The sequence below is a fragment of the Phocoena sinus genome, chromosome X (genome assembly GCF_008692025.1).
Source record: "Phocoena sinus isolate mPhoSin1 chromosome X, mPhoSin1.pri, whole genome shotgun sequence".
Taxonomy (NCBI): Eukaryota; Metazoa; Chordata; class Mammalia; order Artiodactyla; family Phocoenidae; genus Phocoena; species Phocoena sinus.
Genome location: NC_045784.1, coordinates 101,260,258 through 101,548,615, shown reverse-complemented (window position 1 = coordinate 101,548,615; position 288,358 = coordinate 101,260,258). Strand labels below are relative to the sequence as shown.

General features: G+C 43.8%; 5 protein-coding genes and 1 non-coding gene across 8 annotated transcripts in view; 3 read left to right on the top strand and 3 right to left on the bottom strand.

Moving 5' to 3' along the window:
* The window catches only part of CXHXorf56 (chromosome X CXorf56 homolog), an 18,044-nt gene extending 5,538 nt beyond the window's left edge, over positions 1-12,506 (top strand). The window contains exons 3-7 of one of the 2 annotated variants that reach the window (XM_032621014.1): positions 6,217-6,258; positions 8,468-8,606; positions 9,369-9,458; positions 10,273-10,365; positions 11,575-12,506. In XM_032621014.1, coding sequence (XP_032476905.1) covers positions 6,217-6,258; positions 8,468-8,606; positions 9,369-9,458; positions 10,273-10,365; positions 11,575-11,637 — 427 coding nt within the window. In that variant the 3' untranslated portion in view covers positions 11,638-12,506. The remainder of the gene's footprint in view (positions 1-6,216; positions 6,259-8,467; positions 8,607-9,368; positions 9,459-10,272; positions 10,366-11,574) is intronic. The other variant, XM_032621015.1, reaches the window with a different exon arrangement.
* A 20,852-nt stretch (positions 12,507-33,358) lies between these two features.
* TRNAG-UCC lies at positions 33,359-33,431 on the top strand. Its single transcript has one exon. It is a non-coding gene; the product is annotated as a tRNA-Gly (tRNA).
* Positions 33,432-65,743: 32,312 nt separating this feature from the next.
* Positions 65,744-68,656, bottom strand: SLC25A5 (solute carrier family 25 member 5). Its single transcript, XM_032621012.1, has 4 exons — positions 68,453-68,656; positions 66,929-67,415; positions 66,557-66,697; positions 65,744-66,162 (listed from the first exon to the last, which is right to left on the bottom strand). Exons 1-4 carry the CDS (start codon positions 68,561-68,563, stop codon positions 66,005-66,007), a joined length of 897 nt encoding a protein of 298 aa, XP_032476903.1. The 5' UTR covers positions 68,564-68,656; the 3' UTR covers positions 65,744-66,004.
* A 15,246-nt stretch (positions 68,657-83,902) lies between these two features.
* On the bottom strand, positions 83,903-120,536 carry SLC25A43 (solute carrier family 25 member 43). 2 transcript variants are annotated; one of them, XM_032621010.1, is made up of 5 exons: positions 120,259-120,536; positions 113,579-113,820; positions 109,940-110,112; positions 88,515-88,649; positions 83,903-87,674 (listed from the first exon to the last, which is right to left on the bottom strand). In XM_032621010.1, the coding sequence occupies exons 1-5, from the start codon at positions 120,531-120,533 to the stop codon at positions 87,474-87,476; spliced, it is 1,026 nt and encodes a 341-aa protein (XP_032476901.1). In that variant the 5' UTR covers positions 120,534-120,536; the 3' UTR covers positions 83,903-87,473. The 2 variants fall into 2 exon arrangements, with proteins under 2 accessions (XP_032476901.1, XP_032476902.1); XM_032621011.1 differs by lacking the exons at positions 83,903-87,674; positions 88,515-88,649 and adding an exon at positions 108,646-109,664.
* A 143-nt stretch (positions 120,537-120,679) lies between these two features.
* On the top strand, positions 120,680-234,331 carry LOC116748128 (A-kinase anchor protein 17B). Its single transcript, XM_032620990.1, has 7 exons — positions 120,680-120,764; positions 122,561-122,636; positions 206,885-206,996; positions 224,205-224,973; positions 226,445-226,572; positions 227,946-228,213; positions 232,685-234,331. The coding sequence occupies exons 3-7, from the start codon at positions 206,923-206,925 to the stop codon at positions 234,329-234,331; spliced, it is 2,886 nt and encodes a 961-aa protein (XP_032476881.1). The 5' UTR covers positions 120,680-120,764; positions 122,561-122,636; positions 206,885-206,922.
* A 4,568-nt stretch (positions 234,332-238,899) lies between these two features.
* PGRMC1 (progesterone receptor membrane component 1) lies at positions 238,900-246,811 on the bottom strand. The gene is made up of 3 exons (XM_032621016.1): positions 246,393-246,811; positions 242,928-243,083; positions 238,900-240,195 (listed from the first exon to the last, which is right to left on the bottom strand). Exons 1-3 carry the CDS (start codon positions 246,715-246,717, stop codon positions 240,092-240,094), a joined length of 585 nt encoding a protein of 194 aa, XP_032476907.1. The 5' UTR covers positions 246,718-246,811; the 3' UTR covers positions 238,900-240,091.
* Positions 246,812-288,358: the final 41,547 nt, after the last annotated feature.

Genomic DNA, 288,358 nt, shown 5'->3' with positions numbered 1-288,358 from the left:
GACTTCCCCCTTGGTTGACATGGTTCCTGCTCTAATCATGAACAGTCTTTCCAAGGGCCCACTTTAGCATGCTCCTTTCTTATCAGGGGTGAAATTTCAGTCTGATCTTACCCCTCCTATTCTTTAGCCAGATGAGTGTGGGAGCCCCAGTTACTGAAAATATGGCAGTCTGCCTAATGCATGCCCTGGAGCCTGTCACTTTCCACCTCCAAGTCTTCCATTCTAAAGTACCTCTCCTTTGACTCTGTTGTTCCCTGGTACCTTCCCTCCCTCATCCATTGCTTCCCCAGTTGCCCATCCAGTGGGTGCTTTTCTCTCTGGATCTTTGTTGACCAAGCCTCCCTTGATGCTGTCTCCTTCCTTGACTTCTGTGAAGCTACTCTTGTGATTCTCCTTCTACTTCTTTGGCTTTCTCAGTCTTCTGGATTCTTCTTCCTGCCCCTTAAATGTTGGCATTCCGCAGGGTTCTGACCTTGATTTTATTCCCTCTCTCTCTATACTCTCCTTGGCCATTCTCACCACCTCTTGTGGCCTCAGTTACGCTTATATGCTGATGACTCACAAAATCTAGATCTGCCTCCGTTTCTCTCCTGTGCCCAGAACTGTATATCTAACTACCTATTCTACCTCTTCACCTGATGTTCTACCTCAGATACAGCATGACCAAAGCCAAACTCATTTCTCTAACGTGGAAAATCCCACAGATTGGTTCACTCAGCACCACTCCAACACTCTTCTATTTTACCTGCCTATATACCAGTGTCTGTAAAGATAGGGCACATATTCCAGCTTCTCCCCACTCCAAAAACCCCCTAAGATTCTGAACGTGACTTAGCTTTTGCCAAGTAAAATGGACAGAAGTAGAAGTTGTTGGGTGGGGCTTCCAAGGAAAGTCCTTTTTACTCTTCTCATTCCTTCCTGCTTTTTGGAAGATGGGTGTGATAATTGGAGCACCAGAAGCCATCCTGGGACTAGAAAGGGAAGGCCACAAGGATTGCAGAGTTTTTTGCCATGCCATCCTTGGGTCTCAACCATTACCAGGAACCGCCTTCCTCTACACTTATTTTACATGAGAAGAAACTCTTGTGTTGAAGCCACTGCAGTCAGGTCTCTGAAAGTGTCAGCTAAACACAATTCCTTCTTTTTCCTCCTCCTACGATGATATCACCATTCACGCAGTGGCCCGGGGCAGAAATCTGGGAGCCAGTCCTGTCTTTGTCTCATCCATCCCTGCCCCCCCCCATCCCCTGCACACATCCAGTCACTCACCATGTACTGTCGATTCTACCTTCTAGTCTGTCTTGTGGCTGCCTCCTCCTGTTCAGCCCAGCCACACTGCCATCATTCTGGTACCCAACATCACTTGCTTGGGCTATCGAAGTGTCCTCTTACCTCCCCCCGCCCCCCCGCTCTCCTCCAGACTATCGTCTACTGCCTGAATGATCTCACATGCACGTGATGTCAGTTTCCTGCTTCAGATCTTTCAGTGACTCTTCATCACCTACAGCAGTGCCTTTCAAACGTTTTTAAGCAATGAATCCTTTCTTCAAATGAAATTTTTACCAGAAGTATAAATAAGCAAGAAACTTCTCTGATTGGGGAAGAGTTGAGCCCAACCCATTAAGGACTTCTCCCCTTTCTCCTATCCGATTTCATTTAGGGATCATTGTGGAGCGCAATTTAAAAAATCCTGGCTAGCAGGATAAAATCCAAGTCTGAAGGCTCTCTATGATCTGGCCCTAGCCTACCTGTTCATCCTCATCTCCTGGTATTCCTATGGTTTTTTTTTGTTGTTGTTTGTTTTTTTGAACAGCAAACATTGATCATCTCATATAGTTTCTGTGGGTCAGGAACTTAAGAACAGCTTAGCTGGATGGTCTCTCATGAGGCTGTGGTTAAGAGGTCAACCATGGGTGCAGTTATCTGAAGTCTTTAATTAGGGCTGGATGTTCCACTTCCAAGGTGGTTCACTCACATGGTTGGCAGCTGAGTGCTAACTGTTGGGAAGAAGCATTAGTTCTTTAGAACAAGGATCTTCCATAGGGCTGCTTGAGTATCCTCGTAACATGGCAGCTGGCTTCCCACAGTGTGAGTAATCCAAGAGAGAGGGAGTTGGAAGCTATAATGTCTTTTATGACCAAGACTCAGAAGTTACACACCATCGCTTCTTCAGTGTCTTATTGGTGTCACAAGTCAGCTGTGTTCATTGCGGGAGGGCATTATACAAGGATTATTGACATTATTATGTCAATACCAGGGGGCAAGAATCATTGGGGCCATCTTAGATGCTGCTACCACAACCAGGGAGAATGTTTTATTTTGTCTTTGGCCTTTCCTATCTCACATATTCCTGGAGATTAAGGACAAGAAAGAAAATCAAGGTCCATTAAGTCCAAATATCTAGCTCATATTAATCATTTCTTTATAATTGTACCACTTAAAACCCTTGTCTTATTTGTATTAGAGTCTCCATATCTCAAGAAGATGAACATTTTTTCTTTTTTGGCTGTGCCGTGCAGCTTGCGGGATCTTAGTTCCCCGACCAGGGATTGAACCCATGCCCTCTGCAGTGGAAGCATGGAGTCCCAACCACTGGACTGCCAGGGAAGTCCCTGTAGCTTTTTGTGTCTGGCATCTTCCATTTAGTATATTTTCAAGATTCATCCATGTGTAGAATGGATTCTTTTTTTTTTTTTGCTACGTTGGGTCTTCGTTGCTGCCCATGGGCTGTCTCTAGTTGCAGCCAGTGGGGGCTACTCTTCATTGCGGTGTACGTGCTTCTCATTGCGGTGGCTTCTCTTGTTGCGGAGCACAGGCTCTAGGCTTGCAGGCTCAGTAGTTGTGGCACATGGGCTTAGTTGCTTCAGGGCATGTGGATCTTCCTGGACCAGGGCTCGAACCCATGTTCCCTGCATTGGCAGGCAAATTCTTAACCATTGCGCCACCAGGGAAGTCCTGTGTTGTTTTTTTTTTAACTAACTTTTTAAAGTATTATGGCTAATGCTGCTGTAAACATTTGTGTACAAGTTTCTGTATGAACATGCTTTTGCTTCTCATGGGTGGATATGTATGAGTTGCTGGATCATATGGTAACTCTGTGTTTAACCTTTTGAGGACCTTGTAGAGTGGTTTCAAAAGGAGTTGCACCATTTTACATTCTTGCCAGTAGTATATGAGGGTTCCTGTTTCTCCACATCCTTGCCAATAATTGTTATTGTCTGCCTTTTTTTTTTTTTTTTTTTGCGTTATGCGGGTCTCTCACTGCCGCGGCCTCCCCTGTTGCGGAGCACAGGCTCCAGACGCGCAGGCTCAGTGGCCATGGCTCACGGGCCCAGCCGCTCCGCGGCATGTGAGATCTTCCCGGAGCGGGGCATGAACCCATGTCCGCTGCATCGGCAGGCGGACTCTCAGCCACTGCGCCACCAGGGAAGCCCTATTGTCTGCCTTTTTGATATAGCTATCCTAGTGTGTATGAGATGGTATCGTTGTGGTTTTGATTTGCATTTCCCTGATGGCTAATGATGTTGAGCTTTTCATGTCCTTATTGGTCATTTATGTATCTTCTTTGGAGAAATGTCTAGTCAAATTCTGTGTCCATTTTTGGGCTTCCCTGGTGGCATAGTGGTTAAGAACCTGCCTGCCAATGCAGGGGACATGGGTTCGAGCCCTGGTACGGGAAGATCCCACATGCTGCAGAACAACTAAGCCCATGCGCCACAACTACTGAGCCTGCGCTCTAGAGCCCGCGAGCCACAACTACTGAGCCCGCGTGCCACAACTACTGAACCCCGCGCCTAGAGCCCATGCTCCGCAACAAGGGAAGCCATTGCAATGAGAAGCCTGCGCACCGCAATGAAGGGTAGGCCCCGCTTGCTGCGACTAGAGAAAGCCCGTGCACAGCTACAAAGACCCAACACAGCCAAAAGTAAATAAATAAAATAAATAAATTTAAAAAAATTCTTTGTCCATTTTTTAAATGGAGTATTTGTGTTTTTTATTGTTGTAAGAATTGTTTATTATGGATACCAGTCCCTTATCAGATATATGATTTACAAATATTTTTTCCCATTCTGTGGGTTGCCTTTTCACTTTCTTGATGGTATTCCTGGAAGCACAAAAGTTTTTCATTTTAATTGTCCCATTTATCTATTTTTTCTTTGATTGCTTGTGCTGTAGGTATCATATTTTTAAAACCATTGCCTGATCTAAGGTCTTGAAGATTTATACTTATATATTCTAACAGTTTTATAGGTTTGATTGTTACCTTTTTTTTTTTTTTTTTGCTGCACCTTGCTATGTGGGATCTTAGTTCCCCGACCAGGGATCGAACCCACACCCCCTGCACTGGAAGCGCAGGGTCTTAACCATTGGACCACCAGGGAAGTCCCAGTTCTTACCTTTAAGTCATTCATCCATTTTGAGTTAATTTTTAAATTTTTTGTTTATTTATTTTTTGGCCATGCCACACAGCTTGTGGGATCTTAGTTCCCTGACCAGGGATCAAACCTGGGCCCCCTGCAGTGGAAAAGTGCAGAGCTGTAACCACTGGACCACCAGGGAACTCCCCATTTTGAGTTAATTTTTGTACATAGTGTGAGGTAGGGATCTAAATTAATCCTTTTGTGTGTGGATATCCAGTTATCCCGGTACTATTTATTGAAAGACTATTCTTTCCCCCATTGAATGGTCTTGGCACCACTGAAAATAAATTAACCATATATGTATGGGTTTATTGTGGACTCTCAGTTCTGTTCCATTGATCTATATGTCTTTCCTTATGCCAGTACCACCCTGTCTTGATTACTGTGGCTTTGTATTAAGTTTTGAAATTATGTACAAGTCCACCAACTTTGTTCTTCTTCAAGACTGTTTTGTCTACTCTGGATTCCTTACGATTCCATGTGAATTTGAGGATCAGCTTGTCAATTTCTGCAAAAAAGCCAGCTGGGATTTTGATAGGGATTGTGTTGAAGTTGTAGATTCATTTGGCAAGTATTGCCATCTTAACAATATTAAGGCTTCAATCCATGAACATGAAGTGTCATTCCATTTACTTAGGTCTTTAATTTCTTTCAGTGATGTTTTGTAGTTTTCAGTGCACAAGTTATGCACTTCCTTTGTTAAATTTATTCCTAAGTATTTTATTCTTTTTGATGCTATTGTAACTGGACTTGTTTTCTTATCTTCGTTTTTGGATTGTTCATTTCTAGTGTATAGGACGACCATTAATTTGTGAATATTGATCTTATATCCTGCAGCTTTACTAAACTTGTTTATTAGTCCTAATAGTGTGTATATGTGTGTGTGTGTGTGTGTGTGTGTGTGTGTGTGTGTGTGTGTATGCTTTAGGGTTTCTACATACAAGATTATATCATCTGCAAATAGAGATAGTTTTACTTTTTCCCTTCCAATCTGAATGCTTTTTATTTCTTTTTCTTGCCTAATTGCCCTGGCTAGAACTTCCAGTACAGTGTTGAATAGAAGTGTTGAGAGTGGATATCCCTGTCTTCTTCCTGATCTTAGAGGGAAAGGTTTCAGTTTTTCACCATTAAATATGATGTTAGTTTATGTGGCTTAGTAGATGTGAATTTTTCATAGATGCCCCTTATAAGGTAGAGGAGGTTCCCTTCTATTTCTAGTATATTGAAGGGGCTTTGAATTTTGTCAGATGCTTTTTGTGCATGTGTGTTTTCTCTTTTATTCTATTATTATAGTGTATTGCACTGATTGATTTTTTTTTTTGTATGTTGCACCAATCTTGCATTCCTGGGATAAATTCCACTTGGCGATGTGGTATAAACCTTCTTTATACGTTGCTTGATTCAGTTTTGCCTGTATTTTTTAAAATTTTTATTTATTTATTTTATTTTTGGCTGTGTTGGGTCTTCGTTTCTGTGCGAGGGCTTTCACTAGTTGTGGCAAGCGGGGGCCACTCTTCATCGCGGCACGCGGGCCTCTCACTATCATGGCCTCTCTTGTTGCGGAGCACAGGCTTCAGACATGCAGGCTCAGTAGTTGTGGCTCACGGGCCTAGTTGCTCCATGGCATGTGGGATCTTCCCAGACCAGGGCTCGAACCCGTGTCCCCTACATTAGCAGGCAGATTCTCAACCACTGCGCCACCAGGGAAGCCCAAGGATAACTTTTGAAAAGCCCTTTTAGCATTTGAAGTAGTGAGCTAGTATCTTTTTTTTTTTAACTTCCATTTTCTGTGCAGGCCTGAAGGCATTGAACGACAGTACAGGAAGAAATGTGCAAAGTAAGTATTAACAGTGTGGGTTTCTCTGAGAATAAGCAAGTAGAGGCAATGATGTGTTAGGATAAGAATCATTTGGAGACAATTCTCTGTTATATCTTTATCCCTATAATCTTACCTGCCTTCAAACTTCAATTATGCAAATACCAATATGCTTCTTAAAGAGATGCAACTGACCAAGTTACATCTCTGACCAGCTGGCCACAAAAATGGGTTTTTAAGCATAGTATTATTTTTTTCACTGAGGTGTAACTTATATATAATAAAATTTGCCCTTCCTAAGTGTACAGTTTGATGAGTGTTGACAGAAGCACAGAGCCATGTAACGTCGCCACTCCTGTGACATAGACGTTTCCAGTGCTCCTTTGCAATCAGTCTCCTTCCTCACCCCTCCCCTTGCCGGCACTGATCTGCCTTCTGTTACCGTGGTTTTACCTTTTCTAAAATGTGATGTAAATTCTACAGTATGTGTTCTACTACATACAATATGTATCTCTTACATCTGGTTTCTTTCATGTTGCATGATGCTTTGGGGATTCATCTGAGTTGTTATGTGTATCAGTAATTTGTTCCTCTTTATCGCTGAGTAGTAGTCATTGCACCACAGTTTGTTTAACCATTGACCTGTTGAAGGGCATTTGAGTTGTTAATGGCTTTGGCTATTATAAATAAAGCTGCTATGAACATTCTAGTATAAATCTTGTGGGAACATGTGTTTTCTCTTGGAGTGGAATTGTTGGGTCATATGGTAAATGTAACAGTGTAATTTTTTTTGATATTTTTTATTTGTTTTGGTTGCACCGGGTCTTAGTTGTGGCAGGCAGCCTCCTTAGTTGTGGCACGCGGGCTCCTTAGTTGTGCCATGCAAACTCTTAGTTGCAGCCTGCATGTGGGATCTAGTTCCCTGATCAGGGATTGAACCCGGGCTTCCTGCATTAGGAGCGCAGAGTCTTAACCACTGTGCCACCAGGGAAATCCCCACATAGTGTAATTTAATCCAAACTTATTTATAAAGTCTGTTATAGGACTACAGACCCAAGAACTTTAGAGACTATTATTTAAAGATATATATGATTTCCAGCTTTAGGTTGTTAACAGTGAGAATATTAAACTATAATAAGTTTAATCTTGTTGATGAATTACAGTTCAATCTTGGCTCTCAGAAGACTCAGACTAGAATTAAAGCAGGGAAGTGGCTAAGAAGGCATTTTAGTTTACAGCCACATTAGATTTGTTAGACTACTTTAATCATATCTTATGGGTATGGGTCTACTTCACTTAGCTGAAGAAGTATAATAGAAGTGAGCAACCAGGACTTCCCTGGTGGCGCAGTGGTTAAGAATCTGCCTGCCAATGCAGGGGACACGGGTTCGAGCCCTGTCTGGGAAGATCCCACATGCCATGGAGCAACTAAGCCCGTGTGCCACAACTACTGAGCCTGCACTCTAGAGCCCGCGAGCCACAACTACTGAGTCTGTGTGCCACAACTACTGAAGCCTGTGCACCTAGAGCCCGTGCTCTGCAACAAGAGAAGCCACCGCAATAAGAAGCCCGCACACTGCGACGAAGAGTAATCCCCGCTTGCTGCAACTAGAGAAAGACTGTGTGCAGCAACGAAGACTCAAAGCTGCCAAAAATAAATAAATAAATAAAATTTAAAAAAAAAGAAATGACCAACCAAAGAAAGCATGACGATTGCTACAGAGCTTAGTTGGCAGACCACTGCAGTGGAGCCTTTATGCTCCTTCTTTTTTTAAAATAATTAATTAATTAATTTTTATTTTTGGCTGAGAGGGGTCTTTGTTGCTGCGCGTGGGCTTTCTCTAGTTGCGGCGAGCGGGGGCTACTCTTCATTGCAGTGCGCAGGCTCTAGGTGTGTGGGCTTCAGTAGTTGAGGCTCGCAGGCCCTAGAGCACAGGCTCAGTAGTTGTGGTGCACGGGCTTAGTTGCTCTGCGGCATGTGGGATCTTCCCGGACCAGCGTTCAAACCCGTGTCCCCTGCATTGGCAGGCGGATTCTTAACCACTGTGCCACCAGAGAAGCCCAACTGTCAGTGATTCTTATCAAGTAGTTTTGGGAAACACTGGGAAGAGCTAATCATCAGTTTATGCCACAAACACAAATATTCCCAGAGTCTAAGCACACTTTGTGAAGCACCGTTTTGGGGATTTGCATTCTGAGGCCTCCCTGAGATTCACTGTTCTGTTTGCAGGTGCGGGCTGCCACTCTTCTACCAGTCCCAACCGAAGAATGCTCCTGTGACCTTCATTGTGGATGGAGCAGTAGTCAAGTTTGGCCAGGGTTTTGGGAAGACGAACATATATACTCAGAAACAAGAGCCTCCTAAGAAAGTAATTATCACTGAAGGAGACAGATGGGTTAATACAGCTACAGATTTAGCCCTACAGTTTTTTTTTTTTTTTTTTTTTTTTTTTTGCGGTACGCGGGCCTCTCACTGTTGTGGCCTCTCCCGTTGCAGAGCACAGGCTCCGGACACACAGGCTCAGCGGCCATGGCTCACGGGCCCAGCCGCTCCGCGGCATGTGGGATCCTCCCGGACTGGGGCACGAACCCGTGTCCCCTGCATTGGCAGGCGGACTCTCAACCACTGCGCCACCAGGGAAGCCCCAGCCCTACAGTTTTAAAGAAGGTTATGGTGCATGAGAAACTGCCCTTCACGAGCACTCTCTTTATTAAGAGAATGCCATTTTTGTGTATAAGCAGATGCTACAAAATTATAACACCTATTATGTGTTCTCTTTTCTTTCCTACATCTGCTCTACGAGTAAAGTTAGAAATTGTATGATTTTTATTCACATTTACTTCCTTTGAAATTTCTTCTTTTTCCAGTGTGAGCAATTAAACGTTGAATGAATAAGGCTAGTCTTTAAATATACTTTTAAAAACCCTTGATGGCAAATACTAGAAAAATATAATGCAAATTAAAATATGGGCACTTTTAGATAGGCCAGCCTGTCCCAAGGAGGTCCCCTGCCCCCAGGAACCAGGCCTGTACACTTGCACACACCCACTCACACATACACACTCACACACACACGACTCACAGAGCCTCTTGAGGTAAACTAGACTGATTCCTCTTCCTGCAATTCCAGGTGATGATGACGAAACGGACTAAAGACATGGGCAAGTTCAGCTCTGTCACTGTGTCTACTATTGATGAAGAGGAAGAGGAGATTGAGGCTGTAAGTGCTTCTGCTCTCAGGGGAATTGGAATGCGGGGCGGGGGGAGGGGGCTCTCCAACCAGAGCATTAAGTAACAGAATAACTAGGAACTTCGCTCGTAGATCTTGCTCTGCTACTAAGAAACGCTGCGATACCGGGCTGGTTCCTGTTTCCCTGGATCTCAGGGACATCTCTGTAAGATAAGGAGCAGGGCGTTGGACTAGATCAGTCTTTTTTTGTTTGTTTTTTGCGGTACGCGGGCCTCTCACCGCTGTGGCCTCTCCCGCTGCGGAGCAACAGGCTCCGGACGCGCAGGCTCAGCGGCCATGGCTCACGGGCCCAGCCGCTCCGCGGCATGTGGGATCTTCCCGGACCGGGGCACGAACCCGTGTCCCCTGCATCGGCAGGCGGACTCTCAACCACTGCGCCACCAGGGAGGCCCAGTCATTTTTTTCATACTGTTTTTTGAGATGCCTTAGGGGGCAAATCCCTCCTCATCCCTCTTCAGTTGAAAAACTACTGGACTCAGCACTTTCAAGTCCCTTCCAGTCCAGCTCTGATGGTGCGGGAGTCTGTCCTTAGCAAGAGCAGCAATTACCTTTATGGTGTTTCAGTATAATGATGTTTACAGAGAGATGTTATCTGTTACTTAAATGTGGTTTCGGTTGAATCTCACTGTCCCGGATTGTGGAAAAGCTGAAGAGTTGAAAGGGAGCAGAGTCTTGCCATTTCAGTAATAATTTCATAATTTGAGGAGTATAAACTTCTCCCGAGGTCTCTGTTGCTCCTCTTTGGTGAGACTGCTGGTCTAAGGGTGCTTCTTTCTTCCCTCAGAGAGAAGTTGCTGACTCGTATGCGCAGAATGCCAAGGTGATTGAGAAGCAGCTGGAGCGCAAAGGCATGAGTAAGAGGCGGCTGCAGGAGCTGGTGAGTGGCGGGGGCGGGGGCTGGCAGGCGCTGGGCTGGACTGTTTGGGTTCCTCGGTCTGAAAGACCCTCCGGCAGGCAGGGGAATCCTTTCAGAAGTCTGTCGGGGGTTATGGTGTGGCTGGCTGCCAGGTGTCTAACCGTGGGCCGTGGCTGTCTGTACATACCCTACTCTGGGATAGTGACCACAGGATCCAGGCCCCAAATGATAGTTCTTGTTAGCCAACCCTAACGAGAATGATAAGTTAATCTGCTACTTGTGGTCCAAGGTCAGGAGTTCAAGATCGGGGCTCATGGGTGCTCTCCCAGGGTACGAGGTATACAGTGGGGCTACATTGGGGCGCCAGGATGGGGCTGGTCGCTACTTCTTAAAGCACTGCTTCCACCACCACTGTCTGCACTATTCCTAGGCTCTTTGTTGAGCACACACGTCTATATGTGATGGTGCCTATGTTTCTGTTTTCCTGATAATAAGTTACTTATGATATTTCTTTGAAATCAGACATCCCAGCATTGGTGCCTCATCAAAAAGTATACCAGTCTATTCTACTGACTGTAGAGGAGTTTTTGGTGACAGAGGTAGTGGGTCTTGAGAGCTGCTTTACCTTGCCATAGTGATCTAGAGCACTGCTTATCAAATTTTCCGAGGTGAAGGACCAGTGCTTGCTTCTTGTTTTAAAATTTGTCAAGAGTAGATTTGTAATTTATAAAATGCAATAAAAATGAATTTGCCTGAATTCTTCTTATGAGATGATTTTACTTTCTTATTGCTCTGTCAAATTGCTATAAAAGCTTCTAAATGCTTACTCTCAATTTTTGTGTGTATCTTCATGGACTGCACAACTTTAGGTAGCACTGTTCTAGAACAGTGTTCTTCCTCCTGTTCTGCCACAAACAGGATACTGATATGTCATGATATTGAGTCCTCCAGTCCTTCAGGGGTTCTGGAGCTGTGGGATCCCTACACTGAGAGACCACAGCCCTGTGTGTTTACCCCATTTTACCATACAGATATTATTATCTTCAATGTGTGTCATAACATCAGAAAGGTTGGAAAGCGGTTTCTAGAGTTTCATCACAATTTTAGAAACACGGTTCTAGTTTGTATACTAAATGAGCATGAGGGGATAGTGTTGGGGCAGTTAGAATAAGGCAGGAAAATCAGAATTTCATGTCATGTATCAGGACATATACTCTTCTTCCTTTCCAGGCTGAACTGGAAGCCAAGAAAGCGAAAATGAAGGGAACCTTGATTGACAACCAGTTCAAATAATCAGGACCTTTCTATGAACCCAGACTGGAGGCAAGCATTTAGATGAGGAAGAAAAAGAGTGTTTTCTTGACTACATGGAGTGGTTCCTACCTTTATGCCCCAGCAGAAGGCTTTACGTGTCTTTCCAGTGATTCTCCTACATTCAGTAAGGTCTTTTTTTTTTTTTTTTCCCCCGGTACGTGGGCCTCTCACTGTTGTGGCCTCTCCCATTGTGGAGCACAGGCTCCGGATGCGCAGGCTCAGCGGCCATGGCTCACGGGCCCAGCCGCTCCATGGCATGTGGGATCCTCCCGGAGCGGGGCACGAACCCGTGTCCCCTGCATCGGCAGGCAGACTTCCAACCACTGCGCCACCAGGGAAGCCAAGCCCTCAGTGAGGTCTTTGAGTTCATCTGACCTGCTTTCTAGAGATGAATCATGGTTTTCTCTAGATATATGCCCAGGAGTGGGATTGCTGGATATGGTAACTCTACTTTTAGTTTTTAAAGGAACCTCCATACTCTACTTTTAGTTTTTAAAGGAACCTCCATACTGTTTTCCACAGTGGAAAACCTCCATACTGTTTTCCACAGTGGCTGTAACTAACTTACATTCCTACACCCTCTCCAGCATTTATTATTTGTAGACTTTCTGATGATAGCCATTCTGACTGGTGTGGGGTGATACATCATTGTAATTTTGATTTGCATTCCTCTAATAATTTTTGAGCATATTTTCATGTGCTTTTTAGCCATCTGTATGTCTTTTTAAATGAAATGTCTGTGTAGATCTTCTGCCCATTTTTTGATTAGGTTTGGATTTTTATTATTGAGTTGTATGAGCTGTTTATATATTTTGGAAATAAAGCCCTTGTTGGTCACATCATTTGCACATATTTTCTGCCAGTCCATAGGTAGTCTTTTTGTTTTGTTGATGGTTTACTTTGCTGTGCAAAAGCTTATAAGTATGATTAGGCCCCATTTGTTAATTTTCGCTTTTATTTCTATTGCCTTGGGACTGACCTAAGAAAACATTGCTATGATTTATGTCGGAATGTTTTGCCTATGTTCTCTTCTAGGAGTTTTATGGTGTCATGTTTTGTATTTAGGTCTTTAAACCATTCTGAGTTTATCTTTGTGTATGGCATCAGGGTGTGTCCTGACTTCATTGATTTACATGTGGCTGTCCAGCATTCCCAACACCACTTGCTAAAGAGACTGTCTTTTCTCCATTGTATATTCTTGCCTCCTTTATCAAAAACAAGGTGACTGGGGCTTCCCTGGTGGTGCAGTGGTTGAGAGTCCGCCTGCCGATGCAGGGGACACGGGTTCGTGCCCCGGTCCAGGAAGACCCCACATGCTGCGGAGCAGCTAGGCCTGTGAGCCATGGCCGCTGAGCCTGCGCATCCGGAGCCTGTGCTCTGCAACGGGAGAGGCCACAACAGTGAGAGGCCCGCATACAAAAAAAAAAACAAAACATGATTGGGAACAGATCACACTTTTATTCTGAGCCATCAAGTAAAGTGCAATGTAAAGACCCTTGCATAGAGGACTCCCTGTAGCAAATGCGTGGTTACCTTTCTACATATTTTCTGAAGTACTTGCCTTTAGATGATAATCCGGAACCATTTCAACATCTGGTTCAACTTATGCATTTTATTTCATCTTTAAGACTGCAAATTGTTATGTCACTAGCACCAAACAAGCATGTGCTCTTCATTGTGTTTTATTCTTTCATGTTAAAATAGTTATTAAAATAACATGACATAGTCTCTCTATTCTATTTAGTTGTAGTGTTTTAGCCACAAACACAGTGTTTTAGAGTTAGTATGAAGAGCCATATTGAAATTTTGGAGAGTCTTATTCTATTTTTTGTTTGGTTTTGCAAATTCTTGACTGTGATAATATAGTAAAATGTTGCCACTGCAATAACTGTTTACATTTGGAAGTGTAATTTTATTGTTTAAGAGAAATTGAAAAGCTATTTATTTGTTTATTGGCCACGCTAGGCAGCTTGTGAAATCTTAGTTCCCTGACCAGGGACTGAACCTGGGCCCTGGCAGTGAAAGCCTAGTCCTAACCACTGGACCACCAGGGAATTCCTTGAAAAGCTTTTTAAAAACTAGCTTGTGTCAACCATTTTAGGAGCCTTACTGCTGCAGACCACCTCCTTTTCTTAAGGGAAAATATGCCCTTTTTTATTCCTTTGATGTTTTATTCTGCTTCTTCACCTGACTACTCCTCTTTTTCACTCAGTTTTAACAAAGCACAGTCCATTACACTTGACCTTTTAATCTTTTATATTCCTCCAGGAAAACAAAAAGCATCACTTATGGTGAACTCTACCTGTTTTTATTTTGTATTATTTATTTATTTGTTTGTTTGTTTGTTTATATTTTTTGGCTACACCGCATGGCTTGTGGGATCTTAGTTCCCCTACTGGGGATTGAACCCAGGCCCTCAGCAGTTAAAGCGTGGAGTCCTAACCATTGGACCACCAGGGAATTCCCTCAACCTCTTTTTAAGCTTTACAGAACCTTGATCCTCCCGTTTTCTCCCAGTATTGCAGTTCTGTCCCCCTCTTTCTTCCTTTTGACCCAGCCTGATCCTGTGATTGATGATCACAATTCCTCTCATGAGCCCCTTTAACTCTATTATTTATTTATTTTTTTGGCCACGCTGTGCAGCATGTGGGATCTTAGTTCCCGATGAGGGAACCCATGCTCCCTGCATTGGAAGCATGGAGTCCTAACCACTGGACCACCAGGGAATTCCCACCTTGATTTTTCTTTTAGATTTTAAAAAAATCTTTGGATAATTTTGGATTTACAGAAAGTTCCAAAAATAGTAGAGTTCCTTTATACTCTTTACTACAGTTCCTCTAATATTAACATCTTATATCAGGGGTCCCCAACCCCCAGGTGGAACAGCAGGAGGTGAGCAGTGGACAATCAATTGAAGCTTCATCTGCCACTCCCCATCGCTCGCATTACCGCCTGAACCATCCCTCCTCCCCATCTGTGGAAAAATTGTCTTCCACAAAATTGGTCCCTGGTGCCAAAAAGGTTGGGAACCACAGTATTATATAATGCTATGAGCTGAATTTTGTCCCCCTCCAAATTCACATGTTGAAGCCCTAATCCCCAATATAATGGTATGTGGACATGGGCCTTTGAGAGGTAATTAGATTTAGATGAGGTCATGAGGGTGGGACCCTTGTGACAGGATTAGTGCACTTACAATAAGAGACCAGAGAGTTCTCCTTCCCTTTCTCTGTCTCTCCCAGTCTTTCTCTTTCTCTCCACCTCTCTCTCTCCCATGTGCGGACACAGCAAGAAGGTAGCAATCTGCAAGCCAGGAAGAGAGCTCTCACCAGGAACTGAATCAGCCAGCACCTTGATCTTGGACTTATTAGTCTCTGGAACTGTGACAAATAAATGTCTAGTTTAAGTTACCCAGTCCATGGTATTTTGTTATAGCAGCCCTAGAAGACTAATATATATAAAACCATAGTACATTGGTCAAAACTAAGAAATTAACATTGGTACAATAACGTTAAACTACGGACTTCATTTGGATTTCATCAGTTTTTCCACTGTGTCCTCTTTATGTTCCAGGATCCAATTCAGGATCTCACATTGCATTTAAACTTTCATGTCTCTTTAGTCTCCTCTGATCTATGACAGTTTTTCAGTGGTATCGCATGCTTTTAATTTGCATTTCCCTCATGTCAGATGATGTTGAACATATTTTTCTTCTTTATTATGGTAAAAAAACACATAACATTTACCATCTTGGGGGGAGATTGGTTCAAGATGGCGGAGTAGAAGGACGTCCTGTCACTCCCTCTTGCAAGAACACCAGAATCACAACTAACTGCTGAACAATCATCGACAGAAAGACACTGGAACTCACCAGAAAAGATATCCCACATCCAAAGACAAAGGAGAAGCCACAATGAGATGGTAGGAGGGGCACAATCACAGTAAAATCAAATCCCATAACTGCTGGGTGGGTGACTCACAAACTGGAGAATGCTTATACCACAGAAGTCCACCCACTGGAGTGAAGGTTCTGAGCCCCACGTCAGGCTTCCCAACCTGGGGGTCTGGCAACGGGAGGAGGAATTCCTAGAGAATCAGACTTTGAAGGCTAGCGGGATTTGATTGCAGGACTTCAACATGGCTGGGGGAAACAGAGACTCGACTCTTGGAGGGCACACACAAAGCAGTGTGCTCATCAGGACCCAGGGGAAGGAGCAGTGACCCCGGGAGAGACTGAACCAGACTGACCTGCTAGTGTTGGAGGGTCTCCTGCAGAGGCAGGGGGTGGCTGTGTGTCATCGTGAGGACAAGGATGCTGGCAGAAGAAGTTCTGGGAAGTACTCCTTGGCGTGAGCCTTCCCAGAGTCTGCCATAAGCCCCACCAAAAAGCCCGGGCAGGCTCCAGTGTTGGGACACCTCAAGCGAAACAACCAACATGGGGGGAACCCAGCCCCACCCATCAGCAGACAAGTGGATTAAATTTTACTGAGCTCTGCACACCAGAGCAACAGTCAGCTCTACCCATCACCAGTCCCTCCCATCAGGAAACTTGCACAAGCCTCTTAGATAGCCTCATCCAGTGGAGGGCAGACAGCAGAAGCAAGAAGAACTACAGTCCTGCAGGCTGGGAACAAAAACCACATTCACAGAAAGATAGACAAGATGAAAAGGCAGAGGGCTATGTACCAGATGAAGGAACAAAATAAAACCCCAGAAAAACGAGTAAATAAAGTGGAGATACGCAACCTTCCAGAAAAAGAATTCAGAATAATGAGAGTGAAGATGATCCAGGACCTCGGAGCAAGAATGGAGGCAAAGATCAAGAAGATGCAAGAAATGTTTAACAAATGTTAAACATGTTTAACAAAGACCTAGAAGAATTAAAGAACAAACAAACTGAAATGAAAAATACAAATTCCTAGAAGGAATCAATAGCAGAATAAGTGAGGCAGAAGAACGGATAAGTGACCTGGAAGACAGAATGGTGGAATTCACTGCTGCGGAACAGAATATAGAAAAAAGAATGAAAAGAAATGAAGACAGCCTAAGAGACCTCTGGGACAACATTAAACACAACAACATTCACATTATAGGGGTCCCAGAAGGAGAACAGAGAGAGAAAGGACCTGAGAAAATATTTGAAGAGATTATAGTTCAAAACTTCCCTAACATGGGAAAGGAAATAGCCACCCAGTCCGGGAAGCACAGAGAGTCCCATACAGGATAAACCCAAGGAGAAACACGCCAAGACACATAGTAATCAACTTGGCAAAAATTAAAGACAAAGAAAAATTATTGAAAGCAGCAAGGGAAAAACGACAAATAACATACAAGGGAACTCCCATAAGGTTAACAGCTGATTTCTCAGCAGAAACTCTACAAGCCAGAAGGGAGTGGCACGATATACTTAAAGTGATGAAAGGGAAGAATGTACAACCAAGATTACTCTACCTGGCAAGGATCTCATTCAGATTTGACGGAGAAATCAAAAGCTTCACAGACAAGCAAAATCTAAGAGAATTCAGCACCACCAAACCAGCTCTACAACAAACGCTAAAGGAACTTCTCAAAGTGGGAAACACAAGAGAAGAAAAGGACCTACAAAAGCAAACCCAAAACAATTAAGAAAATGGTCATAGGAACATACATATTGATAATTACCTTAAACATGAGTGGATTAAATGCTCCAACCAAAAGACACAGGCTTGGGCTTCCCTGGTGACACAGTGGTTGAGAGTCCACCTGCCGATGCAGGGGACACGGGTTCATGCCCCGGTCCGGGAAGATCCCACATGCCACAGAGCAGCAGGGCCCGTGAGCCATGGCCTCTGAGCCTGTGTGTCCGGAGCCTGTGCTCCGCAATGGGAGAGGCCACAACAGTGAGAGGCCTGCATACAGGAGAAAAAAAAAAGACCCAGGCTTGCAGAAAGGATACAAAAACAAGACCCGTATATATGCTGTCTCCAAGAGACCCACTTCAAACCTAGGGACACATACAGACTGAAAGTGAGGGGATGGAAAAAGATATTCCATGCAAATGGAAATCAAAAGAAAGCTGGAGTAGCAATACTCATATCAGATAAAATAGACTTTAAAATAAAGAATGTTACAAAAGACAAGGAAGGACACTACATAATGATCAAGGGATCAATCCAAGAAGATATAACAATTATAAATATTTATGCACCCAACATAGGAGCACCTCAATACATAAGGCAACTGCTAACAGCTCTAAAAGAGGAAATTGATAGTAACACAATAATAGTAGGGGAACTTAACACCTCACACCAATGGACAGATCATCCAAACAGAAACTTAATAAGGAAACACAAGCTTTAAATGACACAATAGACCAGATAGATTTAATTGATATTTATAGGACATTCCAACCAAAAACAGCAGATTACACTTTCTTCTCAAGTGTGCATGGAACATTCTCCAGGATAGATCACATCTTGGGTCACAAATCAAGCCTCAGTAAATTTAAGAAAATTGAAATCATATCAAACATCTTTTCTGACCACAACGCTATGTGATTAGAAACGAATTACAGGGAAAAAAACTAAAAAACATAAACACAGGGAGGCTACACAATATGTTACTAAATAATCAAGAGATCACTGAAGAAATCAAAGAGGAAATCAAAAAATACCTAGAGGGCTTCCCTGGTGGCGCAGTGGTTGAGAGTCCGCCTGCCGATGCAGGGGACACGGGTTCGTGCCCCGGTCCGGGAAGATCCCACATGCCGCGGAGCGGCTGGGCCCGTGAGCCATGGCCGCTGAGCCTGCGCGTCCAGAGACTGCGCCTCGCAACGGGAGAGGCCACAACAGTGAGAGGCCCGCATACCACCAAAAAAAAAAAAAAAAAGAGAAAAAATACCTAGAGACAAATGACAATGAAAACACGACAATCCAAAACCTATGGGATGCAGCAAAAGCAGTTCTAAGAGGGAAGTTTAAAGCAATACAAGCCTACCTCAAGAAACAAGAAAAATCTCAAACAGACAATCTAATGGTACACCTAAAGGAACTAGAGAAAGAAGAACAAACAAAACCCAAGGTTAGCAGAAGGAAAGAAATCATCAAGATCAGAGCAGAAATAAATGAAAGAGAAACAAAGAAAACAATAGCAAAGATCAATAAAACGAAAAGCTGGTTCTTTGAGAAGATAAACAAATTGATAAACCATTAGCCAGACTCATCAAGAAAAAGAGGGAGAGGACTCAAATCAATAAAATTAGAAATGAAAAAGGAGAAGGTACAACAGACACCGCAGAAATACAAGGCATCCTAAGAGACTACTACAAGCAACTCTATGCCAATAAAATGGACAACCTGGAAGAAATGGACAAATTCTTAGAAAGGTATATTATAACCTTCCAAGACTGAACCAGGAAAAAATAGAAAATATGAACAGACGAATTACAAGTAATGAAATTGAAACTGTGATTAAAAATCTTCCAACAAACAAAAGTCCAGGACCAGATGGCTTCACAGGTGAATTCTCTCAAACCTTTAGAGAAGAGCTAACACCCATCCTTCTCAAACTCTTCCAAAAAATTGCAGAGGAAGGAACACTCCCAAACTCCTCTGTGCAGCCACCATCACCCTGTTACCAAAACCAGACAAAGATACTACAAAAAAAATTACAGATCAATATCACTGATGAATATAGATGCAAAAATACTAGCAAACAGAATCCAACAACACATTAAAAGGATCATACACCATGATCAAGTGGGATTTATCCCAGGGATGGAAGGATTCTTCAATATACACAAATCAATCAATGTGATACACTATATTAACAAATTGAAGAATAAAAACCATATGATCATCTCAACAGATGCAGAAAAAGCTTTTGACAAAATTCAACACCCATTTATGATAAAAACTCTCCAGAAAGTGGGCATAGAGGGAACCTACCTCAACATAATAAAGCCTGTATATGACAAACCCACAGCAAACATCATTCTAAGTGGTGAAAAACTGAAAGCATTTCCTCTAAGGTCAGGAACAAGACAAGGATGTCTACTCTCACCACTATTATTCAACATAGTTTTGGAAGTTTTAGCCATGGCAATCAGAGAAGAAGAAGAAATAAAAGGAATACAAATCAGAAAAGAAGAAGTAAAACTGTCACTGTTTGCAGATGACATGATAACTATACATAGAGAATCCTAAAGATGCCACGAGAAACCTACTAGAGCTAATCAATGAATTTGGTAAAGTTATGGGATACAAAATTAATGCACAGAAATCTCTGGCATTCCTATACACTAATGATGAAAAATCTGAAAGAGAAATTAAGGAAACACTCCTATTTACCATTGCAATAAAAAGAATAAAATACCTAGGAATAAACCTACCTAAGGAGATAAAAGACCTGTATGCAGAAAACTATAAGACACTGTTGAAAGAAATTAAAGATGATATCAACAGATGGAGAGATATACCATGTTCTTGGATTGGAAGAATCAATATTGTAAAAATGACTATACTACCCAAAGCAATCTACAGATTCAATGCAATCCCTATCAAATTACCAATGGCATTTTTTACAGAACTAGAACAAAAAATCTTAAAATTTGTATGGAGACACCAAAGACCCTGAATAGCCAAAGCAGTGCTGAGGGAAAAAACGTAGCTGGAGGAATCAGACTCCCTGACTTCAGACTATACTACAAAGCTACATTAATCAAGACGATATTGTACTGGCACAAAAACAGAAATATAGATCAATGGAACTGGATAGAAAGACCAGAGATAAACCCACGCACCTATGGTCAACTAATCTATGACAAAGGAGGCAAGGATATACAATGGAGAAAAGACAGTCTCTTCAATAAGTGGTGCTGGGAAAACTGGACAGCTACATGTAAAAGAATGAAATTAGAACACTCCCTAACACCATACCCAAAAATAAACTCAAAATGGGTTAGAGATCTAAATGTAAGATTGGGCACTATAAAACTCTTAGAGGAAAACATAGGAAGAACACTCTTTGACATAAATCACAGAAAGATCTTTTTTGATCCATCTCCTAGAGTAATGGAAATAAAAACAAACATAAACAAACGGGACCTAATGAAACTTCAAAGCTTTTGCACAGCAAAGGAAACCATAAACAAGACGAAAAGACAACCCTCAGAATGGGAAAAATATTTGCAAATGAATCAACGGATAAAGGATTAATCTCCAAAATATATAAACAGCTCATGCAGCTCAATATTAAAAAAACAAACAACCCAATCCAAAAATGGGCAGAAGACCTAAATAGACATTTCTCCAAAGAGGACATACAGATGGCCAAGAAGCACATGAAAAGCTGGTCAACATCACTAATTATTAGAGAAATGTAGATCAAAACTACAATGAGGTATCACCTCACACCTGTTAGAATGGGCATCATCAGAAAATCTACAAACAACAAATGCTGGAGAGGGTGTGGAGAAAAGCAAACCCTCTTGCACTCTTGGTGGGAATGTAAATTGATACAGCCACTATGGAGAACAGTATGGAGGTTCCTTAGAAAAGTACAAATAGAACTACCATACGACCCATCAATCCCACTCCTGGGCATATACCCAGAGAAAACCATAATTCAAAAAGACACATGCACCCCAATGTTCATTGCAGCACTATTTACAATAGCCAGGTCATGGAAGCAACCTAAATGCCCATCGACAGACGAATGGATAAAGAAGATGTGGCACATATATACAATGGAATATTACTCAGCTGTAAAAAGGAACGAAATTGGGTCATTTGTAGAGACGTGGATGAATCTAGAGACTGTCATACAGAGTGAAGTAAGTCAGAAAGAGAAAAACAAATATCGTATATTAGCGCATATATGTGGAACCTAGAAAATGGTACAGAGGAACCGGTTTGCGGAGCAGAAATTGAGACACAGATGTAGAGAACAAACATATGGACACCACGGGGGGAAAGCGGCGGGGGTTGGGGTGGTGGTGTGATTTATTGGGTGATTGGGATCGACATTTATACACTGATGTGTATAAAATTGATGACTAATAAGAACCTGCTGTATAAAAAAATAAATAAAATTCAAAAAACAAAAAGAAAGAAAAGAACATTGCAGAAAAGTGTGCATAATATGACCCTGTTTTTGTAAAACTAACAGCAATAAAAATATTTCGTGTACATGTAAAAAAAGAATTTACCATCTTAACTATTTTAAAATGCACAATTCAATGATGTTAAGTATATTCACAGTGTTGTGAAACACATCTCTGGAACTTTTTCATCTTATAAGTCTGAAACTATATACCCATTAAAAACAACTCTCCCTTCCCTAGCTAGTTCCTCATAAACACAATTCTACTTTCTGTTTCTGTGGATTTTACTAGTTCAGAGACCGCATATGAGTGGAATCATGCAGTATTTGTCTTTTTGTGACTGGCTTACATTTTACATAGAATAATGTCCTCAGGGTTCATCCACGTTGTACCATATGATAGAACTTCCTTCCTTTTTAAGGCTGAATAATATCCCAATGTATGCATAGACCACATTTTGTTTACACATTCATCCATTGATGGACATTCAGGTTGCTTCCACCTCTTGGCTATTGTGAATAGTGCTGCTATAAACATTGGGTACAAATATCTCTTTGAGACCCTGCTTTTAATTCTTTTGGATATATACCCAGAAGTGGGATTGCTGGATCATATGGTAATCCTGTTTAGTTTTTTGAGGAACCTCCATGCTGTTATCCACAGTGGCTGCACCATTTTACATTCCCAGCAGTAATGTACAGGGCTCCAATTTCTCCTCATCCTCAACAACACTTCTTATTTTCTGTTTTCTTTTTTTTCCGATTTTTTTTTTTTTTTTTTTTTTTGGCTGCACCTTGCAGCCTGTGGGATCTTAGTGCCCAGACCAGGGATTGAACCCGGGCCCTTGTCAGTGAAAGCTCAGAGTCCTAACCACTGGACTGCCAGGGAATTCTCTGTTTTCTGTTTTTTGATAGTAGCCATCCTAGTAGTGATGATATTTCATGGTTTTGATTTGCATTTCATCAGTGATTAATGATGTTGAGCAAGTTTTTATATACTTGTTGGCTATTTGTATATTATCTTTGGAGAAGTGTCTATTCCCAAAAAAGTCCTTTGCCCATTTAAAAAATTGGATTATTTGATTTTTGCATTGTTGTGAGCATATTTTTACTTGCTAATTTTCCATCTCTGTATCTTCTTTGGTAAAGTATATGCTCAGATCTTTTGCCTATTCTTAAACTGTGTTTGTTTTTATATTGTTGAGTGTTAAGAGCTCTTTATATAGTCTGGATATAAATCTTTTATCAGGTATGTTATTTGCAACATCTCCCAGTCTCTGGTTTGTCTTTTCATTGTCTTAATAGTGCATTGCCTTTCATGACCCAGGATCGTGCAGCTTTTTTTCCTATGTTTTCTTCTAGAAGTTTTATATTTACATTTAGATGTATGATCCATGTGTTAAGGTTCTTTTTTTTTTCTTTTGCATAAAGATGAGCAGTTGTTCCAGCACCATTTGTTGAAAAGATGTTCCTTTCACCATTCAGTTGCCTTTGTAGGTTTGTCAAAAATCTGGGAATTCCCTGGCGTTCCAGTGGTTAGGACTCAGCGCTTTCACTGCCACGGGCCCGGGTTGATCCCTGGTCGAGGAGCTAAGATTCTGCGAGCCACAGGGCACAGCCAAAAAAAAAAACAAAAAAAAAGTTGACTATATTTTTGCACTTTCTTTTCTGTCTATTGCCTATCCTTGCATCAATACCACACTATCTTGATTTGACTATTATAGCTTTATAGTAAACTTAAAATTGGGTAGTATTATGCTTCTTTGTCCTTTTTGAGAATTGTTTTGGTTACTCTAGTTCTTTGCCTTTTCATATAAAATTTAGAATCAGCTTGCTGATATGTTCAAAATTCTTGCTGGGATTTTGATTGGAATTGTATAAAATCTAAAGATCAAGTTGGGGAGAATTGACATCTTAATGATCTTGTATCTTCCAACCCATGAACATGGCATATCTCTCCATGTATTTAGATCTTTGATTTCTCTCACCAGCGTTTTGTAGTTTTTCATGTACAGATCCTGCAAATATTTTGTTCAAATTTATACCTTCATTTCTTCTGGTGCTATTGTAAACCTTACCTCCTTTCAAACAAGGAAAATAATCTCACGGTGTATTTGCAAACTCGCTAAGCCTATTCTTATATAAACTCAGGCTGAAATTTCCATTTATCTCCTGACCCCGGGCCCTGAGCCCCAAGTCTGATTTGTCTCATGGTGGTGTTCTGACTCCCCAGAGCCAGTGCCTGAGTATTGTCCTTTTCTTGTTGACAGAAACTCTGATAATTACTTTTGGGGAAGGCCATAAAGAAACTTCATATTCCATACTTGTGGCAAGGTCAAGGGGATGCATTAGCTCTTGGTTCAAAGGTCTCTGGGTAAAGCTGTCTGGAATTGGCAACAGGCCTGGGAAGTGGGTGAGAGGCAATGACATTTCATTACAGTGACAATGATTAGACTTAGGTGTACACAGGCCAGACCTGTAGTTCTTTTTTTTTTTTTTTTCAAAAAAAATTACACAAATCTTTAGGGTAACAGTCTTCTGCCCAAATATTTTAAGCCACTGCCAGTGAGTCCTAATTATCAAATACTTTGATTAAAACTTTGGACTTGACTTCTGTTACAGCATGCTTAATTGAAAAAATAAATAGATAAATCTTACCTTTTTAAAATATTATAACATCTGCCCTGCAAGCTCCCAATTTAGAATCAGTCTTACAACCTGCTTTCTCCGATCTTTACCCAAATAGATGAGTGTCCATATCTTATAAATTAGTGGAGTTTGACATTGTGAATTTATGGTTCCAGTATCAGCTGGGTTCTCACCACAGCTAGTTAATCCTTCTACGATGTGTTTTGGGTCAGCAAGTCTCCTGTTTCCCTCAGGAACAATTTAGAGCCTTCACCACTTTTCACAAACCTCTCTGCCTACAAGGCCTCTCTCTCCACAGATGGTTTTCCTCCACACAACACCAAGAACATAGGGGCGCACTTTGTTGCATCTGCTCCCATCCTGTTCTCTCTCCATTCTCAGAGGAAGAGGTGGCCCTCTGCCTGCTCAAGGCTAATCCACCTTTTATTCAATCAACTGATATACATTAAGTATTTGTTATATGCTAGATACTGCACTAGGAGCTTGGGACATAGTGGAGAACAAAGCAGTTCACATTCTGGGGGCAGGGGTGACAGACAAGTGAACAAGAAAATTATCAGTTAAAATAGTGTGATATGGGACTTCCCTGGCGGTCCAGTGGTTAAGACTCTCTGCACATCCAATGCAGGGGACACGGGTTCGATCCCTTTTTGGGGAACTAAGATCCCACATGCCGCATGGCAAGGCCAAAAAAAAAAAAATAGTGTGATGTGATAGAGAATGATGGTGGTCAGGGATGGGCTCTGAGGAGGAGCCGTGTGAGCCATGTAAGACCTGAAGGGTGAGAATGAGTCAGCCAGGTGAGGACCAGGGGGAAAGCACTCCAGATGATGGCAATAGAAAATACAAAGGCCCTATGGAGGGATAAGCTTAGCATGTTGGAGGAACAGAAGGAAGGCCAATGTGACTAGACTGTAATGAGTGAGAGAATGAACAAGCATCAAGAGGTGAGGTCAGAGGAGTGGGCAGAAGCCAGGCCGTGTGTGGCCTTACAGGCCCAAATAAGGATTTTGGATCTTAAAGGTACAGTGGGGGCTTCCCTGGTGGCACAGTGGTTGAGAGTCCGCCTGCCGATGCAGGGGACGCGGGTTCGTGCCCCGGTCTGGGAAGATCCCACATGCCGCGGAGCGGCTGGGCCCGTGAGCCATGGCCGCTGAGCCTGCGCGTCCGGAGCCTGTGCTCCGCGACGGGAGAGGCCACAACAGTGAGAGGCCCGCGTACCGAAAAAAAAAAAAAGTGGGAAATTATTGGAGACTTTTAAGCAGAGGAGTAACATGATTTATGTTTTAAACTCATTCTGGCTGCTACATGGAGAATGGCTTGTCGTTGGGAAGCAAGAATGGAAGCAGGGAGACCAATGAGGAGACTAGTGTAGTAGCCCAGATGGGAGATGAGAGTGGTTGGACCAGGGTAGTAGAGAAAGAGTTGGGAAAAGTGAAGGGAGATGTGTTTTGGAGGTTTTGTTATCAGGACTAGCTGATAGATTGTGGGGAATGAGGGGAAGAGGGAAACCAAGGACAACTTCTTGATTCGTGGTCGAATAACTTGGGTGAATTGAAGTGCAGTTTATTGAGGTGGGGAGGAACCCCATTCAGGGGAAAGCCAAGTGCTCTGTTTTGGACATGTTACGTTTGAAATGCCGATTGGCTATTGAAGTGGAGATGTCAGGTAGGCAGTTGAGTATGTGGTTGGGCAGAGAGGTCCAGCTAGAGACAGAAATTTGGGAGTGTTCAGCACATTGATGTTATTCAAAGCCATGAGACAGGATGAGACTCCCAAAGATGTAAGTGTAAATAGCAAAGAGAATAGGTCCAGAGATTGAATCCTGGAGCACTCCATCATTTAATGGTCAAGAGATGAGGAGAAATCAGCAAAGACGACTGAGTAGAAATGGCTAGTAAGGTTGGAGGAAGACACAGTGAAATATCCTGAAAGCTAAGAGAAGTAGGTGTTTTACATCAGACAGGGGCCAGTTAGGAAACAGAAACCACATTCAGAATTTTAAACAGGAAGAATTTAACATGAGGAATGGGTTACTTAGGTGAGAGCTGTTCTTCTTGGGAAGAGCTGAGAAGCCAAGGAGGGGATGGTGAATTAACCCAGAAATTTAGCACCAGCAGGAAGCTGCTTCACCTCTACTGGAGGGAAAAGTAAAAGGTGGTGTTGCCCAAGTCCAAGATCAGGAACCACACAGCAGAAGCAGGAAGGCTGGCCCAGCAGGAGCTTGGTCCATGGAGGGAGGGCCTATCCAGTGGGAACCAGAGAGGACATACGGTCACTGATAGAGATGACACTCCAAACAGAGGGAAAGGAAAGGGAATACCCTGGCTTCTCCCCTTCTCCTGCTCTTTAATCTTAAACCAATGATTCCCATTGGCCAAATGTATCAGGAAGTCAGAGGGGAAGGGCAGCTGGGAAATGTAGTCTCTTCTACACAGCAGAGCAGAAGAGGGAATGGCTCTGAGAGCAAATAGGCAAATGATCAGCACGTGTAAGTAAGATGAGGACTTGGAAATGGCCATTGCATTTAGCAATGTGGAGGTCATTGGTGACCTTGACGAGAGCAGTTCAGTAGAGTGGTATGAGCAAAAGCCTGACAGGGCTGAGTTCAAGAGAGAATGGGAGACGAGGAACTGGGCAGTGAACACAGACATTTTTGTTTGTTTGTTTTTGGGAGTTCTGCTGTAAAAGGAAAGGAAAGAATTGGGGAGGTATGTGGAGTGGGAAATCAGATTGACAGTAGGTATTTTCAAGATGGGAGAAATAACAGCATATTTGAATGGTGATGAGGAAAATGCCAAGAGAGAAGTAAAACTTGATTTAAAAAACAGTTACCTGTGAGGAAAGAGAAGAATTACTGGAGTGATGTACTTGAGTAGGCAGGAGGGGATGAGATCCAGTGCAGAAGTGGTTTAATTATAGGATTTGGAGAGAGTCATTCATAGAATCGTTATCACTTAAGTTTGGAAAAGACCTTAAAAATCATGTGCTCTAGTGTCCCATATGCAGGAATTCCCTGTGCAGATTCCCAGACACATATTGGTCCAGGCTTTGCTTGAAAGTCTCCAGTGATGGTAAAATTCCAATTTCCCAAAGAAGCCATCTCCATATTAAGACAAATACAATTGTTAGAAAAAAACTTTTCCTCTTCAAAACAACCAGGTTCAATTAGTGCCTTGTTCTGAATTGGGTTTTGGTTTGGACAAACCAGCTATAAGGGTCATTCTGGTGTCAGTTGGGAAAATATAAATATGTGGTATTAGACGAGAGGAAAAATTTTTTAAATGGTGGAGATTGTTGGCTGAAAAAAGTTTGCAGAACAGCATGCAGAGTGATCTTATTTGGTGTATTATATATCTGTTCCTGCGTACTCACATACACACAAAGAGAGATCTGCAAGGATATGCATTAAGATATTAACAGTGGTGATCTTGGGTAATGAGAATGTGTCACTGAGTTCTAGCAAAACTTCAGTAAACAGATAGTTCTTAAACTGTTTTAGGGAATAGAAAAAGATAACTTTTCCCAATTTTTGATATGAAAATAGGATAACTGATACCATACCTGACAGTGATAGCAGGAGAAAGAAATATATGGACCAATCTTATCTGCAAACATAGGTATAAAAATCCTGAATATAGTTGTAAAAGTTCTAAATAAAATATTAACAAATAGGATCCAGATGAAATTCTAGAGGCATTTTCATTAATGTCAGGAACAAGACTAGGATGCTTGCCGTCATTGCAATTACTCAATATTATTCTGGAAGTTCTACCTCACTGAATAAGAAAATTGAGAGGTATAAATATTTAGAAGAAAGTGTCAAAATTATTATTGTTTTAATTAAGCTCTTTTGGATGTTAGGAACAGGTACTCAAGTTATCATAGTTAATAGGGATTTATTGTAAGGATACACATGGGAATAAAGAACTATGACTAGAAGAAATTTATTAACTATGATAAAAGGTATATATATAAAAGATATCTATAAAAAAAGTATACACCAAGTATCATACTTAAAAGCTTGCCTCCTGAAATTGGAAATGAGACAAGGATTCCCTGTATTACCATTGTGTTGGAAATCCTAGCCAGTGCATTAAGAGAAGAAAAAGAAACAAAAAGTTTAAAGATTTGGAAAGGAAGAAACAACACTGTCATCATTTGTAGAAAACATGATTGTGTACATAGAATATCCAAAAGAATTGAAGGATAAACATTTGAATTGATAGATGAATTTAGAAAGGTTGCTGAACATGTGGATAATATCGAAAATCAATTGCATTTCTGTATATAATCAACAAACAGTTGGAAACTTTAAAAATATAAACGTTGTCATAAAAAAATACCTGGGGTAAATCTAGAAAAACATATGCAAGGCCTTTACATAGAAAACTATAAAAAATTATTGAGAAAAATTAAAACCTAAATCAATGGAGTAATAAACTGTGTTCACGAATTGAAAGATACAGTATCTTTAAGGTGTCAAGTCTCTGCAAACTGATTTATAGATTCAATGAGACCCCATTAAAAAACCCCAACAGTTGTATGTGTGTGTGTAAGTGGGGGAGGCTTGACAAGCTAATTTAAATTATATGGAAATGAAAAGGTTTAAGAATAGCCAGGGCATTCTTGAAGAACTAGGTGGGAAGACTTGTTCTACTAGATATTATCTTTTTATATAGAGGAAGTAATCAAAGCAATGTGATATTGGCCCAGTGACAGGCAAATAGATCAATGAAACAATAGAGAGTCCAGAAACATCTGGACATATCCTGTAGAGATATAACAGATATACAACAAAGGTGTCACTGGGAAAGGATTTAAAAAAAAAAAACTTTGCTGGGACAACTGTCTATCCATATGGCAAAAAGAAAACTTGACCACTACCTCATATCATCCACAAAAATCAATTCTAGGTAAATCATAGATCTAAATGTGCAAGGTAAAATATAAAACTTCTAGAAAATAATATAGCAAAATATTTTCATTATCTTTGGGAAATGAAAGACCTTTTAATTAAAACACAAAAGTACTAATCATAAAAGAAAAGATGAGGGACTTCCCTGGTGGCACAGTGGTTAAGAATCTGCCTGCCAATGCAGGGGCCACGGTTCGAGCCCTGGTCTGGGAAGATCCCACATGCCGCGGAGCAGCTAAGCCCGTGCACCACAACTGCTGAGCCTGTGCTCTAGAGCCCGTGAGCCACAACTACTGAGCTCGCGAGCAACAACTACTGAAGCCCGCACGCCTAGAGCTGGTGCTCTGCAACAAAAGAAGCCACCGCAATGAGAAGCCCGTGCACTGCAACGAAGAGTAGCCCCTGCTCGCTGCAACTAGAGAAAGCCCACACGCAGCAACGAAGACCCAACACAGCCAAAAATAAATAAATAAAAAGTTCTTAAAAAAAAGATGGATACATTTAATTACATTAAAATTAAGAGTTTCTGTTATTAAGAGAGTGAAAAAGCAAGCCACAGAGTAGGTAAAGATATCTGTAATGCAGAAAAGTATATACAGAAGCTCATAGCCAAAATATCTAAAGAACTACAAATCATCTTTTAGGTAACGGAGTGTTTGACTTTCGACTCTTTGGGGACAGTGCAGGCCCCAGATCCCCAAAGGGAAGCAAGGCCACTTATTCTTTTTGCCCTTGAAGGTAGAGCCAGAGGGAGGGAGGGAGGTGGGAAAGCGGGACTTTGAAAGAGAATTTATCTAAAGACCCTAAGTTGAGAGTTTTTTTCCCTCAGAAGGACCAGAGGGAATAGGTGGCCACATCCCATCACGCCCTTCATCATAGGATCTCAAAGGACAAATGAGTGGAGTACTTTCTGGAGGTAGAAGGATGGACTGCACAAACTCTAAAGGTCAATTCTTCTTTGTGGCCTCTCCCGTTGTGGAGCACAGGCTCCGGACGCACAGGCTCGGTGGCCATGGCTCACGGGCCCAGCCGCTCCGCGGCATGTAGGATCTTCCCAGACCGGGGCACGAACCCCTGTCCCCTGCATCGGCAGGTGGACCCTCAACCACTGCGCCACCAGGGAAGCCCTAAAGGTCAATTCTTAATCTCAGCTCGCACCTGCTGGCTCAGCTCTAAACCCAGACCGAGGAGGAAGAGGACTTTCAAGAAAGCCCCTCTCTGTTCTCCCAGTGATGCCTTTGGAATGGAGCTGCAGAGAGAGTGAGTTATTAATAGGCATTCCTGTGGGGCCTCCCCTGTGAATCCCAGCAGGGTTTGGAGGGCTGCCATGCCGTGCAGCTGGTTTGTTTCCCCCGCTGCTAGGCACCAGATGCAGTCTCCACTACTTGCTCCTTCATTCGGACCTCAGCTCCTACTATGATCCCCCTCAGCTCAGTCCCCTCCAGCCACAGCGGTCTCCTCCCTGGCCCTCAAACCTACCAGGCACGTTCCTGCCCTGAGCTCTTTGCATCTGTTGTTCCCCTGCTTGGAACACTTTTCCCTCAGGTATCTGCATGGCCCATTCCCTCCCCTGCTTCAGGTCTTGACTTAAATGTCATTTTTCTCAGAGAGGTCTTTGCTGCCCGTTCTGTCTAAAATTTCATTACCTCCCCATACCTCCTATCTTCCTTCCTTGCTTTCATTTTCCCCTAAGACCCTATATTTTTTTGTTGCTCATTTTGTTTGTTTATTGTTTGTTTGTTTATTGTCTCACAGTGAGGATGGATTTTTTGGGGGGAAGGGGGTTATTTTTGTATCCCAGAGCCTAGTAGTTCCTGGTAATGCAGGAGATGCTCAATAAATATTGGTTGGATGAATGAATTAGGTAAACATTTACTGAGTGCTGACAAGGTCCCAGCCTGTGCTGGGCACTGAGGGTAGGATGGAGAAAGATGCAGGCCTTGGCCTTGCCCTCAGGGAGCTCGCTGTCTCTGCAGGGAAAGAGCAACGAGGGAACAGGTCTGTAGGGACACCCCAAACAGGAGGCAGGACACTTGATTGGTTCCTGCACTTCCTGATGGGAACCTCACTCACAGCGGTTTGCTTTCCAGGCTTCAGAGTGGGAGCTGAACCCACCACCAGAAACGGGTCCCCTCCTTCTTTCTGTTTGGCTCCTTTGAACCTGGACCTGAGAAAGGATCCCTGTAACCTGTTGGCAGCTGCTCTGGAGCACAGCCATAGCGTCCCCACCCTGATCGAGGAGCTCATCAGGATGTGCTGTGATTGCCCATCAAGTGCTCTGGGGCCAGTGCTAGAAGGTAAGCAGCTTGGAGGCGGGACCAAGTCTGTGCCGCTCGGGGCTCCAACCTCTGTAGTGCCAGTGCCTGCATCACACTCGCCACAGAGCATGGGCGCTGAGGGCCAGACTGCCTGAGTCTGAATCCCAGCTCCGCCACTTGACTAGCTGTATAATTTCGGGCAGGTCACTTAATATCGCTTGTGCTTCAGGCTTTCCATCTGGAAAATGGAGACAATAGCAGTGCCCCTCTCATCGTGGTGTTACGAGAATGAAGTGGGTTAATATTTGTAAAGTGCTTAGAACAGTGCCTGGCATATGGTAAGTGCTTTGTCAGTAGACACGTGCTAAATACTAGCTGTTGCTTGAATGAATGAACTGCAACCGCGGTTGCCCCCCCACCCCCGCCCCACCGTGCTGAGCTCAAATGGGAATCCCACATCTCTTTGCTGAGAGCTCTGAGCTCTGGGACAGCTCACATCGACTGAATCTCTGGTAGTGGAGGGCACACCGCAGCACCCAGCCTGGCCGCCCTCAGAGCAGGTTTCTGTCTGTGTCCTCTTGTATCCTTTCCTGACTTGATCTCCAGTTCTGGCCTGTGGCAGTGCTGGCAGCATCCTGGACATCACCAGTTTTCATCTGCTCTGCCGGGGAGCTTGATTACCCCCTCCCTCTCTGTTTTTGCATTCAGAGCACGGTGCCCTGATCTCTTTGTGAAAATTGTTAGAGCTTTCTGATCATCTGTGAGCCAGGGCTGGGCTAGCCCACCAGAAACCTCATCTTGGTGCAGCAGCTGGCACTGGGCATGGTACCAGGGAAAATGTGAGGTCACAGGTGTCAGGTTACAAAGCCAGAGCATTCTGAACTTCAGCTGTGAGAGTAGCCGCGAAGCAGTGGACACGTGCTCTCCCGGAGGAAGCTGGGGGCCTGCTGAGCTAGGTGGGAGTCTAGGGCAAGCTGCTTCCTGGGAGTAGACTAGCCTACAGCAGAGCTTCTTAGCCTGGGCTCCATAGAGTTCAGGGTGAACTTCAGAAAGTCCTTGAACTCTTTGAAAGTAATATGTTGTGTGTATACGTGAGCAGGTGGGCATTTTTCTGCAGAGAGGATTCATTCATTTCACCAGATTTTCAGAGGGGCCCAAGACGACAGAACAGTTAGAAATCACTAGTCTAGTCCTCAAAATGTGGGAGGCATCATAGCATTCTGGGAAACATACAATCTTGCCATCAGATTGTTTGGGTGCCGGCTCTGTCATGTATTCCTTGTGATCTTGGACAAGTCACTTTACCTCTTTGTGTCTCAATGCCCTCATCTATAAAGTGGGGATAATGGCACTACAGGCACACTTTGGAGACATTGTGGGTTTGGTTCCAGATCACTGTGAGCAAGCAAATGTTGCAATAAAGTGAGTCACATGAATTTTTTAGTTTCCCGGTGTATATAAAAGTTATGTTTACACTATACTGTAGTCTCTTAAGTGTAATAGCATATGTCTAAAAAAATGTACATACCTTAATTTAAAAAGACTTTATTTCTAAAAATGCTACCACCATCTGAACCTCCAGCGAGTCATAATCTTTTTGCAAGAGTAACATCAAAGATCACTGATGACAGAATATAGTAACAAATACAATAAAGAAAAATTTGAAATATTGTGAGAATTCCAAAATGTGACACAGAGACATGAAGTGAGCAGTTTGCTCTTAGAAAAATGGCACCAATAGACTTGCTCGATGCAGGGTGACCACAAACCTTCAATTTGTGAAAAACACAGGACTTCCCTGGTGGTCCAATGGTTAAGACTCTGCACTTCCACTGCAGGGGTCACAGGTTTGATCCCTGGTCAGGGAACTAAGATCCCGCATGCTGCGTGGCCAAAAAAAAAAAAAAAAAAGAACCAACACAGTATCTGTGAAGTGCTGTAAAGTGAAGTGCAATAAAACAAGGTCTGGTTTTCTCTGGATGTATGCCCAGGAGTGGGATGCATCCCAATGTTCATTGCAGCACTATTTACAATAGCCAGGACATGGAAGCAACCTAAATGTCCATCAACAGAGGAATGGATAAAGAAGATGTGGTACATATGTACAGTGGAATATTACTCAGCCAATAAAAAGGAATGAAATTGGGTCATTTGTAGAGATGTGGATGGACCTAGAGAGTGTCATACAGAGTGAAGTAAGTCAGTCAGAGAAAGACAAGTATCGTATGATATTGCTTATATGTGGAATCTTTAAAAAAGGCTACAAATGAACCTATCTACAAAACACAGAGTCACAGATATAGAAAACAAACTTACAGTTACCAGGTGATAAGCGGTGGGGAGGGATAAATTGGGAGATTAGGATTGACATATACACACTACTATATATAAAAGAGATCACTAATAAGGACCTGCTGTATAGCCCAGGGGACTCTACTCAATACTCTGTAATGACCTATATGGAAGAAGAATCTAAAAAAGAGTGGATATATGTATATGTGTAACTGATTCACTTTGCTGTACAGCAGAAACTAACACAACATTGTAAATCAACTGCACCCCAATTAAAAACCAAAGCCAACCCCCCCCCCCATAAAACCAAGGTCTGCCTGTACCTACTGTATAGGGTTCTTCAGAAGAAAAAAATAAGGTCATGAGGGCACAGCCCTTAACAGATTGTCTGGAGCATGATAAAGTACGCTGTGCATGTGTGTTTCTGAGGGATGGGGAACAGTGGCTGGAGCTCCTGGAACTTGTGCCTAGGTCTGGCAGGCTGCTGGAAGGAGCTGTAGGGTGATATTTGCTGGGAGCCATCCAGCCCTGGAGGCTGTGGGCAGCCCCATCTCTTTTCTAAGGTACAGCTGGAAGCAGGAGCAACTCCCCTTGCATCTAGAATGATCTTAGGGTGCAGCAAGGCAATACTCCCCTATCAGTCTGCCATTCTCCGTGAGCTAAAATTTCTACAGTTAGAGTCGCTGATAGCTTGGGCAAAAAACATACGCTCAGCAGCAAATCTGTGCGGGGAAGCAGGGTGAGGGCCCCATCACAAATGTTTACTTTGCTCTTGAATTGGCTGTGTCATTTATTTCCTAGGAGCCGTATTGCTACTGCCAGTTATACAGGTTGTTGCTACTCACTCACTGTTACTCATGGGTGAGGAGCTGGTTTCCTGAACCAGGCACAGTTGGTTGCCTAGCCCACACTCTAAGCTGAGTGAATTTTCATTCTAACCCCTTCCCCTCGTGCGGGGACCCTCTCTTCTCTGAACAGCAAAGCATCATTTTTTTGGTTTTTTTTAAACATCTTTATTGGGGTATAATTGCTTTACAATGGTGTGTTAGTTTCTGCTTTATAACAAAGTGAATCAGTTATACATATACATATGTCCCCATATCTCTTCCCTCTTGCGTCTCCCTCCCTCCCACCCTCCCTATCCCACCCCTCCAGGCGGTCACAAAAAGCATCGTTTTTGAATGACTATCCACATACTTCCTGTATGGATTTTAAAAGCTCATCTCATTGGGCAGTGTACTTGTTTTTTTAACACTCTAGTACCCGATGAGCCACCTGTTCTGATTTCATCATAGCGACGGTTTTTCCTTTGTGGCTTCATCATTAATTTTCCTTGGAAATTTCGTACATTTTGGATTTGCCTACTAATTAGGTTTAATCCTGACTCCTGTCATTTTCATTCATCTACTCATAGACAAGTGTTTATTTATTGTCATCTCTGAAATAGCTTTCTGATTGGTGTGTAACGGTTAATATCCACATCGTTTGATTTGCCATTAGCCAGATTGTTGCCATTAGCATAAGTAACTATTGTCATAACAAAAATGAGTTAGATACTGAAATCCTTGAATTTAGTTCTTGTTTAGGCAATAGTTTAGGTAAAAAGTTTGTGAGTTTAGGGACATGGTACAATAAAATATTCCTCTCTAAATAATATAGACGTTTCCTGGTACAAACTAACTAAATCGGAAGGAGGGAGGACAGATCCACATGGCAGAGGATGAAGGAGCTTGAAATCTGAACGCTATTTGGGGCTGCCAAAATGATCCCTTCTCTGGTTTCAACTAAAACCCCAACGCCACCTGGCAATCCTATCCTGTGTCCCTGGGCAGATCCTCTTCAGGGTCCTGAAGCAGCCATCCCACCGCCATTCCACTTTCCTCCAGCCCCCAACTCCGGCCAGCCCCCCTTTTCAGCAGAAGGACTTGTTTCCATTTTCGCAGAGCAAAATTCAGGCCAACAGTGTAAACTTCAGCGGCAGCCTGACTGGCCCACAGTTTCAACTCAAATGCAATGGCGCCCCCTTCCTCGCTGTCTCGGGCACTGTGTGTGCTTCCCTGACCCCCTTCAGGACTGAAGGACTCAGTGCCTAAGCCGACAGCCCTCAGCTGTCAGGCCCCCTTGGGGATTGCCTCAGCAGAAGAGAGCTGCTTTGCCCAAGGGCGAGCCAACTTCCTAGGGCAGCCTGTATCCAATGAATGACTGGTGAGGGATATAAAGGCCCAGCCCCTGGTCCCAACGCCTGGCTTCAGAGCTTCCCATGGGGCTGGCTGAGGCCTCCGTGGAACCTGCACTGTAGCCCAATCCTGCTTCAGTTCCTTCCCTTCCGCGGGTGGTGATCCCGGGAGCACTCCCTCATAACCCTCTTGCGTGCTGATCTCCATCTCAGACTCGGCTTCTCAGCAAACCCAACCTGCAACACCCTCTTCCCTACCCCCACCCCTCCTCCTGCCCACAGCCGGGAGCCACCTCCCGCAGGTACTCACGTCCAGGACCCTGGCTTCCCCTTGGGTCTTTTTAAAATTTTTATTTATTTTTATTTGGTTGTGCTGGGTCTTAGTTGCGGCTCGCGGGCTCCTTAGTTGTGGCATGCGGGCTCCTTAGTTGTGGCATGTGAACTCTTAGTTGCAGCATGCATGTGGGATCTAGTTCCCTCTCCAGGGATGGAGCCCAGGCCCCCTGCATTGGGAGCGTGGAGTCTTAACCACTGTGCCACCAGGGAAGTCCCCTCCCCTTGGGTCTTGCTCCATCACTTATGTCCTCTCTCTTTCCTGTAGCTTCAACCTCTCCCTCTCTCTCCATCTCTTCGCCTCAGCCTGGAAATTTGAACAGATACCTTCAACAAAAACTCCCTTTGACACAGAACCCCCTTCTAGCTTTGGTGGTCTCTTGCCCTTCACAGCCTAAGCTTCTGGAAGCAGCCCTCCCTCCAGCACGCTGCTGAAATGTCTCTCCTCGCGTTTCCACTCTATCTTATTTGACTTCTCTGGTGCATCTGGCTCTGATGGCCAGTCTCTCCTCCCTTCATTGCTAGGACACGAGGCTCTCTCCCATTTTCTTTCCATTTCTTAAGTGCTTGTGAGCTCCAGAGTTCCGTCCTTAGCCCTCTTCTCTTCTCGTTCATCATCTCATTCCTCACCTCATTCATGACCTTGGCTTCAGCTCCCCTCACATACTGAAGATGTCCAAATTCGTATCTCCAGCCAGACCTCTGCTGCTGAGCGATAACACTTTTGTATACAACAGGGTCTTAGACATCCCCACCTCGATGTTCCACAAGTATCTCACAGCCAGTATATCCACAGTGGCGCTTGTCTCCCTCCCCTGCCCCAGCCTGGGTCTTCCCTGTGTTCCCGAGCTCAGTGAATGGCACCTGCCCAGTGACTCAAGCCAGAAACCTGACACTTCCCTTGTCACGACCTCTCTCCCTTATCACCTACTTCCGTACAACCACTACGTTCTGTTGGTTCTGCCTATTTAAGGGCTGTCAGATCCCTCCTTTATACCCTCCCTGACAATGTCCTAGTTCAGGCTTTGGACCCATATAACCCAAACGACTGCAGCGGCCTCCTCAGCAATGTCCCTGCCTCGACAGCCTGCCCTTCCCTCTGCCGTCAGAGCAGCGTTGCTTAACGGTGACTTGGATGAGGGCGCTCCCCTGTTCAGAGTGCCCCAGCGGCCCCCCATTGCCTTCAGAATGAAGTAAAAACTCCTTTCATTGGCACCTCTCTGATCTGGGTGCTGCCAGCCTGGCTTCATCACCCTCTACCCCAATCCCATCCAGCACTTTATACTCTAGCACAACTGGACTCCTTGAAGTGCTTTGAACATGCCTCATCCTCCCCCATCTCAATGCCTCCTTTGTACACGTCCTTCTCTCCGGAAAGCTGCCTCCTTACGCCCCAGTTACTCTTGCCTTCCCCACCTCCCATGTATTCTTCAAGTGTCCTTGCAAACTTTCTTGCATCCCAGAGGCTGTCTTAGGCCCTCGCACCTTCCCTCCTCTCACAGGCACGCCCTCTTCAGCGCCCTTCTTTCCTTGTCTGTCTTTCTACCAGACTGAGTTCATTGAAGTCAACAGTTCCATCCTGTAGTCCTAGTACTTGGCATGGGGCTTGGCAGTCGGCTGCCACTCGTGAAGGGCTTTGGGGAGCAGTGAGTCAATGAGGCCTGAGGGTAGCAGGAGGAGGAGAGAGAAGTAGCCTGCGGGGCGACAGACGGCAGATGCCCCGGACCCACGGATATTTACTCTGACTAGACACCGTGTCTTTGATCTGCGCTCCATCCAGACTATCCCCAGATGCAATCTGCTTTGGCCCAGACATCTGTGGGGTGGCTGTGATCTCTTCGCCTCTCTGCACCAGGAAAGGAGCACAGGTAAAGCAGAGCCTGCAGAGCTCTGCCTTGGGGCCGAGGCAGGCATATAAGACCCTTGCCCACTGCTCAGTGGCCATTCCCACCTGGACCTATGGTCACTACAGGGCCACCCACCAAACCCTTTGCTGGCTGTCTTGTATGGAAAGTAGGGAAAGAGAATCCTGACAAGGCTCACCACTGCTTCTGCGACAGGAGTGCTGAGACGTCGATGCTCTCAGGCTTTGGGGGAGCTGGGCCGAGAGTGGGACAGCTCTTCCTTTTTATCCCAGTGTGCTAGACAAATGTTCTCTGTGTGCTGTGACACGAAAAAAGGTTGATTCACATTGTTAAGTAATATCTAATCATTCTGGTCAGGTGCCAAGAATTTCATGCGTGCCCCCCTGGGGCCTTGGCATCTTAAATTTACCCATCCATTTGCCACCAATGAAAGCTTTTTCTCAGGTTTTAAAGTATGGCGGGGGCCTTTGTTTATCCCCATTTTACAGGTGAAGAAACTGAGGCACAGCAAGCTGAAGACCTACCCGCTTCAGTACTGGCCTAGACAAATCAACCCGGTAGGGGTAGCTGGCTTCCCCCAAACGGGAAGATGTGGGAGCACAGCTTGGCTGAGGGCCAAACCCTCTAAGGCTGCCCAGCCAGCCGCGGTGCATTTGCATTCTGCCCACAAGAGGTCAGTAGGTTCCATAGAAGCAGAGGGGGTACCTGCAGGTGGCCGCGTAGCGGCAGGTGGAGCCCTCCTCCCTGATAACAGCCCGGGCTGCACGGCAGTTCCCTTAAAGGAAATCCTTCTACCACAGAACTTCCGGGATGTGCTCCCTCCCAGGACAGATCAGAGGTTGTGCCCGGCCAAGGGTGTGCCTATCCCGGGAAGGCTGTGGAAGTTCCCAGGGGCAGCCGCCTTATCTTACGGCCAATCCTCGGGATACGATGAGCCATTTGTGGTGGGTAGTGCTTGTAGTTGGGGCAGCTGTCATGGGTGCCCTCCGTCGGGAAGGCTGCAGTCATCTCCACAGGAATAACTGGAACCAAAAATATCACAGGGCTGTGTTTACTGAGCCAGAACCTTCCTGGGCGAGGGAGGTTGAGGGGAGGCTTGAAGAACCATATATAGTATAAGCATCCCCAGGATTTAGAATCAGACAGACCTGGATTTGAATCCTGACCCGTCCTCTTATTAATCATGACCTTGGGCAAGCTACTTAACTTCCTTAAGCTTCAGTCTCCTAATGAGTGGCATGCTCACAATTAATAGCGTGGGGAATAAAAATACTTGCTTTTCAGGGTTATCCTGACCACTTATTCATTCATTCGTTTGACAAGTAGCGGAGGTCCTATCCTAGACTGGCTACTAGGATCAGGGGATACAACGCTTAGACTCAACGCCTGGCACACTGCTAAGTGCCGAATTGATGATAACTTCTCTTTGAAGGTCAGGCCATGAATTTGGACTCAAGATAGCAGGCAGCTGGAGGCATTCTGAACAGAAGAGTAGCAGGAGAAAAGCCTTATTAGGGAAGGCTCCACTCATACGTGCAGTGCAGGGCAGGGTAGGAAAAGGCCAGCCTTATCATTTCCACAGGGTTATTATGAACATCATAAAGTACAGGCAGAGCAAGAGGCCTAGAGCTGACTCATCAGGAGTAGCAAGGCGGGGGAGGGGCCGGGAGGAAGCCTCCTCTCGGCACCCTGGAAACTGCCGGGCTTCGTTTTCAGATCATCTTGCCTGTCCTCGGGCAGTGGTTTCAGGATGTGGGAAGAAGGTGTGGGCACGTCTGTGCCGCAGCGAGGACGTGAGCCAGGGCGTTTGAAGGACATGAGAACACAAGGGTATAAAAATGCCACCCTGTGGGTGAGGACCCCCTTCCCCTGACTCAGACAAGGGCATCGTGGGATGCAAAGACCCAAGTGTCGTCCTTGAGTCCTTCAGTAAACTGTCAGCCACGAGTCTATCCAAGCCTTTTGGAAGCCGTAGGATTTCTTTTCAGCCTCCCTCACCAACTGGGATGTTTTCGATACGTTTGCTTACTCCTAAAGAGAAATTCTTTTCTTAAAAACACACCTTTCCCGGGACTTCCTTGGTGGCGCAGTGGCTAAGACTCCGCGCTCCCAATGCAGGGGGCCTGGGTTGATACCTGGTCAGGGAACTAGATCCCACATGCCGCAACTAAGAGTTCGCGTGCCACAACTAAGACCCGGCACGGCCAAATAAATTAAAAAACAAAACCCAAAAAACCCCACACCTTTCCCAAGCTTCACACGATGCCCTTCTTGTGTATCAGCCTTCCCCCACTCACCCACCCACCAGATTGCAGGTGTGTGTGTCAGCAGTAGCCCCCGACACAGCAAGGCTGGAGGAAACCCAGGAGATCTTCTAGAGTAGTCCCTTCAGATAATTTCCTACAAAAGCAGACTGACGATCAGAGAGGTGAAGTAACTTGTCGAAGGTCTTACAGCTACTAGGTGGTAGGTAGAACTGGAAATTTCCATAGGCTTCTAGTCGGGAGACTGGCCTGCACTTTTCTTCCCAAGCCAAATGGTTTCCCATTTGGATTGCATTTTTCTGGACTTCCCTCATTGCCTCACGTCCCCCCACCCCGCCCCTCAATTTCTTTTCATTCTGTCCGTTTGTCAGGCGAACGCACCAAGCTAGCCGAGGCCAACGTGGAGAGCCAGCATCCAGGAAGTAAAGCAGTGGACCTTCCTGTCAGGCACCAACATGACATGCTAGAGCAGGAGGCCTCTCAGAGATGGACTGTGGTGAAGCCAGGAACCTGTTGGGGGGGCAATTTCTAGGCCTGGGTCTCCAGTCAGGGCCCCCCTCTGCATGATATCTTGAGGAAGAAGCTAAATCAAAGTTAGTTGGCATAGAAGAACCGTTCATTTTTTTTTCAAGAACTGACTGAGCACCTCCTATTGCCAGGCACTCGCTAAGCACCCAGGAGGCCACTGTGAATAAGACAGGCAAAGTCCTTACTTTCATGGAGTTTAAAGCCTAAATGATATTTTAGAAAAGATTTTTCTTTGTTTGCATTTAAAAAAAACCAAACCACATAGATGTTTTTAGTCACGTGTCTGTCCTCTACCAGGTTTTGGCCAGGGTTGGAATACCTCTTGGACCCTTCAACCTTGTGTTTCTGGTGCCAAAGAAGTTCTGAACCTTGGACCTTAACCAGTGGTGGGTTGGTAAATGTTTAACAACTGGCTCTCTGGGGGGAAGTGTATATATGTATATATGTACATAAGTTAATTATAAATTTTACTGATATAAAGGATGTAGAGCACACAAATTACACATAATAAAATATACAATATAATAAATGAATTATATTGTTGATATTCATATTAATTAATAATATTAAGTGTATATATGAATCAGTAGCCAACTGATTCCCACAGAATGCTTTCGTTGATTTCTGCCAGACTCTTATATCTGTAGCCAACCTGTGGTCGCTTGCATCTGATGAACAAATGCAGTTTTTTTTTTTTTTTGTTTTTTTTTTTTTATTTTTTCGGTACGCAGGCCTCGCACCACTGTGGCCTCTCCCGTTGCGGAGCACAGGCTCCGGACGCGCAGGCTCAGCGGCCATGGCTCACGGGCCCAGCCGCTCCGCGGCATGTGGGATCTTCCCGGACGGGGGCACGAACCCGCGTCCCCTGCATCGGCAGGCGGACTCTCAACCACTGTGCCACCAGGGAAGCCCACAAATGCAGTTTTGACGTGAATGTTGGTTGATATTTTCACTTACGTGTGAAAGAACAAAGACATGTCAGAACCTCATTAATTTGTCAATAACGTGAGTGACTTCTTTGTAGGTAGGACAATGGTTTTCAAACACTTGAAGATTATTTCCTCATTTTTTGGCATTATTCACCATGTAACAGTTACAGACATGGCTCACAGTTGAGTTTAACCTGCATTACTAACATTTTTTCCCCTCACTTTCTTAGGTTTAGATAATCAGCCAAACAATAACTCAAACCCTGATTCATAGCATTTACTGATCTCTGAGTTGTAAATACTCCCACCCCGCCTGTATTCAAGCTGCCATCTTCACTGTGATGTTGGGAAAAGGTGCAGGTGCACTTTGTTATACAGGATTTCAGCCACACAGATATGAGAGACGATAAATAACCTCAAGGGCACAGGTAAAGTAACATGTAGTAAAATGAATAGGAAGTGATGAGTTTGAAGGTATTTGTTACCTTCGTTTTTGATGGAATTTATTTCACTGTAAGTATATATGTTTCTAAACAATAGCTGTGCTTAACAAGCAGCCCACATTTCTGAAAATGTAGCCTTTGGCTCTCATGGGTCAGAAGGCGGTGGCTCCAGCACCCCCTGGGCCTGACTGTGCCGCCAGGTCCTGAATGACGCTCATCCCTACTACCCACTCCCCTCTGCCATTAATTCAGGCCCCCCAGCTGCCGCCTTGAGCGAGGGCCCTGGGGACAGATTGACAACAGTGGCTTTTCCGTGAATGGGTGGCCTCTTTCTGCCTGAAAAAAGCAGGGGTGGAAGAGAGCCAGGGACACTTGCCGTGAGTCTGGAAGGCACATCTGGCAAGCACTCAACACTAAGGGGAAGAGGAAGGATGCAGGAATGAGGGCAGGGCAGCTGTGGCCCAGTCTCTTGTCCACTTGGCCCTGCTCCTGGCCGGGCTGTAGTTTACTGTTTTTTTAAAAATAATTCTTTTAAATTAATTACTTTATTTATTTATGGCTGCGTTGGGTCTTTCTTGCTGTGTGCCGGCTTTCTCTAGTTGCGGCGAGTGGGAGCTACTCTTCGTTGCGGTGCATGGGCTTCTCATTGTGGTGGCTTCTCTTTGTTGCGGAGCTCTAGGTGCGTGGGCTTCAGTAGCTGTGGCACACAGGCTTCAGTAGTTGTGGCACGTGGGCTCAGTAGTTGTGGCTCACGGGCTCAGCAGTTGTGGTGCGCGGGCTTAGTTGCTCTGCGGCATGTGGGATCTTCCTGGACCAGGGATCGAACCCGTGTCCCCTGCATTGGCAGGCGAATTCTTAACCACTGCACCACCAGGGAAGTCCCATAACTTACTGTTGAAGGCTTTCCAGAAAGGCTCGTGACACTGGAGACTGTAGGCTGGGGAGGGGGGCCGAACCCTTCTCTCCTGCCTCTAGGATGTCAGCCAGGGTCCTGGAAGCGACTCCTGAGGGTGGCCCAGGGTTTGCCCTTGGGGTCTACATTTGAGGCCCTGTTTTCTTTTCAGCAGAAGGAGAAGGTGGCAGGGGGACTTTGGGTGTGGGGTTGGGCCTCTTGCTGGCTGGCTCAGTCTGCTTTGGAACATGACCCTTTCTGGTGGAAAGCCCGCCCAGCATTCTGGGACATCCTCTGTGTGCAGGCCACGAATGAACCCTGTCTGCTTCCAGGCCGCAGGCACTTGTCTCCACTCCCCAGTTCACCCTGGGCAACTTAGCAGGCACAACTGCACCCAGTTGCTGCCGTGCTGGGATATTCTGCTCTGATGTCATTGCATGAATGACTGTTCTGTGTTTGCACCTAGGCTGGTGGCTCTCCAAGGGCATAGTCTCCAGCCCCACTCCACCCAGCACTCAGTACAAAGACCAGCCCTCAGTGACTGAATGAATCAGTGAGTACAAGCCTGGCTGCCATTCAAGATTTCGTCCTGGTGAAACAAGCTCAGTGTGGACTCCTGTGTGGGAGCGCTCAGCTTGTCATCTTCTACCAAGAATGTCCTTTATTATTCCTAACACTTGGAGGGAGGGGAAACTCCCCAATCCCCACCCCCAGGCACACACAGGTTTCTGCTAGCTAGATGTTCTATAACCAGGAAGTTCAGACACCAATTGTTTCTCTTCCAACCTAGGAGAAAAGTCACCTCTGCCACCTTCCTCCCCTCCCCCCCTCCCCCCTCCCCCCCTCCCCCCACTGCTCCACCCTGTGCCTACCTAGGCCCGCAGAAGTGCTGACTGGGAGTGATTTGCTCTTGGCCTCAGCCTGAGAACATCCTGGTGCAGCTGGGAGTGCGGTGCTGCCCTCCCTGTAGTACACAGGATGGGAACGGACCAGGGTGAGGATGCAGACACGAAGGGCTCAATAGGCTCTGAAAGGGGAAGGATCAGACAGATTTACAAGTATTCCTTCCCTGCCAAGCACCCAACACCCACCCCAGCATTCCCACACATCCTCCAGCCCATGCCTTCTGACAACACCATTCACAGAAGTTGAGGGGAGGCCTGCTGTGTAGCCTGCAGAGAGGCATGACTCTGGAGTTTCAGGACTCAAATGTCTCCGGGCCACTATTACTGTTGTCCTTATGATTACGCACAATGACTATTAAGGAGGCATTGTAAAACCACCATGCAGGCAGCAAAGGAAACCGTAAACAAGGCGAAAAGACAACCCACAGAATGGGAGAAAATATTTGCAAATGAAGCAGCTGACAATGGATTAACCTCCAAAATTTACAAGCAGCTCATGCAGCTCAATAACAAAAGAACAAACAACCCAATCCAAAAATGGGCAGAAGACCTAAATAGACATTTCTCCAAAGAAGATATATAGACTGCCAACAAACACATGAAAGAATGCTCAACATCATTAATCATTAGAGAAATGCAAATCAAAACTACAATGAGATATCATCTCACACCGGTCAGAATGGCCATCATCAAAAAATCTACAAACAATAAATGCTCAAGAGGGTGTGGAGAAAAGGGAACACTCTCGCACTGTTGGTGGGAATGTAAATTGATACAGCCACTATGGAGAACAGTATGGAGGTTCCTTAAAAAACTAAAAATAGAACTACCATATGACCCAGCAATCCCAATCCTGGGCATATACCCTGAGAAAACCATAATTCAAGAAGAGTCATGTACCAAAATGTTCATTGCAGCACTATTTACAAAAGCCAGGACATGGAAGCAACCTACATGTCCAGCGACAGAGGAATGGATAAAGAAGATGTGGCACATATATACAATGGAATATTACTCAGCCATAAAAAGAAAAGAAATTGAGTTATTTGTAGTGAGATAGTCATACAGAGTGAAGTAGGTGAGAAAGAGAAAAACAAATACCGTATGCTAACACATATATATGGAATCTTAAAAAAAAAAGGTTCTGATGAACCTAGGGGCAGGACAGTAATAAAGACGCAAACATAGAGAATAGACTTGAGGACACAGGGAGGGGGAAGAGTAAGCTGGGATGAAGTGAGAGAGTGGCATGGACATATATACACTACCAAACGTAAGGTAGATAGCTAGTGGGAAGCAGCCACATAGCACAGGGAGATCAGCTCGGTGCTTTGTGTCCACCTAGAGGGGTGGGATAGGGGGGGTGGGATAGGGAGGGTGGGAAGGAGATGCAAGAGGGAGGAGATATGGGGATATATGTATATGTACAGCTGATTCACTTTGTTATAAAGCAAAAACTAACACACCATTGTAAAGCAATTATACTCCAAAAAAGATGTTAAAAAAAAAAACCCACCGTGCAGGGACTCTCCACACCTTCTTCTGTCAGCTTGCCCTGGGCTGAATGATCTTGGGAGTATACCAGGTTGGAAGTTCTGGAGTGTGTGTGTGTGTGTGTGTGTGTGTGTGTGTGTGTTAAAATACTAAAACTTTCTGTTTGCAGGCCAGACTTTGCTCCTCTGCTCCAGACCATACACTGCCCCCTCAATCCAAATGGCTCTTGGCCAGCCCCACTTGGCTGTCACACAGACAACTCAAATTTGATAGCCCCAGGGACTTCCCTGGTGGCACAGTGGTTAAGAATCCGCCTGCCAGTGCAGGGGACACGGGTTTGAACCCTGGTCCGGGATGATCCCACATGCCACGGAGCAACTAAGCCCGCGTGCCACAACTACTGAAGCCTGCATGCCTAGAGCCCATGCTCTGCAACAAGAGAAGCCACCGCAATGAGAAGCCCGCGCACTGCAATGAAGACACAACGCTGCCAAAAATAAATAAATAAATTTATTTAAAAAAACAATTTGAGGGCTTCCCTGGTGGCGCAGTGGTTGAGAGACCGCCTGCCAATGCAGGGGACACGGGTTCGTGCCCCGGTCTGGGAAGATCCCACATGCCGCGGAGCGGCTGGGCCCGTGAGCCATGGCCGCTGAGCCTGCGCGTCCGGAGCCTGTGCTCCGCAGCGGGAGAGGCCACAGCAGTGAGAGGCCCGCGTACCGCAAAAAAAACCCGAAAAACAAACAAAAAAACCAATTTGATAGCCTCCACCACACTATCATCCTTTCTTTCCCCCTCACACCCATAGTCTGTCCTGTCCGATGATCCCTTTCTGAATAAATGGCACCACCACTCACCTATGTGGCTAAGCAGGAAACCGGGGCACTCCCTCATCCCACATCTCCATAGGTCCAGGCACCAAGTCAGGCCTGTTCCATCCTGCACATTCTCGCTTCCGTAACCTAGCCCTGCACACCCTGGCAAGACTTGAGGTCAGGCCACCGTCTTCTAGACGTGCAGCCACAGCTTCCTGATGTTCTTTCCTGCCTCCGGGTCCCCCATCATCTCTACCCCACCCCCCTGCATTCTCCAGCCCGTCTATAAACCAGTCCTGAATGATGTGCCCAAGGCAGCAAGAAGAAGGCCCGGCCTGACCAAACAGGTCTTTCTTTCCAAGTCTCAGGGGCCTGAAGTTCTGGTCAACTCTGGGGACATACACTGGCTTAACAGCTAGCTCGCTGTTGAACACAGCCCAGCTTATCTGATTTATCCTACTGACGTCGGATTTTCCTGGACAGAAAGAAAGGAACATGAAGTGAAAAGGAAGTTTTGACACCAATGAGAAAGGCGGGGGCAGGCCCAGTGGCTTCCAGAGAAGGGGTGGCCTCGGTCCTGCAGGGACCGCCCTGAGGAAGGGCCCACCCTAGGAACAGAGAGGTCTCAGGTGACCAGCTCCCGTGGTGACTGGGGCTGAAGATTTCCCAGAGGGAGGACGCTCAGATCTCCCAGAACATGGTCTGGGGTCTCCCATCCAGAAGGGAGGGAGAAACCAGGGAGAGGAAATCGGGGATGAGGCTGGAGAAGCAGCTCCCATTCTTCCCGCTGAGACCTCTGGCCTGAGGAGGCGACAGCCCACGTTTCTGCTCTGGGTGGGCAGGGCCTGATTCTCAGAGTCTGAAGGAGGCTTTTCAACTTGCTTTCATGGTAATTCTTTACAAAACACAAGTCTCTCTTCCCAACCGCCATCCTCTAGGCCAGCTGAAGAGACGGCCCCCAAAAGTGACAGCCCTGCCAGCCCCCCATAGTCCTGCAAGGCCAGGTTGAAGCCCAGGCCCTCTCGTGGCTGCCCTGACAAATCCAGGACACCACCCTGCCAGCCCTCCAGCAAGGTGACACCACCGGACTTCTTGGGAAGGGACCACTGTGCTCATCTTTGGACCTCTGGGGTGAAGTGTCCTCCAAACATAACAGGCACTCAGGAAATTAGCCCGACGCCTCGCTCTGCTCAGCCTGCAACGTGCTGTCTTTCCTCTCCATCCTTGTACATCCTCCGAGGCCAAGCCCTTTCCCTGCACTCAGTTGAGAGTACACCTTTACCGTCCCTCCCAGACCTGTTATACACTGTATGTGACAGCTGTTCCAAATCTGTAAACTACCAAAAGCTACAAATTAGAAAACCAAACATGAATCAACACTGTGGTGCAAGGTCTTTTAAAAAAATGTATCTGTTGTGTGTATCTCATTGTACTCAGGATAAAGTCCAGATTAAAACTGTGATATTCAAGTCTCTTCAATATTTGGCTGCTGCCACATGGGGAGATGTTGGTCAAAGGGTACAAACCTCCAGGTATAAGATGAGTCAGTTCTGGGGATCTAATTACTGCATGGTGACTATGGCTAATAATAGTGTATTATATACTTGAAAATTGCTAAGAGAGTAGATCTGTTTTTAAAATTTTTTTAATTTATTTATCTTTGGCTGCGTTGGGTCTTCATTGCTGTGCGCGGGCTTTCTCTAGTTGCGGCGAGGGGGGGCTACTCTTCGTTGTGGTGCGCGGGCTTCTCATTGCGGTGGCTTCTCTTGTTGCGGAGCACGGGCTCTAGGCGCGCGGGCTTCAGTAGTTGCGGCACGCAGGCTCAGTAGTTGTGGCGCACGGACTGAGTTGCTGTGTGGCATGTGGGATCTTCCCGGACCAGGGCTCGAACCAGTGTCCACTGCATTGGCAGGCGGATTCTTAACCACTGCACCACCAGGGAAGCCCCCTTGCTAACACTTTTAACAGAATGAATGCTGTTGTTTCCCTGCTGTTTCCTCACGATTCGACCGGGGATATGCATCTCTGCTGGCACGCAGCTGCGTAGCTAATATGGTGCCTAATCTGGAGGCACTCAGTGGACGTCTGTCTCTCATTGGTGATGTTAATTTTGATCACCAGTTCAAGGTGGTGCCCGATTTCTCTGTAGCTACTTTTAAATGTCTCCCTTGCACATAATAAACAGTCTGTGGGGAGATATTTTAAGACCATGCAAATATCCTGCTTCTCATTAAAATCTGCACTCAATTTAGCATCCATGGATGATTTTTGTCCAATCTAATCTTTACAATGACGATAGCCATAAAATGACGAGTTTCCAACTCCCACTCTCCCTCCATCCACACTTACCAGGGTCAACTGTATATATAAAAGGTGTGTGTGGAGAGAGAGGGAGAACCCAAATGATAAAGGAACAGTATAAAATTTTAATTTTAAAATTTACCACTCTCGCCATTTTGTGCCACTTTTGTTTCGTCACACCTATTAAGCACTCTTGGCTAATTCCTAGTCATCCTTCAGCCTGGGCTGCTGCAAATGGCAGTACACAACTCCAGGGGGCACCATTTACATTGTAGCCATGCCAAGTGGCTGCCGTGGATCTCGGTTTATCAGAACTGCCTGTCTGGAAGCTTTCCCAGATTCCCCAAGTGTCGGTGAGGCATTCCTGCTCTTTGCTTCCAAAACTCTGTCTGCTGACCCCATCAACATCCTTGTTACATTAAATTAGCATCGTCTTCTTACTTCTCTGTCTCCATCATGGAGATAAGAACTCCTCAAGGGTAGGGCTTTCTCCCTCTTCTTCTCTGCTGTGCCCCGCCCAGCATATGTATTCAGCAAATGTCAAATCAGTTAAAGAGATGCATCTCATATTTCAGCTGGTTACCTGTATGGCTGGCGTCTCCAGTAGAGGACAGTCTTTAAGGGCAAGGACCTCACTTAATTCGTCTCTGTATCCTCTTCCCCTCCCCTCAGTACTTGGCTCAGGGCCTTGTTCATATCAGGCACTTGAACCTTTGCTGAATGAGTCCATACGTGTATACTGCTCGTTACGGAAATGCTTTTGTTCTCTTTCCACAGAACTGTACTAAACTCTGTGGGCAACACCTGTGTGCCAAGTGGCGTGCCCTTTGAACCCCTGCTGTTCTGGCACAGCTGGGCCCAGCCCCGCCTGATCACAAGGTACAGGACACGCAGGGGTACGTGGTCAGGGTCATCGGGGTTCCCGTCAGTGAGTGCGTCTCTGAGAGTGACCAAGGGCTGTCCAGGACCCATCCTGAGGCCTGAAGGCTTCCCAGATGACAGTCCCTGGCTCCTCCCATGGAACATTCCCAGGAGCTCCTGGCTGAACTATACACACTCGGCGGGCTGACTTTGGATGTCTTTCTAGCGCTAGGTCATTTGGAAGGCACGCAGCTCTGTGTTGGGCTGATGCAGAAGCAGGAGAGTCCCGGCGGGAAGGCCCAGGAGGAGCCCTTTGAAGAGCATGGGGCACCCCTGTTGTCTGCAGCATAGCCTCTGCCAATCCGGTAGAATGACCTCTGATGACCGCCAAGATCTGGACCTGGATTCCAGGCTGTCTTCTCGCTCTGCAGCCCCTCAGGGCCGAGGCCCATTGCCGTAACAGCATACACATCTTTGGAGAGGCTGAGCGCTGCACCCAGCTCGGCAGCCAGAGCAACTCTTCCCAGAAGGCACTGGCTGGGGCAGCTCTCGAGAGGGCTCTGCTCACCCTCTAGAGGCAGAGAGGGGCCCCAGAGCAGCCCCAGGCGAAAGTCAGCATAGTGACACAACCCTGCCTTTATACTGAACTTTTATCCTTCATAAGGGCTGTTCTTTCGGTTTTCCTCTCTAAGACAGCATTCGGCTTTTTCCCAATAGGAAAATAAAAATGCACCAAGGGGCCCCAGATCAGTAAGTGAAACCCTTGAAACTTACAGCTAGGGAATGGCTAAATTCAGGAAAATAGATCTAACACAGGAAACACTAACATTAAAAGTTTTATTTTTATTTCAAAAGCACTTATATAGCATTTACCGTATGCCAGGGACGGTTTTAAATGCTTTACAATCTAGCACGTTAAATTCTCAAAACAATCTTTTAAAGTAGGTACAGGTATCATCCCCATTTTACGGTTAAAGAAAACTGAGGCACAGAGAGGTTAAATAACTTGCCTAAGGTCACACAGCTGCTAAGCGGCAGACTCAGGACTCCAGCCCAGGTAGTGTGACCCCAGACTCTGTTCTCTTTACTCTTCTGCCCTGCTGCCTCCCTGGGTTTGCAAACATTGTGAGAACAGAGCAGGACAAGGAGTGGCCCTTCTCCTCCCCACTTTCCTTTCTTCCTTAGGTGCTTTCATACAGATCAAGTAGAGTCCAACCTGTCCCCTAGTCACATGAGGAGGAGAGAGAGTGAGAGAGCAAGAGAGAGAGAGGGAGGGGGAGAGAGAGAGAGAATGCGAATGAGGGCACTGTCTGAATGCTTGGATGCTTCTGGAAAAGCCAGCTCTGGCAGGGGCTGAGGCATACCGCAGTGGTTCAGAAACTCCTGCATTTTATTTCCTGAGCCAAAATTCTGAGCTGAATGAGACTCCCCGAAGATGAACATGGCATCAAAATCTCTTTAACCCTAGCCTCAGGCGAGCACTACCACCAAAGAGCAGCCATAGCTCAGCTTTGGCTTGACACCAAAGAGAGCAGGGAAGAAAATGAGTGCACCAGGATGGTGTTTCCGAGCTCTAACGTGAAAGATAATGAGTCGTTTATAGTAAGCAAGGCCCCAGTGGCCTCTTTGTAAATCTCAGTCCTGAGAAAGTACAGCCAGAGCCGCGAGCCCAAACAGGGAACTTGCTGATATGCCCGTGGGAACATCAACCAGACAGTACGGACACCCAGGGCTGGGATGAGGGCAACAAACTTTGCAGCAAACAAACATGCAACCAACATACTTTTTTGGAAGGCCTATGTGTTTGGCCCTCTGCTGGGCACCGGGAATACAAACGTGAGTAAGAATGCTACCATTTGTGGGGCTTCCCTGGTGGCGCAGCGGTTAAGAATCGCCTGCCAATGCAGGGGACACGGGTTCGAGCCCTGGTCTGGGAAGATTCCACATGCCACGGAGCAACTAAGCCAGTGCGCCACAACTACTGAGCCTGCGAGCCACAACTACTGAGCCCACGTGCCTAGAGCCCGTGCTCCGCAATAAGAGAAGCCACCGCAATGAGAAGCCTGCGCACTGCAACGAAGAGTAGCCCCTGCTCTCCGCAACTAGAGAAAGCCCGCACACAGCAATGAAGACCCAACGCAGCCAAAAATAAATAAATTAAAAAAAAAAAAGAATGCTACCATTTGTGCTGACGTATGTATGCTTGCGTCTTCACAGATGATCTCTGGAGGGGGCCGGCGGAACGCGGGAACAGGGATTACATTACCTGGGGTGGTTAGGGAACGGTGGTGGGAGGGCGACCATGTTGCCACTGCAAACCCTTTATGCCTTGTGAGTTTGGTATCAGAGACACATGTTACCTGTATATTACCTCTGCAAAAAATAAATGACGTAAGAGGGAGAGACAAACGTGAAGACATGTAAATGGGGAAATAAACAGGATAAGGGCTCACAAAGGCGTGTCGAAAGAGCTTTGGGCTGTGGGCAGTGGAAGATCCAGGACGTAAGGACTGAACTTACCAATTTGTCTTCCTGGCTTGGGACACAGGCCAGGCTTTAGCCATGACAGTTATTTCCAAGAGGTCTTTTTACCATGTCCTAGCTAGGAAAAAAACCTGTATGTTTTCTAGTCTTTTTCTCCAAACATGTCACATGAGGAAACTGCTAACCTGACAAGAATTCGGAGGCAGGTGAGGCCCGCCCAAGGCAGAAGGGATTTGGCCTCCTTCCACAGCCTTTGGCCTCCTCCTCCCTCTTCACAGACAAAGGTGACCGCGTGGATAAGGACCATTCACCTGGCAAACACACACCTGTCCCCAGCCGGGCCCGCCCCGGGCACAGAGAAGTGCTTCCCAACAGGCTCGGTGTCCAGCTGGTCGCCGGCCAACACCACCTGCTCACCCTGGCCTCAGTCGGCTGAGGAACTGGCACAAGTCTGAGAACAAGGGTCGAGAAAGCAGGTTCTGGTGGTTTTCAGGATAACAAGTGGACACAGTCAGTTTTCTAGTGTGGAGTGTTTTTTCTGGATTGTATGCTGACAGTCTTTAATCCTGGTCTGACTTTCCCTCACATGTCCGTCCCCCAGGATACCTGCCGGCTTCCTTTCTCCAAAGCCCAACGGGTCTGCTGGGAGAATAATAATAATGTGAGGACCATTATGACCACCACCCTTACGGAATGCTTCCGTGCGCCAGGCTGGGGCTAAGTGCTTTACATGCATTGTATTTCACGCAGTCTTCACAAACACCCAGGGAGGAAGGGACTCTGGCTCTCTTCGTTTTACAGATGAAGAAACTCAGCTTCAGAGAGACAAAAAGCTAGTAAGTGGTGGTGACCAGACAGTGTGGTTATGAGCCTGTAACCACGGCGCTATTAAGGCTTTTATGAACTCTGAGGTACTGCCTCTCATAAAGTTCATTTTATTTTTTATTTTATTTATTTTTTCTTTGCGGTACACAGGGCTCTCACTGTTGTGGCCTTTCCCGTTGCGGAACACAGGCTCCGGACGTGCAGGCTCAGCGGCCATGGCTCACGGGCCCAGCTGCTTCGCGGCATGTGGGATCTTCCCGGACCAGGGCACGAACCCGCGTCCTCTGCATCGGCAGGCAGACTCTCAACCACTGCGCCACCAGGGAAGCCCTATTTATTTATTTTTGGCTGCATTGGGTCTTTGTTGCTGTGCGCAGGCTTTCTCTAGTTGCGGCGAGCGGGGCTGCTCTTCGTTGCGGTGCGTGGGCTTCTCATTGCAGTGGCTTCTCTTGTTGCGAAGCACGGGCTCTAGGCACGTGGGCTTCAGTAGTTGTGGCACACAGGCTCAGGAGTTGTGGCACACGGGCTTAGTTGCTCCGTGGCATGTGGGATCTTCCTGGACCAGGGATCGAACCCCTGTCCCCTGCATTGGCAGGGGGATTCTTAACCACTGTGCCACCAGGGAAGTCCAAAGTTCATTTTAATATTAGCCTAATCCAACCCTATTTAGGAAGGGAAATGTGTTGCCAAAAAAATCACTTATGATACCCTAAAGCTAAATATAAAAGGCTTTTCTGTTGTCTCTTGTTCGGGGCTATCTAGGCCAAGGCTTCCCTCCAAGGGCCTAGGTAACCAAGGGTTATATGGGTGCATACCATTTGCGCAGACAGGAAATGAGCCCAGCTCGGCTGGCCCTGAGTCAAGGCCTGAGAAAGATCTGCTTATAAAATCAGCATGGAAATGGAAGCCTTAGACCAGGCCCTGGGATTAAAAAATGCCAAAAACCTCCTGCCAGTTTACCGCCCCTGGGTTGGGAGTGGGGAAGGTACTACCTGGGATGAGCATTTTGCAGCTGATAGCTGAGGGTTTTGTGGGTAGAAGCTGACTTCTAGGTCCCATTGGGTCATCACCTTGGAATTGTTGATACGTGTTTAGGGTCCAGAGCAAAGAAATTTTCTGACTCCCTTATTCCATACTCTCGGTTTAGTCCCACCTGGGCTTCCCCTGCAGGGAGAGAGCCCTGGGGCCCTTCTCTTCGTTAGCTTGCTGTCGTTAATTTTGTGTCGACTAGGCTAAGGGATGCCCATTGTTTCTGGGTGTGTCTGTCAGGGTGTCTCCGGAAGAGATTAGCATTTGACTCGGTTGTAGAAGTAAAGATGGTCCGGTCACCCTCCCCGATGTAGGCGGGCATTATCCAATCTGTTGAGGGCTCCCCACCCCAAAAGAACAAAAAGGCAGAAAAAAGTCAAATCTGCTCTTTTCACTTCATCCATCTTCTACTTCCCTCGGACATTGTCGCTCCTGGTTCTTGGGCTTTTAGACTTGGACCTGGACTTATGCCATCAGCCACCTGGCTCCCAGGCCTTCAGAGTCCAACTGAGTTACATCACCAGCTTGCAGATGGCAGGTCTTGGGACTTCTTGGCCTCCATAATCACATGAGCCAATTCCTATTTTATGTATACATTCTGTTTCTCTGGAGAACCCTGACTAATACACTTGCTCTCATGGATTTGCTTTCCTCTTCTAACATGCTGAGGCTGGAGACCAAGAGGACTTCTCTAGCAATAATCACTGGAGACGCTCCCTCATATCACTTCCCTGGCTTCTTCATGCTGAGGTGAGGACTCAACTGCCTCCCATGCCTGGCCCACAGGTCCTGCTGCACCGGCCCCATCGCAGCAGCCTCCGTCCTTGCCAATGTAGACCCGGCGAGCCAGCCGCATGAAGTCACCCGCCAACTCTGAAGACATCGGCCCTTTCCTTCTGCCTGGAATGCCCTCCCCGCTCTGCTCTCACAACTCCTGCCTCTTTACCTTCAACAACTCAGGGTAAAACCCACCTCCTACGCACCTGCCATTGTGTCTTCCAAGTTTTTTCTATATTCAATATGTAGCACATTGCTTTATTATTACTATTAACAATAACGAGGACTCCAGCTACCGTTCATTGAGTGCTGTTTGTTAGGCTCTCTCTCATTTACACATTATCTCATTGAAACGCCACAACTGCTCTGTGAGGCGGGTGCTGTTATTACTCTCCCTATTTTCCAGATGAGGAAACTGAGGCTCAGGGAGGTTAAGTGGCTTGCCCTAGGACATGGAGCTAAGAAATGGTAGAGCTGGGATCTGAATCTAGGCCACTCTGATCCCAGAATCATTCTCTGAACTAATGTGGATTCAGTTCGTTAAGGGAGTCCAGAAAGCACTTGGATCCTCACTCTTTGCAGTAAAACCCACTTGGGAGGTCTCTGCATCTTTCTGACCTCATACCTGTCTCCCCTTTTATTTATTATTATTAATTTATTTATTTACTTACTTTTATTTATTTAGTTTTGGCTGCGTTGGGTTTTCGTTGCTGCGCACGGGCTTTCTCTAGTTGCGGAGAGCAGGGGCTGCTCTCTGTTGGATGCGAGGGCTTCTCATTGCGGTGGCTTCTCTTGTTGCGGAGCATGGGCTCTAGGCGCGTGGGCTTCATTAGTTGTGGCACGCGGGCTTGAGTAGTTGTGGCTCGCGGGCTCTAGAGCACAGGCTCAGTAGTTTGTCAAGGTCACGCAGCTAGCATGTGGGAATTTTCTGACTCTCCATCTCGTTTCCATTTTTCCACGCTGCCTCCCATGAGGGCAAGGACCTTGTTTATATCTCTGTGTCCCGGGTGCCCAGCACAGGACTCTGCCTTGAAGCCCGGGCTCGGCAAATGTTTCCATATCCGTGGGCTTCCCTGCAGACAGGTTTCCTCTGCACAAGGCACTGCCTCTGGAGGTGGGCTATATCAGTCCCACCCGGTTAGTGAAGGCTCAGGTGTCAAGGGAGGCAGGCCATGCAGGCATCCCGCTAGGCGCCCCTTCTGCCAACCCTGGGCTCTGTTGGCAGACATCAGGGACCCCGAGAGTCTCCCTGGGGAGTCATTACAGCGGGACCTCGTAGAGGCAAGTGTTCGCTGGGCACTCGCTATGTGGCTACCGGTGCGCCAGGGGCCGCGTGTGGTGCGGGGGAGAAATACAAGGTATATGATATGTTGTGAAGCCAAAACTTCCCAATACATCCGACACAGCGAACCAGCCATCACATATCCGAGTTCTAAATTATGCAAGCGCGGATGATGCTTTAGGGGATCAGGGGAGGAAGACTGTGGTCGAAGTGGTCAGGGCAGGCTTCTTGGAGGAGGTGGGTTGGCCCGAGATGGTTGGAGAGCTGCCTGCGTTTAGGGCGCCGCACTCGCAGCCGCCGGGCAGCAGCGCCGGGCCGAGCAGAGAAGCAGCGCGCCCTCTGCAGGCAGCTGCGAGGAGGCGGCTGAGCCCGGCGAGGCGAGTTTGCCATTGGCGGCGGCGGCGGCGGCGGCGGCTGCGCGGCGGGTCTCCTAGCCTGTATCTCTCATCCAGCCTTGCGCTTCCAGCGGCTTTCAGTCTCCATCATGCCCACAGCAGCCGCGTTTTCCCCTCAGGGTGTGCCCGGCCCTCCTCTCTCCTAGGTAGCTGCTTTCAGTCGCCCCCGTGGCGGGAGGGGACATCTCCCTCTGCTACTCCTCCCCCACTCCCCGTCCGCAGCAAAGACTATCGTAGCTAACATGCCGAGAGCGCCCCCTACCACGTTTCCCTTGAAAAAACCAGCACCTCAAGGGACGAGGCTGGCGGTCTCCAGAGAGCCCGGCCGTCATTTAACACTTAAGCACGTACTCTGTGCCAAGCTCTGTTCCATGCGCCTCGCAAGTACTGACTCATTTAATCCGCACTACAGTGCTCTTTTTGACCCCATTTTACAGCTGAGCAAGCTGAAGCACTGAGAACTTAGCACCTTGTCCACCGCCTGGCCTCACAGCTGGAAAGAGGCAGAGCCATCTTCTAACCACTACACCAAGGCCTCTCCTGATGCTGCAGACCACTCTCCTTCATCGGATGTCCCTGGTCATTTTCCAGGAACCACATAATCCTGCAGTGCTTCCTGGTCCTCTCTTAAGTGGGGGGCCTCTGCTTTAAGGGTTTTCAGCTGCAGGTGCTATATATATATATATATATATATATATATATATATATATATATGGCTTGCCTCAGTTATCCACATCTGGAAAATGGTAATCATAGCACCTGCATCATAAAGCAGCTGAAAGGATTAAATGACAGAATCCATACACAATTAGAAGAGTGTCTGGCCCACAACAAAAGCTCTAGAAATGACCATGGGTGAGCAGTAACAGAGCAAATCCCTGGGGGCTTCCCACCCACCTTCAAGAGAGAGCAAACCCACTTGCCTTCAGAGCGATCGAAGAGGGTCACACTCACTCTAGGGTTCTCATCGGCTTTCTGTGGCTGGGTCCGTCTTAGAGGCTGTGGGAACATCAGGCCCAGGCCCAGGAGTATGTCTGGTCTAATCAGCCCTAATAAGTCACGTGGGTGTGCAGTCGGTACAGCTCTGATGGCAGCGTCCTCAGGTGCCCCAGTAACATGCCTATTCCTCTCCCCTTGCAGTGGCCTGAGTCATCTTGTGTGACAGTCAGTGTTCAGCATTGTCACCATCACAACCAGATACCCATCAAGCACTTACTATATGGAGGGATCCGTGTTCGGGGTTCGTGATTGAATAGGCAGCATATGTCCACAGGTTGCTAGGAGGACTTGCTGTGGAGTCATACCTATTTTTCACACAGATTTGGGGAGGGGGGTTTCTAAGACCGTGGCTCCAGCATGGACAATATAGCAGCAGTGTGGGAACCCAGTGATTTCCAAACCCCTGCTATAGCCAGAGCCTCCCTCTAAGGCCAGGAGCTGGGCAAACAATAGATGCCAATCAAGAAGGCCCTGTGCAATTTATTACTGCAGAGTCGTTCCCAGGGAACAGGATGCTGGATCCAGCCAATATTCACTCCTGCGGGAGCACAGTTTACATGTTCATTCATTCATCCTCTCATTCATTTCTCCCTCCGATGGACATTTACCACACATCCGCTGTGTGTTAAGTTCTCTGCTCCACGTTAGGAACGTAAAGAGGAACAAGACATAGCCCCTAATGGAGACAGACAAGTAAATACTTAGTCATCATACGACGACACAAACATTATAATTCATTTTGCTTAATAATTTCTTGAACAACTACTATGTGCTGGGCACTGTTCTAGGCACTGGGGATACAACCATGAATTGAACAGACAAAATTCCCTGGCTCATGGAGCTGACATAAGTAGACTACTTTAGCAGTTCAAAGGAAAGGGCAGCGAGCACTGGCTAGTGGAGTCTGGGAAGGCTTGCAGAAAAAGGCGTGATAGCAACTGGGTCCTGAAGGACCGTGCCTTGACAGAGAGGTAGGGAAGGGCAGGTGGGGCGGGGCAGAGGGCGGGGCGGGGGGGGGCGGGTAACTGCGGACAAAACCGCCTGCCATTTCAGTAAACAAAGAATGTTGCCCGCCATCAGGCCAGGGGCCACTGCAGCTGCACCCCCAGCCCAACACGGCACGCCCTGAGGGGAATTCAGAAAGGAGAAAAACGGGATACTGGCTATAGACAGTTAAGATGCATATCTAAGGAATGATTTCAATGAGCCCAGATTCTTGCATGTTCCCATACATAGAAAAGTGCTAAAATCATTAACTTGAGGTGCCTGTTTTTGTAATTAGCAGTAATCTTTTGATGTTCAACCACATTTTTTTTTTCCAGCAAAAACTCCTGTATATGCTGGCCCCTCCCTTGCCTCTTTGGAACAGTTCCTCAGAGCTCTCTAAGCTGTCTGAGAGGCAGTCTCCCCGGGTGCAGTCCTCAGTAAGGTCCCCGAATAAAACATAACTCACGACTTTTAGGTTGAGCGTTTTTCTGTAGTCCACATAATAGTACAGCAAAGCTTAGAAATATGAACGTGAATGCCTGGTGAGGGAATGGCAAGCAGCTTGGTTTGGGACTTTGGAGCATGAGTGGAAGTAGCAGGACAAGAGGCACAAGTTACTGTCTCTCCATAGCTGGTGCAATCAGCTAAAATAGACCAACCCCCGGGGTGTCAGTATTTCGTGCCACGGAGCGACTAAGCCCATGAGCCACAACCACTGAGCTTATGTGCCACAACTGCTGAGCCCGTGTGCAACAACTACTAAAGCCTGCGCGCCTAGAGCCTGTGCTCCGCAACAAGAGAAGCCCGCGCACCCCACAAAGAGTAGCCCCCGCTTGCCGCAACTAGAGAAAGCCCGTGCACAGCAACGAAGACCCAACACAGCCAAAATTGAAATAAATAAAATAAATAAATTTAAAAGGAGGGTCTGTCCTGAAAAGCTTGGGAAACTTGAATAAAATCAAATACAGATTTAGGTTCAAGTAATTATTCTTAAACAATAATTGTTAAATTGGCTAGAATAGTAAATAACCCATACTCTAAAAATGAACTCTGTAAACAGTGCTTTGGTTATTACAATTTCTATTTAATTGAATATTTGTCAGGTGGATTTTGTCTGTTGTTGAAACTAGCCAGCTTTCATATTTTAATATATTTCATGACTGAAAATAAGTAGTTGGACAGGATAGCCTTGAAGTTCTCTTTGAAAGTCAAGGACAGCTCAGAGTACGTTACCTCACCTCTTTAAGCCTCAGTTTCGTCAGCTGTAAAATGGAGCTAATAACAATACCTACCTCTCGGGGCTGCTGAGAGGGCCAGGAGAGTTAATCCATGCAAAGTGCTTGGCACAACATTGGCATATAGGAGGTCAAAATAATTAGCTATGATCCTGATTCTGTAGTTTTAGAGAAATCATGGTATTTGGTTGTATCGATTGTTTCATCAGCAGAAGCAGGCTTAACAATCCAATACGTCTAGATCTAGAAATTCTGAAAAGGGCCACAGTCCTCGGTAGAAGACTTAAGAAATGATATTGTATCTGATTCTGTAAAAATATTTATATATGTGTGTGTGTATAACTGAATCACTTTACTGTACGCCTGAAACTAACAGAACATTGTAAATCAACTACATTTCAATACAAAATTTTTAAAAAAGAAACCAAATGGTATTGTAACCCAAACAAGAAAAGTTGATTCCCAATCTTCCTGGCGGACAAAATGAGGCACTAACCCATGATGAGGTGTGACGTGACCCAAGACAGACAGAGAAACATGGAGCTGAAGTGGGATTACAATTTCAATGGCCAAACTCACAGCTTTTAAATCCTAATTGGCAAACAGCATGCTTTTACCCAGAAGTGCAAGCACTTTTACCCCCTGACCTTCACTTCTAGGGTAAGCCCACTACAAGGCTCAATTTTTGTAACAAAGGGACGCCTGATTCCGGAACTTAATTGCAAAAGTGAAAGGATACCTTTTGCTTCCAAAGGTTTTGGTGTGTTGCCTCTCCCCAGCAGCTTCTTTCCCTAGGGAGTCACATCATAGACTTGGGTAATCAGGCCGGGACCTCATGGATTCCTTGAAATACTACAAGAGCAAAGGGAACCCCGGTGATCCCATAGTGCCCCTGGGCCAGCAGGGCAGTGGGGTCTGGGTATGAGGCAGGATGGATTTATTTTTGGCCTTTGCTCCCTTGAATAGTCAGTGTTGTAAAATAAGTGCTCTAACTTAGAGTTCAGGATTACCACTATAACCACGTTTCTATTCAGTCCACTCCAAGTGTCCTTTTCTTTCTTTACAACCTTTGCTTTGTTCGTGTGTGTGTGTGTGTGTGTGTGTGTGTGTGTGTGTGTATGTGATTCACTGTCTATAGGACATGTGGCATTTTCTTGAGACTGTTTCAGAAATCTGTAGGTCAGGGATAAATCCATTACATCAGTCTCCCATGAATGAAACAAAAATCATTTAAAGAATTCCAATAAAACAATAACAGTCATAATAATAGCAAAATTGTGTAAAGCGGGTGCCCACGTAGTTCTAAGAACTTTACACATATTAACCTTGCTAATCTTCACACTATTCCTATGAGGTAGGTACTGTTGTTATCCACGAATGGAAGATGGGGAAACTGAGGCACAAAGCAGTTAAGTAAAAATTGGATAGCTGTCGGGAAGTCCCTGGAAGTCCAGTGGTTAGGACTCTGTGCTTCTACTGCAGGGGGCACGGGTTCGATCCCTGGTCGGGGAACTAAGATCCTGCATGCTGAGCGGTAAGGCCAAAAAAAAAAAAAATTGCACAGCTGTCAAGTGAGAAAGTTTGGTATTTGAAAATGAGACCTCTAGTCCAAAAGAGTCTCATGAGCGAGTCCTGAGTGGGAAGATGGGGAGCAGTGGGGAGACCAGGTGACAAGGAAGTCCCAGACCTGGGTGACGCCTCTACCTGATGTACAGGGCTGCCTCCAAACTCCTTTATCTATTCCAGTTCCACCAGCAGGAGTAGATGCAGGTTTTGTGGGGATATCAGTTTATATAGTTATATATAATCTGGGTGCCCTCTTTTAAAAAACACAAACATATCTTTTGAACATTTACAAAACCAGATGACCAAATGAATATATTGCCACGGTGCCTCCCAGGGTGGGAAAGGGGCCCGTGCAAGGGGTGGCTCGAGGCTGAAGCATCGTTAGGTTCGCGGCATGTCTCTCTCTGCCATGAGAGAGTACATTTGCTCCTCACCCAGCAGAGCATTGGAAGCTCATTTAGACGGAAGACTCGCCCTTTTCACTCCGAAACACGAGGCCCTCGGAAGTTGATCTGTCAAGAGTGGTCTAGCACAGACTTTGCCCTGGTTATGTCTTTATGGCCACAACTATCTCCGCTGTGGGAGTGAAAACATTAGAGACGGTGAAACATGTTGGGAGATTAGATCCCACAAGTTCCCTTAAATTTCAACAGTGCTAAATTTCCTCCCTGCATTACAAAAGTCACACAAGGAAATGAAATCCCAGGATGGACGCTCACCATCAAAATGAGACCCCTCTTCGACTGACAGTCATGGAAAAACCATGGATTAATACTCTTTTCATGTCACTCAGTTGTGTCCCCGAAGAGGGAACAGTGAAAATACTGCCCAGTCTGTCACTTGAACATTGTTTATATTTGTTGCCGGGATACCAAAGGCTCTTTTAAGCCTTTGGCTAAGAAGAACACCATGCATCTGAACTTGTTCACCTGCACTTAAAACAAATGGCTGAAATGATGGGCAAGCTCCTCCAAACATTTTGAGTGGACCGCAAGGCATTTTTGTGTGTGTCCAGAAATTGTAGCATCCAATATTTGTTGTTCCAATAAATCTCCACCTGCATACCGAAGTGCACATTACACATAATAAAATGAGGCTCTGAAAAGACCGAAGTTAATTATTTTGAGGTAAATCAGACCACCTTTGACCCAAACTCTGAGCTGTAATTTTGTTGCTCAGCTTCTTGGTCCTGAAATTAATGTAAATCTTTACATTCGTAATTTTATTTGCCAACGCCTACCCACCCACACAGTCTGCAAATGACTGTTCTGAGTCAGAGACTATGCACTTAACAACGACTGTGTTAGATATTTTAAAATGTTCTCTGGAAGGATTCAATCACCTAATTCCAGTCCTTTCACAGATTCTGCTTTATGTAAAAATGATGGACCCAGAGAACATCTAAACTGCAAGGACTTTAGAGGAGAAATTAAGGTTGTGATGTGAAAAGCGACTTGCCCCCGGGTCACTCAGCGACCAAAGCTAAAAGCGCAAAGGAAAGTACTGGCTTCCTTTTAAGGTTTTAATAAAGGGTCACACTTAGAAATCCTTGCTCAGAGTCCAGAAGCTACCCTTTCCCTACCCTCCTGCCTCTGACAGCGTCTGTGAGTCCTGATGCCCACAGTCTGACACCGGTCTAAACGAATCATGCCATTTTGAATCCAAGCAGTCAGAATATGATTCAGATAAAAACAAATCAGCTACTCTTACAACAAGATGCATTACATTTTTTTTGGATGGATAGACAAGAAACTGCTCATAATGGTTACTTTTGAGGAGGGGGATTAGGGATGGGAGAGGGAGGACAGGGAAATGTTTGCTTTTCATTTTATATCTTTTTTTTACTGTTCAACTTTGATGACCATGTACAGATACTGTGTTGAAAACCTAAAAAACAAATTAGAAATACTATGCTCACAAACTTCACAGGAGAAATGCAATTTACCACAGGAACACGGACGCTTGAAAATCTAGCATCCGGTACAGCAATACTTTAAGATTTTTTCTACTGAAGTGTCCATAATGGCAGAGAAGGCTGAAAGGTTTCCCCCTGGGGTCTGAGGGCAGTGCCAGAAATGGTCCTCTATACACAAGAACTCTCTTTGCCCCTTTAAAACACATTCAAATTGTGCAATAGACTCTCTAACATATCCGCATCTCTTTTAATACAAAAATAATGGCTTAAATGACTTACCATCCACGACAACTGCCCCTGTGGGGAGACACCCCTGGTTTCTTTCTCCAGCGGTTGGAGCACCCGGAGCACACTGCCTTCAGTGACTGGGCGGAGTGGCCCCTGGAATGGGGAGCACGGCTGTGTGCGAGCTGACCTGTATTCTGGCTCTCTCACCTGGAATCAGGCTTCACGGATGCTGTTAGGCTTTGAATAGTAACAAAACAACGGCATAAATTAGGGGGTTGCTAAGATTGTGTACCATCAATGTTCACATGAGCATAATGGACATAATGAATTCTATAGCACTATCCTGCACAGCTTGGAGAGATTAAAACCACTTTGTCTTTAAATTAAATTTCAAAAATCATTGAACAACAAGAATAGAAAGAGAGAGAGAGAAAAAAACACCTCATCTGTCAGCCACCCAATTGTAGGAAGCGCCACTTCTTTCTTTCTGATCATTAATGCTCGGTCCTAGGTTTATTTTAATAGCTGCCAGCTCAGTGAGTCCACATCTATTGTAATAACCATAAAGGGGGCTTGGGTTCTCTTGTATTGTGGTTTGCAGCCCTAAGTGGAGAGCCTCTTATCCCCTTTCAGGAACAAATTCTCTGAAAAAGACCTAAGCTGAAGTTTATTTTATATAAATTCTGCAAAAAATAGTATGTGTAGGCTGTTGCAGAGAAAGAAAAGTGGATTTGAATTCATTTTTAAGTAGTTCTCTGCTTGGGCAGATCTTCATTCAACAAAATGGATGTCTGATTATGAAAAACTCACGAGTGCTTACTAGATGCCGGGCGCCATATTGATTGCTCTACATGCTTTACATTACTTAACCCTCACTCCCAACACCCCTAGGAAATATGGCTAGCACTATTAAATCCCCACTTTACAGACGAGGAAACTGAGACCCAGGATAAGTGACTCGCCCAAGGCCATACAGCTAAATAAGCAGCGGAGCCAGGATTCAAATCCAGGTACTTCCGATTCTGGAGTCCCTGAAATCTTAACTGTCTCATAATGATTATCACAGTTACCATTTATGGTGTTTATTATGTATGTTCTATGGTAGATGCTTTACATAAATTCTTTAATCCTTGAAACAACCCTCGGAGGCAGGCATTATTATTCTCATTTTATAGATGAGGAAAACTGGGGCTGAGAGAAATTAAATAACTTACCCAACAGCAGAGCAAGTGGCAGAATCCAGGCCTGATGCCAGTAGAGTTCTGGGTTTTTTTTTTTTAACAACTTTATCACCACACCTTTTACACGTAAACACTGTATATATTTAAGGTATACAACTTGACGATTCGATATGTATACATTGTGAAGAGTTCTCAACAACTAAGCTATACTACAATTAAGGTGTTTGGCCGGGGGACACATAACAAACTCTACGATCCCCTGGGCACCAATGCCTGTGATGCAGACCCCATCTGTGAGTGGCACTTAAACATGCCAGCGTGCGAGATGTTCCTCAGGAATGTTTTACCTGTGCACATGGACCACCTATCCTATCACTTTCTACTTTGAAATGTTGTGGCTTGACAGCCATGGTGCTTTATTCTTCATACAAATCTCGTGTTACAGGTAAGATCCACTGGATTTCTGAGGACTTATCAAGAGCTACAGAAATTGCAAACACTCTCACATGGATCCCAAGTTAAGGGTTTATCCAAAAAAAAACAAATGTCCTCCATTGACTAGGCTTATTTGCATGTTAGGCAAGATGCAGATGCTCCATTTTCTCTTTGTAAAATGAGTTTTGAGGTCGTGGCAGCTCTCTCCATAATCGTTAACAGCACTGCCATCTCAGCACCGTGTAACTGTGCCAGCTCTAATCCTCTGCTTTGAACAGGATTAAATTAAAATGACTTGAGACAGGTGAAGATAGATGAGGGAAGGCAACTGGACAAAAGTTGCTAGCTGTTACCACCTTATATTTTACAATACTTCTGTTGAAATGAGGTGAAATTCATAGAACCACCATTCTAAAGTGAACAGTTCAGCTTATATTTCTTGATTAATAACCACAAGATAGGAAAGGTGGGTACATAGTACTTTTTAGAGAAAGCTCATCAGCTATGACTGTCCACAGGCAATGGACCAATGGTTTTTTGGATGCTTTGGGTCTGAATTTCACTTTGCTAATGTATTGGGAATGCTGATGGGTCACACGACCGAGCTATTCTTTGCTAAGTAGAAGAAAACGCTTCACCTCAGGAGATACTGTAGCATTTATTAAACAGGTAGCATTTTACTCAAACACAGCACTTACTGAATTATAAAATGTACTTTTATATGAAAATAAACCACAAACAAAATTATATTTCAGGTATTTTTTATTTCTTCAAATTTGTTATTTCATCAGGAGTGACTAAAATAAAAAACATAATTGTGTCCCATCATCGTCATGGAAATGGCTTTAAGAGAAAACTGGTCAGGTGTATATTATTGCTTCCCATTTTCAACCAGTAAATAGTTGCCATTGATAAATAGACAGCCAACAGTCTGTCAGGAATGCTCAAGATATGTTACATGATACAACATGCCTGTTCACAGAAGAAGAAAAACTAGGACATAACTTATGTGAACTTCTTGATTTCATCATACAAGACAAGCACAAAAGCACCACCCATGCCTCTGAGGACATTGGACCACGCGCCCTTGAAAAAGGCTTTGGCTCCTTCGTCACGGGCAATCTTCCTCCAGCAGTCAAGTGTGCCTGTGTACATGATATCCGCTGCAAAGGACAAAGACAAGGAGCTGGTGACCTGAGGCTGATGAAATATCCTTAGGTTTAACTAGACTAAACCAGAGCCCCACCTCTAAGAGCCAATGTCAGTTTTTAAAAATCCAACACTGACACATTAGTGTGGGCAACACTGAAATCTTAATCTGGTGACTAGAGAACAACAGGGATATGGAGACTACCCGCTGGTCTTAACCTCTAATACCATGGATGCCTCTTGGGCATAAGCACCCAAAGGGCCCACTCAAAGGCAACTGTGCAGTAGACACAGACCAACCAACCCCATCTGCGATCTCAACAGACTGCCATTTTCAAAGACAGGCATGGCTAGTTTGTGCCCATGCTCCATGCCCACACCTTCGTCTTTCGCTCAAGCGGAACTTACTTCCTTTGCGCCCTGACTGCATCATCATTCGGCGACGCACTGTGTCAAAGGGATAGGAAGTCAACCCAGCAACCGCTGTGACGGACTGTGCGATCATCCAGCTGATGAAGATATGCGTATTCTTGGGATCTGGAAGCATTCCTGAGGATAGAAAAGAGACACTTTGACCAGAAAGCAGAGTCCTCCTGACTTGTTGTCTGCCACATCCCCTCATCCCCAACATCTCATCTGTACACAAAGGGCTGTACTGGGTGACCGTGGCTTCCATCGGCAATTACAAAGAAATCTCTGGCTCCTGGAAAATTAGGATGGCACGACAATCTTATAAATGATCTCACGAGAACACAGTTTTGAAGCACACAGCAAACTTACCCTTCGCAGTGTCATAGATACCGAAGTAGGCAGCTCGGTAGATGATAATACCCTGCACAGACACGTTAAAGCCTTGGTACAGGCCCTTAATCCCGTCAGATTTGTAGATCTTAACCAGGCAGTCACCAAGGCCTCTGAATTCCCTTTCAGCTCCAGCTTTGCCCACATCGGCTGCTAGACGAGTACGGGCAAAGTCAAGAGGGTACACAAAACACAACGATGTGGCCCCGGCGGCGCCACCTGATGCCAGATTCCCTGCGAAGTAGCGCCAAAACTGGGTCCTCTTGTCCACACCACCCAGGAAGATCTGCTTGTATTTATCTTTGAAGGCAAAGTTGAGAGCCTGGGTGGGGAAGTATCTGATGACATTGGCCAGGTTACCACGCCAGAAGGACAGGACTCCCTGCTCCTTGGGGATACGAACCACGCAGTCTATGATGCCCTTGTATTGCTTATCTGCAGTGATTTGCTTGCTGGCATGCTGCACCTGACAGATAAGGAGGAGGCCAACAGGGAGAGTTATAACCACGGAGAAGGGAAAAGCGAGGGGAATATATCATCTCAATAGACACCCTTAAAGGTTAGCTGGCTCCCACTTTCCCCAAATCTAGTCTTCTATGTCACACAGGCTGGACGCCCCCCAAACCTCTGACGCTGTCACAGGTGGAAGAGGTGATCTGCACCCTTAGAAGAATTAAGCCTCCATCCCTTTGGATGGGGAGGAGGCACCCTCAAGCGGACCCGTGACCTTTAAGCCTCGGAGAAAAGTCATTACCTCAGACCCAGGTTCAGAAGCATCTGGGCGAGGCCCACGTCGGGCGCAGTCACCTTGGTGACCGTGGCCTACGCCTCAGGGTCCCCGGAGCGGCTTCCCTCCCGCTCTGGCCCCCCTCCTCTCCTGGAGGTGACCCGTGGGCCACCACCCCTACGCCCGTGCAGGCGCGCCCTCTAGAGCCGGAGCGGGAGAGCGCGCCGCGCAGGACGCCAGGCCGCGGGGACGCGCCGGCGGCTGCGCGGGGGAGGACGCAGAAGGGACATGCGCTTCCCTGCGCCGGCTTCCGGCCCGGCTAGGTCAGAGCGCGGCGGCCGGCTGTGAGGCAGCTCCACCGGCCGCACGGCCTCCACGGGGCTGCTATCTCCTTGCCGCGACCTTGAGGTCTTCGGTAAGGGCAGGTGTCCCTCTTTTCAGCGCCGGCTTTCAGGCTTAGCCCTTGACCTCAAGGCCCGGGAGCCAGTCACCCCCGGGCTGTCCCATCCGAATTCGCTGCCTCCGGGATGCCCAGGCCCTGGGCTTCCTCCCCCGACCCTCCGCCCCTGACCCTTTCCTAGATCCTGAACTTCAGATCACTAAAGCATCTCCCTCAAGTCTGCCTTTTGGTCCGACCCTGCGGCCACCCCTGCTCCCACGCTGCCACTTCCCTGGACTGGTCCAGAGGGTTCGTTCTCCCCAGGCCCTGGGGCACCGCTTCCCGCGCGACCCCCTCCCCCCACTTCCTGGTCGGGCTCTCGGATTCCGGGACGTACCTGCAGCAGAAGCTTGACCCGCTCGATGGGCGCTACGGCGGTCTTGGAGATGGCCGCGGCCACTCCACCTGCCAGGAAGTCCTTGGCGAAGGACACGGCGGCATCTGTCATGTTGGAAGGAAAGCGGAGGCGGGCGACTGCGGGAACAGTAAGAAACCGGCTTGGACTCCGAGGCTCTGGGGCGGAGCGAAGCAAATGGCCGATTTATATAGGGGAGGCCGGCGCCCGGGCGGCCGGCGTCGGGGGCGGGCGCCGGGGCCGCTGAGTGGCTCAGCGCGCGGAGGGAGGAGCCATGGAGTCGGGCACCGGCAGCCCTCCGCGTCTACCCGGCTCGCCCGCAGCGCCTGACCTGGCCCGAGGAAGGGGCGGCCCCAGAGAGTACCCGGCCCGGACGCGGGACCCTGGGGGAGGCCTGGGGGCGCGGAGGGAGGGGAGGTCACGACGTGCCTGGACAAGGGTGAGGCGCGATATTTAAGGGGACTCCAAAGAACAAACACCCCCCTCCCAAACTTGGTAGTCAAGATAAATAATATTTAATGCAATATTTTAAAGAAAGAAAGACTCGTGTAGACAAAGTATGGCGCTCTGGCCGGTCGCCTGTTTTTGTAAATAGAGTTTACTTGGAGCCCCAGGGCTGGAATGAGGGTGAGGCAAGTGAGGCAGGACCCTACAAGTGCAAGATGGGAGCCTGTCTTTATTATAAATTTCGAAACGTTGTTCATCATGGATTTTTGTATTCCTTTTGATATTTTAAAATAGTGCATTAAAATAATCATTCGTCTTGATTACTGAGTTGTTTAGCGCCCGCTTACATTTGGTACCAAGGCAAGTGCCTCACTGTCCTCACCCTAGACCTAGCACTGCCCTGGAGCTTGACGGGTGACGCTAGAGGAAACTGGGGAACAGCAGAGCTGGGACACCGTCAGCGTGCCCCAGACCCCGATTTGCAAATGCAGTTTAACAGAGATCTTGCCGGGAATCGGCAGAGGAGAGTCCAAAGAACTCGGGAGTGGGTGGGGAAATTATTTTAGCCAGAAGCCAAAGATAGAGGTTGTACCGTTAAGGTTAAGAGGTTGTGTGAATTAGACTGGTATCTGGGTGCCTGGACCCCAGGTAACGTGCTCTTGAATTGAGTAGATTCCTGAACTCCAGAAAAGTTTAGAGGAATCAATAGAACTAGATTGACACCCATTGTGTCAAGGAACAAGTGCTTACTGAGTCCCTTAATCTCTGCACTGGGGGAGCATTTGCCACACACGTCCTTAAAAACCTACTTGTTAGCTTGAGTACACTACCTCAGATTCAGAACAGGAGCTGAGAGTGTCATCACAAATCCTATGTAAGTAATCACAACCATGTTTATAAAAGTAAGGATAACTGTTGAAAACTCCAACTGCAGCTGAGCCCTAGGTAGCCAGCACACTGAAAACATAGGTGGCATACCCCTCACTTTACTTTCTTGCCCTCTCCCACCTTCTCCAGATCTGCCCGTTAAAGGACCCAATTCTAGGATTCCTCCAGGAATGTCAGGTCCTTCCTCTAAGTATACTTTGCAATTCCTTAGTCTTCCCGAGAACCCCAGCAATCCGAAGTGTTGAGCACACATAGCAAGTTTTCAAAGAAGTGAAATTTTCACTCCAGCTTTGTTGATCCTGGGGGCTATCTTTGACCTGTATTCTCGAGAGGCCGCTAGGCTCTTGTTAGCTGATTATAATAGAAATGCAGCTGGATACAGAAATGACCTTGGTGTGCAATTTCAGTGACAGAGTGTGTTCTCTGAAAGCGGTAGCCAATCCTCTACCTCTACTGGTGAGAGAATGAACAGCTAAAACAAAAAGTCTCTGGAGCATTTTGTTTAGAGGGAGGTGGGTTTTAGAATGCATTTCAAAATACAATTCAAGACCTTTCTGGTCTGAACTCTTGACATTCTGATGAATGCATTTTTATTAAAATATTAATTACTCTGACCCACCTTACCATCACCTATGTACCTTTTTCTACCTTTCATTGGCCACATCTGCTACTCCCTTTGAGCATGATGTCCCTACCATATTCTAGTCCAAAGCTCTTTTACTGTTTCAAGCACCTCCACATTTATCGTTCTGTTAGATTTCTCTCTTTCCACAAAAAGATGATCAAATAACTACATAGAACTTGTCCCTTTTCAGTCTTTGGGTGCTTAAGTATAGTTTTACTGAAGATGAAATACATTTAAAAGCGAGTCCATGTCATGACTCGGTATTTTGCTAAATCTACTGTGAGCTGGAGCTCTCCTGGTTGCCAATGACCAGGTGTACCTCAAGGAGTCAGGTGTTCTCAAAAGTGTCAAGGTCATAAGTGTCAAGGTCATGAAAGACAAAGACTGAGGAACTGTCACAGATTAAAGGAGCCTAAGGAGAATGACAGGTTAATGCAATGTGTGATCCTGGATTGGATCCTGAACCAGAAAAAGGACATTGATGGTACTATTGAAATTTGGATACATATCTGTAGATTAGTTAATAATAGTCTACCAATAGTACTTTTAGTTATAGTGGTTATGTAAGATGTTAACATTTGGAGCAGCTGAGTGAAGGATACATGGAAATTCTTTATACTGGTTTTTGGGGGGCAACATTTTTATTTCTGAAAGTTAAAAAAATGAAAACGTCAAAAGAAAAAAAAAGGAAAAAAAAAGAAACCAGTAGCAAGAGTCCAGGAAGATAGAGACTAATGTCAATGATAATGATGTTGTTGATGATATATGGCTAGTCAGTTCATCAAAAACAAATTCCTCCAGTGAGACATAGTGGGAGTTCTGTGTTAGTAACTATTGTGTTCTGGAAGTTGTGTAGAATACATGTATAATTAAGAAAGAGAAACTAAAGCTAAGGCAGTGCCTAGTAACTCTCAGAAAAAACAAGGAAGAGGGTCAGAAATGATACTTAAGGCCTCAGTTATCTATGTACTAACACACCCAGAGTATGGGTAATAAAGTGAATGTAAAATGTCAATGCAAGCAAGAAAACACAATTTGATAGGTATTGTTCAAACTTGATGGAATGGGACTTCTGACTGGCATCAGGAAAAGGAAGGGTAAACCTGGTTCAGAGAGATACCATATAGAAGGAGAACAATTCATTGGTGGGAGAGTGAAAAGCATTCCATGAAAATGAAAGGGAGAGATGAAAGTGATTGTCATTGTGGAAGCATATCTAGAGATTGCCTAGATAGATAAAAGCTATGAATAGTACTTCATAAAGCCATCACCTAGACTAGAAATGTTGATCAGGGACAAACCATCTGAATATCTGCTGTAGGTTTCATTATTCTGATAGCAACACACTGGATAAATTCTTTACTCTCTTACTGATAATTACAGTTCTCAGAACACTGAAGAAGCAGTGACGTAACTTGCTACACTAGGCTTAATCCTGATAATAAACAAGGAAGATCTGGTTAGCAAAGTAAAAGTGACAAGAATCTAAGGGAAACTGACCAAGACTGACTGGTCTGGATCTGTCAAACCAAAGAATGCTCGGCATAGTCACATAGGTTAAGCAACCTGTGGAGTGTGTGTGTTAGACTTCAGAAGGATCAGAGAAAAGATAAATATGATCTCTTGGCCAAGTTCCAAACAGAAAGATAGCTCAGGAGGGTGAGAGATTCCCAAGGTAAAATTCAGACCTGTACAATTTGGAAAAATTCCAATGAGAAATTAAAAAGGGAGATATATCTAATCAATTAAATGCCCTTCCAGGTTATCCTCTGATGAGCTCAAATTTTGAAAGTACGGGTATAGATGACACAGTGAGGGCTAGGCTTCCAAGGACAAAGACCAAAGAGTATCACAAACCTCTAGGAACTGAGTCAGAAGGGCTAAAGTCCAGCATAAACACAGGCTTATAAAATGGAAAGGACCACAATAAAGGTTTCTAATGCTCTATTTAGTGCAGGACATTTAAGGATAAGGAGCTAGAGCATCTGTGAAAAAGAACTGAGGGTCTTACTTGACTGTGAGTTGGCAACGCCAGAAAATGCTAATGAGTCTTGAGTTGGGTCAAGATGATGGTCATCAACAGATCAGGGGACTTTTAGTCCCATTTGGGCCTCTGCTGGTCCACCCATAGAGCTTTTTTTTTTTTTCCCCAAGTTTTAATTTTTTTTTTTTTTTTTGTGGTACGCGAGCCTCACACCGCTGTGGCCTCTCCTGTTGCGGAGCATAGGCTCCGGACGCGCAGGCTCAGCGGCCATGACTCACGGGCCCAGCCGCTCCGCGGCATGTGGGATCCTCCCAGACCGGGGCACGAACCCGCGTCCCCTGCATCGGCAGGCGGACTCCCAACCACTGCGCCACCAGGGAAGCCCCCAAGTTTTAATTTTTTAACTTTTTATTTTATATTGGAGTACAGTTGATTAACAATGTTGTGTTAGTTTCAGGTGTACAACAAAGTGATTCAGTTATACATATACATGTATCTATTCTTTTTCAAATTTTTTCCCAGTTAGGTTGTTACAGAATATTGAGCAGACTTCCTTGTGCTATACAGTAGGTCCTTGTTGGTTATCCATTTTATTTTATTGTATATATATATTTTTAAACATCTTTATTGGAGTATAATTGCTTTACAATGGTGTGTTAGTTTCTGCTTTATAACAAAGTAAATCAGCTATACATATACATATATCCCCATATCTCCTCCCTCTTGTGTCTCCCTCCCACCCTCCCTATCCCACCCCTCTAGGTGGTCACAAAGCACCAAGCTGATCTCCCTGTGCTGTGTGGCTGCTTCCCACTAGCTATCTATTTTACGTTTGGTAGTGTATATATGTCAATGCTACTCTCTCACTTCGTCCCAGCTTACCCATCCCCCTCCCCGTGTCCTCAAGTCCATTCTCTGCCCATAGAGCTTTGTGCTTACTTCTGGATGCCATGTTTAAGAGGACATTAACAAACTGGAACATATTCAAAGAATGCAGTCAGGAAAGTGAAGTACCTGTAAATCATGTCATATGAGAAATGGCTGAATGAATGAGAGAGACTTAACTGGGAAAGAGCTTTGGGTGAAGGAGGGCCATCATGACTGTTTTGATAATTGAAGGGCTGTCAGGTGGAAGAGAAAAAGACATTCTATATGGAATCAACACCAGCTGGTAGAAGTGTCACAAAGGTAGACTTCAGCTGAACAAGAAATAACTTTCTAAAATATGAGCTGCTTGGGAATTCCCTGGTGGTCCAGTGGTTAGGACTCTGTGCTTTCTCTGCTGGGGCCCAGGGCTCAATCCCTGGTTGGGGAACCAAGATCCCGCAAGCCGCATGGTGTGGCAAAAAAACAAAACCAAACAAACAAACAAACAAACAAACAAAAGAGCGACTTAAAAGTGGAATGGGTTGCTTTACTATGTGGGGAACTTCTTGTCACTGGAAATGTTAAGAGTTGGGGTAAAATGGCCACTTGTTAGGGACACTGTAGACGAGATTGCTATGTTGGCTGGGAAGAGAGTTCTGCACCTGTCTAATTCTAAGATTCTGTGGCTCTATTCCTTTGTATCTATAAGATTGAATGGATTGAGCTTCTGAGTTTGGGAATCTGGGACAAAGTAAGAGAGAGGTAATTTGGCCCAGTGGTCAAGAGGGTGGGCTCTGCAGCCAAACTGCTAGAGTTCAGATACTGGCTCTGCCACTTGCTGTCAGGCCTTGGGTAAGTTGCTTAACCCCTCCAGACTTCCATGACTTCAGGTATAAAATGGGAACGATAATGGTACCTGTACCTTGAAGGACTATAGGGACAATTAAATGAGATAATATATGCATAAACAGTCTAATACATAGTAAGCATTCAATACATGTTAGATTTTATTAATACTAAGAAAAATACTGGGCTTCCCTGGTGGCGCAGTGGTTAAGAATCCGCCTGCCAATGCAGGGGACACGGGTTCGAGCCCTGGTCCAGGAAGATCCCACATGCCACAGAGCAACTAAGCCCATGTGCCACAACTACTGAAGCCCACGCGCCTAGAGCCCGTGCTCTGCAACAAGAGAAGCTACTGCAATGAGAAGCTCACGCACCACAATGAAGAGTAGCCCCCGCTTGCCACAACTAGAGAAAGCCCACGCACAGCAACGAAGACCCAACGCAGTCAAAAATAAAATTAATTAATTTTTTAAAAAGCCCTATAAATATATATCTTAAAAAAAAGAAAAATACTAACTTAGGTTGACTAACTCTGAGTTTTAATGAACAAATCACTCCATCCCTGCTTAAGTAGGGTGGTAAGCCAGTTCTCTATCCAGGTAAGGACCCTACTTATAATCTGGTAACCATATCAGAGACCATTTAAGGAGGATTTGAGACTCTAAGAGATACCCCAGAAAAATCACTCACTTTTTAGACCGGGCTTGCATTTGCAGTGTGGAAGCCTGTAACATCACACTTGTGTTTGCAGTGTAATCATTGAGGGAAATTCCCTGGCGGTCTAGTGGTTAGGACTCCAGTGCTCTCACTGCCGAGGGCCTGGGTTCAATCTCTGGTTGGGGAACTAAGATCTAGCAAGACGCATGGTGCAGCCAAAAACAAACAAACAAAGAAGCAAAAACCAAAACAACAACAACAACAAAAAACCCCACACCAAACCAGTGTAATCACTGAGGAGAAAACGGTGCCCCTCATTTGCTGGCCAATCTTCCTGTCTCTAGTCTCTCATTTCTATTTCAGCTTCTGGAACAATCTTGCTCACATCCGGTTTTCATCACATCACTGGTTTCCTCAAGAAACCAGTGACTACCTTTTGCTTAGTGGATCAATCCTAAACTCCTCAGCTTAGCATTTGAAACCCCCCCACCCACCAATCAAGGACTTTGTTTCTGGCCCCTTTGGGCAGACTTAGAAAGCGTTTGATGGATTCCATCCCTGGTTAACTGCTTCAAACAAAACAAAATATCAGTCTTATTGAGGTATAATTATATACAATGAAACTTACATAAAGTATAAAATTTGATACTTTTCTTTTTTTTGCGGTACGCGGGCCTCTCACTGCTGTGGCCTCTCCCGTTGCGGAGCACAGGCTCCGGACACGCAGGCTCAGCGGCCATGGCTCACGGGCCCAGCCGCTCCACGGCACGTGGGATCTTCCCGGACTGGGGCACGAACCCCTGTCCCCTGCATCGGCAGGCGGACTCTCAACCACTGCGCCACCAGGAAAGCCCAAATTTGATACTTTTTAACATACATATACACCTATGAAACCATCACCACAGTTAAGATAGTGAACAGTATCCATCACCACACTAAATTATCTCTCATCCCATTGTAATCCCTCCCCAAGCAACCACTAATCTGCTTTCTGTCACTATAGATTCGTTTGCATTTCCTAGAATTTCATATAAATGGAATCATATAGTATGGTACCCTTTTGGGGGGATGGGGGCATCTGGCTTCTCTCACTTGATATATCAATGTATATACTCTGAGATTCATCTATGCTTTTTTTGTGTGTCAATAGTCAGTTCCTTTCTATTGCTAAGTAGCTCCATTGTATGGCCATATCACATTTTGTTTAGCCATTCATCACTTGATAGACCTTTGGGTCATTTCCACATTTTGCCTATTATGAATGACACTGCTATAAACATTCCTGTACACGTTTTTGTGTGGACATATGTTTTCATTTCTCTGGGGTAGATACCTAGGAGTGGAATTGCTGGGTCATTTGGTAACTCCGTGTTAAAACAGTTGAGGAATGGCCAGACTGTTTTCCAAAATGATCCTACCATTTTACACTCCCAACAGCAGGGTACAAGACTTCCAGCTCCTCCACATCTTGAGGCCTTTCCTTAGCCACCATCTCCTCAGTGTCATTTCTTGTTGCTTCCCCCTCCCCCAGGAGTTTCTTTCCATCCACTTCTTTGGTTGTCTCCTTCGGTTGTCTCCTTCAGTCTCTTGGCTTAAAGGCTATCTACCTGCTGACCACACCCAACTTTCTACCCCAGCCACCACTCCCTCCTGAACTACAGACTTGTCCTGTTCGACCAGGACAGTCCAGGTTTATGCCTATTACTCTGACACGATTATCAATAGTGTTCTGGTATACTAGTTTTCTATTGCTGCTGTAACGAATTATTACAAACTCAGTGGATTAAGCAACACAAATTTATTATCTTACAGTTTTGGAGGTCAGAAGTCTGACACAGGTCTTACTGGGCTAAAATCAAGGTGTCTGGCAGGACTGCAACCCTTTCTGAAGGCTCTAGGGGAAAGTCTGTTTCCTGGCTCATTCAGGTCATTGGCTGAATTCAATTCCTTGTGGTTGTAGGACTGAAGTCCCCATTTCCTTGCTGACAGTCAGCTGAGAGTAATTCTCAGCTTCTAGAGGCCACCCCCATTTCTTGGCTCCTGGCCACCTTTGTCTCAAAAGCCAGCCAAGTCCTTCTCATGCCCCATTTCTTCTGCCTCTTTTTGCAACCTCAAGTCTCTCTTCCACCTTCCTCTTCCACTTTATCTGGGTCCACCCAGATAAGCCATGATAATTTCTCCATCTCAATATCCTTAACCTTAATCACATCTGATAAAGTCTCTTTTGCCATGTAAGGTAAATATTCACAGGTTCTCAGGGATTAGGGTGTGGACACCCTTGATGGGGGGGGAGGCGTCATTATTCTGTCTACCACAACTGGTTTGGACAATTACATGAACAGCCTATGCTCCAGTCAACTGTCTACTTAACTTCTCTACTTGGATGTCTCATGGGCATTTCAAATTTAACATGTCCAAAAGAGAACTTTTAATTCCTTTCTCACCAAAACTCCGGCCCTCACCAGTCTTTCCCACCTTAGCAAATGGCAACATTATCTACCTTTTTAATCAAGTCAAAAGTGAAAAACCTAGGTGCCATCCTTGATTTCTTTCTTTTATTCCCTACATTCAATTGCTCAGCACATACTGCTGAGTCCAAACTCCAAAATATATCTTGAACCCATTCACTCCTCTCCATCCTTATTGCCACCATTCTAGTCCAAGCCATCATTTAAAAAAATTTTTTTTTAATTTTTTGTTTTTGGCTGCACTGCTCGTGGGATCTTAGTTCCCCGACCAGGGATTGAACCCGGGCCCACGGCAATGAAAGCACTGAGTCCTAACCACTGGACTGCCAGGGAATTCCCCATAAGCTATCATTTCTTACTTGGACTTTGTAATAGCCTCTTAACTGGTCTTCCCACTCATTCTTCCCATCTATTATCCACACAGCAGAGAGATATTTTAAAAATGAAAATCAGATTATACAGCTTCTCTGCATAAAAACCTTCAATGACTCCCCACTGCATTTAGAATAAAATCTAACTTTTTACTAAGGGGCAAGTGGCCACACATGATTTGGCCCTCTCTCCAACCTCATCTCACCCATTCTCACTCACCACACTCTGGCTACGCTCACTTCTTTGCTGTTTACCAAGACTTTCCCATTACCAGTACCACGTTTGCATCTTCTGTACTCCCTGCCAAGAATGTTCTTCTCCCTAGTTCTTTATGTAGTTGGTTCATTCTTATTTTTCAGATCTCATTTCAAATATCACCTCTCATAGTGGCTTTCCCTGGCTCCCTGATTTAAAATATTTCCTTTACTCCCCACGTAGTTCTCTGATAAAGCACCCTGTTTATTCCCCTCATAACATTACAATCTATACTTACCTAACTTGTTGATTTGTTTTTTATTGACTGCCACCTTCACTAGAATGTGGGCAAGGAACTTAGCTGCCTCGTGTGCCACTGTGCCTGGAGTGCAAGCGGTCATTGAACGAATGCACGAAGCCAGTCTTCTCAGCTTATTCCAGATACCTTTTGCTTCCTTCCACCTCTGAGACACCACGTACACCCTTCCTTCAACCTTCAACCTACTCTCCCTCCAACCTACTCTTCACCAACTATTATCCTCTCACGTCCCTCAAAACTTAGTTCAAGACTCATTCCCTCCCAAACTGCCTGCTCTCACCTGTGATTATCCCTTTAATTATTGATTCACTAAGTTTATATGGAGCCCCTCGGTGATCTTGTAAACAGTTGCTGCTGCATTATCATGCCCTTGCTTGTATTTGCTTTGTAATTATAGTCACTTCATATGCATAGGTATGTTTTGTTCCTTAAGGCTATAAGTTACTCTTGGGTCAATATTGCATCACACAGGCTTCCCTGGTGGCGCAGTGGTTAAGAATCCGCCTGCCAATGCAGGAGACACGGGTTCGAGCCCTGGTATGGGAAGACCCCACATGCCGCGGAGCAAATAAGCCTGTGTGCTACAACTACTGAGTCTGCACTCTAGAGCCTGCGAGCCACAACTACTGAAGCCCGCGTGCCTAGAGCCCGTGCTCCGCAACAAGAGAAGCCACCGCAATGAGAAGCCCGCGCACTGCAACGAAGAGTAGCCCCTGCTCGTCGCAACTAGAAAAAGGCTGCGTGCAGCAACCAAGACCCAACGCAGCCAAAAATAAATAAATAATTTTATTTTAAAAAATATATTGCATCACACATCTTTACAATCCTCCTAAAGTACTTAGCCCAGTTTTGTGGTGCCCACTGCCAGCCATAAGGCGGAAAAGCAGAACACTTCCTTCATACCTCTGAGAAAATGCAAAGAGCTGGAAGTTCATTTCAGGAACAGAACTAGAGTTTTAAAATAATTTTTTGCAGCTTTCAGAATTTTTTAAGAAGTTGTTCACCTCAAGGAAAATCAAGAGTAACTAACATGAACGATTCATTCTGGGTTAAGAATTTGCTATCCTCTAAACTCTAACAGATTGGGTTACAGGTGAGATTTTCATGTGTGTATTAACTGCTCTTCCCCATAAAACACAGTCTGCCCATTGGTTGGAAAAATGAGTTATTTTGATATATTTCAATAGGACAAGTTTCTAAGAGTTTAAAGATTTTGGCCAGTATATATAGATAGCCATAGTTTTACAACTCAGATTAGTAATAAATGACCAACATCATTTTTCTTTGGAAAATAAATTTAATAGGGAAAAATACTTTCAACATACTGCAAGTCTCTCTGTGTGTATAAATTAACAACTTAATATTAGATAGTTTTTTAATGTATAGATAGGCACTATTCAAAAGGTACAGTTACATAAACTTGACATAGAATCCCCAAGGTGGAATAAACCCGAAATTTGATTTTAAAAAATTTAGTAGAGATGATTAGACGGAAGTGTTTTTTGTTTAGTTACATTTTGTGTGTGTGTGTGTGTGTGTGTGTGTGTGTGTGTGTGTATGTGTATGTGTGTACATCCAATGTTCTATTTGATCCTTTCTAGGCAACTGGGACATGTTGTGAGAATAAGTTGACTAAATAATTTATTTTCAGGGTAGGCTTGTAAAGCAAGTTAAAAAAGCAGAGAATTCAGGCCACTTGAACTATACATGACTTCAACTGAAAGGTCTTCTGGGGCATGATGAAGCAGTCATGGTATAAACTACCTTCCAGAAACAAAAGATTCTAAGCCTAGGCTGCTTCAAATTAAATAAAGAAGGATGGTTCTACTATGACAGTGGTAACTTTTGTGGTTTTTTTTGTTTTATTTTTTGTAATTTATTTCTTTTCTCAGTTCCCCATTTTTACTTTTTATTTTTTCACACACACACACAGTGTATTTTATTTTTACAAGAGATAAACTGACACCAAGCATTGTAAATGGATGACCACAACAAAAGCAACAATGATTGCAATTACCAAACACGAAACACACTCATACTATGTCATAATATTGACATTCAGTCCAGGAATCCTCCACTGTAACAGCTCCTTTACTTTGCAGTGAAAATCGATGTGTATATTTTCTGCCTCTGAGTCCTTGTGGGATTTTTTTCATTCAAACAGAAAGTCACATAAATTATAATCGTCCTCATCAGTTCACTCAGTCCCATGTAATTAATTTTTTTATCTTGATCCTTTGTTAGCACTTTTATGAATTCATCAGTTTTCCATTAGAATTCTGAAAGTGCTTATTCATTCAGTTCAGCCGTATAGTCAGTTACCAGAAACCTGTACTTGTCAGTCTTTTCCATGAATTCCTTGAAGATGAAACCCTTTTATAGGAACATTTTTGCAAAAGCATCAGAGTACACCCAGAACTGTCTGTAAATGACAAAAGCCTTAAAAATGACCACGGTTAAAGATTTGATGAAAGTTCATAATAATGCAATTGACAAGGAAATTTAGTTATTTCTGAGATATACATTTTAAAGTAATAACTAGAATTATGACTTATAACATTATACCAGAACATATAAGATTTTTAGAAATTTCATGTAATGTCGGAAACATTTATATTAACATATTTCCATACAAATAACCCAAAGAAAGTTTAGTATTAGTTGTTTTTTTGGTTTGTTTTTTTATACTGCAGGTTCTTATTAGTCGTCAATTTTATACACATCAGTGTATACATGTCAATCCCAATTGCCCAATTCAGCACACCACCATCCCTACCCCACCGCGGTTTTCCCCCCTTGGTGTCCGTACGTTTGTTCTCTACATCTGTGTCTCAAATTTTGCCCTGCAAACTGGTTCCTCTGTACCAGTTTTCTAGGTTCCACATACATGCGTTGATATACGACATTTGTTTTTCTCTTTCTGACTTACTTCACTCTGTATGACAGTCTCTAGATCCATCCACGTCTCAACAAATGACTCAATTTCGTTCCTTTTTATGGCTGAGTAATATTCCATTGTATATATGTACCACATCTTCTTTATCCATTTGTCTGTTGATGGGCATTTAGGTTGCTTCCATGACATGGCTATTGTAAATAGTGCTGCAATGAACATTGGGGTGCATGTGTCTTTTTGAATTATGATTTTCTCTGGGTAAATGACCAGTAGTGGGATTGATGGATCATATGGTAGTTCTATTTGTAGTTTTTTAAGGAACCTCCATACTGTTCCCCATAGTGCCTGTACCAATTTACATTCCCAACAACAGTGCAAGAGGGTTCCCTTTTCTCCACACCCTCTCCAGCATTTGTTTGTTTGATTTTCTGATGATGCCCATTCTAACTGGTGTGAGGTGATACCTCATTGTAGTTTTGATTTGCATTTCTCTAATAATTAGTGATGTTGAGCAGCTTTTCATGTGCTTCTTGGCCATCTGTATGTCTTCTTTGGAGAAATGTCTATTTCGGTCTTCTGTACATTTTTGGATTGGGTTGTTTGTTTCTTTAATATTGAGCTGCATGAGCTGTTCATATGTTTTGGAGATTAATCCTTTGTCCGTTGATTCGTTTGCAAATATTCGCTCCCATTCTGAGGGTTGTCTTTTCGTCTTGTTTATGGTTTTCTTTGCTGTGCAAAAGCTTTGAAGTTTCATTAGGTCCCGTTTGTTTATTTTTGTTTTTATTTCCATTACTCTAGGAGGTGGATCAAAAAAGATCTTGCTGTGATTTATGTCAAAGTGTGTTCTTCCTATGTTTTCCTCTGAGAGTTCTATAGTGTCCAGTCTTACATTTAGGTCTCGAATCCATTTTGAGTTTATTTTTGTGTATGGTGTTAGGGAATGTTCTAATTTCATACTTTTAAATGTAGCTGTCCAGTTTTCCCAGCACCACTTATTGAAGAGACTGTCTTTTCTTCATTGTATATCTTTGCCTCCTTTGTCATAGATTAGTTGACCATAGGTGTGTGGGTTTATCTCTGGGCTTTCTATCTTGCTCCATTGATCTATGTTTCTGTTTTTGTGCCAGTACCATATTGTCTTGGTTAACGTAGCTTTGTAGTATAGTCTGAAGTAAGGGAGTCTGATTCCTCCAGCTCCGTTTTTTTCCCTCAAGACTGCTTTGGCTATTCAGGGTCTTTTGTGTCTCCACACAAATTTTAAGATGATTTGTTATAGTTCCGTAAAAAATGTCATTACGGAACAGAGTTCTGTAAAAAATTTGATAGGGATTGCATTGAATCTGTAGATTGCTTTGGGTGGTATAGTCATTTTCACAATATTGATTCTTCCAATCCAAGAACATGGTATATCTCTCCATCTGTTGGTATCATCTTTAATTTCTTTCATCAGTGTCTTATAGTTTTCTGCAAATGGATCTTTTGTCTCCCTAGGTAGGTTTATTCCTAGGTATTTTATTCTTTTTGTTGCGATGGTAAATGGGAGTGTTTCCATAATTTCTCTTTCAGATTTTTCATCATTAGTGTATAGGAATGCAAGAGATCTCTGTGCATTAATTTTGTATCCTGATACTTTACCAAATTCATTGATTAGCTCTCGTAGTTTTCTGGTGGCATTTTTAGGATTTGCTATGTATAGTATCATGTCATCTGCAAACAGTGACAGTTTTACTTCTTTGTTTCCAATTTGTATTCCTTTTATTTCTTCTTCTTCTCTGATTGCCATGGCTAGGACTTCCAAAGCTATGTTGAATAATAGTGGTGAGAGTGGACATCTTTGTGTTTTTCCTGATCTTCGAGGAAATGCTTTCAGTTTTTCACCATTGAGAATGAAGTTTGCTGTGGGTTTGTCATATATGGCCTTTATTATGTTGAGGTAGGTTCCCTCTATGCCCACTTTCTGGAGAGTTTTTTATCATAAATGGGTGTTGAACTTTGTCAAAAGCTTTTTCTGCATCTATTGAGATATCATGTGGTTTTTATTCTTCAGTTTGTTAATATGGTGTGTCACATTGATTGATTTGCATATACTGAAGAATCCTTGCATCCCTGAGATAAATCCCACTTGATCGTGGTGTATGATCCTTTTAATGTGTTGTTGGATTCTATTTGCTAGTATTTTGTTGAGGATTTTTGCATCTATATTCATCAGTGATATTGGTCTGTAATTTTCTTTTTTTGTAGTATCTTTGTCTGGTTTTAGTATCAGGGTGATGGTGGCTTCATAGAATGAGTTTGGGAGTGTTCCTTCCTCTGCAATTTTTTGGAAGAGTTTGAGAAGGATGGGTGTTAGCTCTTCTCTAAATGTTTGAGAGAATTCACCTGTGAAGCCATCTGGTCCTGGACTTTTGTTTGTTGGAAGATTTTTTTTTTTTTTTTGTGGTATGCGGGCCTCTCACTGTTGTGGCCTCTCCCGTTGTAGAGCACACGTTCCAGACGTGCAGGCTCAGCAGCCATGGCTCACGGGCCTAGCCGCTCCGTGGCATGTGGGATCTTCCCAGACCAGGGCACGAACATCTGTCCCCTGCATCGGCAGGTGGACTCTCAACCACTGCACCACCAGGGAAGCCCGTGTTGGAAGATATTTAATCACAGTTTCAATTTCATTACTTGTGATTGGTCTGTTCATATTTTCTGTTTCTTCCTAGTACAGTCTTGGAAGGTTATACCTTTCTAAGAATTTGTCCATTTCTTCCAGGTTGTCCATTTTTTTGGCATAGAGTTGCTTGTAGTAGCCTCTTAGGATGCTTTGTATTTCTGCGGTGTCTGTTGTAACTTCTCCTTTTTCATTTCTAATTTTATTGATTTGAGTCCCTCTCCCTCTGTTTCTTGATGAGTCTGGCTAATGGTTTATCAATTTTGTTTATCTTCTCAAAGAACCAGCTTTTAGTTTTATTGATCTTTGCTATTGTTTTCTTTGTTTCTATTTCATTTATTTCTGCTCTGATTTTTATGACTTCTTTCCTTCTGCTAACTTTGGGTTTTGTTTGTTCTTCTTTCTCTAGTTCCTTTAGGTGTAAGGTTAGATTGTTTACTTGAGATTTTTCTTGTTTCTTGACGTAGGCTTGTATAGCTATAAACCTCCCTCTTAGAACTGCTTTTGCTGCATTCCATAGGTTTTGGATCGTCGTGTTTTCATTGTCATTTGTCTCTAGGTAGTTTTTGATTTCCTCTTTGATTTCTTCATTGATCTCTTGGTTATTTAGTAACGTATTGTTTAGCCTCCATGTGTTTGTTTTTTACGTTTTTTTCCCTGTAATTGATTTCTAATCTCATAGCGTTGTGGTCAGAAAAGATGCTTGATATGATTTCAATTTTATGAAATTTACTGAGGCTTGATTTGTGACCCAAGATGTGATCTATCCTGGAGAACGTTCCGTGTGCACTTGAGAAGTGTAATCTGCTGTTTTTGGATGGAATGTCCTATAAATATCAATTAAATCTATCTGGTCTATTTTGTCATTTAAAGCTTGTGTTTCCTTATTAATTTTCTGTTTGGATGATCTGTCCATTGGTGTAAGTGAGGTGTTAAAGTCCCCCACTATTATTGTGTTACTGTTGATTTCCTCTTTTATAGCTGTTAGCAGTTGCCTTATATATTGAGGTGCTCCTATGTTGGGTGCATATATATATTTATAATTGTTATATCTTCTTCTTGGATTGACCCCTTGATCATTATGTAGTGTCCTTCCTTGTCTATTGTAACATTCTTTATTTTAAAGTCTATTTTATCTGATATGAGTATAGCTACTCCAGCTTTCTTTTGATTTCCATTTGCATGGAATATCTTTTTCCATCCCTTCACTCTCAGTCTGTATGTGTCCCTAGGTCTGAAGTGGGTCTCTTGTAGACAGTATATAGATGGGTCTTGTTTTTATATCCATTCAGCAAGCCTGTGTCTTTTGGTTGGAGCATTTAATCCATTCATGTTTAAGGTAATTATCGATATGTATATTCCTATGACCATTTTCTTAATTGTTTTGGGTTTGTTTCTGTAGGTCCTTTTCTTCTCTTGTTTTTCCCACTTATAGAAATTCCTTTAGCATTTGTTATAGAGCTGGTTTGGTGGTGCTGAATTTTCTTAGCGTTTGCTTGTCTGTAAAGCTTTTGATTTCTCCATCAAATCTGAATGAGATCCTTGCCAGGTAGAGTAATCTTGGTTGTAGGTTATTCCCTTTCATCACTTTAAGTATATCATGCCACTCCCTTCTGGATTGTAGAGTTTCTGCTGAGAAATCAGCTGTTAACCTTATGGGAGTTCCCTTGTATATTATTTGTCATTTTTCCCTTGCTGCTTTCAATAACTTTTCTTTGTCTTTAATTTTTGCCAATTTGATTACTATGTGTCTCAGCATGTTTCTCCTTGGGTTTATCCTGTATGGGACTCTCTGCACTTCCTGCACTTGGGTGGCTATTTCCTTTCCCATGTTAGGGAAGTTTTCGACTATAATCTCTTCAAATATTATCTCTGGTCCTTTCTCTCTCTCTTCTCCTTCTGGGACCCCTATAACGCGAATGTTGTTGTGTTTAATTTTGTCCCAGAGGTCTCTTAGGCTGTCTTCATTTCTTTTCATTCTTTTTTCTTTATTCTGTTCCGCAGCAGTGAATTCCATCATTCTGTCTTCCAGGTCACTTATCCGTTCTTCTGCCTCAGTTATTCTGCTATTGATTCCTTCTAGTGTATTTTTCATTTCAGTTATTGTATTGTTCATCTCTGTTTGTTCTTTAATTCTTCTAGGTCTTTGTTAAACATTTCTTGCATCTTCTCGATCTTTGCCTCCATTCTTTTTCTGAGGTCCTGGATCATCTTCACTATCATTATTCTGAATTCTTTTTCTGGAAGGTTGCCTATCTTCACTTCATTTCGTTGTTTTTCTGGGGTTTTATCTTGTTCCTTCATCTGGTATATAGCCCTATGCCTTTTCATCTTGTCTGTCTTTCTGTGAATGTGATTTTTGTTCCACAGGCTGCAGGATTGTAGTTCTTCTTGCTTCTGCTGTCTGCCCTCTGGTGGATGAGGCTATCTAAGTGGCCTGATCGGAGGGACTGGTGGTGGGTAGAGCTGACTGTTGCTCTGGTGGGCAGAGCTCAGTAAAACTTTAATCCACTTGACTGTTGATGGGTGGGGCTGGGTTCCCTCCCTGTTGGTTGTTTGGCCTGAGGCAAGCCAACACTGGAGCCTATCTGGGCTCTGATGGGGCTAATGACAGACTCTGGGATGGCTCACACCAAGGAGTATTTCCCAGAACTTCTGCTGCCAGTGTCCTTGTCCCCATCGTGAAACAGAGCCATGCCCCAGCCCTGCAGGAGACCCTCCAACACTAGCAGGTAGGTCTGGTTCAGTCTCCCCTGGGGTCACTGCTCCTTCCCCTGGGTCCCAATTCACACACTATTTTGTGTGTACTCTCCAAGAGTGGAGTCTCTGTTTCCCCCAGTCCTGTCGAAGTCCTGTAATCAATTCCCACTAGGCTTCAAAGTCTGATTCTCTAGGAATTCCTCCTCCCGTTGCCGGACCCTCAGGTTGGGAAGCCTGATGTGGGGCTCAGAACCTCCACTCCAGTGGGTGGACTTCTGTGGTATAATTGTTCTCCAGTCTGTGAGGCACCCACCCAGCAGTTATGGGGTTTGATTTTACTGTGATTGTGCCCCTCCTACTGTCTCATTGTGGCTTCTCTTTTGTCCTTGGATGTGGGGTATCTTTTTTGGTGAGTTCCAGGGTCTTTCTGTCGATGATCGTCCAGCAGCTTGTTGTGATTCTGGTGTTCTCGCAAGAGGGAGTGAGAACACGTCCTTCTACTCTGCCATCTTGTTTTCCTCCTCGACAGTGGTAACTTTTAAATGTTAAATGTTTTCATTTAGTTTCTGAGAAGGCATAATTTACACCATGGTGTGTGCACTCAGAAGTCAGCAAAGATTATGAGTTCCAGGACTGTATCAGGAAGCCTGGAGTGAATCTGGGTGAAACTAGGCTGCTGTGGGTTGGTGTAAGCTGTGAGCCTGTGGCGGAGCTCCCGGCGTGGTATCTGCCCAGCCGCTTCAACTACATGTTGCTCTGAGGAGTCATGGCAATGCCCTTTTTTGGTGTTGTGTAAATTGCCTACTTACATTCAGAGTGTGAATTGCACATTTCACTACTGCTAGGTTCTGTTGTAAAACCTGGTGGGATGCCATCCTGCGACGGTCATGTTGGGAAACCCTCGGTGGCGTAGATGTTTACAGGGCCATCAGTTTGGAGCTCAGGTATGGCCGAATCTTCTCATTTCCAAGAGCAGCAGACAGGAGCACCCTCTTGTCACTCCACGTGTGCACAATTCTGAGGCTACATTTCTCTCTGATTGCAACACACCTTCAGTCAGTGCACTTCTAGCTCCATTCCGTTTTAAAGAGTTGGTTTTCTAGACTTTAGTTGTCCAGTTTTGAAAAACTTCTTCAATTCCCGTAATTCCTGGGGCTTCAAACTCTGATCCACCCCTGGGGTCAATTTATAGCTCAGAGGAGACACGATGTAACCGTTTTGGTAAAGACAGATTCTCTTGCAGAACTCAAAGGTGCCAAACATAACTCCAAAATATGGAACTATCTGTTTAAAAAGAAAATGAAAATCATGTTAAAATCTTAAAAGAAAACATCAATGCGTCTGCAATCGACTTGGATCAGGGTAAACTAAGATAAAGGCTGTAGACAATACAACATGGTCATTCTTTTCTGGAATCAGGGAAGATGGCAAAATGCAAGCTGGCCCAGTGAGGGTTGGGGAGAGGAATGGCAGAACCATTGAAGGGCACGCCCTGGGGAAGCCTGGGTCTGGGTTGATATGCATGTAGGCAGTCTGACACTGCCTGTCAACATATGCTTGTCCTTTTTTTTGGCTGTGCCTCGCGGCTTGCAGGATCTTAGTTCCCCAACCAAGGATCAAACTTGGGCCCAGCAGTGAAAGCACTGAGTCCTAACCACTGGACAGCTAGGGAATTCCCAACATGTGCTTGTCTTGATTGGAATCAGGAATCACTTTGCATCAAGGTTAGTCCAAGGTTAGTCCACAGTTCTTAACTTTTTTTTTTTTTTTTGGTTATGGAGTTCTTTGGGAAAATAATGCAAGTTATGGATCCTCTCTGCAGAGGGATGCACAGATGCCCATATAGACACATTTTTGCATACAATTTTAGGATAGGGGGTTAAGTTCCCTTTGGAGTCCATGAACCTACATGTTGGGAACCTTTACACTAAATGCTCAGCTCCTCTGGGATGGTGTGTCAGATGCCCCAACACTGCACAGGGTCCCCACTCTCCAGGGCTGACAACCAGCCTGCATTGTGCTAGAGGAGTTGTTTCCAGGCAAACTGTAGGGGGAGCATCAAAGGCACAGAACAGGGTAGAAGTGAAAGAGGCAGACAAGCAGTAGACTGACCACTCCTCTCACCTTCAGTAAGTTGGCTGCCAATCCATTCCAGAGCCCCAGGACCCCTTGGGCTTTCACTATCTGCCGGAAGCAGTCCACTGCTCCTGAGAAATGGACATCTACTCCTCCACAGTGGGGAAGGTAGGAGCTCTGAGCCTGGCAGGAAACAGAAGATGGGATGAGGTGATTTAGCCACTGGGAAATAATGGTTCTAGTCAAGTAGTCAAGGTCTCAAGTCTGGGCTCTGGATGCAATGTCCTAGCCAAGATGATGATAAAGAATGGCTGCCACGAGGCTCTACCTGTTGCGTGGGCTTAGAATGAATATTAACATGCAGTAAAGCCATGACACCCCATTCACATATTTGTGGCTATTTTTTCTTGGAAGGAAGCAGCCATTTGGGATGGACTCAACTTCACACTTAACATTGCCTCCCAAACTATGCCCGTTGGATGCAGTAGACACCTCTCAAGCCCTTCATCTTTTCTTAAGTGACTTCTGTTTCCTTGTCTTAACCGATTCCTCCTCTGTGAAGTTCTCAAGTGGGCACTGCTCATCTCCCCACATCACAGATGTCCCAGGCTGGGGAGCAGAGGGCAGGGCATTCTTCCAGCTCCCTCTTTCTGTTCCCAGACCCTGACTCTGCTGCTCTCATGCCAAAAGCTCTCAGCTGGGGCTCGTGCCACTGAACCACAATCCTGGTCCCTGCCCTCAGCTACTGGCCTCCTGGCCACTCTTTCACATTCACTGAGGCCTGTGACACCTGGTAGCTCACCATCTTCCAGACTCACCACCGTCGTAGGGAACTTCGGCATCTGTAGTCACAAGCCTTCCCATACCTAGTTTCTGGACCTTCAGTGATCCTCAGCTTTACACCCCTTTGGCCACCCCATGGATTTCATCATCACCCCCAGTACCATCCTGACTGACCACCAAAATGCCCCATCTTTGAAAGTAACTTTTTTGTCCTTTATAAAAACAATTTTACGATCAGATGAAATAACTTTTCACTATACCATCTATATGCAAATGGACTCTATTTGTTCACTGTGAGGGGGACAGCCCCTCATAGCTGGCTTTCAGAAATGGTGACAAGTTTACCTCAAGCTACGCACCTACTTTGGTTAGTTTCTGAAATGTCTAGCTGAGGCTAGTATAGCATTTTATTGCAATGGAATCAAGCCCTTCCATGTGGGAGAGGCAGTAGAGTATAAGAGTTGGAAAAGCATAAACTCTGGAGTCGGACAGGCTGGGTTCTAGCCCATGGCTGCCCCACTTACTTACTGGCCATGTGACCCTGGGCAACTCACCTAACCTTTTTGAGACTCAGTTTCGTTATTTGGAAAATAAGAATAGTATCTGCTGTGAGAATGAATGAGATGTGCCTGCAAAGCACTCAGCGGTGTCAGGCACATGGAAAGGATCAATAAATATGAGCTAGTGCTGCTATTACTATTATGTAGAAATTATTCTAAATATCAATCAAATCCCTTACCTGACCTATTAGTCCTCTGTCTCCACTTCTGAACTGCTCGGACCAGTGTCCTCATCCATCCAGCTGCCCCGCTCCCTGATGCCTCTTTTTTTTTTTTTTGAGGTATGTGGGCCTCTCACTGCTGTGGCCTCTCCCGTTGCGGAGCACAGGCTCCGGACACGCAGGCTCAACGGCCATGGCTCATGGGCCCAGCTGCTCCACGGCATGTGGGATCCTCCCGGCATGTGGGATCCTCCCGGCATGTGGGATCCTCCCGGACCGGGGCACGAACCCGCGTCCCCTGCATCAGCAGGCGGACTCTCAACCACTGCGCCACCAGGGAAGCCCCTCCCTGATGCCTCTTAACCACCATCGTTCAGATCACTAACCCCTCTAGTCACACGCCCTCTCCCTTGTCTCCCAGGCCACCACTTCCCTGCTGGCTTCACGGTCCTCTTTTTTTGTCCTCCCAGCTCTTCTTTTTTTGTTCCTAGTCTCAAAATCCTTTGCCTTTCAGCTGATCTCCATGCCCCCCTCCCCACCAACCCCTTCTCTGCTCCAAGCCGCTGAACATGAATCCACAAAGGGGCAGGTCGGTGCCACCAAAGCTTTGAGGTCTCTAACCTCTGCTGGATCCTCATACTGCAGAGCGAGCCCTGGAAGCATCCTTTCCCATTCCTCACAGTGGCTCTTCCCAACCTTACCACATCCCTCAACGCCCCGCACGCCACACCGTGTCCTCCGCCCTAGACAGGCGACCCTGCCTCCCAGTTCATAGGGAAAATAGATCATCTTTTCTTCCCACTGGTGCCCTGGATCTCACACCTTTGAACTCCTCTTGGGCACCTTTCCCAAGAGACCTGATTTTCCCCCCTAGCAGAGGAATAAACTCAAGTCCCTCCCAAATTAAAAATGACCCCTTCCTCCAATCTTTGTCCTATAGACACTGCCCAATCTCATTCCCAGAGTAACATACAGTAAAGTTACCTTGTTTCGGTGTAGAGTTAGTTATATGAGTTTTAACACATGTATAGATCTGTGTGCCCACCCTCACAATCAGGATACAGAACTGCTCCATCAGCCCCCAGAATGCTCCTGTGTTGCCCCTTTATGATCAAGGTCACCCCCAGCCCCGGGCAGCCGCTGATCTGTTCTGTCCCTATAGTTTTGCCCTCTGAGAATGTCACATAAATGGAAACATACAGCATGTAACTTTTTTGAGACGGGCTTCTTTCACTCAGCGCGATGCCTTTGAGAGTCACCATGCTGTGTTCATCACTAGTTTCTTCTTTATTGTTGAGTCGTATTGCATCGTGTGGATGTTTGGTTATCCATTCACCTGCTGAGGCACAGCCCTTCCCACCTCGCCACTCACTGCTCTACCCACTCACTGTGGCGTCTGTCTCCATGACTTCACTGAACTGATTCTGACCAGACCTATATCTTTTCCCTGCCTTTTAATAGTTGGTGTAATTATTTGCTTTCTTTACTGGTCTGCTCCTACCCCCAACTAGAAGTTCAGCTCTGTAGGAAAAGGGATTTCTGTCCTCCATCAGGGCGAAGGGTGAACTTTGGGGTTTGGCCTTCCCTTTGAGGTACAGTAACAACCAAGCACAGACCAGAGTATGAGAAACAGGATATGAAATGAACAAGCTGAGTCTCCAGCCTGGAGTTACAGGAACCAAAATGGTCAGGGGACTTTGGCGAATGTCTTATTTTAAAGCATTTAACGCAGCACTGTTCCGACTCGGCCTCCTTCCCTTCTTGCCCCATTGAGAAAGAACTGCTGTCAAACAGATATTAAGCCTCCTTTCCCTTAGAAAGAATCAGCCTAATCACAAGATTTGAAGTTCCTCCTGCTACTGTAAGACTGAAATATTGAAAAACGGAGATTGTGTTCATGTAGGAAATTAACTGTCTTATTCTGCTATGAGATAATATTATTGATTTATTTTCTGCCGGTTTCCAGTAAAACTGCAAAAAGCCCCCAGTCATGAGTCAAGGTAATAATTTTGCAACCTGAGACCCCCTACCACAACTAAAACAGAAGACACTAACCAAGTGTCTAACTCCTGTATAACTCATATACGTGAGTTATATGACAGGTCAGTTATAATCAATTTGTGATGAATCGGGGGCCATCTGTAGTCAATCTTAGGACCCTAACAATCTTCCAAATGTCTTTCCTTCACTCCACCTTCACCGCCAAGCCACCATCAGTGCTCACACGGACCACCGCAGCAGCTTCCTTAGTAGTCTCCTTGGGACATAAAAAGTTTGAAACTCCTTGCCCTCCCTCCCTATAGAGCAGCTAGAGTGATTTAAAAAAAATCAACGCATTTTACTCACCTGCTTAAAATATTTTAATGGCTTTATTAAAGCCACTTAGGATAAAATATAAATTTCTTACTGTTGTCTGTAAGCTGCAGTGGTAATACAGTGGTAAATATTTAACAGCTGGTTCTGTGGGCGGGGGAAGCCCTGAGTTGTAGCATTTGCTGACCTCAACGGTGTAAATACTCCCACCCTGGCAGATTGCAGGCTACCAACTGTGAGGTCAACCAGCTCCCAAATTTGCTGCAATTTACTAATCAGCTCTCCTGAGCCAGTAGGAGATGGCTGTAGCACATGACTCAAAGGCTCAGGCCCTGAGTGACCTGCCCCCGTACATATTTTCAGTTTCATTTTGTGTCACTCTCTGCTCACATACTACACTTCAACTGCACTGGCCTTCTTTCTGTTCTCCTCTGCCCACCTCTCTCCTCTGAGCCACAGGATCGTGTAACCAACTATCTACTTGACATCTCCACTCGAAAGTCTAACAAACACCTCAAACTTTATATGTCCTGCTCAGAACTCCACCCCAACGCTGACTGTCTCTAGTTGTCCTCATGTCAGGACATGGCACCGCCATTGACCTATTTGATCAGGCCCCAAACTGGAGTCACCCTTAAGTTCTCTTCATCTCTCACCTTCTGCTATCTCATCTCTCACCAGCTAGTTCCAGTGCTCCAAATGTATCCCAAATCTGTCCACTTTTCTTTCTTCCCACTATCATCGCCCTCGTCCAAGCGACATCATCTTTCACCTTCACCACAACCGCTGCTAGCTCGTCTACCTGCCCTTATTCCCCACAGAGCGGCCAGGGTGATCTGATCTGGTTACTCCTTGACTTCAACTCTTCAGGGTGCCCCTGTTGCCCTCAGAATGAAGTCCAGACTCTTTCATCTGGCTTACCAGGCCCTCCATGACCTGGTCTCTGCCTGCTTCTCAGTCTGATCTCCTGTTCCTTCCTGTGTTACATTCTATGCTTCAGACACTTTTCAGCTCCACTGCCAGTACCTCTCATCTCTCTTGAGTGACGACCAGACTTTGCTTAACCATCCCTTCGTTTCCAGTCTCTGCCCTCTCCGATCCATCCTGCACACAGCAGCCAGGTACCACTCAAAACTCATCAGATGCTGTCATTGCTTTGCTTTGAAACCTTCACCAACCCCCAATTTTCCAAAGAAAGACTTCCAGAAGGAGTGTTTTCCAAAGAAAACAGAATTCGAAACTCTCTACAGTTTGGCCCCCACCTGTCTTCCCAGTATCATTTCCCACTATCACCCCGTGATGGTTAGTTTCATGTGTCAACTTGGCTAGGCCGCCGTCAGTACCCAGCTATTTGGTTAAATACCAGTCTGGATGTTACTGTAAAGGTATTTTGTAGATGAGATTAACATTTAAATCACTAGACTTTGTTGATTTGATAAATTAGGAGCTTGGGATTAACATATACATACTACTGTATATAAAATAGATAACCAACAAGGAGCTATACTCAATATTTTGTAATAACCTATAAGGAAAAAGAATCTGAAAAAGAAGATATATAAAACAGAATCACTTTGTTGTACACCTGAAACTAACACAACATTGCAAATCAGCTATATTTCAATTAAAAAAAAAAAGAATCACTAGACTTTGAGTAAAGCAAATTACCCTTCATAATGTGGGTGGGCCTCATCCAGTTAGTTGAAGGCCTTAAGAGGCAAAAAGACTGAGGTGCCCGGAGAAAGAGGGAATTCTGCCTGCAGTCTGCCTTTGGACTTGAACTGCAACATCTCCAGTCTGCTGGCCTACCATGCGGATTTCAGACGTGAGCCAAGTAACTAAAATCCATCTCTCTCTCTCTCTCTCTCTCTCTCTCTCTCTTTCTCTCTCTCCATATATACATCCTATGGGTTCTGTTTCTCTGGAGAACCTTGACTAATACCTACCCCCACCCCAGGAACCCTACATCCAGTCACACCCATTACCTCCTGAACATTACGTATACTTTTTCTGATGGGCAAAATTCTCCTCACCCAGGTCCACGTCAGATGCCACCTTATCTTGAAACTTCTTGATGCTGTGATTGGAACTGCTTGTTTCCTTGCTCCCTCTTCCTTTGTCTCCTTCCCTCCTTTTCTTGAAATTTACCTCTCTCTGTGTTTTTTTTGTTTTTTTGTTTGTTTTTTGGCTGCGCCATGTGGCATGCAGGATCTCAGTTCCCCGTCCAGGGATCAAACCCATGCCCCCTGCAGTGGAAGTGCAGAGTCCTAACCACTGGACCGCCAGGGAAGTCCCTGTTTTTTTTTTTAAAACACTTTTTATTGTGGAAAATATCAAACATATACAAAAGTGGAGAGGCTAGTAAAATGAATGGAAAGTTCCACCACCCAGCTTCAACAATTAGCAGTGTATTGACAATCTTTTTTCATCTCTATCCCTTGCAAGACATAATTTTAATTTATCTGTTTAATTTAAATTTAGTTATGTTCCTCGAAAATACAATGGCTTCTTCTCTAAAATATAAAATAAAGTATATTACATATATAGAAATATATAATACCATTACCACACCTATATTTCCTTAATATCATCATGTATCTAATCAGTGTTCACATTTCCTTGATTGCCTTATAATTAGTTTATAGCTTCTTTGTTTGAATCGAGGTTCTTTTCCTGTTTTGTGCTCCCTTAGTTATTGGTTAGACCTCTGCTGTGGTCCAGGCTACCTGGTATGAGTTATCTGGGTGCAATTTCTGGGCTGGCAGCCAGCAAGCTCATGGGAGCAGGCACTAGGCCTTCCTCACTGTCCTAGCTCTTTGGGGTCTAATACCCTTCATCGCACATACTGGGCACTCATTAAATGTCAAACAAAATCCCCCTTAATATCAGTGTCACTAGTAGTTTTTCCCAAATACAACTGTTTACCCGTGACCAGGCTCAAGTAAGCCACGTGGATGGCCATGAAGTAAAATAATGGCCAATATTTACAGAGTGTTAGGTGCCAGGCGTTACACTGAGCATTTGACATGTACCAGCTCGTTTAATCCTCACAGAAGCCCCATGCAATAGGGAGTATTATCTTATTAGCCCAAGTTTATAGATGGCAAAATGGAGCCCGAGAAAGGATAAATCTCCCAAATCACAGACTGTATGAAAAAAAGCATCAACCTGAATTTGGGTCTGTTCGACTCAGATTCAAGCTCTACCCCACTAAGCTACACTGTTTCCTGATGCCCAGGACTGAGATGACTACCTCAGCCCTCGACAGACTCGTTTCCACACATCGTCCTTGGATGTGAGTGCCACAGCAAGCACACCAAATGAATTCTTTATGCTAAGACTGGAGCTCATGGTGTGGTATGAATAAATGCCTCTACAAGTGTCATACTAAACAGATACCCAGATCACAAAGGCAAACCATATTGCTGGTTGCCCCTTGGACTAAATGTTTGTGCACCCCCAAAGTTCATATGTTGAAGCCCTAACCCCCACTGTGATGGTATTTGGAGGTGAGGGCCTCTGGGAGGTGATTAGGTCATGAGGGTGGAGCTGTCATGAGTGGGATTTGTGCCCTTATAAGGAGACACACAAGAGAGATAATGTCTCTCACTCCACCATGGGGGAAACACAGCAAAAAAAGTGGCCATTTGCAAACTGGAAGTGGGTTCTCACCAGACACCAGATCTGCTGGCACCTTGATCCTGGACTTCCCAGCCTCCAGAACTGTGAGAAATAAGTGCTTGTTGTTTAAGCCAGCAAGTCTATGGATTTCTGTTACAGCAGCTCCAACTAAAATACCCCCAAAGAAAGAAGGAATGGTAAGGCTACACGGCAGTGCTTTTCAACCTTTAGCTGCATGTTAGACGAAACAGGGAAGCTTTTCAAAACCATCAGTGATTGGGATCCACCCACAGAGATTGAGATTTAACTGACCTAGGGTGAGGTCTGGACGTCAGCATTTTTGGCAAGCTCCTCACATGAGTCTGATATGCGGACAGGTTGAGGATCACTGGTGTAGGCCCTCCATAGCACAAGGCAGCTCAGGCTGAGACCTGAGCCCATCAATCTGCTGCAGACAGTGAGAACGCCTGGGGAAAGCACACGGGTCCTGAGGCCAGACTGCTTAGATGGAGACCTCACTTTGCCACTTACTAGCTCTGGGACTTTGAGCAAATGCCTCGACCTTCCTGAACCTCAATTTCCTCATCTGTAAAATGGGACAATAATAATAACACCTGCCTTATAGGACTGTTGTCAAGATTAAATGAAACATATGTAAGGTGCTTAGAACAGCATTTGACATATAGTAACCACCATTATCATTATTATTTAGTATTTAAACTTGGAGAAGAGGGAATTCCCTGGTGGTCCAGTGGTTAGGACTCTGCGCTTTCCCTGCCGAGAGTGCAGGTTTGATCCCTGGTCAGGGAACTAAGATCTCATAAGCTGCTCAGCATGGCCAAAAAAAAAAAAAAAAAAAAAATCCCCAACCCCCCCAAAAAATTAAAAACCAAAACTTGGAGAAAAGTATACTGAAGACTAAACCAACCCAGTAGACTAGAACGCTAGACTGCCATTTGCCCGAACCGTATCTTCCTAGCAAAGACACACAAAACACGTCAGGTTACTAGCTACAAGGCTCTGAAGTTAAATCCTCCCTCCACACAAACCCAGGCAACTATCCCATGGCGTCTAGTTCAGATCCGCAGCTGCCAGTATGGGCATGCAGCATTCTGCAGCAGACATCATCTGAGAAAGCCGGGTCCTAGTCCTGGCTCTGCCACTATCTGCATAACCTTGACCAAGTCCTTTAGTTCATTGAACCTTAGTTTCCTCACACGTCAGTTAAGGAGACTGGAACTAAATGAACTTGAAGGCCCTTTCTTGCTCCTCTAATCCATGCTGTTGGTCCCACTCAAGGCTCCTTCCTGCCCCCAGGACTTCAAATCTGCCGTTCCCTCTGCCTAGCTAAGTCTCTCTTACTAACCAGACTAAACAGCACTTCTTCAGAGAAGTCTTCCCAGATCTCCAGCCTAAGTCAGGAGCCTAGTAAACACTTTTGGTCACCCTGTACTTCTCTTTCCTGGCACGTGACACAGTTTGTAATGATTTAGTGTATAATTATTTCTTTCATGTCTCCCCCACCTCACAGACTATAAATACCATGAGGGCAGTGACCGTGTCTATCTATCTTGTATGTGGTTTTAGCCCCCAAATCCACCAATATGCCAGGCATCCAGTATGTGCTTAATACATACTGAAGAAAAGGAGGAACGAACTTGCAGTTGATGGAAATGAAAGGTAAATGCTTCAAAGCAATGTGCTTGATTGTTTCTGTGATAAACTCCATAGAGTCCTTCCAACAGAGGCAACATTTTAGGTTGTTCATTCTTTCCATGAGTTCTGAAATAATTAAACAATATTTATGAAGATGTAAAACTCATATACCCTTGACCAAAGCAATCCTGTTTCTAGGAATCTATCCTACAGATATATTTGCCCCTGTGGGAAATGATGTAGCTTCATCCTTGGTAACAAATGCACCCCTCTGGTGGGGGCTGTGGGTAATGGGGGAGGCCGCGCACGTGTGGGGAAGGGGTAGGTGGGAAATCTCTGCACCTTCCTCTCAATTTTGCTTTGAACCTAAAACTGCTCCAAAAAACCCCCAAAGTCTTAATTTTTTTTTAAAAAAAGCATTTAAAAGGAGAGACCAAAGAAAGACAACAAAAACAAACAAAAAAAAAAGAGAGTCTGCTAGTTGGAGCAAACAGGAGCTCAGAACCTTTCACTTGTTATTTGGAAACAACTTTTACCTTCTGTAGCCATATGGGACGCAACCTGAAGACCAAGTGGTCCACTTCCCAAGCCATCTGAGGACACACATGCGTGGAAGGCAGTTGTGGTAGGAGGCTTTTGTCCTTTGGCAAATCCCCAATAGTCAAACAAGCCAAAAAAAAAAAAAAGCCAATGCTATTGAAGTAAAAGGACCTTTATGTCCTGTGAGCCACATGGCCCAAGTTTCTCTTGGCAGAGCTAGGTCCCCAAGAGTTATCCTCATACAGCCGAGAAGCACCCTGGCTCTGTGGTGGGGACGTCCACAGAAACGGGTGCAGGCAGCTGCCCCCGGCTTGGCAAGCCTACAAGTCACCCCCCATCCTGGCCGAGGTGCCCGAGGACCTGCTCGGAAAGCCCGCAATGACATGGGGGAAGCGAGTAAATGGACAGCAGGTTAGTATTTTGCTTGGGAAGAGAAGAGAAACAGTTCCCATGTGCCGATCGGGGGCGGGGGTGGGGAAATCAAAAGTGCAGCTGGGGCAGAAAGCAATTGAGATGCATGCAAGCGAGGGCAGCAGAGGGAGGCCGTGGGAGCACATGCTGAGCAGCGGCGGCCGAAGAGCCAACTTTCAGTGTCACCTTTTTAAATTTAATTTTTAATTTTTTTAATTTTTATTTTTTGGCTGCACCCCACGGCTTGGCGGATCTTAGTTCCCCGACCAGGGATTGAACCCAGGCCCTCGGCAGTGAAAGCGTGGAGTCCTAACCACTGTACCGCCAGGGAATTCCCTAGTGTCACCTTGATTGGGAGTGAGACTGGGTAGGAAGGGTGCAGGAGATTTGGCAGATGCCAGTTTTCTGCAGGCTGGGAATACAGACATAGGCAGTACCTGCACAGGGTGGCCTCTAGGTAAACGCCTGTTAAATTAACCCAACGAATGAATGATCCACTCCCCTACCATCCCTGATCACCATTATCTATAGAGACGGAAGATCTTTTGAGGTCTCACAATGCTAGCTCATTTGCGTGTTTATAGCGATCATACGAAACACACAAACACACCTGGCCCGGCTTTTATGGTTCTAATCAGGCCTTCAACGCCATGCATAGATTCTGAAGAGATGCTTCAAGAACAATAAAAATAGTACCTCGGTTTTACTGAGTATTTATATTGAGTGTTTATCTTGTGCCTGGCACTGCATCTGCATTAACCCAATTCAGTCTTCTCCATGGGGATATGAGCCAGGCATTAGGCTTCTCCCCGTGTTTTACAGATGAGGAAGATGCGGTTCAGAGAGGCCATGTGGCTTACCCAAGTTCACAGAAAGAGTAAGGGACAGGGATGGCATCCAAAGCCCACACTCTGGACCAATGAGCTAATCTGCCCACGAAAGCTTTGAGATGAACACAGCTGTCAAAAACAAATGAACAGCTCTGTGGGGGAAAGGAGGTAAAAACTGGTGCTGCGTTTCTAAAGCTGGCTTGAGGCCAGCGGAGGGATGGGGAAACCCCAGTGTTCATCTCCTCCTGACAGCAGGAGCCGCAGATGACTGCTCATAGCTGCAGGCCTTTCTTGGCTGACAGAAGGCCTTTTCTGGGACCTTTCTTTCTCTTTCCCCTACCTCTCTCTTCACCCCCACTCTGGAGGCAGGGGGAAGGGGGACGCCTGTCTTAGCTGCTGTTATTGTTTAGCTGGAGCTCGAAGAAGTCTGCTTAGCGGAGGGTGGCCATTTTGATACCCAGACTTTATCTCTTGGAAGGAGTAAGCCAGCTCAGGTCAAGAGAAAGGGCAGAGTGATTTCACAATGAGTGGAATTAGGAAGGCTCCTCCCTGCTCCCTCCTTGCCTGCCCTCTAGGGGAGAGTCTCCTTTCCATGATCAACAACTGTCATCCCTAAAGTATTTAGGGCACCCTACACCTTTGGAAAAAACAAAGGGGGGGGGGGCTTTTCCTTTCCTTACACCTTAACGATGATGCTCAAACGAAGCCACCTGGCCTGAGGGATGTCCAGACATCTACCTGGATCTGAAAAGCATACTTTTTTCTCAGAATTGCCAAGGCAATGCTACTGACTTAGGCAGAAGAAGTCAGTCCCCAGAGGGGCCAGCCCCCAGAGCAACATGATGGCAAAGAGTTAAAAATGCAACGAACTAAAAAGGTAAGGTTCCCATCCTCTCTAAGCTCTCTAAGCCCCGAGAGCTTAGAACCCAGCAGTGTTTGTACTTCAGGATCATCGTGCAAGTTGGCTGTGCTGGGGAAATAGAACTCTATTCCTACTGACAACAGACACGACGTCAACCAAGAAATGTTGAGCTAGGCGGAACATCTGCAACTCGCTTAGCGCTTCCTAGCAGGTGTGATGAGAACAATCTACTTTCCCCTCCTGGGGCTTTGCACCTGCTCTGCTAGGGGCTCGGTGAGCCGGAGGGGCTTTCTTCCCAGTCCGTCCCAGCGGCGTGGCCAGTCTGAGGCAGCCAAAGGTCCATGGCTGCTGAATGTTCTCTGCTTCTCATTGCAACCTGCCGGCTTCAAGCCTTCCATTGTCAGGCTGCCAGTGACCAAAGAAAGCCAGAGGCACCCACAGCCTGGTTTTCCAAAGGTTTTTTTTTCTCCAATTTGAGTTAACCATACCCTGGCCAAAGCCACCCTCGTGCCTGTTTCTGAGCTTGCGCACTACTGTTTCTTTCAACTGAGGCTGTGTGCTCCCAAATCTCAAGGTTAGGTTTCCCTCTCCCTCATCCTCTACTCCCACACCCAGGGCAAGGGAACTGGAAAAAAAAACAAACAAACGATTACCTAGCATCTAGGACCAAGCCCCTATAGTCCTGGTGGATAAAGCTTGGGCCTGAAGGAGAGACCTAGGTTCAATCCCAGCCCCCCGCCCCACTTGCTAGCTAAGTGACTGTTGGGCAAGTTACCCTCTCTGTGCCTCAGTTCCTCACCTAGAAACTAGGAATAATAACAATACTTAATAGGGTCGATAAAGAGGATGGAATGGGATGATAAACTGCCTGGTCTGTATCACATGACCAATAAATGGTAGTTATTATCACATTATTACAATTTCTTATTCCCGGGGAAAACTTTCCTTTCGTTACCTCCTCCAGACATATTTTGTCCCCGGACAAAAGCCTCCCCACCAAAGGAGGGCACAGATTTAGAGCTGTTCATTCATATCGCATTTACTGAAGTCAACAAACTGACAAATACAAGTGCTATGATACCGATTCATCAGGCACTTCCAGGCGCTGTACAAAGCAGTGGGAGGTTGCCATGAAGAGGGGGGTGTACATCAAGACTCTTTTACTCTGTCCTTTTAGCATATTTACTTCTCTTGAAATGGTAACAGCTGTTGGAGCTGCGATACACAACTGGAGAGCTAAGGTAGGGGGTGGGAGGTAGTGCACTTTCAGAGCGAGGATTGCAGGCAGTCTGAGACAGGGGACAAGTCGAGGTTTCCCTAGGTCAGCAGGCCGGGGAAAGGGCAGGCTGTTCTTACCTTCAGCAGGGGGTAGGGACGAGCACACAGACTTGGGGCTCACCCAGCAGCAGCTAAGGTTCAATTCTGTACTCACAAGGCAGTGAGATCTCAGAAGCCGGCCCTGAACTTCATTCATTTTTAAACAAGTATCGAGTGCCTGCTACATGAGGCTACGTGCTGTGGGGACATACAAATGTGTAAGACGTATGTCCCAAAGGCAAAGAGCTCAAAGTCTAGAAGGAATAATGGACACAGAAGATTACGATTCAAGGAAGCATGTGACGTGGGCCTGAGAGCTATAGCGAGAGGGAGCTTTGGGCGTTCAGACTGGGGAGACTTCTTCCTCTTGAGGAGGGGAGAGAAGGCTTCAGGAGGGGGCTCACACAGGGTGGGGATGTGCTGCAATGGTGGAGAGACGGCAGAAGGTGGGGCACGCGGAGAAATGCCGTGGAAAATAAACCAGCTGGACCAGAGCGCACATACAGGCTAAGAGCATCATTTAAAAGGGGTTGTTCACCCATAAAGCTTTTGGAACAAAATATGCCCTTGGGGGTGGGGTGGGAGTGACAGTGAAAACAGCATCTGCAGTTATTGGCAGAGCACTCTTTTAGTTAACCTGGATTCTCCTACCCCCGAATCCCCTCCGAGGCCGTGGGGAACACCCCCATTTGTGGTTCTACAGAGGCAAAACACCTGCCTTTATCCATCACGATAGAATAGCTGTTTGAGGGGTAGGAAAAGCCAACTCCTTTATCAAACGAAAGCAACAGATGTGTGCTGTTGTAGGTCAGAAGGGACAGCCACCACGTGGCAGATGTCAGGTGAGATGGAGGTAGATGCCCAGGCAGAGGGGACAGGAATGTGAAATACACTTATTCTTCAGGGGGATGGGGGAGGGGCGCTAAGATAATTTTGATTGAATTGGAGGCTGGAACAGAGCAGAGGTCAGAAAAAGGCATGTTCTGTTTAGCCCTGGCAGGATTTAACAATTTTCATTTGCCAACATTGAAAAATTGGGATCTTACATACAAATCTGGATTTCAGGCTCCCTTGAAAAGTGGGCCCACATTTCTAAATGGCATCTATCCTTTGGAGAAGAGGGACTTGCTGCAGCTTCCCCTGGCCCACTTTGTTCCACGCTGTAATTCATACTTAGATGCTGGCCACATTTTGTGAGCACTGCAGTTAGCGCTCCAGAATGCTTCTGAAAGCCAGGATGGCTCAGACTGCATCGGAATCCTTATTCTCTAGGGGGTGAGTGTTATGTTACCTGGGTTTCCCTACTTTCTCTTTTTCCTGTTACTTCCAAGTTCCTGCCGGCATCTGATCTTGCGACTCCTGATATAGGGGGCCTCTGTGCAATGAGCGCGGCAAAGTTGGTAAGGGCAGCCTGCCAGGCCAAGGGGCTCAGCCTTTATTCTCTCAGAGCAATAAAAGACACAACGCAGGCAGATCTTAAGAAAATTCATCTGGCAGAAGCCTGGGCTGGAGGGGGCTGAAATGAATATTGGCCCTGGTGATAAGTTACATCTCAGGTTACTCAGTGACTGAGTGTGTGAACTTGGGCAGGCTACAGAACCTCTCAGTGCCTTGATTTTCTCCTCTGTGAAATGGGCTTGATAAGCACAGTGCCCACCTGGCAGGTTTATTGCCAGGATTAAATGAGATAATGAGCATAAATACCTCAGCACAGTGCCTGGTACATTAGTACCCAATGTTTATGATCAGTTTTAGAGTTAATCCTGAGACCAATTAGAGGATTACTGCAGTAGCCTAGGTATGAGCCGATAAGGTCCTAGACTAGGGCAGGGACAGTGACAAAAAGAAAGACCAACGTGGGAAGTTAGGAATGAAGACCCAACTGGGTTCAAGGTTGACTGGGGGAGGGGGAAGGGAAAGAGTCAAAGACAACTTCCGGGTCTGCAGCCTGGGTGGCTGGGGGAATGACAGCACTGAAATGCAGAACCTTGGGAAGACGGTTTGATACATACTTAGAGGTGACCCTGGAGAGGCGACAGCCAAATGGCAGTGTCCGGCAAACAGTGAGAAGTGTGGGGCCGGGGCTCGGGAAATGTGGCTCAGGGCTGAGGATGTGGACCTGAGTAGGAGGAGCCACGAGAGGGGCGGGGCGCCCTGGCGGGAGTGCCCAGTTCAGCATCTCAGGCAGGTTCAAGCATCTGTCTGAACAGCTGGGGCCCTCTCTTCACTCAGGGACCGTGCCTCTTCTGCTCAGTCAGCTGTGCCCCTTGGATACTACCTCTGTCCCTCATCTTATGTGCTTTCAGTTCAAATGCTGACCTGGCCTAATCCTGCTTGCCTTGTGAGCCCTGATGGGGTCGAAGTCCCCTGGGTAGAAAGCAACAGGCTAACACTTGGTTTTATGTTTAATGAAACGGAGACACCTAATACGGGCTGCAGGGAGGGGGGTCAGGGAGAGTTGTGGGAGACTGAGCTTGTGCCTGGTGCCTCCTTCCTGACCTTCTCAGAAGGCCCACCAGATTCCGAAGCTCCACCTTCTCAGCTGCTCCCTGGATTTTCCGGGCAGCTTATCTTCCTCTTTTTTTTCCACATGAACTGTCCAGAGAACCATTTGCTCAGGACTCCCTGGTCCTTATGGAGAGCCCACAGACTCGTCAAACTAATTAGTTCCAAGCTCAGGGCCAGGTGTGGGACAGACAGAAGTGGAAAGGCCGGGTATGTACCCGGAAGAGCTTGAGCTGAAATGTGCTGAAGTGTGGCCAAGGGCATTTCAGGCAGGGTGGTCTTGGGGGCCATGAAAGCGCCCCAGGTATGGGGGCACCTCATCCTATCTGTGCGCAGGGCTGACTCACCCCCTTCCCAGCAGAAACCATCCCATCAAAACATGCACATGCATAATTTATTTACCTCTCCAGTCTCTAGCATGCCAGCGAGGAGCCGGGGTGAGAAAAAGAAAAAGGAATAAAATGAGTGTAAGCACGGTGAAGGAAGGGCTCAGCTGGTTAAACAAGACTTATGATTACTGTCATTAGTGTTCAAGAGACTTCCAACCTGATGCGGCATTAAACGGACAGATTGTGTGTGTGTATGTGTGTGTCTGGATAAAGCATACATTAGGAGAATGAGACATTCAGACAAAGTGGCCGGTCGGTATGGGGGTTCAGGAAATTCCCTGTCCAGCTTGTTATCCAACAGACACCTGACATTGATTTGCTTCCTGATGGACAGTGTAAGGAGGAAAGCCGATGGAATGCAAATGTTACCATTAAGTGTGTTCAGGTCAGAGCAGCCCGGCTGCCCTGCAAAGCTCTCTCCTCATAAATTCTGCGGACAAACCCTACCTGCTCCCACAGGGGGTGGCGGGGAGACTGTTATTAAAGCTCTCTCTTCTTGGAGAAGTTGGATTGAGTGCTCTGCAGGAACAAACAGCCACAATACAATTTACGGTTAGCCTGTTGTTTCTAGGTTCCTTACTCTCCGAACTGAAGATGTATTTTGAGCGGGGATTAGGGGGTTGTTAACTAGTCGGTGATCACCAGCTGCAGGGCTCCCATACCCTCAGGTAGTGCTCAGATAAGCTCCGTTACTGCAGCGACATCTAGTGGCCAGAGAAAGCAACGCACGTTTGCATTTTAAAGCAGTCTGTGGTTCTGTTCTGGGGAGTTGATTCTTTTTAAGTAGGCGGGACAAGGTATTAGTGTTTATTAACTCCTGTAAAATAACACTTTGATCGCAACCGTAAGATTTCGCTTCCCGTATCTTTGGATGACATTTATGTTGTCATTCATAACTGGATGCTGATCATATATTGTGAAAACCATGCAATTGTCTCTTTGGATTTTTTTGGTTTTTTTTTTCACAACCATCATGACTTTGCACTTATTTGAAAGCTTCTTGTTGAAGCTCTGTGTATGCATTATGCATAAGGTTTCCATACAAGGGAAAATATGATCAAATTTACCCCCAAATACCCACTTCTACTGTATAGCAGATTGTTGTGGTAGGTATATATTCTAGAGTAGAATGTAGTGGTGGCTAGATTACCCCATAAGAGGTCATTGTTCTAGCTCTCAGGTGGAAAAAGGAAAGCTAAGAGTTTACAGAGAAGACTGAAACCTTCACCCTCACATTTAGATGTCAGTGAATTTCATCTGAAACCCTTTGTGATATTGTGATGTATAATAAGAAATATATACTTGGTCTTCGTCCCCATTTCTGGCATAGAGCTCCTATAATCCTTGACATTACCTAAGTGATGAGAGCAATAAAGGTGCCTTGATATTCATAACAAACCCCTTTCAACCAAGTCTGAGTTTATGTTAATGTAGCGACTTTTGGAAAGCCCCTAAGGATGGGGCCTGGTTGCCAGTAATCTAGTGAGTCAACTGGTTTCCTGAGTTCTGTGAGACACTCTAGCAAATTAATTGAATCCAAGGATGGGGCTGTGGGAACCTCTAATTTATACTTCAGAAGCACAGGTGACAACCTGGACTTGACATCGGCATTTGAAGTGGGGGGATGGTCTTGTGCGACTGAGCCCTTGACCTGTGAAATCTGATGCTGTCTCCGAGTAGAGAGTGTCCGAGTTGAGTGGAATTGTAGGACACTCAGCTGCCGTTGGAGACTTCCTTGGTGTAGGGAAAAAACCCACACACTGGAGTTGGTCCTAGACTCTACCCTTTCTCACTGACTGCTCCAACCCCCAGGCTCAAAGCCCTGGGTTTGAGCAGGCTTACTATAGGGAGGAAGTGAGCTCACTAAACCTTGAACTCTGCATAAGGAACACTAAATTATAAGAGGTGCCAGAAAGTGCTGGCGAGACGCCTCTGGCTCTACTATTTCAAAAAGCAATCCTCAAAGCATGGAAGCCAGTGATATAAGCCGCCTTAGTTTCATCCATCTTCTGATGGCCAACCAGCGAGAGCCCATTCTCACTCCTGACAGGAAGATAAATTCCTAGGGCCAGGATGTTAAAAAAAAATGAATAAAAAGCTTGTAGTATATCCTACCTCCTTCCCACTCAACCTCACCCTGGATTTTTTTTTAAGAAGCTATCCTTTTTAGAAAAAGCATAATTATCATATGAAGAAATCAACTTTTATAAGAGTTAACTATATGAAGTTGCCCTTTGGGTATGTCAAAAAGGTAGGATGTTGGCAATGTCATACGGTTCAATGTAAAGAAAGAAGACTGAGGCTATAGGGGAGATATACAGTATTCCTGAATAAAGATAGAATATTTTACATAAATTATTCCAAGTATATAGGTTGAACATAACTCCAGTCATAATCACAAGGTAGTTCTAAAGTTCATCAGGAAGAACAAATGACTGAGAATAATCAAGGAAATGTTGAAGAGAAGAGTGGTGAGGGGGTAGATGCCCTGTCAGACACTACAAGGTATTATAAAGCTATAGGAATTGAAATAGTGTGGCTCTGGCACGAGGACAGACTGACAAATCTACAGCTCAGAATACACAGCCCCAAGACAGACTCTAGAACATATACAAATATCTAGGATGTGGTAAAAGTCGAAGCACGGAGTAGTGGGGAAAAGAGATTATTCCAAAAATGGTGCTTAAACAATTGGTAAACTATTTTTTTTTTAAAGTCAGATGATTACCTCACATCATACCTCAGGTAAATTATAAATAAAGTGATAAGTGTAAAAATTACAACAAAAATATTTAAAGAACTATATAAGTGAATAGTCATATGATTGTGGGATGGGGTAGGCCTTTTACACAGAAGAGCAAAGTTAGAAACCAAAAAATAGTAATATATATATATATATTTGCATAAAAATTAAAAAATATGTATAATAACAACATAAACAGTATTAGAAGCCAACTGTCAAACTGGGAAAAATGCATGCAGTGTATGACAAAGGGTTAATATCTTTAACATATAAAGACTTCTTACCAATTAGTAAAAAAAGCTGAATAGCCTAGAAAAATAGGCAATGGACACAGAAAATTTACAAAGAAATACAAAGGACAAATTGATATATGAAAAACATGCAATCTTCTCATAATCAATGAAATTCAAATTAACGTGCCAGCATTTTTCAGCTATTATTAGGTTCACAAGGATTTAGAAAGTGATAGTCATTACAGTTGATGGGAGTTGAGATGGACCACCCCACTCACTGCTGGTGCAGGCGTAAACTTACAGCCTTTCTGGGGTGCAAACTTCATTAAGAGCCTTAGAATTATTTTTGTCTTGTGGCCTGTATTTCTAGGAATACAGCTAAAGGGTGTCATCACAAATGTGAAAAAATACAAGGGCTTTCACTGTGGTGTTATCATACTGAAGAATTAGAAACAGCCTGAATATTAAAAAACAGAAATTGTTATTTATGGAACGATGGAGACAGAGATTGAAGTTGTATTGCCACAAACCAAGGAATGCTTAGGGCTACCAGAAGCTGGAAGAGACAAGGAAGAATCCTCCTCCAGAGTCTTCAAAAGGGGCATGGCCCTGCCAACACCTTGATATTAAACATCTAGCCTCCGGAACTTTGAGAGAATAAATTTGTTTTTTATTTTTTTAAGTTATGGCACATCCATATGGTGGAATATATGTGATAATTAGAAAAGATGCTCTTAGTACTTGATGGCCTGAGGCACTATCTATTATAAAATAAGTGAAAAAAACAGATATTAATTTTTATATATAGTAGGAATGCAGTTTTGTGAAAAATAACTTTCCATATGCATATATTATATACTTATATTTATGCACGCACATATGCATACACATACGAACATACACAGAAGTAAAACTATTAATCATCATAATGCATAGGTGTTGGGCTTATAGGTAATTATTATTTTCTTTTTTGTATTTTTCTGTATTTCCCAAATTTTCTATAATCTATGTGCATTCCTTTTTTTTTTTTTTTTTTTTTTCCGGTACGCGGGCCTCTCACTGCTGTGGCCTCTCCCGTTGCGGAGCACAGGCTCCGGACGCGCAGGCTCAGCGGCCATGGCTCACGGGCCCAGCCGCTCCACGGTACGTGGGATCTTCCCGGACCGCGGCACGAACCCGTGTCCCCTGCATCGGCAGGCGGACTCTCAACCACTGCGCCACCAGGGAAGCCCTCCTTATTTTTTTAATTGTGGTAAAACACACATCATAAAATTGACCATTTTAACCATTTTTAAGCGTATGTACATTACCCTTAAAATGAGGAATAATGGCTTTTATAAATAGGCATGCACTAAGCAGGCTTTAAACTTGCATCTACGTTAAAATTACAATAACGTTGACAATTTAAAAAATGTGTTTGGACAAAGGACAGGAAAGGAACGCAACCCAGACAGATGAAAAGTTTGATGGATTGGAGCAGCAGAATTGGGTGCAATTGTGATGTGTATTGTTCTGAGGCAGCTTTTCTTTATAGGTTGAGATAAGTACTTGCGGGCTTTTTAGTGCTGAGGTACGTGAGGCCTGGCCTGGCCTGGCAAAGAAAACCACATGGGGAAGCCGGAGGGGGGTGGGGGGCGGGCACTGAGATAGCAGAGGGACAAGTTAGAGACACGGGGAAAAACAAACTCAGTGGGGACTGATCATTTAAAATTGGATTCAACTCCCCCAAATTAATATCCAAGCAGCTCTTCAGGAATACATCGATTGTATAAATCAAGATTTGCCCGGAAGAGGCCAGAGAGGCAGGCAAGCCTGTGGGTGTGGAGTCTGAAGGGAGGCTGGCGGAGAGTGAGCAGGGTTCAGGGCAGATGCGACTCCCACCCCTGCCCTGTGTGGACCTGCCTGTAACCCCCAACCTTACTTGGACTACTCTGATTTTTCTTTGATCAAAATCGGCTGATTCTAAGCTAAGCCAATTCCTCTCTTTGAGATCTCAGATATCAGGCTTTTGTCTCTGTGGTCTGTAGAGAAACTGTGAGTTTTCCTAGGTAAAAATTAGGAAAATGCAGGGCCAATCCCACTAAGACACCGGCCCATTTCAAATGCAGTTACTTTCTCAGCAGGGGAATCAGGGACTACTGGCCCCTTGCTATTGATAATTCCTGGCTTATTTTGGTTCTTTCCGTCTGTTTCACTGAAGTATGGACAGGCTATGAAGGCAAGGGTGCCCTGTCCTCGCTGTGGAGGCCGCCTTGATGTAACGGGCAGTGGCAGCTATGAAGAGAGGAAAGAAAAGTGCTTTATAAAAGACCTAAAAAAGCAGAGGATGGGAATGGGGAGGCGGCTTGGGCTCGAGTCCATTGCCCTGAGGTTAGCAGCAGAAATGCCACGGAGTGAGGGTTTGCAGAGTGTTTGTATGAGCAGTCACGAGCTCCTTGGAAACCTGGCATCGCTCAGGCTTCATGTTCTTTGCTGTTGTTACCCACCCACAAACACTGCAAGCCATCCCTCCCACATACCCACAAAGCCCCCCAAACATAACTCTTCACCTGCATCTTTCTCTTCACCGTGTCGAAGGGAAAGGAGAGTGTCTGGGTCACCGCGGCAGCCAGGCAGACATTGGCGAAGTTCTGGAGGAGAGAGAACCGATCTCGGGGTCCATTCCAGATTTTCTCCAGGTTCATGTAAACTAGAAGGGAGCCGGCAGAGAAAGGGAGAGCACCTGAAAAACAAGGCCAGGGAGAGGCTGTGATGTCTCAGGAAACACTGGCTTGAGAACATAAATGCCTGTGGGGAATCCAGGGAAAGTAAACAGGACCGGCTCTGGGCTTGTTAAACAAGTCACTCCAACCGAAGCAGCAGGCACTTTCTTGGGTGATGATAACGTGCTATATTTTGATATGGGTTGTGTCATTGATCAAAATGCATGCATCAAAAGATTCCCTAAATATTTGTGTACTCTATGTCGATTTTACTTTTAAAAGAGCCATAAACAAATATTGAACTCTAGTTAATGATATGCATGTTGAAGGGTTGAGGGATGAAGTGTACTGATGTTTGCAACTTACATGGAAATCATCAAAAAATATATGACTGATGAATGGTTAGAGGGACAGATAAAGCAAAACATTAATTGAAGGAGCTGGTATATGGTGGGTACATGGGTGTTTCCCATGTTTAATTTTTAATTAAAATTTAATAAAAATTAAACAGGGGAATGTTTAATTTTTTAATTAATTTTAATTTAATTTAAATTTTTAAAAAAATTATTTATTTATTTTTGGCTGTGTTGGGTCTTTGTTGCTGCTCGCCGGCTTTTCTCTAGTTGCGGCGAGCGGGGGCTACTCTTTGTTGCGGTGCGCGGGCTTCTCATTGCGGTGGCCTCCCTTGTTGCGGAGCACGGGCTCTAGGCACGCAGGCTTCAGTAGTTGTGGCTCGCGAGCTCTAGAGTGCAGGCTCAGTAGTTGTGGCACACGGGCTTAGTTGCTCCGCGGCATGTGGGATCTACCCGGACCAGGGCTCGAATCCGTGTCCCCTGCATTGGCAGGCGGATTCTCAACCACTCCGCCACCAGGGAAGCCCCTCCAATTCTTTTTTTAAAAATTTATTTTATTGGAGTATAGTTGATTTACAATGTTGTGTGAGTTTCTGCTGTACAGCAAAGTGATTCAGTGATACATATATATTCTTTTTCATATTCATTTCCATTACGGTTTTTTACAGGATATTGAATATAGTTTCCTGTGCTATACAATAGGACCTTGTTGTTTATCCAGGCTGTTTCCAATTCTCTTAACTTTTCTGGGTGTTTGAATTTAAAAAAATAGAGTGTTGGGGAAAAAATTCACTCCCATGAAAAAAAAAGTTAGTGGGCAGTACTTAATCAAGTTTTGGAGACTAGGGGGGACCTGATCTCTAGCTGAGAAGGAAACGTTCTGTGAAACCTGAAGAGTGAGGTAGTATGAGATGTGGCCATATCAGGGCTCAGTGGGTACCCTGCACTGTATGGCAGCCTCATCTTTCTAGGAAAAGATGGTGAGCAAGTAGTGCAGTAGTTGGCACCTTGAAACTTACAGAAACTTTGGGAGCAATCTGAAGTTTACGCAGGGACTAAATTTCTCCCTCAAAATGAGATTTAAAAGAGGGGCTAACACTAGTCGGGTTGCTCATCTTTAGAAAAATGTAATATTTATTTAATAAACACATTAAAAATGACGCACCAACCCTACATTTTCCTTCATTCAGAAAACATCTGTGGAGCTTATGCTATGTGATGGGCCCTATGCCAGGTGCCAGGAATATACAGAGGTGTAAGTAGGCTAATTCCTGGAGATGCTCACCATCTAGTGGGAGAGACGGACAGATGACATATGCCATAGTAAGGGGGCTATACAAAGTGCTTTAGGTACACAAGGATCAGAGGGATTAATTTTGCCTGGGGGAATCAAGAAGGACTTCACAGAAGAGAGAACTTTTCAACTGGGTGTTGAGGAATGAGTAGGAGTTCATCAGACATTGGGAGAGCAGGCAGAGGGAACAGCATGTACAAAGAGAGTGGTGTTTCCAAGAAATGCAAGTATTTCTAGATGGCCAAAGCAGGAGTGCAGGTAGAACGTGACAGGAGATGAGGTAGGAGGGGCTGGCAGGGCCAGGTCTGAAGGATCTAGTATGCCACAAGGAATTGGGCTTTTCCCTGTAGCTCACAGGAGTCAGTGAAGGCTTTTAAGGAGGGCAGTGGAAAGAGGTTGGTGAAATGATCAACTTGCACTTAGAAAGATCATCACACCCCGGCAGCAGGGCACAGGGCGGACTAGGGCAGCAGAGACCCAAGACTGGGACTAGGAAGGAGCCTCTCATAAGTGTCCGCAGGAAAGATGATGATGAGAGTGTGACCTATGGCAGAGAAGATGGGGATGGAGAAGGGGGCAGACTTGAGAGTTAAAAGAGGTGAAATTGACAACACTTGTGGCTGAAGTGGGAGTGGAGTGAGAGGAGGAGTTGAAGTTGAAGTGCTTCTAGGTTTCTTCTGGCTTGGGCCACCGGATGAAAGAAAGGCGGTCTCGTTCATTAGGGAACACAGAAGGGGGGCAGGTGTGCAACTAACGAGGCCGTCAGGTTTACTCTTGACTTCAGTAAGCCAAGGGAGCATCAGGTGAGGGTGTCCAACAGCAGGCATTTGTACTGCCATTGGGAAGTGGTAGTAGTCAGTGGTTAAGAGAGAGGGCTCTGGGGTTATATTGCTAGATTCTTCCACTTTCTATCTGTGACCTTGGGCAAGTCACTTAGCTTCCCCAAGCATCTATTTCATCTGTAAAATGAGGCTTAAATGAGGAACTGTACGCAAACCATTTAGCACAGTGCCTGGCACGTCGTAAACTGCAATAGGTGTTAGTCGTTGTTGTTACAGAGATGAGATTGGGAGTCATTAGAGTATAATAATGCTTGTTCAAGCCACTAGTTTAGATGAGGCCACCCAGGGAGGGCATGGAGGGTGAGAAGAAAGCTAAGGCAGGAGCTGGGGGATAGTGACACACAGGGGGCTGGCATCGTCAGATGAGCCAGATAAGAAAGAGCTGCAGAGGGGTGGGAAAGACATCTAGGAGACAGTGGGGTCCTAGAAGCCAAGTTTCCAGAATAGAGTGATCGATCTCATCAAATGCTGCAACAAAGGTCAGATAAAAGGCAAAAGTCTACTGGACTGGCAATTGGGGGTCCTGGGTGACCTGTAGCCCTGGCAAAGGTTCCAAAGAACACAGAAGCTACAGTTGCTACCCTGGTTGTGTTCACACGTGTACCGAGGCATGCAGAGACTGTTTCCTGCAGTCAGATGGGGAGTGTGTGGGACTGTCTTCTTATCAATTCGTGCTGAGACACATGTACTCTGTCCTACTCCCTCCCTGGGATATAACAGACCAGAGTTAGGAGTGGGGCATATGGCTATGGAATAGAATGAAGCTAATGGACTCTGTGTGGATTGAATCCATATGACCTTGAACTCAGTTAAATGGATTTAACTGGTTACAAACAAAGGTATACAATACACTCATATATATATATATATATATATATATATATCCCTTGAACTCAGTAAAATGGATTTAACTGGTTACCAACAAAGGTATACAAGTCATTTGCATGTATCAAAGAACACAGTCTTTTCTTGGACAAGGTGAAAAGTTCCATCTTACCTAAAATAGTAAGGGAAACCCCTCGATAAAGGGCCAGGAACCCTTCCTGTTGATAAATAGTAGAAAAAGCATGGAGGATCCCCCTGTAAGATGGTTCCAGCATGTTCTGCACAATTAACCGGGTTTTGATGAGGTCTGTAGGATATGTCACGATGGTGGAAACCATGCCCGCAAGACTCCCAGCCATGATGGACCTCCACTGGGAGATGTGGCCCAGGTCATCCGTGAACAGCACAACAAACCTGGGAGAAAAGAGGGAGAAAAGCCCAAGGGAATCAGCCATGGATTGTGCTAGAGTGCTCGATGCTACTTATTGCACCATTTCCCTGCATTTGGAAATGCTTTACAAAATGAAAATTACTAATGTATTAGGATTAATGAATAACACATTCAATTCTACACATTCAATTATACTCATAGTAATGAATATAATTCTAGTTATATAAAATTAGCTGTTACAGTTTATATAACATCTATAAGGAAGAGATACCTAACCCTCTTATTTCTATCTACCCTAAGTCCTCACTTCATTTCAAGCATTTCCCCCTTTTACCTGCATAACTGTCTACCCTGGCTTGCCTGTGGGGTGTAAATGAACAGAAATACTTGGTAAATACGGAACTGGAATGTGCTCCTTTGATTCTGTTGCAACGTAAATGAAATTGCTTGAAACGATGACTTTGAGCATCCCTAGTCATTGAGTTTTAAAAAATATATTGGTTTAATAATTATAAGAGAAGATGTGCCACCCCACCAACTGTCAGGGAAATAACAAATAAGAACAATAACACAATACCACTTCTCAACCAGCAGACTGGCAAAGATTAAAAAGTCTGATAGTATCAAGTGATGGTGAGAAAGTGTGGAAACAGGAATGCCCACCCACTGCTGTGAGAAGTGTAAATCGGTAGGTCACTTTGCAGTATCTAGTAAAATTAGAAAAATGCCTACTTTCACCCCAGCAATTCCATTTCTAGGTGCATATCCTAGAGAAACTCTTGCACGGGTACATATGAAGACACATACAGCGTTGTTTGTAAGTGAAATCGAACCATCTAAATGTCTATCTGTAGGGGAATGGATAAACTGTAGAACAGCGATACAGTGATACTTTAGTTAAAATGAATGTGCTTAGAACTATGTATTTACACGGATAAATAGTAAAAGCATAAAGCTGAGTGAAAATAGCAAGTTGTAGAGTGACCTATGGTGTATGATAACCATTTGCAGCCATCTCTGTATATCCACAGGTTTCAGGACCCCCTACGGATACCAAAATCTGCAGGTGCTCAAGTCGCTCATATAAAATGGTATACTATTTGTCCTCTCGTATACTTTAAATCATGTCTAGATTACTTATAATTCCTCGTACAATGTAAATGCTATGTAAATAGTTGCTGGAGTGTGGCAAATTCAAGTTTTGCTGTTTGGAACTTTCTGGAATTTTTTCCCCCAAGCATTTCCAATCTGTGGTTGGTTGAATCCCTGGATGCAGAACCCGAAGATACAGAGGGCTGACTACACTTAAATTAAGAAACACATCCACAAAACCATATATTACTCCAATCACGGATAGATATAGATACATATAAAAAAGTATAAAATAGACCCCCAGGAAGGTGGAGAGTGGATGGGACTGGGAATCAGAATGAAGGGGACTTCAGCTTTATCTGTAATATTTTATTTCTTGTGTAAAAAAAAGATACTTGAAGTATCTTTTAAACTAATTATCTTTCATGCTGTCAATTCTGCATGGTGGGTATATGAATGTTTGCTAGACTATTCTTTGTGTTTCTCTGCAGTTTCACAATTTAGTAAAGAAATGGCTTTGGGTGGACTTTTCTAAATGCAGAATAGAAAGCCACTCTGTTACAATCCCTCTTTCTGGAAGCAGTGCATCCCCAGGCATGAGGGCCTACCTCGGCAGAAATTGTTCTAAGGGGCCTTTTACATGGTGCACGTTCCCTGGCCAGGGAGCAAAGGAATTTTACTCATTCTTGCTGATGAGGACAAAATTTAAAAAAGGGCTTGGAAACCAGGAAAAATAATATTTTCTGTCGGAGGGTGGGGAGGGGGAGAGGGAAAGGGATAGCAAGGATCTGAATAAAAAGAAAGTGAACAGAGCTAGGCTAAAATAAAAGCATTGTATCTTTTTAAAAATGAGAGCATCCCCAGTTCTTTGGCTTTCCAAGCTCCAGTGAAGTTGTGTATTTCCTGCTTTTTCACTTTGGCAGCAGGCCAGGGCCCCCTCTCTGATAAACAAGACGAGCCAGAGTTCAGGTGAAACCACTGAAGGGGTTCTAGGACCGCTCCTTTGCTCCCAAGTAAACACTGGTCGATTAAAAACATCTCCTTCAAGCTGTAGGAAAGTCTGGACTTCATTCTGTCACCCTACCTTAACTGTACCAGCTGAAACAGTCATTTGAGTGAACCGGCAACCTTTTAAAGATGCAGGTAACTAAGCTGGCATTCACCAGTGGGCCTTCCGTCTGCCTCGGTTTCGCTGCCTGCACACTCCCTCGATCCTCCCTCCTCCCTCCCCTGGCCAATAAGTGGCAGCGGAACCTTAGCCAGGGGAGGGGAGACAGGAAGTGAAAATGCTTGGCTGGAGGGGTGGTCTGCAGCAAGCGGGAACCATCTAGAAGAAGCAGGAGTTTGAATGCCAAAAGAAACACCATTCATTCTCATTGCCTCCTCCTTATTCCCCCATCCCACTCGCCACTCCCAGGGCGTTAATGCATCCATTCCCCAGTCACCGAACATCCACACTGTGCCAGACACTGCGCTAGCATTCAGCATAGATCTTAAGAGAGTTCAACAGCCCTGCCAAAGAAATGACTGATAGGGGCAACAAGAGAGGCATTCGGCCCTTGGTTCTCTGAATGACTTGATGAACGAGGACGAGGAGTTCTGTCTTCTATGAGTTTGTTTTATAATGTAGGGTCTTTCTATCAAATATACAAAATTAAAAAGAAGAACCAAAGCAAGTCCTTCCTCTCAGACTTTTACTATACGGAGACAAAGACTACAAATCGTTCCTCTTACAATCAGAGTCAAGGCAGGGCACCCCTGATAGGCCATCGATTACATCATCCTGGTCCCCACATCTTAAGTGCTTGTCTGACTAGGTGGGGCAGCAGTGTTCCCCTTTCTGCTCTTCCTCCCACTCCTACACACTGCACAGCAGCCTGTTCCAGTGAAACTGGATAAGCTGGTGAGCAGCAGTAACCCCTTCCTTTCAGGCACATGGATATTACACACACCCTGGATGTATGTAGGTAGAACTGCCAACACTTCAACCTAACACAAGTTAGCGGGCAAACACAAGCTCATGAATCGATTACACAATAAGGAAATGGTGTTGGTTATGAGCAATTTCAGAGTTTCAGGGACCCAAACCAATGTTTATACAGCTACACAAACAGTTGTGGCATAAAGTTGGGTGAGGGTCTACTATTTGATATATTTGAAAGCCATCCATCGTGTTAGGCTTTACTTGTTTAGCACAAGGACCTAGCTCCTAATAGACTCTACTGAGTGGATTCTTTTAACTGTAAATCCAAGTAAGGAGACACTTCAGCATCACAACGTTGGGCCGAGCCCTGCACTAAGGAGCTAGAAGACCTGGTTTCAAGCTCCAGCTCTGCCGTTAATTGTGTTTGTGGACAAGTCACTGAACCACTCCATTTTCTGAACATTCCGGAGGTTTATGCTTAGTTCAAACCCATAATCATAGGCTGTACCATTACCCCCAACCAACCGTTTTGCAAATTCCTGGTCAGGAGGGTAGAGATTAATCAGTATAATGATGGCCCCAAGGTCTTGTCTTTACGTAGGGAAGGCTGGCACCATGATTAATCAACCACTTTGCTGTCTATCACTGAAATATTTCTTTTCAATTTCCAGAAAGAAACTAATCTTGCAGGAAAAAATTATTAGCAAACCTCGCCTGGGTAACTATCTGTTCTTCCTCTCCCACACATCTCCTCTTCTCCACTCCCACTGTCATCAGCCTATTTCAGGTGCCCTCAGCCGCCACACGGACTAGTGCGACGGGTGGTCCTGCCACCCCCCACCCTTCCTCCTCTTTAGCCTTCCTCCACTGCTACCAGGTGACAATTCCTGTTGAATTGCTTTAATCACAGCACTCCCCCATCAAAAACCCCCCACAGCTACCCTTGCATTCCAAGTAAAGTCCAAACTCCTTAATCTGGCCCTCCAAGATCTCATTCCAACCTGCTTTTCTGGCTGTATTTCCCATTACAGCCAGAGACACACCTTATGCTCCAGTCACGCTGCATGCCTTCCCACCTCTGTGCCTTTGCTTGTGGCATTATCTGCAGTATCTTTCTCCCCATCTTTGACAGAAAACTCCTACTCATTCTCCCAACACCAAACTCCGACGGTTTTTCTCCACTGTGACATCTTCACATCTCCTCCTCCTCCGTCATCAGAGGTGTGAATTGCTATAGCACTTGAACCTTAGCAATCACATGCTATGGACACACTAGTCTTATTCTTTTGCTCTGTAAGCTCTGGGGCACAGGGACCATGCCCCTTTCATCTTGCGTTGTCCCCAGCCTCATGCACACCGTGGTCACTTAATGAAGGCAGAGAGAAAGGCAGCAGGAAGTAACAGGGCATGGGCGTTGGAGTCAGAAGGCCAGGTGGTGGAGCTCAGCTCTGTCACTGACGAGTGGTGTGGCCAATCTGAGCCCAACTGTGCATCTGGAAAGTGGGCATAATACTTCGTGCCCTGTGGACCTTACAGGGCAGGAGGCAAGTGTTGTAAAAATCCAACGATTTACACACACACACACACACACACACACACACAGGAAATGGTAACTAGGTAGAGGTGATGGATACGTTAATTAGCTTGATTGTGGTGATCATTTCACAATGTATACATATATCAAAACATCAAGTTGTACACCTTAAACATACAATTTTTATGTCGGTGATATCTCAGTAAAGCTGTTAAAAATCCAATGAGATGAAGTCAGCCCTCCGTATCTGTGGGTTCCACAACTAACTGCGGATTGAAAATATTCAGAAAAAAAAATTCCAGAAAGTTCCAAAAAGCAAAATTTGAATTTGCTGCACATCAGCAACTATTTGCATAGCATTTACATTGTATTTACAGCGATTTACACAGTACTTACATTGTATTAGGTATTATAAGCAATCTAGAGATGATTTAACGTGTACAGGACGACTGTATGGGTTACATGCAAATACTACTCCATTTCCTGTAAGAGACTTGAGCAACTGGGGATTTTGGTTGGGGGGCCGTGTCCTGGAACCAATGCCCTTCCGGATACGGAGGGATGACTGTATATATTCTAGATGGTTAGCAGCAAAGCCACAGTACTTAAACCAGCCTTTGAAGTTCTGCTTCCCTCCCCTTGGTACACATTCCAAAGGAGGAGTTCCATACTTTGTGGAGAGCAGAGTGAAGTGGGGAGAAACTGAGTCATTAAAATTCAGAGGAGAACTGTTTACAGACTGCAAGCCAGATGTTGCTGAGGGAAAGGGGGCTGGGGAAGAAAGAGAGCCTTGACAGAAATGCCCCATGATCTCACTACCCTCCCTTCCTAGAGAAAGAGAAGGCAACTCTATTCCCAGGCACAGGTGAAATGTGCACTGGCCTCGAGGACTCAGTGATAAGGAAGATTCCATCGGGCTTGTCAGCTGTCAGGTGAGACTGTCAGCTCTGGCATCCCAGAGCCAAAGGCAAAATGCTTTGACTGTTAGCCTCCAAGGCCGACCTACGTGGTCAAGACTGTGGGCTGTGTTTCTCTAATTCTGAGCCAAGGCCAGTCTTCCGAGTTGGCAGTGTGCCCAGCGAACGAGGAACACGGGGAACATCCCCCCAGCTGCAGAACTACCTGAAATTGCATCATTATCGCTTTATTCTTTTAGACTTTGTTTCCAGTTAAAATGCAGGTATCTCTGAGCTCTTGAGGGAGCTTTAAGAGTCATCTGGCATTACCTCTTTAGATGTTTTCCTAAAATGCAGCTGTTGTGGGGGGAGGTGTTAAAAGCCCAAAGAAGGAGTCCAGGGAGCAGCGAGGTTGGAGCTGCTTGCAGTTTGGGGAGGGGAAGCTGCAGCCTCTGTAGGACCCTAAAGTCCAGTTTCTTGGGGGGCGGGGAGCGCCGAACTCCATGGCCTTTTTGTCGCAGTGGATTGGGCCCTGTGCCCCTACCAAGCACGTTCTTCTGGGGGCTCTGACACACTTCCATACACGCATCTTCAAAAGGGTCTCTCTCCCAAGCCAGCCAAAGTAAAATTTCCAAGTTGGCGGATGGTGGGAAGGATTAGGGGCCATCTCTCCGGAGATCTCTTCACTCCTTCCCTCCAAATCTCCTTTGGCCCCCTTCCACCTCCTCGCCCGACCAACCCGGTCAGCCTCTCTGGGCCAGAGCTGCGTCCCCACAAAACTGCACCCGGAGGGGCAGGAATCCCAAGAAAAGGTGAAAAGGAAAAGGTGGGGACTGCGCTTTGGAGGCCGGAGAGGTTGCCTTCTGGCCCGAGGGGCTCCCACGCGCTCCGGAAGGGGGCTGTGGCGCGCCGCTGGCCGGATCCCGGGCACCCGGGCGGCGTCGGGCCGCGGGACCCCCGGCGGCGGCCTCCCGGGCCCCGGGCCCCGCCCACGCCGCCCGTGCCCGGCTCTTACTTGCGGTAGGCGGCCAGTTGAACGGCGCTGCAGGGGAAGAGGCGCAGGCAGGACACCGCGTTCCCCTTCCACAGGGCGCGGGGCCCCTCGGCCCGCCAGACGCGAAGCCCCGCGCCCCACGGCCCCCGGGCGCGGCCGCGCACGACGCCGACCTGGGCCAGCACGGTGGCGAGCTCCAGCGGCGCGGTGAGGCTGAGGCTGAGCGTCCCCGCCAACCCCGCGCACAGCAGCCGCTGGCTGCCCGTCAGCCGGCCGTCCCGCCGCCAGGTCGCCATCGCGCGTCCCCGACCCGAGCCCCGGGCGGCCAGCAGATCGCTTGGCTCGGGCCTGGGGCTCCCGGGCTCCGGTGCGGGGGGCGGGCCAGGCTCCGCCCGGCGTAGGGCGGACCCGCGGCCCGGAAGGGAAGACGGTCCGCGCCCCGGCCGAGCCGGCCTGGGGCCGGGGCGGGGTTGAGGATGCCAGCTCGGGGCTGAGGCCGCGCCGGTTTAATGTCTGCTCTTCGGCCGGTAGGTTTCTGTTTGCAGTTGAGAAGGAGTCACCGCGTTCTCTCAAGGCCCAGCCCGCTCCACTTCTTGCGTCCTGAATATTCAGTGCCCCCTCCACCGCCTTTTTTCCTTTCCACGTTCCACCTCGCCCCCTTCCTCCCCTCGCCTCTGTTCTTATCCCTCCGACCTTTTTTCTGCCCCAGGAAAAAGCCTTACGGATTTCCCAGTGCAGAAGGAAAAAAACCTTCTTTAACATACACACGATATCAGACACTTGAATTAGGCTTTTCATACATTTACTCCTTTAATCCTCAAAACAGCCCTTAGTAGGTGTGTCCTCATTTATTGCTCTCAGTTGGAGAGGCTGTAGGTGTGGTGGTTAGGGCCTGGACTCCAACATGCGTTAGAATCTTGGCTCTGCAGTTTACCAGCTGTGTGACCTTGAGGAAGTCACTCAACCTCTCTGTGCCACAGTTGCTTCATCTATAATTTCTTCCTCTAGGGGTTGTTGTAAGTATTAAATGAAAAATGATGCAGGTAACACTACAGATGTGCTAGCCATGATTAGATGTTATTTTACAGAAGAGGAGACCAAGACAGGGAGATTGACTTGCTCTAGGCATAGCTGCTAGACGCCATCAGGATTCAAATCTAGGTCGATTTTATGCCAACATCCACTACCAGCTACACTAACACGTCCACGGCGACTGTAGAGTGTCTCTCAACCATTTTCAGTGGTTCTGCGAGCTAAGGGGACAACAGAGGCAAAGAAGGGTTAGGAGTGACTTGGCCAGAATCTAAGAAGGATTTTGATAAGTTAAAAAATTCCAAACTTCTCCCTGTTTTCTCTACTTAAAAAGCCATATCTGTAATAATAGTGAAAAGGCAGTCTAGCAGTCCATTAGTAGAAGACATCCCAGGTACACAGTTGCTTTTAGGCTTGTATAGTTACTTTCTACATTTACTAACACACGTGATGATAAAGGATCCTTTTCTAAACGGCATTGCAGGGTCTAGATCAAGAGGACTTGTTCTACCTATTTATGAAACAAACAGGCAGAGAATATACTTGTGGTTGCCAAGGGGTATGGGGAGTGGGGGAGGGATGGGTTTGGGAGACTGGGATTGGCAGATGCAAACTGGTATATATAGAATGGATAAACAATAAGTTCCTACTGTATAGCACAGGGGACTATATTCAGTATCCTGTGATAAACCATAATGGAAAAGAATATGAAAAAGAATGTATATATGTATATAACTGAATCACTTTGCTGTATAGCAGAAATTAACAGAACATTGTAAACCAACTATACTTCAATAAAATAAAAAAGAAATGGAAAAAGAGGACTTGTTCTAGTTACAGAAGCCTTGCTCTGCTCTCACCCACTGGGGATGCTTATTTTTCTTGTTTTGTGAATTCGCCTGTCTTGCTGTAAGCTAATTTCATGGCTGTGGGAGGTTGGAGAAAGTAGGTTGATGACTCTAAAGACCACTGCACCAGCAGGGAAGCCCGACACTGGACTTTAAGAGGGTTCGAATTAGAATGTGGGGACTACAGTAAGGGAACCTTCAGTTACCAGTTCTGTCCTAAAGCACTCTGTTGGACAACAGGACTAGATCCTAAAGGTCCTTCAGGGAGCTCTGCCCTGGGAATGGAACAGTTGATGCAATAACCCCATTGTATGGAGATTGACTCAACTGGGTTGTATTGGTTTTGTTTGGTTTGAAGGCAACTTGCGTAAGCCTTCAATTGCATCCACCTTGGGAACCAGGTATACCCTTTTCTTTAGCACTGCTGTTCTTTTTGTCTTCAGCAGGAATAAGATGTTCAAGTGAGCCAGAGGCAGGAAGAACCAGTTTAGTCTTCACAGCTGTGGGCCAGGAGAGATCGTGAGTTGATGGTATATTTTAACCTCGAAAGTAATTTTTCACAACAGGAACCTTGCACAGTAAAATGAGTAACAGCAAAGTATTTATTTGCTGCCTTCTGTCTTTTCATGATAATGTGCTAACGTAACGAGGTTTGTTCATATTTTACTCAGCCAGAGTCTCGTTCATTTGCTAAGCATTGGGAATATTATGTAGATTGATCTTAAACATAAATCAGTCCTTGAGGGTGTCCTATATTTGGATTATGATTTGTAGACTCAAGCTAATCTCATTGCCTCTTTTTCATACTTGTTGAAAAGTCTGTGAAGGACACAGTAAGTTAAGGATCTCCAACTTTGGAAAAGGCACACGATGTGAAACTGGACTGCTGTGTTAGAAATAAATTTATGATAACTAAAAAAAAGAAAACAGAAAAACAGGAAAGAGGCAGTAAGTAAAGTAATCTTAGAAGTAGTATTGTAATATGAGGAAAAAGGGTGGCTGGCTGATTCAGGCCAGTAGGCAGCCTCCTGTCATCCTCATCAGGCCTTGGGAGATGCTCACAGTTTTTGATTCTCCAACTCTCACTTTTTGCTTCTCTTCTCACTGAGTTAAATCTTCTGTTAGTACATTACCTTAGTTTAACTTGCTGATGTTTCTAAGATTATAGTTTATCTTGCTATATTTATTCCAATGTTGGTTGATTCCTGCTCTCTTAATTTGTATTTTATTCTTTAACCTTATGGAATTTTGTAAATTGCAAAAGTAGAATATACCTGTCATACCAAGAAAAACAGTATAGAAGTGTATTAAAGAAAATTAAGTCCCCCTGCGCATCCTCTGAGGTAACGTTAGAGCAACCAACCTTAAGAGCTTGGGGTGTGTGTGTGTGTGTGTGTGTGTGTGTGTGTGTGTGTGTGCCTACATCTTTCCTGCAGTCAAATGCTCTTCCACTGAACTATACCCCGTCTGCTGTGTGCATCTTTCCTCATCTTTTTTTTTAATGCTCAGACAAATATTCATTTGTATGGATTTTCCCCCTCTCTCCCTCCCTTCCTCTCTTCTAAAGAAAAAAGATAATTCCATTGGAAGGATATAAAAAAACCCTGATAATCAGATTATCTCTAGGGAAGAAAACTGGGAGAGGTAGGAACAGAGGTGGAAGGGAGATTGACTTTTGACTGTGTGCCCTTTTGTACTGTTTGCTTTTTCCCCTCTTTTCTTTTTACCACGGGTATGTATTAGCCAGTAAAAAAAAAAAAAAATCTCTCCGCCATCATCAATTTTCCCTGAAACATTCCCATTAGCTGCAGTGTTTCTGGTGATATTTGCCTTGCCATGAGGGAGGTGTTGGTTTTGAAATGTTGAACAACTCTTGGTGCAGTTCTGAATGAAACAAAATACAAACTGCTTTCTGTTTACATGGTAATTGCATTCTTGGGAAATTCTGTGTACATAAACACTGTGAGAAAAATGTTTTGTATTTTAGAGTTAAGCAGAGTTAAGTTTTCAACTCTGATAATTAGAAACAGCTTTTCCACCTACATGGATGCCTGGTGGGATCTTTGAAAGCCATGAAGGATGCAGGACAGTCTGGTGCATTGCAGATATGCAACATCCTTGCCCTCCCCATTAAATGCCAGTAGGGTACCCCAATCACTCTGGCTCCCCTCTCCCCAGTGTCCAAAATGCCCTCTAGGAGACAGTGCCATTCCTTTTGAGAACCACTGTTCTAGCTGCTCTCTCTGGAAATTTCTTTCCTCAGATATTTGCAGAGCTGGTTCCTTGTTATCTCCTGTTAGAGGGCTCGCCTGACCACCCAGTCTACACAGCCCCCATTCACTCTGCCACATCGCCCCATTTCAATTCTCTGTACAGCATTTATCCCTATCTGCTCTTTTTCTTTTCTTGGTTTATTGTCTGTTTCCAGCTACCAGAACGTAAGCTCCATGAGGGAAGGGATGTTGTCTCTTGTTCACAGCTGTGTCCCCTGTGCCTGGAACACTGGCTGGCACATAGTTAGTGCTCAGTAAACATAAGTTAGATGAATGAAGGATGGAAGGAAGGAAGGAAGAAAGAAAGGAAAGAAGGAAATCTTCTTCAGTTCTACAAGTTGGAAAAGATTAGCAGAACATAATGTCTTCACGAAATTATTTAGGTCAAAATTATTTATTTAGGTCATATATAATTATTTATTTAGGTCATATATGATAAATAGCAAAAGATTAACTGGATTCACAAGATGGGTAGATTTATCAATTCCCAGTGAATAATATAAGCTTTGTCAGAAATTGGATGCTTGCCATTTTAAATTTCCAGCCACATCTGTAATTCTAAAGTGAACTGTGATACTTGACAGAGACTCCTTGTCCCCAGTCATCATTTTCACCATGTCCTGAGCAGCAGTTTTGGCAAGTGTGTCAACAATGACTTCAGCAGCTCTGACCTTTACAGTTAAATATAACACTATAAAGTGTGGCTTCCATAGCTTTTGCATTTCTCTCCCTTGGCACACTGTATTTAACTTTAAGCAATGCTTGAATTTCCTTCCATTCTGCTTCAAAATTTTTGATGATGTTGAGGCAGGAAGGGTTCATATCAAAATGTGTGAGCCTTTTCCTTCTCTCATTCTCTCACTCATTTATTCATTCCACAAATGTTTATTGAATACTTACTCTGTATCGGGAACTATGTTGGGGATACATATATCACATAATGGAATTTAATTTGCTCCCATTACCAGGCTATGGTAACCCAAATTACAATGGTTTTTTATGGTAGTCACCTAATACTTTTAGTTTCTTTGCAGCTGGTATTTTTAAAGCACTAAGGGATGGTCCAGGTGATGAAATGATACACCTTTAATATCTATCTGAAGACCTAGGGCTAAACTCATCACATTGTTTTTTTATTTTGGCCACGTGGCATGTGGGGTCTTAGTTCCCTGACCAGGGATCGAACCCGTGCCCCCTGCAGTGGAAGCGTGGAGCCCTAACCACTGGACTTCCAGGGAATTCCCTAAACTCATCACATTTTAATCACCAGCTCCACCTCTACACTTTTTGCCATTTATGTACAGTAAAATTACCTTGTTTCGGTGTAGAGTTAGTTATATGAGTTTTAACACATGTATAGATCTGTGTGCCCACCCTCACAATCAGGATACAGAACTGCTCCATCAGCCCCCAGAATGCTCCTGTGTTGCCCCTTTATGATCAAGGTCACCCCCAGCCCCGGGCAGCCACTGATCTGTTCTGTCCCTATAGTTTTGCCCTTCGAGAATGTCATACAAATGGAAACATACAGCATGTAACCTTTTGAGACCGGCTTCTTTCACTCAGCACGATGCCTTTGAGATTCACCCACGTTGTTGTGTTCATCCTAGTTTCTTCCTTTTTATTGCTGACTCATATTCCATTGTGTGGATGTACCACAATTTGGTCACCCACTTATCCATTGGTAGACATTTGGGCTGATTCCAGTTTTTGGCTATTATGAATAAAGCTGCTATGAACATTTGTGTACAGGTGCTTGCATGAAGACATCTCCTTTTATCACATGAAAGGTAACATTCTATAGATATAACTTCGGTACTTTGCTTTTTTCACTGTATACTATATCCTAGGGGTTACTCCAACTCAGTTCATAGGTATTGTTGTCGCTCTTATTTATAACCACATAGTATTCTGTTGTATGGATGTACCATAGTTTATTTAGCCGTGCTCCTAGGAATGAACATTTAGGTGGTTTCCAATATTTTGCAATTATAAACAGTGTTACAATGAACAACCTCTTGCATGTGTATTTTTGTATTGTTGGGGGTTTATTTTCATCCACTGTTAAACTTTAAAATCCCATTTGTAAACGCTGACCCATGGTGAGTCCAATGGAAAACAAAACAGAAAAGAATGAAGCACAGGCCTAATTCCTAGTAAATTATACGCGCCTTTACATAATTCCTGTACTAAAGGTTTGTCAGCTTCTGGAAATCATGTGTGGATGTGTAAATGAAAAAAATGCATTGATGTACATGGACCTTCAGGATACAGGGCCCCATACTGCTGCTCCACATTGTGAAGTGCTCTGCAAAATGGCAGTGGTCACTGGCAGTGGACAGATTGAGGAAACAGGAGGCCAGGGTGCTGGGTGGTTGACCGTGTGAATGTCGAAATCACTGAGAATGATGAGAGAAGTTGGGACAGAGGACAGACAGTCAAGAACTAAAGCCTTTATGAATGAGGGCAGTGACCAGGAAGGTGACAGAAGACTACCAGCAGGACGGGGAGAGGGTGAAATAACAGGATGGTGTGAGTCAAGGAGGAGCCAGAGACTTCTCAAGAGTGGGCGGGAACGAAGATCAGGAAGTGGCCTTGGGGAGCAAGGAGAGCTCCAGCTCCACCCGTTGGCACTCTCTAAGGTATTTAGCTGTGGGGAGATGAGAGAAGAAACAGCCTGCACTTTAGAGGGGTCAGCAGACAGCCAAGGTTTCAGTTACAGCAGGATGTGGAGGGAACATCCCGAGGAGAGGCTCAAGGCCACTGGGATTTAGCCCATCACAGACGGGAAGTTCTAACCTTAATCCAACCTGAACACTAATTTAACCCTCACCCTCACCCTAACCTGCTGGTAAGGTCCAGCTGTTGTCGTGGAAAGTGTTCCTTCTAGATCAGCTGGTGTTGGCAGCAGCGAGGAAAGTAGCAGCAGCTATTTTGCATATAATTTGCATGAGGTTTGTTGCATTTTGAAGACGGCCAAGGGAAAAGCTGACTGACTATAATCAGCCAGATTTCCCAGGACAAGTAGTACCTTGGTGGGAGTCCCTGCTATCTATTCCTTAGCTTTGCGGATCCAGAAATTCAGCGTTGTCAGTGTACCCTGCAATAAGCTGATTCCGGGGACTGAGTCTTGATAATTACTGGGCACTCCTTCTCAGTCTCTTTTGCTGGTTCTTCTTCATCTCCACAACCTCTAAATATTGGAGTGCTTCAGGCTCAGTCCTTGAGCCTCCTCTCTGTTTAAACTGATTTCCATGGTGATCTCATCTAGTCTTGTGGCTTTAAATACCATCTATGTCCTGATGACTCTCAAATATGTATCTCCAGCTTGTAATCCTCCCCTGAACTCCAGATTCTCATCCCCAGGTTCCTCCTTAATAGCTCCACTTGGACATCTAATGGGCATCTCAAGCCTAATGTGTCTCAAACCAAACCCCTGGTCTTCCCCACCAAAGCTGCCCCTCCCCTTGTCTTCCCCATGTCAGGAAATGAAACTTTTTTTTTTTTTTGGTAACTCAGGCCAAAAATCTTGTAGTTGTGCCTGGCACTCATTTTTCCCTTTAAAATTTATTCTCTCTCCCTTACATTATTGGAATTTCCTCCTAACAGGCCTTTCTATTCCCACCACTGCCCCCTTCTCTGCTTTCTTTTTCTCTACAGAATTTATCACTATCTGACATACTATGTGTTTTCCCTAAAACCCTATCTTCCTTTAGCCCACTAGAATGTAAACTCCGTGAGGGCAGGGGTTTTGTCTATTTTGTATACTTCTATATTTCTGGCTCTTAGAACGGTGCCATGACACATAGGCTAGTAGGCACTCACTAAATATTTGTTTAATATATGAATGAATGAATGAACCGAGTCATATGATACTGATACATGCATCAGAATGTTTCTTAATTGACTGTGAGAAGTATGACTGCTAAGCAGACCTGAATACTCACATTAGATATTCAAGGCACCCTCTTCCCTTTAGGGGAGTATTAATGGGCTATCATACTAGAATGAGAAGTTAGGGGAATATTTGGATAGATACTCTTTACAGGTAAATGTGATCAACCCATCTTCGTTGTAGGAATATGCCTTCCTATAAGACCATAATATTCATGGAAGTTGCTTTGGAATCACCCCTGCATTGGGCTCTTTGGCTCTCTTTTTTCTGCTTTTCATGTAGAAGAAACAAGGATAACTTCTAAATTTTTGACTTGAGTAAATGGGTGGATGGTGATGCAATTAACAGAGATATGGAAGGACATCATGAGAATAATTTAGACTAGAAGTGACGTATAAGGATAAAGTATGAAGGGTGTTAAAACTGTAGTAAATCCAACTTGAGGCCTTGTTTCAAGTATTCAAGCTGTTACACCAAAAGCAAAGTTCTATCATGGAAGAGATTGTACACCAATATCCATGTGCTTATCTGTATTTCCCCTTGGCTTTCTTTTTAGCCAAGTGGGGTCATGTGGTTTTGTTCTGGCCAATGGAATGTGGATGGGATTGATAACTGCCACTTCCAGGCCTGGCCCATCCAATAGCCTTCATAATTTTTCATGCTGAAACTCTCTGCTGTTGCCACAGCTGGAAGCAAAGGACTTGAGATGGCAGAGCACAATGCAAGGAACCTGGATCCCTGAGTTCATCACTTAGAGGAAACCTATCTAGGAGAGTTGTTTGACAGGAACCATCTCATAGGACTTTGTGTGAGTGAGAAATAAATCTTTGTGTAAAGTCAGTGAAATTTCAGCGTTTGTTTGTTACCACAGCAGAGTCTAATCTACCCTGACTAACACATCTATCTACACACTATTATCCACAGGAAAGCTCTCTCTACCTGAGCTACACATGGAGATTCAAGAAAAGCACTTAATGCTTGTCAGTTATGTTAAGGATTTTCTTCCTCAGCTTTATGAAGAGATGGGCAATGACTATAAATGACTACTTTTGCTCGAGAAAGTCACTGACTTTCATAAGGAAAAGTCATCACTTGACTATTTGAGTTTCAAGAAAAATCTGAGGCTTCCCTGGCGGTGCAGTGGTTGAGAGTCCGCCTGCCGATGCAGGGGACATGGGTTCGTGCCCCGGTCTGGGAAGATCCCACATGCTGCAGAGCGGCTGGGCCCGTGAGCCATGGCCGCTGAGCCTGCGCGTCCGGGGCCTGTGCTCCACAACGGGAGAGGCCCCAACAGTGAGTGGCCTGCATACCGCCAAAAAAAAAAAAAAAAAAAAAAAAAAAACCAAGAAAAATCTATGTCTTTCTGGGGAGAAAACCTTCAATTTGAATGATCATAAGCGTAGCTAGGATTGACTTTGAACAACCCAAATTTATGCTTTTATGACAAGCTTCATCATTGTAGTACCATGCAAGAGAAACTGAATGCAATGATCACAAAAACTGTAGCTGTAGCACATATACTTTGATGGAGATTGTGAGTTTGGGGTATTAAATGATTTTCATTGTCTAGATTACCTAGTTGTGAATTCAACTGAAGAACTTGCTGAAAACATTTTCATCATAATGAAGAGACTCTTGAAATGCTTGATTAAGTGTCTTCTGCAGAATTTCTCAAAGTGATGCCAGTGGTGAGTGGCTAATTGTGCTAATTTGGATCCTCCAGGAAGCAGATGCTAATATGGAGTTAAGAATACAAGATGTTGGGCTTCCCTGGTGGCGCAGTGGTTGAGAGTCCGCCTGCCGATGCAGGGGACACGGGTTCGTGCCCCGGTCTGGGAAGATCCCACATGCTGCAGAGCGGCTGGGCCCGTGAGCCATGGCCGCTGAGCCTGCGCGTCCGGGGCCTGTGCTCCGCAGCGGGAGAGGCCACAACAGTGAGAGGCCCGCATACCGCAAAAAAAAAAAAAAAAAAAAAAGAATACAAGATGTTGACTGGGGATAATGCCTGTGAAAGCTAAAAGGGCAGGGAGCAAGAAGACTGGGCAAGGAAAACCCTTAGACCATAATGCAGATCTGACACATGTGAAGGTGTTGGGGGAGGAAGGGGAATTGGGCAGAGATGACTTAGACTGCAAGGCAGATGTGACAAAGTCTTGATCAACCCAATGGAGAGTTCTGGAGGAAAGACGGCCTGTTAGAAGAATCCAAAGTTGGACAGAAATGGCCAGGCCCTAGTATTGCCACCATGCTCCGTCATTGGCTGTAATCTTCCAAGGGAAAGCATGGTCTTGTCAAGAATGCTGCAGCTGATCTTGGAAGGTGCTGCAGCTGGAGGCTGTCAGCTAACTTCACTCCTTACAGATATATGGCAAATTCTTTCCTGAAGAGTGATCTAAGCCATGCACCTCCATGCCTGCCCAGTTTTCCCTTTGTGTTGCCTGGATTTTCTTCTCCAAAACTGCACAATTTTCCTGTGAGCCGCTCTTTCTATGGGAAACATAGTAGAGGTGGTTAATGGGAAGAATTACACCCTGCTGCAGTTGGTCTCAGGGCTTCCACTGGTTGTCATCTTCTGTGGAAGTCCCCAATTCTGATGATAGTGGGTATATCCATTTCTCCTTTCAGTTTTGTCAGTTTTTGCCTCACCTATTTTGATGCTCTGTTGTTAGGTCCATATACATTTAGGATTGTTATCTCTTCTTGAGAATTGACCACTTTATCATTATGTAATGCTCCTCTTTATGCTTGATAGTATTCCTTGTTCTGAAAGCTACTTTGATAGAAATGTAGCAACTTCAGCTTTCTTTTGGCTAGTGTTTTCTTGGTATATTTGTGTCTATTCTTTTTATTTTATTATTTATTTTTTTAAATTTTATTTTATTTTATTTGTTTATTATTTTTGGCTGCGTTGGGTCTTCGTTGCTGTACGCAGGCTTTCTCTAGTTGTGATGAGCGGGGGCTACTCTTCTTTGGGGTGCGTGGGCTTCTCATTGCGGTGTCTTCTCTTGTTGTGGAGCACGGGCTCTAGGCACGCGGGCTTCAGTAGTTGTGGCTCACAGGCTCTAGAGTGCAGGCTCAACAGTTGTGGTACACGGGCTTAGTTGCTCCATGGCATGTGGGTTCTTCCCGGACCAGGCTTGAACCTGTGTTCCCTGCATTGACAGGCGGATTCTTAACCATTGCGCCACCAGGGAAGTTCCTATCCTTTTTATTTTTGACTTACCTGTCTTTATATTTAAAGTGGGTTCCTTATAGACAACATATAGTGGGTCTTGTTTTTTTATCCACTCCAACAATTTCTGTCTTTTAATTGGTGCAGTTAGACCATTCACATTTAAAGTGATTATTGATGTAGTTAGATTAATATCTACCATCTTTGTCAGTGTTTTCTATTTGTTGCATTTGTTCTCTGTTTCCTCACCGCCCTCTTTTTCTGTCTTCTGTGATTTTAATTGAGCTTTTTATATGATTCCATTTTATTTCCTCTCTTAGTATGCCAATTCTTTTCTTTTCTTTTTGTGTTTCTTTATCTATTTTTCCTGTTAGTGTACCAATTATAATTGTTGCCCTAGAGTTTATAATATACATTTTTAAAAACTTACTCTTTTTTAAAAACATATTTATTTATTTATTTGGCCGTGCTGGGTCTTAGTTGTGGCATGCGGGATCTTCGTTGCTGCATGTGGGATCTTTGCTGCAGCATGCGGGATCTTTAGTTGCAGCATGCAGGATCTTTAGTTGCGGCATGCGGGATCTAGTTCCCTGACCAGGAGTTGAACCTGGGCCCCCTTTAACCTCTGGACCACCAGGGAATTCCCTATAATATACATTTTTAAGTAATCTAAGTCCGCCTTCAAATAATACCATACTGCTTCATGTGTAGTACAAGTTCCTTATAACAGAGTATTTTTGATTCCTACATCCCATCCCTCTGGCCTCCAGAGTGCACTGCTAGCAGCTTATAGTTCAGTGGGACTCTTGCTGTGCCCCTAGTAAGAGTGTGCCCTCTTTGAGGACAAGTACCTCTTACACTGCAGAGCTCAAAATTATGGGGGACTGAAAGTACAATGTCTCCCTACTAGTGAGTTATTGGGAATGACTGTGTATGTGGTGACTTCTGCTTCCACTCCTTGGTTCCTGCACCCATGTGCTTCTCCTCTGGGGGAGATGGTGCCATATAGCGGTCTCTGATTTAGCATTTACTTTGTATCCTGGAGGATGGTACCACATCCTTGCAGAGTATTGCTTCTGAGCTGGTGCTTCAGCTGCACCTTCAACAGGCCATTCCATTGCTTTATCAGGTCAGCTACTTCTGAATGGTGTGGAAGGTAACATGCCAGGGGGTCCTGTGGTCACAAGCGCACTCCCACACTTCCTTTGAAGCAAGTCCCTGGTCAGCTGCAATGCTGTGTCAGATTCCATGGTGTGCACAGTCAGGCACTCCTTAGGTCCCTGGATGCTGTGGTGCTGGCTGAGTTTCTGTGGGCAGGAAAGTCAAAACCACACCCAGAATAAATGTCCATTTCCATGAGAGTGAATTTCTGGTCCTTCCTGGACGGAAGAGGCCCTGTCATCCCAATTGCTAGTTATGAGACCAGTCCCGTGTTTGCCCCTCCTACTGTCCGCCCTGGCCTGCATGTGGCCTGCACATGAACTTCTCAGTGATGCTGGCGCCCTCTCACCAGCACATTCCTCATGGCCTTGGTGAACGGTGTGTTCCCTGAGCCCTCACGTGCAACATAATCCTCCAGTGGATCTTCTGGCCTCACATAACATATCCACTCCCAGGGTCCACTCTGAGCCTTCTAAGCCGCTGTCTGTCATGGCAGTTCAGGCGTTTCTACCCAAAGTTAATATCAACCAACATGTTTTCCATGCTTCTAGGATCCAACCTTCTAAGTGTGTTCGTATCGTTATACAGGGTCCTTGCCAGGGTGTTAAATCCTGTATCCCAGGAGAATACGCCTATATTTACAAATTATCTTTTATCCAAATTTGTGTTCTACCTCCCTATTTATTACCTGGAACCCCTTCCTAGAGAGATACTTTAGATCTCTGCGTATTCAATGTCTAGCAGTCCTCTAAATGTCTCCCCTTTCCCCAGCATACACTCACCTAAGTAAATGGCCGTAGATCCCTTTAGGGAAGGACTGGAACTATTATTATGGTCTGTAGTTACCATGGTGATGCAGTGTCCTTCCTCCTGGGGACCTAGCCACTTCTTTAGTCAGTGGGTTCTGGGTCTGAAAACTGACTCAGGTCCAGGGCAGAGCATCATGGCTTTTCTGGGGGGTGTCAACCCTCAGCCTCTTTTCTATTGCTGCTTTTTAAAAATTATATAATTAAACAACATCCTTATTGGTTGTCCGTCTATTTGCCCCTAGGGGCGCCATACTCTATTAATCCTCTTGACTCCCTGCGGGTCAAACTCTCTTGGCTGCCCCTCTGACATTGCCAGTCATTATAGTTATTGTGACCTCCCGGCTTTGGGCAGTTAAACACAGCCAAAGCTGCGGTCCTTATTACTTTGGCCTCTATTAATGAACCCAACTCTGTGATTGCCTCTCCTAGCATCTCCCCTGGCCTGCAAAGAAGAGCCACCACAGAACTTCTTGGTGATGCTGGCCTCCCTCTCACCAGCGCATTCCTCTTGGCTTTGGTCAGTGGTGTGTCTCCTGAGTCCTCCCATGCCTCATTACTCTCTGGTGGGTTTTCTGGCCTCAGGTAACATATCCGCTCCAGCATGCTTACTTCTTTGAACCTTTGAATTCCTTTCTTGACCACCTACTGTGGCAATTCAGGCATTTTAACCTCGCTCAGTGTGGTTTATCACTTTCTCCAGGCTTCTACGAGCCACCATAACAGTGGGTTTGTACCTACCCCTAGGGTCCTTGCCAAGGTGTTAAGACCTGTATCCTGAGAGTGATCCCAAGTCAGTAAACCCTCCCTTATCCAGTCTTAAGTTCTGGACCCAGAACTTGAAACACCCTTGAAATCCGATCCGTGGGATCTCTCTGGCTCCTTCCAGCATATGTCGGCAAGGTCTGGCAGCCCTTTTGGTGTATATAGACCCTTTTCTTTCTTACCAAGTCCAGTACATCCCTGACTGGGTTATACCCTAGTTATTGGCCTGATAACCAGGAGAAGAGGTGAAGGCAGATCTTGTGCCTTATAGGGGAGAGGGCTTTTTACCGTCTTCCCTAAAGAAGTGGGGTAAATGCTAGCCCTTAATACGGAGGAATGGGTTACCTCTGCACGCTCTGAGGATTCAGAGCAGTCTGGGGAGCCAGAAATCTTTGGAGGCATCTACTTAGATGTTCTCATGCCATTTGTCAGGATCCTGGGTTTTCCCAACTAGAGCCCTGACCTTGGCATAACAGATCTGCTTTGGATAAGCATTCAGTCATCTTTGAAGCTTGGTGACTCTAATTATTAAGTTCTAAGTTTGGTCTTTAGATTTTTCTGCTCGCTCATTGAAGAAGATAAGGACCTCTTTGTGAGCTACCAAAGAGGCACCCTGGCTTTTACACTTAGTTTTCTGATGTTAGTTGCCCTCAGCAGTTCTATTATTCCTCCATAGGGTTTCAATGCAATTTAACAAGAGCCAGCCAATTCCACTGTCCTTGTAAGCAGTGTTATCCACATCTTCTTTTCATTGCATCTGCCAGAACATTTTCTTTCACCAGAGCATTCTCCCAACTCACTACCAGTGAAAGTTTTAGCAGCTGGGCCTTGGCCCACATACCACTTGCGATGACGTTCTCATTTCATTTCATGTAGTAAATGATCCAGTCCCAAAGCCCCACCTTACCTCTGCTTTCTCAGACCAATCCTAGTACCAGTTGTTGTCAGTTCAGGTCCTCTGGGAAGCAGATACTGAGACAGAGTTAGGAGTGCAGGAGGTTTACTGGAGGTACTACCTGTGAAATACAAAGCAGGAGGAAGCAAGATTGGGCAGGAAGTGCCTCAGACCGTGATGCAGACCTGACACTTGTCAACAGAGAGAGGCTAGGCAGGAGAATTAAGAAGGGTGAGTCTCAGATGACAATGCAGATCTGACAAAGTCTAATCTCAAAATGTGAGAATGCTCCAGGACTCAGTCCTTGGTCCACATCTGTTCACCAGCTTTGCTTCCTCCCTTAGTAATCTCTTCCAGTCCCATGGCTTTAAATACCACCTATACTGATGACTCAAAATAAATATCTAGCCCAGACATTCCCCTGAGCTCCAAACTTGTATATTCAACTGACATCTCCACTTGAAGATTTAGTAGATTTCCAGTTCAACGTGTCCAAAATGGAACACTTGATTCTCACCCTGTTCCAATCTATTCTTCCCAAGGTCTTCCTCACCTCAGTAAATAGCTATCACTGTTCACCCAGTTTCCAAGTTAGCCATCTTTGATTGTCTCCTCTGCCTTATTTCCCATGCATATCCATTTTATTAATATGTTCTGCTATCCCTTCTGTTCTTCAGACATGCCAAGTTATTTCCATATGCAGTTCCTTCTGCCAGAAATGATCTTCCTCTGTCTTCACATGGGGATCCTTCTACTTCAGCTCTCAGCTTAAAGATTCTCTCTCCAGAGAGAACTACTACAAACGCTCTCTTATACTCTCTCATAGTGCCCTGTATTTCCTTCATATCACTTTCATTGGTCCCTCTACATTTGTTTGTCTCATGTCTTTCTCCCTCATTAGCACGTAAGCTCCATGATGAGAGGAGCCTGCCCGTTTTGTTCACTACTGTATCCCCAGTAAGTGCCATATAGTAAGTGTGCAATATTTATCAGATGAAGAGATGGATTAAAAATATTTCCAACAACTTGTTGTCTTCTGTCACTGAATAAAATCATTTAAAAAATTGTGGGGCTTCCCTGGTGGCTCAGTGGTTAAGAATCCGCCTGCCAATGCAGGGAACACAGGTTCGAGCCCTGGTCCGGGAGGATCCCACATGCCGCAGAGCAACTAAGCCCGTGCGCCACAACTACTGAGCCTGCGAGCCACAACTCCTGAAGCCTGGGCGCTCTAGAGCCCGTGCTCTGCAACAAGAGAAGCCACTGCAATGAGAAGCCTGCGCACCGCAACGAAGAGTAGCTCCCTCTCGCCGCAACTAGAGAAAGCCCTCGCGCGGCAACGAAGACCCAACACAGCCAAAAATCAAATAAATAAAGTTTAAAAAATTGTGGGTTAGGGAAATAAAGAAGTACCCTTAAGGACATCTAGTTCCAGTAATATAGTGGACATGGTCAGTGCTTCCCAACTGCATTAATAATATTAATATTAATATCACTAACACAGCAGCAGTAACAAAGTTCCACAGACTGGGGGCAGACATTTATTGTCCTATAGTCCTAGGGGCTAGAAGTCTGGGATCAGCTGTCAGCAGGGTTGGTTTCTTCTGAGGGCTATGAGAGAGAATCTTTTCCATGCTTCTCTCTCAGCTTCTGGTGGTTTTCCAGCAATCTTCGGTGATCCTTGGCTTGGAGGTGCATTGCTCCAGTCTCTACCTTCACCCTTACATGGCATTTTCCCTCAGTCTCAGTCTCTGTCTATGTGTCCAAATTTTCCCCCTTTTTAAAGGATACCAGTTATGTTGGACTAGGATCCACCCTAATGACCTCAGTTTTAAGTTGATTGCCTCTGTAAAGGCCTTATTTCCAAATAAGGTCACATTCTGAGGTACTGGGGGTTAAGATTTCAACAAACCATTTGAGGGGCTATAATTCAACCTTTAACTCCAACCCTTTTGAGGAGGGGGACAAAAATATGACAATATCGATTTTTATTTTTAAATCAGGAAGTAAGGTATTAATATTTAACATGTGAGTTTACAACATGAGCATGCTGACTTAGTCTTATGTCTGACAATTGGTGTCATAAACAGGATACAAAGTTCGTATCCTGAAACAAGAATGGGAGTTCCACAATACAGAGGGTTTAGCAGTGGTGTCATACTCCTTCTTTTACTTCCTAGTGTATTGCAAGGTTTTGCCATGTGCTGTGTCAAATTAAGTGAATTCATGAATGATATGATGATCTTGTTTTAATTAACCCTTATAAAATGTAAAAGTAGATTAAAATGATTCCTGTAAAAACAAATAAATACCCCTCTGCTCAACCTCCCCACAAACCCAGCCATAGATTAAAAATAACACTAATACTTCCGGCTCAAAGAAGTAGCAAAAAAGAAAAAAAAGGAAAAATAGGGCAAGTAGAAAGCACAAATTAAAGTCATAGAAAGAATTCCAATAAACTAGCAATGACAAGTGTAAACAGATGAAGCTTACAAGTTAAACAATATATACTGACAAATTGTATTTTTAAAGATCCAGCTATGCTGTTTATAAAAGATATATCTAAAATATAAGGACACAAAGTTTGAAAGTAAAAGACAGAAGAAAATATGCCCAGAAATGTATAACCTTTATAACCTTTATAACCAAAAGAAAACTGGTACCATGATTTTTTTAAAAAATTAATTAATTAATTAAATTTTGACTGCGTTGGGTCTTCATTGCTGCGAGGGCTTTCTCTAGTTGCGGTGAGTGGGGGCTACTCTTCTTTGTGGTGCACGGGCTTCTCATTGCGGTGGCTTCTCCTGTTGCAGAACACAGGCTCTAGGTGCGCAGGCTTCAGTAGTTGCGGCACGTGGGATCAGTAGTTGTGGCTCGCGGGTTGTAGAGCTCAGGCTCGGTAGTTGTGGCGCACGGGCTTAGCTGCTCTGCGGCATGTGGGATCTTCCACAACCAGGGCTCAAACCCGTGTCCCCTGCATTGGCAGGTGGATTCTTAAGTACTGTGCCACCAGGGAAGCCCAGTACCATGATGTTAATATCAGACAAAATGAACTTTAAGGTAGAAAACATTAGGCATAAATATGGTCACCACATTATGATGAAAGGAACAATCCATCAGGAAGGTATAAAAATTCTAAACCTGTATGTAATCTAATTATATTATTGTAAAAAAGCAAAAATGGACAAAATTACAAGGAGAAAAGGAGAAATACACACAAATAGGAGAGACTTTAACATACTTCTCTTCATATTTGACAGATTATGCAGACAAAAAATTAGTAGTGTATAAAAGATTTGAAAGCACAATTAAGAGACTTTCTCTACTGGACATATATAGAAACTTACATTTATCACTTAGGTAATACATGTTCTTTTCAAGCACAAATATAACAGTTTAAAAAATTGATCATTAAATTGCAAACTAACAAATACCAAAGAATATTAATCATGGAAATCGTAGTCTTTAATCACAGTGAAATTATATTAGAAATAATAAGCAAGAGGATAATTTTTAAAATAAATTTATTTATGTTTGGCTGCGTTGGGTCTTAGTTGCTGTGCATGGGCTTCTCATTGCGGCGGCTTCTCTTGTTATGGCGCGTGGGCTCTAGGCATGCGGGCTTCAGTAGTTGTGGTGCACGGGCTCAGTAGTTGTGGCTCGCGGGCTCTAGAGCGCAGGCTCAGTAGTTGCGACACACGGGCTTAGTCGCTTCGTGGCATGTTGGATCTTCCTGGACCAGGGCTCGAACCCGTGTCCCCTGCATTGGCAGGTGGATTCTTAACCACTGCATCACCCAGGAAGTCCAATAGGATAATTTTAAAGCTACATATACTTGGATATTTATAATCACATATCACATGGGTCAAAGAAGAAATTGTACTGGAAACTAGAAAATATTTAGAACTGAATGATAATGAAAATACAAAGTATCAGAGCTTGTGAGGGTGCAACTAAGGTGGTCCTGAGGGGAAAATGCATAGCTTTAAGTTCTTGTATTAGCAAAGGTGAAAGGCTAAAAAGTAACTCAAGAAGTTAGAAAGTAAACAAGAAAGTAGAAGGAAAGAATTTCAAAAAGTTAAGAGCAGAAATTAATAAAATAGAACACCAAGCCAAGTCAAGAGGAACAACAGAATAAAACACTAGTTTTTTATATAAATATAAAGATGACATATATGCATGCTGGATATGCCAAGATAGGGCTTGATCTCATGTGCTTAACTGTTAACGTTAACAGATAATTACTCTTGTTAAAGTTTGTATTTCTTCTTGTGTAATTTTATTCTAATAAATGTTATTGATTAAATAGAGAATTAAATGTGACTCAGTCTTTGCAAGTCTATCTTGTAAATGCATTTACAAATCAGAAAAAAATGAACACCTGGTTGTTTCAGAAAGATGAATAAAGCACACAACTCTCTAGCTAGATGAATAAAACAGACAACTCTCTGGAAAAAAGGAGAGAAGGCACAGATCATAAAAATGCAAGAGTTGTAAAGTAACTGACACAGTAGATAGGATATTGAAACAATAATAAGAGAGCTTTATGAACATCTTTATGCCAATACATTTGAAAACTTAAATAAAATGGATAATTTCATATAAAACTACAATTTACCATAGTTGACTCAGGAAGAAATGGGAAAACTGAGCAAACATGATTATTAGTGAGACCGAAACAGTCATTAAAATCTACTAAGGAACCAACAAACAAGCACAATACACAACTCACCACACACCCAGTAAATGGTTGTACGGGTGAGTTCCAACAAACATTCAAGGAGCAGATCATCTCAATACTGTATAAACTGTGGCAGTAAATCCTCTCCAACTCATTTTATAAGGCTAGCATAACCTTGATGCCAAACCAGGCAAGGCTATTGAGAAAGGAAAATTACAGGCTAACTTCATTTATGAATATACATGCAAAAATCCAAAATAAACTACTAGCAATCAGAAACAATAATGTATTAAAAAATACATTATGGCCAAGTTGTGTTTATCTCAGTAATAGAAATGTTTTAAGATAAGAAAAATCTACTAAGTCACCACTATAATAGAATAAAGGAGCAAAACTAGCACTTCTATTCAACCTTGTACTGTGGGTTCCAGTCAGTATAGTAATAAAAAGAAAATAAATGAAAAGTATCAAAGGTGAAACAAAGATTATTAACAGATGACATGATTGTCTATGTAGAAAATACAAGAGAATATGCAAACATTGAAACAAATAAGGTTTGAGGGTATAAGAGCAATATAAAAAAATCAACAGTGCAACAATTAGAGCTTACAGTAGCAACAAAAACTAAAAGACACCCAGGAATAAATCTGATAAAAGATGTGTTAAGGCCTCTATGTAGAAAAGTAGAAATCTTTATTGAATAACATTAAAGAAAACCTAAGGTAATGGAGGGACAAAAATATGTTCATGTATAGGAGAACTTAGTGAGTAATGGTGTCAAGTCTCCCTAAATTCACTTAGAGATTTAATTAAATTCTAATTAAAATTCTAAATAGGAACAAGAATAAAAAAGACAGTATTAAGCAGCATGAAATACCATACCAGATGTCAACACTTCTTATAAGCTATAGTAATTAAGATATAGCAGAGAAAAAGAAATAGATCAGTGGAACACTACAGAGAGACCAGAAACAGACCCACACATAGATGGAAACTTGATACATAACAGTGCGGAAAGGAGGAATTATTTAACAGATGTTACTGGAACCGTTGGTTATCCATATGGAAAAAAGTTAGTCAGATTAGATCCTGACTGCACATTGTATACAAAAACAAATTCAAAGTGGTTTTATGACCTAAATGTGACAAGTACTTGAAAACTTTTGGAAGATAATGCAAGCAAATATCTTTATAACCTTGTGGTAGGGAAGAATTTCTTAAACAAAATGCAAAGAGATAAACTGTAAGGAAAAGCTTGATAAATTTTACTACACTGAAATTTAAAAATTTGTGTGTAAAGAAATGAATCATGAACAAAATGAAAAATGAAAAAAAAAAAAACAAGCCACAGACTAGGAAAAATATTTGCAACATGCTTGCTCCTGCCTTAGACCCTTGGCACTTCATCTTCCTCTGCCTAGAACAATCTTCATCCAAATAGAGGTTTCATTCTCTACTTCAATTCAGTAATGCCTCTGTTCAAATGTCACCTCCTCAGAGAGGCCTTTCTGACCACCCTGTTGAAAATAACACCTCTGTCACTTCATCATCTTCCTCTGTTTTCTCTTCATAGCACTTATTACTATCTGACATCCTATGTCTATTTGCTCATTTATTTATTACCCATCTCTCCACTCCTTGAGAGCAGGGACTTTGTTTTGCTGACTGTCATATTTCTCACACCTCGAACAATGTCTAGTGCATGGTATATACTAATATATACTTTTCAAGTGGATAATAAATTAATGTAAATGATAAGGGATTAGTATTCAGAATATGTAAAGCACTATAGATCAACTAGAAAACTTTGAACAAATGGCTCAATAGGAAAATTGTTAAGGGCTCTGAACAGGCAGTTCACAGAGGAGGACAACTGAAGGGGCAATAAAAATATGGAAAGAGATTTAATATCATTTGCAATGAGGAAAATGCAAAGTTAAACGATAACTTCACACTCAAGAGACTGGCAGAAATGAAAAGTCTGATAATGCTGGTTGTCAGAAAGGACTTAAGGGAAAAGGAACTCTGTTCACAACCATCCTGGAGAAGAATTTGGGAATATCTAATAAAGATAAACATGCACTTACCTTAAGACCCAGAAATTCTACTCCCAGGCAAATATGTTAGAGATGCTTTTTCGTACTTGAGTCAAGTGACTACACAAGAATGTTTACAGCAGCATTGTTTTAATAGCAAACCACTGGATATAAACCGAATGTATACCACCAGTAGAATAGACAAACCATGGTATAGTCATAAAATGGGATACTCTACAGCAATAAAAATTAACAAATTACAGCTGGCCCTCCATAACCACAGATTCTGCATCCGCAGATTCAACCAGTACAGGGGAGGATAGTGTGGGTTATATGCAAATACTGCACCATTTTATATAAGGCACTTGAGCATCCATGGATTTTGATATATATGGGGCGTCCTGGAACCAATCCCCTGTGGATATGGAAGAACAGCTGTATAACTACACACATCATTGTGGATGAATCTCATAAACACACAGAGCAAAAGAAGCAAATTGCCGAATACATGTTGTATAATTCCATTTATGTAAAGTTTCAAAACATAATAAACTGTGCCATATGTTGTCTATGTATAGATGGACATGTGGTCAAAGGGTAGTGGTTAACTCTGAAGTGGGAGGGAGTGGCATGGGATTAGAAGAGGGTACAACAGGGGGCTTCAACTGTCTGAGTTTTTTTACTTTAAGAAGAAGCAAAAAAAAAAAAGAAGAAGCAAATACATTAAAATTTGACAGAGACGGGAGGGTAGTGATCATATCGTGACATGACATGAGTAGTAATTTCGTTATTCCCTTAGTGTGTGCTTGAAATGATTCATTTGAAGAAATTACCATTAGTTCAGTATCATCTGTGTTTGGGTATGTGCGAGTTAAATGCTTAACCAGTTTGGTAATGCTACTATTTTCCTACCCTCATGGCCTCCTCTTTCTGTTTATACTATCCCAGCTTTAGAGTTATTTGCTGAACAGGGATCACACAGTTCTTGAACTTGAAACTCAGCTTAATTTTGGACAGGAGTCAGCCAACTTTTTCTGTTAAGGCCTAGCTCGTAAATATTCTCCGTTTTGTGGGCCACATGTTCTTTGTTGCTTCTACTCAAGTCTGCCATGGTATCTGGAAAGCAATGTGGTGGGCAGAATTCTAAGATGGCCCTCAAGCCTCCTGGCCCCTGATGTACATACACTTTATCCCAGTTGTTCAATTAAACACTAATCCAGGTGCTGCTGTGAAGGGATTCTGGAGATGTAATTCAGATCCCAAATCAGTTGACTTTAAGACTATCCCTGGTAGGCTTAACCTAATCAGATAAGAGGAGACTCAGCTGTGAGGGAGTCTTTTGCTGGCTTTGAAGATGGGAGATCCATGGGGCAAGGAATGTGGGTGACCTCAAGGAGCTGAGAGCAGCTCTGGGCTGATGGCCAATAAGAGAAAGGAGGCCTCGGTCTTACAGCTGTAAGGAACTGAATTCTGCCGACAACCTCGTGAGCCTGATAAAAGACTCTGAGCCTCACATGAGGCTGCCGCCCTAGCCAAAACCTTCATTTCAGCCTGGGGAGACCCCGAACAGGGAACCAACTAAGTCCTGCCCAGACTTCTCACCTACAGAAACCGTGAGGTCATCAAATGGTGTTGTTTTAAGCCGTTAAGTTTGTGAGACTTTGTTATACAACAATAGAAAATGAATGCAAGGAGCCATAGACAATGGGTAAGTGAATGAGCAAGGGAGGCTGTGTTCCAATAAAACCTTACTTGTGGGCACTAAAATTTGAATTTCATGTAATTTTCATGTGTCACAAAATATTCTTTTGATTTTTTTCAACCGTTTACATATATGAAAACCATTCTTAGCTCATGGCCTATACAAAAACCAGTGGTGGGATGAGTTTTGGCCTGTCGGTTATACTTGGCAATCCCTGATCTGGGAATTGGTGCATTTTTTAATCAAACCATCTAAACTTTTGATAATTTTTCAGATCTCATTAGAATATGGAAATGAGTCTCTAAAACATTCTTTAAAATTTGAAATGTGTTACATCTTATTTTCTTCACATAGCATCATAAGCAGCATAGCTTTTCTCAAACATATGATACATTTTAAAACAATTTTCTCTAATGGTCTAAGTCTCTTCTAAATATCAAATCTGAACTATAAAAGCATTTCATTTATACATCAATTTCTCACACTCTAATAGGTTCAAAGGAACATTGCCAACTATTTAATGAAAATATTGTAGTTATTTATTTATTTTATACCCCAAGGAAGCATTCTTTATTCTTTTGATTGTGTGATTCTAATTAGTTGATAAACATGCGTGGCCTTTCTTAAGACATGTTAATTAGTATGGACGTTGCTATAACAATCTTCTAGTAATTTACATTTTCTGAATATCTGGTATATCATGCATTTATTTTTAACATTTAATGAAATTACTAAATCAGGAATTTAGAATGCTGTGCTTAAGCTTTCTTTAATTAGAAATAGAGATATGAAAGCAGGCGGGACCCTTGGAAACAACGGTTTTGATAGCACAAGATAGACATGCTTTTGGGAAAACTTTCTGGATTAGTTTCCTAGGGCTGCCGCAACAAAGTACCACAAACTGGGTGGCTTAAGGCAACAGAAATTTATTCTCTTACAGTTGTGGAGGCTAGAAGTCTGAAATCAAGGTGTCAGCAGGGCCATGCTCCTTCTGAAACCTGTAAGGAAAAATCTTTCATTCCCTGTCTCCTAGCTTCTGTCTTTTGCTGACAATTGACGGGTGGTTGGTGTTCTTGGTTTATAGATGCATTATTCCAATCTCTGCCTCTATCACCACACGGCCGCCTTCTCCCTGTGCCTTTCTTTCTTTCTCTTTCTTTCTTTCTTTCTTTTTCTTTCTCTTTCTTTCTTTCTTTCTTTCTTTCTTTCTTTCTTTCTTCTTTCTTTCTCTCTCTCTCTTTCTTTCTTTCTTTCTTTTTTTGAAGTTCCCTCTCTCTCTTTTTTAAATAAAACATTCATTTATTTACTTAATTTTTTTGGCTGTGTTGGGTCTTAGTTGCAGCATGCAGGATCTTTCGTTGCGGTGCGCGGGCTTCTCTCTAGTTGTGGTGTGCGGGTTTTTTCTCTCTAGTTGTGGCGCGTGGGCTCTGTAGTTTGTGGCACACAGGCTTCTCTCTCGTTGAGGTGCGAGAGCTCAGTAGTTGTGGCTCACGGGCTTAGTTGCCCCGCATGTGGGATCTTAGTTCCCTGACCAGGTATCGAACCCGTGTCCCCTGCATTGGAGGGTGGATTCTTTACCACTGAACCACAAGGCAAGTCCCCCACCACCACATTTTTTTTTGATTAAACAAAAGCATGTGTTAAAACATCTTCTTGGAAATGTTAAAAATTAATGCACTCTAAACTTTATGGTTTCCTTGAGGTTATAATTTTTGGCTGCTCTTAGTACTATTTCACAGACCACCTTCCAGACACCCTGATATTTAACAATCGGTAGCTTTACTTTCAACTCAGCAACCTAAACCCAAGAAGCAGTGTGATTTTATATACGTTCTACTGTATTAATACAAAGTTCATTAAAGTCAATTAGAAAGTTTGTTTTATGAATAAAGAATAGGAAGTCAAAATATGCAGGCTGCTATAAAAAAGAATGTTTCAAAATTGCTGTCAAATGCCCAAGAAGTCAGAAAAATAAGACTAAAGAATTTGTTAAAGGTTTTTTTTTTTCCAGTTTGTGAAAATTTCAGGGTAGAAACGTTACTTCATGGTATAGATATATTGAGTTCTAAAGGTATATCAGGGCTTCCCGGTGGCGCAGTGGTTGAGAGTCCACCTGCCATTGCAGGGGACACCGGTTTGTGCCTCGGTCCTGGAAGATCCCACATGCCGCGGAGCGGCTGGGCCCGTGAGCCATGGCCGCTGAGCCTGCGCGTCCGGAGCCTGTGCTCCGCAACAGGAGAGGCCACAATAGTGAGAGGCCCGCGTACGGCAAAAAAAAAAAGGTATATCAAGCTGTTTGATAAGTTTTAAAAGTATTTTTGGATCACATTGATCTGCATGTTAACTTTGATGCTTAAGAAAGTTGTTTCTGGGTTAAGCACCTGCGATATTCAAAGTTGGCCCTAGGAAAAATGTGGAAATCAGGCAAAGTTTATCTGAGGCTTTCTTCTGTTTCCTTCATTCCCCTCTTCCTCCTTAGCTACACTCTCCTCCAGAAGCAGCTGATATTTACTGAGTGCTTCCTGTGTGCTAGGCATTGTGCTAAGTCTTCTGTGGTACCATTTCCTTTAATTCTTGTAACATAGTGGTAAGTGCTATGATGATCCCATTTAAAAATGAGGAAACTGAGCCTCAGAGAGGTTAATTAACTTGTCCAGAGTCTCACAGCTTGCAAGTGGCCAGGCTGAGATGCAAACACAGGCAGAGGCCACATTCTTAACTACTTTGCTACTCTGCACCTTCCTTCTGGCCACTGACCTCTCCCCACCACCATGCTTGCACAACCTTTAGACTTTGCCCAAGGACCCTCCTGGAGGCCACCCACCTTCCCAGAGAGGGTCCCCCATTTCAGAATCATCCCTTGGACTCTGCCTGTTGCATGATGAGGTGATAAAGAAAGAAACCAGCTGATTGTACAAGCAGGGCCTCCAGGGGCCTAGGGTTTGTTTCTCAGATTCGAGGATTCAGAAACTTTGTCTTGTTGGCATTCCCAGGAGTGTTCAGGTCTAGGGTCAGAGTTCCCCTGTCTGAATTTACAAGGGGTTGATTGCTAATCTGGAATACCAATTTGGGAATTTACACTGAGAAGTATGCCTGCCAAGTGTTGCAAATATTGCCAAGAGAGCAATATTGGAAAGGAAGAGCTGCTCAGTCAGCGCCTTGCCAGGGGTCCTTCGGTGAGATTCTCATCCCCACAGTCTGGGTCCTGGTCTACCCCCGCCACAAAAGGGACCAGGGCCCATGGGGTGGGAGTGGTGGCACAGGCTTGACTTCTGGTAGCAGAGTCCCAGGGGCTGGGTTGTCTCAGGACTTTTCTGCAGCCTGAGGCAGAGGGCCAGGCGCCATGTGGAGAAGAGCCAAGGTTCTGGCAGGAGAGCCAGCATCGTGAATTGAATCCAAAGGATGTGGGAGGACAGAGAGGGGAACATGAGGAGGGAATTTGGTAGCTCAGAGGGACCGGGCCAGAGAGCTGTGAGGAAACACAACGCCAAATTCTTAGCTCAGTCTGACTCTTGCCTCCAACTCTTTGGATCTGGGCCTGGGGGAGGTCATCCTGGTGATCAGACCTCGGCTCTCTCCTATGGGCTTTCTTTTTAACTTATTAATTAATTAATTTATTTATTTTTGCTGCACTGGGTCTTCGTTGCTGTGTGCCGGCTTTCTCTAGTTGCGGTGAGCGGGGGCTCCTCTCTGTTGTGGTGCGCGGGCTTCTCGTTGCGGTGGCTTCTCTTGTTGCGGAGCACGGGCTCTAGGCACGGGGGCTTCAGTAATTGTGGCACGTGGGCTCAGTAGTTGTGGCTCGCAGGCTCTAGAGAGCAGGCTCAGTAGTCATGGCGCACGGGCTTAGTTGCTCCGCAGCCTGTGGGATCTTCCTGGACCGGGGCTCGAACCTGTGTCCCCTGCATTGGCAGGCGGATTCTTAACCACTGCACCACGACTTGACCTGACCTTCATGTTCTTGGCAGCCTCTGCTGCCTCTGCTAGAAGCCTCACACTCTGGCTCTGGCCCCATAAAACCCAGTCCTCCCCAGGAAGGGAGGATTCAGACACTTAGCCACAAATCTGTGGTTTCTGAGGTCCCCACAGCTGCCTTGGCAAGACCCTGCCCCTCTCTACTCCCTGAATCTGTGATGATACATACAGAAGGAGAATGCAGAGTTCCATGGGTGGGTTTCCACTTTGGCAACCCAAAAAGCATAAGGAATGGCAGAGTCAATTCCATAGTCGGTTCCCAGAGCCAGAAAGGCTTTAGGCAAAAGTTTTATGAGAAACATGTTGGATTTTTTCAAAGTCACTTGCTTTTGGCATCATTAGATCCAAATTTTCTGCCTCTGACATGTTCTGTGTCACTTTTGGACATTCTTGTGATCAGCATTAACATCTTATTTTGTTGGTTGCCGTTAATCATACACACTTGGTCAGGGCCATATCAGCTACTCCTGTGGCTCAGTCACTTTGTCTGACTGCTGCCTTTAGCGATCACCCAGGTGAGTGAGCTGCTTTGGATCAGGGCAAGTGCCTGGCATATAGCGGGAACTCAAGAAGTATTTGTTGAATGAATGAGGAAATGAACACGTGATTGAATGAATCACTGAAGACTCATTTGTAAACTTTGCTTGCGATCCGATATGCCTAAACATTCGCAAGAAAGCAGGTTGTAACTGCTCTTTCAGTAAAGTTATGAGCTTCTTCCGAAAAAAATTACACAGGTACTACATGAATACATTCTCATCATAAAAGATTCAAACATTCTAGAAGTATACAGAACAATAGTCCATGTTACCCTCCCTCCCACCATCTGAATCCCAGTCCCCTCCTTAGCGGTAACCACTGTTATCAGTTCAGTGGGCATAATTCCCACCTACTTTTCATATATTTACATACATGTGATGTATGTGTGTTCATATGAGCATATGACTTTCCTCTTTTCCATAAATGGGATTCCATTATGTTTATGGTTTTGCAACTTGTCTTTTGGATTTAGCAGTATATTATGAGCATCTTTCCACATCAGCTCATGTACTTCATTATTATTAATGACTGTTTAGTACTCCATAACACGGACATACCATATTTTATTTAACTAGTCTTATTTGGTAAGTATTTCAGTGGTCCACGGTTTGTGTCTAATACAAACATTGCTGTAATAAGCATCTTTGCTATTTATATGTATTACATATGCTTTAATATCTAGTAGACTAGTCTGCCCTGCCCCATTATTCTTCCTTTTCAGCAGTTTTCTGGTTGCTCTTCCTTGCTTATTTTTCCTTATGAACATTAGATAAGCTTCTTGAGCCCCCAAAGTAAGCAGTTTTCCTGGGATCATGTTAAATCTATAAGTTAACTTAGAAAGAATGGACACATATTTTTAAGAACATCTTTATTGGAGTATAATTGCTTTACAATGGTGTGTTAATTTCTGCTTTATAACAAAATGAATCAGTTATGCATATACATATGTCCCCATATCTCTTCCCTCTTGCGTCTCCCTCCCTCCCACCCTCCCTATCCCACATATTTTGATGTTGTATCTTCCTATTTGAAAATATGGTATGCCTTTCTATTTAAGTTTTTGCTTGAGGCTTCTAAAAATATTTGGTTTAAACATTATTACAAATTAATAAATGTCTGTTGTAGAAAGTTTAAACCACTTAGAACTGTATAAAGTAAAAATTAAACTCTTCTGTTCCCATCTCCTGCCCCATTCCCACTGCCCATGACTGTTACTACAGTCATGATGTTTTAGTCTCCCCTCCCCCTTCTTTTTTTTTAAATTAAAGTAGTTGATTTACAGTGTTGTGCTAGTTTCAGGTGTACAGCAAACGGATTCAGTTTTATATGTGTATATATATATATATATTTTTTCAGATTATTTTCCGTTATATGTTATTATAAGATACTGAATATTGTTCCCTGTGTTATACAGTAAGTCCTTGTTGCTTATCTATTTTATGTATAGTAGTTTGTATCTGTTAACCCATACTCCTAATTTATCCCTCCTCCTCTTTCCCCTTTAAAAAAGTAAGGTCATGCTTTTCATGTGATCTGCAATTTGCTTTTTCCACTTTAAATATCTTATAAATATTGTTACATTAATTATGTGAATATTTTTTGTAGGGTAAATTCCTAGCGGTGGACTTGCTGGTGTCAAAAGGTTTTGTGCATTTGGAATTTTGATTGATGTTGCCAAACTACACTCTCAAACCTTTTAGCCAATGGTAAAAGGTTTTCTCAAAATAGTAAGGTTTTTCTCAAAACCTTATCAACACTAGGGTTACTAATCTTTTTAATATTTGCTGATCTATAGTTTTCATCTATTTCTGAATTAAGGGTCAGGTTGAGCATCTTTTCATTTGTTTGTTGGCCGTTTATAATTGGTTTTCTGTGCTTTACCAATTTTTGTCCCTTAGCAACTTGTCTACTTTTGTTTTGTCTTCTCTTACTGACTTATAGCAGTTCTTTGTGTATTACTAATGTTAGTCATTTGCTTTTCACATTTGTTGCAAATATTTTCCCCGATTTTATGCCCTTTGGCTTTGTTGATGATGTTTTGGCTGTTTATACTTTTTAAAATTGTATATAGCCAAATGTTTAAATCTTTTTCCATTTTGGTTTTTGGATTCCAAGATTGTAAAAATATTATCTTATATTTTATTTTACTCCCTGTATTGTTTTATTTTTAAATTGAAACCTTAACTCCATCTGGAATGCATTTTTGTGTAGGATGTAAGATAGGGATACAGCTTTATATGTTTCTAAATGACTAATGAGTTAAGGATCTTTAGCTGCTAGTAAAGGAGCTAACTTAAACTAATTAGATGGGAAAAAAGAAAATTTACTATGAGAATATAGAGTATTTCCCTGAAACCCTAGTTCTAGGATGGAGTTTAATTTCCAAAAGGGTTGGAATCTGGGAAGGGAAAGGTGTCAGGAATGCAAAGAGTACTAGTTTCTTTCCATCTCTCATCTCTGCTACTCTCTGAGCATTGGCTTCATTCTTCTCTCCTTGTGGATTGGTTTTCTCTGCTACTTGGTCCTGTGGTGGAGGCTAGCCATACTAAAGCTCAACAATTAAGGTTTTAGGTCTCCTCCCTTCTAGACACCAGCTCTTCAGACTGGCAGAGACTCTGATTAGTTCAGCTTAGGTCAGGGGTTCACCTTTGATTTGATTGGTGACATGGGTCATTTAATATAAACATGGCTATTGTGAACTCAATCCTGAGACCCTATGGATTGGAACGGAGAATTTAGAGGGTGGGCGTTCTCTAGGAGGAATCATTGTGAATTGATTTGGGCAGACACGTCTACTACACCGTTTGTCCCAGTGCCTTATTTGAAAAATGTATCTTCTCCCCACTAACGTCTCTCCCACTCTCCTGGGTAACTATATCACGCTGCATTCACAGTGGCAGGTGAACAGGGTTCAGTTGCTAAAGGAGGCTCACAGGACCCAATGGCAGTGCTTACAGATGTACAGTTTACTACAGAAAAAGGATACAGCAAGGGGTCCTCTTGCCCTCCTCTATAAGTGTGGTGGCAAGACATCTTTTCTCTCGGACCAGGAGCCACTGACATGTGCATGGAACACCTCAGAACCAGGGAGTCGAAAATGGAGTCTTGTTTGGGGTTAAAAATATTTTTTTTTGCCAGTCATATAGGCGTATTCCAGCCTCGACGGAAGAGCCCTGGGAGGAAGGGGCAGGTGTCATACTGAGGCCAGGTGCAAATCATTAATCTCACTGTTATCAATACATAATGTGTACAAACCCCCTTACATCTCCTCAGACCCATTGTTACACAGCAACACCGTTAATCAGTATGCTTCATGCCTTGATGAGGGGTCAGTGCCATGCAGGAACTTCAGTAAAACAGGTCAGGCTAATTCTAGACCTACTGGCATTAACCTCACAGCCCACATAATTTTTCTTCTTTTAAGCCTCTGCACCCCCTCTCTCATCTTCTCTCCTTGCTTCCTATTTCACTGAAAAGATAGGAGCGATCAAAAGAGAACTTCCGGGGCTTCCCTGGTGGCGCAGTGGTTGAGAGTCCGCCTGCCGATGCAGGGGACGCAGGTTCGTGCCCCGGTCCAGGAAGATCCCGCATGCCGCGGAGCGGCTGGGCCCGTGAGCCATGGCCGCTGAGCCTGCGCGTCCGGAGCCTGTGCTCCGCAACGGGAGAGGCCACAACAGTGAGAGGCCCGCATACCGCAAAAAAAAAAAAAAAAAAAAAAAGAGAGAACTTCCACAAGCTCTCACTGTCACACCTGCCCTCTTACCTACAACTCTGTCTGTATTCACTGCTGTCCTTCCTAATGCTGTAAACCAACTGTCCGTGACTCTGTGTACAGCCCCTCCCTCTGTGTGTGCACTGGATTTCATCCCCTTTCTCCTACTCAAGGACCTCCCCCCAGCAGCTTCCCTCTCTCTCCACCTCATCAGCTTTTCTCTCCATTGTGTCATTCCTATCAGCATACAAAGATGCTATTTCTACTCCCCATCTGGAAACTTTCTCTTGAACTCACTTCCTCCTCTAGTTACTTTCTCTGGTCCCCTCTAAAACAAAAGTCCTTAAAAAGTTGCCTGTTCTTGTGGTCTCTAATTCCTTTCTTCCCATTCTCTCTTCAACCCACTTCAGCCATTCTTTCACGCTCACCATTCTGCTACAACTGCTGTTATAAAGGTCACTCATTACTTCCCTGTTGCTAAATCCAGCGACCTATTAGTGACATTTGCATCATTGATTACTTCTCCCTCCTTGAACCGTTTTCTCCACCTGGCTTCCAGGACACACATTTTCCCGGTTTTCTTCCATCTCTCTTGACTTACCTTTTCAGTTTCCTTTACCACTTTTCCTTTACCACCCTCTCCCATGCCATCCTCTCAACACCTGACCTTTTAACATTGGGCTGTCCCAGGGCTCAGTTCTTAGACCTTTCTCTGTCTGATCTACTCCCATGGTGATCTTATCTGGTCTCATGGCTTTCAATACCACCTATATGCTAGTGACCTCAAATTTATATTTCCATCCCTGACCTCTCCCATGAAATTCAGAGCCGTGTATCCAATCAACTGCATCCCTCCACTCTGATGCCCAAAAGACCACTCAAAGTCAACATGTCCAAAACCCAACTCTAGCCTTCCCTCAAAATTTGCACCCCCTGAAGTTTTCCCCATAACACTAAATTGCAACTCAACCTCTCAGTTGCTTAGGCTAAAATCCTGGGAGTCATTTTTTTAAATATATATATATATATATTTTTTTTTTTAATTAGTTATTTTATTTATTTTTGGCTGCATCGGGTCTTAGTTGTGGCACGCGGGATCTTCACTGTGGTGCATGGACTTCTCTCTAGTTGTGGCATGTGGGTTTACTCTTCTCTAGTTGTGGCATGCAGGTTCCAGGGTGTGGGGGCTCTGTAGTTTGCGGCACGCAGGCTCTCTAGTTGAGGCACGTGAGCTCAGTAGTTGTGGCGCGTGGGCTTAGTTGCCCCGCAGCCTGTGGGATCTTAGTTCCCTGACCAGGGATCGAACCCACGTCCCCTGCATTGGAAGGTGGATTCTTTACCACTGGACCACCAGGGAAGTCCCTGGGAGTCATTTTTGATGCCCCTCTTTTATTCACATGTCAGCGAATCCTGTTGACTCTACCATCAAAATATATCCAGAATCTACCACTTCTCCCCACGTCCACTACTATCACCCTAGTCCAAGCCTTTTTGAAGCCACCGACACCTCTTCTCTGGCTTATCGCAATAACTGGTCTCCCTGCATCTTCCCTTGCTCACCTACAACCTATTCTCAACACAACAGACTGACTGGGTCTCCGAAAATAGAAGACATCAGATCACTTCTCCGCTCAAAATCCTCCAATGGCTTTTCATCTCCTTCTACATAAAAGATAAAGTCATCACAGTGTCTTACGAGGTCCTGTATGATCGGCCACAGACCACCCCCTCCCCGCAAATATACTACATCATATGCTACTAGTTCTCTTCCCAGCCCCCCATCCACCCTGATCCTTGAGCCATGCTCACTCCTCTCCAGTCACAATGGCTTTCTTGCTGTTTCTTTAACATGCCAACCACTCTCCTCAGCCACTCGGGACATTTGCCCTCACTGTTCTCTCCAAACCACAGGTTCTCAGTTGGGGGCCATTTTGCTCCCCAGGTGACGTTTGGCAATGTTTACAGACATTTGTGATTGTCACACCCGGGAGGAGGGTAGCTACTGGCATCCAGTGGGTAGAGGCCAGGGATCCTGCTAAAGATCCTTTGATGCACATGACGGCCTCCCCTACAACAAAGAATCATCTGGCCCAAACTGTTAATACTGCCCATGTTGAGAAACCTCCCCGTATCTGATCTACTCTTTCCTTAGGTATCTACATGGCTCATGCCTTTACCTCCTAGTCTTTGCTGAAATGTCACCTTGTCAGAGATGACTGTTCTATTTAAAATTGCAATTCCCTCCAACTCCCATCTCTCTTTCCTGCCTGAGTTTTCTCAATAGCACTGATTACTGTCTGATGTACTATATATTTTATTTATTGTTTGTTGGTTGGTTGGTGTCTTCCACGAGAATTTAAGCTCCACTCAAAGCAGAAATTTTGAATGTTGCATGTCTCCATCAGATATAGCTCAGTAAATATTTGTTGAGTGAATGGATGCCAACTTTATCACATAGGACTATGTTCTCCCATATATTTAAGTCCACTTCTATACTCCATTCTGATCCATTAAACTGTCAGTTCCTGTCAATTCCTGTATCACACTCTTTTAATCGCTGTGGCTTTATAATACACTTCACCATCTGGTAAGATTAATCCCCACTTATTACCCTTCTTTTCCAGATTTTAATGTATTTTATGATGATTTTGTCAAGTTCTCCATCTCTCCCTTCAGAGAATTGCTTTCTAGAATTTTGGTTGGGTGTGTGTTGGATTTCTAGACCAATTTATGGAGAACTAAAATGGTTATAATGTTGAGTCTACCTATTTAAGAATGCCTCCATTTATTGAAGTCTTATTTTATATCCCACAAGAGTTTTCTTTATAGAAGTCTTCCTGCTCATTTCTCGTTTAGTTCTAGATATTTTATGGGTCTTACTACTATTGTGAATGGGATAATTTCTTCTATTGTAAGTTCTAACTGGTTATCGATTTTATATGATAATCTCAAAACCAGCCATCTCAGATGATAAGTATGAGGGGAAAAATTTAAATAGAGAACATTCTTTTTCCTAGTTTGCTTCCCTAACAAGAATGCTTGAAGTGTCTGTTTCTGCATTCTGATAGTTTACCAACTTCGCAGTTTCTTGCGATCTGAAAGATTTTGTAAACTTTTTTGGGGGGCAATAATTGAGTCCAGATGCTTTATTTGGTTTTCTTTATTTTGGACACTTATTGAATTCAAAATTTACCTCTGAAACACCTGCAATACTTTGGGAAAGAAACGAGATTGAGGAGCCTTTCTTCTGTGGGTAGTTGACAGCAATTTTTTGAGTTGACTTGTTAATCATTAAGAAAATTACTCTTAACAATTCAGCTCATACTGAAACTCTTTTGTTTCAGCTTTTAGGTTTAAAGAAAGTTCAACTTGCAGTATTCAAATACTGTGGAAGCCACTTGATTTAATGGACCCATGCAAGGCAAAAACCTGTTACCTAAAGAGCTTTAAAAAACTCATGATTAAAAAATATTTTGGAATAGAAGTACTTTATTTCAAGTGTGTTTTATACACGGAATCAACCAAAATGCATTCAAACTTAGAAAACCACATTGCTACCATTTTATGCAAATTGCATGCTGAAAATGTTATATGTATTTTACACAAGAGCTGAAAAAGCTCCTAATAGGCTGCCTTACTTGTGTTTGTTCTTGTGTTTGTTAGAGAAAGCACATGGTCCCATTTGCCCCTGGGTTTTGTGAGGCCAAATACACAGAAGCATTCACTGAATACACAGAGGTCTCAATTAGGCAGTAGTCTTTGCCAACAACGTAAAGAAAAACATCTTGATTAAAGTTGGGGGTGGGAAGGGGTAGTTTTGTCCCCATTACAGAAGTCTGATTAGCTATGAAAAGAGAACGTGTTCTCTCTAAGCTTTGGGTTAATAATCTTAAAATCTATTTCTGCTGCTCTTGTTAAAAAACAATCAGATGTGACATAGATGGCAGAAGCCACTAAATGAAAACAATGAAATCTTGGAACACATTACAACAAGTGAACCAAAAAAAGCCCCCAGAAAAACCAAACTCTATAAGAACACCATAAATAATTTTTTTAAAAAATTTTATTTTATATTGGAGTATAGTTGATTTACAATGTTGTGTCAGTCTCAGGTGTACAGCAAAGTGATTCAGTTATACAAGTATCTATTCTTTTTCAAATTCTTTTCCCATTTAGGTTATTACAGAATATTGAGCAGAGTTTCCTGTGCTACACAGTAGGTCCTTGTTGTTGTCTGTTTTAAATATGTGTGTGGGGACTTCCCTGGTGGTCCAGTGGTTAAGACTCTGTGCTTCCACTGTGGGGGGGGGGGCGCGGACTTATCTCCCCCCTTTCCCCCGGTAACCATAAGTTCGTTCTCTAAGTCTGTGAGTGCTTCTGTTTTGTAAATAAGTTCACTTGTATCATTCTTTTTTAGATTCCACATATAAGTGATATCATATGATATTCGTCTTTCTCTATCTGACTTACTTCACTTAGTATGATAATCTCTAGGTCTACCCATGTTGCTGCAAATAGCATTGTTTCATTCTTTTTATGGCTGAGTAATATTCCATTGTATATATGTACCATTCTGTATCCATTCATCTGTCGATGGACATTTAACACCATAAATAATTTTGCAGGTCAAACACATTTTGGGGAGAAAATATTTGCAACATTTATGACATGTTTCTGACAAACTGATTAAAATAAAAAGAAGACATCCTCAAACAGAAAAATGGCAAAGGCCCCAGTTGTAATACAAAAGAAGGAATACAAATGGAAATAAATATGAAAAGCTGTTCTGCTTTACTGGTGATCAAAGACATGCAAATTAAAATAACATTGCTATTTAAAACACCTACAGGGTGGCAAAGATTAAAGGATTATTAGTATGCAGTGCTTTGGAAGGTGTGGGGGAGGAGCAGTTCTCTCATATTACTGATAAGAAAGTCAGTTGAAGGCAATTTTGCAGTCTGTGTGAGACTGAAAATGTGCATATAATCAGCCCTTCATACCCTCAGGTTCCACATCTGTGGATTCAACCAACTGCAGATAGAAAATATTGGGGAAAAATAATTCCAGAAAATTCCGAAAAGCAAAACTTGAACTTGCCTTGCTCTGGCAACTATTTACATAGCATTTACGTTGCATTTACAACTATTTACATAGCACTTACATTGTGTTAGGTGCTATAAACAATCTAGAAATGACTTAAAGTATATGGGAGGATGTGTGTCGGTTATATGCAAATACTGCACCATTTTATTAAGGGACTTGAGCATCCCTGGATTTTGGTATCCGAGGGAGTCCTGGAACCAATCTCCTGTGGCTACCAAGGGAAAACTGTACTCTTTATTTAGCAGTTTCAGAATTCAGAATCTTAGAGGCATATTTTGCACGTGCACAAGAATGTATGTTCAGAGATATTCGTTATGGGATTATTTATAATCACCAAGATTAACAGCCTGAATGTCCATCGAAAGAGAACTGGAGGAATAAATTATAGTGATCCTTACACTAAAGAACTTTTTAAAATAATGAAATAAATCTATATATGCTAATAGGAAACAACCCCAAGAGCTTTTACTGAGAAAAGTCATTTCCAAAACACCAAGTACGACCACTGTCTCTAGTTCTACTCCTTCCATACTCTGACTCACTCCAGCCAACTCTTGGCAAATTCTCTGTTACCTTGACCTCAGTGATGCTAACATTTAACCTTAGGTCTAATCTCTCTCTCTTTCCTCACTCCGTATCCAATCTCATGGTTTTAAATACATCCCATGTGCTGTTGTCGCCTTAATTTAGTTCTTCAGCCAGTCATCTCTTGTGGGCTCCAGACTTGTATATCCAACTGCCTACTTGATCTCTCCTTTAGCTGTCTAATAGACATCTTACACTTTTCCTATCCCAAACTGAACTTCTGATTTCCCCCCGAAACTTCTCTTAATCTTCCGTATCTCAGTAAACGGCAGCTCTACTCACCCAGTGACTCAGGCCCAAAACCTGGACATCATCCTCGACTCCTCTCTCTCACTCCACATCTAGTATTACAGTTACTGTGACGCTAATGAAGCTTAAGTGTCGGAGCCCCTCACTTGCGGCAGCTTCTTACAAGGCCCCAACAATGGGATAACACTGCTACACGCTTTTGTAAAATTTGCAAAAGTGAAATATTTTAATTGCCATCAGTTAAGATAGCTGTCTCGGGACTTCCTTTGGCGGTCCAGTGGTTAAGACTTCGCCTTCCAATGCAGGGGGCGCGGGTTCGATCCCTGGTCGGGGAGCTAAGATCCCACATGCCTCGATGCCAAAAAACCTAAAATATAGAACAGAAGCAATATCATTACAAATTCAATAAAGGCTTTAAAAATGAAAAAAATCTTTTTTTAAAAAAAAGGTAGCTGTCTCTTTCCACTCCAACTTCCCCTCTGTCATTCTTCCCCTTGTGGTAGGGTTGGTATTGGATGGCTGTGGACATTTTGGGGTCATACAAAGGAGAAGTTGAATTGGGTTTACATTTATTTGGGGTTTGATCAGATATTTTTACGTGGCTTGCAGTCACTTCTATGTCACTGCTAGCCATCCCGGCATAAGAATGTCATCCGGGAATACTCTTATCTCTCACTATGCTGACTAATGGTGTAGAGCCAATGATCGTATCTTGGAACTAATGTGTCCTGCAGCACCAGTGCTGGAGATATGTGTAGCTGAGAAGAAATAAGGTTGGGAATGTACAGAGCAAAAACCAGCCTGTGGAAAATTCTTCCGCTCACTGGACTTGTAAAACTATATATGGAGGATTCAGTACTGCCTACTCGGAATGGGACTCCCGTCACTCATGTGACAGAATATGCAATAATGTGGCGTATGCAACTCAATGCACCATCCATTCTTTTAATTGTGGCAAGAACACTTATCATGAGCTCTTCCCTCTTAACAAATATTTAATTGTACAATACATTTTTTTTTTTTTTTTTGCGGTACGCCGGCCTCTCACTGTTGTGGCCTCTCCCATTGCGGAGCAGAGGCTGCAGACGCGCAGGCTCAGTGGCCATGGCTCACGGTCTGCGGCATGTGGGATCCTCCCGGACCGGGGCACGAACCCGTGTCCCCTGCATCGGCAGGCGGACTCTCAACCACTGCGCCACCAGGGAAGCCCTACAATACATTTTTGATGACTGTAGGTACAATGTTGTACAGCAGATCTCTAGGAATTACCCATCTTGTATAACTGAAACTTTATACCCATTGAAGAGCAACTCCCCATTACCCTCTCTCCCCAGCCCCTGGCAACCACCATTCTACTCTCTGCTTCCGAGTTTGACTATTTTAGATACCTCATATAAGTTCAATCATGCAATTCTTACCTTTTTGTGATTGGCTTATTTCACTTAGCATATTGTCCTCAATGCTTATTCATGTTGTAGTGTGTGAAAGGATTTCCTTTTTTGAGAGGATTTCCTTTTTTAAGGCTGAATAATATTCCATTGAGTGTGTGTATGTGCGTCTATCTTTTTATCTCTCTATCACATTTTGTTTACCCATTCATCTGTCAATGGACATTTAGATTGTTTCCATAACTTGGCTATGGTGAATAATGCTGCAGTAGACATGGGAGTGCATATGTCTCTTTGTGATCTTGAGTTCAATTCTTTTGGATATATACGTAGAAGTGGGATTGCTGGATCATGTGTAGTTCTATTTTTAATTTTTTGAGGAACTTCCATACTGTTGTCTATAGTGGCTGTACCAACTTACATTCCCACCAACAGTGCACAAGCGTTCCCTTTTCTCTAGATCCTTGCCAACACTTCTTATCTCTCGTGTTTTTGATGGTAGCCATTCTAGCAGATGTGAGATAATATCTCATTGTGGTTTTCATTTGCATTTCCCTGTTGATTAGTGCTGTTGAGCGTCTCTTCATGTACCTGTTGTCCATTGTATGTCTTTTTTGGTCCAGCCTATTTTTAAATTGGATTTTATTCATTGATTTTTTTTTTTTTTTTGCTATGGAGTTTTGAGTTCCTTACATATTTTGGATATTAACCCATTATCAGATAGATGATTTGCAAATATTTTCTCCCATTCTGTAGGGTGCCCTTTCATTTTGTTGAATGATTTTTTTTGCAGTGCAGAAACATTTTAGTTTGAAATCCCACTTGATGATTTGTTGGTGTTTTTTGCTTTTGTTGCCTGTGTTTTTGGTACCATATCTAAAAAATCATTGTCAAGGCCCATGTCAAGGAGTCTTTTCTATGTTTTCTTCTAGGAGTTTTATGGTTTCAGGTCTTACATTTAAGTACTCCATACTGTTTCCATAGTGGCTACAGCAAGTTTTTCCTGGGAATCTTGAAATAGAATTTATCAGAAACCCTGTTTTTGCAGAGCACCAGCCTGTAGCAGTACTACAAATTGTGATTTTTGTCTATGTATGAATTTGCATATTTTATGCATCTTAACATATTGGATCATGTTTTAGTGTATCTGATTCATCTTGTTCTGATGAAGTCTGGCAGTTTCTGATGAAATGGCACATGAAAGTATCATGGACACAGCAGGCAGCCTGAAGAAACAAGTTTTCTTGTCACAAAAAGCCAAAACATATTAATCAATAACTCAGTGTATGGAATATTGAGTGATTTTTATACAATTACATAACTCAATGTGGTGCAGTGTCAATCTGTAAATGCATTCATATCACTCATATAAATATCTTGTTTTCAGGTCAATTTTGCATTTGTTTTCTGGAATTTTTGATGAATAAGAATTTAAATATGATAGGAAGGAAGTTAATATATAAGAAAGAAAGAAGACTCACCTGTCAAAACCTGTCTTATTATTACCACAATGGCAATTAAAAACTCTAGCGATAATAAAAATGAAATAAAAGTATCAATAAAACAGAAATTTAAAAAAAATTTGTTTTATATTGGAGTATAGTTGATTTACAATGTTGTGTTAGTTTTAGGTATACAGCAAAGTGATTTAGTTATACATATACATGTATCTATTCTTTTTCGGATTCTTTTCCCATATAGGTTATTACAGGGTACTGAGTAGAGTTCCCTGTGCTGTTCAGTAGGTTCTTGTTGTTTATCTGTTTTATATATAGTAATGTGTATGTGTTAATCCCAACCTCCTAATTTATCCCTCCCTCCGCCTTTCCCCTTTGGTAAACATAAGTTTGTTTTCTAAGTCTGTGAGTCTGTTTCTGTTTTTTAGATAAGTATTTATGTTAATCCCAGTCTCCCAATTCGTCCCACCCTCACTTCCTCCCTTGGCGTCCATACGTTTGTTCTATACATCTGTGTCTCTATTTCTGCCTTGCAAACCGGTTCATCTGTATCATTTTTCCAGATTCCACATATATGCATTAATATATGATATTTGTTTTTCTATTTCTGACTTAATTCACTCTGTATGACAGTCTCTAGGTCCATCCATGTCTCTACAAATGACCCAATTTCATTCCTTTTAATGGCTGAGTAGTATTCCATTGTATATATGTACCACATCTTCTTTATCCATTCATCTGTTGATGGACATTTAGGTTGCTTTCATGTCTTGGCTATTGTAAATAGTGCTGCTATGAACATTGGGGTGCATGTGTCTTTTCGAAGTATGGTTTTCTCCGGATATATGCCAAGAAATGGGATTGCTGGATCATATGGAGGTTCCTATTTTTAGTTTTTTAAGGAACCTCCATACTGTTCCCCATAGTGCCTGTACCAATTTACATTCCCACCAACAGTGTAGGAGGGTTCCCTTTTCTCCTCACCCTCTCCAGCATTTATTGTTTGTAGACTTTTTGATGATAAAATAGAAATTTTGATCAACTATGCTAGAAGAGAAAATTATCTTACTGTTATTTTATAGAAGATATTATAAAATTATCATATGGACAGATGAATAAATAGTATGCAACCAACTATATAGTAAAAGGCTTTATAAGGTGTGTCAGGAAGTTAATATTAAGTTATTTTCTAGACTTTCTGATGTTTGTAGTATTTGTCAGCTTTTATAAATTTGTGATATATTATGATTTCTTTTCTCATTTTAAATAAATATTCATTTTGTATCTAATTTTGTATCCTTCTTCTTAACAGAGAACCCCCCAAATTGTATAAGCTTCAGGTCTCTCAAAGCCTAGATCGACCTCTGCCTATATCCAGCCCTTCAGCAAACACTGTTGGCGCCACCAGCCACATACGTACAGAATCTGATCACCTCTCCCCGTCTTCACTGCCACCACCCTGGTCTCAGCCACCATCATTTCCCACCTGGATAATTGCGCTAGCCTCCTAATTTTCCTCCCTGCTTCTTGCTTTGCCCTCTTTCAGTCCGATCTCAGCACAGCAGCCAGAGTAACCTCTGTTAAGCTGAAGCCGTATCAGGTCCTTCCTCTGCTCAAAACTCTCCAATGATTTCTAGCCTCACTCAGAGTAAAATCCAAAGTCCTTTTTATGGCCGTCAGAGACCCTCCACACTTCTCTGACCTCCGTTCCTACTCCTCTCCCCTCACTTACTCCTTTCCAGTCACCCTGGCTTTTCTGTTGTTCCCTGAACATGCCACACCTGCTTCTGCCTTGGGATCTTGGCCTTGGCTGTTCACTCTGCCTGGAAAGCTCTTCTTTCAAGATATCTGCATGGCTCGCTCCCTCATTTCTTTCAGGTCTCTGCTCAAATGTCACTTCATTAGTGAGGCCTTCCTTATATACAATTACAACCTCCCCATGACTCATCATCTCCCTTCTTTGCCTTATTTTTCTATCATTTATCACCATCTGACATGATACATACTCTCCTGTTTGTTTATTTTCTTTCTTTCCGTTAGGAGTAAGTTCCACAAGGGGAAGGACGTTGTTTTGTTCACTAATGTTCACTAATGTGTTCTCAGCACCTAGACATGTGCTTGGCATATAGCAGGCATTCAGTAAATATCTGTTGAATGAATGAATGATGAATCCTATATGCCAACTTAAGCAGTGGGATTAGAGGGCTATCTTCCCTTTCTTCTTTTGTTTAGAAGTTATTTATTTTTTAAATTATAAAATATACACAACATGTGGTTTACCCTATTAACCTTTTTTTTTAATTTTTACTTTTTTTTATTGGGGTATAGTTGTTTTACAGTGTTGTGACAGTTTCTACTACAGTAGAAAGCAAAGTGAAGTAGCAAAGTGAAGTAGAGCTCCCTGTGCTATACAGCAGGTTCTCATTACTTATCTATTTTATACATATTAATGTATATATGTTAATTCCAGTCTCCCAATTCATCCCACCCACCCCCCACGCTTGGCGTCCATACGTTTGTTCTCTATATCTGGGTCTCTATTTCTTTCTTGCAAACCAGTTCATCTGTACCGTTTTTCTGGATTCCACCAATATGTGTTAATTTACGATATTTGTTTTTACCATTTTTAAGTGTACAGCTGATTCGCATTGAATACATTCACCTTGCTATGCAGATATCACCACCACCCATCTACAGAACATTTTTCAGCTTGCAAAACTGAAACTCTGAATCCCCTTTCTTCTATATACACTAGGTTTAAGCCTGAATTTCTTACAACAGATATTTATCATAATGATGTAAAAGGCCGTTTCCGTTTGGGAACAGACTAATCAGAAATTTATATTCATTTTATAAAACGATTATTGAAAAATGACTGTGTTCCTATTCCTTGAGCAGATTAAGTGTGAAGCTGTCTGGCTTTAAAAATGATTCATTACTGTGTTCCTCTGGGAGTCTGAATATTCAGAACCAGCTGTTTTCCTTATTAATATTTGAATTTAATATTTTACCATAAGAAATCTGATACCAAACGAACAGTAAATATTTAACTACTTATGATATTATTTTAATTTAACATTTTTTCTTTTACCTAGAGTTTAATTAGCAATATTATCGCAGTTATGCAACATCATTGATGCAGGGAAAGGAGGGAGGAAAGCGGTATGGATTGAGAGCCTACTAGGTGTCAGGGGCTTTGTCGATATGTCAAGTGGCCTCTGCTTCCTCACACCGCACTCACTTGTCCGTGCACTCAAGCCCAGGCTGACTTTAACCATCTATATTTTGTGGAAATGCGCTTGACAAGATCGCCTGTTACTTCCGTGTCACTAAATTCCAATGGACACTTACTTTTCAGTCCTTGTTAGCTTGACCCCCTAGCAGCAGTCAGCACAGATGACCACACCCTTCTTATCAAACGTCCTTCTTCTTTTGATTCATCATCAGAGGTTTCTGATTCTACTTCCTAAATAAAAGGTCTTTCCACTTCTCTCCGTATCCATTGTCACCATCCAAAATAGTCTGAGACACCATCGCCTCTTGCCTGAACTACTTCAATAGCCTCTTAACTGGTCTCTTTGCTTCCAGTCTTCACCCCCTTACCCCCCTCCCCAACCCCTGCCATCACCATCACAGGGCTCCCTTTTCTATACAACTGCCAATGATGTCTCTGAACTACGATCACACCACTCCCTTGGTTATAACTCCTCAATGGATTTTCCCTGCTCTGAACTTCAATATCCTTATCCTGGTCTACAGATTCCTCCCCCCTCTGGCTCCCGCCTGCCTGGCCCGACTCCAGCTTGAGCCACTTTCCTTTTTGACCTTACTCCTTGAGACTTCTTTGAATTCCTTGAATAAGCCGCACATCTCTCATCTCTGGAACTTTTCACATGTTCTTCCCACTCTTGGTTCATTTATTCATTCATTCAACAAATATTTATTGAGTACCTACTAGGTGCTAGACACCATTCTAAGTATTGAGGATATACCAGTAAGTAAAGTTAAGATTCCTGTGCCTGTGAGCTTGCAGTCTAGGAAGAGAGAGATTCAAGAGAATAAACATAATCAATAAGTAAACTGCCTAGTGTTTTAGAAAGAAAAAGTAGAGAGCAGAGTAAGAGGGATCAAGAGTGCAAAGGAGGGTGGGTGGGTGAGATTTTTAATGGAGCGATCAAGGTAAGCCTCCCTGAGAGGGTGGTACTTAAGCAAAGACTTGAAGGAGGTGAGAGAAAAAGCCATATGGATGTCTGAAGGAAGAATTTCTGTGGAGGGGTGGGGAGGAGGAAACCTTGTGGGGTGTGTTTGAGGGACAGCAAGGAGCATGGTTTGGCTGGAGTGGAGTGAGCTCGGGGAAGCGTGCCTGCAGATGATGCTAAATTGGCCACTGGAGGCGAGATCATGAAGGAGCGGGCAGGCTGCTTTACGGAGTTCCGTTTTTCTCCGAGCAAGATATCTGAAGCTGGGCTTCCCTGGTGGCGCAGTGGTTGAGAATCCGCCTGCTGATGCAGGGGACGCGGGTTCGTGCCCCGGTCCGGGAAGATCCCACATGCCGCAGAGTGGCTGGGCCCGTGAGCCATGGCCGCTGAGCCTGCGCGTCCGGAGCCTGTGCTCCGCAACGCAAGAGGCCACAACAGTGAGAGGCCCACGTACCGCAAAAAAAAAAAAAAAAAAAAAAAAAAAAAAAGATATCTGAAGCTATCGGAGGGTTTTAAGCAGAATAGTTAAATAATCTAATTTATGTCGTGAAAAGATCCTTCTGTCTGCTATGTGGAGAATAGACTGTCGGGGTTGGGGGATGATGGGGATGAAGCAGGGAGAGGCTACTGTCAGCAGGCTACTGCAGTAAGCCAAGTGAGAGACGGTGGCAGCTGGGGCTGGGGTAGTAGCAGTCGAGGTGGTGAGAAGGGGTTGGATTATGGATATATTTTGACAGTGCAGCCATCTGGACTTGCTGGTTGGATATAGAGTATGAGTAGGGCTGCAGTCTGTGTGTAGGGCTTGAAGCTTATAAGATTTGTGGGACCTTGTTTTTAAAAAAAGAGTACAAAATTAAGTACGAAAGTGAGTACGTATTTAAAGTGAGGAAAAAAATCACAACAATGAGTCAGGCTTTGTCAAGACAAGACGGATGGGTCAGATGCTCTAAGACATGATTTTGTATGCTGGGATTCATCAAGCAAACATCACTTCACACGCATACTCAATGCTTGTAGTACTGCTACAGGTGTGTGCGCTACAAACATAGGGATTCTGGTCCATTTTACTTAATGGGATTTCCATCAAAAAGAAAGAAAGAGCAGGCTGCACTTATAATTGTGTATGCTGCATTATCCAGTATATATATATTTTTAAATTAATTTTATTTTTGGCTGTGTTGGGTCTTCGTTGCTGCGCACAGGCTTTCTCTAGTTGAGGCAAGCAGGGGCCACTCTTCATTGCGGCGCACAGGCTTCTCACTGCGGTGGCTTCTCTTGTTGTGGAGCACGGGCTCTAGGTGCACAGGCTTCAGTAGTTGTGGCTTACAGGCTCTAGAGCGCAGGCTCAGTAGTTGTGGCGCACGGGCTTAGTTGCTCCGCAGCATGTGGGATCTTCCCAGACCAGGGCTTGAACGCGTGTCCCCTGCATTGGCAGGTGGATTCTTAACCACTGCACCACCAGGGAAGTCCCTATCCAGTATATTTTTAGCAAGACAGAAATTCCATCTTTCTTTTCTTTTCTTTTTGGGTTCGTGGCAAGTGGGATCTTAGTTCCCCAACCAGGGATTGAACCTGTGCCCCCTGCAGTGGAAGCACAGAGTTTTAACCACTGGACTGTCAGGCAAGTCCCAGAGAAATTCCATTTTTTATTTAGACATCAATAAGAACCAAATCCTCTGCATATAATTCTATAATTTGGGAGAATTCTCCATAGACTAGGTTCTGGCTGTGTACATATCAAACCTTGTGTCACTTCTATGACCTTTATACTGCCCGTGCCAAGTGCCATAGGACAGATTCCAATCCCAATATGACTTGTGGTCCTCCAGTGTTCTGTCATGACACCAGGAAGTGAATGCAAACCACATAAATGTATGTCCCCAAAGCCCAGCTAAATGTGTCCCCGTCTTAACTTCCCCTAAGCAGGATCCCCAAAATGTCCATGGTCACTCCAATACCAAGCAACACAAGGGGAAATGTGATGGAAGGAAAGTTGGAGTGGAAGGAGACAGTGGTCTTAACTGACCACAGTTAAAATATCTTTCCCAATTATACAAAAATGTATGACAATGTGAACACATTCCTAGGGACCTGTCCAAGGCCTTGGAATGTGAGGGTCCCTGAAACTAAAACGTTATCAGCTTCAAGAGAAGCTGGCACTGGATATGGGGTGTGACAGAGGGAAACATTCAGGATGATTCTAAAGTTTTTGGCCTGAGGAGTCAGAGGGATGGAGTTGCCATTTCTGATGTGGTGAAGACGGTAGGAGCAGGCTGGTCAAGTGGTGGGGAAAGGGAGGGGGAGACCAAGAGTTTGGCAGGATCGTATTAGGACTGAGATGCCAAAAAATGATGCAAATGAACTTATATAGAAAATGGATAGAGACCCACAGACATAGAAAACAAACTTATGGTTACCAAAGGGGGAAGTGGGGAGGGCTAAATTAGGAGTTTGGGATTAGCAGATATACACTACTATATATAAAATAGATAAACAACTAGAACCTACTGTATAGCACAGGGAACTATGTTCAATATCTTGTAATAACCTATAATGGAAAAGAATCTGAAAAAGAAGATAAACAATATAACTGAATCACTTTGCCATACACCTGCAACTAACACGACATTGTGAATCAACTATACTTCAATCAAAAAAAAACAAAGTAGGGGCTTCCCTGGTGGCGCAGTGGTTGAGAATCCGCCTGCCAATGCAGGAGACACGGGTTCGAGCCCTGGTCTAGGAGGATCCCACATGCCGCGGAGCAACTGGGCCCATGAGCCACAACCACTGAGCCTGCACGTCTGGAGCCTGTGCTCCGCAACAAGAGAGGCCGCTATAGTGAGAGGCCCGCGCACCACTATGAAGAGTAGCCCCCGCTTGCCACAACTAGAGAAAGCCCTCGCACAGAAACGAAGACGCAACACAGCAAAAATAAATAAATTAATTAATAAACTCCTACCCCCAACATCTTCTTTAAAAAAAAAGTTTAAAAAAAGTAAAAAAAAAAAAAAAAGAAAATATTATGCAAGGAAAAAAAAAAAAAGACTGAGACGCCTATTAAACAGCCAAGCAGATATGTCAAGTGGCAATTCTCTCCATTCCTTTGTGGCTTTACTCCTACTCATCTTTCACAGCTCAGCTAAGTGTCGGTTCCTCATCCTGGACTCACTGTGAAGCTTAAGTCTCCTACATTCTATAGCACCCATACCTCTCTTTTTGCAAGACTTAGCACCCCTGTGATGATGTTTTCAATGGTTGTCTCTCCTGCACTGCACTAGACAAAGCTGAGGCTGCGCGTTCCATGCTGTCCTGCACCTGCTGTGTACCACACTGCCTGGTGCTGAGTTAAGTCCTCAAGAATTGTTGGTTGAGTAAATGAAGAGAGGCCAAGTAACTTTTCCAACTCACAACAAGAAGATGGCAGAGCTAAGATTCATGGAGGCATATTTTTTCAATTGTTCAAAAAGCAAAGCCAAGCACATGGATAGGAAAATGCATGAAACACCAGTGGATTATCACCAGTTGAACACTCTTGGATAACTAGCACTCAGGCCAAGGAACAGCACAGTGACAATGTCCCAGAACCCCCTAGTGCCCCTCTTCTGAACCACTACCCGCTTCTTCCCCCAGGTGACCACCATCCTGATTTCTGACATCATAAATTAGTTTTTCTTGTTTCAGAACTTTATATATATGGAATATCCAGGATCTATGCTTTTGTGTCTGTGTGTGTGAATTTTATAAATGTTGTCGTGAATAGCAGTGGTTGATCATTTTCATTGCTGTATAGCAGTTCTCAAACTTTGTGGTCTTGGAACCCCTTTCCACTTATAAAAATTACTGAGGAACCGAAAGAACTTTTGTTTCTGTGGGTTATGTCTATTGATATTTACTGTATTGGAAATTAAAACTGAGAAATTTAAAAATTATTTAATTAATTTAAAAATAACAAATTTATTACATGTTAATATATATAACACGTTTTAATGAGAATAGTTGTATTTTACAAAACAAAAAAGAATTAGTGAGAAATGTGGTAGTGAGTATGAACGAGAGTCTTGGCAAATATGTCAGAACACTGACACTGGGTGGGGCTGGGAAGGCCTGGCTTCCAGAGGTCTTGGCCAAACCCCAGAGGGCACAGGAATGATGATGGGGAGGCACTAGGATGGGGACCATGCACCGTTTTGCTATCTTTGAGTTTTGTGCATCAATTAGCAATAGATACAAATGAGCGGGCCAAAGAGACATACCATTAGTATGTTGCAAAACACCCAATAAATCTGGTAAATGTGTAAATGTATGACTTAATGAATAAAGTTGATCCGATTTGGGTAGGAGGTGAAGAGGATAGAAAGGCACTGTCCCGGCAAGTGGAGAAGGGAATGGTGGCAGAAAATAATATTGTTTGTTTGGGAGGCAGAAGACATACTTGTCAGGGTGAAGGTAAAACCCTTAGTGTGGTTTTCATGGCCCCTGTCGGCTTTTCAGGCCCACGTGCCACTCTATCCGATGCCCCAGCCATTTCCTTCCCCAGATATGTACAAACACATGCACCCATGTCGTCCACTCTTCGGACTGCTTCCTTTACCTGCAGTGGCATCCTTCTCCCCCTCTTTACTACCAGGTAAACTAGTGACCCTGGGGACCTACCTGAAATGCCTCCTCTTGAGCACCTTCCCAGGCACCAAACTACTTCCCTCACCTCCCCCCTCCAGCTAATATTCGCTCTCCCATGCTCCCATAGCGCTTTGTGTTCACCTCTGTCCTAGAACTTGACATCTTTTGTCATCATCATCCAAGTGTCTGTCTTCCCCTCTAGACCATGAACTAGGGCAAGCCATGGGTCTTACGTACCTGTGAGTCCCTAACTCCTAGTACAGCTCCAGACAGGTAGTGGCACCTGCTTCTCTGTCCACAGCAATGTCTCATACGAGGCATTGCACACATAGGTGTGCAGTACATATTTACTGACTTATCTGCGATGGGTGGAGCAGACTGGTCTGAACCTTTCAGAGAACCTCAGGTCGTGTTCATTTACTTTGTGGGTGGCTGGTTAATTAACCTTGCACTGTCAAGTTGCCTCTGGAGCTGGATAGACAAGAAACAGTCCTCGTTTAAAGGTCGATTAAGGGTCAGGAAATCCCTTTGGAAAACATTTGGGCAGTTTCTAGAAATTTTTTTTTTTTAAAAAATTGGAGTATAATTGCTTTACAATGTTGTGTTAGTTTCTGCTGTACAACGAAGTGAATCAGCTATATGTATACATATATCCCCTCCCTCTTGGACCACCCCCACACTCTCCCCACCCCCATCCCACCCATCTAGGTCATCACAGAGCACCGAGCTTAGCTCCCTGTGCTATACCACAGGTTCCCACTAGTATCTATTTTACATATGGTAGTGTTACACCTACCATATAATTTAGCCATTCCATTCTTAGGTATTTACCCAAGAGAAATAAAAGCCAATGTACATACAAGGACTTGTACGAGAATGTCTGTAGCAGCTTTATTTATAATAGCCAAAACCTAGAAACAACCCAAATGTCCATCAATAGGTGAATGGATTAAATCGTGGTGTATCCATACAATGGAATACTGCATGCAACAATATGGATAAATCTTAAAATAATTACGCTAAGTAAAAGAAGCTAGACCGAAAGAGTACGCACTATATGATTCTGTTCATATAAAATTCTAGAAAATGAAAACGAATCTATAGTAACAGAAGGCAGATCAGTGGTTGCCTTGGGATGGTGTGGGGAGGAGAAAGAGGTGCAAGAGAATGATTACAGAGAGGCGTAAGCTAACTTTGGGGGTTTTAGATAATGCTCATTATCTTGATTATTGTTCTGGGTTCATGGGTGTCAACATGTGTCAAGACATCAAATTGTATATTTTAAATATGTACAGTTTATTGTGTGTCAGTTCTTAATACAATTGTTTAAAAAATCCATTAATCTATCCTGCACTTCGATCAGTCTTTTGCCCATGCTTGATTTTGTAACATTCTCTACTGGTCATTTGGAAAATAACTGTTTCACTCAGGTATGCAGACCTTCCAAGTGCTGACACATTTTACTATACATTATCCAAAAAAATCACATTTGTTAGTATTAGCGCAGATCTCATCAGCAAAGTCTTTAAGCATTTGGGAAGCTGTCGAGTTCATGGTGGTGGATAGCTTTTCCAAAATTTGTATTTTTATTTGAAAGCAAACACTGTCAGTTAAGTAACAGACTCACCTCGTTCATTTTCAAGGAACTATCTGCCAAAAGCCTCAATCTGAATAATTAGAGTTTGTCTGTCAGTCATCTTTTCAAGCAAAATTGATGTTCCATGAAAAAAAGCATCTAGTTCAGCTCACAAAAACGAGTACTTTTCCTTTGGGCAATAATTGCACATTGATATGTAACAGATGTGCTTTATGCATGCTTCCCATTTTATCACATGGAAAATAATTTTTAAATGTACTCAATGGTTGAGATTTAATACAATTAGTTTTTGTACTGCTTCATCAAGGACTCTGTTCATTGTGAGCGTGTGGGGTGAAGAAGGCAGTGAATAGCAGTACAGTTGGTATCACTACCTTGATATGTGCTAAGGCGCTAGCAGTTTTTTTTAATCTACCTTTGCTTTTGCACCAGCAGTGCAAATGTCAATGTAGTGAAAAAGGCAAATATCCTTTTAGTATTATTATGAAAAGAGCTTTGACCTTGAGGACCCCCTGAGAGGGTTTTGGGGATTCCCCAGGGGTCCACAGACCACATTTTAAAAAAATAAATTTACTTATTTATTTATTTTTGGCTGTGTTGGGTCTTCGTTGCTGCATGTGGGCTTCCTCTAGTTGCAGTGAGCAGGGGCTACTCTTCGTTGCGGTGCACGGGCTTCTCATTGCAGTGGCTTCTCTTGTTGCAGCGCATGGGCTCTAGGCGCACGGGCATCAGTAGTTGTGGCTCGCGGGCTCTAGAGCGCAGGCTCAGTAGTTGTGGCTCACGGGCTTAGTTGCTCCGCGGCATGTGGAGTCTTCCTGGACCAGGGCTCGAAACCATGTCCCCTGCATTGGCAGGCGGATTCTCAACCACTGTGCCACCAGGGAAGTCCCACAGACCCCATTTTTTTTTTTTTTTTTTTTTTTTTTTTGCAGTACGTGGGCGTCTCACTGTTGTGGCCTCTCCCGCTGCGGAGCACAGGCTCCGGACGCGCAGGCTCAGCGGCCATGGCTCACGGGCCCAGCCGCTCCGCGGCACGTGGGATCCTCCCGGACCGGGGCACGAACCCGCGTCCCCTGCATCGGCAGGCGGACTCTCAACCACTGCGCCACCAGGGAAGCCCAGACCCCATTTTTAAGAAGAACTGCTGTATAGTATTTTATTGTAGGGATATACCACAACTTAGTTATGTTTACTATTGTTGGACATTTGGAATGTTCTGTTTTGAGCTATTACATATAGAAGTGTTAAGAGCTGGACTTCCCTGGTGGCGCAGTGGTTAAGAATCTTCCTGCCAATGCAGGGGACATGGGTTTGAGCCCTGGTTGGGGAAGATCTCACATGCCTCGGAGCAACTAAGCCCACATGCCACAACTGCTGAGCGTGTGCTCTAGAGCCCACGCGCTTCACCTACTGAGCCCACACGCAGCAACTATCGAAGCCCACACACCTAAAGCCCGTGCTGCACAACAAGAGAAGCCACCGCAATGAGAAGCCCACGCACTGCAAGGAAGAGTATCCCCCGCTCACCGCAACTAGAGAAAGCCTGCCTGCAGCAACGAAGACCCAACGCAGCCAAAAAAAAAAAAAGGACCTCCCATATAAAAATCTGGGTTTCTCAATTCTCTTGAAAAATAAGTTCCAGCAGCCTTGGGTCTGCATCCTGCACCTGAGACACCCCCTCTAGATGAGACCTCACCTGTGGGTCACCAGCCCCACCTGCCACCTTGCCTGGTCCTGGAGGCATTTATCTCCATGACACTTGCTAAAACTTTCACTATAGAAAAAAAAAAAAGAATCATCACTGGATGCTAAGATTAATGGGCAAAGTATGATGAGAAACAGGATATTTACATAGTCTGAAACTATCTCCCCACAAGAAACTTATTAATTACAAAAGAAAAAGTAGTAACTTTACAATAGAGAAACCTAGCAGACACCCCTTAACCAAATTATCAAAGTGAACATCATCTAGAATGAGAATATTGACATCGTGCGCTTCCTGATATGATGAAGTGAGAAGGGCCTGCCGTCACTTCTGTGGTTTTCTTACCCAAAATGCATAACCCGAATTTAATCACAAGAAAACATCAGACAAACCCAAATTGAGAGCTATTCTTCAAAATAACTGGCCATTACTCTTCAAAAGTGTCAAGATCATGAAAAACAAAGAAAGAGCGAGGGGCTATCCCAGAATTGAGGAGAGTAAGGAAAAATGACAACTAAATACAAAGTAGGATCCTGGATTGAGTCTTGGACCAAAAAAAGAGCAGCAGTGGGGCAGCTGACAACTTCTGCATGAGCTCTGTGGGTTAGTCAAAAGTATCATATCAATGTTAACTTCCTAGTTTTGATAATTGACTGTGGTTCTGTAAGATGTTAACATTTGGGGAAGCTGGGGGACAGGTATAAGAAATTCTTTGTTCTTGTTTTACACCTTTTATATGTCTGAGATTATTTCAAAAAATGAGTTGTATAAACATATATTGCTTATGTAATCAGGAAAAGAACCAAAGAAAAAGCGCCCTATTTTTATTGAGAAAATAAGCCAAAATAGAAATAAACCCTCAAAATTGAAAAGTAAAATCATCTTTCCCTTCACCCTCATCCCCAGCTCCATTCCCTGGAGGTAACCATTGTTACCATTTTCTTGTTTATCCTTCTAGAAAATTTGCTTTATATACAAGCATATGGTGTGTGTGTGTATCCCTTTTAAACGCACACACACACACACACACAAACACAGGAGATCATGTTATTTATACTACTCTGCTCCTGTTTTTTTTCCTTTCACTGAACTGTATATTTTGACCACATATCAACGTACATATAGATGGATCTCTTTCTTTCTTTCATCATCTGGTTGAATCTTGATCAGTTGGCCAGTCCCTGTTGATTGCCGTTTAGATTGGCTCCTGTTTTCCACTACTTCAAGAAATGCTGCAGTGAACACCCTCATCCACTGGATGACCAGGGAATTCCCTCTTGTGGCACTTTTGAAGTCATTCAGGGGCACGCACAGAGTGGCAAAAATTTGAATTGCCAGAAGTGTACATTCTCAGCTGAGGTCAAGCAGAGCAATGCCTTCTCGTTTCAGCTCTCATGTTGTAAAAAAAATGTCATTTCTGTGGTCTATTTAGTGCCACATTTTTATTGGTGATTTTGCTATTTAAAATGACCCCCAAGGGTAGTGCTGAAGTGCTGTCTAGTATTCCCAAGTGCAAGAAGACTTGATGTGCCTCACAGAGAAAGTCCATGTGTTAGAGAAGTTTTGTTTAGGCATGAGTTCAATGCTAATGAACCAACTGTATATTAAATAAGGTATCTTTAAACAGAAACACATAAAACAAGGTTACTTACTGATCCACTGATGAACATGTTTTGACCAGAGGCTAGTAGGAACCTAACCCTGTATTTCCCCTAGGGGCACGGGTTCAGGATTCATTACCTCAGCGTGCGTGGTGACTCTATAGAACATAACTACAGTACTTCAAATAATGAGAACCAATTGTAATTCATCCCCAGCAGACTTGTTCCATAAGAAATATTAAAGGAAATTCTTCAGACTTAAGGGAAATTATACCAGCTGGAAATTCAGAGCTACGTGAAAGAATGAAGAGCACTAGAAATGGTTAATATCTGGGTAAACATAAAAGGCTTGTTTTTCATTTAACGTACTGAAAAGACAACTGACTGTTTTAAACAAAAAGAATAACAGTGTACTGTGGGGTCTGTAATCTATTTAGAAGTAAAAGTGCGTGAAAACAATGTTACAATGGGAAGGAGGAGTAAAAGGAAGTGTACTGTTATAAGGCTCTTACATGTTATGTGAATTGGTACAATATTAATTCAAAGTACACTGTGATAAGTTACGGATTAATATTGTGATGCTCAAATCAACTACTAAAACATAAAATAAGGCATATGGCTAAAAAACCAAAATAGAGTACTAAAAATCCTCAGGAAATGTTAAGGAAGGGAGAAAAAGAGGACAAAATGAGCAAAGAATAGGTAGAACAAATAGGAAAAAATACCAAGATGGGAGACTTGGAAACGACCATATCAGTTATTACCGTGAACGTAGTAAGTGCTCCAAATAAAAGCTAGATGTTGTCAGACTGGCAATAAATAAATAAATAAATAAATAAATTAATTAATTAATTTAAAAGCCTGCCCTATAAGAAACCCAGTTTAACAGTTTAAATGCTTGGGTTAAAGTAGAAGGACAGGGAATTTTCTGGAAGTCCAGGGGTTAGGACTCTGTGCTTGCAAGCTGCACAGCATAGCCAAAGAGAAAAAAAGTCAAAGGACAGAAAAATATATATTACACAAACATGAAGCATAAGAAATCTAGTGATTATATTAACATCAGATAAAGTAGACTTTAAGACAAGGAGTATTACCAGAGATATGGAAGGATATTTCCTAATGGTGAAAGGCTCAATTCATAAGGAGACATAATTCTGAGTTGTGAAATGTGTGAAGCAAAACCTGGTAGAGCTTAAAGGAGAAACAGACAAATCCACAATTATATCTGAAGACTTTAGCACTCCTCTCTCAGTAATCAATAGAACAAGTAGACAATCATTAAGATACCATCAATCAACTTTTCCTAATTGACATTTTAAATATCTCTCTCCCTCCAACGACAGCAGAAGACACAGTCTTTTCAAGTGCGCAAGGAACATTCAGCATGAGAAACCATGCTGGACCGTAACGAAAATGTTAATAAATTTAAAAGGATGAATATAATAGAGAGTATGTTCACTGACCGTAAAGGAATTACGTTAGAAATCAATAATTAGAAAGGTAACCGGGAAATTCCCTAAGTGTTTGGAAATTAAACAAATGCAGTGATAACTGGGCACTTTTGATCGACTTGACTGGAAGCCAGTTGCTACTAAAGTATACAATCTCCCTCCTCCCTCTCCCCCAAACACCTATCAGTGTCTTTTTGTTTCCATTCATATATGTGGGGTCTTCTGCTTTGTAACCAAGAGAAAAGAGTTTTTGGTGGTGAAGAGGCCTAGACAAACGTAAGAGGAGCTCTGAGGGGATAAAATGGCATGGATTCCTTTTCTGGACCTTTAACTTCCATGGTTAAGCAAATGAGAACCATGAATTGCTGGACTTGCTGGAGGGAGACTTTGAGAGACTGAACGAAAGCAGGGCTGTTTCAAGGCCCAGGTGACAGAGGATGGCACAGAGTTGGGAGGATACCCATCTAATCCAGAGCCACTTGGGCACCCCAAGGCTTGCAAGCTTTGGGAGGAGCTACAGAAAGCACTGGTAGCATGGACATTGGTGTCTCATCATGGACACTAAGCAGTCAGATTGCTCTAAGTAGCCTTGCAAGCAGAGGGGGTGGAGAAGTGGAAGCTGGAACAGTATAGGAAAAACAAACCAGGGTGGGACTCCCAGAAACAAATGGGATGGGGTGGGACACTTGAAAGTGGTGTGTGGTCTTACAGGTCTATGCTTACCTAATAAGCATATATAACTTACTGGGAGCCAAAGGTGGAATAGTCTACTTTTCTGGAATCAGTACAAGATCCTTCAGGGGCCAGCCTTAGGGACCCTTTTGAAAATCTAAGGTTGTTTGAGGGTCTGTGCAGAAAGAGAGGGATGTAGCAACTCCTGATGGCTCTGTAGCCTGGACTGCAACAGATTTCCCTGTGCAGAGAATTACTGTCCCTTGTGGATTCTTGATGAAGAAAGGTCCCTTACCTTCAGTCCTTAGCAGATTAACTTTGGAAAGGAGGCCCACAAGGCCACTGATAAGTGCAGGAGGCTGGTGTAGACCTGCATAAACAGTGTTCAAAAGAGTAAACACCAGATGTAGACCTGGGACTGTCAAAGAATGGTAAGGTCACCATAAAGAGCTTTTCACAAGTAATGTTAAGAGCAGGAAGATAATCAAGAAAGGGATACAATTGACAATGATGTAGTGATGGGTGATAAAGACAGAGCAGAACTCCTCTGCGCTCACTTTGTACCTATATTTCTGTTAAGGAGAAATTTTCATACTGGAAAGACATTTTGTTAAAATGGAGATTCTGACCCAATAGGTCTGGGTGGGGCCCAAGAGTATGCATTTCTAATAAACTCCCAGGTGACACCGATGCAGCTGGTCTCCCAGCCCCACTCTGAATAACGAAAGTCTAGACCAAACATTGGTAAAGGAAGAAAAGTCCAGGATGGATAAAACGGTTATCTAAAGAGCATCTCATTGCTTTAACCAAGTCCAAGTCTCCAGCCTGGACAAATTACATCTCTCGGAGTATTGGGAGTGCTTGCAAATGAGAACCCTAAACCACTCTTGAGGATACTTTTATTTTCATCAATGTGGAGACTAGGAGAGGTGCTAGAGGCCTGATGACAGGCAGATGTGATCATAGGTTTCAAAAAAGGAAATAAGAGAGGAAGTGTAACGGACAGATCAGTAAGTTTGATGCTGATTCCAGGAGACAATCTAAAATGGATTATTTGAAAAGGATGGTTTGTGTTCACTGGACCCAGTGTGACTTCACTGAGAATAAAACCTGTCAGACAAGTTTCATTGTCTTTGGTAGGTTTACCAGAATGATCGCTCTGGGCAGCAAGTGAAATGTAGCAAAGCACTAGCTGAGGACTTTCAAGATGTTATTTGCGCAAAGAAGCACAGCAGTGACCGGCTGTGAAGGCAGTGAGGGGGATTAGTAACTGGTTGATCCAGTCGGTCTAGAGGGCCCTGATTAATGATTAATAGTCCCTGAAGGATAGCCTCTTGGACTGTTATAGGGCTTCATTGTACACCTGGTCTGTTTCGGTAATTTTATCACTCACTGGCTTAGATCAGTGGTGCTCAAACGTTAGGGCACACCAGAATCTCTTGAGGTCAGGGGATGCTTGTTAAAATGTTGGTTCCAAGTCTCCAGTCCTGGACTCTGATTCGGCTGGTCTGAATGCATGTTTAATAAGTTATCTCAAGGTGATTCTGAGGAAGGTACTCTGTGGAGCTCAATTTGAAAAAGCAAACAAACAAACCCTGATGAATAGGAATGAACACAGGCAGCTCAAAACACTCTTTTTAAAGTGTGTATTTGGGGTTTCCCAATTGACTAAGGGATAGCAAAGCCAAGGGTAGTATTTCCTAAGAGAGAGATCCCTGGGTCCTGAGGCTGCCCATTTTCTTGATTCTGAATGAGACTGAGAGTGAGAAAGTGTTTTTACCTTTGCTCTATATTGTTTGAATTAATTTAAAGTCCAGGACTTCTGCTTTCTAGAAGATGGAATACACATACTTTTTGCTATTTCTCTGGTGAAATACAACTACAAATTCTTGACATTGTATATGAAACAAACATATGAAGACTCTGAAAGGTGGAGAGAAGAAGGCAGATCATCTAGGGATTTTAGGACCCAAGGAATGATCTTGCGGTGAGTTCCTCAGGTTTCCTTTATGCCTCATATAGCCTAGACTTGGAGCTGAAGAAGGTGACAACCCAGAATGGCCGAGGGGGGCAACCTGGAACTGGCAATGAATGCGGGCAAAAAAGCCCCAAGAAAAGTGGGGCCTCTTTAGCCAAAGGCCAGAAAAGGGACAGCCTAGAGTGACAGAAAATGTTTAGATAATAACTGCTTTGCTCCAGCCAAGCGCTACAGAAAACAATGTGGCCTCACCCCACCCCCATCAGCAAAGGCCAAGTGGGGAGCTGAGATTTCCACCTCACCAGGTTGTAATGAAGCACCCCGAGCCCCTTGCCAGGGTGGTGTCAGAGGAGGCGTGGAGGAGAGTGAAGACTTTCACCGCTGCCCAGCAGTAACGAGGCTGCCTCTCCTCATGGTGTCACTAGAAGCCACGTGGAGGCCAGTGACAAGGTATCTACACCTCTTGGCCAGGGAGGTACCAGCGGAGCCTGAGTGCGGAGCTGGGACTTCCAGCCTCACTCAGCAGCCCTTCCTCAGTTGTGAAAGAAGGCTCAGGGGTAACCTGGACTTTCACCACCACCTGGCAGGAGCATGGCAGTATTTCCTCTTCCCCCGGCAGAAGTGTCACAGGAAGCCAGCTAAGACAGAGCATTTACATAGGATCCAGAGTCTCATAACATAATACCCCACATGTCAAAGTTTCCGTCAAAAATCACTCATCAGACCAAGAACCAGGAAGATATCAAACCGATTGATTGAAGAAAGGCAATCAATAAACACTGGATATCTTTCCCAGGGTGGTTGTAGCATAGTACTACAAACTGCGTGGCTTAGAAACAACAGAAACTTATTGTCTCACAGTTTGGGGGCCAAGAAATCCAAAATCGAGGTGTTGGCACAACTATACTCCCTCTCAAACCCACAGGATTATTTGAACAACCCTATAACTATTAAGGAAATTGAATTTATCATTTAAAAACTCCCAGAAAAGAAACCTTCAGGCCCAGATAGCTGCACTGGAGAATTATACAAAACATGTGAAGAAGGATTTATACTAATTCTACCAATGCCTTCTAGAAAGTAAAAGAAGAGGGACTACTTCTCAATTTGTTTTATGAAGTTAGTATTAACCTGATATCAAAGCCAAAGATATCACACAATAAACAAAAAACTATACACTGGTAACAGATGCAAAAACCCTCAACAGGCTATTAAATAGAGTTCCACAATGTATAAAAAGAATCGTATACCATGACCAAGTGGGATTTATTCCAGGGATGCAAGGCTAATTCAATAGTTCAATATTCGGGCTTTCCTGGTGGCACAGTGGTTAAGAATCCACCTGCCAATGCAGGGGACACGGGTTCGATCCCTGGTCCGGGAAGATCCCACATGCCGCAGAGCAACTAAGTCCGTGAGCCACAACTGCTGAGCCTTCGCTCTAGAGCCCATGGGCCACAACTACTGAGCCCGCGTGCCTAGAGCCTGTGCTCCGCAACAAGAGAAGCCACCGCAATGAGAAGCACGCACACCGCAACGAAGAGTAGCCCCCGCTCACCGCAACCAGAGAAAAGCCCGCATGCAGCAACAAAGACCTAACACAGCCAAAAATAAATAAATAAAATAAAATAAAATAAAATAATTCAATATTCAACAATTAATCAATGTAATCCACTATATTCACAGAAGAAAATTTACATGATCATCTCAGTAGATGGAGAAAAGACTTTTTTGACAAAATGCAGCACTCATTCAGAATAAAAACTCTCACTTCACTAGGAATAGAGGGGGGACTTCCTCAACTTGCTAGAGAGCATCTACAAAAAATCCCTGGAACCTGTTATCTGGCAAAAGAGACTTTGTAGATGTCATTATGTTAAGGATCCTGAGATGGGAAGATTATCCTGGATTATCCAACATAATCACTGGGTCCTTATAAGAGGGAGACAAGAGGGTCAGAGTTAGAGAAGGAGATGTGACGATGGAAGCAGAGGTTACAGTGATGTGCTCTGAAGATGGGGTAAGGGGTCACAGGCCAAGGAATGTGGATGGCTTATGGAAGCTGGGAAAGACAAGGAAACAGATTCTCCCCTCTAGAGCCTCCAGAAGGAATGCTGCCCAGCTGGTATTCTGATTGTAGGACTTCTGACCTCCAGAACTGTAAGATAATACATCTGTGTTGCTTTAAGCCACGAAATTTGTGGTAATTTGTCAGAATAGCAATAGGAAACAAAGGCAGAAATGATGGCCTTGCTAGTGGAGGTTTGAAAGCCTCTCTGGCAACACCCTTGGCTCCTGTTGATTCCTGGAAGACAGAAGTGATGCAGAGCTGAATTCATAACGTGTTTTCTGTCTTGTTCTTGTGGCTCTTAGCATTTGTTTCTCTGGATAACGTTAATTAGCCTCCGATTAGATGTGTGCTACTTGTGGACAACTTGAGTCAGCACATCGCACGGGACGACCTTGTGTGCTTAACAGGCAGGCAGTACTAATGCTTTGCAATTGTGTATTATGTTGGAGTCTCTGAAAGTTTCTCACGTATGACACAAGCGTCAGCATAAATTGGAAATCTGAGAGCGGGAATCGTAGGAGGTCTCCAGAAGAGGCTGTAAAAGTGACACTGAGTAAAGGAGAGAGAATCCTTCCCAATTGGGGAAGGGCCAACTGCCAGGGAAAGGAAATGAACTCTCCTTCCCCTATAAAAATTGGCAAAGGCTCACAACCTTTAAATCTTATCCTGAAAGCAAGCCACTGGGGATTAAGAGGTGGCATTATTCTGCCTACCATGATTTTCCATCTCTCTACTCTGGAGAGGCCATTTCTCTCCATCCTCAACAGACGCCTTTCCCTGTGGCACCTCCCATATGCCTGGTGCTGGGCTTTCTGTTTATGTTCACTGTACGGATATATAAGAAACTTTTTGCTTTTGAATTTGTTGCTTTTCTGTTTTGCTTTTAGTTAGAAGAGCCTCAGGATGAAAAAGATAGCCTCAGTCCTCACTGGCAGGGAATCCCCGAGTGTAAACTAGCAGAGCCTAGGAGGGCTCCTTTCAGTCCTGAGATATCTGGGTCTCATTCACAACAGAGTTTAAGGAGTGAAGCTGGTGGGTGTTCTGAAGTGGCCTGTCCCTGTGAGCTCATACCAGTCAGTCAGGCCCTTGGTCTGTACCACCCCTAGCCTGCCCCTCCCACAGTCCCTTCCCATCACAGTAAATAGCAAGTCCAATTTTCCAGCTTCTCATGCAAAAGCTTTCCTCTCACATCTGACATCTAAATCATCAGCAAATCCTGTTGACTCTACCTGCAACATATATTCAGAATCTAACCACTTCTTACATCTCCCCGCTACCGCCCTGGTCTAAGCCGCCATCACCTTTCTCCTTAGTCATGGCATTAGCCTTCTATTTGGTCTTCCTTCTTCCATCCTTGCCTCCCTTCCATTTATTTCCAACACAGCTGCCACAGAGACCCTCTTAAAAGGTAGGTCACATCATGTCGCTCCTCTTCTTATAACTCCAGTGGTTCCCCATCTCGTTCTGAGGACAAGGTAAAGTCATGGCCCGCAAGCCTCTGCACCCATAGTCTGGCTCCCAGGTCCCTCTCTGACCTCGTCATCTACTCCTCTCCCGCTCCTTCCCTCAGTCCCACCCCCTGGGCCTCCTTGTTCCTCCTTGAACATAATAGGTAGGCTTTTACTGTGGGTCCCTTGTTCCCTCTGCTAGAATGCTCTTCCCCCAGATATCTGCATGGCTCTTCTCTCACATCCTTCAGATCGTTGCTTAAATATTTCCTTCTCGATGAGTCCTTTTCTGGCCACCATTTCTAAAATCACAGTGGCCCCTCCAACACCCCCGTCCTCCCACCCCCTTTCCCTGCTTAATTTTCCTCCGTAGCTCTATTCTCCATCTCACATATTATCTCTATCTATCTTTATATTATACAATAAATTGTATATTAACTATATTTTGTTATAGAAAGTATAATTTGTTAATTGTCTGCGTCATCCCCACCAAACGTAAATTCTCAAGGGCAGAGTTCTTTCTCTGTTTTGTTCATTGATGATTCCCCCAGTGCTTTAAACAGTGCCTGTCACATAGTAGAAGCTAATAAATATTTTCTGGATGGATAAATGAATGAATTTTACATGTTCCTCACAATCCAGTCTCCCACTTACTACTTTCTCACCCAGTTCTAGCCTCACAAACTTCCATGCCTTTCATTGAGACAGGAGTTCACTTTGTGTCTTAAAAACCGATGTCCCAAAGATCAGCCCCACCCCCACTGAGGGAGTTTCAGGTGTTCTAACCAGAAAGTTATCATTCTTGGACGATATCTCTGTTTGGGGACCAGGTGGACCTGGATATGAATGCTGGCTCTGCCACTTGGTAGCTGCGGGTAAGACCCAGAGCAAGTTGCTTCATTTCTCCAAGCCCCAGCTTCCCCCATGGAGAGTGAGAATATTATCTGCGATCATGGGGTTGCTGGGGGGACTGAAAGTAGGCATGTATTGCTTCTGCCAAGAGCAGTGCCCGGCACAAAGGTGGGATCATACTGTATACCATGATTTGCAATTGGCAATCCCTGCACAAATCAGTTTTGTACATATATCCTTAGATACTTTAATCCTTTAATCCCTATAGGATAGATTCCCAAAGTGGGGTTGCTGACCGCAGTGGTATGTATGTGCTTTAAAAAGAGTAAATAAATGGCGCCAGATTATTTTCCAGAAACAGTTGTTAACAATTCATACTCCTGCCAACTGTGTCTGAGAATGCCTGTTTCCACCCCCCCCCCCTTACTAGTACCAGATGTTATCAGTCTTTTTCATTTTTGCCCATCTGATTGGGGGAAAATGGTATCTTGTGTTGATTTCCATTTCCTTTATCACTTGTAAAGTTGAACATCTTTTCATATGTATAGTGTTCATTTGTATGTCCTCTTCTGTGATTGCCTTTACTTGTCCAGTCGTCTTTTGAGTTATGTATTTTTCTTATCAATTTATCAGTTGGGGATATGGACAGTGACTGCTAATAGGTATAAGTTTCTCTTTGGGGCGATGAAAATGTTCTAAAATTGGGTTGCAGTGATAGTTCCACAACTCTGTAAATACACTAAAAAGCTTTGAATTTACACTTTAAACCAGTGGATTTTATGGTATATAAAGCATATCTGAGTAAAGCTGTTAAAAATGACAAAAATATTTGAAAAGGTGACTATTAAAGCTGCATAAAATTCCCCTTTATGGAATTATCATATTTTATTTAATCACTTCCAATTGCTTCTAATTATTTCCAAGATTTTACTCATAAAAAATTCTGATGAATATCTTTGTACATAAATACCTGCTTTTTCTTAGGATACATTCTTAGACAGGAATTACTGGGGAAAATATATGATTTTTAATAAAAAATAGTTGACAGTGATTCCATGTCAATCTGAACACTTTAGAGTTTTCTTAGGTTCAGAACGCCATATACAGTACCTCAAAACTGTTGTTGGCAAGGTCCTTCCTGCTATGGTGACACCAAGTGCCACTATAATTGATGCTAGAAAACAATTTCAGGTTCAGTCACACAAAAATATACAGTGTACTTCTTGCTTTATCGCCAGTTGTTTAATTGTTACAAACTGATTGCTAGAAAAACAAAATGAGAAGCGAAATTGCTTTCCCTGGCCCAAATCCTTGGGGAACAGAGGCTAATTCTAGCGTAATTTTTGGCAAAAGCAGGAAGCAGTGCCTATGTTGGTTTCATTTCATCTTGTTAACATATGCTGGAGAAAATGCAATAATAATAAGAGTAATAATAATAATAATAATTGATACTCTTGACTGATAACTCTAAGGTCCTTCTCTGGGCAGAAAAGAGCCTATCTTCTTGGTTAATTGTGCTACATAATAAGAAAGAAATTCACCCAGAAGGATCATGAAGGAAAGAGCTTATATTTCCTACCTGTTCTCTAGACCCACCTCAACCCAAGCACTTCCTCCATCATCATATCTTTAGATTTAGCTGGACAAATTTATTGATGGTGGTTGATGTATTGATTTCCAGGACATTAGCAATACTTAAGAGAAGAGGCTCTGTGCTGTAATGGGAAGTTTAATTGGGCTAGGAGCAAGAATCCTGGATTTTAGTCCTGACTCTGCCATTTACCTGTTATATGACTTTAGGCAAATCATGTGCCCTATGTGGATCTTAGTTTCCCATCTCTAGTTGATTTCTAAGGGCCCTTCCAATTCTGACATGCTATGGTTTTAAGGAACAATAGAATTAGATCTCTTCCATTAAGGAGTAGGGCAGGGAACAAATTTGGGAGTTGAGGCCAGAAGAAATAAATTGAGTCATGTCAGAAACCTAATATGATCTAGGATATTTTACATTAGGTTCTTAAGATCATCATCAAAAAAATACATAAAAAATACATCATTAAAAAATACAACTCTATACATTTACTAGAAATCACAGAGCCATAAGCATACAATGCTGGATTTTGTAATATGTAAACTATACCTAGATAAAGTCTTAAAAATATACATTTGATAGTAATTTTATCTCCAGATAATCATGGGTAGGGTGTATCAAATCATGTGACTTGAGATTCTGCTCATTTACTTGCATGCGTGAAAATGAGTGAGAGTCGAGGAACATGTTAATAATCTTGGGAGTTTTGTTGGCCCAGAGAAGCTGCTGGGCTCTGGGGAGATTGATGGAGCTAAAATGTCATTGTCGCAAGGGAGGCAACTATTGATTTCACTGACAAACCATGTAATTATGGAACACAATGCCTAGTTACATTAATTAGAAGGGAGTGAGAGAGTGGAGCTGGAGGCCCTGCTGGCAGGAGAGAGGAAGAGTATAGATCAGTCTTCTCTAAGGTGTGGCTGGAGTGAGCAGGGGCTGGAGAGGGGGAAGCTGGAAAGTAGGTTGAAGGCAGAAACCAGTTTGAAGGTCGCTATGAAAAAGGTATAAGATTTACTACCTTGAATTACATGTATTTTAAATAAAATCATATATTTAAAAATACTCTAAAAATTGTAAAGCACTATATAACTAAAAATATTTTTAACAGGTAATACAGGCATATGGTAAAATTCAGATGGTATAAAGAAATGGAATAAAGAGATAGTGAAAAGTAAGTCTCCATCTACCCTTGTCGCCCATTTGTCCTTCCCAGGAACATTCAGTATTTCAATTTTTTTGTGTATCCTTCTGGAGTTATTCTATTATATATATATATATATATATATATATATATATATATATATTTGTTTTCACTTAACAGTATAGTTTGGAAATCACACCTTTATATTGATTTGCCTTATTCTTTTTTAACATCTATATACTGCAATTCATTTAACCAGTCCCCTTTGAAGGACATTTAATTTGTTTCAATGGCATCTGGTTTATTTTCTTAAATTAAAGTTCACCACTGAACGGCAAAACCAGTCCCCAACATGGTGTTATTGATGAACATTTTGAGGTTTTTTTTGTTTTTCTTTTTGGTTAATATACCAATTTCTTCTTTTAATTTTTAAAACATTATTATTGGAGTATAGTTGATTTACAGTATTGTGTTGGTTTCTGGTATACAGCAAAGTGAATCAGTTATACATATACATATATCCACCCTTTTTTAGGTTCTTTTCTCATATAGGTCATTACAGAGTATTGAGAAGAACCAATTTCTTTTTATTTGTATTTTTTCAGTGAGTAGTAATCTTAGTATCCCCCAGACGTTTTTTAAAAACTGTATTTTAATGATGCAATAAAGAGCTGCAGGTAAATCCTAGGACAAATCACTTCTAAAGAACTGATTTAGCCTGGCCAAATTGAGTCTGCCAGGCTGGGCAGAGGTTCCTACAGATTCAGGCTCCACTTTGGAAGGGGAGCTCAAGTCTTCAAGAACACTTCTTTGAAGGAGAAGAACCCAGAGAGGTAGCCCAATGTAGTAGAAAGAGCTCAGGGTTTGGAGTCAGAAGACTTGAGTTCCAGCCCCAGTTTTGTCACTAACTAGCTGTGTGACCTTGGGTAAGTCACACCCTGAGAGTTTCAGTTTTTCCCCATGTGTTAAAGAGAGGCAGAAATTTCAAACCCATAATGCTGTTGTAAGGATGTGATGAATTAACTGCATTTCATAAAGTGCTTTATAAATATTAATTATATGTATTACCTTAAGGGACAGAGGCATAAAACCAGAATAGCTAGAGCTCCAGTTAGAGAAAATGCACATACGTGCACAAATTGCAACCTAAAAGCTAAAAGATGTGCTGAGAAAGAAATAGCTCCTTCTTGGCTTGATATGTACTAATTCAGAACTTAACAAAGGGCAAGGTAACTCTTTTTGAAAAAGTTCCTGTAGGTCTACAATTTGAATGTGCATCCTTGTCACAAACTGTTGGAAAGCATACCGCTCTTCTTTATAAACAAATACTTTCTTCTTCCTCCTTTATACTTCTCTGCATTACAACCCACTGACCAAGGATGGAAGCCCGTAACTGTCAGTGAGCGTGAAAGAGGATTTGCAGGAAAATGCTCTCTATTTAGACATGCCAGTACAGAGAAGCCCAGCAGGTGGTTTTAAGAAGAATTGAACCACTTGGCATTTCATTGGGATGAGACCTAGAAACAGAACTAGGAAGGAAAAACCAACCAGCATCCTGTGAGACGAGGAAAGGACAGGGTGAGGGAGAGAGACTAGAGTGTAAATTTATTTATTTACTTATTTGGTTGCACTGGGTCTTGTTTGCAGTGGGTGAGCTCCTTAGTTGTGGCATGTGAACTCTTAGTTGCAGCATGCATGTGGGATCTAGTTCTCTGACCGAGGATCAAACCCCGGCCCCCTGCACTGGGAGCATGGAGTTTTAACCACTGCACCACCAGGGAAGTCCCTTTTTTTTAGAGTGTAAATTGATGTAAGATTTTTGGAGGATAACTTGACAGTGTATATATTAAAAATCAAAATGCACATACACTATCCTTTTGACTCATCTTCCTGAAAAATCCAGTCCTAAAGCCATTGGGTGAGGCAGAGCAAGGTAGGCATCCATGGTGGGGAGTATGGGAGTGCATACTGTGGCGTCAGAGACCCAGCAGGGTGAGGAGGTGTCCCTGTGGAGGGCAGATCAGAGTCCAAACAGGTGTATGGATGTGTCGTCATGGAAGAGAGGCCTGGTGTGGGGAGTCAGAGCCTGAGAAGGATGAGGAGGAGATCTATGTAGGGGAGCAGCTGGTGATGGAGAATGAGAGGCCCCAAGCAAGAGCAGACATAGTGTCAGGGAGGGTGACAATGGAAATGGGAGAGTGGTTACTGTACTAGTTATCTATTTCTGTGTAACAATTTACCTGAAACTCAGTGGCTTAGAAAACAAACATTTAGATTTTATTAAAAAATTTTTTTTATTTAGTTCTTGGCTGCATGCGGGGATCTTAGTTCCCTGACCAGGGTTCAAACCCGTGCCCTCTGCAGTGGAAGCACAGGACCTTAACCACTGGACCACTAGGGAATTCCCAACAAACATTTATTATTTCAGTTTTTTGTGTTAGGAATCTGGGCACAGCCTAGCTCGGTACCCCTGGTTCAGAGTCTCTCACAAAGCTACCACCTGAAGGCTCAACTGAGGGAGGATTTGCTTCCAAGCACATTCATGTGGTTGTTAGCAGGATTTAGTTCTTCACAGGCTGTCGACCGAGGGCCTCAGTTCCTCCATGGCTCTTGGCCAGAAGCCTCCCTCAGTTCCTTGCCATGTGGGCCTCTCCATGGGGTAACTAGCTTCCCTGAGAGGAAGAGAGAGAGAGAGAGAGAGGAAGCACATGGGGGATGGAGGGAGAAAGAGAGAGAGAGAGAGAGAGAATTAGACAGAAGTCTAACCTAATCTTGGAAGTGACATCCCATAATTTTTGCCATAGTCTATCATTAGAAGTGATTAACTAGATCCAGCTCACACTCAAGGGGAGGTGATTACACAAGTGGATGAATACTACCAGGCAGGGATTGTTGAGGGCCATCTTAGAGAAAAATATCCATACTACCCAAAGTGATCTATAGATTCAATGCAGTCCCTATGAACATCCCAATGGCATTTTGTACAGAAATAGAAAAACAATCCTGAAATTCATATGGAACCACAAAGGACCGTGAATAGCCAAGCAATCTTGAGAAAGAAGGAAAAAGCTGGAGGCATCACACATCCTGATTTCAAAACACATTACAAGGCAACAGTAATTAAAACAGTATGGTTGGGCTTCCCTGGTGGCGCAGTGGTTGAGAAGTCCACCTGCCGATGCAGGGGACACGGGTTTGTGCCCCGGTCCGGGAGGATCCCACATGCTGCAGAGCGGCTGGGCCCGCGAGCCATGGCCACTGAGCCTGCGCGTCTGGAGCCTATGCTCCGCAATGGGAGAGGCCCGCGTACCACAAAGAAAAACACAAACAAACAAAATAACAGTATGGTACTGGCATAAAAATAGGCATATAGACCTGTGGAACAGAATTGAGAGCCCAGAAACAAACCCACACATGTATAGTCAACAAGGGTGCTAAGAGTACACAGTGAGGAAAGGATAGCTTCTTCAACAAATGGTGGGGCTTCCCTGGTGGTGCAGTGGTTGAGAGTCCGCCTGCCGATGCAGGGGACACGGGTTCGTGCCCCGGTCCGGGAAAATCCCACATGCCGTGGAGCGGCTGGGCCCGTGAGCCATGGCCTCTGAGCCTGCGCGTCCGGAGCCTGTGCTCCACAGCGGGAGAGGCCACAACAGTGAGAGGCCTGCGTACCACAAAACAACAACAACAACAACAACAAATGGTGTCGGGACACAGGGAATATAGCCAATATTTTGTAATAACTTAAGGGAAAAAAGAAAAACATTTATAAACATCAAAGAATAAAATAAAGCACTAAAAAATAAAAAATTTAAAACAACAACAAACCCAAATGGTGTTGGGAAAACTAGACATACACATACAAAAGAATGAAATTGGACCCTTATCTTACAACACACACAGAGTCAACTGAAAATGGATTAAAGATTTAAATGTAAAACCAGATACAGTAACTCTTAAAAGAAAACATAGGGGAAAAGCTTCATGACATGGGTCTTGGCAATCATTTCATGGATATGACACCAAAAGCACAAGCACGAAAAGCAAAAATAGACAAATGAGACTACATCAAACTAAAAAGATTCACCACAGCAAAGAAAACAATTAGCAGAGTGAAAAGGCAACGAACGGAATGGGAGAAAATATTTGCAAACCATATATCTGATAAGGGGTTAATATCCAAAAAATATAAGAAACTCCTACAACTTAACAGCAAAAAAAAATCAAATAATCAGATTATAAAGTGGGCAAAGGACTTAAGTCGACATTTCTTCAAAGAAGATATACAATGGCCAGCACGTATATAAAAAACTGTCAACATAACTAATCATGATGGAAACGCAAATCAAAATCACCTCACATCTGTTAGGATGGTTATTATCAAAAAAGACAACAGATAAGAAGCGTTGGCCAGGATGTGGAGAAATTGGAACCCTTGTGCGCTGTGGATGGGAACGTAAAATGGTGCAGTCACTATGGAAAACAGTATGAAGTTCCCTCAAAAAATTAAAAATAGAAGTGCCGTATGATCCTGCAATGCCACTTCTGGGTATGTATCCCAAAGAATTGAAATTGGGATCTCAAAGAGATATATGTATTCCCGTGTTCATTGCAGCATTATTTATAATAGCCAAGATATAGAAACAACGTAAGTGCCCATTGACAAATGAAGGGATAAAGAAAATCTGGCATATATCTGTATATACATACACGTACAATGGAATATTATTCAGCCTTAAAAAATAATGAAATCTGCCATATGCAACAGCATGGATCAACCTTGAGGACGTTATGCTAAGTGAAATAAGCCAGTCACAGAAGGACAAATACTGCATGTGTCCACTTAGATGAGGTGTCTCAAGTAGTCAACTTTGTGGAAAAATAGAGTAGAATGGTGGTTGCCAGGGGCTTGGGGGAACAGGGCATATGGAGTTGCTGTTTAAGGGTATATAGTTTCCAGTATGGAAGATGACTAAGTTCTAGCGATCTGCTGTACAACATTGTGCTTGCAGATTACTGTAACCGTAAAATTATGTTAAGAGGGTAGATCTCATGTTAAGTGTTTTTACCACAATATAAAAAAAGGAGAGAAAAAGAATAGTATGGTGCTTAGGAGGTAATCTACATCTTTGTTTGAACCAGGCTTCATTTTAACTAGCTATCCTACCTTGAGCAAATTACCCTTGCTATGCCTCAATTTCCTTTCTAAAATGGGGATAATCATGCTTGTCTCGCAAGGTATACTGAGAATTAAATAAAATTTTGTCCGTAAAGCAGGTAGAACAGTGCTTGGCACATGATAGGCAGTCAATAAATAGTAGTTATTATTAAAAATGAAAAGGAAACCTCCCAGCACAATTACGTAAGGGGGATTGATAAAATGAGAAAATATGTTAAGAATATGGAAAGGGAGAAAACTAGAATGAACCCTGTGGTGTCGGCTGGGATATAGCAGAGTGAATTCATGGCCAAATAGATAGATAGATAGATATGGATATAGACATAGATATATTATGTGTGAGTGTTGTGTGTGTATAAGCATGTGAGTAAAAGAGTATAAAAGAAGCCTCTAGAGGGCCAGGGAGCAGCAACACACCGATAGCAATATCCACACCTAGCGCCCAGATTTGGCTTCTAAATACTATTTTCCATGAAAGAGAACCAAGGCTTCTCAGAAAAATGGCTGACTTCAGGACTGGATAACTGAAAGTATGAGATGAACCTGGACCGTCTTGTGCCAGAAAGTAAGGAAGTGCACAAAAAATGATGGGGACACATTAAAGGGATACAGAAGCCAGATTGAAGGAGTCCCCACTGGTCAGATCTAGGACAACTTGAGCATCAAAGTAAACAATGATAGTAATGGATTATAACCCATTGAATAAAAGAGGAAGCCATAAGTCTATACTGATATAAATAAACAGGTGAACAAGTTGAAAGTTTGATGGGAAATGGAAGCTTTACATAGTCTCAAAGGACTGCCCCACAAAATATTTATTAATTACAAAGAATAATTTCACAGTGGAGAAGCCTGGCACATACCACTTTAGTCAAGTGATCAGAGTGAACTCATCAGTAATAGGACACACTGAAATCGAGCTCCACCTGACAGAATGAAGAGTACAGTGTCACTTCTGTCATAGGCCTGCCAAAGGTATGTAACCTGAATCTAATCATGAGCAAACATCAGGCAAACCCAAGTTGAGGGACATTCTCCAAAATAACTGGCTCATAGTCTTCAAAAGTGTCGAGGTCTTGAAAGTCAACAGAAGACCAAGGAACTCTTCCAGACTGAAGGAGGTGGAGGAGACGTGACAACTAAAAGCACCATGTGGGTCTGAACTAGATCCTTTTGCCATAATAGAGCCTTTGAGGGCAACTGGTAAAACTTGAATGGGACCTGAGGATTCGATGTTAGTAATCTATTAATGTGAATTTCCTGATGTTGATGGTGGTGTCATAGCTAGATAGGAAAATATCCTTGTTGGGCAAAAAAATACACACGAAATCATTCAGAGATGATGGGGCATCAGGTTGGTGATTTACTCTCAAATGGTTCAGGAAGAAAAATCCAGGACATTCTGTATTGTACTTCCAACTTTTCTGTACGTTTGTGATTGCTTCCAAAAAATAATAATAAATAATGAAAAGAATGTCATGGTCATGAAAGGCAAGGACAGCCTCAGGAACTGTTTCAGATTAAAGGAGGCCAGATAGAAATGACAAATGCAATGTCTGATCCTGAATTACATCCTGGAACCACCCCCCCCGCAACCAGTTCTTTTTGCTACAAAAAATATTATTTGTACAAGAGGAGAACTATGAATATTTTCTGTAGGTTAGATAATAGTATTTTATCAATATTAATTTCCTGATTTTAATAGTTGCACTGTGCTTATGTAAGAGAAATATTTTGTTCTGAGAGATACATGCTCAAGTATTTAGGGTTAAAGGAACATCATGGCTAAAATTCACTCTCAAGTGGTTCAGAAAAAAAAGAGAAATATGCATATATATTGAAAGGAAATGATAAAGCAAATTAATAAACTATTAACAATTGGGGAAGTAGGTCCTTTATTAGTATTATTGCCATTTTATAGAAGGGAAACGGAGTCTCACAGGGGTTGAAGAACTTAGACTCTAAATCCCACCATTTTAACCACTACTATATGCCTCTATGCTTCTTATAAAAAGGAGTCACTCTTCTTCCTTTTGTTATAGACAAACTATACATATATACATACATATATGTAATATATATATTATATAATCTTTAAGCACAATACATGCTCATTAAATGTAAAAAAAAAATGTAAAAAAGAAAAAGCTAAAGTGCAGGGGAAAATCTAACTCTGGATCCTGCCAGCTAAAGACCAGCCTGTTAACCTTCTGGTGTATGGCCATACAGTCCTCAACATATGCACTATTTTCTAGCCTAGTTGAGATTATATTGTACATACAATTTTGTATTCTGCTTTTCTTCCTCTCCATATAATGTCATTTTCCTTTTAAAACATCTCTTCTCAAGTCCTCTTATAAATAGTCATAGTGTTTTTAAAGCTGGTAGTGAGGGCCCCAGATTCATTTTAGGGAAGAGGAAGAGTAATAAAATCCTTGGAAAAGAAAAGCATGGAAAAAAGTTGGGAAGAAAAAAGTGTGGGTCTGCAGTCACTAAGAAATGGTTTCTGTTTACTTGTTCATGACTGTGAAAGTCTAGATTCTATTTTCCCTTCTTTCTTTATTTTTATTATATTTTTGCTCTATTCATATTTGGACAGTTTTGTTGGGGTCAGTATGCCTAAGTGACTGTGTCTGGGGAACAGGCAGACATTTTGGACAATTTTCCAGGAATCCAATTTTAGGAAAACTGGAAAACCAAAAGTCGATTATTGCTGTTTTAAGCTACTAAAAAAAAAAAAAGGATATAATGATGGTGAGTCCTAGAGTATTACAATGTTAGACCCAAAGTACAGAGATTATCTAGCCCAATTCCCCCTCGTTTTACAGATGGAGAAACCGAGCCCCAGAGAGGTAAAATCAATCACTCCACTCATGAGCGACAACTACTGAGCCCGCGAGCCACAACTACTGAAGCCCGCACACCTAGAGCCCATGCTCCGCAGCAAGAGAAGCCACCGCAATGAGAATCCCCTGCACCACAATGAAGAGTAGCCCCCACTCGCCGCAACTAGAGAAAGCCTGCATGCAGCAACAAAGACTCAACACAGCCAAAAATAAATAAATAAATTTATTAAAAAATTAAAAAATACTTAGGAGTTAACCCAAGATTAACTTATACAATTATAAGTTATATAATTAACTTATACAGTGAAAACCACAAAACATTGCTGGAAGAAATTAGAGAAGACACAAATAAATGGAAATACAAACCAAGTTCATGGATTGGAAGACTTAATATTGTTAAGGTATCAATACTTACCAAAGTGACCCACAGATTAAATATAATCCCTATGAAAATCCAAATGACATTTTTTGGCAGAAAGAGAAAAACAGTTCCTAAAATTCATGTGGAATCTCAAGGGCCTCTGAATAGCTAAAACAATCTTGAAAAATAACAAAGCTGAAGGACTCACACTTGTTGATTTCAAAACTTACTGCAAAGCTACAGTAATCAGAACAGTGTAGTACTGACATAAAGACAGACATAGACCCATTAAACTGAATAGAGAACCCAGAAGTAAACCCTCACATGTATGGTCAAATGATTTTTGACAAGAGTGACAAGACCATTCCATGGGGAAAGAACAATCTTCTCAAGAAATGGTGCTGGGAAAACTGAATATCTACATGTAAAAGAATGAAGTTGGACCCTTACCTAACACTGTGTACAAAAATTAAAAATGGATCAAAGACCTAAATATATGACCTAAAACTATAAAATTCTTGGTGCAGAAGTTTGAATTAAACTCCTTAGTTCGTGTCTCATCATTTAAGCCTCAAAAGGTATATCTGTTGTTTCATTTGTTTACTCTTTTTTGCTTTATTCCCTGCACCCATAATCAGTTGAATGTATTTAATGACTAACCTTTTATTTATGTGTTTTTTTAAAACAGCTCCATTCAGTTTTAATTTACATGTCATAATATTCACTCATTTGAAAATATATAATTCAGTGATTTTTAGCAAATTTATGGAGCTGTGCAAACACCACTACAATCTGGTTTTAGAACATTTCCATCACCCCCAAAGGATCCCTTTTGCCCATATGCAGTCAGTGCCCCTCCTATTACTAGTGCCAGGCAATCACTAATCTGCTTTCTGTCTATAGATTTGCCTTTTCTGAACATTTTATAGAAATAAATGACTGCAATATGTAAAAAAAAAATCAGTCACTCTAGGCCACACAGCTATTAAAGGCAGAGTCTGCACTAAATTTAGGTCTCCTGATTGCTAGGCCACTGTTTTATAAAACTTCCGAAACCCTTTAAAATCAATTAATTAATCCTTGTAAGAACTCAGTGAAGTAGGTTAGTGTTATTTATTCTGACTTTAGAGCCATTTACTGAAAAAGTGATTAGATGTCTGGAAGCCAAAACTGATTCTCCTGTAATTAAACATGTTTTTAATCACTCCAAAAAGAACAGACTATTAAGTAGGCTTATCATCTTAGGAATTAACTCTCAGTTTCTTGCACAACCAGTTTAAAGATCACCACTCTCACCCGGCATCTTAAATTCCTTTTATATTAGGCATAAAGCCCGTATTTTCGTGGTAATATTAAGCAAATGCATAGCCCTTAGATTAGCTGTGTCTCAGTGTTCCTCTAGTCCTCAGCAAACGAGTGAGCGGGGGATGGGGAGTGTGTCACCACTGGACTTGCATAAATTATTAGAACGCATCCATTTGCCTCTTGGTTTTCCTTCCAAATGACTTCCTTCGGCTGCAATTGCCTTTTGGCCCTTTTGCTATGTGGAATAAGGAGGGGACACACAATAGATTTCTTTATGTAATTTATTGTGGTAATTATGTCTGAATATGATAAAATAGTTTGCCAAAGCAGACTTTAATTAAGATTTGCATAGAAGATTCTTTAATCACTAAAGCAAATAAGTTGGAATGTTGAGTTCCCAGTTGGAACGGCAGTGGTTGTATTATAGAGCTAGGGAGTAGGTGGGTTTGGAGTTCAGGGCCCCTTGTCTTTCCTTTCTCAGATTGCCTTGCTTCTAGTATTCACTGCTCTCATGCTGTCAGCTTTGGCATTCCACCAGAGCTTGTCCTTTCCAAAATGTATCTCTAGTGCCAAAATTATTTCCTGCCACCATGAAAATGCCCAGGCCCCCAGTTCCCTGATCTCAGCCAGCAGGAGACAAGGGATTAGAGACAGAGCTGAAAGAAACCTTGGAAAGCATCTCATTTGATTTTATAGATGGGGAAACCGAGGCCTAGAGTGGCATGGTCATGTGTCCAAGGTTAATAGCAGAGCTGGAATTCAAATACCCTGAGAAATGATTTAACCTAGGTGAGTCTTAGCTTCCTCCCCTGTAAAATGGAAATCAAGATATTTACTCAGGTTACTATGAGGATCAAATACAACAAAATAAATGAAAACACTTTGAAAACTGCTGTTTGTACAGGTGCCTTAAAATTTATTTTTCCTATTAAGCTATGCTGCTTACCTTATGCTAAGGGTTGATAACTAATAAACGTTAGCATGTGGATCTTCCAAGTGCGATCTGCACTTTGAAAGAGGAGGTCCTGAGGACACATCTAACCCTAGAGGGAAAAAATGGACAGAGAAGCATTCCAGGTGCCCCTCAAAGCACTTAGCTGGGCAAAGCCATATATTTTAGCGGTAAGAACAAAGCCTGCTTTCAGAGGCCAGGGAGCTAAGAACTTTGTAAAGAACCTGAAAAACTGCCCACACAGTCATTCTAGCATCTAGGGTGGGGTTTGATTACATTAGCTTAAAAGCCCCCTTTAACACTGGAGTTCTGTAATTGTGTGATTCCAGTTGATTCATTTTTACAGCATACAGTCCTGTTCATGTGCTTTCTCTTCAGACCCAGAAACATGAGCACCTATAATATGTCACAAATTGCTGTCCTGATCTTATTGTACATACTTTTCTTTTCTTTTCTTTTTCTTTTTTTTTTTTTTTTTGCGGTACGTGGGCCTCTCACTGTTGTGGCCTCTCCCGTTGCGGAGCACAGGCTCCGGACGCGCAGGCTCAGCGGCCATGGCTCACGGGCCCAGCCGCTCCGTGGCACGTGGGATCTTCCCGGACCAGGGCACGAACCTGTGTCCCCTGCATTGGCAGGCGGACTCTCAACCACTGCGCCACCAGGGAAGCCCTGTATATACATTTTTTATTGAGATATAATTAACATATACACATATTGTGTAAGTTGGAGGTGTACAATGTGGTTTAATTTATCCTGATCTTAAAAAAAAAAGAGAAAGCAAAAGAAAAAAGGACCCAACACACTCACACGATAAGCACATACACACACGGAGAACACTTTAACAAGCTGGGTTTTTGTAAGTTAATGTAAACATGAAGGAAAAGGGCCACAACCTCTGGCCTTCAAACTGCCAACCTTAATGGAATAAGTTTGAGTATTACTTAATGATACTTGGCAAGAAAGAAAATCCCAGTCTCAGTCTCCCCCAACCCTTCAGTTATTTGGATGGGATGAAGTCCAAACCAATCATTGCAATCGGTGGCCTGATGTCTGTGTAGCAATGTGAATGGAAGCAGAATTGTTACATACTACTTGGAAGCACCTGATGGAGGGATCAAATAAAAATTTTTTAAAATCACATGTTGGGCTTCCCTGGTGGCGCAGTGGTTGAGGGTCCGCCTGCCGATGCAGGGGACACGGGTTCGTGCCCCAGTCTGGGAAGATCCCACATGCCGTGGAGCGGCTGGGCCCGTGAGCCATGGCCACTGAGCCTGCGCGTCCGGAGCCTGTGCTCCGCAGTGGGAGAGGCCACAGCAGTGAGAGGCCCGCGTACTGCAAAAAAAAAAAAAAAAAAAAAAAAAAAAAACACATGTTTATACCCCCCATATAAACATGTGATTCAATGAATGAATAAAATACACCAGTGTGATTTACAACAGCGAAGACATAGAAGCAACCTAAGTGTCCATCAACAGATGAATGGATAAAGAAAATCTGGTGTATATATACAATGGAATATTACTCAGCCATAAAAAGAATGAAATATTACCATTTGCAGCAACATGGATGGACCTAGAGATTACTATATTAAGTGAAGTAAGTCAGACGGAGAAAGACAAATATTATATGATATCACTTATATGTGGAATCTAAAGAAATAATACAAATGAACTTATTTATAAAACAGAAACAGACTCACAGACATACAAAACAAACTTATGGTTACCAAAGGGGAAAGGGGGGGAGGGATAAATTATGAGTTTGAGATTAACAGATACATACTATTGTATATAAAATAGATAAACAACAAGGACTTACCATATAGCACAGGGAACTATATTCAATATCTTATAATAACCTATAATGGAAAAGAATCTGAAAAAGAATATATACACACACATATATATATATATATATAAAACCAAATCACTTTACTGTACACCTGAAACTAATACAATATTGTAAGTCAACTGTACTTCAATAAAAAAAAAATACATCAGTGTGTTGTAGGTCAGGATTAGGAGGGTAGGAAGCAGGTTATTCCAGAGCTCTGTGGTGGAGGTGGAACCACTGGAAATGAGGCTGCAAGGCCAGATCACCAAGGATTTTATATGCTTTGCCATGGGGTTTGGATCTTATCCTGAAAGCAAAGGAGGGCAGAAAGGAAGTAGAAAAGGATTCGAAGCTGGGATGGGCTTTGAAGTTGGAGTGTGGTGGCATGATTATATTTGTGTTTTAGCGACAACTCTGGCTTCTGGTGTAAAATGGATGAGGAGAGGATATTTGGAAGGCCAGCCAGGAGGGTGCAAGGCTAGAGGCAAGCGGCCCGGTTAGGAGGCTCTTTGGCAGTTGTGCAAACAGGATGGGGGCCGGAGCAAGGCAGTGGTAGCAAGCAGAGATGGAGAGAGATTTAGGACAGAAGGAGCAGGCAAAGAGGTCTCAGTAGAAGAGAGTGAAATTAGTACCCCCGCCCCCAAGCAAAACCCAATGACATTTACCAGCTAATCAAGTAGAAAACAGACCCTTGTGGTAGCAGCAGCAGTGAGAAGTAGCCCCGGGGTGAGTTGACAATAAATCTAATATGCATCAGCCATGTGATATGGCAGTCAGGAAAGCAAATGCCATCCTTAAGAAGCTAGAGTAGAAGAGTCTAGTGGCTGGACAAGGGACACGATCAGGCAGAAGCGTCTGTGCCCTGGGGTTGGGGCGATGGGGGGGGGAGGCTAGACTCAGTTCCTTCTTTCTACTTTTGAAAGATATAAGGGAATTGGCTTCAACTCAAAGCAGAGCCTTGAACCCAGGTCTTTGGAGCAGACTCTAGTCTGGAAGAATTATGGGGCCGGAAGACTTGTCTTCAAATTGTTGGACCACCATGGGGAAGAGGGGCAAAGCTGGCTTTGCGTGAAGTTACCAGAGGGCCGGTTTCACTCAGCCTCAAGCCACGAGGCAGAGACCCAAGCGGTGGTCTGTGGAGCCAGTGAGTCCTTGTCATTGGAAGTTGTTCTGACTAGAGGGCAGGGACCCTGTACGTGGGAGAACAAAACCAAAAGCCCAAAGCAAAAACAACCAGTTCGAGGATAGAGTCAGTCGGTGACCTTCGAGGTTCTTGCTGACCCTGTGATGTGGAAGTGCTGGCCAAGCGCGTGTACATTTCTCAGCAGTCCTGCCTCAGGGATGAGGTGGATAACGGTACCGCTCTCGTTCGCTTTCTTATACTACTTTATTCAAAGCAAATAGGTCATGTGGAAGTCGGCAGACCAGGTGAGTTGCAGCCTCTAAATCACTGTAATTCCGTCCAGGGGTGGGGTGTGGGGGGAGCCTGGCAAAGCCTTGCAGCCGTCAAGAGCAACCGCGCAGTGGGATAAACTTTGGCTGGGGCTTTGCCGCGCGAGAGGGGCGGGGTTACTTGAATGGGTCCTCAGGAGAAGGCGATTGGTCCCGGGGGAATCGAAGGGGCGGGACTAGTCTATTGTTACCATTGGTCCTGCGGGCAAGTTGAGGGATGGCAGCGAGGGGGGCGGAGCCCGCGAGGGGAGGCAATTGACTTGGCGAGAGCCCACCGAGGGGAGCTAGAGGGCGGGCCGGCGGGCGAGCCCACAGCCAGGAGCCGGGAGCTGGGAGTCGGCAGCCTGGAGCCGGGAGTCAGCTGCGCGAGCTCGCCAGGGCCGCAGCGTGGCGAGGGGCGCACGGGGCGTTGGCACCCGGACGCGCGCCTGCGTCGCCGACTTGGATGCGGCGGGGACGATTCTGCGCCCCGTGCGCTCGACGCGAGCCGTTCAACAGCTGGCTTCGCGGGCTACAGTCGCAGGGAGCGACTGGGAGGTTTGCAGGTTGAGACTGCGGCGACTGGAAAGAGGCGGCCGCTGCGGCAGTCCGGGTACCCCAGCGGAGACCCGAGTGGAGACAGCGGCTTCCCAGGCTCCCGGTAAATGCCCTCCGCTCTGCTTGCAGAGCAGCAGCCACGTCCCGCTGCGTCTCGGCCGCCTGGCCGGCCTGGCCTATGGGAGCTGGGTGCTTGCAGACAGGGCTACTCCGGACACTTGGCGGAGACTGGGGAGGGGATGCTCAGGAGACCCGGGTCGCTCCGCCAGCCCCTTCAGAGTCAGAGTTTCCAGAGATGCACCTGGGCTCTTCCCCTGGTCCTCTCTCTTCACCCTAGACCTTGCCGCAAGTCCCCCGGTCCTGGCGCCGCACTAGGGGGCGCTCTGGCACCCACTCAAGGGCTCGCTTCGGCCGCCGCTCCCGCCGAGGTCACTCGAGGCATTCCCCTGGGGTACCGCCATTCCCCTGGCGGTGGCATCCCGTTAACGGGAACTGAAGGTGCCCTCCTGTTTGGTCCACACGCCACGGGCCGGGCGCTCCGCTTCCCCGCCTGCTCCTGTGCACTCATCCAATTAATCAGCAGCAGGGCCCCGCCGCCCCCGCCGCCCTGTGACCTGGTCCTTGGCTTCAGGGATTTGTCGAGAGTCTCGCTTGAGGTTTCCAGCGCGGGTGGAATAAAACTGTTCCCAATCTGACTGGGGTAGCAGGGCTCACCCACGGTCACGGGGTCCTGAGCTTGCTTCCAGGGAGGAAGCAAGTTGGAGAGGCCCATGCTGTAGGAGAAACTGCCATCCCCGAATGCGGGGCAACCAGGTAGTCTTGGTCCTTGGGACTCGCATCTTCTTTACATTTGGTCTCCTGCATTTTGCGCTTTTTTTAAAAGCCAGCCACTACCGGAGAACTTTTGAATGCTGCTAACTCCGAGGAGTGAGATTTATTGGAACACCGGGTTCCAGCATGAGGACTGGTTACCCTTTGGACTTTTTCACTTTCTCTGTGTCTTTTCTAGATTGAGAATAAGGTCTCAAAGATCAGGCCCATTTTTCCCTGTTCTTCTACCTGCCTCTGATCTAACTTTGGAACTTCATGCTGTTGAGAGAGTAAACTTGTGCAGGGATAGGGCTCACTCTTCATGCTGAGAAAACCACTTTGGGATCTCTCCAGTTCTGAATTTTTTATTTGCTTTTTAAAGAATGTGGCATTCCAGTAGTAACATTGTTCTGTGCCCTGTTTCTTTGTTTGGGAGGGAGTCCCTCAAAGCATGGAGCGACTTGAAGCATGGAGTAATGGTACATGAAGATATTTTTACTTTGGCTCTTGTTAAACACAGAGAAAGTGGCAAGTGGAATAGGCCCGCTGGCATGGGTGCCCAGGGGATGCCAGCTATCATGTATATCAGAGGATGGGTAGGGCTGACTGGAGGTGGGGTAACATGGTGGGGAGGGGCAGAGCCAGCAGAGACCATCTTGGCTCCTGTGATGGGGCATGAGATTTCCATGTAGTCCCAGCCAAAGAGCACACCTGCCGTGTGGCCCATTTGTCTGGGTTCCCTGTCATACACTCATGCAAAGAGAGTGGGCTTTGACTGGCTTCATGTGTCATCTTCAGCATCAGAAGGAAAGGCGAGGCGCAGAGAGTTGGGGATGTGAAGGTAATGGTGGTGGCAGTGGTGGTGTGTGTGTGTGTGTGTGTGAGGGAGAGAGATTTGTTTCAGATGCTGAAGCAGCTCTCTGCCACGGAGACTGGCTACGTGTTTGTCTTCCCAGCATACATTCCTGCCTTTGCTAGAGAGAGGGACTTTGGCTGAGTTGTTCCAGAGCCAGTGTGGTGTTACTTGTGCAACTCTCTCAGTGTCCCCTTTGGGCCTGTGTCAGTTCGATGTTATATCCAACATGCTCCTGGAACTTTTAAGATGCTTTAAAGCAAGCTGGAGGCTGAGGTAGACTAATGCCTGGGGCACAGTCTGAGCAGACGTGAACCGCATGGAATCCAGTGGTGTTTTGCTCAGAAGAGACAGCGTAAGGGCTGGACCACTTACAGAGAAGAAGGTCAGCCATAATAATAATAAGCTCACCTTAACTGAGCACTTACGAGCGTTAAATACTTTCTTGTATCGTTTTCCTTAAACCTTCAAACATTCTGTAAGGTAGGCACTATTATCACCTTCTGAAGCTCAAAGAGGTTAGGTAAATCACCCAGCTGGTCAATGGCAGAGGTGGGATTTGAACCTGGGTCTGGTTGACACCAGCCCTTGAGCTCGAAAGCATTTTACTGTTTCATGTCACAGAGGAGGTTTCATAAATGAGGTGGGATGTGAGCAAGGCTTTAAAGGGTGGGCGGGACTTACACAGGGAGAGAGGACATTTGGAGAGAGGGGGTGGACATGTCTGAAGGAACTCAAGGGAGACTGGCCCAACTAGAATTGGGGGTAGACACAGGGCATGATGAAATATAAGGCTGGTGAGGTGGGGTGGAGTCGTGTTCTGGAGAGCCTTGAAAGGAACTTGTGACTTGATGCAGTAAGAATGAGGGAGAGGTTGAGAATTTTTGAGCAAAGACCAAGGCAAAGCCAGTCCCAATCCCTTGGTGTGCCCTGCCTGGGTCCCTGAGCCCATCCCTGCCTGGGTCCCTGAGCCCATCCCTGCCTTGCTCTTTCTTGAGAACCTTGCCCAGTTTTTTTGTTTTTGTTTTTGTTTTTGTTTTTGTTTTGTTTTGGTTTTTTGGCTGTATTGGGTCTTCGCTGCTGTGCGTGGGCTTTCTCTAGTTGCCTAGTTGTGGCAAGCGGGGGCTACTCTTCATTGCAGCGTGCGGGCTTCTCACTGCGGTGGCTTCTCTTGTTGCGGAGCACGGGCTCTAGGCTTGCGGGCTTCAGTAGTTGCAGCATATGGGCTCAGTAGTTGTGGCACACGGGCCCTAGAGCGGGCAGGCTTCAGTAGTTGCGGCACGTGGGCTCAGTTGTTGTGGTGCGTGGGCTCTAGGGCATGTGGGCTTCAGTAGTTGTGGCACTTGGGCTCAGTAGTTGTGGCTCGTGGGCTATAGAGCACAGGCTCAGTAGTTGTGGTGCACGGGCTTAGTTGCTCCACAGCATGTGGGGTCTTCCTGGACCAGGGATTGAACCCTTGTCCCCTGTATTGGCAGGCCAATTCTCAACCACTGCGCCACCAGGGAAGTCCAGCATATTTAACTCTTGTTTAAAATTTCCCGAACCTCTGGGGAGCACTGGGTACACGTAACCAAGAAGAAGGAGCAAGCTAGGAGTCCAAGGTCAAGTTCAGCCCTAGATGGGTGTGCTTCAGCCTGTACAATATTTTATAAAGCAATTGAATTAGGGACCAACGTTGAAAAACCAAAGAGCCCAATAAAAATCAGGATTTTCAGCTTTTCTTGAAATGTCAGAAGACTTGGTCAGAGTTTCGCTAGGCAGGGCTGTGCAGTGCTGACTTCTTAGCCAGGGGCACGTCCGCCACGTCCTGGGACGCATCTGACCCCGTGGGTTCCAGACCCCTACTCTAGGGAAACAAGCCCCCACTCAGGAAGATGCTAATCCAGGATTGGCTTCTTTTCTTACTGTGTAATTAGGGAATTGTCAGACCTGCAGAAGAACTGACTCTGAAATGCAAATAGTCTTAACACACAGGAATGCTGTGGCCATGGCTGGGAAGGGCTACTGGCTAGGAACTGAGCATCATCCTTACGTGGTACCTTTCCTCTGGGCTGGGGTTTCGAAGCCCACTCTGCTAGGGTCCCCAAGAGATAGACTGGCAGGCCTTGCTTGGACTCAGGTTTTCTTTCCACTGAATACTTTGTGTGAATAGGGGATCTGGGTCAAAATGATGAAAAGAGTTCAGGGGCAAAAACCAACTCAGAAATGATGACCTAAGAAGCAGTGTGTTAAAAAGGTTAATCTAGGGCTTCCCTGGTGGTGCGGTGGTTGGGAGTCTGCCTGCCGATGCAGGGGACACAGGTTCGTGCCCCGGTCCAGGAGCATCCCGCATGCCGCGGAGCGGCTGGGCCCGTGAGCCATGGCCGCTGAGCCTGCGTGTCCGGAGCCTGTGCTCCGCAGTGGGAGAGGCCACAGCAGTGAGAGGCTGCGTACCGCAAAAAAAAATAAATAAAGGTTAATCTGGACTTCGCTGAAGGCACTTCGTATGTTCTAGAGGGACAGGTATGAGCCATTTCTGTGCTGGCATTTGGGGTGAGAAGTCTTCACTGTGCAGATCTGTCCAGGCCCTGCAGGACATTTAGCGAGTCTGGCCCCCTGCTCACCCAGTGACAGCGGTGCCTGTCCCTGTGCCAGTTGTTGTGACAACTACAATCAACTGTAACTATGCACATCCCACCACTTTTGCAGGGCACGGTGCTAACACATTTGAAAACCACTGAAGTCTAGTCCCAGGAATTCTAACACTCATTTCATGAGGAAGAGTGTTAAAGCCATTATCACTTCTTTGTGGCCCACAGTATCCTTTGCTTCCCATGGCACTCACTATTTTCTTCCTCAGATTGCAGTTGTCTTAATTTCTTTCACTTTCTAGACACAGTTCTTTGAGGGTAACTCATCACTGTAGCCCCCAAAGTGTCTTAAATGGAGTAGCTGCTTGGTAGGTGCACTTGACTGATCTCCACGTTCACTGATTAATGTTAGTGGCTTTGGGACCCTTGAAAGAAAAAGCAGCTCTGTATTAGCATTTCACTATTCGTCTCCATGTGCTATTATTAGTATTTTCAATATGGGAGCAACACCTTTTTTTTTAAAAAAAAATTGAAGTATAGTTGATTTATAATGTTTTGTTAGTGTCTGGTATATAGCAAAGTGATTCAGTTATACAAATATGTGTGTGTGTGTGTGTATTATTTTTCAGATTCTTTTTCATTATAGGTCATTACAAGGTATTGAACATAGTTCCCTGTGCTGTACAATAAATCCTTGTTGTTTATCATTTTAAATATAGTGGTGTGTATCTGTTAATCCCAAGCTTCTAATTTATCTCTCCCCCTGCCTTTCCCCTTTGGTAACCATAAGTTTGTTTTCTACGTCTGTGAGTCTGTTTCATATGTAGTTGATGAGCAAATTCTTTGTTTCAGGTAAGACTTAGTATTGTTAAGTCCCTACCATGTGCCAGGCTCTGTTCTAGGCTCTGAAGAGAAAATGGTGAAGCAGACAAATACAGTCCCTACCTGCTCTCCTGGAACTTACAGACTGGGGGGTGGGGTGGGTTTGGTTTTATTTAAGCCAAACATGTCTGCTTTTGACTTTTTTTAGGATAAGTGGTATATATATATATATATATATATATATGTTCGCCTTTTAAATGTAAATGTTTAAAAGTAGGCAATTTATGTGTTTCCACAACTGACATCTGATGTAGACCTCATTCTCTCCCCCTCTTCCACTCTCCTCTTTTCCCTCTTTTCATACTCTTGTATTGGTTCTAATAAATGTTGCTTTTCAAAAAAAAAAAAAGCAGTAAGCAAGGCCAATGTGACTGGGACTGAGAGGACAAGGGCAGTAGGGGAAGAGCATACAGGATGTGTTGAAAGAGGTAGGCAGGGGTTGTATCTGAGGAGAAGCAGTTTGGATTTGGTTCAAAGCATGCTGGGGAGCCACTGAAGGTTTTTTTTTTTAATTAATTTATATATTTATTTTTGGCTGTGTTGGGTCTTTGTTGCTGTGCGCAGGCTTTCTCTAGTTGCAGCGAGCAGGGGCTACTCTTTGTTGCGGTGCGCGGGCTTCTCATTGTGGTGGCTTCTCGTTGTGGAGAACAGGCTCTAGGCGCGCAGGCTTCAGTAGTTGCAGCACGTGGGCTCAGTAGTTGTGGCTCGCGGGCTCTAGAGCGCAGACTCAGTAGTTGTGGTGTACGGGCTTAGTTGCTCTGCAGCATGTGGGATCTTCCCGGACCAGGCCTCGAACCCGTGTCTCCTGCATTGGCAGGTGGATTCTTAACCACTGCGCCTCCAAGGGAAGCCTGGCTGTTGCAGTCATCCAGATTAGAGATGATGGTGGTGCGGACCCAGGGGGTAGCCGCAAAGACGGAGATGGATTTGGAATGTACGGTCAAGGTGGAGTCGAATGGGCTTGCTGAAGGACTGAATCCGAGAGGAGGCGAGGAAGAACGCCTAGTTCTGAGCCTGAGCACCTGAGTGAAGGGTGGCTCTATTTAGGGAGATGGGAGTCACTGGGTGGGGGAAGTAAGTCTGAGGTGGGGGGCAGGTTTGCAGGGGAGGGAAATTAAGGTTGAGATACAAATGGAACATTCAGCTTGGAGACATTGAATAGGCGGTTGAATATCAGTGTCAGGCTGGGCTGGAGCTTCAGCCTACAGAAAAATTAAATGCAAATTAGAGCCACTTTAAGTCACCACTATATACTAACAAAGGTAGCAGAAATCAAAACGATAAGGATCCAATGTGAACAGGGCTGCCAGGAATTCAGGCATGTTAACACTGCTGATGGCATGATAAACTGACTTTATCTTCCAGGAGAACAACTTGACAATATGTAATGAGCCATATAAACGTATTCCTAGCCTTTGACATGGGAACATATTTTGAGGAAACAGTTTTTTTAAAGATCTGTACAAAGATTTTCATTAGGGTTGCTTGTTCTCATACTAGCAGTACGGAGTGGTAGTGGTACTCTTTTGGAGAGAGTAGTGCTCTTTCAAAAGAAAAATGTTGGAAAACACTAAATCCCCAGGAAGGGGGACTATCTAACCAAATATATAGTAACCCTATAGCGTTTCTGTAGACTGTATCTCTATATAGAATTTCTACAGAAATTTCCTGTAGGCACGAAAAATGAGAAATGTGTTGATCACATGAATATCTGGAATTGTTATTCAGCAGGTGCAAAACCCAGATTGTGATGGTCCATAAGTACAACCGTGTAAACCTCACACGCTGTTCGTGCTGAAAATCATAAATATACAGTTGTTTTTTAAAACCACCTCATCTGCTTTTGACTTTGTCTCTCTTTCTCTCTGGCAGCATTCCGTGGTCAGGATGCCACGACACAGTGGTCCACCATGAAGAGTTCACATGAATTGTGGCTTGCTCCAATCTTTCTTCCCTTGATCACATTTTCGCCAGAAGTTATTAGGTAATATCCTCTTCTGCAGGCCTTATATTCAAATAAGTTTATCTTGGGATTTTAAAAAGGTTGCGAAATACCGCGGTTCTCACAAACTGCTTAGAAGTGCAAAGTACGGTCCCATGTAAAGGTTGCTTTTCCCCTGTAGGTGGCGACTTGTGGGCAGGAATTTTGCTGGTAATCTTCAGAGAAGCAAAACGCTGGTGACTTGATGACGTCTATTTCCCACAAATAATACTCCGACCCTTCAGTGAGTGAGGCAAAAGTACAGAAGATAGCCACATTCCCTTAAATCCCTGATAGCTTTTTTTTTAAATGTGAAGAAGAGAAAGCAATGAGTCTACTTTAGTAGCATCAAAGTAAATCAATTCAAGGTTTAAAGTGGTATTCCTAGCTGAAAGTGTCTAGAGAGAGGTGTGCTATAACAAAAATGTTCCTGGTACTAATAAAAGGGGCAAAAGACCAAAAGATTGGTGAGATGGGTCTGCCGACTGCCCTGTGCGTATTTTAAAAAATAGCTCCCTCTCTTGCAACCATGGAGTGACTCCTGTACTCACTAACAGAGTTACGTAAATGCAATATGCACAGAAAGGCCTAACACAAACCTTTCTTTAGGTTAATTTATTTTTAAATTGAAGTATAGTTGAGTTATAATATTGTGTTAGTTTCAGGTGTACAGCATAGCTTTTCAGTATTTTTGCAGATTAGATTCCATTATAGGTTATTACAAGATACTGGGTGTAATTCCCTGTGCTACACAGAATATCCTTGTTGCTTATCTATTTTATGTATAGTAGTTTGTATCTGTTAATCCCATGCCTCTAATTTGTCCCTCCCCACCTCCCTCTCCCTTTGGTAACCATAAGTTTATTCTCTATGTCTGGGAGGCTGTCTGTTTTGTATATATATTCATTTGTATTATTTTTTAGATTCCACATATAAGTGATATCATATAGTATTAGTATTTCTCTGTCTGACTTATTTCACTAAGCATAATATTCACTAGGTCTATCCACATTGCTGTAAATGTCAACATTTCGTTCTTTTTTATGGCTAATTGGGTTAATTTATTTTTATTAGTCTCAGAAACACTGCTTAAACCAACATTACTGCATAAAGGAAAAATTCGTATGATCTTTTTTTTTTTTACATCTTTATTGGAGTATAATTGCTTTACAATGATGTGTTAGTTTCTGCTTTATAACCAAGTGAATCAGTTATACATACACATATGTTCCCATATCTCTTCCCTCTTGCGTCTCCCTCCCTCCCACCCTCCCTATCCCACCCCTCCAGGTGGTCACAAAGCACCAAGCTGATCTCCCTGTGCTATGCGGCTGCTTCCCGCGAGCTATCTGCCTTACGTTTGGCAGTGTATATATGTCCATGCCTCTCTCGCTTTGTCACAGCTTACCCTTCCCCCTCCCCATATCCTCAAGTCCATTCTCTAGTAGGTCTGTGTCTTTATTCCTGTCTTACCCCTAGGTTCTTCATGACATTTTTTTTTCTTAGCTTGCATATATATGTGTTAGTATATGGTATATGTCTTTCTCTTTCTGACTTACTTCACTCTGTATGACAGACTCTAGGTCTATCCACCTCATTACAAATAGCTCAATTTTGTTTCTTTTTATGGCTCAGTAATATTCCATTGTATATACGTGCCACATCTTCTTTATCCATTCATCCAATGATGGACACTTAGGTTGTTTCCATCTCCGGGCTATTGTAAATAGAGCTGCAGTGAACATTTTGGTACATGACTCTTTTTGAATTATGGTTTTCTCAGGGTATATGCCCAGGAGTGGGATTGCTGGGTCATATGGTAGTTCTATCTGTAGTTTTTTAAGGAACCTCGATACTGTTCTCCACAGTGGCTGTATCAATTTACATTTCCACCAACAGTGCAAGAGGGTTCCCTTTTCTCCACACCCCCTCCAGCATTTGTTGTTTCTAGATTTTTTTGATGATGGCCATTCTGACTGGTGTGAGATGATATCTCATTGTAGTTTTGATTTGCATTTCTCTAATGATTAATGATGTTGAGCATTCTTTCATGTGTTTGTTGGCAGACTGTATATCTTCTTTGGAGAAATGTCTATTTAGGTCTTCTGCCCATTTTTGGATTGGATTGTTTGTTTTTTTGTTACTGAGCTGCATGAGCTGCTTGTAAATTTTGGAGATTAATCCTTTGTCAGTTGCTTCATTTGCAAATATTTTCTCCCATTCTGAGGGTTGTCTTTTGGTCTTGATTATGGTTTCCTTTGCTGTGCAAAAGCTTTGAAGTTTCATTAGGTCCCATTTGTTTATTTTTGTTTTTATTTCCATTACTCTAGGAGGTGGGTCAGAAAGGATCTTGCTGTGATTTATGTCAGAGTGTTCTGCTATGTTTTCCTCTAAGAGTTTGATAGTTTCTGGCCTTACATTTAGGTCTTTAATCCATTTTGAGCTTATTTTTGTGTATGGTGTTAGAGAGTGATCTAATCTCATACTTTAACATGTACCTGTCCAGTTTTCCCAGCACCACTTATTGAAGAGGCTGTCCTTTCTCCACTGTACATTCTTGCCTCTTTTATCAAAGATAAGGTGACCATATGTGTGTGGGTTTATCTCTGGGCTTTCTATCCTATTCCATTGATCTTTCTGTTTTTGTGCCAGCACCATACTGTCTTGATTACTGTACCTATGTAGTATAGTCTGAAGTCAGGGAGCCTGATTCCTCTAGCTCTGTTTTTCGTTCTCAAGATTGCTTTGGCTATTCGGGGTCTTTTGTGTTTCCATACAAATTGTGAAATTTTTTGTTCTAGTTCTGTAAAAAATGCCAGCGGTAGTTTGGTAGGGATTGCATTGAATCTGTAGATTGCTTTGGGTAGTAGAGTCATTTTCACAATGTTGGTTCTTCCAATCCAAGAACATGGTATATCTCTCCATCTATTTGTATCATCTTTAATTTCTTTCATCAGTGTCTTATAATTTTCTGCATACAAGTCTTTTGTCTCCTTAGGTAGGTTTATGTCTAGATATTTTATTCTTTTTGTTGCAATGGTAAATGGGAGTGTTTTCTTGATTTCACTTTCAGATTTTTCATCATTAGTGTATAGGAATGCCAGAGATTGTATCCTGCTACTTTACCAAATTCATTGATTAGCTCTAGTAGTTTTCTGGTAGCATCTTTAGGATTCTCTATGTATAGTATCATGTCATCTGCAAACAATGACAGCTTTACTCTTCTTTTCTGATTTGGATTCCTTTTATTTCCTTTTCTTCTCTGATTGCTGTGGCTAAAACTTCCAAAACTGTGTTGAATAAGAGTGGTGAGAGGGCTTCCCTGGTGGCGCAGTGGTTGAGAGTCCGCCTGCCAATGCAGGGGACACGGGTTCGTGCCCCAGTCAGGGAAGATCCCACATGCCGCAGAGCGGCTGGGCCCGTGCGCCATGGCCGCTGAGCCTGTGCGTCCGGAGCCTGTGCTCCGCAACAGGAGAGGCCACAACAGTGAGAGGCCTGCGTACCGCAAAAAAAAAAAAAAAGAGTGGTGAGAGTGGGCAACCTTGTCTTGTTCCTGATCTTAGTGGAAATGCTTTCAGTTTTTCACCATTGAGGACGATGTTGGCTGTGGGTTTGTCATATATGGCCTTTATTATGTTGAGGAAAGTTCCCTCTATACCTACTTTCTGCAGGGTTTTTATCATAAATGGGTGTTGAATTTTATCAAAAGCTTTCTCTGCATCTATTGAGATGATCATATGGTTTTTCTCCTTCAATTTGTTAATATGGTGTATCACGTTGACTGATTTGCGTATATTGAAGAATCCTTGCATTCCTGGAATAAACCCCACTTGATCATGATGTATGATCCTTTTAATGTGCTGTTGGATTCTGTTTGCTAGTATTTTGTTGAGGATTTTTGCATCTATGTTCATCAGTGATATTGGTGTGTGGGTTTCTTTCTTTGTGACATCCTTGTCTGGTTTTGGTATCAGGGTGATGGTGACCTCGTAGAATGAGTTTGGGAGTGTTCCTCCCTCTGCTATATTCTGGAAGAGCTTGAGAAGGATAGGTGTTAGCTCTTCTCTAAATGTTTGGTAGAATTCACCTGTGAAGCCATCTGGGCCTGGGCTTTTGTTTGTTGGAAGATTTTTAATCACAGGTTCAATTTCAGTGCTTGTGATTGGTCTGTTCATATTTTCTATTTCTTCCTGATTCAGTCTTAGCAGGTTGTGCATTTCTAAGAATTTGTGCATTTCTTCCAGGTTGTCCATTTCATTGGCATAGAGTTGCTTGTAGTAATCTCTCATGATCTTTTGTATTTCTGTAGTGTCAGTTGTTACTTCTCCTTTCTCATTTCTAATTCTATTGATTTGAGTCTTCTCCCTTTTGTTCTTGATGAGTATGGCTAATGGTTTATCAATTTTGTGTATCTTCTCAAAGAACCAGCTTTTAGTTTTATTGATCTTTGCTATCGTTTCCTTCATTTCTTTTTCATTTATTTCTGATCTGATTTTTATGATTTCTTTCCTTCTGCTAACTTTGGGGTTTTTTTGTTCTTCTTTCTCTAATTGCTTTAGGTGCAAGGTTAGGTTGTTTATTTGAGATGTTTCCTGTTTCTTAAGGTAGGATTGTATTGCTATAAACTTCCCTCCTAGAACTGCTTTTGCTGCATCCCACAGATTTTGGGTCGTCGTGTCTCCACTGTCATTTGTTTCTAGGTATTTTTTTATTTCCTCTTTGATTTCTTCAGTGATCACTTCGTTATTAAGTAGTGTATTGTTTAGCCTCCATGTGTTTGTATTTTTTACAGATCTTTTCCTGTAATTGATATCTAGTCTCATAGCATTGTGGTTGGGAAAGATACTTCATACAATTTCAATTTTCTTAAATTTACCAAGGCTTGATTTGTGACCCAAGATATGATCTATCCTGGAGAATGTTCCATGAGCACTTGAGAAGAATGTGTATTCTGTTGTTTTTGGATGGAATGTCCTATAAATATCAGTTAAGTCCATCTTGTTTAATGTATCATTTAAAGCTTGTGTTTCCTTATTTATTTTAATTTTAGATGATCTGTCCATTGCTGAAAGTGGGGTGTTAAAAGTCCCCTACTATGAATGTGTTACTGTCGATTTCCCCTTTTATGTCTGTTAGTATTTGCCTCATGTATTGAGGTGCTCCTATGTTGGGTGCATAAATATTTACAATTGTTATATCTTCTTCTTGGATCGATCCCTTGATCATTATGTAGTGTCCTTCTTCGTCTCTTCTAATAGTCTTTATTTTAAAGTCTATTTTGTCTGATATGAGAATTGCTACTCCAGCTTTCTTTTGGTTTCCATTTGCATGGAATATCTTTTTCCATCCCCTTACTTTCAGTCTGTATGTGTCTCTAGGTCTGAAATGGGTCTCTTGTAGACAGCAAATATATGGGTCCTGTTTTTGTATCCATTCAGCCAATCTGTGTCTTTTAGTGGGAGCATTTAGTCCATTTACATTTAAGGTAATTATTGATATGTATGTTCCTATTCCCATTTTCTTAATTGTTTTGGGTTCGTTATTGTAGGCCTTTTCCTTCTCTTGTGTTTCTTGCCTAGAGAAGTTCTTTTAGCATTTGTTGTAAAGCTGGTTTGGTGGTGCTGAACTCTCTCAGCTTTTGCTTGTCTGTAAAGGTTTTAATTTCTCCATCAAATCTGAATGAGATCCTTGCTGGGTAGAGTAATCTTGGTTGCAGGTTTTTCTCTTTCATCACTTTAAATATGTCCTGCCAGTCCCTTCTGGCTTGCAGAGTTTCTGCTGAAAGATCAGCTGTTAACCTTATGGGGATTCCCTTTTGTTATTTGTTGTTTTTCCCTTGCTGCTTTTAATATGTTTTCTTTGTATTTAAGTTTTGACAGTTTGATTAATATGTGTCTTGGCGTATTTCTCCTTGGATTTATCCTGTATGGGACTCTCTGTGCTTCTGGACTTGATTAACTATTTCCTTTCCCATATTAGGGAAATTTTCAACTATAATCTCTTCAAATATTTTCTCAGTCCCTTTCTTTTTCTCTTCTTCTTCTGGAACCCCTATAATTCGAATGTTGGTGCATTTAATGTTGACCCAGAGGTCTCTGAGACTGTCCTCAGTTCTTTTCATTCTTTTTTCTTTATTCTGCTCTGCAGTAGTTATTTCCACTACTTTATCTTCCAGGTCACTTATCCGTTCCTCTCCCTCAGTTATTCTGCTATTGATCCCATCTAGAGTATTTTTAGTGTCATTTATTGTGTTGTTCATCATTGCTTGTTTCCTCTTTAGTTCTTCTAGGTCCTTGTTAACTGTTTCTTGCATTTTGTCTATTCTATTTCCAATATTTTGGATTATCTTTACTATCATTATTCTGAATTCTTTTTCAGGTAGACTGCTTATTTCCTCTTCATTTGTTAGGTCTGGTGGGTTTTTATCTTGCTCCTTCATCTGCTGTGTGTTTTTCTGTCTTCTCATTTTACTTATCTTACTGTGTTTGGGGTCTCCTTTTTGCAGGCTGGAGGTTCGTAGTTCCCATTGTGTTTGGTGTCTGTCCCCAGTGGCTAAGGTTGGTTCAGTGGTTGTGTAGGCTTCCTGGTAGAGGGGACTAGTGCCTGTGTTCAGGTGGATGAGGCTGGATCTTGTCTTTCTGGTGGGCAGGTCCACGTCTGGTGGTGTGTTTTGGGGTGTCTGTGGACTTATTATGATTTTAGGCAGCCTCTCTGCTAATGGGTGGGGTTGTGTTCCTGTCTTGCTAGTTGTTTGGCATAGGATGTCCAGCACTGTAGCTTGCTGGTTGTTGAGTGAAGCTGGGTGCTGGTGTTGAGATGGAGATCTGTGGGAGATTTTTGCCATTTGATAGTATGTGGAGCTGGGCGGTCTCTTGTGGACCAGTGTCCTGAAGTTGGCTCTTCCATCTCAGAGGCACAGCACTGACTCCTGCCTTTCATCCACACGGCTCAGAATAAAAGGGAGAAAAAGTAGAAAGAAAGAATTAGTAGAAGTAGAAAGAAAGAAAGAAAGAAAGGAGGGAGGGGGGAGGGAGGGAGGAAGGAAGGAAGGAGGGAAGGAAAAATAGAAAGAAAGAAGATAAAGTGAAATAAAATAAAGTAAGATAAAATATAATAATGTTATTTAAATTAAAATATTTATTAAGAGAAAAAAAGAAAAAAAATTAAAAAAAGAAAAAGGACGGATAGAACCCTAGGACAAATGGTGGAAGCAAAGCTATACAGACAAAATCTCACACAGAAGCATACACATACACACTCACAAAAAGAGGAAATGGGGAAAAAATCATAAATCTTCCTCTCGAAGCCCACCTCCTCAATTTGGGATGATTCGTTGTCTATTCATGTATTCCACAGATGCAGGTACATCAAGTTGATTGTGGAGCTTTAATCCGCTGCTTCTGAGGCTGCTGGGAGAGATTTCCCTTTCTCTTCTTTGTTCTCACATCTCCCAGGGGCTCAGCTTTGGATTTGGCCCCGCCTCTGCTTGTAGGTCGCCAGAGGGCATCTGTTCTTCGCTCAGACAGGACCGGGTTAAAGGAGCCGCTGCTTCGGGGGCTCTGGCTCACTCAGGCCGGAGGGAGGGAGGGGCACGGAGTGCGGGGCGAGCGTGCGGTGGCAGAGGCCGGCGTGACGGCATGACGTTGCACCAACCTGAGGCGCGCCGTGCGTTCTTCCGGGGGAGTTGTCCCTGGATCCCAGAACCCGGGCGGTGGCGGGCTTCACAGGCTCCCCGGAAGAGGAAGTATGGATAGTGACCTGTGCTCGCACGGAGGACCGCTGGTGGCGGCAGCGGCAGCCCTAGCGTCTCATGCCCGTCTCTGGGGTCCGCGCTTTTAGCCGCGGCTCGTGCCCGTCTTTGGAGCTCCTTTAAGCAGCGCTCTTAACCCCCTCTCCTCGCGCACCAGGAAACAAAAAGGGAAGAAAAAGGTCTCTTGCCTCTTCAGCAGGTCCAGACTTTTCTCCGGACTCCCTCCCGGCTCGCCGCGGCTCACCTCACGCCGCGAACCCCAGTCCTCCCCCTGCGCTCCGACCGAAGCCTGAGCCTCAGCTCCCAGCCCCGCCCACCCCGGCGGGTGAGCAGACAAGCCTCTCAGGCTGGTGAGTGCCGGTCGGCACCGATCCTCTGTGCGGGAATATCCCCACTTTGCCCTCCGCACCCCTGTTGCTGTGCTCTCCTCCGCGGCTCCTAAGCTTCCCCCCTCCGCCACCCCCCTTCTCTGCCCATGACAGGGCTTCCTAGTGTGTGGCAACCTTTCCTCCTTCACAGCTTCCTCCCACTGGTGCAGGTGCCATCCTTATTCTTTTGTCTCTGTTTTCTCTTTTTTTCTTTTGCCCTACCCAGGTACGTGGGGAGTTTCTTGCCTTTTGGGAGGTCTGAGGTCTTCTGACAGCCTTCAGTAGGTGTTCTGTAGGTGTTGTTCCACATGTAGATGTATTTCTGGTGTATCTGTGGGGAGGAAGGTGATCTCCGCGTCCTACTCTTCCGCCATCTTCCCGGAGGCTCCCCATACAGGTAACTCTTGATTGTTCCAATTTCTCAAAAATTTGGACACATTTACTGTCTCTATAACACCTCTTTCGCGCTGCCCTAGTCTCGAAGCTCCCGCCACTGCTCCTCAGGCCGGGTCCCCGTGGGCTCGTATGATCTTTTAAAATAGGGAAAGAAAAACAGGAAATTGAGTTGCCCAAAGAGGTGAATTAACACAAATCCAGTTTTCTTCATTTCAAGATCAAAATTCCCCATACTAACTCTACCTTAGAGCAGATTTTTTTTGAGTGCTGGTAGAAGAGATTCTCTCTCAGTAGGACTCCAGTATTTCATGGTCACAAATTTATCATTCCAGCAGGTCTCCAAAAGTCACTGCCTTTCTGCCCTGAAAGCCCCCAGTGCCACAATAAGCCCTTTAGGACCATCTTAATTTGGGAATTTCATCATTTGGGGGGTCCTATATTGGTTGTATTCCACTTGTTGCAACACTGCGTGCTGCTCATTTTAATGATGTGATTTAAAGATTTTTCAAGATCAGAGCATATGGTCAGCCTCAGTTTTAAAATTGTTGTTTGCGCTAATGATGTACCAGAACACATGAAAGTTCATCCATGACCTCTTGACTGAAAAAGCAGGGAACATTTCTGTTTGGTCAAGACTTACGGGGATTCTGTACTAGTTGGGAGGTTTGGAAATTGGCTATGTTGATTTGACCCAAATACATTTTGGCTGTCCCGCTGACAATACATATGTCGATATAACTTTATACATCTTAAATGCTTTCAAAATGACTTAACTTTGAGGTTCAAAAGCCTGAAAAAAGAAAGGCAGCAAAGGACTACTTCGAAAGAGGATATGGAGTTGTGCAGATGGTCCTGTTTTTTTCCCACTGTTTTTAAAAAACGTGACTCAAATGCACTTGCTAGCACTCTGACAGCAAATATTTGAGAGTGAGAAAAAGGGAAAGAAAATGGATGAGGGATACTTTGCTCATGACTCAAGTGCTTTTAGAGTTTTAAAGTCATAGTTCTGATCTAAAACACTTGAAGGTGTAGCAGAGGAATCTCTCTAGTATCTTCTGAAATGAGATAAGGTATTGGAGGAACTTTGGATGCAGAGCTCGTAGAATTTATTGAATTTTCACTGCAGGTTCAAACAACTGTTTTAGGCCTGTGGAAATATCTCAAAACTGTTTCCTTTTCTCTAATCTCTTATTCTACTGCTATTCAGTCAGCTTTGCTATTAGGTATAGAGGCAGGAAGATGAGGCGGACCCATGACTAGAGAAAGCAGCCACGTTTCTCTGAGAAGCTGCTAGAAATGTTCTGGCATTGAGAGCTGGTTGAGTGAAATGCTTTGGTAGAGCTATGTACACAAGATACTGCTGGAATGCGCACTGTGTAAACATTATTGAATAACTCTAATTTTTGAAGGTTAGAGGACCTCTCATTTGCCTCTGCAAAGGCGTTAAAGAATAAGTGATCTCAGTGGTGTTGCTTTTAATCACAAGACTAGAGAGAAAGATGTGTGTATGTGTGAGGGGGGCTGGGGAGGTCATGGTGGAACATACTAGAACATGGAACTAGTTGAAAAATCTTTATTAAAATTCAACTTTTTGATAATTTATGGTGGCTGTACTTATAACACTCCTTGCCATCAGGGCTCAGTTTATATTAGGCTCTTAAACCTTTGCATATGATAGTGATTGGTAAAAATGATGGGAAAATTGTTAATGAATTCTACCATTACTGTCAGTTGAACCACAGACATATTAAAAGGGAATTTAGCATAATACTCTCAAGGTCCATCTATGTTGTCACAAATGGCAAGATTTCATCTTTTTTTTAATAGGGTGTTATGCTATATAAAATAAGTCAGACAGAGAAAGATAGATACTATATGATTTCACTCACATGTGGAATATAAAAAACAAGCAAACAGAAACCCCCCAAATAAATTAGCAAACTAACAAAGCAAACACGTAGATACAGAGAACAGAGTAGTGGTTATCAGAGGGGAAGCGCAGCCAGGAGGGTGAGATGGGTAAAGGGGGTCAACTGTATGGTGATAGATAGAAACTAAATTTTTGGTGGTGAGCACACTGTAGTGTATACAGAAGTGGGAATATAAGGGAGTTCCCCGGTGGTCCAGTGGTTAGGATGCAGCACTTTCAGGGCTGGGGTTCAATCCCTGGTTGGGGAACTAAGATGCTGCAAGGTGCGTGCTGCGGCCAAAAAAAAAAAAAAAGTAGAAATATGATGTTATACGCATGGAATTTATATAATGTTATAAACCAATTTACCTCAATTTTTTATAAAGGGTATTTAGAGGGCAAATTAGGTCATTCTAAAGAATCAATTTTAGGGCTTCCCTGATAGTGCAGTGGTTAAGAATCCTCCTGCCAATGCAGGGGACACGGGTTCAAGCCCTGGTCTGGGAAGATCCCGCATGCCACGGAGCAACTAAGCCCACACGCCACAACTACCGAGCCTGTGCTCTAGAGCCCACGAGCCACAACTAGAGAAAGCCCGCGCACAGCAACGAAGACCCAACACAGCCAAAAATAAATTTTAAAAAAGGAATCAATTTTAAATCATATCCTAATAACTTGATCTCAGTGATTCCACCTATTTGGGTAGTTATATTTTTATTAATATGTATAAATATACATAAAATGTATAGCTATATCTACTAAATAATATATCTAATTTAAGTAGATTACCTTTTTAAATTGAAGTATAGTTGGTTTACAATGTTGTATTAGTTTCAAGTGTACAGCAAAGTGATTCAGTTATATCTATATATACATATACATATATATACATATATGTATACATATATACACATATATATATATAACTGATTCTTTTCCATTATAGGTTATTATAAGATAATGAGTATAGTTCCCTGTGCTATACAGTAGGTCTTTGTTGTTTATCTATTTTATATATAGTAGTATGTATCTGTTAATCCCAAACTCCTAATTTATCACCCCCCCCTTCCCCTCTGGTAACCATAAGTTTGTTTTCTATGTCCCTGAGTCTGTTTCTATCTTGTAAATAAGTTCACTTGTATCATTTTTTCTTAGATTCCACATATAAGTGATATATAATATTTGTTTTTGTCTGACTTCACTCTGTATGATCATCTCTAGGTCCATCCATGTTGCTGCAGATGACATTACTTCATTCTTTTTTATGGCTGAGTCATATATATATATATATACACATATATAATATATACATATATTATATATATATAAATATATACCACAGCTCCTTTATCCATTCAGCTGTTGATGGACACTTAGGTTGCTTCCATGTCTTGGCTATTATAAATGTGCTGCTGTGAACATTGGGATGCATGTGTCTTTTCGAATTAGAGTTTTGTCTTTTCCGGATATATGCCCAGTAGTGGATTGCTGGGTCATATGGTAGTTCTATTTTTAGTTTTTTAAGGAGCCTTCATACTGTTCTCCATAGTGGCTGTACCAATTTACATTCCCACCAACAGTGCCAGAGGGTTCCCTTTTCTCCACACCCTCTCCAGCATTTATTGTTTGTAGATTCTTTGATGATGGCCATTCTGACTGGTGTGAGGTGATACTTCATTGTAGTTTTGATGTGCATTTCTCTAATAATTAGCAATGGTGAGCAACAGATTACTTTTTGAACATGTTTAAACAGGGTTAAAAACAGGGATTGTATGGGGAGAAAAGCACAAACCTTTTTCAACCTGTTTTTCAAGAGCAAGGTAGGGCCTCGTACAGCTTTAACTAGATTCAAGGATTGGCACATTTAAGCTTAGAGTTGAGAAACTATCCTGATTTAGAAGAAAGCACCTGTGAAAGTTGAATATTGGATTGTAACTGTGAGTATTTTCCAGAAACACCTGTCTGCTTTTGCTATAAAATAAATCAGTTAAGACTTAAACATTCTGCAGCCAAATCAGTGGTCACTGGAGGTGGGGGGAGGATTACAAAGGGGCACGAGGAAACTGAAGGGGATGATGGGCATTTTCACTCTCTTGATTGTGGTGATGGGTTCATAAGTGTGTAAAGATATGTCAAAACTCATCAAAGTGTACACTTCCGATACGAAATGTGGTTTATCATACTCAGTTATGCTTCAATAAGGCAGTTTTTAAAATAACTTCTGCAGCCTGTGGTACAGCTAGTATTGAAGTGGCCAAGTGCTCCGTCATCACCCAAAGTCCTAGTCTGATCTCCCAGGCTTCAGTCAGGACTCACACAAACTTGGGTCATGGGTCCAGATGCCTGTAGGCATTTACAGTGATGGCAGACAGAGGGGTGTCTTTGATGGGAAAAGGGAGTTGCTTCTGTATTACTCTGTTTTGATTCTTTTCTGGGCCAGTTTGTATCAGCAACTGTGAACTGCTTTCCTTTCAATAGTTTGTTATTATCATGTGAGTTTCCTCTTTTTATAAAAAATTTTAATACAAAATTAGCACATTTATTATAAACATTCAAAAATTGAAGCAAGAATACTCCTAATCCATTTCCCAGATGAAAACGTTGACAATTTGATGTACATCCTTCCAGACTTTATAGAGAGGTCTGTATGTGTGTGCGTGCACGTGTGCCCACCATGCATGTGTGTTTATATTACTTTTATTACTTTATATTACGTTTACAAAAACAAGATCACATTGCACATTATTATCCTGCAACTTGCTTTTTATTTTTTCCTCTAAAAAGTATCATGGGCGTCCTTCCATGTCAATAAGTACACACCTATGCCTCCCTCCCTCCCGTCCTCCCTTTCTTCCTTCTTTCTCTCCCCCTCCCCCTCCTCCCTCTCCCCCTCCCCCTCCTTCCTCTCCCCCTTCTACCTGTCTTCCTGGTAGGAAGCCTCCTCCCCCTCCCCCTCCTCTTCCTCCTTCATTTTTTGCTAGTTTTGGCTTGAGGCCTCTTTTAAGGAAAAAGCATCGCAATAGGAATTCATAATTATCGTGCACCTATGCACCAGGCACCATCTGGTTAATTTTCAGCGATCTGGCAGAAATTGCCAATGACATTGCTGTAGCATTGAAGCCATGGCATATGTAAAAAGCTTACTTCTTGGTACACAGTAGGTCCTCAATATTTAAAAAAAAATAAGATTGGAAGGTTAGCTCCCTATTCTGGGAGAGTATTCAAAGATGAAATATTCACAAACATTTCATTTTAAAGCCTGTGACCAGCAGGGGAAGAGAGGAGAAGCAATGTCTAATTTGCTGCTGTTGCTGAAGTTGGGAAAGAGGAATTGGAATTGAGGTTTTAAAGGAGGCCAGTTTTTTTTTTTTGAAAACCAATTGGGTCCTCTTGAGAAAGTCAGAAAATAACTTAAATGCTTCCGAATTGAGGTGTAGAGTCCTGTCACTGGAGGGCCGGGTGAGCAAACATCGACCCTAGAGCAGAGGCTGTGGGCAGGCAAGGCAGCAAGGCCTGCAGGTCTGTTTATTTGCACTTCGCAGTGCTTGCAAATTGTTTTCCTTGATTGCCAGCGTCTGAAAAAGCAGATTTCGCATAAGAACCTCAGTTTCTGGCCTCTCTGGATTAATAGGAGGATGCGGCCACCCCAGGCCCTCCTTCCCTCACTGGGGGTTCAGATGAGGCACTGGTCTCCGCCTCTGTTCAGTGTTTTTTGCTCGCTGAGACCGTCTTGCTGTCCACTGTGATCATCTGAGTTGTAACCTCTGCTGTAGAATTTACTGCTTATTTTTGCTTCGGTGTGAGATGGAAGTGATAGCCAGTTTTGTTTTGTTTTTTCATGTGAAAAATACAGCACATCAAGCACTATAAAATACCATCTGACTGTTTTCCCTCCAAATTTGAGGAGAACCTTTATTATACTTCAGGAAAGCGGAGAGATCTGGCTAAAATATAGAAACTGTTTCACTGTGTGGAAATCACCCTTGTGAAGGATATGAGGCATATATTTAACCTCAAGAAGTTGATGATTTTTAGTGGGCTTTGTGAGGTTAATCTGAAGTAGAAGGAAAAATTGAAGTTTTTAATAAAATCCATTTATATTGACCATAATTTTAAATGAATGACTACAAATGCATCTGTTAACACTGTAAGTCAGCAAAAAGTTTTATTAAAACCACTTTGCAAAAAATCATAATGCAATTCTGAGCTTCATTCCTGTGTATACATAGTTGTGACAAAATTGTGTCTAAAATGACACTGCAGTAAGCAGCTTTGAACATGTTCTTTTCTTATTTTTAATTCTTTCCTTAGCATGAGTTTCTAGAGCAGGTTACTGGACCAAAGGGGATGAACATATTTTATGGTTCTTGGTTTGTTTCGCCAAGTTATTCTAAAAAAAGATGTAATTAATTTTCACTATCTCTAGCAAGATATGAAGGTGCCTAGTTTTTCTTTCTTCCCAAAACTCTTCCAGGAATGGGTTTTTGTAATTTTTATTTATTTGTGTAAAAACTATTAAATGGGATTGTGTATCTTGAAACTAATTAAAATTTAGATGTCTGTATCAGTTAGCTGTTGTTGTATAATAAACCATCCCCAAACTTAGTGGCTTAAACAAAAACCATTTATTATTTCTCACAAGTCTATAGGTTCTCAGGACTGTTCTGCTGATCTGTGATGGCTGCATCTGATCTTGACAGGGTTTGCTCATGTGTCAGCCATCAATTGGTGGGTTGGCTGGGGGCTGGCTGGTCTAGGATAGCTCATCTGTCACAAGAGGGCTTTTTCATGTGGCCTTTCATCCTCAAGCAGGCTAGCCCAGGATTGTCCTCATGGTATGGCAGGATTCCAGGAGAGTGAGGGCCACTTGACACCTTGTCTTAGAACTGGCACTCGGACACTTCTGCCACATTCTGTTAGGGAAAAAAAAAGGCCGTCTCAAATTCAAGGGCTGGGGAAAAATAGACTCTATCTCTTGATAGCAACAACTCAAAGTCACATTACAAAGGGTGTGGATATAGGGAGGGGTGGAATATTAGGATCATTTTTGTAACTGTTATACTACAACAGTCAATATTGTCCTTCAAACTTGCCATCTTTCAAAGCTTTATACCTGTTCCAGCAATGTACGCACTAATTAAAAAAAAAATAATTAGAGCCTTTCTCAGAATCTCCTTGTAAGGGGACTTATAAACTAATTAAAAAGTCAGTTTATTCTTTATAGTCGTTCATTTTATCCAGCATTCTTGATTCTAGATAATTTTTGATGATTTTGAAATATCAAATACATGATAAAAGAATTTCAAAATTGACCTCCATCAAGGCTATTTATAAGAATGTAGCTCAGACTTTGAAATCAATCCAAGCGAAGCATTCCAAAGTGTTTAAAACAAAAGCAGTATCACTGGAATAAATGGAGAGCATGACAAACTGGTTACTTTGAAGTGATTAACTATTTTGTGAATTTTTTTCTGGAATATTTTTTAAAGCCTTGCTTTAAATTAGGTTGTATAAATAAATACCTCTTGATTACAGATAAATTTGGGGGTTCAGTATATCTTAATTGAATATCAAATTAATTTTTCTCCTAAAGGAGTTTAGTGTTGACTCTTATTTATGTTGCAAATTGCAGCAAATGGACTGGATTTTGTCTTCATTATGCTCTTTAGATAATGTTTTTGGAGAAGGAGCACATGTTTATTCTCATATCATCCCAGTTCAGTGTTGCTAACATAAGGATTTCTAGAACCTAATATAAGATACTGCTTTTGGTGGCCTTTTTTTTTTCAGTACTCCAGTCCCGAAGTAGAGGGCAGATTCTCCTTGTCACTCACTAGGAGAGGCTGTCTTCTCTTCCCTTGATCTTAGAGTTCAATTTAGTGAAAGTCGACAGACTGGAGGAATGAGAGTAGATATGTCCATGTGAGACTTGGAAAGCAACCTGGACGAAGGATGCTAGATCAGGTACCTGGGTTAGAACTGTCGGCTGGGTGTGTGTTCATGAATGTGCTACATGTATTTTACCCCAGCCCTGTTTCTGTGCCATCCCCAGCAGGTTTTTCTGGGACTTTACATTTGAGCTCAGTTGTACAATAGACTGGAGATTTGGAATCTTGGAGTGTCAATATATGGGCAAGTCGTTTAATTTTCCTGAATCCATCTGAATTTCCCCATCTCTAAAACAGGCATGAAAATACCTACTCACAGGTTGCTTCAGGAACCAAATGAGACAAAGTAGTATAAGTAATAGCCATAGGGCTTCCCTGGTGGCGCAGTGGTTAAGAGTCCGCCTGCCAATGCAGGGGACACGGGTTCGTGCCCTGGTCTGGGAAGATCCCACATGCCGCGGAGCGGCTGCGCCCGTGAGCCATGGACGCTGGGCCTGCGCGTCCGGAGCCTGTGCTCCGCGATGGGAGAGGCCACAGCAGGGAGAGGCCCGCGTACCGCAAAAAAAATAAAATAAAATAAAAAAATAATAGCCATAGCTTATGTTGATTGAGAACTTCCTGTGTGCTGGGCACTATTCTAAGGATTTCCTGTACTCACTCATTTACTCCTTCCTGAAATCCTATTATTTCTATTTTACAGTTAGGGGAACTGAGACACAGTCTTTGGAAACTCTTTGAAACCTCTAAAACACATAAAACAAATGTAAGCTATTGTCTTAATTCTCCCGATAGTATACGTTCCCCTATCAATTTGACCTAAGTCCAGCAAATGGCAGCATTCAAAATCTAAATCTGCGTTTTGCTCCATTTGTATCAAAATGTTCCCTTTCGCCCTCTAAGGTTTCCCGCAGATACCATGACGGTCACGATGGTGTACGATAATTCAGAGGCAACGGAGCTCTGTGCGGCTCAGCACCTCTACCTCAAGCCCATAGCAAAGTTGATGATCAATGTATTGCTCCCTGAGAGCACGGAACCCATGAGGCCCTTCTCTAACTGGGAAGTTCTTGACCAGCTGAAGAGCCTGATTTGTCCTGACCAGTTCACCACAGTGCGGCTCTCCAAGAGCACTAAGGACTTCATCCGATTTGAGGGGGAGGCTGAAACTCGAAGTTTGGTTCAGATCCTGAAGGCCAAGTTACACGGGAAGATCATCAAGCTAAGCGGTTTGAAAACAGACTTAAGAGTAGTGGCCACAGATGCCCAGGGGGAGTGGGAACACTTCCCCAAAGAAAAGAGGGCGCCGTTGGCTGACGGGTCTGAAGAGCAGGACCACGATAAGAGCCCAGATTCCATATACTTCGAAGGCCTGCCCTGCAAGTGGTTTGCACCAAAAGGTTCCAGCGGGGAGAAGCCGTGTGAAGAGATCCTTCGGGTGGTCTTTGAAAGTTTTGGGAAGATCAAGAATGTGGATATTCCGATGCTCGACCCCTACCGAGAAGTCATGACTGGTGGGAGCTTTGGGGGGTTCAGCTTTGGCTTGCAGACGTTCGAGGCCTTTATACAGTACCAGGAGTCAACTGACTTTGTAAAGGCCATGGAGTCCCTCCGCGGGATGAAGCTGATGCTTAAAGGAGATGATGGGAAAGCTCTGGCATGTAACATTAAGGTAAGGAACAGCCAGGGGTTTTTAAACAAAATTTCCCACTGTTCAGGTGGTCCTGAGTAAAAGCTAGGAGGAAGCATCTGCAACAAATTTCCTTAGACCCCAGTAGGCTCTGATCAACAGCTAATGTAAAGATGTGTGTTGTCGTTAATCAGTGGATGATTAGGGGAAAAATATCCTGATTTGAACATTCTTCTGCTATCAGCCATGCTGCCAGCTGTGGTTTGAAAACGATGGTTGTTATAGTCTGGGACTCTGCCCCAGCTTCTCTGGGGCACCAAAGAATTCTTCATGGTCCTTGTGGAAGTATCTCATATACTTATTCCATTTGACAAGTTGCCGGGAGAGAGGGCAACATGCAGCTTGAAACCACGAGGAGAGCAGTTTACTCCCTCTTTGCTACTGGGGTCACAATTTATTATATGTTCCTGTTGTCTGTCAGGTAAATTGCTGAAACAAAATCCCAACAAACCTGGATCCTTTCCTTTCAGAGTCAGCCTGTCTATCCAGGCATGTCACTTCATCACTGTCTGAATGCCTGGTCACCTCCTTCTTGAAGCCTTAATCCAGCAGAAGAAAAGATGCAGCTAAACCCTCCTTTTTCTCTAAATCAGTCTTTAGTGTGAATTTGGACTTTCAGCTTCGGTAGCTTCGTGTGTGTGTGTGTGTGTGTGTGTGTGTGTGTGTGTGTGTGTGTGTATGTATGTGGGTTAAAATATATATTTGAAAATTATGAGCTATTCAGTCCGACAAAAGATACAGCAAATACTATAATGACCGCCCATGTACCACTGCCCAGCTTAAAAAATAAAGCATTACCAGTGATATGAGAACATGCTCCCCTCTGTGTACCATCCTCAGTCTCAGGCCCCTCCCTCCCCTCAAAGGTAACCATGATGGTGAATTTGGTGTTTATCACTCATGCATATTTAAATAGCTACTTCTGCCTCCATTTATTTTTTAGGCAAGTTTATTTGTAGCACCTCAATCTGACTTCCACTTTATTTAGAGATTTACAAAGTTGTTTGATAATCACTGTAGTCAGACCTTGTATCTCATTTGGTTAGTTTTCTTACATCTTTGCTCTCCCACCCTCCTCTCACCCATTTTTGGACTCTTTTTGTCTCTGGTGATTAAAAAAATACGTTAATTCAGTTGATCACTATAACAAACCAGAGGCAATATACTCACATCCCTTAGAACTTGCATCCATCATGGCACTGTAATGCCGCCTATGGCTGTCAAGTGAGCTCCTCAAGGGTTCTGCCAAAGAAAATTCTAGAGCCCCACAAGGACTGTTTGGCAGGTAACTGAGAAGCAGTGGAACAGTCTGGGTGCTGGGATGCAGAGAAGGCATTTTTAATTCATTTGGTTTGGCACTGCCACGTACAAATTAGTTTTATCTCTCTGGCCTTCGACACACCCAGCCAGTGGGCAAACTTTTCTAATGAAACTTTGAATTGTTTGGGGGCAGGTAATGTTTGATACAACCAAACACTTCAGTGAAGGAGCTATAAGGAGGAGAAATCAAGAAAGGCTGAAATTACAAGAGCTGGAGGAAGAAAGGAAAAAAAAGAAGAGAGAAGAGGAAGAGGCTGAAAGGTGAGGAGACCAACTTCAATGAAGAGGGTTTTTTTAAACTTTTGATTTATGGATTAATCCCTTCAGGTGAATGGCTGCGGGGAGGAGGAACTGGTACAGTCTTTCCACTGTGCTGTTACAAAACCAAAAGAGAAAGCAGTTGAAAGCAAGAGACTTAAAAAGTATGCTTGTCAGGAAGAACAAGTAATGAAGAATTGTGGGACCAGCCAGATTAAGATGTCTGGGAGGAAATGGTCATTAAAAAAAAAAAAACAGGAAATTTTAGAGTGAAAATTCTAGCAGTTTACCTAAATTTACCAAATTTTACCTTGCCTATCAATTGAAATTTTGGGGAAAATTTCTTTTTAGGTCTGGAAAAGATTCTCTTCCATAAAATGATCAATAATCAATCTAACCCATAGGCCAGAAGGCATGGATTTGTTGAGACTATTTTTCTCGTGGGCCTAAGTTCTTTCTGTGAATTTGAGGAGCCTCTGTATTTACTTCTTTGAGTTTATCATTGTTTCCCAGTTTAGGAGCTTGAGACTAGAAAGGGCTATTGGATCGCCAAAGGTTTGCTAAGGAGGGACAAATGGTCCAGAACCACAGGGCTCCCAAAACCAGTTTTACCTCCCGGCTCCTCCCCTTGCATGTTTATTCTTCCAGTCTTTTATGCAAATTATAGCCATTCAAAAGAGGAGTTTAAGAGTACCCTTCCATCTTCCTCTCACTTTTTTTGGCTGGCGGAGTGCCAGGAGTTACTTGAGGTCATGTCTGTGAAACCTGGCCAGAAGCTGAGCCCAGTCAAGGTAACGATTCCCCCCAAATTTCCAGATTGACCATGCAGTTTAGCTAATCCTCCAGTTTTTGGCTAAGCCCTCCCTCAGGCCACTGTCCTTTTTTCCCCCCTTTTCCATGTTTCCATGAGGGCCTACCCAAAACAGCTGAAATTTTCAGAAAATGGCAGAACAATAAGGCCGTATGCTTCTAAGCCAGTCTCTTTTTATGGTGGTGTACTCTGTTAAGTAGTATGCACCAAAGACCAGTTCTCACCTTTATTTTCTGAGTGCCTTGACTTACTGTCATTTGCCCCTGTGCCACCAACTCACGGAAGGTTTTAATCTCGAGAGAAAAGGAATCTTTGCTGTGAAAGCTGGATCCAGTAGCCCCTGCTGATGGTTTGAGAAGGTGGAGGCTAGAGGCCCCTCCTTTGAATTCAGTTGCCTTCTTTTTTTTTTTTTTTAATACTCTCTGCATGAGGTCTCCTATACATGTTTCTAACTCATCAACTTAGTTATGCGTTGTCGGGCCCTGGCAGGGGGACGGGAGTGGGAAGGGCAGCAAATGACTGATAAATACCTTCTGAAGGGTTGACTCCGTTAATCATTATCCAGAAAGAGAAAAGAAGAGGAGAGGAAAGCCCAGGAAAAGAGGAGAAAGGCCAGAGTCAGGAGGCGCGCCCTGAAGGAAAGAGACAGACACCGGCAAAGGAGACAGAAGGACAGTGCCAAAGCGGAGGCCCGTCAGGGGCCCAGCTCTTCCGAGGACTGGGAAGAGAGGAAGGGCCTGCTGGCCAGGAGGCGGCTGGAGGCCCTCCACCTGCTGCGGGCGCTCCTGAGGAAAATCGCAATAAGGCTCTTGTCCCATTGTTCTTCGCTTTTGGTAGGTACTGACCTTTCTGAGACACGACCTTTACTTTTTTTTTTTTTTGGCGGTACGCGGGCCTCTCACTGTTGTGGCCTCTCCCGTTGCGGAGCACAGGCTCCGGACGCGCAGGCTCCGCGGCCATGGCTCACGGGCCCAGCCACTGCGGCATGTGGGATCTTCCCGGGCCGGGGCACGAACCCGTGTCCCCTGCATCGGCAGGCGGACTCCCAACCACTGCACCACCAGGGAAGCCCACGACCTTTACTTTTAAACAATGGCCTATCCTTTAAACAGCACACGTGGAAGGCTCACTGTATTCATTGGGGTTTATTTTCAATAGACTGTTCGCTAATAACCCCAATTGTGCATTTACCAAAGGGATACCCAGATTTTCTGAAGGTGTTGGGTCTCACCCCCCTTCCCCGCCCCCCCCCCAACCATCTGGCACACACACACTTTGTGTTTCTAAACTTTAGGATGGTTTCACCCGGGGCGATATAGCTCGTGCATCTACTTTTGTTAAGTTCCTAATTGAGGTAACAAAAAATGCACGGGGGAAGAAATGGGTGGTGGGGGTGTTGGGTTTGTAGTCCTCCATTAATTTTCATTGGCCATTCATCTGTGACAGGTTTGGATGCGAAGGGAGAACCTTGAACAGAGACCTTGGTGGAGCAAGCTCCTGTTAGTCTAGTCCTTTTTAAAACTATTTATTTATTTATGGCTGTGTTGGGTCTTTGTTGCTGTGCGCGGGCTTTCTCTAGTTGTCGCGAGCGGGGATGACTGTGTTGTGGTGTGCGGGCTTCTCATCGTGGTGGCTTCTCTTGTTGCAGAGCACGGGCTCCATGCATGTGGGCTTCAGTAGTTGTGTCACGCAGGCTCAGTAGTTGTGGCTTGTGGGCTCTAGAGCTCAGGCTCAGTAGTTGTGGTGCATAGGCTCAGTAGTTGTGGCTCGCAGGCTCAGTAGTTGTGGCACATGGGCTTAGTTGCTCCGTGGCATGTGGGATCTTCCCAGACCAGGGCTTGAACCCGTGTCTCCTGCATTGGCAGGTGGATTCTTAACCACTGCACCACCAGGGAAGTCCCTTAGTCTAGTCTTAAACTATTTGCTAAGGAATGTCTCACATCACAGGCCAATTGTTTTGCTTGAGGAGTTTCAGTTTCAGAAGTTTTTTGTTCTCCCACTTACTGGCCTCCTAAAGATAACCAGACTCAGCAGATGTCCCAGAGTAAAGGCCAGAAAGCCCTCCCAAAGTGTTAATTTAAAAAGCCATATTCAGTGTTCTTAAATATGAAAAGTGAATGGCATTCGTTTTATTTTTTTTTAATGTATTTATTTTATTTATTTATTTTTGGCTGAGTTGGGTCTTCGTTGCTGCACACGGGCTTTCTCTAGTTGCGGCGAGCGGGGGCTGCTCTTCGTTGTGGTGCGTGTGCTTCTCATTGCAGTGGCTTCTCTTGTTGCGGAGCACGGGCTCTAGGCGTGCAGGCTTCAGTAGTTGTGGCACGCAGGCTCATTAGTTGTGGCTCTCGGGCTCTAGAGCACAGGCTCAGTAGTTGTGGCACGTGGGCTTAGTTGCTCCGTGGCATGTGGGACCTTCCCGGACCAGGGCTGGAACCCGTGTCCCCTGCATTGGCAGGTGGATTCTTAACCACTGCACCACCAGGGAAGTCCCTTAGTCTAGTCTTAAACTATTTGCTAAGGAATGTCTCACATCACAGGCCAATTGTTTTGCTTGGAGAGTTTCAGTTTTGGAAGTTTTTTGTTCTCCCACTTACTGGCCTCCTAAAGATAACCACACTCAGCAGATGTCCCAGAGTAAAGGCCAGAAAGCCCTCCCAAAGTGTTAATTTAAAAAGCCATATTCAGTGTTCTTAAATATGAAAAGTGAATGGCATTCGTTTTATTTTTTTTTAATGTATTTATTTTATTTATTTATTTTTGGCTGAGTTGGGTCTTCGTTGCTGCACACGGGCTTTCTCTAGTTGCGGCGAGTGGGGGCTGCTCTTCGTTGTGGTGCGTGTGCTTCTCATTGCAGTGGCTTCTCTTGTTGCGGAGCACGGGCTCTAGGCGTGCGGGCTTCAGTAGTTGTGGCACGCAGGCTCATTAGTTGTGGCTCTCGGGCTCTAGAGCACAGGCTCAGTAGTTGTGGCACGTGGGCTTAGTTGCTCCGTGGCATGTGGGACCTTCCCGGACCAGGGCTGGAACCCGTGTCCCCTGCATTGGCAGGTGGATTCTTAACCACTGCACCACCAGGGAAGTCCCTTAGTCTAGTCTTAAACTATTTGCTAAGGAATGTCTCACATCACAGGCCAATTGTTTTGCTTGGAGAGTTTCAGTTTTGGAAGTTTTTTGTTCTCCCACTTACTGGCCTCCTAAAGATAACCACACTCAGCAGATGTCCCAGAGTAAAGGCCAGAAAGCCCTCCCAAAGTGTTAATTTAAAAAGCCATATTCAGTGTTCTTAAATATGAAAAGTGAATGGCATTCGTTTTATTTTTTTTTAATGTATTTATTTTATTTATTTATTTTTGGCTGAGTTGGGTCTTCGTTGCTGCACACGGGCTTTCTCTAGTTGCGGCGAGTGGGGGCTGCTCTTCGTTGTGGTGCGTGTGCTTCTCATTGCAGTGGCTTCTCTTGTTGCGGAGCACGGGCTCTAGGCGTGCGGGCTTCAGTAGTTGTGGCACGCAGGCTCATTAGTTGTGGCTCTCGGGCTCTAGAGCACAGGCTCAGTAGTTGTGGCACGTGGGCTTAGTTGCTCCGTGGCATGTGGGACCTTCCCGGACCAGGACTCGAACCCGTGTCCCCTGCATTGGCAGGCGGATTCTTAACCACTGCGCCACCAGGGAGGTCGCGTGGCATTCATTTTAGATAGAGTTAATTTTATGTGTATTTGCCATCTCAGCTTTTTGTTCTCATTGGTGTGGCCAATCAAACTGCATGAAATCAGGATCAGAAAAACCTCACATTTCCCTTTACAATAAGGTGAGCTCGATCTTTTTTAGTTTACCTTAATGACTGCCAAGGGTGACTCCTCTTGAAGAATTTCTCTCTTTAAATATGTGTGGTGCCTAATTCTTGGCCTCATCAATACCTTACACTGATTATGCAGTCCGCAGGTTCTAATTCCAAGTCCTGGGTAAGCTCTGTGCCCTGATTTGTGCCAGGTGTCAGTGGGAGCTCAGTACAAGCTCTCCCAGCGAGGTAGGGCCCGTGTGTAGGACCTTTCACCTGCCCTGCAGTCGTGCAGAGCAGAGAGCACCACAGAGAGGACCGCTGTCACAGCCATATTTTCTGCTTGCTGTCTTGTTTCCAGCTGGGGCGGGTGAGGTGGGCAGCTCAGGGTCACGCCCCTCTGCAATCCATGGGAAGAGGCTGGACTATAGCCCAGAAAGCCCTTTGTTTATCTTTTTCAAAGGCAGCTGACCCTTTTAGACACACATTTCACCCATCAGTCTTTTCTTGTTCTAGGATTGTAGCCCCAGGGAGGGCTCTAGAGCATTTCTTAATCCTCTTCATGTCCCCAGCCCCTAGCACAATACCTGGAACAGTAAGTAGACTCATCCATCTGTGAAGAAAGGAAAAAGGGTCATGTGCTTTAAAAAAAATTTTTTTAAATTGAAGTATAGCTGATTTACAGTGTTGTGGTAATCTCTGCTGTGCAGCAAAGGGACTCAGTTATATACATACAGATGTTCTTTTTTTAAATATTCTTTTCCATTATGGTTTATCACATGATATTGAATCTAGTTCCCTGTGCTATACAGTGGGACCTTGTTGTTTATCCATCCTATATATAATATTTCCTATCTGCTTAGCCCACATTCCCAGTCCTTCCCTCCTCCACCCCCCCCCCCCGCCCCCTTGGCAACCACAAGTCTGTCCTCTATGTCTGTGAGTCTCTTTCTGTTTTGTAGATGGTTTGTTTGTGCTGTATTTTAGATTCCACATATGAGTGATATCATATGGTATTTGTCTCTCTTTCTGACTGACTTCACTTGGTATGAAAATCTCTAGTTGCATCCATGTTGCTGCAAATGGCATTATTTTGTTCTTTTTTGTGGCCGAGTAGTATTCCATTGTATATATGTACCACATCTTCTTTATCCATTCATCTGTCGATGGACATTTAGCTTGTTTCCATGATTTGGCTTTGTAAATAGTGCTGCTATGAACATAGGGGTGCATGTATCTTTTTGAATTATAGTTTTGTCTGGGTGTACGAAGGGTCATGTGCTTTTGAAGGTATGTAAACCGGGGTGCCTTCTAACATAAAGACGGGCACAGACCTAATGAAAGCAGCTCCTGTTAGACCGAGACATTTAATTTAGTACCTCCTGTTTCTTCAGTGTGATATTGTTCCTAATTTCGGTCTATCCTAGGTGTAGTTAGAAACCTCTACAGAACAATGCTAGAAAGCCCAATTTTCTTTGAAAATTTTAGTCTGTTTAGTTTTTCATGTGAGATTTTTAACCTTTTTCTTTGAAGGGGTCTATACAATTTAACCCACGGGAGGTAGATGTTGCAGTCTCCAAAGCTAATCGTGCTCCGGGGACCACACTGGGAGCTCTGAAGAAAGAAGAGTTAAACACGCGGTATCTTCAAAATCAGGAGGAAATGCCAAGATATCAGGTTTCCAAGTCAGATAACAAGCGAAAACAAAAAATGAAGGAAAGAGCTACTGCTCACTTACGTAAATCTTCCCACTACCTTGGGGGAAAACAATTAAGATATTCAGCTAGAAAAGAGAGAACTGGAAAATTATTAACCAGTGAATACAATCACAGTTTGCTCCCTGATGGGAATTCTTTGCAAATTGCAATGATTCAAGGTCAATCTCTTGCGAAAGAAGACTACCATGGTTCTAATAAATCCTATTCTTCCAGATTAGTTGAGAGAGACCATGGCAGGAAACAGAAGATCTATGAAACAGATGAATTTATTGACTATATTCTTAACTATTATCACACTCCAAAATATGCCCGTATCTGCCTAGAACCAAGTCACATAACAAGCACATGTCAGTGGCACAGGGCCGTCCATGCGAAAGGAAGTGGATTTCAAATCAACTTGAGAAAACATAAGCGTCATTTAACCAGTTTGAGCCAAATGCAAAACCTAGATAGGAGAGAACAGGTGCAAGAAGACGATTCCTGCGCAAAGATTTGTACTCAGGATCCTGAGCATAAACCACAAAAGAGGGGAAAAGTGGATTATGCCAAAGAATGTAGAATGTTTAAGGGGTTTAAACATCATTGCGAGGACACAGTATGTGAAGCTGGTGATCGGCCATCCCCGGCTTTTGGAAAGAGCCATCTGTTGGAACAGACTCATGCTTACCAGGTCCAAGATTCCATATCCACAAGTCAAAGCCAAGTTTCCTCGCCCAACAGGTCAGCAGACTTTGATTTGAGGTTGACAGATTTCTTAGAGGAAATTAGCAGTGATTCTGAATGTTTCAGTGAAATCCTTAGTATAAACAAAGAGGAGAAAGAGAAATCTGTGGCCACATATGATAGCTCCCCAGAAAAGGGATCTCTTGACACTGATGAAATCATCACTTACGATCCAGAAATTAGGTCAAGTCAGCAAACCTTGTATTCAGAGTGGAAACATGAGGAGGAAAGATACTCTAAATACGAGCTTAGGAAACCAGGCAAGAGGTCCAATTATGAACTGAGATGTTCACGGCTTGAGGGTGAAAACAATTCTATTAGAGATGAGAAGAGCAACAGCAAAAAGAGGGGAATATTGGCCCCCAAATACTTATTTGATAAAAGCTACCACCACGAGTCCAGTGCCAGTGATCAGTTAGACACTGTCACAAGAAAGAGGATGCAGTTTAGTGATAGTACATTTAACCAGAAAGTGAACTGTAGGCCCTTTCATGTGCCAATAACATCATCAAAAAGTGCTAATGCTTCCTATTTGGGGGATTTTCCCAAAAGAAGAGAGGCTCCACGGAAGTCAGAATACAACCAGGATGCAAGGAGGTTTAAAAGATATGAGAATTCTGAAGATTCCATGCTGAGTTCTGATAATTACTATACCAGACATAACAGTCAGGAGCACATTGACTACGGAAGCTATTTAGGAAACAACCACGCTAGTTCTTTATATTATCAAATGTTTTGAAGGTCTCTTAGATCAGGAAACTCTTACTCACAATAAAAATGTGCAAGAAGAAAATTTCAGACCAAATGTAGAGCAAGAAAGAAAGAAACCTTGTTTCTCTTGCCAAAGGATAAAGCATAGATCTAAGTGTGTGTGTGTGTTGCAGGTGTGTTGGCAAACTTTGGAAACACAAAACATCCAGATTCTGAAGGTTGGTAAAACAATGTGCTTGCGAAACGTCCTTATCCAAGGATAGACATTTCTACAGTTCGATTGCAACTTCAATTCGGTGCCATCAAAGGAGCAAATTAACATCGAGAGGAGTTAAGATAGCCCTCTATGGCTCTTCAGCTGTCATAACGTTATCATTTAGCATCATTTATCTTCAGAGGGAATGGCAGTGAATGAATAATGATCTTTTTACTTGTTCTTTAATTTGGTCAGAACACCATGTGCAGCAACAAACTTTCCTGACTTTTATCTAGAAACACCTATAGATAAGAGGAGAGGTGACACCTAGAACATATGATAGACTTCTTCATGACATTAGACAGTTCCATGAGCATCTACTAGAAAGAAATTAGTCTTATTAATATGTTCATAGGACTTAAAGAGTTGTCCTTTTAGAAACAAAGCCTTGGAAGAAGAATCTAAAAGGGGCTCAGATCATCCTTTGAGGTTTACACAGATAGTGGACCATTAGCAGAGTTGTTTTTTTGGAAGAACCCCATGTCATTCCATCCTAGAAAAGCAACAGGATTGAGGCGATATAACATGGGATTTGCCAAAGGAAATATTGAACGATCCTGGGGCACCAGTAATGGCACTTAGGAAGAGAGGACGTGACAGTATTCCATTTCAGGTTATGTAATCCTTTCACTCAGGGTTGGGTGACATCAGTTTGTGAAAAGCCACTGAATATCCCAAAACTGACTTTTATAAAACAGTAACAAGTGCCTCCTCAATCCTCAATAATGCCATGGAGTTAGGAAGAGTCATGGGTAAAGCCCATAGTTTTCTAGCGGGGGAAAAATTGTATGTGTGCCGGATTTGTAAACTCTTAACATAAGCAATTTATCTTTTTACCTGCTGGTTTTGGACTCCTTGAATATGTTTTTAAATTGAGATATTTTATAGATTCGTAAAGACATACATCTTAATGCAGTGCATGTTCTATTGAAAGCTCGGCTGATTCATTCTGCCTTATATTGGATTTAGGACCTCAGGGGGCAGTAGATGACTTTTTTTCTTCCAACGAAGCTATAGCTGACATGGCAATTGAAGACCTCAATGAGATGAGATTGCCTGCAGTGGGGAAAAGGTGATTTTAATCCACTGAAGTAGTGGAAGGCAACATTTTCATATGACATGATTCATTTCAAATAGTCCTAACTTGATAGTCCATAGAAAAGTACCAGGCTGGTAAAGCCAAGGTAGGATGCCAGTCCTTGTGGTTGCCCAGAGGCACGCTGTGTGCTCATAACCACCCTCTTGAGCAACCTGATATCTGAAATGGCTATAAAATCTTCTAATTGATCTAAAGTAAGAGCCACAAGTTGTTTCATTGATCTCCTCTAATAGCATTTAACAGAGGTATGCCAGTACAAGCAAAAGTTCAGACATGAATGTAACATAGCAGATTGATTATACTTATTATCAATGAATGATTTGTTGGCTCCCTTATATTCAATTCCACTCGCAAGCCAGTGACTCTGCCATCAAAACCAGGCTTGGCTTGTCCAATCTGAAACATTGCTCCTAGGGCGAGTGCCTTTTCTCCTCTGAGGGCTAGCAGTGATTATTAACGTTCAGAGGACTGTTGTCCGGAGTAGGCTTTTAAACTACTAACAGCTTGTATTTTGTCAGACAGCTTTTGGTAACCAGGTATTATTCTCCTCCAGTGAGACCCCACCTCCTTATTTTTTCACGTTTCATGCCCTTGAAACAAAGAGCATTATGGGTTTGTAATGGAAAGCAGCTATGCTTGTTTTGAAAAAGAAAAAACCCCAACTCAGTCTCTTCTGTCATTCGATAATTTTTCTTTGCAGAGATTTTAGGCGTGAAAACAATTGCAGAATACAGCATGTGCAATTAAAAATTTCTTTTGTATAATAGAACTGGTGCTAAGTCACTTCTATATAATAATTTGGTCTTGTTTTGTTTGCTAAATACCATCCTGGGACCTAGAAGAAAGTAAAATTACTGGTTTTATGTTTACTTTCCGTACAACCTTGGATTTTTATGTCTCGTGGTAATGCATTCTAGATTTGAGTAAACCTCTTTTTTTGGGGGGTGTGTAGGCCTTAAACAAGGAAGAGAGCAATTTATCCTGAACTTTTCAAATGAATTGGCTTAGTAAGGAATGAGACAGAGCCGAAAATGTTGTAATCACGTTCTGTTAACATTGTTATTCTTTGTTGTGCTGTTGTTTAAGTGGCGCAGAAGTATTTTCTCATGTCTTTTTCCTATGTCCCATTAAGTGAGGGCCTGAACTTTAAGCTGTGTCTTTTAAAATAGATGTTTTTCCTTGTACGTGCTGCTAATAGTGCTTTAAGAAAGCTAAAAATCTGTCAGTGCGTTTTTGTTCAATTTGTTTGGATTTCTCAGGGTAGAAAGCCATGTAACCTGGTAATTTGGAAAATAAGAACCAAATAAATGTATTTTCACTTGTTGCAAGACTGTTCAAAATGTGAACTTTTAAATGCTGATAATTCCACTTTGGGGGGTTGGGATTTCTACCCGTGGTATGCTGCTTTGCACTAACGTTGTTGATCCTTTTTGTCATTTGCATTGGTAGAGAAATAATACATATTTGATTTTCAGATATATTAAAAGTAAAGTTGTCATGGAGTCTTTGTTCATTGACCGCATGTACTGGCTAGAAGGTTGCACACCTGCAGTAACATTCTCTGAAAATATATGTCTGGTTTCAATGGTTTCGAGGCAACTTCCCCAGTTTATGGTAATTGCCTGTCAGAGCTCATGAAACCACAGTTGTGTTTTCATCTTGGATAAATTAAAATCATGGTATTTGGACTCAAGAGTATTCTCCCTTCAGCAAAGGTTTTATCAGTTCTTTAAAGGTAGCAAAACGGACTCCACAGAATTTCATCTCATCCCTTCAGGCCTTGCCTTGGTAGAAGTGTTGAAGTTACTCAACATCCAGAAACAAGTCAGAGACACGAGGGGCTTCAGTGATCAGTCTTTGACCCTGCAAGCTTTAGCTGTATTTTCACATGAAATGTACAGCAAACCACCTCTAAGCATCCCTAACAAAGGCAGACTGTACCTTAGAGAAAAACTGGGCACTTTAGAGCTGAAAGGGTTCTTGTTGGGTTCAAAGAGCTCTTTCTGAGACAGCAAGGGCTGTTCTTGCTTGTTCTGGATTGAAGATTTGCATGAAGTTTGGCCCTCTGAGGTAAGGTGAAGAGGACATTGTGTAGAGGCCACAGATACCACAAACGCATAGTGAATGCTGCTTCTGACCCATAGATGCTGGGACTGAGAACAGTGTATCTGGGCAGGGGCCAGAAGCAAGCAGGTGGGGAGCAAACAGCGGACCCTTCCCCTGCTGAAACCACCACTCCCTCATCTTCTTAAATGGCGCCTTTTACATAGTATGGCTTACGACTATGCGAACTGGATTTGAGTTTTTAGATCAAAGTCCTGCCTGATGGTAATACCACTTTACCTGTAATCAATACAATGTTGATTTAGTTCTGAATGGAGGGGAATCCGGCTATTTGGGATTGAAGCTTTTAACCAGGCTCTGGATGTTTTCCTCCTGGCATCAGACAACTGTTTAACTTAGTAAAGGGAATAGCCTAATCTTCACATCTAAATGAGATTTCAGGCTGCAAAGGTGGCCCAATTCCTCTCTCCCTCCCCTTCCCCCATAGCATATGGCCTAACAGGTTGCTTGGCACAAAAGAGGCAACTCGAATATTTGTTGAATGAAAACTAGTTGGGGAAAAGGACACATTTAAAGACAACAAAAACAGGCAATATGGTTTGAGAACGTAAAAGCTGGAAAGCTTTTGAGCCCTCTTTGATTCACGGAGTACCTCCTTTGTAAGAAAAGTCTGCCAATTTTAACACTAAAATGGCAGAACACTAATATTCAGGGTAATAGGTTGTCTGTGTTTATACAGCCAACTGCACGCGCAAATCTGATATCCTTCTTTCGGCACAAAGTGAATCAACTTTACTGCTATAAGGATTCCCGAACACTTTACTAATCCGATGATACATTACAGCAAAAACAAAACCTGCCTTGGCACTCGGTAACAGTCTTCACTAGAGTTACTCCTTAGTGACCTTGCCGTAGACCTCAAGGTGGAAGTCTGCCTCTGAGTTTATTAAGTTCTGACTTAAAGAGGCAGAATTTGACAAGTCACAAAAAATAAATTCAATTCACTATTTTTTTTAACAGGACAAGCTGGTATTTGGTTTGTGGCGTGAGGCCTCTGTAAAGTTCTGCCCCTTTACTTGTCTCTTTTGGAATACAAAAAAAGTCACTCAAAAGTGAAACTCTTGAAGCTGGTTACTCAGATTAAGGTTTAAAAAAACAGGGCAACCCACCACACTAAACTGGGTAAAACCATTTTATTAACTGACCAAAGCACTTCGTTTTGTTTTCTGATTTGAGGTAAAACCATTAAACACAGTTCACAAGAAAATACAATGACTACTCAACTACAAGAAACCTCACTAATTGTTCATATAATACTTTTACAAACTCATACAACTGTACAGTCTACTTAAGCTAAGTTTATTGTTAACCAAAAGACCAATATCAAAGACCAAGACACTTGACTACTACTCTTGCAGTGGCTATAGTTTTGTAACAACAGAAGAATAACTGTTACTTTATGAATACACTTTAAAAACCACTTGGCTAGTGATGTATTCGGTTTCCTTATTCTTCAGGGGTGTGAAGGCTCTTAGGAGAGCAATCACCTGTTCCTGTTCTGCATGCCCCTCTCTCACGTCCAACCATGTAAAATAACCATGAACGTGGGGACTGGGAAGATAGCCCTACAGTCTTATTCATGTGTTTTAGGTTTTTAGGCAAGCCAGCTGATTTTTTCCAAAGCTTGCTTTTGAATGTTCACATCCTGTTTTAATCCTCACTGTAGATTACTATGTTAGTGAGGGCATCTGAGGGTCCCAAGGAGGACAAGGACAGTGATGCAGACTGGAAACAAAGAAAGTAGATTTCTTGCAATTGAGCCCAGCTTTGAGATTTCGTTTTGTTATTGGACACCTCTCTTTAATCAATACCAAAGCCTGTGGAACACCGCAGATTTGCTTCAGAGGTAGATAAAACAGAAATCATGCAGTTAAGTCGATTGAGAAATAAGGGATTTGCTGTCTTCAGAGAACATCATGACTAAAAGTTGATCCTTTGTTCCTTGATGCTTGAAGGACTTTGCACATTTGACATTTTTACCTGTTTGGGGCGAATACCCACGTCTTACCTGTCTCTCAGGAAAAAACAAATTCAAATGCAGCCTGTACTGACTACAGATAGAAGAAAAACAGTAATAACATTTGTATTACAGCACTGCAGTTCACTTTCTGGATTTGTGACACACAAACATATCATGCATTCTAAGGCAGAAGTTAGCTTTATCAGTGTCACTAGTGATGTTAATTAAAAAAATGTACAGCAAGTTCAAAACTTTTCTAAATATTGAAATCACCGTGTTTTAAAGACAGACTGGAATGTTACAAATGATTCTGCAAAATACAAAAATAGATATGCGTCCACTGCAGGCTTTAATCACTTTTCCGCGCACTCTCATCCTTTGGCTCCTCCTCATCTGAGTACACAGCGGGCTCCTCCCCCTCCTTCAGCAGTTTGCCCACGTGATGATACTTGACTGGAAGGAGAGAGGAAGATACAACGGTCACTCTCGCGCTTTCGAGAAAATCATGACATTTCATTTGAAAGCATTTGTGAGAGGCCTACGAATGACACAATAGCACGTTGGGCTTCCGGAAGGTGGTTTATACCACAGTCCCAGCCAAGTCCCAGGGAGTTAGAGTTTTGTGCCGCAGACAGAAATATAGAACAGGTAGCGATGCCTGACAACGAATGTGCAAGGTAATGTCAGAATGAGTTGTGTTAGTGCATAGGAGGTTTAGCAGAGCAAGGGCTTGTTATGAGTTAGGTGGAAGGGTTGCAGAACACTTTGTGGGAGAAGGATATGCTTTGGAAAATGTGTAGAAGGACTTGGGGAGGGAGGGGTTTCCAGAAAATTCAAGTACCACACACAAAGGCATGCAGGTGCGACCGAATGTATCTGGGGGAGCAATAGAGAGACCAAGTTGGCAGGAGTAGACTGGGAGTAGCGCTAGCCAAACAGGGTGGGGAAATCCTAAGACAGATGTGGAAAGCCAGCCTGAGGAGTCCGGACTTGTCCCACGGGTGTGGCAAAGGGCGTTGAAAGTTTACGACAAAGGAATGACAGGGTAAAACAGTGCTGTGGCCACTACGGTATCACTGTGTATAGAGGGCACGGCAGATTACGGTTAGGAGAGCCCAGGAGCAGGGTGACCAGGAGGCCAGCGGGTGGATCCACATGCGGAGGGAACAAGAGCCAGGAGGAGGGGGTGTCCGTGGGGGTGAGAAGGGAAGGATATGAGACACGTAAAGGAAGCTGGAAACATGAGTAAATGAAGTGAAAACTGGAGATTCCGTGGACCGAAATGGGGACTCTGGAGAGGGAGCCACTCTGAAGGGGCACGTGACTGGAGACTGACAACAGGGACTGGAGAAGTGAAATTAGCATTGGCAAGAAGCAGGTCCCTGGAAACGTTTGAGAAAGAAGGTTCAATGGAATCGTGGGGGTAGAAACCATACTGCAGGGAGCAAGGAGGGATGGAGCAATGGTTAGGGACAACCGCGGATTACTAGATGGCTGTCTAACAGTGAAGGGAAGGAGTGATAACAGTCTAGTGGGTGAAGGGGAGAGCAGGAGACGGAATTCTCCCCCAACACGGGGCAACAGCTATACGTGGTTAAAGGGAAGTGCTAACAGAGGCCAGAGAGCACTGGAGACGTTGGAGAAAATAGATTTAAGAGGGCAACCAGAACGTAAGGGACCTGAGAAGGGATGGAGTCAGCAGACAACCACCATATTGCCTGTATTATAAGGGCCAAGCTAACGTAGGGTTAATCATCTCAGTGTCAGAGGCCAAAAGAACTCCTCTTTCTGAGTATCGGTAGGAATTAGAGGGGTAACCAATCTGTTTAACCAGGCAACCGGAGCTACTTTGGTGTGAAATAATCGTCAGGAACAATTGGAACTTCCCTATTTGAACATTTTATAAAAGTCCCTAGGATGCTTGGGACTGCGCAAGACAAATAAAAGCCGGGTGGCGCCTCAGAGACCTGCCTTAAGGGGAATCCACGCCAGCTCTGAGTGTAGCTGAAGTGTCACAACAGTATTTGGGGCTAGCCTTAGTTTAAGGGGTTGGGGGAACCACACTTTTTACCCCACTGATGAAGGCAAGCCCTAGAAAATGGAGCTTTTTAAGTTATGAATTACGACTCATTGGTTTCATATAGAAGAATCTATTGTTACAAAGGCATCCTGAAGATGCAAAAAGTGAGGGACTGTTAGGTAGCTGAGTTATGTTTTCAGAGTAAAAAGACTTGCCTCTGGACTTGAAAGTTATTAGTCTGCTTGGGATCCAGACTCTAAAGGTAGAGCCATACCTGGCTAATTATTAATCCAGAACCCTCTGAAGTCAGCATTGTTTTCAAAGAAAATGGTTGGATTTAGCCCAAAAAGCCAATAATATTTAACAGATTATAGAGAATGGCAAATAGAAAATGACATTTACAATGAAAAATCCCCCTCAAGGAAGTGGTCACTGTCTTTATATACTGTTTCAAAGCTGGGAAAAATTATCATTCAAATTCTTAGCAGTGAAATATTGCTAAAGTGATCATCAAACACTTGGGTTGGACAAAAGCCACTTCCCCAAATCTCAAAATATGAACTTAACCCCCATTCTTACTTCCCCCCAAAGACCTCAGCCCATACCATAAGCCAGGAAACAAGTGTCTCCTTTTTGCTTTCTTCTTAAAAACGCAGACACCATTGTTGCTGGGCAGATTATAAGCATCATTTGTAGATGAGGCCTATAGTTGCGCTCAATTAGATTCAAAGAGAAGCTGTTTTGTAGAATACAAGTCTCTCATTCTTTAACAGAAATGTGGGCTGCTTTTAAACGGCAAGTTCTACAAGTGAGGGCTTATGAAAATTCCCTCTTTCTGTAGCCAAGATGGCCACTCTCCTTTCCCCTGCACACCAAGCACCAAATCCTATTGTGAAATCTATGCAAACCTCTCAAAAATTTAAAAAAACAGAAACCCAGGTTTCCACAGAGAACTAGCTAGAAATTGGTATGCAATCACGGCAAGTGACTCAGCACTGCTGCAATTACTTCAAGCCATGAACTTGATCCGTCCAAGATTCAGGAGCCTATCAAAATGCTTCCCAGTTGTAGCCTGCTTAGTAATAACTATTGTACTGCTGTGAATCCCATTACTGGTAGAAATTTGATCCAGGCACAATTAAAAAAACAAAAAACAACCGCTTACAAGTGAACTGAGAGTCCCAGTCATTCAGGGTCTCCTGCTGGGCAGGAGTGAGGTCAGAAAGGTCATCGTACTCGTCCTTCAGTGCTTCCTTATCCAGGCAAAATGTGGCAAGGCCCCTGGATGCATCTCTTCCGGCAAAGACCCCGTATGGCCCCTCTTTAAAAACAAAACAACAAAACAAAACCAAAGTCGATTATTTATTAGGCAGTCAATTTCTCTGTGGTTCACACACAGAAAATGGCTTCCTTACCCATTAACATGGAGAGTCTGCTTTTTGAATGACAGATTCCATTTGGAAACCATAAGTGATGTTGATCCTTTGATCATTACCTAGTGGATACTGAAAGACCTGTTGTCATTAAACTTTTAAACAACTAAAACTAAATCAAAATGCTATACATTAGCATTCATTTCTTGTGATTTTCAAACAGCTAATAAAAAAGCCATAAATGATTATCTCCTGGGGGGGAAGGTGTTAGTAGGGAATGATCCAAGATAATAGTGAGTTCGTGGGTCAGAATTCAACTTCTGGATATTGAACCTGGAGCCTGGCTCTGTTCTAGGCACTTGGGCTGCATCAGTGAAAGTTACGGATTCTGAAGATAAGAAACACTAAAGTGTAAATGAAAACATCTTCTTATAAACATACTCTGATACGATTTAATGAGTCAAGAGCGTCTTATAGAGATCTTTGGTTGCAAGACTAGACCGTGTTAAACATTAACATGTGGCATCTGCAGGAGAAATCATTTTATGAATATCAGTGGTTCAGAAATCTATCCACAGGTTACATAATCTTCAGTGTCAACAAAGAAGAGATGGCACGGGGCTCAGGTCTGTCACGCTGTTTTGGGTGGACTTGAAGACTGTGAAAATTCTATAAGATATCTGAATGCTATTATATGTAGTATTATGCTATTATATATGATACTAAATTTTTGTCTAAGAGAGCAGTGAATCATCCTGTAGGTAAAGTGGATTTTTAGACATTTAAATATTGCACAAGTAAATGAAGAGAAGCCAGTGTACTTTAAACAATGTGTTGTTTCCCCAAAGGTGGACTGAGTAGCAAGTCTGACATGAAAAAGTTTGTAGGTAACCACCATGCCAAGTATGAGAACAGAGCAAGTTTCATTACGACCTGGCCACCTGAAACCTCAATCCACCAGGATTCTTTTATTTTTACAAATTAGATGAAATGTATGATCAACTTTAAAATGCCAAAGAAAAATGGTTATTTTTAATCATCATTACATACTACCATTTCCACTAGAGAAGGTAAACAGGCCAAGTGTACGGGTTTTGGATCTCACCATTTCAGAAATTATGGTCACAGAATACTTAATCTGAGGGGAGCATTGAAAGTCTTTGGAGTATATATATTATTCACCAGAATGTATAGTCACTAGAATGTAAGCTCCAGGAGCAGATTTGTGCCTGTTTTGTTCACTGCTATATTCCCAGCACCCACAAAAGTGCCAGGCATACAATAATATCATTAAAAATAATGAATAATTTTTAGGAATCCTTTATAACATCAAGTATAATTTCCAAATGATGTTGTCACATATTCATAGCCTCACTGGACAATAGTGCAGGTAGAGACTGAGAGTTCTCACAGTGGGCCATCCTTATCATTTTAAAGAGGGGGAACTAAGGCCCAGAGAGAACAATGCTTTGCTCCAGGTCACACAGCTGGTCAGTGATCCAACCAGGCAGAGAACCCAGGTTGCCTGACTCCCAGTTTTGGGCTCCGTACACAGGCCTACATTCCTCTCAATGACTTTGCAAACTACAATCATATGATGATGCTGCAGGCACACGTTTCAACTGCTTTATGGTGTAGCTCAGTAAGAACAGATATTGACACGATTACGCTTACTGATAATGCCTTTAGGTGTGCCACTGTAAGTGACAAATAATGTAGGTGTGGTTTTCAAATTATCTTGACCTTTACATGCCTACAGAAAGCAGGTCTTCTAAAATCCTCCACGAGGAAAAACTGCTAAGTGGGAGAGTTCCTTAAGAACCTTAGCACATCTGATTTTGATGAGCTGGACTGGGAAAGTAAAACAGACCAGGAGCGGGAATGAAGGCAGGTCACTGTCTGCTATCCTCTCCCTCATCTCCAGACCAGTGGCCATACTCCCTGAGCCCCCTTATTTTTAGAAGCATCCATATTGGAGGAGCTAAAATCTCTTCTTCCTCCTCTGATCCAAACATTCTATAAAGCAGAACTTTCCAAACCTGGATTCTTCTCGAATTTGCCTGGGGGTGGGTTGTTAAAATGCAGATTCCTCGATCTTCCCCCCCCTCCCGCGGTTATGGAGATCAGGCCAGGAATCTGTATTGCACCTCAAGCGCATCAGGTGATTCTGATCCACAACCAAGCTTGGAAAAGCCTCATCTCCAAGGCCCCGTCAAGCCTGTCCCCCTCCAACAGCTCAGCAGTCACCCACCCCTCATTTCCCCTCCGGTTGGCTTTTCCTGAAATCCCCACACCCAGCGGCCGTCATAGCCCTACCCCTCTTGTTTCTCCGGATCCTCCCATTTCTCCCTCCCACCAATTTTTTTTTTTTTTTGGCTTCTAGTCCTTTCTCTCCTGCTACGGAGTATAATACTGTGCTACCTTCTCGTCTTGCCACATTCCTGTCGTCCGCTACATTCAGCCTTCCTCATCCAGCTCCCTTCCCCCATGGAGCCTCCCTTGTTCACCTCCCAGCTTTCCCCGTCTGCCACACACAGCACGCGCGCACACACATACCAAACACATGCCACACACATACCTGACACATGCCACATTCCTAGCGCACGCGCGCTCACGCACACACACACGACAAGCCGCATACACTGAACACGCACACACACATCACTCACCGCCACGCACAATGCTCCTACCTGCTGCTAATCCCATCTCCGATTCCCTTCTCCCAGAACCTCACATTCCACCATGGCTACTCCTGGCGTCATCGGCCTTCGCGTCCCCTCCAAGGCTGGACCTCCCTACCTCCTCCCGCCCTCCCCCCCGTCAGGTTTCCCTCGAGACACCCTCATTTCCTTTCTCCAGCCGGACACCATCCCCTCCTTCCAGGAACCCTCAAACCCGATACCTTCGAAACCCCCCAACACTGCGCTCTGCTGTGCCACCACCCCCGGCCTCCGCCTTCCAGCCTCGCGACCTCACCCACCCGCCCCCCGCTTAAGCGCTTCAGCCGTCTTCCTCCAGCCCACGCCGGGGCTGGCGGCGCGGACCGGGAATTCTGCGTCCCCCACTGGCCCGCAGCCCTTCCAGGACGCCTCTTGCCCCCTACCCGCCCGGGGAGCCGCCCTGCCCCGCCCTCCCCGGCTTGCCGCCATTCCGCCCCCACCTCCCCGGGGCGCCCCTCTCCCCCTCCCCTCTCCGGGACCCAGCCCCGTGCCGGGGCCCCTTCTTTTGTCTTTGGGGCCCCCGGCCGGCCGCCGTACCAGGCCCGTAGAACTTGCGGCCTTTGGTCACGTCGAACACCTTGCCGTTGATGGCCATGAGTATACGCGGGTCCTGGACGCCGTCGAAGCGCCGCAGCTCGGCAGGGGTGAAGTCGCGCCGCTTAAGGCGGGGCAGCGGGGGCGGCTCGTCGTCGTCGCTGTCGCTGGCCGTCGGCTGGTCCCCGCGCACGATCTTGTAAAGCAGGAAGATGCAGAGGCCGAGCAGCAGCAGGTTGAGCGGCGACGTGAAAATCTCGTGCAGCAGCCCGCCGCCCTCTAGCTCGCTCGGGTCGGCGCCAGTCGCCGCCACATCCTCGGCAGCCATTATCGCTAGAGCAAAGGTTGGGCCGGGATAGGGAGGGCTCCGGAACTGGCTTTCTCCTCCCTCTCCGCGAGCTAGTGGCGCGCGGGGCCCGGCGGACAGGGACTAGCCAGCGGAGGAGGCGGAGCCAGGCGGTGGCGGGGCCGGATGGGCGGAGCCTCTCAGCCCCGCCTCCCCGCGGCCTCCGAAGCTCCCGGCGCTGCTCAGTCGGGCCCCGCCTAGGTCAGGCCCCCCACCTTACCTCGGGATGGTGGCTCCCCTCCCCCAGCTGCATCCTGCATACCCAGCCGCCGAGATTGCGGAACACACCCCTCAGCAATACCTGCGAGGCCTGGCCCCAGCCTCACGCCATTCCCACCCCATCCTCTAGCTAACCGCGACGCAGCACGCTGCCCTCCTCCGCACCCCCAGTTGCTCGTCGCACACCGACCCGCTCGGCCTTGCCAGGTTCTGTGTGAGGCGCCACCTGATGCGAGCCAAACACTTCAACTCCATTTCCCCTGCTTTAAGCTTCTCCCTGCCTTCCAATCCGAAGACTCATCTTTCCCCGGCCAACCCTCGGGACCACGAGGCTCTCTTAGGAGACGGGAAACTCACTCCTTGAGCTCCTTTCCCACCCTAGAGACCCAGACTACCCATTTTCACCTTGGGAATCCCCATTCGCTGCCCTTGACGACCTTTCTCCAATCCTCCCCCCACCAGATGCTGTGGGGCAGACGCCCCCGGGATAGCTAAAGTCAGTGCACAGGCCTCATCTGACAGCTCTCCCAATATCTGGGGAAAACAGATCGGATCGTCCGATTTGCTTTGGGTTCGTTTTTGGAACACTAAATCCTTTTGTAGTCACTGATTTGCTCAATCTCATTGCAATCACTGATTTGCTCTTGCATCAGCAAGCAACGTTCTGTTGCGTTTTTTTGTTTGTTTGTTTTGCTCAGAATAATGACCAGAGTTTCTTTGTTTGGCAGCGTTCTTCTATTTGAAGTCGGTCGAGCCGTCCTTGGCAGTCACGATAGCCCTGTGCTGGAGCCCAGAGGAAGGTGGGAGTTTGGAAGGATCCTAGGTTTGGTCCCTTCGTTTCCTCGGTATTTCATCCAGCCTTTGATGTGCTAACCGGCTGCACAGGAGCGGCCTTACGGAGGAAGCAGAGTCTATACCCTTCAGAGTCCTAATCTGGCCGCCCTCTTTATGGTGGCAGGGGGAGGGGAGCGGAAGCAAGGATAGAGAGAAGGGGGAAAAAAATAATTAAAACCAAGCCATGTACACATCTGCAGCCCAGAGCAGTACTTTTCCATCAAGAGTTCTTGCACAAAATTTACTCCCCCTCCCAACAGGCAGGAGACTGGAGAGAATTGGCTTCTTACCTCAGAATTTGAAAAATTTCTGGCGCAAACTGCTTCCATCCCTGCCCCCACCCCATCTTCTTAAATCGTTTAAAAGGTGCATATGAACTGAACAATCTTTAAATCGGGCCCACACACTTTTATTCACAGATCTAAATTTAGGATTAGCTGAAATGGCCTTTTCCAGATCTTCCGTAAAACCTCTTCAGTTTAATCAAGGGGAAACAGGCTGAAACTGGGGGCACTCGGCTGTAGTTAGAACCTAATTATCTCTAAAAAAAAAGAAACAACTGTGTACGGCCAAGACATTTAAAAAACCAAAAAACTTGTGAAAAATATTTACATTTGCAGCAAATATGGCAAAGGGTTAATATCTTTTAAGAGCTCATTTCGATTGACAAGAAAAACCTGAGTCTAGTCAATGAATGGGCAAAAATTGAAATAGGGAGTTCACGGAAGAAGGGATACCAATGATGAATAAGCATATGAAAAATGTTCAGTCTCAATAGCAATGAAAAATGGAGATGACACTGTCACCTACCACGTTCCTACAGAAAGGATAAAAGACACACACACACAAAAGGTTGTGGTGATATACAGTGCTGGCCAGAGAGCTGTGCGCTAGACTCTCGTACACTGTTGGGGGGAGTAGAAATTGGTATAACCTTTTGTTATCCATAAAAATATTTTCAATCCACTGATCCCACTTCTGGAAATCTACTCTTTGGTTCAGTAATTCCACCGCTAGGAATCTATCCCAAGGAAACATTTAGAAATGCAAATGAAGATTTCATTGCTAAGATGCTCATCAAAGAATCATTTGTAATATGGAAATACTGAAAACAACCTAAATGTTCAACTTCAAGACATAGCTGACTAATCCACTTGGATTGTGACAAAACCATAAAATGGTGTATGATGCAGCCATCCAAATGTTATCATGCATGACACAGGAAAATGCTTGTGTTTTAATCTTAAGAGAGAAAAACAGGATACAAAACTATACACAGCATGAACTCAACTATGTAAAAAAAAAAAATGCATAAAAGGAAGCCCGAAAGGAAACATGCTCAAATGTTAACTGTTGTGATTGTTAGCTTCTTCTTTATATTAGTCTACATTTTCCAGAATGAGCACATGTCCCTTTTAGCCTCAGGGGGAAAAATGGTTTATTATTTCTTCTCTGAAAAAATGTAGAATGTATTATAATACATGTTCACTACAACAAACCTAAACAGTATGTAAGTGTATAAAGTAAAAAGTGAAACTCGTTTCTCCCCCTCCCAGCTCCCCAAACAATCTTTAAATCCGGCCCACACATTAGCAGTTTGGTCTATATGCCTGCAGACATATGAGACACACAGATTTTGTTTTACAAAACTACGGAAATTTTTAAAATAATAAATGATTCTTCGGGGGGTTTTTTTCCTGACAAACAGAGATACAAAGTAAAAAATAAGAACAGGCCATTAGCTCCCACCCAGATAAACCATGTTGGACAGTTTTGAAAGTTATATTTGTTTAAGTTTATAAAATTCAAACTATGGAAAGATACAAAAGGTAAATTAAATCCCCTCTTCTCACCCCTGGTTCTCTTCTCAAAGGTAACCGCTATTAAAAGTGGGGAAAATGTCAGACAGAGAAAGACAAATACTGTGTGATATCACTGATATGTGGAATCTGAAAAAAAAATAACAAAACTAAACTAAACTAAACTTAAAAAAACAGATTGTGGAATGATGGTTACCTGGGGGTGGGGGGATAGGAGAGATGTTTAAGGACACATATTTGCAACTAGTAGATAAATAAGTCCTGGAGATCTAATATGCAGTACAGTGATCGTAGACAACAAAATCATATTATAAACGTTAAACTTGCTAAGAGACTAGATCTTAATTGTTCCCACCACTAGAAGAAATGATAATTATGTGAGGTGACAGAGGTTTTAGCTAACACGACAGTGGCAATCTATAACAATATGAATGTAACAAATCAATATGTCATGCACCTTAAACTTACACAATGCTATATGTCACTTATATCTCAATAAAAAGTGGGGGGAAATGTTTTTATGGAGGGCTAGGGGGGTTAAAAATTTTCACTTATCACAGTCCAGTGTCCTTCCTGCTATACCTCTGTAGCAGGGTACACCCTCGGAGGGTCAATGGATTAAAGTCCTACTTCATACAGAGGTTAGAAAATTTGTGCCATTGAAAACCTCAAGAAGTGATACAGCTTGAAAATATAAATGCTTTCCAAGCAGATTTGATGTTCAATAAAGCGGGCTATTAGGTAAACACTGAGATGTTGAGATTGTTGAAGGCAAGCCTCCTACCATTCCAGCTCATGTCACAGCGCTCAGTGGGAAGGTCTCGTACAGAGTGACAATTCTCAAGTTCTCTGGAAATAAGCCAGGTGCTCCTGACTAAAAAGCCCTCTCCAGAACATGAGAGTCGCATTATAGATATTCTTTTCTTCAAATCAGTGTCTAAAGCCTATGTATTTGACCTGAGAACTACTTATTTCCCAAGATATATGTTAAATCTTTTAATGTTTCCAAACCTCTTGCCTCCTTTAAATTATTTTCAAAGGTTTTAAAGAAGTCTTAAAGAAAAATAGGACAATTGGCTATTAGCTAGAAAAGGTGTAGGAAGGAATTCAACCTCACTCATAATCAAATAAACCCAAAGGAACGTAATAGCAACATATCATTTCTCATCATTCAAATTATTGGAGCATTCTTTTCTACCTTTTGTTGCTTGAAGCTTTTTAAGAACTCAGTGTTGGCAAGCGCTCTGACACAATGCTGGCCAGAGTGAAATTGCTAGGATGAAAGAGTCATCTTGTTCACCAGTGTATTTCCTGTCTGCCATGTAGTAGGTGATCAATAAATGTTTGTTGAATTCGATTATATTGTAATAAAATAGATAACTAATGAGAACCTACTGTATAGCACAGGGGCCTCTACTTGGTGTTCTGTGGTGACCTAAATGGGAAGGAAATCCAAAAAGAGGGGATATATGTATACGTATGACTGATTCACTTTGCTGTACAGCAGAAACTAGCACAGCAGTGTAAAGCAACTCTACTCCAATTAAAAAAACTGATTTTAAAGATCAAAAAAATAAATTACATTGTAAGTGGATGCAGACTTTCTAGAAAGCAGTCTTGGCAATATGCAACAAGAGCCTCAAAGTATTTGTACCCTGTGACCAAAGAATTTATCTTCTAGAAATTTTTCCTAGGGAAGTACTCAGAGATATGAGTAGTGATTTGTACAGAAAAATCACAAAGCCCAATACATGGTAGCAAAGAACTGGAAACCATGTTAAGTATCCAGAGATGTTCTCCATCTCACTCAGAATAAAAGCCCAAAGTTCTTACAGCCGCCTAAAGGCCCTACAGGGTTTGCACCGTCCCACCCTGCCTTTACCTTTAAGGCTTTAGGACCTCATTCCCACTTCCTTCCCTGGTCACTGTGCTCCAGCCACAGTGGCCACCTCGCTGGCCCTTGAACAATCAGGCATATTCCAATTCCTCCGTACTTATGATTCCTTTTGCTGGACTGTTCTTCCCCAGATAGCCTCATGGATCATTCCCTCACTGCTTTCAAATCTCAAGACACCCTCCCCCAACTCTCCTTCCTTCCTTCTCAAATTTATTTTTCTCCATCACAGTATCGTTTACTCACTTTTTTGGTCATCTCCTCCAACGTGACTGTGAGTTATATGAGAACAGAGATTTTGTTTATTTCCTTCACTGCTGTATCCCCTGTGCTTAGACTAGTGGCTGGCATATAGTAGGAGCTCAATAAATATTTGTGGACTTGATTTGTCTTTTTAAAATTTCTTTTCATTGAAGTATAGTTGATTTACAATGTTGTGCTAATTTCTGCTGTACAGCAAAGTGGCTCAGGTATACACATATATACATTACTTTTAAATATTCTTTTCCATTATGGTTTATCCCAAGAGATTGGGTATAGTTCCCTGTGCTGTAGAGTAGGACCTTGTTGTTTATCCATTTTAAATGTAATAGTTTGCATCTCCTAACCCCAAACTCTCAGTCCATCCCTTTCCCTCCTCCCTCCCCTTTGGCAACTACAAGTCTGTTCTATATGTCCGTGAGTCTGTTTCTGTTTTGTAGATAGGTTCATTTGTGTCATATTTTAGATTCCACATATGAGTGATATCAGATGGTACTTGTCTTTCTCTTTGACTTATTTCACTTAGTATGATAATCTCTAGTTGCATCCAGGTTGCTGCAAATGGCATTACTTTGTCCTTTTTTATGGCCGAGTAATATTCCATTGTATATATGTACCACATCTTCTTTATCCATTCATCTATCGGTGGACATTTAGGCTATTTCCATGTCTTGGCTATTGTGAATAGTGCTGCTATGAACATAGGGGTGCATGTATCTTTTTGAATTATAGTTTTGTCCAGGTATATGCCAGGAGTGGGATTGCTGGATCATATCGTAGCTTTATTTTTAGTTTTCTGAGGAAACTCCATACTGTTTTCCATAGTGGCTGCACCAACTTACATTCCCACCAACAGTGTAGGAGGGTTCCCTTTTCTTTTGTGGACTTGATTTGAACATGGCAACCCATTATGTTAAACATACATGTATAGAAAAAAATATGAAGGAAATACACATAAAAGTTAGTAACAGTTATCTCTGGGTTGTGAGATTATGGGTAATTTTTGCTTACTTTTTTATATAGTGAGCATAAATTTCTTTTATTATTATAAAAAGCAATACAAAGTTCAAACTTTTAAGGGATAAATACAAAATTCCAAATCAACTATCGTCAATAAAATTTTTAAAAATTCCAAAGTTGCCAACTATGTCTTAACAGGAGTATATGGATGCCACACTTTCAATTTCAGAGACTAGAGTAGGCAGCACTTGGTGCTGAGATTCTAAAGAGACCCAAAATGGGTCTGCCCGTCACATCCTCTTTTTTTTTTTTTTTTCTTTTTTTGCGTTACGCAGGCCTCTCACTGTTGTGGCCTCTCCCGTTGCGGAGCACAGACTCCGGACACGCAGGCTCAGCGGCCATGGCTCACGCCGTCACATCCCCTTGACCATCCTCTCTTGAATTCCTGTTTCATGCTAGGCTCTGTGGTAGGTGCTGGGGATTCAAAGTCTTTGCCCCCAAGGGAGGAGCTCACTGTCTAGTAAGGGGAGACAGACAGCCAAAGTGTCATAGATGCTGTGATCGTGGTCTACACACGGTAAGAGGGAGGCAGGCAAAGGAGGGATGGGAGGTCTGATCCAGGAAGGTTTTGTACAAGAGGTGACATTTGAGCTGAATCTTGAAAATGTTCGCCAGATGGACAAGGAAATTGATGATTTTTCTAGGGAAACCAGTGGTTCTCAAGCTTCGGTGAGCATTGGAATAATCTGGAGAGGGGAGAAGGTACTTATAAAATGTCTATTCCTAGGATCAGCCCTCAAAGATTCTGAGCCAGTAGGTCTAAAGTAAAGTCTGAGAATCTGCATCGTTAGTAATAGCTAACATTACTTGGGCACTTATTTGAGCACTTATTATGTGCCAGGCAATGTTCTAAACCCTTTGTATGGAATAGCGCTTGTGCTCCTTTTTTTATTGAAATATATTTGACTTATAACCTCGTGTAAATTTAAGGTATACAGCAACGTCAATTTGATACATTTATATATTGTAATATATTTGCCATTGTAGCGATAATTAGCACCTCTATCTCGTTACCTAATTATCATTTCTTTTTAGTGGTTGGATAACTCTTGGGCTTTGCATAAAACACTCTGAGGCAGATGGCGTGTGGGGCACTCCCTGCGGGAGTGACTGAGGCTGTATTGTGACCTCACCTCAGCTCAACTTCTCCCTCTGCCTGATCCTGCTTCTTGGCCTGACCATTCAGGCACAGAACCCAAGAACACTCACCAATAAATTTCCTTTGCACTAACCTCCATCACGGAGCCTGTTTTCCCAGGGACCCCAACTTGAGACTCTAACCTTCCATGATCTGACCTCAGCATACCTATCTCCTGCTTTATGTCTTTCTACTTCCTGCTTACCCTCAACACTCCAACTTTACTGAAGCTATAGGAGTGACATAGCCAACATCACAGCTCACACGTGCGTTTATTGAGTGCTACAAACACTTTACAAATATTGCCTCATTTATCTCACAACGAGTTAGGTTCTACTATCATTCTCTTTTTATAGATGAGGAAACCGATATACATAGAGGTGAAGTTACCTGCCCAAAGTCACACAGTTAGTTAAGAGGCAGAGCTGGGATTTAAACCCACTAGTCTGGCCCAGGCTTTCCATGAGATCATTTCACTTTTTAGAAATATCATACCGGTAGGACAATTGAGGATGCACTGGAGGGGCGAATGCTAGAGCAGGGACACCAGTGAGGGGCCTAGCCGCAGGAGAGCACGAGGGCGTCGATCAAGGCTGTGACAGTGTGGACACACATGCAGGGATGAATAGGATCGATGTTAAGGAGTTGGATGGGACAGAGCTTAGGATTCCTCCTCTACTTCTCCTACTCTCTCTACATCCAATTTATGTCCCAAACCCTTGGTTGGGTGTGTGGACAGAAGCTCTATCATCCACCAAGAGGAGGTATGCGGGGGGAGAGCAAACTTGCAGAAAGGACCTTGTCTTCAGATGGGGGCTGTGTCTTAAAGTGTGGTTCATGGACCGGCAGCGTTGGCTGGGAGCCTGTTAGAAATGCACGATCTTGGGCAGTATCCCAGACCCACCGAATCAGAATCTCCATTTTAACAAGACCCCACATGAGTCACCTGCATGTTAATGTTTGAAGAGCACCGGCAGATATATTTAAAATAGATAACCAACAAGGACCTACTGTACAGCACAGGGAATGCTGCTCAGTATTCTGTAATAACCTAAATGGGAAAAGAATTTGAAAAAGAATACATACATGTATGTGTATAAGTGAATCACTTTGCTGTACACCTGAAACTAACACAGCATTGTTAATCAACTGTGCTCCAATATAAAATTTTAAAATTCTAAAATATACAAAAGAGAGAAAAGCACAGGCAGAAGGAACATGCTGGAGAGATCTAGTAATGTAGCCAGTGGAGTATTGGGGCTTGGGGCTCATGCTAGGGGTCTGGACTGGAGAGAGAAAGGCAGGAGGGATCAGACTGCGAGTGGGAGTTGAAATAAATCACTGGCGTTGAATCGGATCACCAGCGAGAACATAGGGCAGAGGTGCTGCCAAGGTTCAATGCGCGGTGTGCTAAGCCAAGGCTGAAAATTGTTGGCTCCAATCCATGCTTATTTGACCCTCGCATTTATGTTACTTTAAAAAATATTAGATGTAAACACTTAACCAAAAGATTTTTACATAAAACCCATATTTCTGACTTCTCTTAAAAAGTTGGACGATCTGGAGATTTCTTTAAAAAACTGAAAAGAGAACTACCATACGACCCAGCAATCCCACTACTGGGCATATACCCTGAGAAAACCATAATTCAAAAAGAGTCATGTACCACAATGTTCATTGCAGCTCTATTTACAATAGCCAGGACATGGAAGCAACCTAAGTGTCCCTCGACACATGAATGGATAAAGAAGATATGGCACATATATACAGTGGAATATTACTCAGCCATAAAAAGAAATGAAATTGAGTTATTTGTAGTGAGGTGGATGGACCTAGAGTCTGTCATACAGAGTGAAGTAAGTCAGAAAGCAAAAAACAAATACTGTATGCTAACACATATATATGGAATCTAAAAAAGAAAAAAAAAAGGTCATGAAGAACCTAGGGGCAGGACAAGAATAAAGACACAGACGTAGAGAATGGACTTGAGGACACAGAGAGGGGGAAGGGTAATTTGGGATGAAGTGAGAGAGTGGCATGGACATATATACACTACCAAACGTAAAATAGATAGCTAGTGGGAAGCAGCCGCATAGCACAGGGAGATCAGCTCGGTGCTCTGTGTCCACCTAGAGGTGTGGGATAGGGAGGGTGGGAGGGAGATGCAAGAGGGAGGAGGTATGGGGACATATGTATATGTATAGCTGATTCACTTTGTTATACAGCAGAAACTAACACACCATTGTGAAGCAATTATACTCCAATAAAGATGTTAAAAAAAGCAAAAGTTGGACGATGTGGCATTAGATCTGCGTGTGCAACAGTTGACAGAGCCGATTGGCAGCTGCCTCCCTCAGAGGGCGCACCTACAGGAAGCCAGCTGCTCCCTACTGTAACCCCAATGCCGAGACCAAATATCAGTCGTCTTTTAACATATTTGCTCTGTTTTTCTTAATAGTAAAGAGGAGTCAAATGTTTTTTGTACCCATGACTCCATTGAAAATGGAAGGAGAAAGATAGAGAAGAGGGGAAGAGGGTTGTTACTATTGCTTCAAAAAAAAAAAAAAAAAAAAGGAGAGAGCAGGTTTCTTTGTGAATTCCGGCGTGTACTACATTGTCACGTATCCACCATCCTCACATGACTCATTCAAATTACTTGCCTGACATCTATAGGTTGTTAGCCAGTTGTAGAAAGAAACTGAGGGCCAAGGCAGAATCTTGGGGGAAGACTGCCATTTTAGGGAGAGGTACAGGAAGAAGGACCCACCAAGGAGATTGAGATTAAAAACTCCCAGTAATGGGGGACTTCCCTGGTGATCCAGTGGTTAAGAATCCGCCTTTCAATGCAGGGGACTCGGTTGGGGAACTAAGATCCCACATGCCGCGGAGCAACTAAGCCTGTGCACTTCAACTACTGACCCCGCATGCTCTAGAGCTTGTGTGCCACAACTCGAGAGCCTACGCACCACAACGAAAAGACCCTGCGTGCTGCAACGATAAATCAATCAATCAATAAATAAATATTTTTTTAAAAAAACCCAAACAAACTCCCAGTGACGGACAGATGACTAGGAGAGTGTGGTCTGACAGAAGCAAAGGGAGGGGAGACAGTTTCCTGGAGGGAGAGGTTCACAGTGCTGCAGAGGGATCAAGAAAAATGAAGATTAAAGAGTAAACTGGACTAGGCCACTTGGAAGTCCCAGTTTACCTGTGCCACAGTCCTGTGAGTGTGGGAGCGTGAGAAAGACCAAAGCCTGGTTCCAGGGGCCTAGGGAGTGAGTGGGATGTGAGGATTGAGGAGATCCAGCTCTCAAACAATAAGCTTGAGGAGCTTGACTAGAGGGAGGGAGATGGAGGACAGAGGGCAGTTGGATTTCTTGGTTTGATTTGTTTTTCTTAGAGCTGTGATAGACTCAGGCTGTAGTCACAGAGCTAGTAGGTGTTTAGAGGTTGAAAAATACAGAAGAGAGGGGATATTAATCAACCCTGTGGCAGGAAGTGAAGCAGAAGAGGATGAAATCCAAGGCAACAGGGGTAGGGATCGGAGGCAGGGATTGTACTTCATCCTTTAAGAGGAGGGGGAGAAAGGTGCGGGGACCTCAAGGCAGAGGGAATTCACACCTGACAGCCTCAATGTTTTCCATGAAGCAGGAGGCAAGGTCAACTGCTGGGGGAGTAAAGTGGGGAGTAGTTGGGGGGAAGAGCAGGGACTTGAGTGTTAGCCAAGATTAATATTTTCACCATTCCTTCCATAGGGGCTTTTAGAAACAGGAAGAAACAGGAGACATCCAGGCATTATGTTGCCTAGGAAACTCAGTGGTTTGCTAAAGCAACAGTAGGTTGTTTTTAATCTCGTTAACCCATTCGCATCCATTGTCACTTAAAAGAGAACTGGTGAGTAGGGGTAGAAACAGGGAGAGTTCTGCTTCACAGAGCACACAGTGGGCATCCTCTGTAGCTAAGGGAATGTAGAGGGGCAGGAGTGGCCCTGGGACAAGAGACTCCAAGAAAATGGGAGGAATCATCAAATAAGTGGCAGACAGTAGGTGTCAAAGACAAATTTCCTTTATTTCCTTGTGCTTGTGTGTGTCTACCAACACACACACACACACACACACACACACACACATACACACACACTCCATACCTCTGCATGCGTATAGGTGTGATTCCACTATACCACCAACCAGAAATATATAGTGTTAAAATGTGGGAATTATTCCTTTTTTGATTTTTTTTTCTGTGCGGCAGCATAATAATTGCCTGTTTTCTCTGCTGTAGCTTCATCACTAAGTAAAATTTATTTTTCTCTCCCTTACTCAATCTTGCCGCAAAGGGTGACCAAGGCCTGTGACATGGAAGAGAGTGAACAGGCATTTGTTTTCAAAAAGTCTAGGTTATTGAGAGCTTAGAGCCGGATTGTCTGAGGGTGGAGGGCTCTGGGCGGGGGGAGGCATGAGTGCAGGCCAGCCCCGGAGAGTGCTAGATCCCCGCAGCTTGGCCCCACACTGGGCATGGAGGCAGAGTCCTAGAGTATCCAGGATCTAAGCGCTGGACCCCTTCAGTTCCCAGAAGCCTGCAGCGGGAGGTGTGTAAATTGTATTGAGGGAGACTTTTCCTCCAGGCTCAGTTGTCCTGCCCGAGGTTATGCGGTGCCTTTAACATCCACATGGCTGAACCATCCCACACTTCCCCTCCCACTTTCTTGATGTTCTTCAGCTCCAACGACCTTTTCCTCTACACACCCCCCCCCCCCCCCCCCCCCCCCCGCCGTCAGCCACCCTCTCTCTTGATCACACACTAGACCTTTTTGAAAGCACAACTCTGGTTAAACCCAATCGTCCCCTTATTCCCTAATGGCACATAAACAACTGGACATTGTAGTAGAAGGCATCATACTCTAGTGGCTGGTCTCACTTGAAAGAAATGTTTTTGGAAAATAAGAAGTAAAACTGTTTTTATTCACAGATGACACAATCATTTGTATAGAGAATCCAATGGATGCTACAAATAAGCTCCTAGAACTTATGAGTGAGTTTAACAAGGTTGAAGGATACAAAATTGACAAATAAATCTCAATTTTGGGCTTCCCTGGTGGCACAGTGGTTAAGAATCTGAATGCAGGGCACATGGGTTCCAGCCCTGGTCCAGGAAGATCCCACATGCCTCGAAGCAACTAAGCCCGTGCACCACAACTACTGAGCCCATGTGCCACAACTACTGAAGCCCGCACGCCTAGAGCCCGCGCTCCACAAGAGAAGACACCGCAATGAGAAGCCCGCGCACCACAACGAAGAGTAGCCCCCGCTCGCTGCAACTAGAGAAAGCCCGTGTGCAGCAACGAAGACCCAACGCAGCCAAAGATAAATAAAATAAATAAATTTATGAAAAATATCTCAATTTTATTTCTATATGATAGCAACAAACACTCAAAAATTGAAACGAAAAAGTTATCGTTTGCAATAGCATCAAAATATGAAATATTTTGGGACAAAAAGGCATACATGTGATTCCATCAGTACAAATCTCCAGAAAAGGCAATCTGATATCTAATAACAGAAAGCAGATCAGCAGCTGCCTGGGAGTGGGGAATGGGGAGGGGCTCACTGGAAAATTTTTGACTATAATTCACAAATGGACAATGCAGTCCAACAGTTATGTTCTACAGTCACTGCCACTCTCCTTCTCCCACTCTCTCACTCTCTCCGGCTCTCATTCTCCAGGAGCAGTATCTCACACCACCTCCACTCCTCAAACCTCCCATATTCCCTCTATTCTCATTCTCCACCGATGACCTTGCATTGTATTTCAGTAAGAAAGTAGAAGCAGTTAGATGGAAATTCCATCATCTTCCCACCACCAACCGCCCCCATCTCTGTCTACATTCTCTGTTTACCTCCTTGGTGCAGTGCAGTATCCTTCCTCCTATCAAGGACCTTCCCCTTGGACTCTGAATCCATTTCCCTCACATACTCTCAAGACCTTGGCTGCCACAGTTATCCACCCCCTCTCTCCTGCATATACATATCATCCTCTCTACTTGATCATGTCTCTGTGCAAATAAACCCCTTTCCTTGACCCCAGATCTTCCTTCCAGCTACTGCCCCATTTATCTGCTCCCTAGATCTCCAAACTTCTCACAAGGGTTGTCTGTTCACACACACCATCTCCACACCCTCGCCTCCCACTCTCTCTTCCACCCACTCTGTTGGGCTTTTGCCCCCATCACTCCTTCAAAACCATTCTTGTCTATGCTCCCTATCCCAGGGACATTTCTGTAACCTTGACTTAGTCTCTCAACAGCATTTGACAGAATTGATCTCTGCCCCTCAAGATGCTTTCCTTACTTACTTGGTTTCTGGGATACACATACTCTGATGGTTTTTCTCCTTTCTCACTGGCTACTCCTTCTCAGCCTTTTTTTTTTTTTCTTTTTACGATTTCCACCTCTCTTATGAGATTTTTTTTAAAAGATTTTTTTGATGTCAACCATTTTTTTAAACATCTTTATTGGAGTATAATTGGTTTACAATATGGTGTTAGTTTCTGCTTTATAACAAAGTGAATCAGCTATACGTATACATATATCCCCATATCTCCTCCCTCTCGCGTCTCCCTCCCTCCCACCCTCCCCATCCCACCCCTCCTGGCGGTCACAAAGCACCGAGCTGATCTCCCTGTGCTATGCGGCTGCTTCCCACTAGCTATCTATTTTACGTTTGGTAGTGTATATATGTCCATGCCACTCTCTCACTTCGTCCCAGCTTACCCTTCCCCCTCCCCATGTCCTCAAGTCCATTCTCTACGTCTGCATCTTTATTCCTGTCCTGCCCCTAGGTTCTTCAGAACCTTTTTTTTTTTTAGATTCCATATATATGTGTTAGCATACGGTATTTGTTTTTCTCTTTGTGACTTACTTCACTCTGCATGACAGTCTCTAGGTCCATCCACCTCATTACAAATAACTCAATTTCATTTCTTTTTATGGCTGAGTAATATCCATTGTATATATGTGGATGTGGACCATTTTTAAAGTCTTTATTGAATTTGTTACAATATTGCTTCTGCTTTTATATTTTGGTGTTTTTTTTTTGGTTGCGAGGCATGTGGGATCTTAGCTCTGCATTGGAAGGCAAAGTCTTAACCACTGGACCACCAGGGAAATCCCTAGCAGATCTTTAAATGTTGGAGTGCACCAGGTATGTCCGGGGCCAGCATCTGTTCTCACTCTCTCCCTAGATAATTTCATCCATCATCCAGTCCTACGACTTAAAATGTGATTCATAGACTTACGACTCACATACTTAAACTATTTACTCTGGTTTTATCCCAGACTTCAGACTCTTCTATCCAGTTAGGCATACCTGACATCAGTAGGCATCAGAATCTTTCCATGTCCCAAACAAGTCTTTCTATTTCATCCTTGTATTAGTCAGAGTTCAGTGGTAAGAAACAGAAACTGTTTAGTTATTTTGAAGAAGGAATTCAACACAGGGAATTAAGTACTCACAAAATCACTGGAAGAGTTGGAGGAGTGGGGCGGCAGGAATGACTTCCAGGATGCTGTAGCTACATATGCCCACCAGAGGTGCCTCTGCCCCAGTCAGGGAAGTGGGCAATCAGGAAGCCTCTACCAGGACTATTTACCTCAAGAACACAGCCCCATAGCTGCAATCCAGGGAAGCTGAGCCACTGCCATCACCACCATAAACTGCTTCCCAACATCCAAGAGACTTGCTGAGATATAGGAACCCTGAGTTGGGTTGTTGCCATTATTACAACTTTCTCTTGACCACCATTTCTCTTCCTCTCTCTCCCTCCTCAAATGCACGTGTGTGCGCGCGCGCACACACACACGCACACCAGCTAATGCTTTGTGCGTGCAAGGTACCATTCTATGTTCTGTCGTTATATTATCCCCATTTTACTGATGAGTAAACAGATAGAGGTTAAGTTGCCGAAGATTATATAGCTAGTGAGTTATATCTGCAATTATCTGCCCTGCTTTTATCTCTGAACATTCCTTTGTCAGAGTTTTCCACACAGCTAAAATGCTTCATAAACATAATTTTACTGACTGCGTAAGATACCATCATATGTATTAACCATAATTTATTTCACCATTCTCCTAGTTGCATATTTAGGCTTATTTCCAATTTTTTTTGATGAGTACTATGCATACAAATTATTTTGCCTCTTTCTGATCATTTCCTTAGGATAAATTCCTTAAAATTCAACTTCTGGGTCAAAGGCTAGGATGAGTTCTAAAAATAGAATTATTGGGTCAGAAATTGTGAATATTTTTAATGCACTTGGTGCGACGGTTGATCTTATGTGTCAGCTTGACTGGGCCAAGGGGTGCCCAGATTAAACATCATTTCTGGATGTATCTGTGACAGTGTTTCCGGATGAGATTGAATTTGAATTGGTGGACTCTTCGAAGCAGATTGCCCTCCGCAGAGGCAGTGGGCTGATGATCCAATCCATTGAAGAATAGAACAAAACAGAGGAAGGAAGGATTCGCTCCTCACCCCCACGCCTTCCTGCCTGCTTGAGCTGGGACATTGGTCTTCTTCTGCCCTTGAACTGAGATTTACACCATCAGTGCCCCCCGTTCTCAGGCCTTTGGACTTGGACTGGAATTACACCACTGGCTGTCCTGGGTCTCCAGTTTGCAGAAGGTAGATTGTGGGACTTCTCAGCCTCCATAGTCACGTGAGCCAATTCCTATAATAAATCTCTTATATACACATTGGTTCTGTTTCTCTGGAGACCCATGACTAATACACTTGGGTGTACGCGCCTACTGGCAGTCAATAAGGGTACTTGTCTCCCTCCTCTCTCAAACTAGGCATGATTGTCTTCTCAAGTTTTTGCTCTCAGTATGCAATATTTGCATACTTATACTATAAAAAAAGCATTCTTTTTTTCCCCTGAATTCAAATTTAACTGGGTGTCTTGTATTTTATCTGGCAACCCTCCCTGAGGTCACTATCCAAGCCCTCTTCTCCTTCTTCTTTTTTAAAAAAATTTTATTGGAGTATAGTTGATTTCTAATGTGGTGTTAGTCAAGCCCTCTTCTTTTCTGAGGTAATCCCTCATTGTGAATTTGGAAAGCAAAGCCTCAACTCCCACCATGGAAACCAAGGGAAGCATATATCACCTCTTCATCCATACGCCTTGGAGCAGTTAGGGCACCAACAGAGGACTCAGGCTCTCATCAAAGACTTTGAATCCTGAGAGATTTATACAAAAAGTGGAAGTTTTGAATTTATTCATAGAAACTGCATCTAGCAGAGGCCCCAGCAACCAACGTGGGATCAGCAGAGTCCAAAGGCACCAAAGATTGGTGGTGATGGTATCTAGAAGCAGTGGACATAGCTGTTGCCAGTAGTGACATGCTAGCCAAGCTGGTCCTGTGGCATGACCTTAGCTGGGGTCCCCACTGCCAAGCCTCCCTGGCTTCCTGCCCATTTCCTTAGCTTGGTTCATCTGCCTCCCTGTTGTTTCTGTGAAATGCCCAATAATTTGCTTAATTCAGTCAATCTGTTGCTGTTGTTTGCAGTCAACAATTCTGACTGTTATAAATACAAGCCCAGATAGACTAGAGAAATATTGAAATCAAGATAAGATATTTCAAAAAAATTTTTTTGTATTCCTAAAAATGGTTCTTCTTTTTTTTTTTCCCTTTAAAATATTCTCTCAAGCAAATGACTGTTGCTTAAAGGATAGATGTGGAGTCTCCCCAGATAAGCACTAGATGGTGCTATGAGGTAATACAGTCTTGATTTTGTAAGTGGCCAAATAACTAGGCTTAGGACAGTAAGACCACTACCAAGGGCACTGCCAACAGGAGTAGCTAACATTAATTGAGTGCTTAATATGTGCCAGAAACTGTTCTAAGTGTTTTCTAGAATGAGCTCATTCCTTACAACCAGTAAAGCAAGTACGTTCATTACCCACATTTTGCAGAAGAGGAAACCAAAACACGTTCAGGTTTAGTAACTTGTCCAAGATCAGAACATTAATTAGTGCTAAAAATAAAATTTGAACCCAAGAAATATGGCCCTAGAGCCTGTAGCCTTTTTTTAAAAAATAAATTTATTTATTTATTTTGGGCTGCGTTGGGTCTTTGTTGCTGCGCACGGTCTTTCTCTAGCTGCGGCGAGTGGGGCTACTATTCGTTGCAGTGCGCAGGTTTCTCATTGCAGTGGCTTCTCTTGTCGTGGAGCACGGGCTCTAGGCACGCGGGCTTCAGTAGTTGTGGCACGCGGGCTTCAGTAGTTGTGGCTCACGGGCCCTAGAGCGCAGGCAGAGCCTGCAGTCTTAACCCACGTGCTCTCCTAGCTCTCATAACTATGCTATAGCTGCCATTTACTGATTGCCTACTCTGAGTCAGATTCTGGGCCAGGCATCTTGCGTAATGAGGTCCTTTCCGCCATTTTATGGTTCAGGGACCTGAGGTTCAGAGAGGCTGAGTAACTGGTTCATGTTCCACAGACAGAGACAAATCCAAGAGCTTTTATATGTGTAATTCCATCATGTGGATAGTAAAATTAAGGTAAATGAAATAAAAAATAATCTGTCCCTTGAGAGAGTAATTCCACTTTGGAGAGAGGGAAAAGTAGACTTTGAAAGTGGTGGGCATGGTGAACTATTCCTTTTCATTTCAGCTCTTCAGGCAACTGTGGCCAAAATCTTCTTCCCTCTTTAGATCTCTCCCTCTAGGAGGTAAAGGAGGTGTGACAGCTAAAGGCACAATTGGAGCCTGGCTCATGTGGGCTCTTGCTTTGTTCATTATGAGCATATGCTGTTTAATGATCCGAGTAGGTGAATTAGGCAGCCCCCAATTCGTATAACTTACGTGGGCTCTGGGAAGGAACCGGCCCTCCCGACAAAATGTAATATTTATCTGAAAAGAAAACTAATATAAATAGCTAAGAAAAGTTCAAGTCAGAGGAGTAATGCTGTCAAAAACATATGATAAAACCACAGAATTAAATAAATAAAATTTTGTTTGTCAAAGTAGCATATCACTCTCATTGAATTCTTTTATAAGTAAACATCATAAAATTTGAACTAAAAAATAAATCTATTCTAATAACTGTTATATATATTAAAAAAAAGACAAACAAAAGAACCCCACAGCATTTAAAAGAGTGTGACTGTAGTACAAGAAGAGACAAATCAATGAAACAGAATAGACAGCCCAGAAAAACGAAACAAAAATAGATGTGTGTGTGTGTACATATGTATGCATACATATATATGAATTTATAAGATAAAAGGAAAGATGAAAAATCATTGGGAAAGGGAAGGATTATTCAGTAAACAGTGCTGGGATGACTTGCGATTTGGGGAAAAATAATCACATCAAACACCGAAATCAATTCTGCATGTATAAAAGATACATTTTTAAGAGGGAGGAAATGCGATTATCCATCTGATTCCTGGGTGGGGAAGTACTTTTAGGCATACATAGGATAGAAGAGCTCATGAAGGAAGAAACTGATTGGTATGCCTACCTAAAAATTAAGCCTCTGGACACCAAGAAACAGCATATACAAATTTAGAGGCAAAACCCCCCTGAAAATTCTTGCAATAAATACTGAAGATAATTGATAAAGAGACAATACGAATCAATAAGAAAGACACTAAAAGAACAAAGACAAACAAATGGATAAAGAACTGAATAGATGAATCACATATGAAGAAATACAAACGTGTAATGAAATATTAACAAATTTTGACCCCACTTGAAATTTTTAAATAACAGCTAAAAATAAGATGGCATTTCTCACCCATCAAATCGGCAAAGATGTTTTAAAAATCACAACCCCTAACATTATAAAGCACTTGCATGCACTGATGAGAACAACAAATTGGTCTGACCTTTGGGGATGGCAAATTGGCAAGATGCATTAAAAACCTTAAGAAAACTTCAGGCTTTTGTCCCAGAAACTCCTTGTCTAGGGATTTATCTTAAGGAACTAGTAATACAGACAGAGATTTTGTACAAAGACATTCATTTCAGCTCTGAATAACCTGAGGAGAACCATTAGGAGAACGGTTAAATAAAGCATGGGGGGTTCCCTGGTGGTACAGTGGTTGAGAGTCTGCCTGCCGATGCAGGGGACACGGGTTCGTGCCCCGGTCCGGGAAGATCCCACATGCCGCGGAGCGGCTGGGCCCGTGAGCCATGGCCGCTGAGCCTGCGCGTCCGGAGCCTGTGCTCCACAACGGGAGAGGCCACAACAGTGAGAGGCCTGCGTACCGCAAAAAAAGAAAAAAAAACATGGGACAGCCACACAATAGAATACTATGCAGCTATCAAAAATGATACTTACAAAGGACTTTTAATGACACAGGAAAATGTACAATAATAAATTAGACAATCTAGATGAAACGGACAAACACTCAGAAACACACACATTACCAAAACTGACTCAAGAAAAAACAGAAAAGTTGAACAGACCTGTAACAAGTAAAGAGATTGAATCAGTGATCAAAAACTTCCTCTTATCACACAGGCCACTCCTACTCTCCATCAATACCTTTTATAAAGAAGAGTCATTTTTCAATGAAATGATTTATATACAATTTGAGGTTCAGGTTTTGGACCAAGGCAACACTAGAGATGGATAAATTTCGTCTTCGCCTCCCTCTTCATATGCTTTTGGATCATCTCAGGGGCACTATTTTCTCTTTCCAGTGGCCTCTTGGTATCATCACGTTCCCCTCTAAGCAAAGTTTTCTGTAATGCAAAGAGTAAGTAAATGAACTTATACTCAATTGTACTTGGCTGATAATACATACTATTCCCAGGAATATTTGCATGTTGATAGAGGCCAAAGCCTTAGCCAACAGAATGAATCCCTGAGCGGCCAGGCATTCAGTGCCATTCCCTACCTCCTCCCACTAATCTCCTATCTTGCTACCACGTATATGACCTGAGCTATGGGAACAGTCTCTTGCCCTTCCAGCCAAATGGAGCTACTGGCTGTATTCCCCCCAAGTGCCTCATACAAGCTCAGTTTTCTCAGGATTTCCTTCCATTTGGAAGCCTTCTTGCCCACCCACTCAATTCTTAACCATCTTCCGGGGCCACCTACATCCCACATCACACCTGAATTCTTCTTTCATTTATTCATTAATTCAAAGACTATTTCTTGTGCACCTGCCATCTTCCCGGTACTGTTCCAGGTACAGGAGATATAATGGTGGCGAAAACACACATGGACCCTGGCCTCATGGAGCTTAGTTTCTTGGGAAAGACTGGCACCAAACAAATGTACAAATATATGTATAATTACCAACTGTGATGTGTACACTGAAGGAAAAGAACAGGGTGCAGTGAGAGACTAATGAGGTCAGGGGAAGCAGCTTCCTTGAGTAGCCCAGCTGACCCTGACCCATCCCTAATTTAAACCCCGAAAGCCTTACTGAGTGAACCACTCACTCAGATACGTATCTGGCATCCTTTTAGGTGCCAAGCCCTGTGTAATAATAATACCAAGTGCCACTGACTGAGGAATTACTATACGCCAGGCACTGTGCTCTCTGTGCACTTTCTATATATCCTCGCATTTGATCCTTAAAATGACTCCGTGAGAGAAGTACTGTTATTATTCCCATTGTAGAGATGAGGTGACTGAGTTACAGAGTGGGTCAGTTATTTTCCGAAGGTCATTCACTTAGTTAGTGACAAAGCTGGGACTCAAACCCAGGCCGTCTGAGTCCTGAGCTCACCCACGTAACCACAATACTGTACTCTGTAAGATGTGTGTGTGTGGGTGTGTGTGTTTGGGGAAAGTGCACAGTTGAAGAGATGGGTCCAGCTGGGGAGTCCGCACTGCATGCATTGACCGTATCTTGCCATAGCCCCGTCCTCTCCTTGGTGCACAGGGGGATGGGAGGGAAATCCAGTCTGCTGAAGTATGTGGGGGCACGGGTGATGGGGTTCACAAGACGCAGCGACAGTATTTGAGCGGGATCTTAGCTGAATTTCAAACTTGTCTGTGGAGAAGGGGAAGAGAGTGAGAAGCCTCAACAACAGCCTGTTCAAAGGCACAGACATGGAAAGAACACGGAGTGTTTGAAGCACGGGCAGTCCGCTCTTGACCCCGCTCAGGGGCCAGGGCTAGGGCCGGGGCAAGGGGGCAAGGAGGCTGAGGGCGGGTGCCGTCCTGTCTTCTTCCTTCCATGTTTGGAAATACATATTCTCTTTTCCCAGGGAAGGTGTCCATTTCTTCATTTTGGAGACAAAGCCGGTCATTGAAGATGCACAGAGACAGGAGGTCACATGCTACCCCTCTGCTTTCCAGAGAGTGAAAGATGGTCATTGCAGGAAGCACCATAAAACAGCTGAAGGCACATTCGGTCTCCTACGTAAATTACAAGAGATGAGTTATGATTCTGTTTTTTTCTGGGACAATCTAGTCTAAACATTGAAAATTTATCCTCAAGCTAGAAAATGAAATCTTACCAGTCGCAAACTATCCATACTCTCCTTCAGTTCTTGTAGATCCTTTCAGTGACTTTATCCTAAACATCCGACACAATTTTTGTTCACAGAACCATTCCAGATTTTCGGGAATCTACTATCCGGTATCCCCCCAGAGTCCCTGGAAGAGTGCTGAACACGGACTAGGTGCCTCAATTTCCTCATCTGCTATTACTGTGGTAATAGCCCCTACCTCAGAGAGTGGGTGGGAGGATTAAATGAGATATTGGATGGAAATAAAGTTCTTAGCAAAGAGCCTGGCACACTGTAAGCCCCTCCCCCCCATGAATGCTGCTATCATCTTGCTTTGTTTTGGTTTTGTAACAGTAAGCTGGGAAAAGAGGTATTTGATGAGGGCAAAGGAGTCTTTATGTTGCCGACACTCCTAAACACAGACAACATCTAAGGTCAACCCCCCTGGGGTTATTTTGACCATTATGAACTTAAGAAAAGTTTCTAACCAGTCACCCAAACAAGCCCCATTTCCCTTGGCTTGCTTCTTAATCCAGGGCAAGCAGAAATACTGCCTCCTGCCCCAGATCATCAGCTTATTTCTCTGTGGAAATCAACCTGTAACTGAATCTGTCACAACCTGTTGCCTCCTGCCCCTTTTTTCTTGGTCTCTGGGAAGTATCCCACTGACTCCCAAGCCTGGTCTCAGCGTTAACCCCCTCCTGGCTGCCCTTCTAGGTTGATACACCTCATTGGCTATGGTTCTATAAACCATAAGATGGCCACGTTAGAAAAACCCATAAAGGGGACTTCCCTAGTGGCGCAGTGGTTAAGAACCCGCCTGCCACTGCAGGGGACACAGGTTCAACCCCTGGTCTGGGAAGATCCCACATGCCGCGGAGCACTAAGCCCGTGCGCCACAGCTACTGAGCCTGCGCTCTGGAGCCCACGAGCCACAGCTACTGAGCCCATGCGCCTAGAGCCCGTGCTCCGTCACAAGAGAAGCCACAGCAATGAGAAGCCCGCGCACCGAAACAAAGAGTAGCCCTCGCTCGCCACAACTAGAGAAAGCCCGTGTACAGCAACGAAGACCCAATGCGGCCAAAAAGAAATATTAATTAATTAATTAATTTTAAAAAGAGAAAGACCCATAGATAACAATTACTCACACTCTTCTCCCTCATTTTACAAAGGAAATGCACCAGAGGGGCAGAGTGGTGTGATTTAGTCAAGGTCACACATTGGGTTTGTGGCAAAGCCATGCCAAGGGCCTGGGAGCTTTGTAAATACAGCCTTGCGTTGGTTTTATAAGTTCTTGAGGCAGATGCCAGAGTTGACAGCAGTGTCCAAATGACTGGCCAGGCACATCTCCTGGGTACAAATTAAAACCACCACATCATGACAGTGGTCAAGCATGACTATGAACTGTCCCACAGAGTTGTTGCAGGACTCTCAGCCTGACGCAGCAGCAGAGCTAGCCTGGGACAGGAATGGAGCCTGATTTTGGCAGGTGCTCATCATGCCTCTCCCTTTTCACTGGAGTATTTTGGCATCCAGTAAACACTGCTCTGGAGAGAGATTGTGCAGCCAGGGGAAGAAGATAGCCTGAGGAGCCATCTTGCTGTTCTAGGTGCCTTGCGCTTGGCAGGCACTCAATAAACACTTGCTGAGCTGAATTTCATATAGCTCTGAGGGCAAATATTCATTGCAGTGTGGATGAGGATGTATGCTGACTGAGCATTGAAAACACCCTTGACAGCACATTCAAAAGGGGGAGGTGAATGAAATGTCAGCCAGATGTTGAGGAAAAACGTGTTCATGCCCAGAATCCCGGGGAGATGGGGTGAGCACAGTTGATCCTTATGGCAAGATTCCTCTGCAATATTGCCAAGGCCAATGAAAGCTTAGGTTACTTGAAATGTACACACTAATCACTTTCATGGAGTTCCTTGGGCTTTGGTTTTGTTTTGATAGGTTTCGTTTAAGGCATTTTAAGGAAACCTCATCATCAGAGAAAACAGTCCTCATCATCAGAGAAAACAGTCCTCCTCCACCCACCCACCTTTATCCCATCCCTAGGGTTTCTTGGTTTTAGCAAAGGAGCATTTAGAAAACATAAAAGCAATGGATAAATATTAATATAGTATACCAACCCTTAAGAGCAATTTGACAGTGAAAATCCAGTTACCCTTCAGTGTGTATACATATTTATGGGCTTCGTATGTGACGTGAATACAGACGTCTATCTGGTCTTTTTTTTTGGCCGCCCTGGGTCTTAGTTGCAGCTCGCCAGATCTTCATTGTGGCACGTGGGATCTTAGTTCCCTGACAAGGGATCGAACCAGGGTCCCCTGCATTGGGGGCGTGGAGTCTTAACCACTGGACCACCAGGGTTAAGATCATTTCTTTGAAATAACAGCTCGATTGAGAAATAATTCACCTCTCGTAATGTTCATTCCTTTAAAGTATATAATTCAGTGGTTTTTAGTATATTCAGAGCTGTTCAACCATCACCACTATCTAATTCCAGAACATTTCATCACTCTAAAAGGAAATCCTGTACCCATGGGCAGTCACTCTCTATTCCCTCCTCCCCCAGCCCCTGGCAACCACTAATCTACTTTCCGTCTCGATGGATTTGCCTATTCTGAGCACTTTTATCCACATCATCCTCTAGGCAACAAGCCCAAGAGAAGATACCACTCAGGCCATCACGACAGGGGAGTTAGGAATGTACCTAGAGTAATGAGGACTTGAAAAGTTGGTATCGTGAAGAACATCGCTCTCTTTCCCAATCCAGAGAGACCAAGGATGGTGGAAGCATGGGGCTTTCCCCAGGCCAGTGCTCACCGGGCAGTGTGGTGTAGCTGAGCCCTTCCAAATCCTTCTCCGCAAACTGTCAGGATGCAGCCCCAGGTCTATCCCTCACCTAGCTCAGACTATGAGGCAAACAGAGCTGCTCAGAACCTTTGTTACCAGGCAGCACAAAGGAACGCAAACCTGAAATATGATTGATGGTAAAAGCCATGTTCCTCATCTTCGTCACCATGGCAATCCAGACAGCCCCTAATATCAAAGCACCATTTAATGACACATGTTCTGCTTCTCCCTCTCTCCTTTTAGGCAGATTTCTTCTGCTGAATACATTGGAGGATCAGAAAACTGCGGAACTGGCCCAGTGTGATCTGCCCTATCTCAGCATCCCCTAAGGCTCAGCAGCCTTTCCAGTTGTATTCCTTTCATTTACAGGAATCATTCTCAAGCTACCTACTTCAGTAGAAGGTTTTGCTTCAATTTGGTGTCTTGCTGTCCCAAGGACACAGCTGGCACGTACCACCCTATTTTTTCCCTCCAGACTGGGTCCCTTCCCTTCTTCTCTTAAAGGCAGTATCACAGGTCCCCTGGCTGGAAGCCCTTTGGTCACCCTTAACTCATCCCTTTCCTCTATACCCACCAAGGCACCAGGCCTCAGAATCTGTCACCTGGATGACAGTCTTTACTGGACTCTCTGCCTCTAGTCCTGCCTCTTTCCACACCAGCCTCCACGCTGCTCTTAAATGACCCCCGTTGAGCATCAATTTTACCATGTCATGATTACGCTCCTAATCTGTTAAAGATCTTCCACCCCATTTCCTGCCCTAGTGGTCAGCTGGAAAGCTCAACCCCGTGGGTTCAGCATCAGCTTCCACATGGAGGCAAGGCACCCATCTGGTCTCTCCTGCGGCCCTGTCCCTGCTCACACCCCTTAGAGCTCACGAACTTAACCGTCAGTACTTCTTACACACACACACACACACTCATACATATACACACAGTCCTTGTGGGCCCAAGTTTCATGTAGATACTCCTACAGATGAGTACAATCAATGCACTTTTTGAGTATCCATTGCATGCCAAGTGCCGCATCTTCACCATCTCATCTCATCCTCTAAACAAGCCCATGGTAGCAAATGATTGTCCTTATATTGCAGAGAAAGAAACTGGGCCTCTGAGAGATTAAGAGAATTGATCAAGCACCAAACTTGGCATTCCAGCCTAGATCTTTTCTGACTCCAAAGACATTTAATCACCAAGTTACTGAAGACCAACAATACTGTGGTCAAACATCTCTTCCTAGTGTTCGAGGCTTTCCAGATACCAGTCCCACGAATCCCCAGTGCACCCCATCTGCTCTAGCCACTTACTTTGGATGGGTAGTCTTGTGTCCCCAGCTAACAAAGAAGTTCCCTCGGGTCAGGACCAAGGCTTTAGTCACCTTGGGGTCCTTCACAGGGCCTAGAGCAGGGTACAAAGCGTTAGTTCTTGTGGAAGAGAATCGAAGTGTTTAAAATGCAGTCCAAGCAATAGCAAGCCACGCAGAGCGGTGCTTTGCAAAGGAAAGACTTGTTTTGTGACCTCTGATTACGAGTGAAGAGCAAGCCCTCCCGTGTTTGCAGGAACAAACTAGAAATGCTGAAAAAAAATCCCGATCTGAACTTGGAGAGGAGGTAATAAAGAACGAAGCAAAGTGTCAATGGAAGGGCGTAGAAGAAACTGGTCCTAGTGCTTGCCTCAGGTGAGGGACCCTGAGTGGGACAGACGTGGGAGAGAGGCTTCTCCCTGGATGCTCTTTTGTACCTTTTGAGTTTTCAACCATAGAAATACCCTCACGATTTCAAAAGCAAATGAAAATGTAAATTTTTTAAAAAGAAAAACTGCATCGCTGAGTGAGATACAGGGTGGTATTTCAGATCTTGTCCTGAAATGGTTTCATTTACTGCACTGTGTGAAGCGGAGCCCTTATCTGGCTCCAGGGTCTGAGGCCAGTATCCTAAGGTGCAAGGTGTATGTCCCAAACATTCCAGGTCATCACAGTATCCAACTGCTTCCCCCAACTTGACCACAGTCTTTGTTTATCCTTCAGGGCCACTAGAGCACAGAAGTCAACATGTGGTGGAAATATACATACACGGACAGGAATCTGATGAGATACCCAATGAATCCTCAGGGAGATGGATTCTTTCGTCGCGTTCAGAGGTACCTCCAAGCCCCAGGAGATACAGCTCCTTGGCTACAACTACTTGTATTTGTCTGGGTCTGAGCAGTAACTTCAGTAACTAGGATAATAGTTACTGAATGATCTGAACATGGCAAAGGGAAGAGAGAGATGCAGATCAGGTCTTTGTTCTCACTTAGCCACAATCCTTGGAATGTTCCCCGAGAAAATGCTCACTGGGCTGAGACGTGGGGTGGAGTAGGAGAGCCACGTCAATTCTTTTGTTCCTCTTGCCTGGTAAAACAAAGGATGTTCTTGGTTTGAGAAAGCCTGAGATGCATCAGTTAAAGAGATAAAGTAAGTGACATCATAAAATGATGCAAGATGCATTTTGATCTCGGGGTTATTACATTGCCCCTGTGGGATAAATAGAAGTTACGCTGGGCTTCCCTGGTGGCGCAGTGGTTGAGAATCTGCCTGCCAATGCAGGGGACACGGGTTCGAGCCCTGGTCTGGGAAGATCCCACATGCTGCAGAGCAACTGGACCTGTGAGCCACAATTACTGAGCCTGCGCGTCTGGAGCCTGTGCTCCGCAGCAAGAGAGGCCGCGACAGTGAGAGGCCCGCGCACCGCGTTGAAGAGTGGCCCCCGCTTGCCACAACTAGAGAAAGCCCTCACACAGAAACGAAGACCCAACACAGCCATAAATAAATAAATAAATAAATAAATAAATAAATATTAAAAAAAAAAAAAAAAAAGAAGTTACGTTAACAGGGATTCAGAGGCCCCACCAAACCCTTTTTATTCCTCCCCTCACCCCTCAAGCCCTATATAGTACGTTTTCTAAGTTCCTTTGGTACTGCGACCAACTTCAAGTGTGTAGCAACATTTCACCCTTGTAACTTACTCCTTATATCTTACTTTGCACAAATCTGAAGTCATGGAAGATATCCTAGGCATCATCATCTGTCTCCAGACATAGTGATAACTAGAAAATCAATGGATTTTGCATCCTGGAAACAACTCAAATGGCTAAAACCCAAATGGCTAAGGACTGGAAGTACAAATCAATGAGATCAAAAGTGGGCTGGAGGACGTGAAACTAAGAGAGAGAGAATCGTTCTTTCATGATCAAATGCTAGGTGAATAGCTAGCTATGGCCTTCCTGTCTGCCTACTGTCTTTAAAAAAGATCGTGGTAAAATGCACAACATAAAACTTACCATCTTGACCATTTTTAAGTGCAGGGTTCAGTGGTATTAAATACATTCACACAGTTGTGCAAACATCACCACCATTTACCCCCAGAACTCCTTTCATCTTGTAAAACTGAAACTCTATATCCATTAAGCAATAACTCCCAATTCTCCCCTTCCCCAAGTCCCTGACAACCACCATTCTATTTTCTTTCTTTATGAATTTGACTACTCTTAAGTACCTCACATAAGTGGAATCATACAGTATTTATCTTTTTATGATTGGCTTATTTCACTTAGTATAATGTTCTCAAGGTTTATCCGCGTTGTAGCACCTTGCAGAATTGCCTTTTAAAAAAAAAGTTTGAAAGATATTCCATTGTATGTATATACCACAGTTTTCTTATCCCTTCATCCATCAATGGACATATGGGTTGTTTCCACGTTTTAGCTAGTGACTAATGCTGCTATGAACATGGGTATACAAGTATCTCTTCAAGATCCTGCTTTCAATTATTTTGGGTATATACCAAAAGTAGAATTGCTGGATCATATGGTAGTTCTTATTTTTAATTTTTTGAGGAAACATCATACTGTTTTCCACAGTGGCTGTACCATTTTACATTCCCACCAACAGTGCACAAGGGATCCAATTTCTCCACATCCTCACCAAAACTGCTTTCTGTGTTTTGTTTCGTTTTGTTTTGTTTTTGACAATAGCCATTCTGACAGGTGTGAGGTGCTATCTCATTGTGGTTCTGATTTGTGTTTCCCTGATGATTAGTGGTGTTGAGCATCTTTTCATGTGCCTGTTGGCCACCTGTATGTCTCCTTTGGAAAAATGTCTGTTTAGATCTGCTGCCCATTTTTGCACTGGGTTTCTTTTTGTTGAGTTTTAGGAGTTCTCTATATATTCTGGATATTAACCTCTTATCAGATATATGATTTGCAAATATTTTCTCCCATTCTGTGGGTTTCCTTTTTACTCTATTGATAGTGTCTCTTGATGCACAAACTTTTTAAAATTTCATGAAACTCAGTTTGTCTTTTTATTTTCTTTTATTATCTGTGCCTTTGGTGTCATATCCAAGAAATCATTGCCAAATCCAATGTGATGAAACTTGTCTTATGCTTTCTTCTAAGAGTCTTATTGTTTTAGATCTTACATTTAGGTCCTTGATCTGTTTTGAGTTAATTTTTGTATATGGTGCTAGGTAAGGGTCCAACTTCATTCTTTTGCAGGTGGATACCCAGTTTCCCAGCACTATTAGTTGAAAAGATTGTCCTTTCCCCCATTGAATGGTTTTGGCACCCTTGTCAAAAAACCTATATGCAAGAGTTTATTTTTGAACTCTCTATTTTATTCCATTAGTGTTTATGCCAATACCACATTGGTTTATGCCAATACCACATTGTTTTAATTACTGTAACTTTTTAATATGTTTTGAAATCAGGAAATATGTCTTCAGTTTTGTTTTTCTTTTTCAAGATTATTTTAGTTATTTGGAGTCCCTTAAGACTCTGCCTATTGTCTTTTGTCATTGGATATAACATCTTGGCTACTCAAGAAGATGGAGAGGAGAATGCTTTGGGGGGGGGTCAGAGAGAAAAGAAGCTTTCTGTCCCCTGAAGGGGAAGAACATACAGGTTGCCACTTCCTCTAATCCAGAAGATCTCAGAGTGGGGCCCAAGGATTACTCCTTAGGTAGTTGCAAACACCCCAAAACTGAAGGCATAACTGTGGGTCCATCCCAGGGGCATTTTTTTTTCTTCCAAAACTATTTTATCAAATTTTCAAAAGACTCTGGGATCCATTGATGGTTAAGAACCACTACCTTTGATTGCTTTCTCTTCTGGTCTCCACCTCCCCTTCCTGTACCTGGTTCCTTGGGAGCCCATATCTTTGTTCCAGCCATACTTTGGGAGGAGGAAGGGAGAAGAGGAGTGGAGAGATCTGGCTAAAAGTTGGGGTTCTCCATGCACAATTTCTCCCTCACAATTTCTCACACTGTTGCCCCCACCTTGCTGCTCCCAGGGAAAACTGCATTTGGGGGTGTGGGGCTGGGGGCTTGTGGGGCCCGTGCTCAGAGAGGAGTAGAGGGCAGTGTGCTCCTTGGGGCTGGAACAAGCAAACAGTACATGCTAGGAGGAAACCGTGGCCCTTACTTGCGCTGCCCCAGGGAAGAAAGGAAGGCAGGTGCTATCTTTGATCCTTTGGCTTTGACTTTCCAGGCTACCTGCACCCCAGAGAACTGTGCTCAGATGAGCATGGGCATTGGGCTGGGCAGGACCATCCTGGGGTGGAGGCCCAGGCCAGGCCAGGCCAGTTGAGGAAAATCTAGGTTTCCTTCATTCCCACCTGCACTATGGGAGCTTCCAGCATTCTGAGGGCCTTCCCACCGGGCTCCTCCAGGTCCACAGAGCCAGGGGTCAGGCCTTAGGCAAAGCTGTAATAGAAACAATTATAATAGAAACTCCAGTGTAATGCTTCCCCTGCTTGTGGTCCCTTCCCCCAACCAATACTCTCTTAGGGACCAACCAATCTCTACATCCTGCTCTGTGGGTGGAAAAGACTTAATCAGCTAAATGTATCTAATCCCAAGTGCTTCCTCCCAGGGAACATGGAGCTTTAGGTCAGTGAAACCATTACATTCTGTACTTGTGTGGGAGAGACTTGGGGTCAGGGAGTTCTTTTTCCTGGTGCCCTTAAATCAGATTCTCAACATCCTCTACTCAGTCCCCAGAGCAGTGGGTCTTAAGTGAGGGCTGCATTTCATTTCCCCAAATCTGGTTTAAAATGTTGATGCCTGAGACAAAATCAGCAAGGGTACAGAAGAATTCAACATCATCAACCAACTTGATCTAGTTGACATATATAGAACATTCCACCCACTCCCACAAAATACACATTTTTTTTTCTAGTGTACATAGAACATGCATCACGATGGGTTGTATCTTGTGTTATAAATAAACCTCAGTAAATTTAAAAGAATTTAAATCATACAGAGTAAGTTCCCTGATGACAATGGAATCAAACTAGAAATCAATAACAGAAAGAGGAAAATTTCTAAATACTTGGAAACTAAACAACAGATTTCTGAGTAATCCAGGGGTCAGAGAATAAGATTCAAGGAAAATTAGAAAATATTTTGAACTGAATGAAAATGAAAGTACAGCATATCAAAAATTGTGGGATGCAGCTAAAGCGGTGCTGAGAGGGAAACTTACATCACATTCTTACTTAAGAAAAGAAGAAAGGTCTCAAATCAATGATCTAATCTTCCTCCTCAAGAAACTACAAAAAGAGCAAAATAATCCAAAACAAGCAAAATAAGGAAATAAAAAATGAAATTGAAAACAAAAAAACAACAGAGAAAAAGGAATGACAACAAAAGCAGATTCTTTGAAAAGATCAATGAAAATGACAGACTGGATCCAGTAAGACTAACAAAGAAAAAGAAAGAAGACAAATTACTAATATCAGGAATGAAACGGGATACCAATACAGATACTGCAGACATCATAGGAATAATAAGGGAATACCTCCAACAATTCTATATCATAAATTTGACAATTCAGATGAAATGTTCCAGTTCCTTGAAAATCACAAACCACTCAAACTCACCCAAGAAGAATTAAATAGCCTGAATAGTTCTATAATTAAAGAAATTAAATTACTAATTTAAAGCATTCCACCAAGAATAGCCCAGTCCCAGATGGCTTCCTTGGTGAATTCTACCAAACATTTAAAGGAGAAATAACACCAGTTCTACCTAATTTCTTTCAGAAAACAGAAGAGAAAGGAATACTTCTCAACTCATTTTACGAGACCAGCATCGGCCTGATAACAAAACCAGATAAAGATGGTCCAAAAATCAATCAATCAAACAAACTACAGACCAGTATTCCTCATGAATACAGATGCAACAATTTTCAGCAACATATTAGTAAATAGAATTCAGCAACGTAGAAAAAGAATATGCCACAACCAAGTGGAGTTATCTGATAATGTAAGGCAGATTCTAATTTGAAAAGCAACCAGTGTAATCCACCATACTAACAGTCTAAAGAAGAAAATATAGATGCCTGGGCCTCAAGTTCAGACCAAGTGAATCAGCACCTTTGGGAGCATCTGCATTTTAACAAGTCCCCCAGGTGTTTCTTGGGGTGTTTCAAGACCTGCAACCCTTCAGGATAAAGAATGCCCTTCCTAGCTTGGCACACAAGGCTCTTTGTGAGCAGGCTCCTGCCTACCACTCTGCCCTCATCTTTTATTTCTTCCCTCCTGAAGCTGGGGAAATATTCAACAACCTGGGGTAACTACTACCCTCCACACACACACCATGCTATCTCAACCATCTGCTCTAGACCCCTCTCTGGCCTTAGCTTAGTCCAGCCCGGCCTAGCCTAGCCTTTGTCTTGCTAATTCCTGTAAGGAACGGCACCAAAAACGGAGGAGAGCTTAAACAAGCTTTATTTGGGTACGCTCCCGGGCGAGGTTCACTGGTCCGAGAGAAAGGGGCCAGAGAAGTCGCGCCCGGGCGAGGGTTTGGGCAGAATTTACAGGGGGAGAAGGGAAAGGGGTGTGGTGAATCCGGGAGGGTGCAGGTTATTCCTTATTTGGTAGTCTTTTCGGGTATCGTGGGGGACCGTTAGTCCCGTCCCTCGAAAGGCGGGAAGGCTGGGCCGGGTGGAAAGTTCCCAGGTCAGTTTCTGAAACTGGGTGGTCCGGAAAGTCTCCAGGTCAGTTTCTGGAACTGGGTGGTCCGGAAAGTCTCCAGGTCAGTTTCTGGAACTGTGTGGTTCGGAAAGTCTCCAGGTCAGTTTCTGGAACTGGGTGGTCCGGAAAGTCTCCAGGTCAGTTTCAACCTGTGAGTCTGATTGCTTTCCCCTGCCTCGGGCCAGTTGGCCTTACAATTCCCATTCTTTTTTCATATACAGCAATAAATGTCACCTTCTCTGGGGCCCCTTCCCTGAACCAGGCACCCTTCTTGGGGATCCCACAGTCTCTTTGAGTTTTCCTCTCTCAGATCCCTGGTCAAACTATTGGGATTGTCTGTTCGTTGTCACCTTAGCCTTCTCTTTAACCCAGGGCCAACACATAGTAGGTGTCCAGTACTTAGCACTTAGCTGGGAGGCAAGGGCTCCCTCCTACAATTGTAGGGTAAAGGGAGTTAAGCAATGGTCACCTCTGAAAATCCCTCAAAGGCCAAGGGGCCAGTGACAGAGAGATGCCTGGGAACCCTCCTCCATTGCAGGAGGCTGATTGGGGGTTTGTTCTGAGCCTCAGTCTTCCAACTGTGCCTTGGTTTTATGTAGCCCTTTCACCTGTGTGGAGGCAGCAATAGGCCAGGGTCAAGACTACAGATGACTCTCCCTTGTCTATTTTAAGTGAGTGGGGAGCGGAGGTGAAAGCGATTAGAAGTGCAAACCATATAGAAAGACTCTGGGCCTAAAACACTGATTTTCAACCGGATGATTTTGCCCCCCAAGAACATTTGCCAAAGTCTGGAGACAATTTTGATTGTTACGTGAGGGCCGGGTGGGGAAGGGAGGTGCTACTGACATCTAGTGGGTAGAAAGCACGGATGCTGCTAAACATCCTATAATGCACGGGACAGACTTCCCCAACCCCCAGACAGTTATCCAGCCCCAAATGTCTACAATGCAAGTTTGAGAAACCCTGGATTAGAGAGGACTGAGAGGCGGGCTCAGCCCTGAATGGTGAAGAAATATCACCATCACTATCAAATTACTTGTCTGCCAAAATGGCCTGAATAACTGTTTTTTTTTTTAAATTTTTGGCTGTGTTGGGTCTTCGTTTCTGTGCATGGGCTTTTTCTAGTTGTGGCGAGCGGGCACCACTCTTCATCGTGGTGCACAGGCCTCTCACTGTCGTGGTCTCTCTTGTTGCAGAGCACAGGCTCCAGACGCGCAGGCTCAGTAGTTGTGGCTCACGGGCCTAGCTGCTCCACGGCACGTGGGATCTTCCCGGACCAGGGCTCGAACCCGTGTCCCCTGCATTGGCAGGCGGATTCTCAACCGCTGCGCCACCAGGGAAGCCCCTGAATAACTGTATTGATTCACAGGCCTTTGCCCCACAAATCAATTGAAGAACCCGAAGGTAGTTGGTCTCACTGTTTCTGAATAATTAGTAGATGAAATCCCCCTACAATAGTAAAAAGTCCAATTCATAGACTGTTTAAGAATAAGTTATCTTCAATTAAAACAGTAACCTTAACTAATGCCTAACCTTCCTAGTTGAACTGTCTCCAGCCATTTATACTCAGATGATTAATTTTCATAGATTACTCATTTTTTTTTTATAGTTGGGGCAAAGGTAAACTTCGGCTGCCTGTACTCATGTACTGTGAATTATGGCTCTTTCAATTAATGAGATTTTACTGTTTTTCAGAGGTCCAACCAAGGCTCCATTTTAATGTTAAGAGTTTAAACTTAAGACCAAATCATGTAGGAAAAAACTGTGTGTGAGATACATTTATATCAACATTTATATATTTCTTTCTGTCCATCTATCTATCACACGCGTGCGCGCGCGCGCACACACACACACACACACACACACACACACACATACATTCAGCACTCTCCAGCAGCAAGGAGCAGTGCACAGTATGGGGAACCATGGCCATCTCACTAGGAGGGTGTTAGAAAGTACCTACAGGATATGGGCTTGTGTTCTGTGATTTGGGGAGGGTTTAAGGAAGCCAGGGTTTGCTCTAGATTGGGTGCTATTAGGAAGCAGGGCCACTTCTTTGACTGAATATTTCAATAAATTTTATCTAGAAGGAGGGCAGACTAGAGAGATGCTAAAGCTATAATTGGTAAACAAGCAGCAGCCACTCATATTAGCCAGGAGAGGGAGATGTTTGGTCATTTGGGTGGTTTGGACAACGGTCATGTTTTGCCTGGGTTCAGACCCGATTAAGGAGTGGTTACATTTCTGCCTTGGTCCATCACTGTCACAGAGCGGCCTTGTCTGATGTTGTTACTGAGTCCAAGCTCACTCTGCTCGCCGCATGACAGGCCAATAAACCAGAGACGAGGTGTTGAGGCAGGGAATAGGACTTTATTTGGAAAGCCGGGTATCCAAGAAGATGGCACACGACGCTCTCAAAATAACTATCTTGTCGGGGTTTGGATGCCAGTTTCTTTTATAGCACAGAGAAGGGAAGGAGATGAGGAAAGTAAAATAAAAAGCCCATAGATTTGCAAATGTCCCCTGGAATGGCCAGCCTCGGGGAGGGGATGTGTTAATTTCTTCTTTCTTCCGCCATCCACAGGGGGTCAGGGTCCAGATGTTTCCCTGAACAAAGGCACTTTGGTTTAACATTCAGGCAGAGGGGCAGGATCTCCGGAGGCAGGCCATTATGTATAGACAGTATCCTTTTAGTGAACAAAAACAATGGGAAGCAAAGGTTAAAGTAGAAACTGATCCAACGTGCAGCCAGATTTGGCTCCTGCCTGTTACAGTGTTACTGTTCATGAAATTGTTTATATTCAACAGGAGGAAGAGCAAAGCCTAGCTGTGAGTGCAAGGCCAGCTCCTGGGTGGTGGGGAATGCTTCTCCCTTTCTCCGTATATCATATCATATCATTATATCACATCATATCATATCATATTGTAATCCTATATTTTTTATATATATACATACGTGTGTGTGTGTGTATAGAGCCCGCCATATCCATAGGTTCTCCATCCACAGATTCAACCAACTGTGGATGGAAAATATTGAGGAAAAATAATTCCAGAAAGTTCCAAAAAGAAAAACTTGAATTTGCCAGGCTCCAGGCAACTATTTACATAGTATTTACATTGTAGTAGGTATTATCGGCAATCTAGAGATGATTTAAAGTATACAAGAGGATGTGCATAGGTTATATGCAAATATTATGACATCATATAAGGGACTTAAACATCCTTGGATTTTGGCATCCACAGCAGGTCCTGGAACCAATCCCCCGCAGGTACCAAGGGGCGACTGTATATGTTATATATATCATATTCCCGTAACCTAGCATCAACTAGTATTAACTTAGTGTTCTTCCTTCTGGTCATTTCTTCAGTGCCCATGTTTTCATTTGCACAAAGACTTTATTTTCATAAAACTCTTTTCATAAAGACTTTTCTTTTCATAAAAGAAAACCAATTTTTATTGGTTTTCTTTGCATAAAGACTTTAAGCCTGCTCTTTGGCTACTTTAGGAGACACTGATTTCTCCTCTGAGACATCCACGAAGTTAGGACACTCCACCACCATGATTCTTCAGGCCTGCCCTCATCCCAGTATGGTCTTCCTCCCTTCCAACCCGACCATCTCTCTTATCTCCACAACCACTGAAAGCTTTTTCGTACTTGAGATTCACCGTGAGAACACTGTAGCACGTATCCTCTCCTGGCAGCGGCGGGGAGGTGCATTTTGGCAGCTGAGGAGACCTAGCTGGTCCCTACCCCACACAGGAGAAAGCAGCCCTAAACTAAAGGAAGGATGGAAGTTCAGGTTTAGCAAATTGTGCGGGGAGGCACCCTGAAATGACACCACTCAGATTTTAGGCCACTTAGGTTTCTGGGTGAGGGTTGGGGATGCCCAACTTGATGGAGCGGGAGGTTTGAAACCAAACATGTAACTGAATTGGGGTCCTGATTGATTGTCCCCTGGCTCTTTATCTGATCTCCAGCTTACAGCCTGTCTCCAGGGAATTGGGAGCCTAACAGCTGTGGATGTACAAGTGCTGGCTGAGTCCCGAGGATGGAGGGGGATCTGGAGAAGACTCCTTTGGACTCTTTCTCTGGAATGCCTTCCCTGACCCCTCCTATTATAGTCTCTTTCAAAGAAGTTCTTTGGGACCAGACTAGACCTGGCATCTTAACCTGGGTATGTCAAGCTTCTTGGCCTCTCTGAAGCTGTTTCTACATCTTTATTTATTTATTTAGTTTCTACATCTTTAAAGAGATGCTAAAAATAGTATCCTCTTTGTAAGATTTGTTGTGAAAATGAGAGAAAATGTCTGCATCGTTCCTGGCACATAGTAGACACTTAAAACATGGCAGCTCAGGCTGCTCGCTCTGCCTCGCTGCACTGAGCTCTCAGCAGTGGGTAAGAAGGGTGAGGAATGCGCCCTGACCAGCTGAGATATCCACAAAGGCTGAGAAGGGAAGACTTCTCCCCCTTCTTACCTGTATCCTGCGTTCCCTTCTTCCCTCAACTGAGAGCTGGCAGAGTCTCCTCTGGTCAAAATCTACTCTTAGGTAAGATTAGGGCTATAACAGGGAGTCTGGCCTTAAGCTGGAGGATGTAAACTCTGAGGGGGAAATACCAAGCATCAAGCAGTGGACGGGAGAGAACCAGATGGGGAGGATTTGCTTCAGTGCCCCAGAAATCCCAGCCGACTCCAGACACAAGAAAAAAGGCTGTTTTCGTCAGGAGGTGTAATTAAAGAAGTCACATGGCCCTAGTAAGATACGGTCATTTCCAGCGACATGCCACCAAGGGGGCTTCCAAATGCTAAGATTGCCCTGACCTTCCGTTCTCAGACTTTTGGTTAGAGTTAATGATCTGTAAACAAAATCATAACTGCAGGCTGGTCTTTCAAGACCTTGAAGGATACTCCTTCTGTAATCCCAACTTCTAATTTGCCTAATTTGTACTTCTAATTTAAAAAAAGCTCTCATGGATTCCCTTCTCCTCTCTGCCCTCCTCCTGTCCCCTCTATTTAACACAGCATAAGTCTCCCAGACTCAGAATGTCACCCTAGACACAGGCTCTTTTATTTCCCTGCAGCAGGGCTGAGCTAGAGGCTCCCTGAAAACAGGAGGCAACATCTGGTTTAAATAGTAGCTACATTTCAACAAATGCTTTTACATGCCAGGTACTGTGTTTTGTCTCTCTTTTTTTTCAAACTGAAAAACAATTCACAGGAAGTTGTGAAGATTCTCCAGAAGGTTCTTGTGTATTCTTCGCCCAGTTTGTCCCAATGGTTAAACCTTACATTCCTCTACTACAGTATCAAGACCGGGAAATCGACACCAGTACAATGTGTGTATGTAGTTCACTATCATTTCATGGCAGGTGTAACCACCATGTCAATCAAGATCCAGAACTGTTCCAGCACCACGAAAATCTCCCTCTAGCTATCCCTGTGTAGTCACATCCGTTCACTTCCCATCCCCCTGTCATCCCTAACCCCTGGAAACTACCCATCTGTTCTCCATCTCTATAATTTTGTCACTTCAAGAAAGTTATATACATGGAATCATACTGTATGTAGCCTCTAGAGGTTGGCTTTTTCCATTCAGCATAATGCCCTTGATACCCATCCAAGTCATTGCATTTGTTGATAGTTTGAATCTTCTTTTCATTGGTGGCTAGTGCTTTTGGTATCTTGTTTAAGAACTCTAACAAGCTCTTGGTTCTGAAGCTTTTCTCCTGTGTGTTCTCACCCATCACTCTAGAGAATGGGAACAAATCCTCCCTTCCCCGAAGCTCCACAGCCGATCCACCGCGATGGCCTGTTGATTCCGCCTCCTAACTGTGCCCGGAGCCTGCCCATCGCTTTCCATCTTCACCGCCCACGCGACGTGAGGCTTCTGTCATCACCTCCCACCTGAATGCCTAGAGTGGCTTTCTAACTGTCTCCCCGTTTCCACTCTCGGCCACCCCCAAAGTCAAGGCAAACCTGATTCTGTCTCCCACGAGAAGTCCTTCGGTGGCTCCCCAAAGTTCTTAGGCTGCAACCCAAATCCTTCTCATGGCCTGTGAGGCCCCGGCTCTCTGGTCCCTCCTTGTCTATCCCCCAGAACTCATTTGAGCCCCTCTTCCTACTTCCCTCAGCCCCAACGCCTGGCTGGCTTTCTGTTCTTTGAAAGCACACACCATCCGGCCTCTGGGCTTCCATGTGCTACGTCCCTTCCCGCCTCTCCACCTAGCCAAATCCTGCTCATCTTTCAGGTTTCAGCTTTAAATGTCACCTCCTCTGGAAAGCCTTCCCAGACCCCTCCACAGAATGAGGGCCTCTCTAGCAAAGCATTTAGCACAGTTGTAATTAATTAGTTATTCATGAAAGGAATTAATCTCTGTCGCTTCCATTGATTAGACTCTAAGCTCCCAAGGAGGCCGTGGCTATCCAGTTCCCCCTTGCATCTCCAGTTCCCAGAGAAGTGTCAGTGCTTTGTGGCTGTTCAGCAGATTCTTCTTGAGTACACGGATGAAGGAAAGTCGAACCAACTGGTCCTGAGTTACTGAGACTTTAAAAGACAGGGAGGTTGGGCTTCCCTGGTGGCACAGTGGTTGAGAGTCCGCCTGCCGATGCAGGGGACACGGGTTCGTGCCCCGGTCCGGGAAGATCCCACATGCCGCGGAGCGGCTGGGCCATGGCCGCTGAGCCTGCGCATCCGGAGTCTGTGCTCCACAGCGGGAGGGGCCACAGCAGTGAGAGGCCCACGTAATGCAAAAAATTAAAAAATAAAAGACAGGGAGGGACTTTCTGGAGGTACTGGGAGGCAGGGATTACTGAATGACACACTGGCTGAACAGCTGGTTTTTCAAAAGGCCTCCTTGCTGTAACCTCATCCTCCTCTTTCCTCCCTCTTCCAACCTTCCTTTACGGGTGAGAGGCCCTGAGAAGGGAGAAGGTTTTTATGAGGTGCTAGGGACCCATGTCTGCAAAATGTTGGCAGTTTCTTCAGGACACTTAGATTTCAGGTTTGGCAGCGCTAACTGGAAAGCATCCTAGGATCTTTAGGAGGTGGGGTGTGGCCTCGTGGTAAGAGAGGCCTCTTTTAAGTACCCTATCCAAACAAGCCCCCCTGCCCCTCTCTCCTCCACTAGGCTGTAAGCTCCAGAAGGGCAGAGGGCCTGCCCTGTTCACCACCGTGCTGCCAGGGCCCAGCACGTAACAGGCGCAGCATAAATATTTATTAAGTGAAGGAATGGGTAAAGAGTGAATGAATAAATGAACGAATGAATGGTCAGGTGAATTTCTGAAGGTCCAACGAGTTGCCTGGAAGCCAAAGCTGACTGGCCTGATTATATGCTCTTGTCCTCGCGTCTTCCCTGGGAGCTCTGCCCTGTCCCCTCATCCCAGACTGAGAGCAACCAGAGGGCCGGAGCAGTGGCCTCCGGGCACAGCCTGGGGCCAGACCCAAGGCCGGCCTCAGGAAGGGCTGGCCCAGTGGCTTGCTGACAGTTCAAGATTCCTTCCTGCAGCTCCCCTGCCCCGAATCCCCCATCCAAACCTCCCTGGCCTCAGAGCTGCTCGGCTTTCCAAGTTGGCAATCTGCAAATGGATGAACTAATCCCAGAACACAGCTTCCGGTTCTCCGCCTCCCAAGCAGCACGTGTGCTTTAATATTTCAGTTTTATCATCAGAGACCTGGTGGGGCACTGCGGAGAGATGGGGCCCTTGGGGAGAGCATCCAGACCAGCCCCCAGCCCCCAGCCCGGCGGGCGGTGGGGCACTGCTACCTCCCCCCAGGGACACTGTCGCCCCCGGAAGAGGTGCCTGGGAAGGGCCTGGAGAGCCACCTGTGGGAGACACCCTCTGGGGAGAGACCCAAACCTCAGACTGGTTTCTCTGCCTTTAAATAGGTCACCGAGAGCTCCGAGCTGGGAGAAAGGGAAGCCAACCTTCCTGGGCAGCACCCCGCAGAGACCGCCAGGCCCACTGTGACAGCACCTCCTGCAGATCAGAGGTTGTGGGGAAAGGCCTGGGGAGGCCGGCCACAATTCCCTCAGGAGAGGCTCCAGGTCGGGCTGGGGCAGGGCTGCATTGCCCTTGTCTTAGCTTTTCCATTTGGATGCCGTCCATGCTGTGGGAAACGCTTGGCCCAGGGGTTGTGGCCCCAGCTGTGCCACTGACTCATTCGCTCTGTGAACCTTGGGCAGGTCTCAGCCCTGACTCGCTTTAGCGTTTGTAAATGTAGAGTGAGGGTGCTCCCTGCCAGGCCTGCTTCAGGATGGTGATGGGGAGCGGAGGTGATACCGGAGAGGAAAGTTCTTAGTCAAAGCGAGAAGCTTTTCTTCTCTCCCATCATCCCTGGTTCCTCAAACTGGCAGCTGGCCTGTTCCATGGGCCCGGGTGTTAGACCCAAGCGGTCTACGAGGGATTCCAACTCGCCCAAGAACCGCCAAGAGTCGAGAGCCGTTGCAACACGCAAGAGGTTTATTAGGAGCCGATGCACCGGGGTTCCCTGAACCTCACGCAGGAGGCCGATGGGGAACCCCTAAAAGCGGAATCACATACTTTTTATAGGTTTATTTATTCATAGGGCGGGTATATTCTCACAATGATTGGGTAAATGTGGTGACTTTTGAATTCATTGGCTTAGGAACTTTTGTCCCACCTTCTGGCCGTTATAGTTGTCTGTTCATTGTGGCGGTTAGGGCGTATACCTGTTACGGGCAACTGGAAAATTACCCGCTGTCTGGCAAGTCCCCGTCAACTGAAAAACTCCAAGAATTGGTTTCGATAGGGAGAAGGAGTGGCGCACGATAGGGAGAAGAATTGGTTTCGATAGGGAGAAGGAGTGGCGCACGATAGGGAGAAGAATTGGTTTACGGGAACAAGTGAGGGGGTGGAAAGTCCCTAAAGGCCCCACATTCCCCCCTTTTTTTTTTTTGTAACTAATTCCAATCATGGAGTTTCAGTTTCTTTTTGCGAGTTTTGGTATTGTTGCCTTAGCATTAAAACTTGTACCGTACTAATGCGTTCTCTAATAAAGGCTATCAGGCGATTCAGAATGCATGGTCCAAAAGTTAAAAGCAACAATAAAATAATGAGGGGCCCTAACAA

Bases quoted from the DNA above. Each gene is read 5' to 3' on its own strand.
- SLC25A43 (XM_032621010.1), bottom strand. From the start codon at position 120,533: ATGGCGACCTGGCGGCGGGACGGCCGGCTGACGGGCAGCCAGCGGCTG. The intron at 113,821-120,258 runs GTAAGAGCCGGG...CTTTTCTCCCAG, and splicing joins CAACTGGCCGCCTACCGCAA to GTTTGTTGTGCTGTTCACGG. The intron at 110,113-113,578 runs GTAAGATGGAAC...CTTGTTTTTCAG, and splicing joins GGTTTCCCTTACTATTTTAG to GTGCTCTCCCTTTCTCTGCC.
- LOC116748128 (XM_032620990.1), top strand. From the start codon at position 206,923: ATGAAGAGTTCACATGAATTGTGGCTTGCTCCAATCTTTCTTCCCTTG. The intron at 226,573-227,945 runs GTGAGGAGACCA...ATCATTATCCAG, and splicing joins GAAGAGGAAGAGGCTGAAAG to AAAGAGAAAAGAAGAGGAGA. The intron at 228,214-232,684 runs GTAGGTACTGAC...TTTTCTTTGAAG, and splicing joins CCCATTGTTCTTCGCTTTTG to GGGTCTATACAATTTAACCC.
- SLC25A5 (XM_032621012.1), bottom strand. From the start codon at position 68,563: ATGACAGATGCCGCCGTGTCCTTCGCCAAGGACTTCCTGGCAGGTGGA. The intron at 67,416-68,452 runs GTACGTCCCGGA...CTTATCTGTCAG, and splicing joins GGGTCAAGCTTCTGCTGCAG to GTGCAGCATGCCAGCAAGCA. The intron at 66,698-66,928 runs GTAAGTTTGCTG...TTCTATCCTCAG, and splicing joins TATCTATGACACTGCGAAGG to GAATGCTTCCAGATCCCAAG.
- PGRMC1 (XM_032621016.1), bottom strand. From the start codon at position 246,717: ATGGCTGCCGAGGATGTGGCGGCGACTGGCGCCGACCCGAGCGAGCTA. The intron at 243,084-246,392 runs GTACGGCGGCCG...TTGTTTTTAAAG, and splicing joins CCGCAAGTTCTACGGGCCTG to AGGGGCCATACGGGGTCTTT. The intron at 240,196-242,927 runs GTAAGCGGTTGT...CTCTCCTTCCAG, and splicing joins CTGGGACTCTCAGTTCACTT to TCAAGTATCATCACGTGGGC.